This window comes from Lynx rufus, unplaced genomic scaffold (assembly GCF_022079265.1).
Source record: "Lynx rufus isolate CCGP_SWC_20201006 ecotype Redwood Valley unplaced genomic scaffold, mLynRuf1.p SCAF_8, whole genome shotgun sequence".
NCBI classification, from domain to species: domain Eukaryota; kingdom Metazoa; phylum Chordata; class Mammalia; order Carnivora; family Felidae; genus Lynx; species Lynx rufus.
In genome coordinates this window covers 43752510-43976628 of record NW_025814896.1, presented here as the reverse complement: position 1 = coordinate 43976628, position 224119 = coordinate 43752510, and the positions used below count along the sequence as shown (strand labels likewise).

Here is a 224119-nt window from a genome sequence, read left to right as displayed (position 1 = left end):
ACAGTTCCTTCTTCACAGAACTGTGAGAATACTGGTTGGATATATGGACAACCATTCAGCTCCTGGAAAAGGGGCATCTGTGTGGTCCAACATGCTGTGGCCTTTCTCCACCTCCCAATGCTGGATAAATGAGAGATTGCAGCCACGCTTAGTCTCTGTCATTTGGCCATTCTTTTCCCTTCCCATGTTGGAGTAAAATGTCATCAACTACAAACTGCCACTGATAGGCTCTCACCAGGGAATCAGAGGCCTGTGTGGGCCACTCAGGGAACGCCTCTTGCGACAGGGTTATTTAAAAATAATATGCACAGAGTGGGGTCAGACACATTGTATTTCTACAGATAAAAGCATTAAGCAGAAACACAGAAGGATTTGTTTAATAATAAAGTGGTTTGTTGAGGTTTGGAATTTTATTATTTCTTTTTAGAAAAATGAGAAAATTTACAAGATGCAAAGGTCTTACACAATACATTATCACTAAAGTCTGTTCTCTGTACACCTTAACACGGGCCCTGGCTAAGGCGGTGTTGGGAAGAGCATGGACAGCATGAATTGCAGTTGCGACCCATCACGGACACGCAGAAATACACCACAGCGTGAAAGGAGGACTCGGTGACAAATAACGCTGGACCAGCCTGTTCCAAAAGCAAGCCAAGAACTCACAGGAACCAGCAAAGTCTTTCTGTGGGGGGAGCATGGGTGTCTGTCCTGTTGCAATACGCACGGGGTGTGCTCCTCTGCACTGCCGGCACCCACCTTTCTGTCAGACCACAGCAACAACAGAGAATGGTAACGTTCCTTTGGTGGTGGTGTTTGGTTTCATTCTGCTTTGCTTTTCCAGGGCTACTCAGGTTCCCTATTTCTTGTTTCTGTCTTCCTTTTCATGATTCAGTTCCAAATTCTTAAAGCAGTGTAGGTACTTAGCATCTTCCATGAATTTTTCAGGATCCAGTTCCACCCGATGATAATGCACTAAAAAGAACAAAGATAAGACACATTACAGGAAAAGGTGCCTTCAAATTTGCCTTCAAATCCTATTTTAAAAATATGACCAAGCATAAAAAAAATAGCTGAAGATACCCTTTCAGTCCATACAATGACAACAGCGTGACAGAGTTTCACTTTACTACGAGAAATCTGCCAAGCTGTCACATATAAATCCAAACACCTCATCAAAGTCTCCAATTTATTAGAACCTCATTCTTAGAGCTCAGAAAGACACTAAATATCTGGGAATTAACTCACTTCTAAATGGCCTTTGATCAAAGAGAAATCACAAGGCAAATTAGAAAATAGGTTAAAACGTGACTGTGAATGAAAATGCAACATATCACAATCTGTGATACTCCCTAAGGCAGTACTTAGAGGGAAATTCATAGCATTCAATGGCTACCTTAGAAAAGAAGATGTCACATCAATAATCTGAGTTTCCACCATAAGAAACTAAAAGAATAAAAGAGTAAACCCAAGGCAATAAAGAGTAGAATAGAAACTAATGAAATTTCAAGCAAAAACAAAAAAAAAAAGGAAAGATCAATAAACCTGATAAACCTCTTGCCAGACTTACCAAGAAAAAAGAAGGCATAAATTATGAATATCAGGAATCAAAGAGGCAACATCACTACATGTTTTATAGACATTAAAAGGATAAAAAAGGACATACCACGGCGTAATTCAGATGAAATGGACAAATTCTTTGAAAAAAGATACAAAAACTTATTTCCAAATCCTTTTAATAATGAGGGAGGCAGAGAGGAACCTAAATAAAGCACAGAGACAGGGAATAAGCTAAACACTTGCTTTTGGGATATTTTTAATGCTGCTCAAAGGATAATGGTAGGCTCTTCAGTATAAAATCTCCAAGTGCCTCAAGTTTTCTTCTACAACAACAAAAACCAGCTGGTCTTGCCAAGATCTATGAAGCAGGCAATTGTCAACCAAGAGTTTAAACCCCAAACTTAACACAGCAGTTTCTATTCTCTCAGATCTAAATTCTAATTGGGTGAACTTTGGTAAAAGCAGAAGATTCTGGTAATAGTGGGTTGCACAGTGATACCACATCTGTGAATATGCTTCTGGGTACACTCAGCACAGGTCACATACTTAACAAAGGGTTGTATTATGAGCAGATGCCTCAATAGAATTAACAGCCTTCCATTCCTGCGCCCAGCTTGACATGGAGGCCCATGGGCCCACACCAGAAAGGCTAATTATAACTTCAGCTATGTTCTTCAGTTCTCTAGACCCACACAAGGAACTAAAATTTCCCCCAAGGCCTACCCTCACGCTCTAAAACCCACCAGTCATAGTGCTGCACTATTTCTAAGAGATCTCAAAGACCACAAGGGAATAGGGATTATACAATATAATTCCTGGGGACCATATTTAGTTCTATTTTTAAGTCAAGAAAAGCAGTCCATTTGCTCCTATATTTTAATCAAGATAGTAACCCAAACATAGGCACCTGGGTGTATTGAAGCCTCTTTCCTCATCTGCAATAGTAATAACTGAAATCCTGAAACTGGATCTCACATTGACCCTTGGGGAACTTCATCTTGGTGCAGATTAAAACCTTTGTTTTGAACTTAAAATGAGCTTTGGGACCCTGCTTTAATATATTATTCTTTTACAATTACTTCAGATAAATATCCTAGATGTTTTAAAGCTTTGAGATAATAAATTTATGCTTCCAATGTTTGATGTGCAGATGGAAATGATAAGGTTTACATAATGATAATGTTCACAATATTCCATTAGATGATGACAGCAGTGGCATTATATATACAGTCTATTTTTAAGTATGTAAAATTAGAGAAAGATACAGAATTATCTGATTAGAGAAAATGTTATAAAAGCATTATGTTAATAATGATTATCTTTGATGAGATGGCGGGTGACTTTTATTTTCTTTGAGCATTCTGGCATTTTAAAAAATTTTCTGTGATGAATGAGCATTAGTTCTATAATACAAAATGGCTTTCAAAAGAAATTTTACAAGGAAGACAATTTAGAAATTCTAGTTCCCTACCAGAGAATCACAGAACTAGAAAGGATCCTGAGAGGTTTCATGCCAGGGTTTCTCAAAGTTTACAGTAAACCACTTAGGCCTAGGGACTACATTAAACACTGACCCTGAAGGATCTGAACTAAGAATTCCCTCAAGAATTAACTGTTCTAATACTGGAATACCCAACAGGTGCACCTAATCATAACATCAACATTAATATTATGAGTGATGAGCTCCCAAACTGCATGCAAGAGCCTTCTGGCCAAGCAGTAGACACTGTCCCACCTGAAAGACACTGCCCCCTGCCCCTCACGATACATGGATTGGTCAAATAGATGCCACTTTTACTTTCGATCTCACTTTTAACAAATGCTCCTTCTCATTTTCTTAAACATGACCAAGGAAAAACCTAGAGGCCAGGTTGCTGGCTGTCAAGTGGGAGTGGCTGGAGATAACACTCACACAGCTAGACGCATGAAAAGGGAGGTGGGGAGGAGCTATCTGTGAGGTCCACCTGCCACATCAGAAGCACTGAGTGGAAGTCATGTGCAAACTGACAAACACACAATTCTGCACAAGAGGGTGTCAAAATTTAGAAACCCTGGAGGAAGGGTAAGGTGCCTCCCTATGAGAGCTCAACAGAGGACGACATCTACTCCCTGTGAGTCAGGTGAGCTATCTCAGGGCAGACATGACCCGCAGGCTGGAGGCAACAGGCAGTAGTAAGCACCTGAGACAACAGCACCATAATTTCATAGCCTTGTGGAAAGAAGCTTCTGGAACGGTTCTCTTTTATTGCCTGCAAACATTGGGGGCAGTGGGGGATAATCCAGCACCAGAAGCAAGGAATTCCTCAACAGCCTGTTCGAGTCTCTCAAAGATGCTGATTACCAGCCGATCTGCTTCTGGCTGTAGGCCATTCGAGCAACCACAGATGTAAGTGCTCAAGTTAAGATACACAGACCACAGACCTGCTCTCCAAACCACTGTCAAAAGAACCCAGATTTTATATATTTATTTCAGGCCACAGCTAGGAATCCAATCTGAATTCACTTACCTAGAAAAGAAAGGCTGTTCTATGAGAAAACATGGGTCGCTGAGAAGTCCACATTATCAGAGAAGGATTCACTCTGACCTAGCATTTATTGTGATTCCAGTGAGCCTGCACTGAACTGTCAAGGTGAAGAATCTCTGCCTTTACTCGAGGCTGATGGTCCTGACCTGGTGATGTGTATAAGGGGCCAGTGATCTGATTTCCCCCATTAAGACAGGAAACCTTGGTGTGGTGTACTAAAGGAAGAAACTCCCAAAAGAAATTAGTTTTTAATTTGGGCTTAACTTCTACCCTATTTCTCACAAATATTTGTACGTATTTAATCATGCCTGTCTTACAGAACTGGCAGTGGTTCAGAATTTTCACTTATCCAACTGAACTTTCTGCAATGACAGGGTTGTTCTACCTCAGCACCATCCAAGATAGCAACCACTAGCCAGATGTGGCTACTGGGCACTTAAAATGTGGCTACTGTGACTAAGGAAATGAATTTTAAATTTTGCTTAATTTTAATTAATTTACACTTAAGTATCCATACATAGGTAGTACCCACTGCATCAGATGGCATATTTCTACGTTATCTGTAAGCTTAGCTCAACACTTCAGCAAAAAACAGAATCACTAACTGTGGCCAGCTTCTTGCCAATTTATTTTCTAATAAATGAAACTGAGGCAGAAGCTAGGTATGCAGAAAATCCAATTCTACTGCTGGTAAAGAAACATAATGTGCCTACTGTGCATCAGTGAGGAAGCAGTTCAGCCTCATGTATAGCAATGGCCAGAATAACACTAAGGTTTGGAAACAGTAACCTCCTCTAGGTTAGAAGAAAGAGAACAGGGCAGAAAATAATCTTTGACGAAAGACTGCTTAAAATTTCCCAAACGTATTGAAAGACAAACATTTACCAGTTCAAGAAGCTCAGAAAAGTCAAAGCAGTCATCAGAGTGAGACTCAGATGTGATACAGATGTTGGAATTATCAAAGAAAAACAACTATGATTAATATGTTAAGGGCTCTAATGGGCAAAGTAGACAATATACAAGAACAGATGGATAATACAGCAGAGAGATGGAAATGCTAAAAATAAAAAACACCATAACAGAGAAGAAGAATGCCTTTGATGGGCTCATCAGTAGACTGGACACAGCCAAAGGAAGAATCAGTGGGCTTGAAAATAGGTCAATATAAACTTCCAAACTACTGAAATGCAAAGAGAGAAAAGAACAGAATTGGAAAAGGAGGTGGGGGGGCATGAGTGCCTCAGTTGGTTAAGCATCTAACTCTTGATTTTGTTTCATGGGGTCAAGCCCCATGTCAGGCTCTGCACTGATAGCATGGAATCTACTTGGGATTCTCTTTCTCTGCCCCTCTCCTGCTCACTCGTGTGCACGTACACACACACACACACACACACACACACACACACTCTCTCTCTCTCAATATAAATAAATTTCAAAAAAAAAAAAAAAAAGAATGGAGGAAAAAGGGAATTGACCAACCAGGACATGGGGCAATTACAAAAGGTATAATATACATATAATTGGAATATCAGGAAGAGAGAGAGAGAATAGAGCAGAGTGTTTGACATAATAATGGCTAAGAACATCCCAAACTGGAAAAAAAAAAAAAAAAGAGCGAAATCCCTGAAAGAAGCTGAGGGAAAGGGGTAAGGGGGAGGGAGGAAGTGGGGACGCTGTTATTAGCATGTGATAACATGTGATACACGTGAAGCTGTACAGGTCATCTGAAGGTGGACTTAGGTTAAAACTGCATGGGAATGCAAGCTGGTGCAGCCACTCTGGAAAACAGTATGGAGGTTCCTCAAAAAACTAAAAATACAACTACCCTACGACCCAGCGATTGCACTAGTAGGCATTTATCCAAGGGATACAGGTGTGCTGTTTCGAAGGGACACATGCACCCCTATGTTTATAGCAGCACTATCAACAATAGCCAAAGTATGGAAAGAGCCCAAATATCCATCAATGGGTGAATGGATAAAGAAGATGTGGTATATATACACAATGGAGTATTACTCAGCAATCAAAAAGAATGAAATCTTGTCATTTGCAACTACATGGATGGAACTGGAGGGTATTATGCTAAGTGAAATTAGTCAGAGAAAGACAAAAATCATGTGACTTCACTCATATGAAGACTTTAAGAGACAAAACAGATGAACAAAAGGGAAGGGAAACAAAAATAATATAAAAACAGGGAGGGGGACAAAACAGAAGAGACTCATAAATATGGAGAACAAACTGAGGGTTGCTGGAGGGGTTGAGGGAGGGGGGATGGGCTAAATGGGTAAGGGGCACTAAGGAATCTACTCCTGAAATCATTGTTGCACTATATGCTAACTAACTTGGATGTAAATTTAAAAAAAATAAAAAATAAAACAAGTTAAAAAAAATGTGCACTGCAATCTCTAGGGCAACCACTACAAATTTTTTAATTAAAAAAAAAATAGAAACAGCACGTCAGAGGCATAGTTAGTTTTATACATGAAACACCACCACACGTTGACACAGGAAGCAAAATGAAAGCTGTGGAAATGAAAGAGATTCTACCTTCTACAGGGGGAAAACACAGTGAAAACATGACTATCCTTTAACAGAACACACACACACACACACACACACACACACCCTGCTCTAGCTCATTAGGAAGAAATGTGCTCAGCCAGATATGTCTTATTATTCAGACAAAGGTCAAGTTGAAAAAGCAAACAGATGGCAGTTTCCAAAACACTTTCCTTGCTTGGTTTCAAGTGTGTTGACATTTGAGGACAGAAATGTGGGGTGCTGCTCAGGAGCACGCTCCTCTCACACCCTAATGACAGCAGCCAAATAAATATGCAAATGAGGCAATACTCGACCTTGCAATCAAAGGCAGAGAGCACATGGTCCCACAGAGAGGCTGCCATAGCTAGCACAGGGGGAAATGGGAGGTGCAGCCTCACAGAAAACCTTGAGCCCTCTCAGCAAGGTGAGTGAGCCTGAAGGAATGAGGCAGAGGACAAAAACAGAGGTGCACTTTAGCACTTCCATGTTCATTTGATAAAATAAGAAACATCTGCAATGTGACAGAAATGTCAACACCCTGGGAGTATCCTCTAAAGGTTTCTCATTTTCAAAGAAAAATATGCCCAAGCTCATGCAACTTCTCACTCCGCTTTCTTCTGCCTTTTCTTTCTCTCTCATGCCTTGGAAACTCCAAGCTGCTCCCTTAGGTCCTGTGAGGCTCCCTAGGGCTCTTCCTGTTTGTAAAGAAAAGCAAATGAAAACTGCAGCTCCCCTCACAGAGGCAGGGGTGGGGCTTGCTGTTTTTCTGTGGAGCACAGTCAATGCCAAGGTCACCTTCTGTCTGTCACTACTTAATTCAGCTCTTACAGATATCTGAATATTCGGTGGTGATTTTGGGGGTCTACTGGGATGACAAATTTCAGCAGATGGGGCAACAAAAGCCCATGGGCAACAAAAACCCCAAATACATAACTGGAAGACCATCTGTCATTTACTCCTGGCCCCCTTTAGGGTCTTCAAATCTGAGTACATGTCTATAATCCCAGAAAGGTGCAGGAGAGGGGGTGGGTGCCCCAGCTCCTCCCTGATCCTTGGCTGGCTGCAGCAGAGGTGCCTCAGAGGATTCCTCACATCTGTCCATACCTGGATGTCAGCACCAGCCACCCAGCCTCTGCTGTCATCTCTGGTTTGAATTCCAACTGGACATCCACCTTAAACTGCCAATAAGCAAATGGTTTTCCTCATGAACTCAGTCAAAAACCCAGACAGTGCTACAGTGCTAAATATGCTAAATATGCAAAGAAAACACGGCTTCTGTATTTTCATGGGCCCATCTAAATGTCCTCACAAGTCTCCATCCCACTGAGTAGCAGCAGGGGAAATCTTGAACGCACAGTAATTCTGCTCGCCTGGGTGTTGGAACAGCTGAGTCCTCAAGTGGCCTTTGTGCCTCGGTGGCTGGTGTGGTTCAGCACCTGGTGCTGAGCCCTGGGGCACACCACTGAGCAGCACCTGATTGCTCAGGGGCCAGAGCCCCCACCCCTGTCTGACCTGACCTCAATTCAGCTCTCACTAGCACTACAGACCCCTCACGCCTTACCCTGGGAACCACATGGAGATCGTGGCTGAGACCTGCAAAGACTCAGTGCTATGAAGAGCTGAGGTCATGACCCTCCTGGCTTTCTGGGCACATTGGCCTCTCTCGGCCTCTGGGGCAGGCTCACCTCACCTCTTCTAATAGGACCTATGGCCAGCCCAATGAACCCCCACAAACCTCTCTTCTGCACACCTCACAAGGCAGGTGAGACCCTCTACTAGCTCCTGCTGCATCCTGATGCCTAACCATGTCTTGCTGCCCCTTCTACTCAGCTGCAGCAGTCTCGTAGAGACCTGCAGCCATCCTACACAGCAGTCTCCTTCCAGAATTCCCACCAAGGACCAGAGCACCAGGACCACAGGCCTCCAGTTCTCCCATCAACCTAACCACCACCCCAAGGACTCTAGCCTGGAGCCAGAACACCAAGCGCGGCCTTGGGCTTCTCCTCCATATGTCCCTTTTCTCTCTCCCACTGTGTCTCCTAAACTGAAGCTCTCCTTCACCTTCCCTCCTACCAGACAGGGCCCCTCTACATCATTTTTCTGCACTCACCCTCTCCCTGCCTCCTCCCTAGGGCCATGACGATGACACAGCTGCAGTGAACTTGATTTACAGGGAAAAGGAAAACACATCTACTCTTTTCAAAACACTGTGCCCTTGAGTTTGCTTCCCCCACTACTGTGTCCCCTCTCTGGTTAGTTCTTTTTGACCCTTGAACAACATGGAGGTTAGAGACGCCAACCCCTACACAGTAAAAGTCCATATAACTTTTGATTCCCCAAAAACTTAACTACTAATAGTGTACTGCTGGCCAAAACCTTATTGATGACATAAACAACACATTTTCTGTATGTTATACATATTATACACTGTATTCTTACAGTAAACCAAGAAAAAAGACAATGTTATTTAAAAAATCATGAAGAAAAAATACATTTATAGTCCTGTACTGAGTTTATTATCACCAGAAGTTTTCATCTGTTAACAAGATGCATTGTCAGTACTTACATCATCATCCTACATGATACAAAACACTATACACTTTATACATATTACTAATGCTAGACATCAAAAATGAAAAGATAATGTGAAAAAGAAATTCATATTTATTTACAGGTGTAATGATTCATGCATTAATAATGAAGTAGTAGCAACAGGATTGCTTTATGGTAGACTAGCCTACACACTAATGAATGAATGGTTATGAAATTTTTGTGGCATACAGTTTTACGGTCATATTCATAATACAGTACTGTTAAGACCACTTCACCACTGTGACAACAGGCCAATATGCAGTTTCTCCAATTATAAGAGAGAGGGGCATACTGTATAGCAATTCTTTGAAAGAAAAGTTGTAAAACAGTAAGAGAACAAACACATTTTCAATTTCATATCAACTATCACTCACCTTACGCCTCTGTAAGGACAGGTTCTCCACCTCCGCACAGGTCTTGCACACAACATTCTACATGATGAATACATAGACAATGAAGATGATGACAAAAAATGTCTCATACAATTAATCGGTTTTCACACAAGGACACACACATAGACAACTCTAAGTTTATTAACTGTATGGATGGCATGATGATGACTTTCTATTCATTAAGCGGAAGTGGATCATCATAAAGGTCTCTGTCCTCACTGTCTTCACGCTGAGTTGGCAGAGGAGGAGGAAGGAGGGCTGGTCTTGCTGTCCCAGGGGCAGGAAAGCAGAGGAAGTAGAGAAGGTAGGAGGGGAGGCAGGTGAGGCATGCATGCTCGGTGTAACTTTATGGAAATACCAAACATTGTCATTTCTGTCTGACTTGTTTGCTTTTTCTTTTCTGTTTTCAAATGTTTCTATATGGCACCAATCATTCTTCCACCTTTGCTTTAGTTTCAGTGTCCAATCATAAAAGAAGTCAAAAGTAGTCATGAATAACTGGAACCCTTCTGCCAGACTAACAATTTGTTTTCTGGCACTGCTGCTTCTATGCCTTCTTGCTCATCATCTGAAACTGTTTTGGAAGCATTCGTCTCTCTCAAGTCGTCTTCTGTTAATTCCTCTGTGGTGCCTACTAGTTCTTGAATTTCTCCAAGATCCATATCATGAAACCCTTCTACCACCCCCCCCCCAACTCACCTTTTTTAAAACCATATCGATAGTCTCTTTCATGATTTCCTTGGTTGGTTTTGTAATAAATCCTGTGAAGTCACATACAATATCTGGACAGAGTTTTCTCCAACAGGAATTTATCGTTTCAGGCTTGATGGCTTTCACAGAATTTTCTAGAATAACAGTGGCATCTTCAATGGAGTAATCCTTCTAGACCTTCTTGATGTTCTATCAGAGTTCTCTTCCATAGCACTAACAATGTTTTCCATGGAGTCCCGTGTGTGATGAGCCCTCAATGTCCTCATGACTCCCTGATCTACAGCCTGAATTAGAGATCATGTATTTGGAGGCCACAGACCAATTTGATACCTGCAGTGTTGGACTCACGGGGTTCTGGGTGGCCAGGGACATTGTCCAATACCAAAAAATCTTTAAAAGGCAGTCCCTTCCTGGCAAGGTACTCCCGTACTTCAGGAAAAAATCATCAATGGAACCAACCCAGAAAAAGAGTTCTCACTGTCCAGGCCTTCTTGTTATACAAGCAAAAAGATAGCAGCTGGTATGTGTTTATTCCCCTTCAAGGCTTGGGGGGGGTTAGCAACTTTATAGATTAGGGAAGTCCTGATCATAAACCCAACTGCATTTACACAAAACAGCAGTTAGCCTCTCCCTTCCTGTTTTAAATCCTGATACTTGCTTCTCTTCCTTACTAATAAATGTCCTTCGGGACATTTTCTTCAGGATAGGGTACGTTTGTCTGCATTAAAAACTTGTTCAGACAGATATCCTTTCTCTTCAATGATCTTCTCAGTGGCATCTGGGAACTCATCTGCTGCCTCTTGATCGGCAGATGCTGCTTCTCCTATTATCTTGATATTTGTAAAGCCAAACATTTTTCTAAAATTATAAAAACCATCCTTTGCTGGCATTAAATTCTCCAGCTTTAGATCTTTCTCTTTGCTTTTGCTCTAAGTTGTCACATAATGATTTCACTTTTTCTCAAATCATCTTAAGAGTCTATAGGTATGCCTTTCTTTTTTTTAAGTTTATTTATTTTTTGAGAGAGCAGGGAGAGGGGTAAAGAGAGAGAATACCAAGCAGGCTCCATGCCGTCAGCATGGAGCCCAATGCGGGGCTGGAAACTCAAGAATTGTGAGATCATGACCTGTGCCAAGTCGGATGTTTAACCACCTGAGTCACCCAGGTGTGCCAGTATGTCTTTCTTACAGCAATCCTGTACCAACATAAAAGCTGCATTACCAATATGAGATAAAAGGATATTTCATAAAAAGTGCAAGGCTTTCAGGCCTGCTGGCATTGCTACAGCAATGGCTACACAAATTCTTTTTTTTTTTTTTTACAATGTTCCTGATGCTGGATTCATTATCTTGAGATGGTGCGCACTGAAGCTTCAGACCTAAATCCATGAGACATATTAAGCAATTCAACTTTTTCTTGTGGTGTTAAGACTTTTCTCTGCTTCTTGGGAGCACTTCGAGCATCACTAGTGGCACTCTGGATGAGTCCCAAGGTGTTATTCAAGGTTTAGGGTATTGTACTAATAAACACGATGAAAAGTACGCAAGAACCATGAGGTATCACATTTTACTACAATACACAACTTACGGCAGGGACAAACTGTTCGTGCAGAGATAATTAGCATCACATGATGTTTTAAGTGGATACTCACAACACCTGAGCTCACGGTAATAGCAACAGTGGCTAGGAAATTATTACAGTAGTATATAGCACGTACTATAGCTAATTTATGCAGTTATGCATTTTCACTTGTTTGCATTTCTCTCCACTGCAAATGGTGCCACATAAGTGTTGGTGTGTATAAATTTTGATAAATTTTAACTTTTTATAGTAGATGTATGTATATTTTATGGTAGTAACTGGTAAAATAGACTGGTACTTACATAGATTTTTTTATGTATTCATGACATTCCTATCCTTTTCTTAATTTCTTTATATTTCTAAGGCTACATAGTTTGTCTGCAAGCTTTTGCAAATTGTTGTAAATCTCTAAAAATTTTCCAATATATTGGAAAAAAACAAACAAAAAAAAACCATGTATAAGGAGACCCACACAGGTCAAACCCATGTTGTTCAAGAGTCAACTGTAGTAGGATTTACCCCAAGTTCTACACTACCCAATCAGCAATACCTTGAGAATAAATATGGTTACAGTTTTTAACTTTTCCATCAATTTTAGAAAAGCAAAAGTAGATACCTATCAGTCTATAAGAAATTTCACCTCTTAAACTCTGGGAGATGTTGGAAAGAAATGCCCACTTTCACCTCTTCCCTTGTTTTCTATTGTGAATGTGTCCTCTAGCATGTTCTGTGACACACAGTTACTGTCTCTTTCTCTACGCATGAGGCATTCAGGTATTTTTCTTGCCCATAGACATGGCAAAATCACTCCCAAGCTACCCACTGGGTACAGGAAACTAATGTCCAGGATACCTTTCTACTGGGATTATTCTAAGGCCAAAATCTAACTCAAATAGAAAGTTATGTTTTGCACTGTTATAAAGAGTAGAATTCAACAACATCCCTCAATAAACAAAACAAAGATTTGCAGTACTGAACAGACACAGTTACATCAAAAATCAAGACATTAAATTTATAAAATATATGAGCAGGTTGATAATATAATCAAGAAAAGATGCAACTAGGTGGCATAAGAATTTTTTAAAGCCATTTTGAAAATACAAGGTCCAAGGCACATCTGAGTGTGTGTGTGTGTGCACACGCATGTGTGCGCACGTCCATTTAGGTTGATAAGCTGTGCTTGGTTACTGGGAGAGGAGTGATTATATGTTTACTACTTTTCTATTCATTGAGTTCATCATGGGAGTCTGAAAATTCAATTTTTAAAAATTTACTGTAAGGTCCCAATACTCATTGAGGAAAAAGCTATTATTTATAATCTTAAAACTACATGGAAAAGACATGGTGCTGTGTCAGAGTAGGGCCATAAGAATAAAAAGCCATGTAGGCTGGGCAGCTGCCCTCAGTTCAAGGAGCAGAAATAGAATATATTGGGTCCGGATTTTGCTTCTGAACCAAGGAACCACCTACTATTATGAATGTCATCCCCTGCCCATCAGATTAGCCAGTCTTTCATCCTTCATCCAGGGGTCAGGAGTGGATGCTGGGGTACTCTCTCCAACACAATCGCCAGGGGGCAAGGGAAGTGCCACAGAAACATAGGGAGAGTCCCCTTCAACTTGCCCCTCCCACCCCAGCCTGCTAGGACTGTCACCAGGCATTATGGCTTTACCCGCCTGACATTCACAACACCACTAGTGAAAGGAATGAGTTTGACTCTCTTAGTTAATAAAGAAAACCAAGAAAGCAAAGATTACATAACTTGATGTCACACAGAAATTGGCAGGATGGAAATAAGAACTCAGTGAGATCCTGTGTGACCGCTGGACCCACTTAATGAGCATAACTGTAAAAGTAACTTAAAAAGGCACTCTGCGCACTGTCTTTGCGTGGTGCAATTCACCCCTCAGAAATTTAGGGTTAGTGAACAGACTGTAAGTCAGAAGCACTAGCAATATTTGTGATGACAAAACTCACAGCTGATATGAGCAAATCATCACAGAAATTTTAAGGGAGTGGGAATGGAAGTTTTATATGATATAAATGCCACATAAAATATTACTGTGTATTTGTGAATTATTTAGACACCACATAGCAAGCTTCAGAAGACTCTCCCTAACTCACACCAACTGTGTCAGTTCATGAATAAAAACCCATGTCTTTAGGTCAAGGCCAAGAAAAGGGGGAGCTTGTGACTGTGACAAATGAAGCAGAGTGTGAAAAAAACTTCTCTCTGATTCCTGCTTTGCTTTCCCATTAGTGTGAGAAAAATCAGCCAAGACAAGTGACCATGGCTCTGTTGCTCCCGGAGTTACTTGGAAGGAAACAGAGTGATTAGGGGAAAAGTCAAGAGGACATTACAGGATTTATTATCCAGCGTCTCCCTCCCCTTAAAACTGTCAGTGAATCAGGGCGCCTGGGCAGCTCAGTCAGTTGAGCGTCCAACTTCGGCTCAGGTCATGATCCCATGGCTCATGAATTCAACCCCTGCATCAGGTTCTGTGCTGACAGCTCAGAGGCTGGAGCCTGCTTCAGATTCTCTGTCTCCCTCTCTTCCTCTCTGCCCCTCCCCTGTTTGCGCTTTATCTCTCTCTCTCAAAATTAAATAAACATTAAAAAAAAAAAACCATCAGTGGATCAACAACATAACCTTCCTGAGCTCTCTGTTCTGTTCCTTTGGTCTGTTTATGTTTGCAAGCCAATTCCACAACACCCAATTATCACTACAGACTCTCTAATATATCTTAGTGTCTAGTAGTGTGCATCCTAAAGGTCATTTCACAAATGGACTTCCCTTTCAGAGGGAAAGAGAAGGCAGAAAGCCATCTTAAGAATGTTCTCCTTTCTCACCATTCAGCATCTCCAGGATGAACCCATATGCTGACATGGTTTGAACCACAGACTATGTATAAGCTGAAAGCTCTGAAATGTATGGCCAGACCTTGCTCCTCTCTTGATTTCTGCTACTACCTACTAACTGGCCTGATGGTTACAGCCTCACTCCCCATGCTGCTGGAGTCATCTCCTTAAACTTTGCACCTGATCATGTCATTTGTATCTTTGAACCTTAAGAGGTTCCCTGCCACCTCAGGATGAAACAAACCCAAATTTCCCAACTGCACATCAGACCCTTATGACCCATAATCCTATTTGTCCGATTTTACAGAAGCTCCCTGGATACCCCACTGCCCACTTGCATGCAGTGTTCTAGCCACTCTTCTCTACCTCTGTTCCAAAACTCTCTGTCCTTCCCCACACCAAACAGTGTTTGCATCTGCTTTTCTCTTGGCTGTGGCAGCTCCCACCTCGCCCCTCGTTTGCCCATTTCCACACATCCTCCCCTCCGCGGAGCCTCACATTCCCACCACCCCCACAACAAACCATGCTACAATTATTCCTTTGCTTCTCCCTGAACTTGTGAACTCCGGCAAGTATGAGGCTCTCAATAACGTGCTCACTGGGGAAACAAACTTGAGCAAAGGGCCATCAGACAGCCAGGTCAAGGTTTAGATGCCTCTGACCATCAGGCAGAGAGGGAGACTACTACTACAGTGAGCTGAGAGGCACTCCTGGGTGTGGAGGTGACAAGGTGCTGTGACAGGCAGAGCAAACTGAAGGATGGGGTGGGCAGCTATGAGAGGAGGCGGCTGCAGGTGACTGTGGTCCCCGCTGGAGCTGCCCAGAGCAGCAATGGAGAGGAGGGCGCAATGGCCAGGAACGGTTTGGGTGAGGCTCCAGGTCAGGATCACACATCTGCAAACACTCTGGAAATGCTCACAGTAGTGGCAGTTGTTAGCCGACAAAGGCAAGTGAGGAAGGAGAACACTCCAGGCCCATGGGTACCCCCAACCCGACCCCGCAACCTCAACTTTTCTCTCCATCCAGGAAGGCGGCAGATTTCAGGAAGCTATGGATGAATGTCCATAAAGTGAATTCTGCCTCAAAAGCCATTCTGTTCTCAATTTGTTACCATTTGCCCAAAATGTCAGAAGATGAAGCTATGCAGGGAGGGGAGGCTCCTACCTGAGTTCCATCCTTAAGTCTACGGCTCCCGCTCAGAAGACACGTCGCCCTCTGCACCGCTGCTGGCACTGCGGTCTTCTTTTCGGGGGGCGTTTCTTTCTTTGCTTGATTCGGAAGGCCCCTTGGCTCTGGTCTTTTCTTTCCTCTGCTGTTGTTTTTCAAGCTTTGACAGCTGATTATAAAAAGTAAAAAGATTTGTTTTACAAACGTAAACATGTGCCTGTATATCAAAAACACCGATTACTTCCCACGTAGCAACCACTGAAAGTGCTTCTGTCTGATAAGCCTGTGTGCCGTAACGGTTCAGATGTGCCAAGTGGCCAGCAACATGTACGTTAGTCAGTCAGGCACCTGAGTCGTTGACACAGATTAGTCACGTGTGTGATCTCTCTGAACTTTCCCCACCCATAACTCATCCTGCCATGTGCTATTTGAAAATGGTCAGCTAACAGGCTTCTCTGATAGGCTGAGATGAGAAGAGCCCTATAAATAAAAGTCTTTTATCCGTTTTTTTTTCTCTGATGTTTCTCCAGCTTTTTCTAAGCACACTGTCTTCCCACTTACTGTTTTCTAAAGACTGATCAAAACACTCCACTATTTGCTGAAGATAACAGAGAAGGCTCCGAATAAAGTACATTAAGCACATTTAGACATCGTCTCAATTCTCAATTTATTCTTTGAGACTGAACTTATCCATAGCCAAAACCGCAAGTGTTCCTAGTAGGCCACGTGGTGGCTACACACGGACACTGGCCACAGGGAGCCCTCTCAGACTTCCTTCAGGCCGGCTGGGGGACATGCCTCTGGCACCCGACTCCAGAGGAACCAGGGTCCACTTCTCCAGTGGAAACCACAGACTAGACAGTTGAAAGAAACTTAGATCATCTGACACCCTGAGCAACAGCAAGTCCACTCCAGAAAGGCCTGCTGAGAAACTTGTCAGAGCACATTGGCCAAGTGTGAGCCCACAGGATTTTCTTAGACCAAAAAAGCCATCTGTAACAAAGCCCGAGAGACAGCAACACCCAGTTTCATCTGCCTCCCAGACAAAGACTGCAAACATTTTATAGTTCACATGGAAAGAGGAAAACTAAATGAAGGGCTGGCTTCTTCTCCCTGCCGATCCACGTCCCACATCCAAACACACAAAGAAAACTCACTACAAGCAACCTGCCATATCATCTCTTGATTACAGACAGACTGAGCAAAACCTTAAGATCAATCAACAATCAGCTGCTCTCAATTTGGTCTAGAAAATCACATTTATTAATGGTTGACTTATAACACTATCTTTCCCACTTCCCATTTACCTGAAAAGCTCTAGTAAACAATGAGGTTGGTTAACATGCTAAGTAGATTTTGTGAATAAAGACATCACTTCACCTTTGACCCATCAACTCTCCTCCCAGGTAACTCCTCTGGAAAAATTCTCATTCGTGTGCACAGGAAAGGCTCACAGAAATGAGCAATGCACTACTGTTTGTATCAGCAAAAACCCAAACAGCCTAAATGTCAACTGACATAAGGATAGATAAATGTAATGTGGTATATATACTCAAATAAAGCAATACCATAACGCAAATCTACATATATCAAAATGGGTAAGTCTTTAAAATCATGTTATGCAAACCAAATTAAGTTTCAAAGGTATATACAGCAGGATTCCATTTACACAAAACAACACTATATATTGCTAATGGGCTTATGCAGATATGGTATGAACTAGGTGAATACAAACCAATTTCAGTACAATAGTTAACTATGGGGAGACAGAGGAGAGAATGCGATCACAGTGGAATGAATATACATGGGTTCACACCATAACTGTCAACTTTTACTTTTATAAAAACACACCAGGTATAGAACAGGGCTGCTGACCAGTGCTAGTATGTGAACTGCTTGCTACCAGCACTTAGACCATCCCACCAGTAAAATGCTTGCACCGGGATGTAAACCAACACATAACTTCCTTCAAGTCTTGCTGTGAAAGTATCAGCTACTGAACCATGTACTTGGTGGCATTTTTCTCTGTACTATTTTACCACAGATAAAGGAGGAATTTCCTGTATCTAAGGTGACAGCCTTCCATCCCCATTCCTCTTTTGGAATTAAAATGCTCCTTTTCTTTATGAAATGATGAGGATAGATGGGTGTCCTTCTGTCTTGCTCCTTTTTTGTTTTGGCAAAATGATCTTGGATTGCACAATGTGAATGTACTTACCATTATTGAACTGTATATTTAAAAATAGCTAGGATGGTAAATTTTATGTGTATTTTATGACAATTAAAAAAACTTTTTATTGTGCTATATATAATTGACATATAATATTACAAGAGTTTCAGGTGTACACATAATGATTTGATTTGTATATACTGCAAACTGATCACCACGATAAGTCTAGCTAACAGCCATCACCAAAAAAAATTTGTTAGTGATCTTAGAAAACACAGAGTTGGAACTCTATGCTGGACGTCCCCCCCCCACCAATTTCTTTTTTATCTTTTTATATTCCTAGTTCATGAAATCCAAACATCTGGAAATCAGTGTTCTGCAGTGAACTGTGATAAGTTGCCTTCTGCTGCCAGCAGCTTACATTTACATCAGTGTCTATGTATGTGTTTATACATGTATGTATAATATATGCGTATCTATAGACAAATTATACACATACACATAGAAAACCATGAACATGTTCCAAGTTAGACACTAAGCATGATTTTTATTTTAAAAAGAGACTCTCTCCATTATGTTTCCCCTCTTTAGAGGTATAAATACAGAAAATGTGAACATCACCAATGACTTAACCACACCAAGCCTCCCCCCACTGCTAAGATTCAATCTCATGCAAAGGCCTGTTTGTCCCAACCTGTTCTTCACTTTCTGCTCTTAAATGCTGGTGAGAAACCAGACTCTGGGAGAGTGACAGGGAATCATTCCCAATTAAAGAAGGTTTCTCCGAGGTTCCTTGGGTACCTGCAGTACCTATCTGATGCTGCACTGACTCAGAGGTGCCATCAAAAGAGTGTGAGACTGTGGAAACATCGGTTTGACCTTTCACCCCAACCCTGTCCCCTCCCACCACAGACCACACTTGTAAATCATGTGTGATAATTATTTAAATGACAAGCATAGCCTGAGTTTCTATAAATGATGTGATGCTGATTCTCTTACATTATTTATCTTAATACAACCCAACCACATATGGTTCCATGCCTCAAAGTTCTCTGTGAGAACACTGTGAACTAACCTAATAAATTGAAGCCTTTTCTCAGAAAACTTGGAATCCAAGGCAGACAAAACTTGGAATTTGCATCTCAAGGCAAGAAAGCAGTTGGATTTTTTTTTTTTAAAGAAAACAAATGAGAAAGAAAGAAAAAGAAGCAGAAAAGAAACTGGTAATGCATATGGAATTATGTAGAATGTCAACAGCTTTCAAATTCACAGGGAGATGCATGTCAAGGAGAATGTAAACCAGTACAGGCCCTGTGAACACATGATCCACAAACACTGAAATGGAGTACTTCTGGGTTTTTGTTTGTTTGCTTGTTTTTTAATTAACTGATGAGGGTGTCCATAATGCAAAGGAAACACTGTCCAAACCACACAGGCCTTAGTGTCATGGGGAGAAATCCAACCTTCCCCTGGGCACACAGACACTGCCAGGGGCCAGATAACTGTCCTATGGCCAGCCTGTACCTCTCATGGTAGATCTTGGCAAGCTGGGGGTTGGGGGATGAAGCAGGGGGGATGGGAATATCTAGATCCCAAACACCCCAACTCATGATTAAATCCACTGAGAAAATAAAGGATTTTCTTTGTAGTTAAGATTTCCATGCTCAAATAGCAAAATGTAAGAATAAACTAGTTGAACACAGATACTAACGTAGGGCTTGCAAACCTACATACCTTGAAGGACCAGGCAGGTAGCAAAAGAGGGAAGTAACAAAGCATGAGACAACAGGGCATGGTGGAGACTGCAGCCACACTGGAGAGGACAAGCCCCACCTAAGGACATTCACATTTCTTTTTAAGCATCTGGACAAATGTAATGTCAATGAGGCAGATATGAGCCACCTGTTAGGAACCTCCACTTGGCACATCCACCTGTGTGATCCCATTTGCTCTGAACAACCCATAACAGTGGTATTATCATCAATGTCCCACAGAGAAACCACTGTCAGGGCTCCTGGATGGCTCAGTCTGTTAAGCATCTGACTCTTGGTTTTCTGCTCAGGTCATGGGCAGGGCAGGGCAGAGAAAAGAGAGAAAAGAGAGAAAAGAGAGAAAAGAGAGAAAAGAGAGAAAAGAGAGAAAAGAGGGAAAGGAAAAGAAAAGAAAAGAAAAGAAAAGAAAAGAAAAGAAAAGAAAAGAAAAGAAAAGAAAAGAAAAGAAAAGAAAAGAAAAGCACTATCAGTTGCTGGCACTACAGGTCTTCCCAGCTTCTTCCTCCCTCCCTGCTGACCCCAGCAACTTGCCACTTCAGAAGTGACAATCTCTGACCCTCCTATCTCATGGGCATAGTAATGGAGATCACAGCCAACAGGACCTGAGGGGCCTGCGGGGGGCAGGAGGGGTGCAGAGAAAGGTTTCTCTCCCTAATAAACACAGGTTTAGGGGCGCCTGGGTGGCGCAGTCGGTTAAGTGTCCGACTTCAGCCAGGTCACGATCTCGCAGTCTGTGAGTTCGAGCCCCGCGTCGGGCTCTGGGCTGATGGCTCAGAGCCTGGAGCCTGTTTCCGATTCTGTGTCTCCCTCTCTCTCTGCCCCTCCCCCGTTCATGCTCTGTCTCTCTCTGTCCCAAAAATAAATAAACGTTGAAAAAAAAATTAAAAAAAAATAAACACAGGTTTATCAACCAGCCTTGTTCCCAGCTGATTAATGTTGAGTTATTGTGTTTGAGCTTTCTGAATTCTTCAACCATCAAGACAGAAATGTACAGGCAAAACCTGCAGCAGCTTGTTGCTAAACCACCAAGGAGCTAGACCTGCATTTGGACGAGTTTCTCTTTAATTTGGCACAGAGATGGCCTTGAGGTCCCTGTGTATTTTCTAGCAAAGAAGATAAGAGCAAAGAAGGATCACAGACTGGCCTGCTGTATGCTACAGGCAGAGTGCCAAGGATTGACAGCACCCCCAGCTTTCTCTGCTTTAAAATGGGGATTATAATATTACTCTTCATACATATCAAGTGCTTAGAATACTGGCTTGTCATGAGTGGACATCACCAACCATATACCTGGTGGACAGTCAGCCCCAGGAAGCCAGGGGGCCTGCTTGGTTTGCCTCTGTGTCCCTCAAACCTAGAATGGGGCAGGACTCCTAAGCCAGTGCTCAATATATGTCTTTTTTTTTTTTTAATGTTTATTCATTTTTGAGAGACAGAGAGTGAGCAGGGGAGGGGCAGAGAGAGGGGGAGACACAGAATCTGAAGCAGGCTCCAGGCTCTGAGCTGGCAGCGCAGAGCCCAATGTGGGGCTCGAACTCATGGCTGATGAGCCACCCAGGCACCCCCGTCTTTTTTTTTAAGTTATTTATTTATTTTGAGAGAAAGAAAGCACAAGTTGGGGAGGGGCAGAGAGGGAAGGGAAGGGAAAGGGAGGGAAGGGAAGAGAAGGGAAGGGAATCCCAAGCAGGTTCTACACATTGTCAGCGCAGAATCCAATGCAGGGCTTGAACTCATAAACCGTGAGATCATGACCTGAGCTCAAATAGGATGTTTAACCAACTGAGCCACCCGGACACCCCTCAATATACACCTTAAATGAAGTTCACCAATTAAGCAAGAGAAGGCATGTGGCTCCCTGAAAGCAATGTGGAGTTTGGTGACTGTAGGCCTAGAGTCTGGTCCCATCTCAGCCACTTGCATGTTGTGAAAACTTACGCAAGTTACATAACCTACTGAACACCCATATTCTCATTTAGTTCAGTGGGCATTTTATGAGACACTCTGTTTTCAGCTGCTAGAGCGATAAACCTACCTGAGTATGGCTTAAAGAGGAAGGAGCTGGATGACCTCACCTATAGGATAGTGGCGCCCCCAGCTCGGCCCTGCCACAGCTCTCCAGAGGCTTCTGCATACCTCTAGACACCCCTTCCTCATTCTGAGAGCTGCCACCATTGCAAAACTGCTCAAAGCAACAAGGTCTAGAGTTAGTTCTCTGATATCCCTGGCACTGATCCTCAGGAAAAGACCATGTCACCCTGTGTGGCCTGTCAACAGCAGTGGGAGAGGCAGGCCAGGCTGAGAGAGAGGAATCTAACTCCAGGCCCATTCACTGATACATGGCAGATACAGAGCAGGAAACAGTCTGCTGCCAGCATCAAGAGAATGCAGGCAGGACAGGGGCTCTCGAGGCCCAGCTACGAGCAGGAGGGGCGACCAAAGCAAGCAGTCAGTATTGGAGAATCACAGCAAGGAACACAGAGTAGCCAGAGAGTGGTGGGTCTCAAGTGGGGGGAGCAAGCCCCAAGTTCAGGGAGGTCAGGAAGGAACTGGCAAAAGCAGGTCAGCAAGGGCCAATGGAAGCCATGGCTGAGGGTAGGGTCGGGTCAGTGTCCTGTAGGAGGGCTAAGAAGCCACATGAACTCCAGAGCCCAGCAGCATCCTCTGTATATTGATTCTTCAAGAACAATGAAGATTCTTCAGACACATGAAGGTGGAAAGCATAGGCAGTGCAGACCACCCGACCAGAAAACGACAGGCAGAGAGGACAGAAGAGAAGGAGAGGCTGAAGAGCAAGAGGGCCAAGGTGGGGCAGGGACAACCCAGGAAAATACAAGAAAGAGTGAGGGGTGAATTCTGGTGAGAGTGCCCCACCAGCAGAAACCAAAGTGTCACCATCCGGGAATGGCAGGTGAGTCAACACACTGGTGGGAACCATCACCAGAGACTTGGGGGACAGACCAGACAGAGCAAACGGCAGGCTGGGGTGCTGCTGGTATGTGGGAGCCCTAGGAACAAATGTTCCCCAAGGTCCCCCCTAGCTAAGACAGCCACAGTAATGTGACTTGCATGGTGTGGCACACAAAACCCTGGATGAGTGAGTGCAGAAATGAATGAACAGGACCTGTTGTTTGAAGAATGACCAGGTGACAGCCCCAGAGAGAAGGGACACTCAAACTGTTGCTCATGTTACCTCTGTGCCTGAACAGGTCTTTCCCAGCATCTGGGGGGAAGGAAACAGTGTGAGGCCCCCACCCAGCAGCACACACTGAGTGTCAGCCCTACCAGTGAGTCTGGCTTCTGGGGCAGACAGCTGTCTCTTATGCAGGTAGCAGCTTACTGGAAAGCGAAAAGGAGGCACTTCTGAGCAAGCCACTTAATCCTCCACACCTCCATTCGCTTTTCTGTAAATGCTACATGGTTATCCGCCCAGTCGGCCTGCCCAGGGCACAAGTGAGGACACAGTGTGGCATGGGCATACGAGCTGGCATGTGGAAAGCACCAAACACACAGGGATCATTCTTACCTGCTCTGTCCTTTCACACACAAAACAGCACTTTGGAGGGATCTTCAAAGACTGATCATTTCACACTGTGGAATCTTCCAGTGTGACAATGTCATAAAACACAAAGTGAGTGGGTAACTTCAGGCTTCTGTGGACACTAATGAGCTGCCAGGAGTACCCTGATGAGAAAATCTGAGAGCTCAGTGCTGTGTGGGCAGTGGGACTCCAGGCTCCCCTAGACTCCACCCACTCCAGGAGAAGCTCAGGTGAGGGACACCCACGTGGGGTGGAAGGGTGTAAGCAGAGCTGATCCACATCTGTTGTTGCTGCCACCTCTGCCTGCTTCTCTGGGGAACATCCAAGCCTGCCAGGCCGCAAGGTGCCAGATGCAGGTTTGAAGGGGCCCTAGAAAACCGACTTCTTTACAACTCATTTCAGAACAAAACAGGTGCCCAAGAATTCTTGATGGAAGGATTACTCTTAGAGTGATGGTGTCTTAAACTTGCTTCCAACGTGGTTTGGGGTACTACCGGTGAAAAACTACAGCTTCTTATAGATGTCCTCACAAGTTCCCACATGTCCCATGAAGACCACTTCACATATTCCCCTTTCTTCTTTTTGAGCCTACACTAGACAGAAGACAGCATCTCTTTCTTCCAAGGCCCCATGGACATAAGCTGAAAATTTCTTCATGCTCGGGAAATAAATGACCCCTTAGATTATGACAACCAGTTTGCCACCTTTAGCATTCCAAGAAGTCAAGGGGAGATATGATTCCCAGATTGCTTTTGAGCACTACAGAGTCAAAGTCAGTCAAGAGAGAGCAAACCCAAGACCACATCCAGTCATCTCCCAGGCTAAGAAGAGCACCAGGTCTCTGGACTCCTGGCCAAGCCTTCAGTCGACTTGCCCCTTTTAGGAGCAAATGTTCATCAGGACAGGAGCTCCTGGGGTTAGCCACAGGTCCAGGGCAGCAAACCTGGTCTCTATTCTTGCTAGGGCAATGCTGAGCCGGCCCCCATGGCCCCATCTTTGAGTTATTTTAATGCTCGTTATTTCCTGCCAGGCTATTCTGTCCCACATATGAGCAAAATCTAATTAGAGAGTGAAGAAAATAACAAAAGAAAAACTCAAGCCCCATGAAGTCAGTTACTATGATTTTTATAGACCGTAGTGTAGATGGAAAAGTTCTGTTCCAACCAACCCCTTGCAAAGATTCCAAGAAAGTCTTATGGTGCAAGTTATAAAGATCAAATGTCTCCTCTGCAATCACTTTCTAAAATACCTATTATTCTGAGGGCGCTGGCCCACACCTGTGGCCCTGTCGGTGTCAGGAGGCACAACTGGGTCATCACAGGGTGCTGCAAAGGAAGGACATGCCCAGCCAGGCTCCCTTAGAAGTAAGGACATGAGTTAAAGGAAAAAATGCCCCAAACCAATCAGCCCCCTTAACTCATTTCAATAGTTTTAGAACTTTCCACAATGCTCTTTCCTAAGTGTCCAGCAACTCCCACTGCTAGTAAAAAATGTCCTGACTCTGTAAAGTCATTTAAACTGCCTGTGTGATCTTCACTCACCCTGCAGATAAACAGAACAAGCTGACACTAGATATAAGCTTTGTTGATTAATAATTCCAAGGTAATGTATAAGTAAAGCACTGTAGAATACAGAAATATTCAATCAGCAGTGAACCTCCTGAGGGTTAGGCTGAATTACTGGACTTCCCTGTGCCTCAATGTGCTTTCCTAGACCACATAAACTGGGAGGCAACCTTGCATTACTACCGTGGAGATGCAGTAGAGCCCAAAGGGGCTAGCACAGTGATTGGAGCCATCAGCTACCCTTCCAGAATGGACTGGGACACCTTTAGAAGTGGATTCTTCAGGGAATGGCACTCTGGGAGGGGATACTTCACCTACTAGTGCAACACTGCAGATCAACTTGGTATAGACTCACTTTGCCTTCAGAACAGGGACTGGAAATCCCTCGGCTTCTCCTTGTTTCTTTTTACTGCTTACAGGCGAGAGTGGCAGAGGGTGTGACGGGGAAAGAAGAGAAGGCAAATTCCAACCAGCAAATGATATGGATAAAAATTTGAGAAGAAAGAAGTGTGAATCTACTGTGGAATTTTAAACAATCTGTAAAACTTCTACAGACTGTCTCTAATTGACCAGGCCATTTTCAAAAAAGGAACTGGAATTTGTATTTGGGCAATTTGTTTTATCAAATTGTAATTTGATATAATTTAGTATTATGTGATAATTCTGAAAGCTTTTTAAAAAAAAAAATTCCTTCTGTAATGGAAAACCTGACAGAACATTCGAAGAGGATGTTTCCATATACACCACAGCGTCTGCCATTATGTCAACTGTCGCGTTATTTTTAAATCAACGGGCTGCTTAATAAAAACATTACGAAGCAAAGTACACACATGGTACCTAATTTTCATACATTATTAACTCTGCTTGAGGTTTTTGTGGGAATTAAAAAAAAAAGCAAGCAGGCAGGCATCTGTTCCCATCTGAAATCGTGCAAGCTAATTTTATTTTCTAATTCCCCATTGTTTACAAAAACCCTCTTAGGCATGCAAAAATGATGGAGGGTTGAGGATGGGGGTGTTCAGTGGTCTTTCCTATTATTTCTACCTCACTAAGTCTCCTTCGGTGTACTCTCTCACCACGCAGGCACACACTTTAGGCCCCAGTGGGGCTTATTTTAGGCCACTGTGGGATGTACCAAGGGCTTCAAGGTCAGCCCAGGCATGTGTTTCTCTATCGGTGCAGCTGCCCTCAGATCTCCAAGTTAGTCCCCTGCAGCAGATGCTACCAGGGCCCGCCGTGTCCCCCAGTCCACAGGTCACTGCAGTGTCAGCGGGCAACGGCCTGTAAGCCCATGACTTCCAACCTGCAACTCTCTGCCTCAGGACACCCCCTGGCCATGGGCAGGGGTGAGGCCTGAGTGCAGGGCAGGCCAGAATAATCAGGAAGTCAACACCTCTAGGAGTGAGCTCAGTCACCAAGAAATGAGACTTGAAGGGTTCAAAACCTCAGCTTCTTCACCCATCATGCCAACTCTGAAATATGTTCTACATAGTCCCCCAGAGGGTCCCAGGGATCATCAACACAGCCTTAATAGGCTTTTCTCTGTCCTGTCTCACTATGCTTCCTGGAAGACCTCCCAAATTAACTACCTTTATCTAAATCCTCTTACTCTAGGAAGACCCAAACCTGAAACATTTCAATTCTTCAAAATAAGCCACGTTGTAACGTGATAATTCACTATGTGTAACTTGTTACCTGGCCCCCTACTAACCAGTATCCTACACTGGTTTACACACTTGGACACTGGAAGGCAGTGGCAATACTTAGGATTCCAACCCCACTCACAGCCCTAAATGATGCAGACATGTGAAGGGACAACTGAGCAAGTCAGGAGTGTAATCCTGTGACATTTTATTACATATACTGATGTTGTGAACACTGATCACCCATCTACATGGCACACTCCATATTCTAGTAGCCAGGGTTTTTATTATGTTGCAGTCCATTGCCTAACTCTACTGGAGAACAGGGTATCACTGCACTTCTAACAATCCTCAACTTTTCATTATATCAGTGACCTGGGCTTTTCCTTCGATGGGGGCTAATTTTAAAATTTCAAGAGTTACAGAAAAGAAGTAAGCACTTCTCCTCCACCATAAGGGAAGGAACAACCCACAGCATTTGGGAGTCCAGAGGCTGGCCGTCTTCCACTCCACACACCAAGCAAATGGGTTCTTTCCTCCTCCATGCCTATGTGCATTTATTGTTTTTTAGGCCATAAGCTATGTGAGGGCAGAAATAACAGGCAACTCTTTGGTCAACATCTACTTTAGAATGAAGTCAACATCTATCACGCTGTTGGCACATGTCTGGTTCATAATCATGAACTGTAGCAAAGTTTAAGGAGACACTAAAGCAATTTCAGTCTTGCTATTCCAGGGTATAATTGGTAACAGAAAACTGTTCACAAGCATTTCAAATCAATAGTGTTCTTTAAATGATTCAAAATGTTTCTTCAATTTGCAAGTCTTTAAAAAGGGGGAGTGGGACATTTTCTCTGCCCCACTTGGTCTATATGTTGTACAAATGCCAATGAAGCAGATTGGGAACAGTGAAGAATTACTGTACAAAATAACAATAATCCAGAAAAGAGGAACACATTGGACCCAAAGAAACAGTGGACATTCTCTGGGAGAGAAATCATGGCCAGGCTTAGGCAAGATGAGGGATTGGCAGCCTGGCGAGTGACCCATCCATGGGGAGCAGGGTGAGGGTTTCAGAGGTAGGATCTCACAGAGGGGATGCCTGGCAAACAGCAGTTTGGGAGAAGGAGTAAATACAGTACCTTCAGTAAAATTTCAAGAAGAGAAAGACAAGTTCATACTCCCAGAAAAGCAAAAGGCTGAAAAGAAAAAAAAAATCCTAAAATACAGTTTGACTCTGTGGTAACTAACAGTTACAGAGTCATGACAGTGTAAACACAATTTATTAATTTAATTAAAAATAATGTTATCAGGGGTTCCCGGGTGGCTGAGTTGGTTAATTGTCGGACTACTGGTTTCAGCTCAGGTTGTGATCTCAGGGTTCGTGGATTCGAGCCCTCCAATGAGCTCTGTGCTGACAGAGTAGAGCCGGCTTGGGATTCTGTCTCTCTCTCTCTCTCAAAAATAAAGAAATAAACCTAAAAATATATCAAGAATAAATAAATTAATAATTATATAATACTAGAGAGATGGAGAGGGTAGGAGGTGAACAGTGCTAAGTAGCATGAAATAATGCCAGACTTTAATATATTAAGAAACAGTAAAAGGTTATTGTTTAGGGATAGAGAAGAAAGTATCAAAGGAAATAGCTTAAAATAAGCTAAAGCTGCTCATTTGGGTGGATGAGGAAAAGCAGGCAAAGGGAGTTATTACCTGATTTTTAATTATGCACATAATTATTTTATTTTATTTTACATCCAAATTAGTTAGCATATAGTGCAACAATGACTTCAGGAGTAGATTCCTTAATGCCCCTTACCCATTTAGCCCATTCCCCCTCCCACAACCCCTCCAGTAACCCCCTGTTTGTTCTCCATATTTAAGAGTCTCTTATGTTTTGTCCCCCTCCCTGTTTTTATATTATTTTTGTTTCCCTTATGTTCATCTGTTTTGTCTAAATTTTTTTTTAAAATGTTTATTTATTTTTGGGAGAGAGACAGAGCATGAGCAGGGGAGGGGAAAAGAGAGAGAGACACAGAATCCAAAGCAGGTTCCAGGCTCTGAGCTGCCAGCACAGAGCCCCATGCGGGGCTTGAACCCACGAACTGTGAGATCATGACCCAAGCCGAAGTTGGACGCTCAACTGAGCCACCCAGGCGCCCGTGTTTTGTCTCTTAAAGGCCTCATATGAGTGAAGTCATATGATATTTGTCTTTCTCTAATTTTAGTTAGCCTAATACCCTCTAGTTCCATCCACATAGTAGCAAATGGCAAGATTTCATTCTTTTTGATTGCTAAGTAATACTCCATTGTATATATACACCACATCTTCTTTATCCATTCATCCATTGATGGGTATTTGGGCTCTTTCCATGCTTTGGCTATTGCTGATAGTGCTGCTATAAACATTGGGGTGCATATGTCCCTTCAAAACAGCAGACCTGTATCCCATGAATAAATACCTAGCAGTACAATTGCTGGGTCATAGGATGGTTCTATTTTTAGTTTTTTGAGGAATCTCCATACTGTTTTCCAGGGTGGCTACACCAGCTTGCATTCCCACCAACAATGCAAAAGAGATCCTCTTTCTCTGCATCCTTGCCAACATCTGTTGTTTCCTGAGTTGTTAATGTTAGCCATCTGACAGGTGTGAGGTGGTATCTCATTGTGGTTTTGATTTGTATTTCCCTGATGATGATGATGATGTTGAGCATTTATTCATGTGTCAGTTGGCCATCTGGATGTCTTCTTTGGAGAAGTGTCTTTTCATGTCTTTTGCCCATTTCTTCACTGGATTATTTATTTTTTGGGTGTTGAGCTTGATAAGTTCTTTATAGATTTTGGATACTAACTCTTTATCTGCTATGTCGTTTCCAAATATCTTCTCCCATTCTGTCGGTTGCCTTTTAGTTTTGCTGATTGTTGCCTTCGCTGTGCAGAAGCTTTTTATTTTGATGAGGTCCCAGTAGTTCATTTTTGCTTTTGTTTCCCTTGACTCTGGAGACGTGCTGAGTAAGAAGTTGCTGCAGGCAAGATCAAAGAGGTTTTTGCCTGCTTTCTCCTCAAGGATTTTGATGGCTTCCTGTCTTACATTGAGGTCTTGCATCCATTTTGAGTTTGTTTTTGTGTCTGGTATAAGAAAGTCATCCAGGTTCATTCTTCTGCATGCCGCTGTCCAGTTTTCCCAGCCCCACTTGCTGAAGAGACTGTCTTTATTCCAGTGGATATTCTTTCCTGCTTTGTCAAAGATTAGTTGGCCATACGTTTGTGGGTCCATTTCTGGGTTCTCTATTCTGTTCCATTGATCTGAGTGTATGCACATAATTACTTTAATAAACAATTTAAAATTTGTTTAAGAAAGAAAACTCATATGCACATAATTACTTTAATAAACAATTTAAAATTTGTTTAAGAAAGAAAACTCATATAGTGGCTATAGTAACAGATCCAATACCACACAAAAAAAGTTAATGATTCAGGAAAATGAAGTTATATTATCCTTCCAATATCGAGAGAAGAGACAATAAGAAAAAGCAGAAACTTAGAAGTCAGCTGCAGGACAAAATTTGTAAAAGAAGAGATCAGAGCAAATACAGAAAAAACAATAAGCAAAGCCATCACCAGAGGACAACCTCAGCTATGGAAAGGCTCAAGCATGTCCTAGGAGAACCAACCATCAGAGAAATTTAAAAGAAATCCAGAGGGCACAATCTTCTCTTCCATGCCACTAAATGCCACCAGGGAATCAGGACACAGGAACAACTAACAAACAGCGTGTTGGAGCAATGAAAGACTGACTGCATGATGAAAGACGAGTGGACAAAGGGAAAGAAGAAAGCCAACCAAGCATCAGGACAATGCCTGCAGGGTCTGAGGGTAAAAGACAGTGACCCAAATATTCCCTATTGACCAGGATGTCTGCAAACATGCAAGTATTCAGAAAGTATTACAGCCATTCCTATCCTTAAAAGAAAAAAAAAAAGTGTAAATAAATTACTCATAGAATTGGAGCCTCTTGAGAGAGTAATAATGGAAACTGTGTTAAGTAATGTAACCAATAAAGTGAGTTATATAAGTTCCAGAACTAGCTAGTGAATTAAAAAATGCAAATGAGAAATTAATCAAACTTATCAGGATCCAAAAATCCAGACTCACATTTTTTTATTTTTTTATTTTTATTTTTTTTTAAGTTTTTTTTTTTTTCCAACGTTTATTTATTTTTGGGACAGAGAGAGACAGAGCATGAACGGGGGAGGGGCAGAGAGAGAGGGAGACACAGAATCGGAAACAGGCTCCAGGCTCTGAGCCATCAGCCCAGAGCCCGACGCGGGGCTCGAACTCACGGACCACGAGATCATGACCTGGCTGAAGTCGGACGCTTAACCGACTGCGCCACCCAGGCGCCCCGCATTTCTTCACATTTAAAAAAATGTGAGTCTGGGGTGCCAATGTGAGTCTGGGGCGCCTGGGTGGCGCAGTCGGTTAAGCGTCCGACTTCAGCCAGGTCACGATCTCGTGGTCCGTGAGTTCGAGCCCCGCGTCGGGCTCTGGGCTGATGGCTCAGAGCCTGGAGCCTGTTTCCGATTCTGTGTCTCCCTCTCTCTCTGCCCCTCCCCCGTTCATGCTCTGTCTCTCTCTGTCCCAAAAATAAATAAACGTTGAAGAAAAAAAAAAAGAAATTAAAAAAAAATGTGAAGAAATGCAAACACGTAATAAGTTTATGAAAAAGATGTCCAACTTCACTAGCAATTAAGTTGATGCAAATAACAACAGTAAGATACAATATATGATTATTCATCAAGTTGCCAAGGATTAAACAATGATAATACTCAGCCTTTGAAAGGGTTTTTGGAAAAGAACATTATATATTATTGGTGATGGAGACTGTAAATTTGGGCCTTTGGGGCAAAAGTTGGCAATGCCCATTTCAAAGCACTAATAAGCACAGTATGACCCAGTAATTCCACCTCTTCAGATCTATCTTGTGGAAAACAAGTGGCTTAGTACACAAAGATAACATGCAAAAATATGTTCACTGCACTGGTTTTTACAATAGTTAAAACTGTGGGGCAACCTAAAACTCTACTATAAAAGGGATTCTTTAAATAAAGTATGGGACATTCTGTACAAACTGATTCACCTGATTTGAGGTGTTGCTATAAAAAAGCCTGTGACTGCAGTCATCAGAAGCTACAATTCTCATCTCTTTATCCTTAAACAAGAAAGCCACACACTGCCGCTTAGTGATACACATGTGCCTAAAGCCATTTTGAAAGAGAGGAACAGAGCTGACTGTCACAGGATGTGGTACAGTGGTCATAGCCAGGCAGGTGAGGTAGGAGACAGTGGTGAAGGATGGAAACAGGAAGGCCCCCTGCGTAGGGCACATGCTCTACTCTTAAGCTAGGAGGCAGATCCTTGGGTGTTCATCTCAATGTACACACATGTGTTTTATATACATTCTCTTCCAGCTATCAAATATCGTGTAATAATTTTTTTAGAACACAAGAGTGACGACACTTCATCTTTAGTCACTCCTTTGCCCAAACAGTTCCAACAATCTGACTTGCCTCCAAAGAGAATATCTACAGAGGAAAAAACTCCTGGTCACAAACTTACAGTTCTCAAGGATACAGCCTATCAGAGAAAAGGAAGTGCTCTTCAATAGTATTATTCTGACACTCCCAAGGATTCGACTGCAACTTCAGCTCCGAATGCCCCTGCAACGTGGCGGGGCTTGCTTACTTAGTCTCAGCGTCCACATGCAGAAAACCCACTAGAAGCCAGAACTGTAGTAGGAAAACTTTCTCTGAAATCTGATGATTGCTATCATTACTATTTACCTCTATAAAGAAATGTTAGCAAACCACCACTAAAATGCTCATGAATGCCATTTGTGTGGGAGAAAACATATTTGTACTAAGCATCAGCTATAGTTTCGGTACAAATGAAAGCTGCTCCACCCCGCTTCAAGATAAACTTGTAACTGGGCACAACTCATTTTTCAGGATGCTATCAGGAGTATCCCCTCCTGAGAGGAAATTTGCTAACAATGAAATCAGAGAATAGAAGCATTGCTCATCTAGTGGTCCTACTGTTTTGATTCCCCTGCCTCAAAATACATATATTACTAAACAGACCCAGGGAACAGTATAAGTGCTTCTCCTAACGCATCAGCCCCACTCTGCACTAGGAGGAAGACCTATTGCATCCTAATCAGGTGCTGTTGTCAAGTTTCTTATGCCGATAAAGTCCTAAAAAGACAACCTTTGGTTATTCTGCTTCCGTCTACTTTCTAAATTCCCACATCCAGACACCAAAAGAAAAGAGGCTGAGCGGCAACAACCTGTTTGGAGATGGGTCCACCCAGCTTCCCCAGCCTCTCCAAGATGCTCCAAGCATTTCCTGGGAGTTAGACGGAAAGACAGACTCTCTGGTCCCACCCAGACCTGCAGTATCAGAGTCTGTGTTGGAACAGACCCTCCGGGGGTTCATGTGCACCTTAACTTTGAGACACACCGGGCTAAAGGGCTTATCTTAATCTGAGGATGTAGAGGAGCACCGTCTTCAATTAGATCGCAGTGAGCCAATTTGGAGAGGGGCTAATGGAGGTTATGGAGGGAAGAAGTGACTCCCACCCCCACTGACCAAAAGCCATCCACCCCACTGTGACTGCCTTCCATCTTCCCACACCTCCCTGGGACCTTTCAGCCAGTTTATCCCACCAGCCTTATAGTTGAGGGGTTGCTACTACTCACTAAGTGGTCTATGCCAGACAGGGAGGCAGGGGGCTACTAGGGGCTCATGAGACTCTGAGTCAATGACTTTCACCAAATCGAAACCCCTCCAGGCCTCTCCCCCGCCACCCCTTCTAAATACATAAACACACACTCTGTTCGAAGCTCTGGCTTTCTTTCCTGCGGCCCCATCTCTCATCCAGGAACTCCATTCCATGGTATACACAGGCCCGTCTTCTATAGTAGCCTCCCCTCTGCCTTACCTTAGGCCACCTGTCCCGTGTGGACAATGCTTCCTCCGAAGGCCCCCCAGGGCAGAACTTCCACTCCACCTTACCCTCCTGCCCACCACCCACTAGGAGGCCTACCTCTCCCTGCTTCCCTTCCTCCCCAGGCTGTCCCCAATGTATTCACTCCACCCCAGGAAGGGCGGAGTTTATAAGCTGGGGCCACACCACCTTCTATCCTTCTTCTTCTGACCTCCAGACAGAGCCCCCATCACAGTCTCTGGCCCAGGCCTCACTATCACCCTGGGCAACACTATTTCTAATCAAGGTCCACCCAGCTTCCCAACCTCGTAGTTCCCAGGGCTCCTTATTCCAATAGCTACCCCCTACCCAGAATTCTCACCTTCAGAAGAGTAAAACTCGGTATGCCACTCTCAGCCATCAGTACCTAGGCTCTGATTCTCCCAAACTCTCCATTTCATTTCTCTTGGCTCTTGGCTTCTTCCTTCTCCTCCAGCCAGTCACACTGCCCATGGGAACCCCTCTTTGACCAATATGACCAACTTTTGTAACTTTTCAAAAAGCAACTACCACCACCACCACCATCAGCCCCACAGAAGGGAGATGCTGAAGGCAAGGGATTCTAGGCCTCCACACCACTGTCAAGGGTAGCTCCCTTTAATCTGTTTTCTAAACTCTGGTTCTGCATGGGATTTTAGCTAAAACCCAAGATTCCACACCTAAAGAAGTGTGGAAAAGACTTAGAGACTTCTGTAACTACCTAGCGATACTCCCTGCCTCATCTTGTCCCCTTCACACCTTTTCTGTACTCAGCAAGAGATGTAGTCAAAATGACAGTTCAATAGCCTGCAAATAGCACTCCCTAGCAGCATTATTCATGATACCCAGCAAGTGGAGGCAACACAAATGTCCATCACCTGATGAACGGGTAAAATTTGGTATGGCCATCCAACAGAGTATGATTTGGAAATAAAAGGACTAAACTAGTGATACATCCTACAATGTGGCTGAACACTGAAAACATTATGCTAAGTGGAAAAAAAAAAACAAAAACCAGGCACCGAAGGCCATATATTGCATGATTCCACTTACATGAATTGTCCAGAGCAGGCAAATCTGTAGACGCAAAAAGTAAATGTGCTGTTTGCCTGAGGCTGGAGATGGAGGGAATGGGGAGTGACAGCTAAGGGGTACTGAGTTTTGTGGTGATGGGAGTGTTCTAAAATCCATTGTGGGAACATACTGAACATACTAAAAGTCACTGAGTTGTACACTTTAAGTGGGTGAACTATATATGAATATTATCTCAATAAAACTGTTGAAAAAATAAAGTCACTCCCCATTTAGAACCTTTCCAAGGTGCTCCATTTCCAAAGGACCAAGTCAATGCTCCTCAGTGCTTTACAGAAAGTTCTCCATGAACTGGCCTCAAACTGCTTCGTTTCCCACTTTCACCTTGTCTTTCATGCTCTAGGATTTCTAAACTCTCCCAACCCCACCCTATCACCCTGTTTCCTGCCCAGGCCTATGTCCATGCTTGGACTCTCATGCTACCCCGCTCCTAATGATCTTCAAAGCCTCAGCTTCAGCATCTTGCTCTTCTCTGGGAGCTTGACCGAGAACCCTCCTCCAGGTTCCCCGAGGAGTGTAGCCCCCCACGTCCCAGGGGCTCAGAGAGCATGCAGTCTGGCCTGCAGCTCTAGAGCTCACAGTTAGCTCCGACCAGGCCTACGTGCATGCAGTCAAGCACGGGGCCCGATACCACCACCCTGTCCCAGCACACCTAAGGAAGGGCCACACCATCCTCCTACCCACTTCCCACCACCACAGGCTCCAGCACACAGAAGCCAGATACCATCCTCACAGTTCTCAGCTCACAAGGCCAACGAACAGGCTCCTGGAATATGAAGATAGTAATTTTCCAATTTCAGTCTCCAACATTTCCCTTCTCTGGGAAAGTCACTCCCAAGTTCCTTCTCCCTACCCCTCCACTGGCAATTAACTTCTTAAGAAAACACTGTGTCCCCATCTCCTTAGTCTGGACTGGGAGCAAAAGTGCAACAGATGGCAGTAAATCATACCAAAGCCACAGGGCTAAATCTGGATCCTCCTCAGCAGGCAAAGAGGCAACTATCTCTACTGAAACCACCTTCCTGAAGGTGAATTCCCAATCATCCAACAGAACATCCCTCAGAAACATCTCTAAGGTGTCACTCTCTTCACATCCATGCACAAAGCACTAAATTTTAGTGCCAGCAGCTGATGTGTACACTGATAACTGGCTGAATTATGTCAGCACCCTGTAAGATTGTGGATTGGCATGCACCGCCCCCCCCTTCATTGATGGTACTTAGGGTGTTAGATCAGTTTACAATGCAATTTCACAATGAGAATTAATGTAAATATGGACTCACAGGAGGACAAAAAAATTGCGTGGCTTTCAGTGATTAGATCAAGATCAGGAACATTTCTGGACAAATAGATGAAGAGTGAGTTTGATGAAGCATGAAAAGAAAATGCCTCCGCTGTCACCAGAAAGGTCAGGCCAGCAAGATAAATGTCTAAATTTCAGGTTCTATCAGTTATTCATAGACTGGCTCTGCCAGAGGCCTTCCCACCCCACACCCATAAATTCAGAAACATCCCTGAACCCGTGAGGACCTTGAACAAGTGAACTTGAGGACAATCCAATGTTTTGGCACCAAGCGACCTCCTCCACTAAAACAAAACCATCCAGATGGAGGCAGCAGCAAACAGAGATGCCAGTTCTCTAGAACCAACCACAGCACCCATCTGCCTGGAAAGAGTCTGAGAGTAGAGCGGAGTGAGGAAGGCATTCAGGGCTCCTTGACGTCTGCCTCCGACCACCTAGGAAGGTCCACCTGAATTCCAAGGGACAAACACCACACCAGACACAGACCAAGATGTGGGAATGAGAGTAAGTGTTGACCATGCCTTAGAGGTTTCCGCCAAAGCACAGTATAACTGGGAGGCCGAGTCTGAGAAAATGCTGATGTAGTATGATAATGACACGGACTGTTGTCACCCAGAGAGAGATGTGAGTCAACTGAAAACACACTGTGACTAGGAGCTGAGGTCTAAGGAGTTGAGGTCTAACCTGAGCCAACCTAGAAGCACCTCAGAGAGTTCAAAGTGAGACTATCATGGCACCTCACTCAAGATGACTACAGTGTCTTACAGAAAATGTCATCAAAAAGTGGCTCCTGCCAAGGCATGATGAACTTGTCAGGTCAGAGAACTAGAGCCAACAGAACTGGGCCTGATAGAACCAAATTACGCCAAATTTCTGACTTCCCAACAGAGGCTGAAGAATAGGTTCATAACTATTTTCTCATGAACTACAAATAAAAATATAAATCCATTTATCATCCGTTCCATTACTAAAAAAAAGGAGGGGGCATGCTAGTCCAATTTCTATTATTTAAGAACTAGCTTACTCTGGGAGGGCGTACAACAGGTCGCTAATGCTTACAGATCTCCTTCTTTGGAAATCTTACACAAAAAATAAAATAGATCCTGATTTATCTGAAACTAAAATAATATTTTCAAATACTTTAAGTCTTGCCAGAGGAAGGGAGGGCTCTTCTTTTTAGGACAATTTGGGGGAAAATGAAAAAATATATACAATTTAGTGCACATTACAGATCCCAAATCACATTCTAGGTTAGCAACATAATATACAAACCATGACTGAGCTGTAGGGTGATATTCACATTATTGTCTGTTTTGATAATAATATTTACCAATGGAATTTTGAAATCTAATATCACGTAGTAGGAGCCAATTTATTAAAAACAACCAGCTATTATGGTGGAAGAACTGAGGTTTCCGGCCATGGAATTCTCAAATAAGGCTGAGGACAAATCACAGACAAAACACAAAAGGTCAGGGAATACAAGTCTTGGACCACCACCCCAACCTCTGTTTCCTAGCTTTTTCTTTTCTGAGCACTTGCAGGCCTACATATCCACTCCTTTTAGGTACGTGATTCTTACTACAGATTTCTGAACATTGTGAGGCTTCCTGGACTGAAGCACGGTTTGCTGCCTGGTGCTTTAATTTTTATCTTCTTGAGCGCAGCCCTGTCTTTTCACATGCCCTCAGCAGACATGGACCAGAAGCTGGCACCAGGCAATGAGAGTCAGGTAAATGAAGAGGAGCATCACATCCCAAACACTGATCATGTTTAAATCTGCATGGCATTTCCTTCCCCAAATTTTCCAATGTGAGAGTCTCCTGGAAAAAAGAACCCCTGAGTCCCACATCCCTAAACTGGAACCATCTGGATGAAGTCAACATGCTTGAGGCTAGATCATCCTCTACATGCCCCTTGCTTGGGCTAAAAGTGTCCTTAAAGAAACAAAAGCACATACCCACCTGTCTGCCTCCCTCTCTTTCTTTTTCCCTTGCTTCTCCTTAAGAGAAAGAACTCTGGACAAAATTCCAGGCTATTGCTGAGGTCCAATATGCTAGCAAGAAGGGTCACTTGGCATTAAAAAGTTACACATGAAGCCTCTGTCTCTCTTTTCCACTTCCTTTTTTTTTTAATATGAAATTTATTGTCAAGTTGGTTTCCATACAACACCCAGTGCTCATCCCAACAGGTGCCCTCCTCAATGACCATCACCCATCCTCCCCTCCCTCTCACTTCCCAGCTACCCTCAGTTTAGTCTCAGTTTTAAAGAGTCTCTTATGGTTTGGCACTCTTCCTCTCTAACTTTTTTTTTTCCTTCCCCTCCCCCATGGTCTTCTGTTAAGTTTCTCAGGATCCACATAAGAGTGAAACCATATGGTATCTTTCTCTGTATGACTTATTTCATAACACTCTCCAGTTCCATCTGTGTCGTTACAAAAGGCCATATTTCATTCTTTCTCGTTGCCACGTAGTATTCCATTGTGTATATAAACCACAACTTCTTTATCCATTCATCAGTTGATGGACATTTAGGCTCTTTCCATAATCTGGCTATTGTTGAGAGTGCTGCTATAAACATTGGGGTACAAGTGCCCCTATGCATCAGCACTCCTGTATCCCTTGGGTAAATTCCTAGCAGTGCTATTGCTGGGTCATAGGGTAGGTCTATTTTTAATTTTTTGAGGAACCTCCACTTCCTTTTTCTATGTAGTTCGGATGAGTACCCAAGGCTGGTCTTCCCCATGACAACATAAGCCACTTTTAAACCTATGTCAACATGTATAGACTCTGAACTTCAAAGGCTGATGCCACCCTTCAGGTAATAATTGTTCTAACCTGTGCTAACGTGGGATATTCTTTACTTCCTATGAACATCTGCAACCACTGTCTTAATCACTTCCCTACTTTGTTACTCACTGCTGCTATCTTGTCCTTGTTTGTGGGATTCTCCACGCTGTACCTAAAATTGGCATTTATACTCCTACGTAACTTTAATGTTTATAATCAAGAGCTCATACAAAAATAGAAAAATATGAAAACTTTGTTTATTAAGGCAAGAAAGAACATCACTCTTCTGTAGAACAGGAACCCCACAACCTAGCTGTATTTCTTGAATTAGGACATGGTGCTCAGAGGCACCACTCCCGACATACCTCGGCGGGAGGCACTCTCCTTTCCTGCCCACCCACTTTTCTCAGGGGTCCCACTTTAAGCCAATATGGCCTATGTACCCCATACATCTTGACAGGTATTGACTGAGACAAAAGTATGCAATAGAATTCTGGCCAACAAACATGAAGGAAAGTTTGCTAGAGGCTTTGGGGAAGGTCTTAAAAAGGGACATGAGATGGAGATGGTCCTTTTTCTGCCTTTGGACATTACTGTCTGTCTGCATGCAACACGTGGAAGTACACTTAGGTGAATAAAGGAGGGGGAGCCTGGGTGGCTCAGTCGGCTAAGCATCAGACTCTTGATCTAAGCTCAGGTCTTGATCTCAGAGTCAACGGTTCAAGCCCCATCTTTAAAAAGAAAAAAAAAAAGTCAATGAAGGCAATGTACTTAGAAAGGTAAGTGGAAAATGAAAGGAACCTGGACCTGGAGGACATTACTTGAGCCATTGTGTTAATGAAGCCTGACCACTAAACATCTTGCTTTGTGATACAATAAATGTCTCTATCATTTAAACCACCTAAACATTTTTTATGCCTATAGCCAAAATATACAAACTCATAGAACCGTTAAGTGTAGGAAGCAATAAGTTAAATGCTTTTACTCTACAAAAGAACTGGAACCAACATGCATGTGATGAATGCAAATTCACCTGTAACAATCTCTTGTGTTATTAAATAATTCAGTCTTTATTATACACTGCACATTACACAATTACACACGCGTATCACCATGCAGAAGTATATACATAAAACCAAGTATAATGCAATGTGAAACACAAACCTTGTGCTGAGTATCAGAGCTAACTACAGAAAATAATATGTTTGGAATATGATGATCATTTCTTCTTGTGATCAGCCTGGTAACAGACTCTATTCCACAAATTAAAATCTTGGAAACACTGAATCCTTCGGAACATGTCTGCTTTAGTGAATGCTTTAGATAAGCAGTATAGATGAAGCTGGCTAAATTTTCCAACATACAACTATTGCTATCACTAGTCTGTGCCTCACAACACAGCAAAGTAGCAAGTACAAAACAGCAAAGCACCCAAGGTGAGCACATGAACAGCAAAGCATCTAAAACAGTGCTTCTCACCTGGAGGGGACTTAGCATTCCTCCTGCCTCTCCAGGCCTTCCCCTGGGGAAGGGACTAACATTTGTCAGTGTCTGGAGACATTTTTGCTTGTCACAACTGAGTAGAGGAACTGCTGGCATTCAGTGGGCAGAGGCCAGGGATGCTGCTAAACATCCTGCAATGCATGGGGCAGCCCCCAACAATAAAGAATTATCTGGCCTGGGGCGCCTGGGTGGCTCAGTCGGTTAAGCATCTGACTTCGGCTCAGGTCGCGATCTCGCGGTCCGCGAGTTCGAGCACCGCGTCGGGCTCTGGGCTGATGGCTCGGAGCCTGGAGCCTGCTTCCGATTCTGTGTCTCCCTCTCTCTCTGCCCCTCCCCGTTCATGCTGTGTCTCTCTCTGTCTCAAAAATAAACAAACGTTTAAAAAAAAAAAAAAAAAAGAATTATCTGGCCTAAAATGGAAATGGTGTCAAAATTGAGAAGACCGGGTCTAAAGTGATGTGACTCCTTCCACATGCCAGACACATAAAAAAACTGATTTCATTAACTTAATTAAATCTCCAGCATTTATTTTATGTTGTTTCTGTGTTTCAGCCAACTAGAACAGAATTTTTAGATTTCAAGGGAACTTTACATACAAATTTCAGGCATGCCTGAAATCTGCTTTATCTGAATGATTTTGCAAAGCACCAATCTACCATCTTCCCGGCATTTCTACACTACAACAGCCCATTCCCTGAAAGCATACTTTGCAGACTCAGCAGGTCCACCTACCTATATGATGTCTCTTATTCTGCTCTCAACAGTGCAGCCTTCAGAGTGTGCTATGATGAACAAGCATGGTCCCCAATAACACAGCTAGATTGTTCCACACAAGTCAACAAAATTCATGTAGATGGATAATGAGTCAATAAAAAGTACATTTCATCTAAGCCAGATGAACCCAACATAAAACTGTAAGTCTCTAATCACGCATACAGTCAAGAAAAATTATCAAATATGGTGGGTATCTTAAACACACCTGTAAAATCTTCCCATCCCCTCCTACATGACCATCCCACTCACCTTCACTTAAAATGCATGTGCCCAATTCCATATGCCATGCCGCACCTCACCACATCATCCCTATGCCTTTCCACCACTGGATTCTAAGCAAATGTCCCAGATATGTTAGGATTCCAAGGGATGCAGAGTGGCTGGGACTGGGCAGGCAGGGCAGGGCCTACCTCCAGGGGACCCCATTCTCACAGACTATAGTGTGAATGTGTCCACTAGAGCTGTAAGAACATGTGACTGTGCCAAAGGAAAGGGTACAGGGAAACAAAAGGAGGTGTGAATGAGGTCTTAACTGGACAACATGTGTGTTTAAGAATGGGTGGCCTTGGGGCGCCTGGGTGGCTTGGTCGGTTAAGCGTCCGACTTCGGCTCAGGTCATGATCTCACAGTCTGTGAGTTCGAGCCCCGTGTCGGGCTCTGTGCTGACCGCTCAGAGCCTGGAGCCTGTTTCAGATTCTGTGTCTCCCTCTCTCGCTGCCCCCCACCCCCCCGTTCATGCTCTGTCTCTCTCTGTCTCAAAGATGAATAAACGTTAAAAAAAAATTTTTTTTAAAAAGAATGGGTGGCCTAAATATGAAAAGAGCCCAAATGTCCATCAATGGACGAATGGATACAGAAGATGTGGCATATATATATATATATATATATATATATATATATATATACACACACACACATACACACAATGGAGTATTACTCAGCAATCAAAAAGAATGAAAACTTGCCATTTGCAACTATGTGGATGGAACTGGAGGGTATTATGCTAAGCAAAATTAGTCAGAGAAAGACAAATATCCTATGACTTCACTCATATGAGGACTTTAAGACACAAAACAGATGAACATAAGGGAAGCAAAAATAATATAAAAACAGGGAGGGGGACAAAACATAAGAGACTCTTAAATATGAAGAACAAACAGAGGGTTACTGGAGGGGTTGTGGGAGAGGGGATGGGCTAAATAGGTAAGGGGCATTAAGAAATCTACTCCTGAAATCATTGTTGCACTATATGCTAATTTGGATGTAAATTTAAAAAAATAATAAATTAATTAATTCATTAATTAAATAAAATGTAAAAAAAAAAAAAAAGAAGAGGTGGCCTGTGGTGTCTGGGTGGCTCAGTCAGTTAAGTGTCTGACTCGATTTTGGCTCAGGTCATGATCTCTTGTTTCGTGGGTTTGAGCCCTGCATCGGGCTCTGCACTGACTATGTGAGGTCTGCTTGGGATTCTTTCTCTCTTTCTCTCTCTCTCTCTCAAAAATAAACATTTAAAAAATTAAATAAAAATAAAAATAAAAATAAAAATAATGGGTGGCCAGAGCAGACTTGCTTGTCATTTGGAGCCTGGCTAACAGATGTGGGTCAGATGAAACCAATGCCAAGACCCTCAAGGAGCCCCAGGATGGCTCCAACTCAATTCTAGAGAGCTACCTGAAGAGAATGGTGTCTCCTCGTCTCCCATGATGCACAGATGCTGATGTGACCACCTGTCTCTCTTTTAGGACAGAGCCCAGGGCTGGAGCTGAAGAAGGACAATCACTGCCTGCCTAACCCCTGCAGCTTCCTGTCTGTCTCCACCACCATCCCAAATGACCTTCAGAGTCTGTAGAAGTTTTTTTTTTTTTTAATTTTTTTTTTTAACATTTATTTATTTTTGAGACAGAGAGAGACAGAGCATGAGCAGGGGAGGGTCAGACAGAGAGGGAGACACAGAATCCGAAACAGGCTCCAGGCTCTGAGCTGTCATCCCAGAGCCTGATGGGGGCTCGAACTCATGGACCACGAGATCATGACCTGAGCCAAAGTCAGACGCCCAACCAACTGAGCCACCCAGGCGCCCCTGCAGAAGGTTTTTAAACCCAAAAGGAACCAAGTATGGCTTTGAAAGTGGAGGCAAAAAACACTTCCCACAAAAAAAAAAAAAACAAAAACCCAAAAAACAAACAAAAAACCACAGTCCAGACAGTGTTATAGATATTTTCTACCAACATTTAAGGAACAGATCATGGTAATCAGATACAAGCTTCTACAGTAACAGAGAAGAGAGAAAAAGAAATAACACACCCAACTAATTAATTCTAAGAAAATAATATTAACTCAATTACAAACCAGATAATACAGCCAAAAAAAAAAAAAAAGGAAAATGATAAGCCAAGTTCACTCACAAACACAGATACAAAAGCCCTATGCAAAATATTAAGCCAAACCTACCAAATGGTGATATATCATGACCCAAACAGGCTTTTGTCAAGAAATGCAAGGTCAGTTTAAGACTAGATAAGAAAATTACTCCACTGCATTGACAGGCTCTGAGGGGGGAGGACCCATGTGGCTGCCTTAAATTGATGAACACTATTTGATAAAATTCAACATTCACACATATTAAGAAAGTGGAAACAGAAAAGGACTTCCTTAAATCCGAAAAAGAATATCTATTAAAACAAAACAACCCTATAGCAATCACCACCTCAATGGTGAAACAAGAGAAACATTCCCTTTAAAATTAGGGAAAGACAAGGGAGTTTGCTCTCACCAATTCTGTTCAGCACTGTACTGAAATATTAAGTAGTATGCTAAGATAAGAAAAGGAAATAAAAAGCAGAGAGATTATAGTGCCAAAAGTAAAAATTATCATTATTCTCAGCTGGTATGACTATCTACATGGAAAACCAAAATAATCTACAGTCTACATATTTTAAGCTATTGAAAAGTTTGTTTAAAAAGGTTGTTGTATATAATAACTAAATTAATGTGTCCTTAGAAATAAAATCCAAAAAAGATAAAAATAAAAATAAATAAATAATAAAATAAAATAAATTAGAAAGAAAGAAAGAAAGAAAGAAAGAAAGAAAGAAAGAAAGAAAAAAGAAAAAAAGAAAGAAAGAAAATACAGTACAGGAAATAATTAAATCACACCTAACATGTGAATAAACTTTTTTTTTTTAATATTTTTTTTTTAATTTTTTTTTTTCAACGTTTATTTATTTTTGGGACAGAGAGAGACAGAGCATGTACGGGGGAGGGGCAGAGAGAGAGGGAGACACAGAATCGGAAACAGGCTCCAGGCTCTGAGCCATCAGCCCAGAGCCCGACGCGGGGCTCGAACTCACGGACCGCGAGATCGTGACCTGGCTGAAGTCGGACGCTTAACCGACTGCGCCACCCAGGCGCCCCGTGAATAAACTTTTAAAAATAACCATTTGGGAGGAGAAATGAGAATCTGCTGATAAAACACTAAAAATACAATAAGGATGAAGAGAAATGATTAAAACAGAATAAATTAAACAAATATTTCCTGAAAATTTTAGGTAATTCGGGGGAGAAAGGGCCAAGTTTATCTTATATTTCTCAGGAAGAGGTCTGCTGGCTTAAAGATTTTCTGCAGACAGGTGCAGATGAAGTGATATGGTTTAAACAAATGTTTTATGTCTGATCTGCATTGGTGTTGTTAAAAAAAGTTCTTAACAGGCAATGGCGAAAAATCTATTGGCCATTTTCCTCCCTGCTAAGCCATACAGAAATGATTACTGGTAAAACCTGAGTGTGGCATGTGAACCATTGGATCTAACACTTTACAAACCAGACAGGCTCTCCATGCAAATCAGAGAAGACTATAATGTTACTTACAGTTTGATGTTATTATACTTTGAAGTCTAATATCTAAAAGAAAATTGTCACCTGTTTGTTCTACAAGAAATCTTTAAAAAGCTACACTCCATGCCCTCTCAGCCTTTGAATAAAGTGTGGCTCTATTTTAATCAACAGTAATAAGACCAGACTCTTCAAGAATCAATTCTGGAATGTCAACAGATCACGACTTCATAAAATGTCCCACTCTCTGACAAAACTAGTTATTCGGACAAAATGATTTAAATGCTTTGTTACATCTTTATATAAAAATAAGCGTCACTGGGGCACCTGGGTGGCTCAGTCAGTTGAGTGTCTGACTCTTGGTTTCAGCTCAGGTCATGATCTCACAGTTCACAGGTTGGAGCCTCACCTGGAGTCACCCAGGTGACTGTGAAGAGCTTGCCTGGGATTCTCTGTCTCCCTCTCTCTCTGCTCCTCCCCTGCCTGCTCTCTCTCTCTCTCTCTCTCTCTCTCTCTCAAAATAAACAAATAAACATTAAAAAAATAATAAGCATCAGAAGTCATTAGCAAGGGCCAGTTGTTGGAATGCTAGCACCCTTGTTATGACATAAGGGACACTTTCGGCAGGGAAATAGCAGTTTTCCCTGTCCCTCACATGTGCCCCTTGGAGGCTTAAGTCTTGGTATACAGCTTCAGTCTCCGGCAGCTTGTTTTGGAAAAACAACTCAATCCATAAGATGCTATGCTCTTATGCACAAAATAACACCTGCTTTCATAACTTCTGTCCCAACAGTTCGTCATAACATGATGTTCTACCACACCCATTTCATCTAAATGTTCCAGCCACTCAAGCTGACGGAAGATTTTTAGCAGCAAATCCCTTAGAAGCCACATTTTAAGGCATCATTTGTGAAACTGGTCTAGGATGTGTCTTTAGATGTGCATAATTAAGTAACTCTGCCTAAGGCAATGTTAGAAACTAGGTTAGGGCAACAAGAGATGTGGAGAAATACACAGGTATTGAAAATATTCATATATGCAGAACGTTACATAAAAAAACGAAACAGGAGACTTGCTCTGCAAGCAATGATAAAGGCTTATAGCTCTCTGCTCACGGCAGACAGGGACCCAAGTCATGCATCTGGTCTGGCCTCCAGCCAACGTGAAGAAGAGAGAGTCCCCACCATCATCCTGCCTAACTCTGGGTTCCTATGTGGGCCAAAGGCAATGTGTGAGAAGTTTGCCTTAACTTGGAGAGGTCTAGCTACCAAGCTGGTATCTTTCCTCTTCAACTTCTTTTTGAGAATTTTCTGAATTTACACTTAACATTATATTAGATTGAGTCATATAAAATTGCAATATTGGTGGTAACATATGGTCAAAGAGCAGCAAGGTCATATAGTTCAACCTAATATAATCTATGTAGCATGTATTATTGTATATTACACATTATCAAAATTAAATATTAAATACAAATATAACATTGCATTGATTATTGGTATCCTAATGGCTTTGTTCTACATTTCTAATTTTGAACAATCTAAGCTTCATTCCATGAATAAGCATAGATTTCAAACTTTTCATCCAAAATAAATCTCTTTATTAATGTTACCTGAATCTTCAAAGCTCATTGAATAGTTTTAAAGAAATAAACTCAAAATCCACTCGGAGAAACTAATAAAGACTGGTTAAGAAAACCTAACTCTAATCCTAAACTGAACCCCTTGTTGCTTCTTTCCATTCAGTTTTCTTTGGCTGTTTTCCCAAGAGGCTTATAGACAAGTTTCTTAGAAACACAGACAGATCTTCTCTTTTGTCTACATTCTCCTAGCTCTTTTCACCTTCTAAATTCTTAATCCTGGACTAGGAAGTATCATATTTTTTTCCAGCTTAAAAGGAGAATGGCATACTAATTTCTCCCCTTCCACTGACAACCCTCTGTAGAGGAAGTTTGAATAAACACAGAGTAGCTAGTTAAGTAAAAGGCCTCACTGATTACATTTAGCTTAAGCTCTAAACTTTCCAAGGGGATAGTCAGAAAGATTGAAGTAACAGGACCTCTTGGCAATCACAAACCCAAAAGGAGATAAACTGGTTTCGTTACCAAAAAATGAATTACCCTTTTACCTAAATCAAAATTTATAAAATCATAAGTTGGCCTGTTATGCTATTTTAAAAGACTGTAAAATCTCCTTTCAGAATAGAGAAGGCCCCAAATGTCTCAGACAGTTTAGGTCTACTCCTTTTAGGAGTCAGAAAGCAGACCTTGGATGAGTCCATGGGCCTCCTCCTAAGATGCGGGGCTTGCCAGGCAGATGTCTGAGAAGTTTATGTGTCACTGTCTGGCCTCTATGTGGAAGAGCCAGGATGATGTGACAAGGCTGCCCAACCAGTCAGGCCCCACATGCCACAAACCAGAATCTGGAAACATTTTAAAGCTCAGGTTCCCTTTTAGTCTTAAAACATTGTTTCTCCTTTCTGGAAAGTGGGGAAACATAATTTTTTTTTTTTTTTAAGAGAGAGAGGGGAATCTAAATTCTTCTGGGGTATCAAAGGAATCAAAAGAATCACATGGATTACATTTACTGGAAAAAACACAATGGAGGGAGAAGGTACCACTGAAATGTGCTGGGTTTTATTAAATACCAAATGCCTGAAAAATAGTTGAAACATTCAGTAAACAAAAGCATGGCAGGATTGGCCTTTCCTTACCAAAATCTCTTATAATAGTACGTCCAACTTCAAATTACTTGATTTGCATTTCAAACATGACGTAAACTAGGTCAGATAAAAGTCAGCACCAATGACGGATTCCAAATACACCTAGAATATCCATTCACCAGAGATTCAACACCAAAATCCTCCCAAGGAAAAAGCGTTGAAAGTAATGAACCCCTGCTGTTTGCACAGAACATAAAGCCTGTGAATTAGAACCTGATACACTAACCTTTAGAAATTTGGGGAAATTTTCAGAGTCCAAAGAATTTATAATGAGGAAAGAAAGCAAAAACAGTTTTGTCAACTTTTCATTAGTCTTCATTTTATAGCTTATATCCACAGAAAATCCCAGAGTCTCATTTTTTTTTTAAATTTTTTTTTTCAACGTTTATTTATTTTTGGGACAGAGAGAGACAGAGCACGAACGGGGGAGGGGCAGAGAGAGAGGGAGACACAGAATCAGAAACAGGCTCCAGGCTCTGAGCCATCAGCCCAGAGCCTGACGCGGGGCTCGAACTCACGGACTGCGAGATCATGACCTGGCTGAAGTCGGACGCTTAACCAACTGCGCCACCCAGGCGCCCCCCAGAGTCTCATTTTAAACAATAGTGTCAATCCCTTCCCACACCCAAACAGAAGTTCCAAAAATGTCTGACTCTGTGACTTGGTTTAGTTTGGTGTTCTCCTCTGATGTTCTCTACCTACTGATGCTGTAGCCTAGCCCAGGGCCAGGAGACAGGTAGCATGGGAAGAGCCACACCCTAAAATGAAGCAGATGTACAGATGAGCGCCCCAACTTCTGGGGTGGGTGAGAAGGCCAGCGCAGCATGCCTCATGCTGTGGACAAGCAAGGCCTAGGTAAAGGGAACGGTCTGGGGGACAGGCATTCTTCCACAAGAAGGTCTCTCAGGGTTTGACCTCAGGGACAGGCTGTGCTGTATTCAGGCTCCAGAGGGAATGGGGCAAGGGGAAAAGGTGTCTGGCAGTACTCAGGTAAGTACCAGGGCACAGGGCCAACACCCACTATCAGAGCTGGAGATGAGGTGAAGGCAGAGTCTCACCTCATCCACCCCTGAGGTCCAAGGTCAGGACTGATCTTCACACTGTGACTGAGCATGCAACTAGGGACAGGAAGATCCTCGGAGCCTGGGATCCAGGATTGGCCTGGACACTGGAATCAGAGACTTCTTAAAAGCCCTGTACACTAGACACTGGTTCGTATCATGCACGGGGGTTTGGCTGAAGGGGCAGGAGTGTCAGCAGTCCAGTCTCCCTTTGAGGTGCTGAACATACAGCCTATTTTAACAAATCTTCTAGTTGAAATAAGAAATAAGTTTTGCTCTGAGGGAAAATTTTTAAAACTTCTCCAGGACTTAGATGATGAATCACATATAATACTCTTAACTGCTCCTAGCTGAGCAGGACACCAAGCAAAGGGGCCTGAGTCCTCCTACAGGATGGCCTCACTGGGCCCAAACTAGAGGATAACCGCTGACCAGGCTGGCCTCCACCTTGGTTCAGGGCAGCACCGAAGGAAGCAGAACTGATTAAACCCATCACCCGGCATCTGTGCTTAATCAGCCTGTTGTAGGCCAAGAATCACTGAATTGAACCAAGGGAAAAAACCTGCTTATCCTAATTAGTCTACCTGGAACCACAGGGTCAAGGAAAAGTTCCAAAGCTAATTTCAAGCAGAAAAAAACTTGAAGTGAAAATCATTATCCCTATAGCAGAAGTCATCCACACAGAATAGGGGGATTCATGTCAGCAAAAACAGCTTCCATACAACTCACATGGTAAGGCAGTAACACATGAAGCCTAGTGACATGGGACTCAGGTCAACAGTAAATACATAAACAAACCTACAGGTAATGAGAAACGGGAAAATCAAACAAGCGATTTGGTTCAAATATATATATCTAGGACAGTTTTCTGATTTCACAGGTCAGAAAAGTGGGGCCTGAGAGGTTAAGTGACTTGATATGAGAACACTCTGTGTTCACCTGAGACGCCCTCATCTCCCATCCTTTCTTTGGAGCCTCACAATGACCTAGGGGCTGAGTAGGCCTCACTATCATCCTCATTTGATAGGCAGGAGGAGAGAAGGTCAGAGAACTCCGTGCCTTCCTAGGTTCACATTTCTAGAGAACAAGAGAGTAGAGGCCTGAGGTCAGGCTTCCTGGGCATGAACCAGGGCTCACCGACATCAAGATGATGAACACATCTAATGACAACCCACTCTATCCATAGTCGTGCCAGGTCCAGAAAGGGATGCAAAGCCAAGGAAGGCAGACCCTCAAGAGAACACCATGCACTGCTGAGGACAGTCTAAGGCGGGGCCCTCAAGAATGGATGGAGCCCAGATTAGCAGGAAGAATTCTCAGTCCAGAGGCAAAGCATGAAGGAACAGAGAGAAGTAAATGTGAAAAAATGATCAGGGACGAGCAATGCAGAAGCAGCAGCCTCATGCTCCAACTAAGGAGTGATGAGTGATGTGGTCAGATAAAGACGGGGACATGAACCCAGGCTGAGGATCCTCCAAATCTTTACTCCTGCACCAAGGACCCACTTCAGAAATACTGAGAATCTCAACCAACCACACTCACAACACTGTGATCCTGTCGGGTCCTTGCCCCAGCCCTTAAGCAGAACATAATGTCCTTAGAGGAAGCAGGATATGCTCCTACCGGGCTAGCTCATCCAAGGAAACTGGAGAGTTGAGCCCTCAACCGCACACAGGCACTCCAGGAAGATTTTAACAAGAGGACATCTCTGAAAGGGCAAAAAGGTTTAGGGAAGAAAATACCTGTTTAAAATTAAAGCTTTTTCTATTGTCTTTAGGTACACACTTACAAAACCAGGCACTACGTGAAACAGCTCCTAAAATGCCAAGGGGACATGCACCAGGAAGAAAGAGCAGTTGGAAGAAGAGCACAAAGAGGCATCTTTCAAAGAGTGACCTCTGCAAAGGATGCCCTGTGGGCCAACCTCGGCAGGAGGCCACGGAGGGGCAGCAGAGGCTTTGACAAGCCCTGAGAGCAGCTCTCCAGCAGCGCCTTCCGGCCAAGGCACCAGGAACAGAAGGAGTGCTGGGAAAATGGAAATCCCCAGTCAGGGGAAGGACAGAGAACACATTAAAACGATAATCGCATTACAAGGAGATCTAGTGACAGTCAAATCTCAAGAGCTGTGCCAGACCCCTGTGCTGGAATTGGTACCTCATGTAGGGTGGCAAGGAGGGGGGTCTGCATACGAAAGGCCTTGTGTGGACTGAAGAAAGAAGACTCCAGCGTCGGCACAGCTACTGGGAAAATAGGTTCCATGTGAGTCAGTGTTAAGACCATGACCACTTTAAACTGAAATAGAGCCACAAGAGAAAAACACCCGGTATGCTTACAGATCTTGCATGTGTGCATTTGGGGGCTTTATTTCCACTGGGGACCTACGCAGATGCAGTGAGCCCACTGCTGCTTTATTAAAAGGCCTGTGAAAGGGGAATGACCTAATCTGACCGTGTTTGTATCGACTGTTAAGGTTTGGTTTTCATAAGGTCCCTCAGGTGACCTTGCTGACTTGTGACCCAACACTCACATGGTAAATAAAAGGCCGCCTGAGGCAGACTGAGAGAGGCTGCTGCAACAGTAAGGATGGTCGTGTTGACATCTGGCTGTGCGGGGAGAGCCATTACTGCATCCCAAACCCACATGCACAGAATATTTCTCAAAATGACATTCTCTGTGCATTCTTTGGCCACAAAGGCTAAATGTTCATTCCCATGAACAAGTAGCTGCTACTGTTTTCTGGGCTTATTCCTCAATACGAGAGACACGAGAAAATATAAACAAGGACCCCTGGAAAGGCAAGATCTAATCACTGTACAGATAAAGATGAAGTACTTCAGGAAGGCACACCACTGGCTGCTAACATCTCTAAGTTCTTGAAGAAAGGGAAGCCATGCAAACTGGAGCCAGTGAAAAAAGATTTGCGGGAGGAAGCCAAACCTGGGCTTGTTCTTACAGAAGGTCTGAACCTAAATAAGCAGCACAGAGAAGGAAGGACTTCAAGGCAACCCAGACACCCCACCTTTGACTTAGAGAAAGGACTGGGAGCCAGAACAGTTCGTAAGAGGAAAAAAGGTTATAGTGAATCAAGACTTAAAAAAAAAAAATCATCCTGAGACTTCTGCTTCTTTCAAAGACAGAGCAACAGGAAATAGATATACCTTTCCACCTGAAGAAAAAAAAAAAAGGAAATGAAGAAAGAACAGACTAATGTAAGAAACCACCGTTTTCGCGACACTGGACCTAAGGCAGCAAAGGTCAGTGATGATGACACAGGAAATAAACAAGGAGAATCCTGTAGCAGCACCAGCCAACAACCTTGAGACTTTCCAGGCTGCAGTACAGAGAAGGGAACTGAGGCAGAGCCTGAAAGCTTCCTGAATGGAGAAGATGGAATTAAGAATCCTGGAGGCCAATGCAGCTAAAGCACTTGGGGCAGAGCACTGGAGAAGAGACAGCTGCATGGACAGCCTTGGAGATCAACAGAGACTGAACACTCGACAGGGCACCAGGCAGTGCCTGTGGGTAAGGAGACTTCTTGAGGGCCGGAAAGAACTGCTCAAAAGCATTAGAGGTTACAGTATCTGGTGCTCACATAGGGCTGAGAACAGTTCCTCTTCCTACCCACCAGGCGGAAGAACCTCCTAATACACAGGGCAGTAGGTAGGGTGCTCAGAAAGGTCTTGCCTCAGTACTGAGAAACAACTGGCCCTAGAATGAGCAATGCTCTGGACTCAAGAAATCATAAAAGCAAGACCCAAGAGAATCAAACTGATTCCAAGCAACTCAACTAAAAGCTCAAGAATATTTATAGGAATACAAAAATATAAGAATACAAAATATACAGGAATGTTTTGTATAGGAATACAAAAATATAGGAATTTATAGGAATACAAAAAATCTGCCCAACCCACAAATGGCCATACAAGGGAATGCAGAGAAAACATAAGCCATTACTCTCAATGCATGGAGCCCCTTCCTGACTCTGCACAGGAAGGCACAGGGCTTCAGTGGGACTATCATCTGGGTTCAGAAAGCACATCAGTGTGCAGTCCTATCAGTGGCATTTGTCACTGCCAGCCCCCTTCATTTAAGGGCTGCTGTTTGAGAAATAGTGCAGTGAATCTTTCCCTACAGCTTTCTAAGCTTAGACAAATCTTAATTACTCGGCTGTTTCTCACGCTGGAACAATTTAATATAATGAAGGTGCAAATTTTTCCTTTCATATTTTATCAAGCTTATCTTACAGAACAAAATTCTATATCATGAGATAAAATTTTATTAGAAATACCCATCCTGTAAAAATAAACTGATTATTAAAGATTTGAGTGATATCTATGAATCTCTGAGGTAATTTCAAACAAGTAGCTTGCTTTACACATGAATTCTCGACAAGATGAACCACTGTCACTATTTACCTCTAAATACTGTCCATAAAAAAATTTCTCAAAATAATTTAATAAGATTCTGAGAGTATAATGCACTGCTTGTCAAAAACTGCATTTTTTGTGAAATGACCTTGGTATAGACTTGTTTTATAAGACAATTTACATAGTTTTTTTAAATTTCTCTACTGTATTATAATACATATTTCTATAATTGTTATTATTTCTATTATATTATGAGTTCCTATTACAGAAAGATTATGAGTACCTAACCTGAGTTCTATCAAAATTGTTCTCAATAAAAAAAACTAAACAAACAAAAACAAAAAAACCCACACACATTTGCTGAATTTAGATGACTAACTCAAACTGATCTTCATAAGCATGGTGAACACACATTATGATTTGCCCAGAACAATCAAAGTTCATACCTACTGTCCTCTTCCTTCTCAAAAGTGCCCCAAGTTTGGACAGTATATTAGGGTAGCCCTATTCATAATGGAAGCGAGCATACTGTACTTCTTAAAGTGACCTAATCCTCAAATATAACCACAAGAAGTGATTTAGCCTAATGTATCCCAGAATCAAAAATAAGATCAGAATGAAGGCCCAAACTTTCCAAATTGCCCATTTTCTACACAGTTTTCCAGGCATTTAAATAAATAAATGCATAAATGCATAAATGCATAAATAAATAAATAAATAAATAAATAAATAAATAAATAAATAAATAAAGGAAAAAAGGAAAAAAAGAACAGTCACAAGTGAAAATGCCCCATCCCTTCCTAGTCCCTAACTTCTGAGTGTAAGGTGGCTTAGTAAGTCCTTACCAGCTGCTTCCATTCCCTTTGTTTGACAGTAAGGTTCCCCAGGGAAACTTTTAAGATTTTTTTTTTATGCTAAGTCTACACCAGTATCATCAATTATATCATAGATACATTTAATTTACAAGAATTCAACTACCTGGCACTCAGGAAAAAAAAGAAAGAAATTCAGATTCCCATAGGCCAAGACTTCCTGCCAACCATCCATCACCTTTGGTGAGAATCTGCCCATAGCAATGGCAACAAGGGACCACCCATCCATCTGAGGAGACCTGTGGCTAGAACTCGCAGGTCTTGGGCAGAGATTTGACCTTTAGGGGCCAGGCAGATGGGTGGTAAGTCTCCTTCAACACCTTCCAGGAAGACAAGAAGGAATAGAGGGTCATAGAGAAACAATGACCACGGGAGAGTAAGGAAAATGATTAACCATGTTTATCCAAACACAATGATGACAATGAAGAGGAACAGCAGCCCACTGATGTCACCATTAGTCACACTCTTATGGACTTCACCATGTTCACCAGTGCATACCAAACAGATTTATAGAAATATGCTCTCTACTGTGGAGGTCCATCTATACAAAACCATGGGTCACTGAGACCATACCCAATTTCCACCTTACATGATGACTTTGGAAACTGATCCGTGCTCAGACAAGAGTTCACTACCAATTAACATCCCCAAAATTATCAGCAAAGGCATATGAAATCAGGGGAACCAAAATTAATGCCTCAGGGAGATGAGGAAAGTAAAGCCACACACAAAGAGGGCAAATGTGACAAGACCGAGGGTGTCCTGCAAAAAGAGGCAGCTGTGATTCAAGGGCCAACAACCCACTGCCATCAGGATATCCATGGAAGCCAGATTCTTGGACGGGGCGGGGGGGGGGGGGGTTTGAAAACTTGGAACTTTTTATAACAATAGCAACAAGTTTTCTTTAAAGGTATACATACTGACTGGCCAAACACACCTGTGTGGGCTCCCAGTCTGTAAGCCTGAGTCTCCAATACTCAGGTCACCACACTTATTCTATTAATTATGTCTGTACTGCCCATGGCCCATAAGTACACAGCCTGAGCATTCACCTTACCTAATCAAATCCCCTAAATAAAATTAGAACCAGTCTTCAAAATACTGTCTTAAAATAGGGTCTCGTCTGGGCACAACAAACCTTTGGTAAGCGACAGTTAGGTGGGTACTGCACAAACTGTAGAAAGCTGTGGAAGTAAAAATATAAGCTATGCCCAGACCTCCACAGACCCGATGGGAGTCATAATGTACATCAGTCCATCTCCAAGGAGACGTGTGCTCTTCCCTTACCAGAGAAATGCAACAGCCAAAGGGCAACAGGAAGACCACATTCAACCCTCAAGTAAGAATAACCAGTGCTATCAAAGAATGTAGGTACAGAAACCCATTTGGTGGACAATTGTTCTAAATTGAGCAGAGAAGCCATGGAGGTGTTGTGACCTCTGTGACAATGCTCCCTGGTTCTATCAAGTCTGGACAGGAACAGGCCCACTGGATCCAGAACAACCGCCCACCCTACAGACCTGAGCAGGCATCAAACACCAAGAGAAAAGCCAGTCACATCACTTACAGAAGCTCCCTGGAACATGATGAGGCTAAAGAAACAGACTGTCAAGGAAGGAAAATGTCTTTCCAAACTTACAAGATAGCAGGGGGTTTCTCTGATCTGCTTTTTAAGTAACTTTTAAATAGAAGTTCATTTGTATATAACGAATAAGGGAAGTTTGATGATGCCTTTGAAAGTAAAACTAGCTAGCCTCTTCCCAAAAGACCAAAAATTTCTCTGAGCAAATGGGGATTTTCTTTATTGTGTATATTTCTTTCCGTAAGTGTCTTATTCTGTGAAAGAGGCTAGGAAATAACATACTCTGTACATTCCTAAGTCTTTCTTTCAAAGCATGTGAAGACTGAAAGTCTCAACCAGTAGTCTAAAAGAAAGCACATTTTTCCTACAGGTAGCAAGCAGGAATGGCTCCAGAATTTCTATTTGCAAGGGGTTTGTTTGGCTGTGACAATTCAGTGGAGGGAAGGAGGAGGGGGGCTTGTCTTGAAGCCATATGTGCACTGCAAACCCTTCACTTTGACTTACATGACGCATGTACTTTGAACAGCTGGCAGCACTGATGGAGACCCAGGAGGTGGGGGGGGGGGGGGCTACATATCTCACAGCCACTCGTAGGGCCACTGCTGTTGCAGATGAGAGGGGACCGCATCTCTATCCTGACAATGCTGCTGGAACTGCCCTCTAAGACTATTTCCTTTGACACTATTCAAAGGAAAGGCAACAGACCACTGCCTGCCCTAAACTGTGCAGTTCTGTGAGGATGTAAGTACAAACAGTGAGAGTGCTCAGAAGTTTTTGCAGCAATTTGATGTTGCTGTGCATTTTTATATTGGTCCCCAAGAGACTGGACATTAAAAACAAACAAAAACACTAACAAAAACAACTGCAAAACACCTGCACTTCCCCACAGACAGTGAGAGAAGCACCTCTCTAACTAAACAATCCATCCCTCCACTTAACTCTCCTTGGGCATTCGGGCCCAGTCAGTGAGACTTAGACCGTAAGCTGGTCTGGCATGAGTGGGGACATGGGGCAGGGGAAGAGGACCGGGAGGGTGGGAAAGCATAACTGTAGGCCCACGTGATCCTGAAACATCGTTAAGTACCCTTTAGAGTTTACAAGAGTAGAAAAGGCCTCAGGGGAATCGTGAACACTAAAGATCAAATAAGCCTGTTCTACTGGGAAAGAGGAAAAAACTAGCCAGAATTTGGAAATGGAATCAAAAGATAACTGGGCTGTCCTTCAATGTTGTTGTGCAGCATGGTTTAGCAAGACCAACCTCACTCTCAGGGCATGTAGCTTTGTGTGACTTACTGGTCACTACTGACCCTGTGAAGTTAGATATTAAAAGTCTGAGGACCTGCAAATGACTTCTGTAGAAACAGAGAGACATTCCCAAGATTATGGTTCGATGGCCATTCACCAATTTGTATTTACCTTAGTGCCCTTTACTCTAACGTTCTGTAGCTAACTGCTCATTCCCACCTCTCTCTTGTTGCCTCTGCCGACTCCACTGCCATCCAACCGGCTACCTCACTCAGGAGTTAAGTAATCCTTCACACCTACTTACTGTACATTTGTAGGAGAATTAGGTCTCAACTTTTTAAAAATTATAATTTGACCATTAATATGAAAAACTGTTTTTCCCTCTGAACTCGCATTCTCTAGGTAGCTGACGGATACATCCTATTTACCTGAATGGCAGCAGAACAGTATCAAGTGGAACAAAGAGCGGACACGAAGAATCATTTCAAATGAACAATTAATTTCATTTGATAAAAAATTCTGAAACTACATGCCTCTTTTTAAAATGAATAACCAGAGCACCTGGGTGTCTCAGTCAGTTAAGTGTCTGACTTTAGCTCAGGTCTTGATCTCATGGTTTGTGGGTTTGAGCCCCGTGCCGGATTCTGTGCTGACAGCTCAGAGCCTGGAGCCTGCTTTGGATTCTGTGTCTCCCTCTCTCTCTGCCCCCTCTCCCTTGTGCTGTCTCTCAAAAATAAATAAATGTTAAAAAAAAATTTTAAGTGAATAACCAATAAGCCAGTGATCAGTAAAATCACCTCCTTGTATATAAAAACATTTTTATTCAAAGAAACTTTACTTCAACAGTAAATGCACTTTCTTGCTCTCTTGATATTGAAACATTTTACTACATAATTAATTTTCATATGATTTTCCCACAACATACCCTAATGAGATGTAGAGAAAGAGTTGTGGAGATAAGAAAGGTCACAGTTTACAGTTAAGATTTTAGTCATTTTATTCTCAAAGTCCTAGGCAATTTACATGCATCCATATATGACTATATCTACATGCAGGCACACATACAGAGAAACACACATTCCTTGCTTTTATTGTAATCTTCTCATTAAGAGTCGCTACAGATGACACCCTTTTGTTAAAGACCAAAAGCCAGCACATACCATTGTGTCAAGATGTACTTTGTTCACCAGACTGTCCTTGAAAGCAATTAGACACTACAGGCCTTAAAATCAGTGCTGTACAACAGAAACATAACACAAGCCACAAATAAGAGGCACCAATATAATTTTAAATTTTCCAGTAGGCCCATTAAGAAAGTAAAAGAATGGCTCAGTCAGTTGAGTGTCCAACTCTTGATTTCAGCTCAGGTCACAGTCCCAAGGTTGTGGGATGGAGTCCCGAGTTGGGCTCCGTACTAAGCATGGAGCCTGCTTGAGATTCTCTCTCTCTCTCTCTCTCTCTCTCTCTCTCTCTCTCTCTCCTCCTCCCTCCCTCCCTCTGCCCCTCTCCCCCTCTCACACTCTCTCTAAAATAAAAAAAAATAATAAATAATAAAAAAAGTAAAAGAAAAAGTGAAATTAATTACAATACATATTATGTAATCAACATAAAAATTATTAATGAGATATTATACCTTTGCTTTTTATTAACTTCTTGAAATCCAGTGTATACTTTATACCTACAACACATTTCAGTTAGGACTAGCCACACTTCAAGAGACAGACAGAAAGCCCCATCCTCCCCAAGCTCCTGACCACCCTCTATGTGCATGGCCCACAATCCTCCAAGCCCTGCCCATTCATAAGAAGGTTAGCTGCATAGCTAGGTCTGTAAAGGTGTTCCTTGCACCACAATTCTCACATAGACACACTCACAAGACCTCTGTCCTAGAAGGCCTGTGGGCCAGTGGCCAGGTATTGGGGGCTGGAGCCTGGGCCCTACAGGAAAGTTCTGTCCTGCCTCTGGCCGGGCTGGACACCAAGTTCCTGAGGATCAGCAGATCATGGGGAGGGCCAGGGGAAGGAGCTCTAAGAAGCTGTAGACCTTTGCTCACTCTACCCTTCTCCTGGCTAGAGAGAGGACAGCATTAAGATATGTGTACATGCATGCATACACACATGTATGTTATCATGTATTTTAAGATTTCCAGTGGCAAAATCTACCTGTCCAGGGAGAAAAGAACCAGATCTAAGATCCACCCTCAACAGTAGATCAGTCTCCAATGGGACTAACACATGATGTTTCGAGGAGGCCTTCTTGTGAAGAGACAGCCACCAGTTCACGTTGAAGAGAGTCATTAACCCTTTCAGGCAACCAGGGCTCCGTTATATTACACAGTACTCTTTGGCCTAAGGAGTTGGCATGTCCCCAAGACACTGACCACCACAGCTTCTATTTTGTAAGACCAGATACATGTATGAAAGAACAAGATTAGTCCCAGACATAGAATGCTCAAGAAATAATCTACCCTAATGCATTCAGAAGCATTTTACTTAGACAACAACTATGTGTGGTTTTAAACACTAAAGAGGTTGTTTAAACTGAAGAACTTGAGCTGCGACCAAGTAGGTCTCTGGTTTCCCATAATCAATTACCATGTGCTTTATCCAAGAAAGCTCTCTTTCTGAACAAACTGAAATCCTGATAATATCTGAGGAAGCTAAGAAGATTAGAGTTATCAGGATTCTGCACCTCTCTCATGAAGACATTAACTGCTTAAAGGAGATGAACACCAGGTGAAAAATGGCAAGCCACGCAAGAAAAACACAATGTGCAGGAAGCCATCTAAAATCAGGCACTTTCTTGGCCCTGGGCTCACGTTGCTGTTCAGCCGCCTTGGGCACAGCACTCTCGATGGGGCACACCTGATGGGTATGATGGCAACACTCAAAAATGCTTCACCTGAGGAATGCTGAAACATTCAATTAAAATATGTAAATGTACCACTACAGAGATTAAAAAGAACTCAATTACAAAGGCAGTGCTACCTTTCAGAAGCTTAAACACCAGGACAGGGCTAATTACAGAGCACTGAGTCACACTGCTTCCTTGGGTATAATTCACACAAAATGTTTTTCTGCCTACAAATGCACTCCACTTGATCTGCCTCAGAGAACAGAACGAAAAGGTCATTCTCTGTGTTATTTTTTCAACAGATTAGCTATTAATCTAGCTCCTTGGAGGCAACTTCCCACATCACTGTCAAAGCATCAAGTCTCATTTTTAAAGGTAGTGGATCCTCCACTGGTAAAGAAGTCCCAATATTCCTTTTCCTTTTCCAAAGTCAACCATGACCCCCTGAACTGCCCAAACCAAGAGCAATCCCACCCACTTGACAAGATACCTGTTTGGAAATCAAAGGAAAAAGATTCTATTCCACAACACCACAAGGAGAAAATCGAAAGCAGTAGCAAAGAGATTTTATCTTTTAATTTTTCTTTTTTTACTTGCGATTGCAATGGTGTCCTTCATGAAGAGACCTTTCCAGGTACTAAAGAAGAGCAATGCCCCCTAATAAACTCCCGTGCAGGAAGGCAAATCTACCCCCATGAACACAGGGCATGGCCAGCATAAACAGCACAACCTATAAGCACAACCACCCCGGCCTTCAAGGCCCCTGATGCAGGGAAAGAGTTCCGAAAGCTCTGGTTGGTCAACAGCTGTTAAATCTCTACCATCAAACCCCAATTGCTGATAACAGCTCATTTAATCTTTAGCCTCTTTATCCAAATCTAAGGGGAAAAAAAGAGAGAGAGAACTTAAGAAAACTAAGAACATTAAGCCAGTCCCCTTTTCTAGTACAGTCTTAGCTCAAAGTTTGATCAGTCGTGGCTCTACCAGCAGACAGTCAAGGCAAAAACAGTGCAAAAGAAAAATTCAAAAGGTTGTGCCTTTTAAAGGACACTGGCTCAAACACCAGCAAACACACTGAGAATGAACTGGGCTACAAGATCAAATTTCCATTTCAGAACGTATTTAAGATTCCAATACTGCTTCTCTCCTTTGGCATTTTGTCTCTAACATCTCCACACTCAATTCTTTTAAGTTCTTTCAAAGTCTGTAAAGGAGCAGAGTATCACTGCCTTCTCCAGGAAGAAAAAGTACAACTGTAGCAGATATATGTCTCTACACAGGTGAAAGGAAGTGGGGGCTCATGGAGTCCCCTCGTCTCTGATTTGGTCATTCTCACATGAAGTAGATCTCCTAACTCATGGCGACCACCATGACTGAGCTAAATCACTTCCGTCCATCTCCTCCTTTCCACTGAGACATCTGTGTTTGAGCTGATCATGTTATTAAAGTGTTCAGATTCTTGAGCATCTTTTCAGGAAAATATGGAACTCTCACCTTCCACAATAAGCTATCTTATCGATAAGCTACACTCCTCACATGTATCCCCCAGCAAAGTAGCACTTGCAAAAATAAATGTATTCTCTCCAGTGAATGTTCATTTCCTCCACTATCACTAATTAGTTACTGGCAGTTTAAGAAGGTCTTGCATTCACTTCCTTTGTCTGGGGTGCTCACCCTGACTCCAAATCCGATATTCTACTGGCACCTGAATGCAACTTGTGATCTGCTATAGACCTTTGCTCTACTCTTCTCCTGGCTAGAGAGGAGACAGCATTAAGACATGTGTGCCTGCATTCATACACGCATGTATATTATCATGTATTTTTAAGATTTCCAGTGGTAAAATCTACCTATCCAGGAAGAAAAAAACAGCTCTAAGATCCACCCTCAACAGTGGATCAGTCTCCAATGGGACTAACACACGATGCCTCAAGGAGGCCTTCTTGTGAAGAGACAGACACCAGTTCACCTTGAAGAGAGTCATTAACCCTTTCAGGGTCAGCACAATCTCACAGACACCCACTTGGTAAAAGATGCCTGAATATGACATTAGACCCCCTAGAAGAACATCCAATCCAACAAGACATCATGGGCTCAAATGTGGCTGGGATTATAATCTCTACAGCATCCTTGGACTTGGCACCGAACATCTTTGTCCTGAACCTTCCTGGAGAACTTCATGAATCTAAAGCTGCCCTCACCTTCCATCTACTTGAGTTCCATCCCTCTTCATATAGGAGCTATGAACCAACAGTGCAGAAATGGTACGGGCTGTAGGCAGGGGTTGCTATGGGTGTGTGAGTAGGCTTCTGGGGTGGTGTGGGGAGTGTAGTACAGATATCTGTCTACATGTGAGGACACTGATAAACTCTGATTAATCAATCTGTTAAAACGAGAATTTGTGCCAATTGTAACCTCTTTCTAACTCCCCTTATCCCCTGGTACCTTGAAATACAAAACTAAATTTTGTAACAAACAGCGCCCCTTCTAGTCTTCAAATTCCTTGAAACATTCCCAATACTGTCTAGACCAACTCTGTAAAAGAGAATTATCTATGATGATGGAAATGTTCTATCACTGTACTCTCTAATGCAATAGCCACAAGTGGCTGTTGAGCACAAGAAATGTGGCTAATGCAACTCTATTAAAGTTTTTATTTTAGTTCATTTAAATAACCACTTGTGGCTAGTAACACTGCACTGGACAATGTCTAGACATCTTTTTTTACAAATTCTCTGGGATGGAAACATTAACTTACCCAAGTGTCTCCCCTTGGCAGCGTGGACAAGCAAAACAGAAACTGACACCCTACAAGACATGCTTCCTGACATCCTTCACCCTGCCCTGACATCCTCCTCTGCAGTAGCATTTCTTGACCTCAGCACTACTGACATTTGGAGCCAGAGAATTCTTTGATGTGAGGGCTATCCTGTGAATTCTGGGCTGGTTAGTAGCATCCTTGGCCTCCACTCACTAGAAGCCAAGTAGCACATCTCCTTTCCCCAGCTGTGATAACCAAAAATGTCTCCAGATAATTACCCAATGTCCTTGGGGTACAAAATGATTAAGAACCATTATAGTAGAAATAACTTTAAAAAACAAACACAAACAAACAACACCAGCACTATTCTTAGAATACCTGTAACCTTAGACTTACAGGTATTCCCAGACTAGGCTACTGTCTCACACTTACCCTTGGTTAGGTACCCTTTTCCACTCTTTGCACATCCCCCTTCAAAATCAGAGTCAATCAAAGCCCCTACACTGTTTTTCTGAGGTTCTTTCCCACATGTGCACACAAGGTGAGCATCCAGCTGCCCTCCTGTTCAGGGGAGAGGCCCACTGAAGACCAAAATGACCTACCTTTGAAACTATTCACCAACCACCTGTATTAATCTACTTCACTCAGCACTCTTAAGTATGGACACACAACCAAAACATCCAGATATTTGAGGGAGCATCCATTCCTCAAAAGAGAAGGATCAAGTAAAATAAACAGAACTGACTCCAAGATCTAATTCAGCAAATACAAATAAATGTTGGGGCGCCTGGGTGGCGCAGTCGGTTAAGCGTCCGACTTCAGCCAGGTCACGATCTCGCGGTCCGTGAGTTCGAGCCCCACGTCGGGCTCTGGGCTGATGGCTCAGAGGCTGGAGCCTGTTTCCGATTCTGTGTCTCCCTCTCTCTCTGCCCCTCCCCCGTTCATGCTCTGTCTCTCTCTGTCCCAGAAATAAATAAACGTTGAAAACAAAACAAAACAAAACAAATAAATGTTTTAAAATTCCAATTAGCCTCTTCAGAGAGTATCAGAGAGATAGAATATCCCTAGAAACAAAATAAGCAAACAAAACAAAAACAAAAACTAGCAAGCATTAGAACAACAAAAAGAGAGTTCCTGGCTTCTGAAATATGACTGAACATTAAAAATTCAGGGTCACCTGGCTGGCTTAGTTGGAAAAGCATACAACTCTTGATCTGGGGGTCATGAATTCAAGCTCCATGCTGGGTACAGAGATTACTGAAAAATAAATAAATAAATAAATAAATAAATAAATAAACTTCTGGGACACCTGGGTGGCTCAGTCAGTTAAGCGTCTGACTCTTGATTTCAGCTCAGGTCATGATCTCACAGTTCATGAGTTCAAGCCCCACATTAGCTGCTTGGGATATTCTCTCTCTCAAAAATAAACAAACATTTAAAAAAATTTAAATAAAATAGATAGGGGTGCCTGGGTGGCTCAGTCAGTTGAGCTTCCAACTCTTGATTTTAGTTCAGGTCAGGATCTCAGGGTTTGTGAGATAGGCCCTGCATCAGGCTCTGTGCTGTCAGCACAGAGCCTGCTTGGGATTCTCCCTCTCTCTCTCCCTCTCTCTCTGCCCCTCCCCCAATCACATTCTCTCAAAATAAATAAATAAATAAACAAACACATACATAAATACATAAATACTTTTAATAAAATAAACTTTAAAAAGATAAAAACAAAGTTCAATAATTGTCTAACAGAGAAAAAAAAAACAGAAAAAGAAAAAGAAAATATTGAGAAAATTTAAGGCAATGGACCAATCTAGGAAGACTATCAATTGATCTCCAAGCTTTCCAGGGAAGAGAACAGGAAAATAAACGGAGGGGATAAAACAGTAATAGTGATGATAATAAGAAGAAGAACAAGGAGGAGGCGGCAGGGGGGAGGAGGAAGAAACAACTTCCCAGAGCTAAAGAAAGGCAAGAATATCCAGATTTAGAAAATCCTAGATTATCATTAAACAAGATGAAAACTGAACAATCTTTGTGAAATTTCAGGACACCAGAGAACAAAAACAGGATCCCAGAAATAAAAAAGAAAGGCTACCAACCAAACAAGCAATGAGAACGTGGTCTGCAAACATCATTGCATAAATACCTAACGACTGGGAATTCTAGAGAAAACAATTTTGAGCTTAGAATCTTACATCCATCCAAGCTAACAATCAAGTGTAAGGAACGATATAGATATTTCAGATTTTTTTAAATGTTTATTTTTGAGAGACAGAGCATGAGTGGGAAAGGGAGAGGGAGAGGGAGAGAGAGAGAAAGAGAGAGAGAGAGAGAGAGAGAGAGACAAAATCCAAAGCAGGCTCCAGGCTCTGAGCTATCAGCACAGAGTCGGAAGTGGGGCTTGAACCCAGGGACCATGAGATCATGACCTGGGCCGAAGTCGGACGCTTAACCAAATGAACCACCCAGGCGCCCCAACATTTCAGATTTCTAAAGAAGTCATTTCTTCCTAGGAAACAACTACTTGAAGATGGACTTCAGCACAAACAAAAAAGCAACCCAAGAATGATGAAGAAAGGAGGGGACCCAGGGTGCAGGTACAGGGGCCTGGGACTGTCTGTGGGCAGCAGCAGGCCCAGAGGCCACTGGGCCGGGGCCAGGTCAGGGTGCTCAGGGAGGAAAACTGGTCCCACAGGAAAGGAACCAAGGCTGGCAGGGAGGAATATGGCAAAGATATGTGCTAAGAAGGACACTAGTTTGCCAATTCTTTTAAAAATGTGTATAGGGTGCCTGGGGGGGCTCAGTCAGTTAAGCATCCCACTTAGGCTCAGGTCATGACCTCATGGTTCATGGGTTCAAGTCCCATGTCAGGCTCTGTGTTGACCATGTGGAGCCTGCTCATTCTCTCTTTCTCTGCCCCTCCTTGACTTGTGCTTTCTCTCTCTCCCAAAATAAATAAACTTGAAAAAAATAAAAAATATGTGTAAACAATTCCCCTTTTTGCCTACTCCAGACATGATTCGTCCTGCAACAGAAGTAGGGGTAGCTTTGCAATCTGATCTCCATCTGATCTCCATCTTTTGTGATGGCCCTGCTACCTGTGGCACCCTGCCTCAAGAACTGACACTGCAGGGCAGGCGGGCCACTGCAGCTGATTGCCATCTGGGACCTCTGGTGCTTATTACCCCAGCGTGGCTCCTCCAGTCTGCCTTGGACTTGGATCTTTATTCCACACCACTTGCTAAACCCACCAACCTTCCCAAGTCATGCTGGACTCAATACTTGCCCAGGCTGTGAAGTGGGAAAAGGGGAATTTAAAACAGGGAGGTAGCTAATGGCACCCAACTGAAGGGCTGCATTGCCAAGGAAAGAAAAATTAAGGAAGGAGAGCCTGTTACAGTGAGGAAGGGAATGAGGAGAAAGGCGGCATCATACACAGGTGGGGAGACTTACAGGCTTTGGAATGGAAACCAAAACCTTTCTTTGAAAAGATTATCCTCTCTTCCCTCTCTTGGCTCCAGGGACCAATGAAGGATCTCTACTTTTACCACTTCTGCTTCACCTTTGGTCTCTTTTGAAGGACAAATAGATGCGTATTCTAAAAACCCCTGATGTGGAAGTGAATAAGAGGACCCCTAAATGCTTATTATGCAACAGATTAAAGTGATTATAGGTAAATTTCTCCTATCAACAATGATAAGGTTACCTTAACAGGACCTTAAAATGGACATCGGGCACATTGCACTACATTAGCTCTGTGCAAAACAAGCAACTCTAAATGATATTTTAAATCAACCAGAAATGAGTTCTGTTCCTATTCAGAATCATCAATTTACTTTCTACGTTTTATCTGATAGATGTACAAATCAGCAGTCGGAAAGACTTATAAATTATTCTTTAAAAGCAGAAGCCAAAGTATACACACAGAACATCACTCACTCAGTAAATATTTACTGAAAGTCAGCCTACTACGTCTCCAGCACTGGGACAAGGCAAATGATAATTCCTAAGTGAGCTATTTGGTTCCATCCTAACTGTGCTGGACACTCCAAGGCCAGAGGGATTCCTTGAGTGAATTCAGTTCACACAGGGCAGCAGAACCAAGTGCCCTGGAGATATGTCCCCTGATCTATTACTCCAACCTGCCTGCAGATTATACATAATAAAGGAAAAGTATAAAGTCTTAAGGGCAAAAACTCTATTATTGAAAAGGCCTAAAAAGTTCAAAGAATATTGCCAGGGTCTAGCAAATGGCACAATGAATTATTAGGAACTAACCTATTTAAAGAAGGCCATTTGTAATGTTTTTAAAGACATTTGCTATATGTTCCCTTTACTAGGGTACCTGTTGGTACATCTCATTTATCAGGAATTCATTCAGCCAAGTCTGTTAGGTGACACATTCTCTCTGTGGCCCAGGGACCTCACATACAGAAAAAGTTGTGTTCTTGTGGGAGGCACCAGGTAGGGGACAGAAAACCTGCCAGCATTCCCCGTGACAGCAACTCTCTGGGGCTCATAATCCCTGATGGGAAAACCCAGCATCCCCTGAGTTACTTCATAATGAATAAAAATAAAACAATCAACTTGTGCTTTACTGATGTACTGACCTTTGTTAGGAATGCTCCAGAAAACACTGTGGGAAAACATAGGTAGCTTTTCCACTTCATAACATTACGCACTACTTTAGTGCTACCTTTAATCTGTACAGTGCTTTGTACTGGAAGTAATTTTATAGCCATTCTCCACACAATCTGTCCTGTAAAAGCCTTCCTTCCTCCCTGTGCTTTTCTCTAAGCCTTCTCTTCCCCATCAGGCTTCCTGGAACCTCCATTCACATACCAGGCTCCTACAGCCGATTCTCAGCTCCACCACTCTGTTGAAACTGGGTCAAAAAAGGTCACCACTGTGTATACAGGAAAATTTTTCTAGAGAAATACGTAAGAGAATTTTCTTTTTTTATGGTTTTATATTGTTTGACTTTTCTAACCAAGGGCATGCTTTTTTTTTTTAATATGCCAGCAGAGATTACTGGGGATGGTCAAAAGATGAGCCATTTTTTAAACACAACTGTGTTTTTTTTTAAAAAGCCTGAGAAATATGCTTCTCAAAAATAAATAAAGGAACAGTTACTCTACAGTGGAGAAACCTAGAAGATACCACCTTGATCAAATGACTGATCAGAGTCAACATCACCAGTAATAAGACATATTGATACCCAGTACCCCTAATGTGATGCACAAAAAGGACCTATCAATTCTGTGGTGTTCCTGCCAAACACAAAAGCTGAATCATGACAAAATATCAAATAAGCCCTAAACTGTGGGACATTCTACATAATACCTGGCCGATGCTCTTCAGAAGTGTTAAGATCATGAAAGACAAGGACTGAGGAACTGTCCCAGATCAGACGAGACTAAGGAGACACAATCCCTGAATGCAACGTGGGATTCTAAGGTGGATCTGGGACCAAAACAAGGACATAAGAGGGACAACGAAAAACTGAGGAAGGTTGATAGATTAGTTAATGATATTAGGTAAGTTGCTGGTTTTGATCACCACTATAGAGAAGTGAGGTGTTAACAGCTGGGGAAACTGGGCAAAGGGTATATGGGAACTGGTTCCATTTTTGCAACATTAGGTCTGAAATTATTTCAAACATAAGTCCTCTCACAAATATGCTATGCATATATGAAATTATTATGTTGTATACCTTAAACTGCTACAATGTTATATGTCAATTACATCTCAGTACAGCTAACTGAGAGAGAAGGGCTGGAAAGATGATATGAGCCTTCAGTAACAAATCAAGCCTCCAGTCTTGGTCATCGTGTATCAACAGGTTGTTTAGCCAGATCATCTTCCCATCCAACTTGGAGACAATGTCTTTTCCTCTGTTACCCAAAATTGTTTCAACTTCTTAGAAATTTACTCAAAAGAGTCTGCATTAAAATGGGAGGGTCCAACATGACATATGTCTCTCAGTCAGTCTCTTCCTGAGGCTTCTAAGGCCAGATAAGAGAGTGTCATGCACATTTTGTAGTAAACTGGAATTTCTCAATTGGAGCTTGGGAAAATAGCAGAGTAAGAGGACCTTGAGCTCACCGGCCCCACGTTTACAACTAGATATCATCCACATCCAAATCCATAAACCAGAGAGGGATCCAAACACTGACAGAACAAACTCCACAACTAAATACAGAAAAGAAGCTGCATCTGGAAGGTTAGGAAGGAAAGAAAGGCAGATGGAGGCTTCCCGCAGAAGGGAGGGACCTGTGCACCCAGACAGGACAGAGAAATGGGCTCTTGCATCAGGAAGTTTACATGGGGAAGACTAGTCTCCATAACATTTGGCTTTAAAAACCAGAGGGGCTGAATTCCATGAGTTTGTAAAAATAGTGGAACTTGGAGCCTGGAGCTTTGAAAGTCAGCTGACTCAGCACTGGGTGAGCTGAGAGTAAGAGTGATAGCTGGGTCGCTGCTCTCAAAGAGACAAGCAGCCTATGCAGACAGGCAACATAAAAACAGCAGTTTACACAATGCTCAGGGGCAAACAGGAGGAAGATCTGTTCACACTGATTTCGGAGTATGGTGGGAGACTTCTCCAAAAATAGGGAGCTCGCAGGTGCCATTTCCCTACCCCCCCCCCCCACCTCCCAGCATAAACAAAGAGTCACCTGCAGGAGGTAGGGCTGCAGAGACCCTTATAGCCTTGGCTCAGGGCAAATTCTGTTAAAGTTGCATGTGCATCCCACCCAGCTGCCACATCACACCCACCCACACATCTCCAGCAACCATCATGCACCAGGACCAGCCACGCCCAGCCATCCATTTTCACACGCTACACCCAATCTCATGCCCCAGGCCATCGTGGTGCACAGCCCCAGCCATAGCAGCATTTTGGAGGCTCCAAAATAGGTTTAACAGCCCAGCACAAATTTTCCTAACACCATCACCCCGCTCCTCAGAGCTGGACTTCATGGGTCCCACTAACACCACAGAAAACAAGTACAGCCCACAATAGGCAGAGAGTCAGCACAGATGACTTCACTGAAAGGAAAAGTGACTGAGACACAATAGCAGGGCATAAGCAACACACATAGGATACTCTCCAGAAGTGCCAGGTTCTGGTGAACAGGGACACTGCACTGCAGGGCACTCCAGGATCTCTTCTTCATAAGGTCACTACTTTCTTTTTTTTTTTTTTAATTTTTTTTTAACATTTATTTATTTTTGAGACAGAGAGAGACAGAGTGTGAACAGGGGAGGGGCAGAGAGAGAGGGAGACACAGAATCTGAAACAGGCTCCAGGCTCTGAGCTGTCAGCACAGAGCCCGACGCGGGGCTCAAACTCACAGACTGTGAGATCATGACCTGAGCCAAAGCCGGACGCTTAACTGACTGAGCCACCCAGGCACCCTAAAGTCACTACTCTCAAGAGCAGAAGACATAGCTGAATTTCTTAACACAGAGAAACAGACACAGAGAGGCAGACAAAATGAGGAGACAGAGAAATTTATACCAAATGAAAGAACAGGACAAGGCCACGGCCAGAGATCTAAACAAAACAGATATAAGTAACATACCTGATAGAGGATTTAAAGCAATGATCATAAGCACTGGACTTGAGAAAAGAGTGGAAGACATGAATGAGACCCTGAACACTGAGATAAGGAATAACATAGCAGAGATAAAGGTCTCAATAGATGAAATAAGAAGTACGTTTGATGGAATAAATAGTAAGATGTAGGAAAACAGAGCAACAAATCAGTGACCTAGAAGACAGAGTAATAGAAAGTAATCAAGCTGAACAAAAGAGTGGAAAAAGAATTACACAAAATGAAAATAGATTTAGAGAACTCAGTGACTCCATCAAACATAATAACACTCCTATTATATGAGTCCAAGAAGAAGAAAAAAAAGGGGAACAGAAAATGTATTCGAAGAAACAACAGCTGAAAACTCCCTAATTGGAAGAGGAAAATAGAAATTTATATCTAGGAGGCACAGAGAACTCCCCTGAAAATCAACAAAAGCAGAACCACACCAAGACATATTTGCAAAATATAACACTAAAAAAAAAAAAAAAAAAAAATCTTTTTTTTTAAAAAATTTTTTTTTCAACGTTTATTTATTTTTGGGACAGAGAGAGACAGAGCATGAACGGGCGAGGGGCAGAGAGAGAGGGAGACACAGAATCGGAAACAGGCTCCAGGCTCCGAGCCATCAGCCCAGAGCCCGACGCGGGGCTCGAACTCCCGAACCGCGAGATCGTGACCTGGCTGAAGTCGGACGCTTAACCGACTGCGCCACCCAGGCGCCCCTAAAAAAAAAAAAAAAAAAAAAAAAAAAATCTTAAAAGCAGCAAGACAAAAGAAGACAGTAACATATAAGGGAAACTACATAAGGCTAGAAGATTTTAAACAGAAACTTGGCAGGCCCAGAAAAGTAGCATGATAAATGGCATGACTGGGAAAATCTGCCGCCAAGAATACTCTATCCAGAAAGGCTATCACTCAGAATAGAAGGAGAGATAAAGAGTTTCCCAGACGAAGAAAAACTGAAGGAGTCTGTGACCACTAAACCAGCCCTGCAAGAAATATTAAAGAGGACTCTTTGAGTGGAAAGGAAAGACCAAAAGTGACAGTTTAAAGATAGAAACCACAAAAGCAGTAAAAATGAATATTTTTGAAAAAATTAGTCAAGAAACTCACCACAAAAAAAGGATATGAAATATAATAATATATACCTAAAACATGGGAAGGAGAGGAGAAAAGAATGGATCAAACTTAAGCAACCATCAACTATTAGGTTATATACAAACCTAATAGTAACCATATGTCAAAAACTACTAATAAATGTGCAAAGAATCAAGAGAAATAAATCCAAATATATCACTAAAGTAAATCAGCAAAACATGAAAGGAAAACAAAAAAGGATTAGAGAAAATCTTTAGAAACAACCATAAAACAAATAATAAAATGGCAGTAAATACACATCTATCAATAATTTCTTTGAACATAAACAGACTAAATCCTTCAATTAAAAGACATAGGGTGACAGAATATAGAAAAATAGTCATTAAATTAATCGCTGGCCTTGAAAAAAGCATAGAGGACAGCAGAGAATCTATTGCTACAGAGACCAAGGGACTAAAAAAGTCATGAGGAACTAAAAAATGCTATAAATGAGGTGCAAAATAAAATGCAGGCGGCCATAGCATGGATTGAAGAGGCAGAGAATAGGTGAATTAGAAGATAAAATTATGGAAGAAGAGGAAGCTGAGAAAAAGAGAGATAAAAAAATCCAGGAGTATGAGGGGAGAATTAGAGAACTAAGTGATGCATTCAAATGGAACAATATCTGTATCAGATTCCAGAAGAAGAAGAGAGAGAAAGGGGCTAAAGGTGTACTTGAACAAATACATGGCTGAGAACTTCCCTGATCTGGGGAAAGAAACAAGCATTGAAATCCAAGAGGCAGAGAGAACTCCCTTCAGACGCAACTTGAATCGATCTTCTGCACGACATATCATAGTGAAACTGGCAAAATACAAGGATAAAGGGAGAATTCTGAAAGCAGCTAGGGATAAACAGGCCATAACTTATAAAGGGAGACGCATAAGACTAGTGGCAGACCTATCTACTGAAGACTAGTGGCAGGCCAGAAAGGAATGGCAGGAAATCTTCAATGTGATGAACAGAAAAAATATGCAGCCAAGAATCCTTTATCCAGCAAGTCTGTCATTCAGAATAGAAGGAGAGATAAAGGTTTTCCCAAACAAACAAAAACTGAAGGAATTCATCACCACTAAACCAGCCCTACAAGAGATCCTAAGGTGGACTCTGTGAGGACTCTTTGTTGCAAGGAGCACAAAGTACCAGAGACATCACTACAAGCATGAAACCTACAGACAACACAATGACTCTAAACCCGTATCTTTCAATAATAACACTGAATGTAAATGGACTAAATTCTCCCATAAAAAGACATAGGGTATCAGAATAGACAAAACAAAAACAAGACCCATCTATTTGCTGTCTACAACAGACTCATTTTAGACCTGAGGACACCTTCAGATTGAAAGTGAGGGAATGGAGAACTATCTATCATGCTACTGGAAGTCAAAAGAAAGCTGGAGTAGCCATACTTAGACAGACTAGACTTTAAATTAAAGGCTGTAACAAGAGATGAAGAAGGGCATTATATAATAACGATAGGGTCTATCCATCAGGAAGAGCTAACAATTATAAATGTCTATGCACCTAATTCGAAAGCACCCAACTACATAAAACAATTACTCACAAACATAAGCAACCTTATTGATAAGAATGTGGTAACTGCAGGGGACTTTAATACTCCACTTACAACAATGGATAGATCACCTACACAGAGAATCAGTAAAGAAACAAGGGCCCTGAATGATACATTGGACCAGATGGACTTGACAGATATATTTAGAACTCTGGATCCCAAAGCAAGAGAATATACTTTCTTCTCAAATGCACATGGAACATTCTCCAAGACAGATCACATATTGGGTCACAAAATAGCCCTTAATAAACATAAAAGAATTGAGATCATACCATGCACACTTTCAGACCACAATGCTATGAAACTTGAAATCAATGAGAGGAAAAAGTCTGGAAACCTCCAAAAGCATGGAGGTTAAAGAACACCCTACTAAAGAATAAATGGGTCAACCAGGCAATTAGAGAGAAATATTAAAAAAATATGGAAACAAATGAAAATGAAAATGCAACAATCCAAATGCTTTGGGATGGAGCGAAGGCAGTCCTAAGAGGAAAATACATTGCAATCCAGGCCTACCTCAAGAAAGAAGAAATATCCGAAATACAAAATCTAACAGCACACCTAAAGGAACTAGAAGCAGAACAGAAAAGACACCCCAAACCCAGGAGAAGAAGAGAAATAATAAAGATCAGAGCAGAAATAAACAATACAGAATCCAAAAAAATTGTAGAGTAGATCAATGAAACCAAGAGTTGGTTTTTTTGAAAAAATAAACAAAATTGATAAACTTTTAGCCAGGTTTCTCAAAAAGAAAAGACACAGGACCCAAATAGATAAAATCACAAATGAAAATGGAATTATTACAACCAATCCCTCAGAAGTACAAGCAATTACCAGGAAATACTATGAAAAATTATATGCCAACTAAATGGACAACCTGGAAGAAGTGGACAAATTCCTAAACCCCCAAACACTACCAAAATTCAAACAGGAAGAAACAGAAAATTTGAACAGACCCATAACTAGTGAAGAAATTGAATCAGTTATCAAAAATCTCCCAAAAAATAAGAGTCCTGGAGCAGAAGGCTTCCCTGGGGAATTCCACCAGACATTTAAAGCAGAGATAAGACCTATCCTTCTCAAGCTGTTCCAAAAAATAGAAAGGGAAGGAAAACTTCCAGACTCATTCTATGAAGCCAGCATTACTTTGATTCTCAAACTAGACAGAGACCCAGCAAAAAAAGAGAACTACAGGCCAATATCCCTGATGAACATGGATGCAAAAATTCTCAAAAGATACCAGCAGTTCAAATTCAACAGTATATAAAAAGAATTATTCACCATGATCAAGAGGGATTCATTCCTGGGCTGCAGGGCTGGTTCAATATTCGCAAATCAATGTGATACATCACATCAATAAAAGAAAAGATAAGAACCATATGATCCTGTCAATCGATGCAGAAAAAGCATTTGACAAAAGTCAGCATCCTTTCTTAATAAAAACCCTCAAGAAAGTCGGGATAGAAGGAACATACTTAAACATCATAAAAGCCATTTATGAAAAGCCCACAGCTAATACCCATCCTTAATGGGGAAAAACTGAGAGCTTTCCCCCTGAGATCAGGAACATGACAGGGATGTCCACTCTCACTGCTGTTGTTTAACATAGTGTTGGAAGTCCAGCAGCAGCAATCAGACAACAAAATAAAATCAAAGGCATCAAAATTGGCAAAGATGAAGTCAAACTTTCACTATTTGCAGACAACATGATACTTTACACGGAAAACCCAACAGACTCTACCAAAAGTCTACTAGAACTGATACATGAATTCAGCAAAGTTTCAGGATACAAAATCAATGTACAGAAATCAGTTGCATTTTTATACACTAATAATGAAGCAACAGAAAGACAAATAAAGAATCTAATCCCATTCACAACTGCACCAAGAATCATAAAATACCTAGGAATAAACCTAACCAAAGATGTAAAAGATCTGTATGCTGAAAACTATAGAAAACTTATGAAGGAAATTGAAGAAGATACACAAAAAAATGGAAAAACATTTCATGCTCATGGATTGGAAGAACAAATATTGTTAACATGGCAATACTACCCAAAGCAATCTACACATTGAAAACAATCCCAATCAAAATTGCACCAGCATTCTTCTCGAAGCTAGAACAAACAATCCTAAAATTTGTATGGAACCACAAAAGACCCCAAATAGCCAAAGTAATGTTGAAAAACAAAACCAAAGCAGGAGGCATCACAATCCCAGGCTTTAGCCTCCACTACAAAGCTGTAATCATCAAGACAGTATGGTCTTGGCACAAAAACAGACACAAAGACCAATGGAATAGAATAGAGAATCCAGAATTGGACCCACAAATGTACAGCCAACTAATATTTGACAAATCAGAAAACAGTATCTAATGGAAAAAAAAGATAGTCTCTTTAGCAAATGATGCTGGGAGAACTGGACAGCAACATGCAGAAGAATGAAACTAGACCACTTTCTCACACCATTCACAAAAATAAACTGAAAATGGATGAAGGGCCTGAATGTGAGACAGGAAACCATCAAAACCCTAGAGCAGAAAGCAGGAAAAAACTCTTTGACCTCAGCCGCAGCAATTTCTTGCTTGACACATCTCCAAAGGCAAGGGAATTAAAAGCAAAAATGAACTATTGGGACCTCATCAAGATAAAGAGTTTCTGCACTGCAAAGGAAACAATAAACAAAATTAAAAGGCAACCAACGGAATGGGAAAAGATATTTGCAAATGGCATATTGGACAACGGGCTAGTATCCAAAATCTATAAAGAACTCACCAAACTCCACACCCAAAAAACAAATAATCCAGTGAAGAAATGGGCAGAAGACATGAATAGACACTTTTCTTTTTTTTTAAAAAAAATTTTTTTTTCAACGTTTATTTATTTTTTCTGGAACAGAGAGAGACAGAGCATGAACGGGGGAGGGGCAGAGAGAGAGGGAGACACAGAATCGGAAACAGGCTCCAGGCTCTGAGCCATCAGCCCAGAGCCCGATGCGGGGCTCGAACTCACGGACCGTGAGATCGTGACCTGGCTGAAGTCGGACGCTTAACCGACTGCGCCACCCAGGCGCCCCGTATAGACACTTTTCTAAAGAAGACATCCACATGGCCAAGAGACACATGAAAAGATACTCAACGTCACTCCTCATCAGGGAAATACAAATCAAAACCACACTGAGATACCACCTCATGCCAGTCCGAGTGGCTAAAATGAACAAATCAGGAGACTATAGACGCTGGCGAGGATGCAGAGAAACAGGAACCCTCTTGCACTGTTGGTGGGAATGCAAACTGGTGCAGCTGCTCTGGAAAACAGTGTGGAGGTTCCTCAAAAAATTAAAAATAGATCTACCCTATGACCCAGCAATAGCACTGCTAGGAATTTACCCAAGGGATACGGGAGTGCTGATGCATAGGGGCACTTGTACCCCAATGTTTATAGCAGCACTTTCAACAATAGCCAAATTATGGAAAGAGTCTAAATGTCCATCAACTGATAAATGGATAAAGAAGATGTGGTTTATATACACAATGGAATACTACTTGGCAATGAGAAAGAATGAAATATGGCCATTTGTAGCAACATGGATGGAACTGGAGGGTACTATGCTAAGTGAAATAAGTCATACAGAGAAAGATACCATATGTTTTCATTCATTGTGGATCCTGAGAAATTTAGCAGAGAACCATGAGGGAGAGGAAGGGGGGGGGGGGGAAGGTTACAGAGAGGGAGCGAGGCAACCCATAAGAGACTCTTAAATACTGAGAACAAACTGAGGGTTGATGGAGGGTGGGGGAGAGGGGAAAGTGGGTGATGGGCATTGAGTAGGGCACATGTTGTGATGAACACTGGGGGTTGTATGGAAACCAATACATATATATATGTGTATGTGTATATATATATATATATGTATATATATACATACATATAACCTATATATGTATATATATAATATATAACATATATATATATATTTATTTATTTACAATCCCACTTACAATTGCACCCAAAATAATAAAATACCTAGGAATAAACCTAACCAAAGAGATGAAAGACCTTTACACTGAAAACTATAAAATACTGATGAAAGAAAATGAAGATGACACAAAGAAATTGAAAGACATTCCATGCCCATGGATTGGAAGAACAAGTACTGTTAAAATGTCTATATTACCCAAAGCAATCTACACATTTAATGCAATCCTTATGAAAAATACCAACATTTTTCACAGAACTAGAACAATTCTAAAATTTGAATCGAACCACAAAAGACTCTGAATATCCACAACAATCTTGAAAGAGAAAAGCAAAGCTGGAGGCATCACAATTCCAGACTTCAAGTTAGATTACAAAGCTGTGGTAATAAAAACAATGTGGCAATGGCACAAAAACAGACACCTAGGGGCGCCTAGGTGGCTCAGTCAGTTAAGCATCTGACTTCGGCTCAGGTCATGATCTCACGGTTTGTGGGTTCGAGCCCCATGTCGGGCTCTGTGCTGACAGCTCAGAGCCTGGACCTGCTTTGGATTCTGTGTCTCCCTCTCTCTCTGCCCCTCCCCTACTCACTCTCTGTCTTTCTCAAAAAAAAAAATATATATATATTAAAAAAAATTAAAAAAACAAAAACAAAAACAAACACCTAGATTAAGAGAACAGAACAGAAACCGCAGAAATAAACCTGCAACTATATGGTCAGTTAATCTTCAACAAAGCAGGGTAAGAATATCCAACAGGAGAAAAACATTCTCTTTAACAAATGATGCTGGTAAAATTGGAAAACAACATTTAAAAGAAAGAAACTGGACTACTTACACCATACACAAAAACAAATTCAAACTGGATTAAAGACCTAAATGTGAGACCTGAAACCATAAAAATCCTAGAAGAGGGGTGCCTGGGCAGTTCAGTCAGTTGAGCATCCAACTCTTGATTTTGACCTATGATCACAGGGTCGTGGGATAGAGCCCCATGTCAGGCTCTACACTGAGCATGGAGCCTGCTTAAGATTCTCTTTCTCTTTCTCTTTCTCTCTCTCAAATAAAAAAAAATCTTAGAAAATAACACAGGCAGTAACCTCTCTGACACTGACCATAGCAACTTTTTTTTAGAAGTGTCTCCTAAGGCAAGGGAAACAAAAGCAAAAATAGACTACTGGCACTACATCAAATTAAAAAGCTTCTGCACAGCAAATGAAACAATCAACAAAACAAATATCAAGGCAACCTATGTAATGGGAGAGGATATTTGCAAATGACATATCCAATACAGGGTTAGTATCCAAAGTATATAAAGAACCGATACAACTCAACACTAAAAAAACAAATAATCCAATTAAAAAATGGGCAGAAGACATGAACAGACATTTCTCCAAAGATGAGATCCATATGGCCAACAAACACATAAAAGGATGCTCATGATCACTTACTATCAGGAAAATGCAAATCAAAACTAAAATGAGATAGAACCTCACACCTCTCAGAATGGCTAAAATCAAAAACACAAGAAACAACAAGTGTTGGTGAGGATGTGGAGAAAAAGGAACATTCGTGCACTGTTGGTGGGAATGCAAACTGGTGTAATCGCTGTAAAAAACAGTATGGAGAGGGGCGCCTAGGTGGCGCAGTCGGTTAAGCGTCCGACTTCAGCCAGGTCACGATCTCGCGGTCCGGGAGTTCGAGCCCCGCGTCGGGCTCTGGGCTGATGGCTCGGAGCCTGGAGCCTGTTTCTGATTCTGTGTCTCCCTCTCTCTCTGCCCCTCCCCTGTTCACACTCTGTCTCTCTCTGTCCCAAAAATAAATAAACGTTGAAAAAAAAAATTAAAAAAAAAAAAAACAGTATGGAGATTCCTCAAAAAATTAAAATAAAATTACCCTATGATCCAGCATTTGCACTACTGGGTATTTACCCAAAGAATACAAAAACCTTAATTCAAAGAGATACATACCCTCTGATGTTTATAGCAGCATTTTTTACAGTAGCTAAGATATAGAAGCAGTCCAAGTGTCCATCAATTGATGAACAGATAAAGAAGATGTGGTATACACACATGTACGCATGTGTGCACACAATGGAATATTATTCAGACATAACAAAGAATGAAATCTTGCCATTTGCAATGACATGGATGGAGCTAGAGAGTATAATGTTTAGCAAAATAAATGAGAGAAAGATTTCACTCATGTGGAATTTAAGAAATTTAAAACTTTTTTTTTAATGTTTATTCATATTTTGAGAGACAGAGCATGAGTGGGGGAGGGGCAGACAGAGAGGGAGACACAGAATCCAAATAAGGCTCCAGGCTCTGAACTGACAGCACAGAGCCAAACGTGGGGCTCAAACTCACAGACCGTGAGATCATGACCTGAGCTGAAGTTGGACGCTTAACTGACTGAGCCACCCAGGCGCCCCTGGAATTTAAGAAATTAAATAAAAAAAAAAAAGAGCAAACGGAAAAAAAAGAGAGAGAGAGACAAACCAAGAAACACCCTTAACTATAGAGAACTGATGATTACCAGAGCGGGGGACTGGGGGGCTGCGTAAAATAGGGGATGGGGATTAAGGAGTGCGCTTGTCATGATGAGCACCATATGATGTATGGAAGTGTTGAATCATTATGTCGTACACCTGAAACTAATATAACACTGTATGTTAACTAACTGGAATTTAAATAAGAACCTAAAAATAAATAAATAAACTATCTTTTCTCTAGTTTTAAATTTTTTAATAAAAAGCAATAAAAAAATATAGTGCACCTAAGAGCACAGTAACTTTCTAGACCGCTGGAACATGTTATTCAGTCTCATAAATTTCCTCACTAATGCACATTTCAATTACCCCAACAGGACTCCCAAATAGAGGGTGGGCACATTCAGGCAGCATGACCTAAAGGGGCAGGGGAAGACCTAACAAAACCTAAGAAGAAAGACATGAAAACCACAGGTGTCACCTTTCCTCATCATGACAAGATCATGTCATCCCCACTTTCACTCACGATGAGACCATCCTGGACAAGTGACATGATTTGCTCAAAGACACGCAGTACTGACTGGTGAAGAAATGTCCTGGGACCAGAAGTAATGCCTACATTTTTCTCATTTCTGGAGAAATCTAGGAAAGATTCATGAGTGGAGTTGTGCTCTTTACACAGAGTTCAATGGAGCCTGGATACAAATATCAAAACAACATCCATAAAAACATGGTCAGAATATGCCAAATGTCCCATTTTCAACAGGGATTTCATTGGAAAGTGTTCTTGCTAGGTGGTGCAGTCATTTCTCATGGACAGTTCAAGGCCAGCTCCATCTGACCCCACTGCTCCTGTTCCTGGAATAGGCCTCCCTTCCCCCTGCCTCTGCTGAAGTTGCTTTTTAAGCTTCTAAACCATTTTTATGATGGAAAAGACTAGAGTAATAATAGCCTCAATTTATTTAATGCTGAGTGCTGAGCACTAGGTTTTACAGATATCTTTTTTCTTTTAACCCTCACCACTGCTCCATAGGACAAGTATGAAAAACCCCACTATTAAAATGGAAGAAAATGAGACTCAGAGAGGTTAAGAGATTAACTGCAAGGCACACACTGGGCTCAACTTCTTTGTACTAATCATTTTCCTCTTTCATAAAAACACTGCTTAATTATCTTTCTTCCCTGCCGAGGAGAGAGAGGGATAGGATCCCCAGAATCATCATTGTGTCCCCAGGGAGTGGTGGGCACAGAAGTACTGATATTTATTACGTGGGAATTTCTGGTTGAGCTTCTTGCACCTTGCTCCTCACTGAAACAGTAGCTCCATGAGGGCCAGGCCTTGCCTTTCTTTTTCCTCACAGTGTCCCTGTGCTCAGAACAGGGTCTGACAAGGATAGGATATTCAGCACTATCTGCTGACTGGACAAATAAAGCGCATTCCAAAAAATGGCTACCATAGCACTATCCAATACTGTCTCTGTAATGGAAATATCCTATACCTGGCTGTCCAGTAGCCACTAGAGACATGTGGCTATTGAGCCTTGAAATGTGGCCAGTGGGACTAAGGAGGATTTTCTACTTTATTTGATTTTCATGACTTTAAATTTCCATGGCTACAACTACCCCCTTGCTGGACTCAGGTCTAACCTCTCCTGATTTCCCACAAAACACCAACATTCCCTGGTGATGCTTCCCATCTCTGCTCCAGGCTTTACTCCCACTCAAGTCTGATTCTCTGTGAACCATGCTGGCCCTGCACACATGGTGGATATTAAGGCTGCTACTTTCAAGATGCTTAGTTAAGGAACTATAGGAGAAACTAAATGAATCAAATAAGCATGACTCATGCTGAAGACACAAGTTTGGGACTACAACAAAAGCTGGTGGGAAACAACATTAGTCACTGATCACTTTCTCTTCATTGACATCAGTGAGTCATGAGAACAAACATCACCTCCCTTCCTACCTGCCACCAACCACCACAAGAGTAGGAAAAGGTCAAAAAAAAAAAAAAAGCAAATAACAATTTTGTTACCAAATATACCAGTTATCAAGAAATTTGAGTCATGGTTACTCAGGTGGCAATTAAAAGCAGAAAAGATGAATCAATATCCATGTCATGTTTCCAGAAAATGTTCAAATGTATAACTAGAATATTTCAAATTAACAGAGTTCAAGGTATAAGACATTTCAAGAAGGAAGAGTATTGACAGTATTGGTTAGTTCATGTGCAGCTCTATCCTGTGAGGTAGAAAGACTGTGAGAGGTGGAAAGTAAACATACCTTCTAGGCCTATGGTGCCTACCGCCAAGAGCCAAGGCTCAGAGCCACGCCTCTCCATTTCAGGCATGTTGGCAGGGCTCCTTCCAACTCCAATCTGGCTGATCCCCCCCTCTAGCACATCCCTTTGAGCTACTAACCTCAGAGATGACTAAATCTTGGCTGGCAGAGCATCTGTACTCTACTCTATATGATCCTATCTACCAGTGGGGTTTTCTTCTAGCCCTGATGAAACTGACTTTGTGATAAAGGCAGAGGAGATGACCTCTCTTCTTCTTCCACTAGCCTGCCCCAAGAGCCCCAGATGAAAGGCACTCCCACTGAGAAATGGCCAAAGGAAGCAAAGATCAAAACAGTTTATAGCTGATAAAAATATCAACATCCTGGGCTACTGGGCAGCTTAGTCGGTTGAGAGTCCAACTCTTGGTTTCAGCTCTGGTCACGATCTCACAGTCGTGAAATCAAGCCCCACATCAACTCTTGTGCTGGGTATAGAGTATGCTAGAGATTCTCTCTGGCTCCCTCTGTCCTTACCCTATGAACGTGCACTCACTGTCTCTCTCTCTGAAAATAAAATAAAATCTTAAAAAAAAAAAAAATCAATAGCCAGGGATGCTTAGGTGGCTCAGCTGGTTAAGCATCCAACTCCCAGTTTGGGTTCAGGTCATGATCTCACTCTTTGTGAGTTCGAGCCCCACGTTGGGCTCCATGATGACAGCACAGATCCTGCTTGGGATTCCCTCTCTCCCTCTCTCTCTGCCCCTCCCCCATGCTCTCTCTCTCTCAAAATAAGTAAATAAACTTAAAAATATGTATATTAACATCTACATGCCAGAGACTTTCCTCTAAGAAGTTAGAAACCATTTCATTATCTCCATCACTGACAAACATCCAATCTGCACACTCCCTGTCTCAGATATCATGTTAGTATTTAATTACACATGAAAGAGGAAAATCTCCATTCAGTCCTTGCATTAGCCAATGTGTACACTAACTGAAGAATAAACTACAGAAGAGAATACAGTTTGGGTATGGCTCACACATCTTTGGTATACAGTAAGCACTCAACAGAAGTATGTTCTTTTATACATTCACTACCGCACCTTAAGTTGCAAGCAAGGTGGTAATTTCTGACACGGGCACAACCTCTTCAGTCTTCTGCCTCTATTCATGGCACTGACACCATGGTAGTGGTGGGTGGATTGCAGCCCACAAGCTGGCTTGATGTTTTACCAAGTGTAAGATTCTCCAAGCAGTGGGGGCCAGGGGTAGAATGGGAGTAATCCACCCCAGGTTCAGGCCACAAGGTGCGGCACTGCTCAGCCCTGCACTGTCCAATACGGTAACCACTGGCCACATGTGGCTATTTAAATTTAAACTTAAAAAAATTAAAGTTCCACAATCACACTAGCCACACTCATAGTGCTCATCAAACACAAGTGGCTAATGGCTAATGCACCAAACAATGTGGACACAGAATACTTCATACATCACAAAAAATTCTATCAGACAGCACTGGTCTAGATAGTTTTGAAACAATAACAAAAGTGACTGAAAGTCATTCTGGTTTTTATTGCCAATATGCACTGGCAATTCTAAACAATATTAGTGATACAATACTCCTCTCTGTTCTCTTGACTCTCCCAATATGCCACTGTCCAAATAAATCTGCCTGGTGACAGAGGATAACTCTAATGAAGGAGCAGACTAAAATCCTGGCTGTATTACTGCTCAAATAAATGCTAAAAGTGAAGAAAAAAAAAAAAGACTAAGGTGTATTCCATTCCTTTTTTCTGTCCCTAACAGAGCTACCTTAAAGAAAGTCTATAGCTGATTCTATGAAAATCTGGAGAGAAAACTGGCAAAAGAATTTGTAATTGCCATACTGTGTACAGCCCCTGAAAACTGCACATAACATATACACAAAGGGGGTGAGAGGCAGATAACCCAGAGCAAACCATTTTTCTTCTATCAACATACCTAGTCATGTAGGAGAGAAAAAGCAACTCAGACCTCAAGGGCTCTCATTCCATGGCAGAATCCAGTTCTCAAATACAGGCCTAAAATAGAACCTAACTTCTTTTTTCTGGACAAGTCTGGAACAAACGGAGCCAGGGAGAACTGTTCAGCTCTCTATTACAGGCCGTGCATTAAACATTAATATGGCTAAGGTCTTTTTCCTAGCAGGATATTAAAAATGCACACAATGTTTCTAATTTCAATTCCCATAATGGTCTGTAATGCTTTCAGAGGGTTCTGAATTTTTTATTTCTCATTTGGTCATCCCTCCTGGCGACTGCTGGCTCCAACATGTTCTATCTCCTTCCCAACCCCCATCAATAGCAAACGGGGGCCAAGACTTCCAAGCTCTCCAACACAGTGCTCTGTTGGCATTTCCCCCAGGTACATGTGTTATCCAATTAAACACCACTTCCCTAAGAAGAACATCTTCACTCAGGTAATTTCTGGGAATGCATCATAGCTAAAATACCAAACACTAGAAAATAAAATGAGAGCAGATGACAAAAATAACATTCGGCTATCCATTATAGTAAATTGCTCCAGATAAAGAACCTTCCAGATGCTCAAAGGGGAGCTGTTTATGCCCCCAAAGTGTATTTAGCTATGTCTAAAGACTATGACACATTTCCCTGCTATTATGTAAGAATACCCAGAGTTAACCTGCAGTCTTTTCTTGGGTCCTTTGCACAGGCTGCCCCTGCTCCCTGGAATGCTCCTCCCATCCCACTTCTCCTTATTAATGCCCCTCTGTCTTTACCTCAACTTCACTTCCCTAGGGAAGCTTTCCTGACACTCCAGATGAGTTCCCCAGATCCACACTCTCGACACCCTGTATTTACACTTCATGGCACTCATCACAGTTTATAATTACATATTTACCTACAAAATCATTTAGAGAATAATATAATAATTATTATTTAGAGGGGCACTTAGGTGGCTCAGTTGGCTGAGTGTCTGTCTGACTCTTGATTTTGCCTCAGGTCATGACCCCAGGATTGTGGGATGGAGCCCTGCATCAGGCTCCGTGCTGAGCATGGAACCTGCTGAAGATTCTCTGTCTCCCTCTCTCTGCCCCCTCCCTCGCTCGCACATGCTCTCTAAGATAAACAATAATTGTTGCTGTTGTTGTTATTATTATTATTATATTGAGAATGTCTACCTAACCCCCATAAGTCTGAACAATCAGTGAGGAGTAGCTCTGTGTCAATTCTGTTCCCCAAAGCCCAGTACCATGCATGGTATAGCAGGTAATCAATAAATATTTAAAGATGAACAAATGGATTAGAGAATGACTACATATCTTCTGAGAATCAGGGAAATATGTTCTTGTACTGAGATGTAACTTTAGCTTCACACAGAGGTGTGGGCAAACCACCACCCTGAAACATGGAAAGACAGGTACATCAAGAGACATTGCCAAGGTCTGCTTACCTGGAACAGAAGCCATCAGAGCCATAAACTGGTAGCAACACTTAAATGGTAATATTAGTGAACTGCTGGAGACAGGGTGTACACTAGTGTAGGGGAGAAACTCTAGGGGGCACAGCATTAGGGGGTTCCTGCACTCGTGCACCCTTATCACCAGGAACTGAACCAGAGTCTCACAGTGAAGGACTTCTCCAGAACCAAGGCTTACTCTCCAGGAAAGCACACTTTGCTGACCCTTATCTCAGCTTTGAAAGGAGAGTTTCTCCCATTCTAGCCCCCTCCAGGTTCCCTAAGTGGGGGAAAATATTGTCAAAAGGGTGAGGGCTCCAAGGAAACAGATTAGGAATGCTGCAGGCAGGGAAGGGAAGAGGGGATGGAGAAAAACACCCCACAGCCCAAGACACAGGTTCACTACAGGACTATAATTTAATGGTAAGATTATAGAATGCTCCTTCCCTATTCCTTACCACCACACCAACAGGGCTCCAGTATAGTAACAATGATTTCTAGCTCAAAGAGCTGGAAGACACAGACTTTCTCTGAGAGGAATACTTAAGCCCAAAGTCAAGAAAACAAAATTAAGGGCAATAGGGAAATTTGAAGCCTCTGGTATCTTTTACTACAACAACTGTTAAACAAAGCCAACTCTAATCATACTAACGTAAATCCTTACATTAAAGGTCTATTTAGAGGCACCTGGGTGGCTTAGTCAGTCGAGCACCCAACTCTTGATTTTGGCTCAGGACATCATCCGAGGGTCAAGCGATCAAGCCCTGTGTTGGAGCTTGCTTGAGATTCTCTCCCCCATAACCTCCCCCTCTTCCCTGCTCGTGTAGTGCTCCCTGAAACAAAGAGAAAAGATCTATCAGATCTATTTACCTCAGCTCCTAAACCCTAACCAACATGTGTGGCTGTCAATAAACAATAACAAGGTGTGCATAAAAGGGTTAACTCCACAAGCCTGGGTTGCTTAAACCCTGCATATGCCCAGGAAAGACCCATTTTCATGACTAGCCGTGGGTAGCTCCTGGGAACTGAGCCTTTGGAAATCTTCTGTATAAGGATGTTTTTGCATGCCTGAGGACTTGCAACACTGTAAGCTTACCCACATAGTTTATAATGACAATGTCATTTGTGGGGAACACTTGCTCTCCTTCTGGGGCATGGAGCTTCAGTACCTGAGGTCGGCCACAAAGGTTCCGTATGCCTACAAACTGACATTCAGTAAAAAGTTTGGACACTCAGGTGGAGCAAACATCCCTGGATGGCAGCACTTTGCACATATTGTCACACATTGCTGCTGGGGGAATTAGACATTTGGAGGACACTTGGAAGCTTGTACCTGGTTTCCTCCAGACTCCACCTCATGCACTTTTTCCCTTTCCTAATTTTACTCTGTATCTGTTCAATGTAATAAACCACCATGAGTGTAACTACTCAGTCCTGTGAGTCCTTCTCGAAAAACAAGTCTGATGGTGGACCTGGAGACTCAACACAGAAGTAAGAGGTGTCAAAACTGGGATTCACTAAAATGACTCTAACTCACTAGGTTGTGACAAAAGTACTGCTTGGGAAAAGGATGAAGGAGCAGTGAGGACAAACCTTTGATGTCTGATGGCGAGAGTCATCCATGGTATAGACAGCAGCTGCATTCTGATCATTGGTGGAGGTAGGCTTCCCATGGAATTTAGAAATGATGGCTCTAACTCCTAAGGAGTTGGTTCACTGGATACATAAAAAATGCAAAATAGGGATGCCTGGGTGGCTCAGTTGATTAAGCATCTGACTCTTGATTCTGGCTCAGATCATGATCAGGTTATGGGATTGAGCCCCTGCGTGGGGCTCCACGCTGAGCATGGAGTCTGCTTGGGATTCTCTCTCTCTCTCCCACTGCTCCTCTCCCCCGCTCTTTTTCTAAAAAAGAATGCAAAATAATGAGAAACAGGCTATATGTACAATCCCTGGATTGCTGTTAGCTATGATAACTCAAATGAAACTAAAGGACAGCTTTGGAACAGATCTTGGCATTACATCAACTCTGAGTTTCAGGCAGTCCATGCTACAACCACTAACCTCATGGTCACTACCAAATGGAAAAATTGTGCTGAAACAATAGAAAGCACCTCTATGACCTTTGGCCACCAAGAAGGTAAATCAGGTGGCAAGGGGTGGGGAGCAAAACCAAGAAACTACTAAAACTGAAACCAGGGGGTACACAATGAAGGACCGTTCTCATTTTGTGGGTCAATATTGCCAGCTTCCTGAAGAACTTAACTAAAATCAATTGGCTCCTTGGTTCTAACTACCACAGAATAGAGGAGCATGTCTGGATTAATGCTGTACCCACAGCTTAGTAGTGAACACTAAACAATTACAGATACTTGACGTGATACGAACACACAGTGGCCTGCTTCCAAGGGGACAGCCAGCCTGGTAGACAGAACACAGGCTACTATAAGTTTGTTGACACAACAAGGATAATTATCCTGCCCCTCCTTTACTTTTTTTTAATTTTAGAAAAAGAGAGAAAGTGTAAATTGGGAAGAGGGGCAGAGGGAGACAGAGAGAAGCCTAAGCAGGCTCTTGATGCAAGGCTCAGGAGGCCTGCCCCTCCATTAAATGCCAAATAGCAAGCCATTCTGGATTGGCTTTATGACTAGGATGTTCACCACTTTACCCCTTACCAAGATCCTGAAAAAACATTGGTATTAAGAAGCCCCTTGACACAGCCCCCATGTAACCTCACTGCTGTAGAATCAGGGAACACTTTGAGAAGCTATATCAGACTTAATAGCTCAGCTTCCCCTTACAGGTCTTAAGAATGCTAAAAAAAATTTAAAAATTAAAAAAAGGCAGTTCACAAGAAAATGGGGAAAGATAAAGAAGATGGCCAAGGGACTCTCCCAACAGAGTGGAGTCTCTAAACTGTTATTAAGAAATGAATAAATTGGGCACTGATGGGTCAACACAAAGGCCTTAATATAACATTATCACAGGTTGGGCCAACTGATGGAAGGGTCCTCCAATATTAAAGGGACCTAAATAAAACTGCTCTATTTACTACTGTTTGGATGAATTTTAAAAGCCAGAAGGTGAAGATGACAATGAGAAGCCTGACCTCCCAATCACTGGGGATGATAGGATGACTGATTAATCAGAATTACAAGTGAAGGAGCAGGGCACCTGGGTGGCTCAGTCAGTTAAGCATCTGACTTCGGCTCAGGTCATGATCTCACAAGTTCATGGGTTCGAGCCCCACATCAGGCTCTGTGCTGACAGCTCAGAACCTGGAGCCTGCTTTGGATGCTGTGTCTCCCTCTCTCTCTGCCCCTCCCCTGCTCATGCTCTTCCTCTCTCCATCTCTCAAAATAAATAAATGTCAAAAAAATATATTTAAAAAAAAAAGTGAAAAAGGAGCCAGTCTCTTGGCCTGACTCCTGGCTAAGGACCCATGGCCATAAGCACGTGTGGGTAAAATGACCAGGGAGTGAAGGAGAAATTTTTCTGAGCTCCTTGACACAGAAGCCCAATTCTCCATGATTCTAGAACCTGCTGGTGAAGTCCTGAAAGGGGCTACAATTAGACTGGGAGGAAATGGGGATGCAATGGTTGATGGGATTAAGATAAAAGGTCAGATGATAATTGGAGTGTTTGGACAGACTTGATGTGAACTGACTGTGTCTCCCTTACCTGAATGTACTGTTGAGATGGATATTATGTCTGACTGGGGAACACATTCTCTGCCTAGTATTGTTAATTTGAAACAACACAGAATACCTGGTAGATGAAAAGAAATTATTGCCTTAATGAATGATATTTTATTAGTACCAGCAAGTGTTCTGTATAATAGTTCTGCATGGCCTGTGAAAAAGATAGATGGCTCACGGAGACCAATAGTAGATTACTGAGGCTTGAATAAAGTAGTACCACCTATAGCATCAGCAGTTCCTGATATGGTTTTGATGGTGCACAAAATACAAACTATAGGAGACTGGTATACAGTGACTGATCCTGCAAATGCATTTTCCTCAACACCTACCTCAAAAGAGTCAACTGCAATTTGCCTTCACATACAATGGATCCCAATTTACATTTACTGTGTTGCCACAGAGTTACTTGAATTCACCAGCTTACTTTATGATCTGGTTAGGCAGGATCTGTAGTCAACGCAGGTCCTGAGTGTGATGGTACTCCACACTACTATCATAATAGAAACTGAAGAGCAAGCTAGAACTGAATTAAATGCAGTGATGACACACATGACTAACACAGGCTGGCTGATAAACCCAACAGACATTCAAGGGCCCAACCAAATAGTAAAATTCCTAGAAATAACTTTGGCAGGAGCCACCTGTGGTATTCCACAGGCAACTAAAAGTAAAGTGCTGTCCTTGTCTACCCTTGGACCTAAGCAAAAAGCACAGTGCCTGGGCAGGCTGCTCAGATTTGGAGGACAAGTATCCTCCAAACATCTGGGAATATTGCTAGCTCCTAAACATAAAACTACCCAAAAGAGGGTCATATTTTATTTGAATGGAAGTTTAAACAGTATCAGGCTATGTCAGAGTTACAAAAAGTGGTGGCTTTGGGCCCCCGGATCCAGATTTAGATTTTGCACTTACACAGACTAGAGTGTATGGCAAAAACCCATAGTGCCACTAAGCAGTGACCACTGGAATTTAGGAGAAAATCTCTAGATATGGTGGTATGCTATATGCCATCTGAGATATAATTATTGGCTTGCTACTGGGTATTAATTAAAATGGTCTCTATGAATGAAGGACATAAAATAATCTTGAAATCTGAAATACCCATGTCTTAGGTAAAGTCAGAGAAACACTCTAAAAAGGAAAGCAGTTACCAGAAAAGAGCCATCCTAAATGGAAATGGTTTATACAGGAATAGGGAACTGGAGAAAGGTAGAGTTACTGCCTTCATGAGCAGATAGCCTGATTTTCCCTAGCAACAACTTTGGAACCATCTAAAGAGCTAGCAGAAGGGCACTTGGGTGGCTCAGTCGGTTAAGCATCCAACTTCAGCTTAGGTCATGATCTTGTGGTTCATGGGTTCGAGCACCATATCAGATTCTATGCTGACAGTTCAGAGCCTGAAGCCTACTTCAGATTCTGTGTCTCCCTCTCTTGCTGTCCCTCCCCTGCTCATTCATTCATTCTCTCTCTCTTTCCAAAATAAATAAACATAAAAAAATAAAGAGCTGAGCACATGCCCTATGAAAACTCCCAATTGACCAAGAGCTGCTTGGTTTTCAGCTGGTATTCTAAGATGGATGGACAGTATCCTGTTTGGAAACATATCACACTACAACTAACTCATGGAAAGAGTCTGATTAAAGAAGGTTAAGGATAAATCAGCTCAGTGGCCTAATTGCATACTGTTTTTCTTAAAATAATGGAAGAATTAGACAACAATAAGAGCACTAAAGTTTGAGTGTATACAGACTCATGGGCAGTAGTCAGTGGTTTGCCACATGGTCAAGCAGACAGGCATGGAAAACTAGTCTATTAAAGGGATATCCATATGGGGCAAGGGCCACAAAAGCTGCAGTGGAAATTTAAGGGACTTAATGGACATGTTCATGCCCATAAGAAGAACCTTCTTCCAGGATCAGAAGGTGATTGAAACCAACAAGTGGATATCCTGGTGTACTCACTTGGGAGAGCCAGCCAGCTCCATGAAATAAATGGATACAGTGGAGCTATAGCCATGTGGAGATGGTCTGACTGTCAACATATTCCTCTTGTATCCTCTGAGGTACAACATGCCAACAAAGACCATCCTTAACAAGAAAGAGACTTGGGAAGCTCTTGGGCAGATTCCTCAAAGGAAGGTCTTGCATGCAGCTGGCAAATGGACAACAGGGATTGCTGCCTATCGATCTAGGATGCTATAAATAGGTCCTGATGTGAATATACACTTAGTCTGGATTGGGCTTTGCAGACTGGGTGGCAGATGCTAAGGCTCGAAACACTGCTGAAGGACTGAAACAAAAGATACTGTACCCACCTGGGCCACCAGGTTACATTTCTTCAGACCAAGCAAGACCGTTTACAACACATAGTGTCCAACAATGGGCAAGAAATATCACATCAAATGGACCTATATCATGTCACATCACCTTCAGGGTAGTAGACAGACCAAGAATTGGAAGAAGGAATTGAAGTATTTGTTGTCTCAAATAGAAAGAGATATACACATGTCTTCACAAATGTGTGCTTACTCTCTCAATGGATGAATTATATTTCTTTTTAAAACTTTTAGTGATTACCCTGAAGCTCACAACATGCATTTTAAACTAACCTAAGTCATCTTCAAATTAACACAATAGTGTTAACATGTGTAGTGCAGGTCCCACATAACAGAATTCCTAATTCCTCTCTCCCATCTCTTATGACACCTCTGTCATTCATTTTGCTTGTCTACATACTCTCATTACTGGTATTGGTTTGAACAAATGGTTAACTTTTGGATCCACTGAGAATAAGATAAAACATTTCTTCCACCATAATTGATTCCTTCCCGGATACTCTTCCTTTCTTTATGGAGACCCAAGTGTCTGACCTACATCATTTTCCTTCTGCCTAAAGAACTTCTTTTACCATTTCTTACAAAACAAGTCTGCTGACAATGAATTCTCTCAGTTTTTGTGTGAGAAAGTTTTTACTTCTCCTTCACTTTGGAAGGGTAACCACAGAATGTAGAATTCTAAATTAGTCGGTTTTTCTTTCAACACTTGAAATATTTTCCTCTACTCTCCTCTTGCTTACACAGCTTCTGACAAGAAGCCCGCTCTAATTCCTATCCCTATTCCTCTCTAGGTAATGATGTTTCATTTCCATACTGAGAGCTTTCAAGCAAAACACCTTCCTCCAAAAACAGAGGATCCCAAAAAATGTCCAATGAGGTAAAACCTGAACACTACATGCAATCCAGGCAAATTAACTTGGCTCAAGTAGAGGACATCTTGTCATGAAAGTGTCTGTGAAGGGCCTCACCTAATTTTCACATCATAATGCTTAAAATAAGTCCACACCTTGCCAGCAAACCAGCCTGTAAACAAGTCTGCTCATAAAACGTCTCCAGTTGACAACTCAGCAGGCCCAGCTGTTGTGTGACCCAGAGGTAACAGACTCCCACTCCCCATTGGAAGGCTCCTGCATGAAGGTATATGGCTCAGTACTCAGGACCACTTAAACAAATAACTACTAGTCACTTGCCAGGCCTAAAAATAAAAATAAATCACTAAGGGGTGCCTGGGTGGCTCAGATGCTTAAGCGTCCAACTCTTGATTTGAGCTCAGGTCATGATCTCACAGTTCATGGGATTCTGTGCTAACAGCACGGAGCCTGCTTGGGATTCTGGCTCCCTCTCTCTCTCTGCCCCTCCCCCGTTTGAGCTCTCTCTCTCTCTCTCTCTCTCTCTCTTAAAATAAATAAACTGAAAAAAATAAATCACTAAGATAAAGAGTAGATGATGCTTACTTCATGTAGCTGGTTACCTGTCACATTTATGGAAAGACTGGTTAAAAACTATTATGAGCCAAATAAACTACTGATACACACTCAAACAGAAGCCAGTCTATGGTGGCTTTAGGGATAAGGAACAAACTGGAAGACTTCTATTAAGTGTAAAAAATTATCCTTGTGATAAACTCATTAATTCATGGAACCACCTTAAGATAACTTTGCCAAAGCTGAACCCATCATCCACTCCAAACTGATTCACTTTGTACTCTGACCTCCTGAAGTATGAGCTCCCCCACTTGTTCAAGGTCACCTTATATAAGACAGCTGCCTCCAAATGCCATAAAAAGTAGGTGCATGACTTCTTTGCTGTCTCCCTTCAGCAGAGACACTGAGGCCTTGGCCAAATGGGCTGTCAATTATTGACATGGCAGGGGTGGGCAGCCTGTGTTCTAATCAGGGCCCACATTTCAGAAACCACACCACCACTGGCTTCATTATCCACACCTTGGCCATGGCTGTGTTATGAGAAAATGAATGTCAGAAGTGGGCATTCAGTAGCAAATGAGTGACTGGTTAATCCACATAACAGCTATTAGAAATGGATTCTCACCCATCTCACCACAACATGAAACGTGGAATGGCTACAGTATTTGAGGCAAACTCCCAGGACCCTGCACAAACAGGGTGTGAAAATCTACCCAGGTCTGTAGCCTCTATGCCTGAGAAAGGGGCCCTAGCCTTAATTCCTGAGCAGTGCTATCTACACTGATCCTGGATCACGATCCTATTATAGATCCAGCGGCCTAACATAGACCGTAAAGGTAATAGCTCCTGCCACTAAGTCTAGAAGAAGATACAGCATCTTCTTGAGCACTAGTGCTTTAGCAAGCTAACAGAACAAGTTATAGGAACTGTTTTGTGCTGGCCTGTTAATGCATGTCTCTTTAATAAATCCTATAGAGCAGAATTTGGTCTGATACTTACTTCCATCACATCTGAAAGGGAGGTGGGTGGAAGGAATAATTAACCCTAACACACCTCACACATTTTGATGGTGATTATTACCTACCAAAAAAGAATCTAAGAGTTTGGCATGGCCAGGTTGATTAGGTCGGTTCTCAAAAGCGGTTTATTCATTTTTCCTTCTGTCAATCAGACAGGTCAGTATTACATATAAATCATACCAGGAAGGGTAATTATTTAAGATCTCACTTTTAATATCTGTTCTTCAAGAAAAGTACCTCAAGTTCCAGACTCCTTAGAAAATTAAAGCCAGCAGTGGCAGATTACAAACACCACAGTTGGGATAGGTGTCATGTAGGCTCCCAGACTATAATCAGACTGAACAAGGTTAGGGTGAGTCACTTTCATGTGCTTTAGAACAGGACCTCATTCCACACCACGAAAAAATAGGCACCTGGTGCTCCCAATAATGGTGACTGCCCCGCAGCACTAACCACAAGTATCATCCCCATAGCAACTGTTGTCAGGCCAACAGCCCTTTTCAGATGCAATCAAAGAAAATGTAAATCAAGAAACACTTTCAGAACTCAAAGTATGGTCTCAGGAAAACCAGAAAGAAGGCCCTGGCTCACTCAGGGACTTGGAGAAGGATGTGGCTCATTGTGGGTCTTAAGCTGCTAACAAATCAGACATTTCCTTAGTATTCAAAGATAACCCATGACATGAAGTCTGAGGTCTTGCCAGCTTTTCCTTCCACTCCTCAGAAGCCATCCTACAGATGGATGGTAAGATTAAATGTGGAGGAAATAGCTCTCCTAGAAAGCCAAGGGAAAGGACATGAGGAGACCTGTATCCAGAAGAGTTTACTGATTCCAAGCCCAAAATATCCTCAAGGGAAATCAATTCTCAATGGGAATCTGGGGTGAACAGGGGAGAGATGAGGTGATGCAGGCAGAGGGGATGAGGTAGTGACAAGGGGCTGGACAGAGACAGGTATGGGGAGATAAACACAAAAAATAAATACGGGACCAAAAAAGTAAAATGTTTTTTTCCTGGGGGGTGGGGGGGGGTAACAGTTCACTTGAAAAATTTCACCTCAACATCAAGCATTTAGATAAATGTGTAGAATTTCTGACATATTTTTCAGATCTCTTCTTTCAGAAAAGATCACAGTTATAATATGGTCCCATAATCAAGTTTCAAAACATAAATTGCTTGAAAATTATTATGATGAGTTTCCAGAAAATGGTGTCAGAATGCAAGAGATACTACATCTCCAGGGAGATGTGGGGAAAAGCAGACAATGTGTTAATGTAGAAAGACTTAAGTTTCAAAGAAAGAACATTTCCAGACAGTAAAGTTGAATTACCAGTGGAGGTGTTAACAGCGCATCCCTCGCCTAGACACCTCTTAAAATGAACTCTCCTTCCTCCCATCAGGTGGCTGGCACAGTGCACCTGCAGATGACGGCCAGCTGAGAGAGGTGGCTACGGGCTTCTCAAGATCCCTCTAAACCCGAAGCTGTCCACATCAGATTCCTCAACATACAAGCAGATTTCACTTCCTTCTTGCTTTTGCTGTCCTGCATGTACAGCACCTCTTGCTCTCAAATTCTTTTCTAAGCCTTTCTTCTTCTAAGGCTTTCTAAGGCTTTCCAGTCATAAGGCTCTCATATCATCTCCAAAACCTCAGGAAAACCTGCATCTATAATTTATTCCACAAAGACCAGAGCATCAAGGAGTGCAGTGTTTTAGAAACGAGCCCTTACTTTCCTCTAGCCAAGCGTATTTTAAGATTACACTAGGGGCGCCTGTGTGGCTCAGTCGGTTAAGCATCTGACTTCGGCTCAGGTCACGATCTCACGGTCTGTGAGTTCGAGCTCCGCATCGGGCTCTGTGCTGACAGCTCAGAGCCTGGAGCCTGTTTCAGATTCTGTGTCTCCCTCTTTCTCTCTCCTCCCCCGCTCATGCTGTCTCTCTCTTCTCAAAAATAAATAAATGTTAAAAAAATTTTTTTAAGATTACACTCATATGTCCAGTAAGGAGAGCTGAGGCTTACTTTTTTTTAAAAGAAGCAGCTACATTTCTCAAATTATTGCTTAAGACTTTGGTAGACTGGACGCTGCTGAATTTTGCCTTTGTTTGTAGACATACTTAGATAAAAGTTGGGTAAAGTCAAGGAAAGAGAAGAAAAGAAGAGGGAGTTTGGGCTCTAGTTCTCATCTGACTCAGTCTCCCTGTTTCTCTGCCCCATCAGTAAAATCCAAGCAGGTCTACTTTGAGACACAGGGAGAATTTAACAAACAGTATCTGTGGAAGGTTCTGAATGCTTCGGAAAGTAAAACATCTTCATTAAACAGTATTTGCTAAACATCTAAGGCACAAGTCACAGAGGTAAGCATGGGCCTTCTGGAAAGCATTCCCTGGGAGCAGATTTCCACCACAAGAGACACCACTGGGTGGACATTCAAGGCATGTTCGATAATCTCTACCACCCTCCCCTAACCCCTTGTGTCCAATATTCTTAAATTATAGAAAACAACTCCAAGATGAAAAACAAAACAGTAAAATACAGCAGACTCAACACAGATTTCAATTGTGTGGGTCCACTTATATGCAGATTTTTTTCGATAAACACAGTACTATAATGTATTTTCTCTTCCTTATGATTTTAATTTTTTTTAAGTTTATTTATTTATTTGAGAGAGAGCACAAGTGAGGGAGGGGCCAAGAGAGAGAGAATCCCTAGCAGACTCTGCCAGGTTAGCATGAAGCCCAACACAGGGCCCAAACCCACATACCGTGAGATCATGACCTTAGCTAAAGTTGGATGCTTAACCGACTGTGCTAGCCAAGCGCCCCTCCTTATGATTTTCTTAACACTGTCTTTTCTCTAGCTTACTTTATTGTAAGAATACAGTATGTAGGGGCGCCTGGGTGGCTCAGGTGGTTGAGCGTCCGACTTCAGCTCATGATCTCGCAGTCTGTGGGTTTCGAGCCCTACATGGGCTCTGTGCTGACAGCTCAGAGCCTGGAACCTGCTTCAGATTCTGTGGCTCCCTTTCTCCCTGCCCCTCCCTTGCTTGAGCTCTGTCTCTGTCTCTCAAAAATAAATAAACGATAAAAAGATTTAAAAAAAAAAGAATACAGTATGTAATACGTATAACCTATAAAGCGTGTGTTAATCGACTCTGTTTATGTTATGATTATGGCTTCTGTCAATTGTAGGCTATGAGTAGTTAAGTTTGGGGGGAGTCAAAAGTTACACGTGGACTGTTGTCTGCAGGGGTATGGCTAGCACCCCAAAACTCCATGCTGTTCAAGAGTCAATTGTAAACTAGGAAATGAAATTTCACTGAATGTTCCCAAGGTCATTCACAGCTGCACAGAGACAACGTGGATTCTTAGGCAAGCAGTTCAAAGTCAGGGCTCCAGTTCACACACACACAGGCGCGCAAAAGTTAGCATGTTATCTCCTCAATGAAAGAAGTTGTGTATGTTTTCCTTACATTTATAGAAACAGCAAACTGAAACCTCAAACCATTTAAATGCACATGGGCTGTTAAGGGTTGTAAAACTCTTGAATCAGGCAGAGAAAACAAAGGCCCCAAATAAGAAAATATTTACTTGCTCATAAAGTTCATGTGTAAGAGAAATTTTTTAAGTTGTACGTTATTTATGACCATGATTAACTACTTTGTCACTTGAGTAAAATAATGTATACAAAACGCCTATTTCTTTTCCTTTTCTGGAAGGGTGAGGGGAATTTAGTAAAAATAAAAACAAGAGAAATGCCTGGCAAGTAGGAGTCAGGTGTTGAATAAGTTCCCTTCTCCTTCCCATTCCTGCCCTTTTCGGGGCAGGGGGGCTGAGACGGAATTATCAAAGTGCCAACAAGTATGTGTCCAGTACACACAAGGAGGAGACACTGGACTGGGAGTCAAAGGTCTGTCCGTCACCCAGCCCTGCATTAACCACCAGCAGATACTGAGAATAAATATGACCAAAATGCCACCCTAATAACTAGTGGCAGTCAGCAAAGGCACATAGGACATCACCACCTTCAATGCTCTGAAAATAAACCCATTACCTTGGTGATGAGCACCCCCGTGCTTTTGCTCTCTGCTCTTGCCTGTTCTGTGGCTCCGCAGAACCATCAGATTTAGAGTGGGCAGAGACAAATGAAGGATGAAACATACAACAGTCAATTTTCCAATTTATTGGCTTCAGCGCAGGTGGAGAAAACAGCTGCTTGCAGGGGAGGCTACTTGGGTTTCTGCCTGCATTGCCTGGCAGATCATTCTACATGGCCAGGTCATTCTTCACCTCCTCCCTACTATACCTCCATACAATTTCTTTGGACAAACAGAAATTAACTGACTTTTTATTTTTTTAAGTGAGACATCCTCCAGATAAACAAAATTTCTTTTTCCATTTTTTAATCTATCAAATTGGCAAAGATTCACATTGATGTGCTCAGCCCAACTCTCAGCACGGGGCACTTGGTGAATTCTGCCAGCTAAAGGCAAACTCTAAAGATACCATGGAGCGGGGAGCCTGGCTGTTTAAGTCGGTGTAGCATGCAACTCTTGATCTCAGGGTCATTGAGTTCAAACCCCACGCTGGGTGTGGAGCCTACTTAAAACAAATAATAAAAATAGGGGGGCTATCAGGAGGGGGGGGCTTCTGATCAAAAGCATCAAAATCTTGAGTATGTCTCTGTTCTCTGCCCCAGCAGTTACAGGTCTGGAAATTCATGCCAAGAATCAGCCTAGGATACACAGCAAAATTTAGGACACAATGCAGTTTGCTGCAGCACTGCTCCTAAGTTGGAAAGCTAGGACAAAACTTCATTCCAACAATAGTGAGTTAGGTAAGAGACTACACCTCTTATGACACAGTGGTAAACTCTCATCACAAGTGAGCTTGAAAAAGATTATTTGAAGATATGCAAAAATGTCCATGATGTTAGAAGTGGAAAAATACAGTGTGATCCCATTTTGTAAATATATAAGTAGATATTGAGGGGCATGTGCTAACATAGGTACAGAAAAACAGGACTGTGGAAAAAAACTAAAAGCACTTGGGTACTGTGGAGGGTAGAATAGGGTTTCATGTTCCTTGTGAAAATGGATTAAGTGTTATCACTGATTTTAAAAGGACTTTGAAGAAACCCTCCTACCACACACTCAGCAAAGATAAGCTTTTCTCTATTATGTCTAGGCAGCCATCTCCACAAGCTTCCCAGAATATGATTCATTACAGTGTCCATACACAGTAAACATTTTGTTCATCTCTACCTTCATGATGGGTCAACAGGATGGATTCTACCAAAAGGAAAGCATGTTTGGGATGGTGCAGCAGCCAGCCTTCAAGATTCCCCAGTGATTCTGGCCTCCTGGTATTCGTGACCCGTGCAGTCACAATAAACAGGGCTCATATGTGTAACCAACAAGATATTGCAGGAATGACAGTGTGTTACTTTGAAGGGTAGGTCTCTTGGAGGAACCAGTTGTCATATTTGATGACATTTGAGCAGCCCTGTAGTTAAAGTTTGCATAGCAAGAAACCAAGGCCTCCTGCCAACAGCCAGCACCTGCCTACCAGCCTCCGGAGGGCCACACAGAAAGGAGGCCCTCCTGCCTGTCCTGCTGACACTGTGACTGTAACTGCACGAGAGACCCCTGACCAGAACCACTCAGCTAAACGGTCTGAATTCTCGACCCGCAAGAAGCTGTGAAAAATGTTTATTGTTGTGTTGAGCTGCTGAGTTTAATTTGCTACACAGCACACAGACGGTCTGACTTACACTACAACCCATGTGACCCAGCCAGAATTAACTTCGCAGGGGCTGAGGTTGAGGGTCTTTCACCAGCATGGCTACAGGGAGATGCCAGGAAGTAGGTCTCAGCACCGGCATGTACGCTGCTCAGCCAGAAGCTCCAGTGAGAGCAGAGGTAGGGATACATTTCTATCACCCATGTCTAGGGCTCCTCCAGTGACACCCGGGAAGCCAGCTAACTTCCAATATGACTCAGTGCACACTCTAACTGGGGGAATAGAAGAGGGATACTACCTCCTCCAAAGGAGACCACACCTGGCCTTGTCAACAAAGAGGCATTCCCAATCAATCCAGGAGTCACAAGATCACACAGATCTGTCATCCCAGATTACAGGCAAACCCACAGAACGGATGACCATCCACAAAGGAACACTTAAAATGGTGCATGCTGTCCAGTAATTCCTTTGATGCTCATTTGGACTTTTTGATATTCACTTTTGAGGTCCTCCCCAGATAAATTATTTTTAATTCTCAATAGTATGACCATATTTTAAGGGACTTGGGGTAACTGCAATTTCTATGTAATGCCACAAGCAATTTGTAATTCAAGCAGCATTTTTTCCATTCCCATCCTATCCGCCCCCCTTTTCTCTAATCATAAACTATTGGTGATGATCCTAGGGTTGTCAGTTACATAAACACTGTTAGCAACCAGTGGAAATCAAGACAACTCAGGCTTTCAAGTCAATAAAATTATTACTGCTCAGAATATTTCAATAGCAACAGTTTCCACATATATGTATACCATCAAATCATTAGTAAACCGAAAAAAAAAAAAATCACCAAAGTAGGAGTGAAGCACCTCTAATACAAATTTACATGGAGAAAACAGAAAATTTAGCAATGCAAATACAAGGAAAAAATGGAAAATCTGAGACAATTTGGCAATTTAAGAAGGGAAACTGGGGGCGGGGGGGCACCTGGATGGCTCAGTCAGTTAAGCATCCAACTTCAGCTCAGGTCATGATCTCAGTTCATGGGTTTGAGCCCCACATCGGGCTCTATACTGACAGCATAGAGCCTGGAGCCTGCTTCAAATTCAGTGTCTCCCTCTCTCCCTGCCCCTCCTCTGCTCATCCTCTCTCTTTCTCTCTCTCTCTTTCAAAAACAAACATTAAAAAATAAAAAAAAAAGAGTTGAAGAGCTCTTTTGAAAATAAGTGACAGTATCTCAAAGAAAGTACACTTTTTTTTTAAATCAACTGAGATAGACATTATTTTATGAAGGTCAAGAATCACAAACTTGACAAGAATAATTTTCATCACTCTAGACCTTTCCCTCTATGTTATATAAGAGTAACAACCTGCTAAGAATTAATTCTGTCCCAACCTCTACCCCAATAACACGTGAAAATGAATAACAATCACAAAAGAAAATATGATTCCTACATATGCTCTACCATGTGCTTTGATCTGTGCCATTTTTCAACCCAGAAACAGTTTAACATTTTATTAACTCTAAAATGCTTTAGGCGGGTACAAAATACCAAAACAAAAAAGAAAAAAGAAAAAAAAAAGATTGCTCAATTGATCTCAAATGGTTTAAGATATCCCATAAAAACAAAAAGTCCTACTACCATTCAAGAAAACCTCATAATTTCAACTTCGGGCTTAAACATACTGGACAGATTAAGTAGCTTGGCTATCAATTAACACTCACAGATAATAACACCGTGGAAACCAGGTGGCACTCCAGCAATATGCTACCCCCAGGTACAAATGACATCTGGTCACTTGTTAACTCTATTGGCAATTCATTAATTAGACAAACAGTTACTGAATGCTTGTTATGCACTGAACAAGTCCTGTGCAATGGCAAGAAAAACAAGGCAGAACCCAGCTGGATGACAGAACATGTTCACTTCCTGGCTCAGAATCAAGAGGCATCTACATCAAGGAAGTTCGGACTACAAGTTGAGCAACATCTGTCTGGCTGACTGAAATAAACATTTTCTGTACAGTTGTAATGGTACAGCCCCAAATCAGCTACTGTATTAACCATAGAAGGAAATTTGCTAGACCACAGGATCCGTCATGACCACTTCCAATGACAATGCCTGTTGACTTATTAGGTGTCCGCTTTAGGTTTAACCAATGGAGCTCTCCCATTTACCCAAGTTTGTAAAAGGGCAGATAAGAGGATTCAAATAGTAAAAAGAGTAAAGAACCCTTATAATAATCTTTCCATCCTTAGAGACTTCCTCTGAATCTAAAATTCTTCAAAATACTAAGCTACATTATTAATTATTTTGCAAACCTTGTTATGAAATAGCAATTTAGAAAGTATATTTTCACCCATATATGGAAACAAATATTTTTTGAAAGTTAGTACTGATAAGCCTTTCTATGAATGCTCAAATTCAAAGAGCCAAAGATAATCACTGGATTCTTTAGCTAGAGCATAGGAACCAAGCTCATGTCCAAGTCTGAAATTGGTTCGATGCTTCACAAAGGTTATCAGAGTTGTGAAAGCTTTAACTGGTTCATAAGCTCTCTCTAAACAGGTTGATAATTTTCTTTTTTTCTGTCTTTTTTTTTTTTTTTTTTTTTTTTTTTTTGAGAGAGAAAGAGAGAGAGAGCATGGGCATACATGCAAGCAGAGGAGGGGCAAAGGGAGAGAGACAGAATCCCAAGCTGATCAAAATCAAGAGTTGGATGCTCAACCGAGTGACCCACCCTGGTGCCCTGACAATTTTCTTTTTAAATTTTGTCAACCTTAAAACCCCGATAAATTGGCATTTTGCATTCTTTTTTTTTTTTTTACATTTATTTATTTTTAAGAGAGCACAAGTCGGGGAGGGGAAGAGAGAGAGAGGGAGACACAGAATCCAAAGCAGGCTCCAGGCTCTGAGCTGTCAGCACAGAGCCCAACGTGGGGCTCAAACTCACAGACCGTGAGATCATGACCTGAGCCAAAGTCGGACGCTTAATCAACAGAGCCACCCAGGCACCCCAGCATTTTGCATTCTTAAAAGCTACCTTTCAAGGTGGTTTGACATTTGGATTGATATTGAATGTTCTACTGACTGTACATGGAGAGGTTTCTGCATTCTGGTCCTGGGTTTTCAAGTGTATGGTTCTTTCCCTCAAGCCTCTTTCCCAGCAAAGCTCCCCCTGGGATCCTCAGTATTTCTCCTTGGGACCAGGTCTGGAAAGGGCCAATGGGGTTGCTCTGCTCTGCTGGTCCACAGCTCCTTTTTTTTTTTTTTTTTTAATATAAATATAAATGTCCTGCAAGTCATCAGAAATTAAATAAGCAAATACAGTCATGCCAAAATATTCCTTTTAAAACATCTGTTCTAATAGCAACTAGTTAAAGTGAGGACAGAGCCCACAACGAGTAAAACAAAGGACCACGTTGGTGCTGTTTTTACTGCCTCATGTAATAAATAGCACAGGAGTATGCTATCCAGTTTACTCTGGCTTCAGCCTCTCGGTTATATAGTCAAAGCTTTAAAAAGTAGCATAACTCACAGTGCAATCGGCCAAAAACATTAAGCTGTTGCACATTGATCAAGATGGGATAAAGGCCTTGAGAAATAATGAAAAGGAGGCCCTTCACCAGGGAGTTCAACTCATTCGTTCATCATATGGATCAATTAAGACCTCTGCATGACCCCGGATTCTTTACAACTGCAATGTTTTAAACATTTTTTTTCATTGAAATGTTCTCAATTAAATAAGCTGCAAAATTAAGAGAACAAGATTTGAACTATAATGAGACCAAGGTCTCAGAATAAAATAAATACTAGAGAATGAGAAGGAGCCCTTCAGTCTAAGAATGTCATGTGAGGGGGCAGCCTCTCCCCTAGAAAGCAACAGAGGCCCCTATACTCTGCAGATTCAAGTGCACTTACACAGTAGACTGCGTCAGCACACTACTAAGGGAGGACAAAGCCACTCTCAGTTCCTCTTTCCATGAGGCTGTCAGCCACTGCTACCCCAAGAATCTGGAGCTGGTCCACACCATAAACATTAGAAGAAATGATGTGAAACAATTAATTATGAATGCCACCAGAACCCCAGACTTAATTTTTCTATTAATAGATAATACTGATAATGATGTCAGTGTTTTTTCAGTGTCCCAATGTACAGAAACCTTAGGAAGTGTCACCACTGGCTTCTTGTTCTTCTGCTTGATTAGTTCAAAGTGAGCCTCTCACAGGGAACATCAATGCAGAACAAGGTTGGAGAACTAGGAATACTGTGTTCTCATGCAGTGACAAAGCTTCATCTCGAGTAACAACTTTCTTTAGGACTCTAATAGGAAGCAAATATTTGTCGACTGCCTGCTCTGTGCACTGTCATGGAGACTTTGGGGAGATTTTTAAATTCTGGTTCTCTTATAGAAGAGTTCCTAATTTAATTGCATCTTGAGAAGTCAAATGCAAATGACTTACATTTCAAGGCAATGAAAGTGATAACAAATGGCTGTACATGCCAGCACCATACATACACAGATAAGACAGGCCTGCCACTCAAATGCAAGAGCAAGAGACACACTCCTGCAAGAAAAGGAGAGCAGGAAAAAGGTGCACTAATTTGCAACCATGTAGGTCAAACAGTTTGAGCATGGTCTTGGGAGCCAAAAAAGAAGTGTGTGTTCTTGCTGACAATTCCTACAGAGAAGGCTGGAGACCCAGACCTGTGCTGGGCTCAAGTCTGATCTTTAAGAGAAGTGAAGGCAGCAAGGATTCTAGAGAGGACTGCTGTGATCAAAGTGGTGAAGAGATATTAATCAAACCCTGGTATGCAAGACACACTACAGAAAGAAATCCCCAGCATGCAGACTCATCAGGGGCATTTAGAATAGTTTCAGTGTGAGGCAAGAAGTGAACTCAGGTTCAGCAGTGATTCAAGAAATGGAATTTATGGGTCATCCGCGCCTCCCGTGAGAAGGCTGGGGTGAGTATGATAACACAGTGAAGCACTGACAGCAGCCTCACACTGCAACGGCTCCATCAACACTGGCCACTAATGCTGTTTTAATTATCACTAAGACACTGATGAACAGGCCCTGGGTACAGATGAGTAACAGGAGGCCAGGGAAGAGGGGCAGGTGCCAAGAGCCTGAGCCAGTGACAGATCATGAATACAGGAGGGAAAAGAGAAACACAGTAGAAGAAATGCTGAGACTGACTGACTTCCCAGCAGAACTATCTGGCCTCTGGTGAAACGTAGGTCCAAAGCTCAGAGAGGTGCTGGCCTGAGAGAGGCGGGCGGCACCAAGGACAGACCCTCGACTGCATGAGACGACCCTGCCCACAAATGCTCAAACCCAGAGCTGTGGCTTCCGGGCTCTGTGACCAAGGGCTCCCCAGAAGTGGCATCAGAGACACCCCTACCCACCACCTCCTGCAGAAACAGCTCTACACCCTCTGTTGTCTCACTATCCCAGTCCCCACGTCACATAGCAGCTCACTCATTTTGGTCTTTTATTGCTGTTCAGCATATAATTACATGTCTACAAAGAGGTCCCCTACTAATAAAGTTTGAAAACAAGTGTTCTGTGGAGAATCCTTGCCTAACTACTAATGAGGATGAAGCTGAGCCACCCCAGGTGAGCTGTGCCTCTCAAAGACCCCCTCTAGAGGGGGATTCTCTGCACCTCCAAGACGCTCATTAGCCAGAACTCGGGGAAACAAATATCTGAAAACAAGGAGCCACAGCTGCAAAAATGTTCAATTCACTAACATTAACGCCGAAAAGAAAACCTTCTGCTGACCTCATATTCTGCTATAAAAAGGAGCAGCAGAAAATCTGGAAAAGGGTAAGTAGAGCTGTTTCGGTTTCCTCATAAAAGAACAGGGAGCAGTTCAGAAGAAACTGTGATCTCTGTAAAAACAAGACGCTATAGCTCATTTCACTCAGCAATTCCTCTGTGGTTCCAGACACAGAAGAGCACTGACTCCGAGAGGCACACCTCATAACAATTACTGGAGGGCTCTGTTCCTATGCCGCTGACCGAGGACAGTTGGAGCCGTGGCTGCCATAAGCTGCTGGCCCACCCCCAGGATGGGGGCTCTGCTGACAGGTGTGGGTCAGGTTGACTTTACCGGCCAACCAGGAACCAGAAATGATGCCACTGTCCCAGTACCCTGCTCCTGGCTTCCTCGTGTCTCAATGGAGCAGAATCTGGCTGTCCTTCTTCAGGGCTTAGGCTTTCCTTCCAAAATCCTCACTGAAAATATAACTGCCTGCTTTTTTAGAGCTGTGAGAGACTGACCTCACTGTTTACAATTTGTGTATTTCACATGCTGGCATCCAATAACCAGAAATTCAAGAAAATTCAAAACTCAAAATACCTTGCCAAAACATACCCTACAATCAGGTAGCACTCAGCACTCACTTCTATAGCAATATCCCAAAATGTGTTTTTAAGTTTCAAAACAAAATTCAAAAACATATAATAAAAACTAGTACTACAGACATGTGGTATCTTAAGAAATATAAACACATGGACAAACATATGTCGTTCTATTCAGGAAGATTATAAAAACCAAACACAGACATCTGTAATACCTTCAGGAAGCTATATTAAAAGTGATGCTTCTTAATGTCTTATTAAAAAGAATTGGCAGCCTCAGACTAAATGTATTAATACTACACAGGTGTGAATACTTTAATAAGTTGCCCTGGGCACCTGTAAGCATTTCTTGGGACATAGAAATCATTCCAGCCTAAGGTGGGTATATATTTACTCCCCACGTACCCAACCAGGACTTTCTGCAGGTTGAAGACTGTGCCTGGTGCCAGAGATGAGATGGCAAAGAAAGGCTCTTAACAGGTAGAGGTGTGGGCAGCCCCATCCTGGTGGGGAAAAAAGAAACGGTAGTAGGGTCGAAGGAAGTATTGGAGACTTTCAATGGAGACCCAAAAGGAATCAGACCCTGTAGCCAGGAAAACTGATTTAGGTTAAGCAATGACAAGTGAATGGCGTTAACAAGGCTGATGGGGTTTAGTTTAGGTAAGGGAGATAGATCCATGTCACAACTTGCTGAAGATTACCTGAACACGTGGCAGAGCAAAGAATGAGTGCACTCACCTGGTTTACAAACATTTAATAAAACACCTAGTGTGCCAGGTAGGATCCTGCCTTTAAGTGACAGGAACCCTCTCAAGTGCCATCCTTTCAAAAGAACTGATAAGAAGGCAACTGTCAGTAGGGCAGAGCCACATGCGGTTAACCAAGCTCCAAAACTTCCTCTCTGCCTGGCCCTTCAGCTCTGGGAAGGCTTGTCAGGGTCCCTGAGACAGCTGCAGTCTCTTGTCCAGGAGGAGCTGAGGCACCCTTTGACTCTGCAGCCCCTTGCCGCTTCCCAGAACACCTGCTGCTGCTGAGAAGCAGGCCCTGGTTTGATAGGTGTCAGCTGCTGAGAGCACACCACCCAAGGAAATCATGCTGCAGAACTGCCGCTTTGATGAAATGCAACCATTTGATGGGCTAGGTGCACTTCAGGAAACAAGAGGTCTGGTTTTCTTTTGAAAGGAAAACTACATGGATTCCCCTTGGCATCTCCACTACCCCAGTCCACCTTCACTTCCACATCCACTTAGTTAGCGTGCTCTCACACCTGCCAGAAGTCAGGGATCTTAAGCAATCACAAGTGCCTCACACTGCCAAGTTCAGCCAGAATCCATGTGCTTCCTCCCCCTGGGGCTGCTTAAGTAATAGCAGAGTCTCTTTTCCCTACACCTCTCAAGATCCACACTTGGAAATTCAGTGCAAATCTCTTGTTCCCTTCATCTCTGGGTTTGATTTATAGAGGTTGGAAACTAATGTGCTTTTTGGCTCATGTAATGAGAAAAATCCTTTGATTAAACACACACAGTAATTCATTTTTGAGCAAAACACAATTATTTCCACGCTGTTTTAAAAGAAAATTAAATAGACAAAGTACAAGCACTAAGTATATCAAACTCTGCTGAAGGATGACAGAGAGTGGGAAGAAAACTGTACCAAGAAGATGGTGGAACCAAACTAAAAACCAAACATGGGGAGTGGGGGGAGACACTAATTTTTCTTACAGAAGAATCCCAAATAATTAGGGTTGCCAGATTTAACAAAATAAAGGATGCCCAGTTAAATTTGCAGTTAAGATATCATAAGGGACACACTTACACTAAAAAATTATTCATTTTTTATCTGAAAATCAAAGTCATCTGGGTGTCCTGCAACCCTACAAATAATACATGTAATACTTCCACCTCTAGAAAGTGGAGCTTAATCCTCCTAAACTGCTTTGAGGTAACGTGTGCTTCAGGGTTTACTTAGAAGAACTAAAGAGGGAAAGGGAAAAATAGTATCACCACAGTGGAGAGACCTGGCCAATGCTACATCAACCAGGTGATCAGGTTCACATCACTGGGGATGTCACATGAGTGTCACAGATCCCCTGATATGATGAGATGAGAAGGACACTTCACCTCTGTGATGCTCTTTCCCAAACCCATAATCCCAGTCTAATCACAAAATACATGAGACAAACCCAGATTTGGAGCCATTCTACAAGATGCCTGGCCACTACCCCTCAACGTCGGAAATAGTCACAGACAATAAAATGTAAGGTGGTGCCCTGGACTGGACCTGGAACAGGAAAAGGATACAAATGGAAAAACTGGTGAAATCCAAATAAAATCTGGATGTTGTTAATAGCAATGTGTCAATGTCAATTTCTTAATTCTGACAAATGAACCATGGAAAGGTAAGATGGTAACAATGGATATGCTGGATGCAGGGTATTCAGAATTCTGTATCCTCAGCAACATTTCTGGAATTTATATATATTTTTTAATTTTTTTAATGTTTGTTTATATTTGAGAGAAAGAGAGAGATGGAGCACAAATGGGGAAGGGGCAGAGAGAGAGACAGACACAGAATCTGAAGCAGCTCCAGGCTCTGAGCTGTCAGCACAGAACCTGACGCGGGGCTCGAACTCACAGACTGTAAGATCATGACCTGAGTTGAAGTTGGATGCTTAGCCAACTGAGCCACCCAGGTGCCCAACACACACACACACACACACTTTATATATACATGTATATACATAAACATTATTTTATAGAATCAAATGTAAGGAAATGAGAGGGTATCAGGGAAATGTTTCAAAACTCTCCAGCAAAACACAGGAAGGGAATTAATAAACCAAGAATAATAAAATACTGGTAACTATAATAAAAAAAATTAAATAAGGATTTCTTTAAAAAGGAACACAGCAAATGGCAGAAGACTATTACTAGAAACTTGGCACTGGGAATCTTGTAGGTGTCACCAATCCACATCATCCTCTGTCCCAAGTAGGCCCTTTACAGGGCAACCAACCGTCCCAGTTTGCCTGAGACTGTCCCAGTTTTAGCACTGCAAGTCCCACATCCCAGAGAACCCCTCAGTTCTGGGAAAACCTAGACTTCTCAGTCTCTGTCTCCCTGTGTGTATGTATGTATGTGTGTCTGTCGCAGGTGCACATGCACACACTCATGCATACACACAAACACACACACACAGTGGGTTGAATTAAATACACAAAAAATTGGGCACAACCCCAGAATCCAGGTAACGAATTCACTTTTACAGAAAACTCTAGAATAAAACACCCTCCCCCACCAATCCACTTACCACCACTATATATTTTTACCTAATATCAGGCCTAGAAAGAAAAGAATTCCTTGCCATAGTCTATATACACAGAGTGTCACCTTTGCATGTGCCCTTCCACAGCCCTGGCACTTCTAGAGAACCCCAAGAGTCTTGGGAAAAGCCATCCCATAAGCAGTCAGGCTACCCGAGACGGTGTGGCTTATTACTGTGCATAAACTTTGAACAGTGAGATCTGGGATTTCTCAGGCTTTGCGTAAAGCATCTGTGATAGAGAACACCACACCGAGCCCCACTCCTGCACCAGACATCTGGACACTGAAAACAGATGCTTGTGGCACACAGTCTGAGGCACTTTCCCATCTCACACCTGCATTTAGAAACCTGAATTTGAGTAAACTAGAAAGCATTTCTCCACAGGTGCCATGTAAGGAGGACAGTAAGCTCCAAAAGTAACTAAAGAATACTGGTAGCATACCAATGACCATGCTTCATTGACCATCAAAACAACAGCAGCTAGTTACTGAGCAAGTACTATGTGCCAGCCATGTAACTGGCTATGACCCAGCAGAAGAAGCCAGGTCATAGCTGGGGGGCAACAGGGACTTTGTGAAGAAAACAAAATTACATTCAAAGGATTTCTACAAACTCGGGTTTACACATTTTCAAAAATATAAAATGGAGACTGAGGCACTGTCCCAGGATGACAAATCCAATGTGAGATCCTGGATGGGATCCTGGATTGGATCCTGGAACACAAAAGGGACACTAGTGGGAATATCAGGGAAATTCTAGTAAGAGTTGAAGATTACTTCAACTTTGTACTTACTTCGACATTATATCAATGTTCATTTCTTGATATGTATATCAATGTTCAGTTCCTGATTTCTTGATAGGTTTTGATAACTGTGCTACGTTCATGTAAAATGTTAACATTAAGGGAAGTTAGAAGAGGGTACAAAAACTCATTACTATTTTTACTACTTTTCTGTAAATCTAAAATTATTTCAAAATAAAAGGTTAAAAAGATATTTTGCAAATAACATGCAAGAGATTATAAAAATAAGCTCTGTGGACCAGATGCATTCTTTTGTAAAGATACTTCAAAGTTACTGAAAAGACCATAGAACTGACTTTTATTTTTTTTTTAATTTCAGACTACAAAGTACACCTTGCAAACAAAGGCTGCACAGGATGGGTACCTTCATCAAAGACTAAAAACTGTCATTCTTCAGGAACAGAGGTCCCAATTGCTAAGAACATTTCACTTTGTTATCAAAGCTACTTCTCATGTTTTTAATTCAGGACCACCATTCAAACACAGTATGGGTGACCAAGGTGAATAAGCCAGGATCTTCCTGGAACTCAATTTGTCATTGGGGCCCCAGGGCCTAAACAACAGGTAGTGGTAGCCTCCCTGGGGTCCTGACTCTGGACACTGTCAGGAAGGAATCTTCAGCCATGTTGGCCTATTATGCATAACGTGGGGTGTGGGAAGGCAGAAGAATACTACATGCTAGGCACTGCGCGAGCCCCTTCCACCAAAGCACCCTGCAGAGGTGGCCCACCCTTGTTTTACAAACCAAGAGGAGCCCGCAGAGAAACTGAATGACCTGCGCAGGGAAGAACTACCAATGCTTCTAAGCCTGATGTCAATGCAGGTATGACCCTTGAGGCCAGGGGATACCTGAGAATGGCTTCCCCAGTGTGACCCTGATCACAAGGGGCAGTTGCTAGGGGCCAGCCACCACCAAGGGGCTAAGTGGGCACCATGCCACCACAGGTCTCCTGAAGACAGTGCTGAGGTGTGGCAGGGCCTCTATGAAAGCACCCAGTCATGGAAGGTGACACTGGGCACAACTGCCGATCCTGACCCCAACCCCAGGACCAGCCTCCCTCTTAGTGATGATCTACCCTATGGGTAAAAGACACAGGACCCATACTCCCAATGATGTACACTCACTAACTTATAAGTTATATACATCTTCTGCAGTACTCACATGCTAAGGACATCATAAAATAGTCCGAAAAATAGACATCTTAAAAAATGAGATACATACAAATAAAAGTGGTAATATTTACTTCTCATACTCCAAATGACTTTTTTTTTTCCCCCACACCCTACCCTGGAGGCCACTGGCTTATTAAGTCTATAGCCTCTCCAGTTGGTGGGAATGCAAATTGGTGCAGCCACTCTGGAAAACAGTGTAGAGGTTCCTCAAAAAATTAAAAATAGACCTACCCTATGACCCAGCAATAGCACTGCTAGGAATTTACCCAAGGGACACAGGAGTACTGATGCATAGGGGCACTTGTACCCCAATGTTTATAGCAGCACTCTCAACAATAGCCAAATTATGGAAAGAGCCTAAATGTCCATCAACTGATGAATGGATAAAGAAATTATGGTTTATAGACACAATGGAGTACTATGTGGCAATGAGAAAGAATGAAATATGGCCCTTTGTAGCAACATGGATGGAACTGGACAGTGTTATACTAAGTGAAATAAGCCATACAGAGAAAGACAGATACCATATGGTTTCACTCTTATGTGGATCCTGAGAAACTTAACAGAAACCCATGGGGGAGGGGAAGGAAAAAAAAAAAAAGAGGTTAGAGTGGAAGAGAGCCAAAGCATAAGAGACTCTTAAAAACTGAGAACTGAGGGTTGATGGGGGGTGGGTGATGGGTATTGAGGAGGGCACCTTTTGGGATGAGCGCTGCGTGTTGTATGGAAACCAATTTGACAATAAACTTCATATATTGAAAAAAAAAAAAAGTCTATAGCCTCTCCAGTCTGTATGGCCAAGTCTCCCTTACGGAGAAGGAGGTAGGGGGAGGTGGGATTTACCACAACTGGGGACTCTAACCCAGCTCCAGGTGCTCCAGGGAGGGTGAGACCTACAGAACATCTAAACAGACCACCACCAGCAGCCACTGTGTCATACATCTACCTTCCGTCCCCAACACACGCCACACTTCTACCAGAGCTACAGACTAAAAAGCACACTGAGCATGTCATTTGCCTGAGTAAAATCCTTCCAGGACTCCCCAGGACTTTGAAGATAAAATACAAAGTGCTTAAAATAGTGTCAAGAGCCTGTACCGGGATCCCCACCCTAATCAGTTCCCCCCACTCTCAGCTATCCCCCTCCAGCCTTCAGACCAGCTTGCGGATTCAGGACCATGCTGTGGCAGCAGCCTCCAAGAAGGCCCAAATAATCCTTGCCTCCTGGCAGTCATACCCTTACGTAGTCCCCATCCCCCTCACAGCAGATATGGCTGGCCTATGTGGCCAACAGGACATTGTCAAATGATAGTATGGGGTTGTCACTGCATGACACTGTGAAATGACCAGCAAGGCTAGGTCACAGAAGACATTGCAGCTTCCACCCTGCTCTCTCTTGGATCACTTCCTCTGCGGAAGCTGGCAGCTTGCTGTGAGGACAGTCATGCAGTCCTAGAAAGAGGCATCAGGAAAGGAGTTGAGATGTCTTGCCAACAGCCAGTATCAACCTGCCAGCCATGTAAGTGAGCTACTTTGGAAGCAGACCCTCCAGCCCTCGTCAAGTTTTTAGATGGCTTTGGCCCTGGCCTGACACCTTGCCTGCAACCCCACCACAGACTCTGAGCCAAAACCACCCAGCTAAACTGCTGCTGAATTCCTGATGCTCAGAAAGCATATAAGATAATAAATACTGTTATATTAAGCCACTAAGTTTTGAGGTATTTCGTTACCTAACTATAAATACCTAATATGCTATGCTCTCTCTCCCTGTGTCTTTGCAAAAACCTGTCCCTCACTTTGAAACGTCCTATGTCCTTCTCACTTACCCATACACAGATCCTTCCTCCCTCCCTCTCTCCATCTATCTCTTAAATATACACTAATACACATACAATACACTCTGCCATAGTACCCTGGACATTCCTCTCTTAGAAAAGCTCCTAAAACAGGCTAGAATTACTTGTTTCTCTCAGCTGGGACACTGGAAGAAACTTGTGGGCAGAAGTGGTCTGCAAGGACACTACAACCAGACTACAACCAGAACTGGTGGCTGGAGAAGCATGTGCTCACCCGCCACCCCTAGCTCTCCAAGAAGGCTGACCTACAATGCATCCATTGCCCTGAGATCTTCATTGATGAGAACACAACCACAAAAGCCACACCAAAGTGATGCTCCATGTGCCCTGAGCAGTTCTCCTCTTTGAAGGGCATCTACTGCCACCTGGACAGCCACTAGCAGCGTGACTCCAACAACCAGAGTGTCAGTCCTGACCACATGCTGGGCAGGGTGGCCTACATGAGCAGTACCACACCAGACTCAAACACCTATGTAGAGCATGGCTCCACCCTGACTCCACATTGAAACCACTGCAGGACCAGAAGAAGATACAGAATAATGAACAGGGCTGGTCCAACGTGCTCTATAGCTGCCCTTCTTGCTCTAAGCAGGTCTTCAACAGCCTGGCCATGCCAAACACAGAGCCTTAACACAGTAGATATTCAACGAATACCGCATTGATGAAGGGATGCCAGGATGTTAGGATGGATGGACAGATGGACAGACAGAAGGACGGATGGATAGACAGAGAGATGATGGATAGGAAGGCACTGAAGTATGTGGGGGAAAGGGACCAGATCTGGACTCCTTCACTGCAAAGGATAAGAGCCTCACTGGCCCACCCAAGGGTGCCATTATTGCAACAGCTTTGGCAAGAGCAGGGGAAAGAGCTTCCAATCAACTTTACATTAAAGACTACATTTCACCTACAAAGAAATCACAAGAAGCAATTTTCTGAGTCTGATCCTCCAGTCCAGTCTCTTCTGCAGCACTGCATCACTACAGAATCTGGGCCTTGCCTTAGAAGGACACCACAACAGCATGGAGCTGAGCCTCAGATACCCATGTTAATCAGAAAGCACTAGCACAATGGGCAAGAAAATGGCCAGCCCTCTCCTGACTGAGATATCTTCAAGAACCTACTTTCTTACGCTCAGAGGTAGATACACTGTGTTCACTGTCTTATTCCTTCTTATTTGTCTTAAATAATTCATAGTAAAATTTTTTAATTGGAAAAGAATATACAGGAAATGAGCTCTGGTCACAGAAGTTCTGTTCTGATGTGTCTTTGAAAAAATAAGTATTTTGTTTTATTAAATGTAATGATCAATTCATTCTGATAGGCATATAGATCAAAGTATTTACTCAACTGTTTCATGGTTACCTTTTATGAAACTTTTCTCCCAACTGCATCAGAAAAACAAGGATCCTTCAGATGCCAGCCCTATTAAGACCCTGTCAAAGAAAAGGCCATTCCTCAGAGAGGTTAGCAATCCCCTTTTAACCTGAGTAGGATAACAAAGGGCCAGGGCACTGACAGGATGAGACCAGTAGACATAGCCAAAGATACATCATTCCTGCCTGAGGCACAGCCCCCTCCCCACAGCCCTGGACCTTTATTTCCCATTTTGGTACACCACGAAAGCAATAAAGATGACTTCAAGATAAGAGCCATAAAAACAAAGTTAATTTATCAGTAATTTTAAACTCCCTGGGCCACAATGTAATTATCTGAAGCAGCTGTATCAGTTCAACAATGTGACAGGAAAGTCAGAATAAACCAGATGGCCAGTTTATATCTGTTTAAAAGCAAACTAGAACTAAAAACAGGAGAGGGTATAATTTGACTTCTTTCCTATTCTTACCTAATTTGAATGTCAGTACAAATAGGTCAGCCTCATTCTTTTTTTTTTTTTTTAATTTATTTATTTTGAGAGAGAGAGAAGCAGAGAGAGAGAGGGAGAGAGAGAATCCCAAATAGGCTCCATGCAGGGCTCAACCCCATGACTGCGAGACCATGACCTGAGCTGATATGAGGAGTCAGATGCTTAGGGACACCTGGGTGGCTCAATCGGTTAAGCATCTGACTCTTGATTTGGCTCAGGTCATGATCTCACAGTTTGTGAGTTCAAGCCCCACATCAGGTTCTGTGCACTGACAGTGGGGAGCCTGCTTGGGATTCTCTCTCTCCCCCTCTGTCTGCCCCTCCCCTGCTTACTCTCTCTCTCTCTTTCAAAATAAATAAATATACTTAAAAAAAAAAGTCAGATGCTTAACTGACTGAGCCACCCAGGTACCCCTCAGCCTCATTCTTTTTTTTTTTTAATGTTTATTCATATTTTGAGAGACAGAATGTGATTAGGGAGGGGCAGAGAGAGAGGGAGACAGAATCCGAAGAAGGCTCCAGGCTCCGAACTGACAGCACAGAGCCCAACGTGGGGCCCAAACTCATAGACCATGAGATCATGACCTGAGCTGAAGTCAGACACTTAACCAACAGGCGCCCCCAGCCTCATTCTTTTTAAATGATGCACAGTATTCTACACTATAGATATGATTTGTCTAACCTTTCCTTTACTGATGAGCATTTTAGCCATTTCCATAATGCCATACTGAGCCCCCCTATACCAATAACTTCATGCACATGTGCACAAACTTCTGAAAGAGGTTCAAAGAAGTGAAATTCCTCAGGCCACTTATGTGTGGTTCAAATTTTGATCAACATTGCTAAACGCCTTCTAAACAGTTTTCACCAGGTGACAGAACAGACAACAAAGCAAGACCCACCTTCATGATGCCTACAAGAGACTCATTTCAGTCCTAAAGACACATGCAGATTGAAAGTGAAGGAACAGAAAAGCATTTATCATGCAAATAGAAGTGAAAAGAAAGATGAGGTAGCAATACCTATGAAACAAAAAAGACTAAAACACTGTAAAACAAAAACGACAAAACAAAGACTGAAATAAGAGATGAAGAAGGACACTACATTATCATAAAGGGAACAATCAAAGAAGATACAACAATTGTAAATATTTATGTGCCCAACCTGGAAGCACCCAAATACATAAAGCAGTTAATAATAAACATAAAGGAAGTGATCAATAGTAATACAATAATAGTAGAGGACTCCAGGGGTGCCTGGGTGGCTCAGTTGGTTGAGCGTCCAACTCTTGATTTCGGCTTAGGTCATGATCTCACAGTTTATGAGTTCAAGCCCCATGTGGGCTGTGTCCTGGCAGCGCAGAGCCTGGTTGGGATTCCCTCTCTCTCCCTCTCTCTCTCTCCCCCCACCCCCCTCTGTCCCTCCCCTACCTGAGCTGTCTCTCCTTCTCAAAATAAAAATAAATAAATAAATACTTTAAAAAAATAGTAGAGGACATTAAAAAAAATTACAAAAACACAATAAAAATGGCGCCTGGGTGGCTCAGTTGGTTGAGCATCTGACTCAGCTCAGGTCATGATATTGCAGTTCGTGGGTTCGAGCCCCACATCAGGCTCTGTGCTGACAGCTTGCTCAGAGCCTGGAGTCTGCTTCAGATCCTGTGTCTCCCTCTCTCTCTCTGCCCCTCCCCCACTCACGGTCTGTCTCTCAAAAATAAATAAATGTAAAAAAAATTTTTTTTTAAATTGTAGAGCATCTTTTCCAACCACACACTATGAAACTTGATATCAACCACAACAAAAAATCTGGGAAGACCACAAATACATGGAGGTTAAATAACATGCTACTAAACAATGAATAGGTCAATCATTAAATCAAAGAGGAAATTAAAAAATTCATGGAGACAAATCAAAATACAACAGTACAATATCTGTGGGATGCATCAAAAGCAATAGCAATAAAGGCCTACCTCAAGAAGCAAGACAAATCTCAAATAAACAACCTAACCTTACACCTAAAGGAGCTAGAAAAACAAGAACTAGCAAACACAAAATCAGTAGAAAGAAGGAAATAATAAAGATTAAAACAGAAATAACTGAAATAGAAACAAACAAAACCAGATCAACGCAACCAGGACCAGGTTCTTTGCAAAGATCAAGAAAACTGATAAACCTTTAGCCAGACTCGTCAAAAAGAGAAAGAGAGACAGAGAGAGGGAGAGGGAGCGAGGGAGCGAGGAAGAGAGGGAGACAGGGAGAGAGGGAGAGAGGGAGAGAGAGAGAAAGGGAGAAAGGGAGAAAAGGAGGGAGAGAGGGAGAGAGAGAGGACTCAAACAATATCAGAAATGAAAGAGGAGAAATAACACCCAATACCACAGAGATACAGAGGATTATAAGAGAATATCTGAAATATTTGAAATATATCTAAAATTACAGGCCAACAGATTAGACCACCTAGAAGAAATGGATAAATACTTAGAAACATGTTACCTCCCAAAACTGAACCAAAGAAATTAAAAATTTGAACAGACCAATGAAATTGAATCAGTAATCAAAAGACCCCCAACAAACAAAAGTCCAGGAGCAGAGACCAACATAGGTGAATTCTACCAAACATTTAAAGAAGAGTTAATACCTTCTATTCTCAAACTATTCCAAAAAAATAGAAAAGGAACGAAAACTTCAAAATTTATTCTATAAAGCCAACATTACCCTTATACCAAAGCTAGATAGAGACACCACAAAAAAAAAAAAAAAAAAAAAAAAAAAAGAACTACAGGCCAATATCACTGATGAACATAGATGCAAAAATCCTCAACAAAATACTAGCAAACCAAATCCAACCAAAAACCAAGGGCACCTGGCTAGCTCAGTCAGTTGAGCATGCAACTCTTGATCTTAGGGCTGTGAGTTCAAGCCCCATGTTGGGGGTAGGGTTTACTTTAAAAAAAAAAAATGTATGTATAAAAAAAATCATTCACACACAATTACGTGGGATTTACTCCTGGGACACAAGAGTAGTTCAATATTCACAAATCAATCAACAGGATAAATCATATCAACAAGAGAAATGATAAAAACCGTATGATCATTTCAACAGATGCAGAAAAAGCATCTGACAAAGTACAACATCCACTCATGATTAAAACCTTCAACAAAGATTTAGAGGGAACATACCTCAACATAATAAAGGGCATATATTAAAAGCCCACAGCTAACATCATCCTCAATGGTGAAATACTAAAAGCTTTTCCCCTAAGAACAGGAAGACAAAGATGGCCACTCTCACCACTTCTATTCAACACAGTACTGGAAGTCTTAGCCACAGCAATCAGACAACAACAACAAAAAGGCATCCACAAATTGGTAAGGAAGGGGCGCTTGGGTGGCTCAATCAGTTAAGCATCCAACTCTTGATTTCAGCTCAGGTCATGATCTCATGGTTTGTGAGTTCAAGCCCTGCAAAGGGCTCCATGCTGACAGTGTGGAGCCTGCTTGGGATTCTCTCTCTCTCTCTCTCTCTCTCTCTCTCTCTCTCTCTCTCTCTGTCCCTCCCCTGCTCATTCTCTCTCTCCATCTCTCTCTCTCTCTTTCTCTCTCTCTGTCTCTTTCTCTCTCAAAATAAATAAATAAAAATCTGACTCTTGATCTTAGCTTAGGTCTTGATCTCAGGGTTGTGAGTTCAAGTCCTACACTGGGCTCCACACTGGGCATGAATCTTACTTAAAAAAAAAAATGGTAAGGAAGAAGTCAAACTTTCCCTATTTGCAGATAACATGACACCATATACAGAAAACCATAAAGACTCCACCAAAAAACTGCTGAAACTGATAAATGAATTCAGTAAAGTCATAGGATAAAAAAATCAATGTACAGAAATTGGTTGCATTTCAATACACCAATAGTGAAACAACAGAGAAATTAAGGAAACAATCCCATTTATAACTGCACCAAAAACAATAAAATGCCCAGGAATAAATTTAACCAAGGAGATGAAAGACCTGTATTCTGAAAACTATAAAATACTGATAAAAGAAACTGAACACACAAAGAAATAGAAAGACATTCCATATTCATGAATTGGAAGGAAAAATTTGTTAAAATGTGAATACTACCCGAAGCAATCTACACATTTAATATAATCCCTATCAAAATAGCAACAGAATTTTTCACGGAACAAATAATCCTAAAATTTGTATGAGTCACAAAAGACCCTGAATAACCAAAGCAACATAGAAAAAGAAGAATAAAAGTGGAGGTATCACAATTCCAGACTTCAAGATATACTACAAAGCTGTGGTAATAAAAACAGTATGGTACTGGCACAAAAACAGACACATATATCAATAGAACAGAATAGAAAGCCCAAAAATAAACCCACACTTATATGTTCAATTAATCTTTGACAAAGGAGGGAACAATATGCAGCAGGAGAAAGTCTCTTTCTTCAACAATGTTGGGAAAACTGAACAGCTATAGAAGAAAGTGTCCTCAACAAATGATGTTGGGAAAACTGGACAACTACATGTAAAAGAATAAAACTGGACCACTTTCTTACATCATACACAAAAATAAACTCAAAATGGATTAAAGACCTAAATGTAAGACCTGAAACCATAAAAATCCTAGAAGAGAGCACAGGCAGTAATTTCTCTGACATTAGCCATTTTTGTCGAAAAACCAACATTTTTCTAGATATGCCTCTTAAGGCAAGGGAAACAAAAGCAAAAATAAACTATTAGGACTACACCAAAATAAAAAGCTTCTGCACAGCAAAAGAAACAATCAAAACTGAATGGGAGAAGATATTTGCAAATGATATATCTGAAAATGGGTTAGTAGCCAAAATATATAAAGAACTGATATTACTCAACACCAAAACCACAAATAATCCAATTAAAAAAATGGGCAAAAGACATCAACAGACATTTCTCCAAAGAAGACATACAGATGGCCAACAGACACATGAAAAGATGCTCAACTTCAATAATCATCAGAGAAATGCAAATCAAAACCACACTGAGCTATCACCTCACACCTGTCAGAATGGCTACAATCAAAAACACAAGAAACAAGTGTTGATGAGGATGTGGAGAAAAAGAAACACTTGTGAATTGTTGGTAAGAATGCAAACTGGTGAAGCCACTGTGGAAAACAGTATGGAGGTTCCTCAAAAAGTTAAAACTAGATTTACAAGGGGCGCCTGGGTGGCTCAGTCAGCTGAGAGTCTGACTTCAGCTTAAGTCGTGATCTCACGGTTCCTGGGTTTGAGCCCCACATTGGGCTCTGTGCTGACAGCCCAGAGCCTGGAGCCTGCTTCAGATTCTGTGTCTCCCTCTCTCTCTGCCCCTCCCCTACTCATGTTCTCTCTCAAAAATAAACATCAAAAAAAATTGTTTTTAAATAGAATTACAATATGGTCCAGTAATTCCACTACTGGGTATTTATCCAAAGAATACAAAAACACTAATTCAAAAAGATATATACACCCCTATGTTTATTGCAGCATTATTTACAATAGCCAAACTATGGAAGCAACCCAACTGTCCATCAATAGATGAATGGATAAAGAAAATGTGACACACATCATACACACAGAGGAATATTACTCAGCCAATCAAAAGAGTGGAATCTTGCCATTTGCAACAACATGTATGAATCTAGAAGATATACTGCTAAATGAAGTAAGTCAGTCAGAGAAAGACAAATACCATATGATTTTATTCATATGTGGAATTTAAGAAACAAAACAAATGAATAAAGAGAAAAAGAGACAAACCAGCAGACTCTTAAATATAGTCACCTCAGGGGAGATGGGTATGGGGAATGGGTGAAATAGGTGAAGAGTACACTTACCATGATGAGCACTGAGTAATGTATAGAATTGCTGAATCACTATATCATAGACCTGAAACTAATGTAACACTGTAAGTTAATTATACTGGAACTAAAAAAAGTAATTAACCTTTTAAAAAAGTCTTCATCAATGGGACACCTGGTGGCTCAGTCAGCAGAGCATGCGACTTGTAATCTCAGGGTCCTGAGTTCAAGCCCCACATTGCGCATGGAACCCACTTAAAAAAAAAAAAAAAAAAAGTCTTCATCAGCTTTCTCCCACCATCGGCATATTACAGTACCCATTTTCCTTGTACTCTTATCAACTGATAATATTATCTCTGTTTTATTTTTACCAATCTAAACACACACAACAATGGGATCTTATAATTTGCATTTCCTGAACACCAGTGAGATTGAGCATCTTTTCAAATCTTAGAAGCCATTTGTATTTCATACGGGAACTGCCTGAAAATAGCCTTTTCCCAGTTTCCTAATGACCTCTGGCCTTTTAAAAATTGATTTGTAGAGGCTCTTTATGGGTTCCAAGTACTAGTTATTTTTTCATAGAAAAGAAAATATTTCATAAATGGGGAGCCATGTTTCTGCATTAGAAGACTCAACATAGTAAAGTTAACTCACTGCAAAGTGATATACAGGTTTAATGCAATTCCTATCAAAATCCCATCTTAGTTTTTATCAGATACGTTTATTCTAAAATTTATATGGGAAAACACAGGCCGCAGACTCAAACAGTCTGGAAAGGAGAATAAAGTGGAAGGAATCACTATACCCAATACTAAGGCTTACTATACAGCTAGAGTAATCAAGATAGCATGATAATGGTGGAGGGATATACACCTAGGTCAATAGAACAAAATAAGAGAGCCCAAAAATAGATCCACACAAGCAAGTCCAACTGGTTTTTGACAAAAGGATAAAAGTGGAGGAAAAGACAGCCTTTTCAACAAATGGTGCTGGATCAATTGGACATCAATAAGCAAAAAGAGAAATCACTTACCCTAAAGATAGGTGAACCGAATCTATGTCCTGGCAGTGATATTATACTGTACTTTTATAAGATACTGACATTAGAGAAAACTGGGTGAAGGGTATGCAATATCTCACTGTATTATTCCTTAAAACTGCATGTGAACCTATAACTACCTCGATGAAAAATTCGATTTTAAAATGTTGAAAATAGGAGACAAGGCTTTGGAAATCACTCCCATGATATCCTTGTTTGTACAAATAAAGCTGATTTTGTGAAAGTGAGAGAGAGAGAAGAAAAGAAAAGATGAAAATATTTTCTCCTAGTCTAACTTTATGTATTTATTTTTGGTTGTCAAATGATCCTTTATTGAAATATTTTCCTTTGTAGTTCCTAACTAGCTGAACATTCCTCTGCACCACTGTCATGTCATCTATGATGTCAGGAGGGTGGTGGCCATCAATATTGCAGCCCACAGACTGAGTAGTCCCCAAGATGTCTTTAATGGTTCCAGAGAGCTCTCTAGCTACCGAACGGTGCTGCATCTGTTGGCCAATGGTGACAATCTCATCAAAAGTGATATTTTCACCGTGTTTAATGTTTTTTTTTTTTCTGTCTCTTGGTGGTTCCTCAATAATCAAGACAGGCAGAACGTACGTACCACTTCAACCTGGGCCTCTCTGTTCTGAATGGTCAGTTTCACTGTAATTAATCCTCAGACCCTTCCAATCACTGGCTGCCGTGGTGATGTCATCACTAACCTTTATTGGAGACAGACCCAAGGGGCCAATCTTGGGGGCCAGGGCAGATGTGGCACCAATTCCCCAACCAGTGCACCTCAGGTACATGGTTTGATCTCATTGGGGTCGAACTTAGGTGGCTGGTGTCGAATGAACCGAGGAAAGTTGCACCTTGGCCTCCTCCAAGCCAAAAGCCAAAGACTCTCCTAGTCTAACTTTTATCTTCTAAATTTCTTTTCTTTTTAAGTTTTATTTATTTAAGTAACCTCTACACCCTATGTGGGGCTCAAACTCATGACCCTAAGATCAAGAGTCACATGTTCCTGACTAAGCCAGCCAGCTGTCCCGATCTTCCAAATTTCTTTATATATATGAAGGGTTAATTTTTATCCAGTCAAATTTACTTCTCTGTGTTTCCTGAATTTATCTAATTTTTTAATGCTTTGCAATCTTCTTGAAGTTGCTAAAAAGAGCATCTATTTTAAAAAGTCTTTTATGCTAAAGGAAGAAGTCTTTAAAAGTACTGTTTTAATTAGCCATAAGAAACCCTATGAAAGATAATAAAATTAAATAAACCTACTAAACATGATCTTAAACAAATGATGTTTTTGTGATCTCAATTTCAGGCTTAATTGATATGACAAGAAAAGAGAAATTAAACATCATGAATAGAATGGAAAAAGCATATGTGTACGTAGCTGCTCATGAAGGAGGGAGATAAGATTCTATAAAGCCAGGTAAATGTTAGAGCACCCCCATTTCCCCCAACCCATATCAGCCTAAGCAGTCACAGTGGGGGCAACAGGGCCAAAAGTGCAAACCAACAACAGGCATTGCTTTTGGTCAAGTTTTTCAACACCTGACTCAGGATCTGACCCATCAGACTATATCACAGAAAGATGCCTGTTCCATTTTTCTTGTGAGGTACACAGAAAGACCTTATTTTGAAATTGTAGATTCTTAAGAAATCAGCCATGCACATTTGAGTTATCTGTACTTATATGTGTTCTTTTTTTTTTTTTTTTTTTAATTTTTTTTTTTCAACGTTTATTTATTTTTGGGACAGAGAGAGACAGAGCATGAACGGGGGAGGGGCAGAGAGAGAGGGAGACACAGAATCGGAAACAGGCTCCAGGCTCTGAGCCATCAGCCCAGAGCCTGACGCGGGGCTCGAACTCCCGGACCGCGAGATCGTGACCTGGCTGAAGTCGGACGCTTAACCGACTGCGCCACCCAGGCGCCCCATATGTGTTCTTTTTTTAAAGAACATATTCATTCAGACATCCCAGATATCTTAAAAGCATTATAAATGATAAAGTTCCATTTTCAGTGCCTAAAATGTGCCAGATGCCATTTCGGGTGCTTTATCTACTTTCTACGAGGAAGGGTGAGTAACCTGTCCAAAGCCACACAGCTAGGCAGTGCTGAACCAGATCGCATGCCTTAGAGTGCTACACCTCAAAGTGCAGGCTCATGTTGCACCACACAGCCACAGCTTCAACTGCTAACCAGTGTCCCAGCCTTAAGTAAGTGGGCAAGCTGGCTGCACCAAAAATTCTTCCTTTGATATTAACATGGGCTATGTTAGTAACAAATATTATCTCTTAGGGCACCTGGGTGGCTCAGGAGGTTGAGCGTCTGACTCCTGACTTCAGTTCAGGTCATGATCCCAGGGTTGTGGAATCAAGCCCTGAGTCGGGCTCTGCACTGAGCATGAAGCCTTCTTAAGATATCCTCCCTCTCCCTCTCCCTCCATGTCTCTCTCTCTCTTCCCTCCTCTGCCCCTCTCTCCCACTCATTCTTTCTCCCTTTCTCAAAAATAAAAAAGAAATATGAATTGAGATCATACCATGCATATTTTCAGATCACAACACTATGAAACTTGAAATCAACCATAGGAAAAAGTTTGGAAAACCTCCAAATGCATGGAGGTTAAAGAACACCCTACTAAAGAATGAACGGGTCAACCAGGTAATTAAAGAAGAAATTTAAAAATATATGGAAACAAGTCAAAATGAAAACATGCCAGTCCAAACCTTGGGATGCAGCAAAGGCAGTCCTAAGAGGAAAATACACTGCAATCCAGACCTATCTCAAGAGAGAAGAAATAACAGCACACCTAAAGGAACTAGAAACAGAACGGCAAAGAAACCCCAAGGAAAACAGAAGAAGAGAAATAATAAAGACTGGAGCAGAAATAACACAGAATCCAAAAACACAGAAAAGATCAATTAACCTAAGAGCTGCTTTTTGAAAAAAAAAAAAAAATTGATACATCCCTAGCCAAACTTCTCAAAAAGAAAAGAGAAAGGAACCAATTAGATAAAATCACTACTGAAATTGGACTTATCACAACCAACCATTCAGAAACACAGTTAGCAGAGAATTCTATGAAAAAATTAGATGCCAACAAACTGGACAACCTGGAAGAAATGGACAAATTCCTAGACAACCACACACTACCAAAACTCAAACGGGAAGAAACAGAAAATTTGAACAGACCCATAACTAGTGAAGAAATTGAATCAGTTATCAAAAATATCTCAACAAATTAGAGTCCTAGGCCAGATGGCTTCCCAGGGGAATTCTACCAGACATTTAAAGCAGAGTTAAAACCTCTCCTTCTCAAGCTGTTCCAGAAAATAGAAACAGAAGGAAAGCTTCTGGACTCATTCTATGAATCCAGCATTACCTTGATTCCCAAACCAGACAGAGACCCCACAAAAAAGGAGAATTACAGGCCAATATCCCTGATGAACATGGATGCAAATATTCTCAACAAGATACCAGCAAATCAAATTCAACAGCATATAAAAAGAATTATTCACCATGATCAAGAGGGATTCATTCCTGGGCTGTAGGGATGGTTCAACATTTGCAAATCAATCAATGTGATACATCACATTAATAAAAGAAAAGATAAGAACCATATGATCCTGTCAATCGATGCAGAAAAAGCATTTAACAAAAGTCAGCATCCTTTCTTAATAAAAACCCTCAAGAAAGTCGGGATAGAAGGAACATACTTAAACATCATAAAAGCCATTTATGAAAAGCCCACAGCTAATATCATCCTCAATGGGGAAAAACTGAGAGCTTTCCCCCTGAGATCAGGAACACGACAGGGATGTCCACTCTCACCGCTGTTGTTTAACATACTGTTGGAAGTTCTAGCATCAGCAATCATAAAACAGAAGGAAATCAAAGGCACCCAAATTGGCACAGATGGAAGTCAAGCTTTCACTTTTTGCAGATGGCATGATATTATACATGGAAAACCTGATAGACTCCACCAAAAGTCTGCCAGAACTGATACATGAATTCAGCAAAGTTTCAGGATACAAAGTCAATGTACAGAAATCAGTTGCATTCTCATACATTAATAATGAAGCAACAGAAAGACAAATAAAGAATCTAATCCCATTCACAACTGCACCAAGAATCATAAAATACCTAGGAATAAACCTAACCAAAGATGTAAAAGATCTGTATGCTGAAAACTATAGAAAACTTATGAAGGAAATTGAAGAAGATACACAAAAAAATGGAAAAACATTCCATGCTCATGGATTGGAAGAACAAATATTGTTAACATGTCAATACTACCCAAAGCAATCTACACACTGAAAACAATCCCAATCAAAATTGCACCAGCATTCTTCTCGAAGCTAGAACAAACAATCCTAAAATTTGTATGGAACCACAAAAGACCCCAAATAGCCAAAGTAATGTTGAAAAACAAAACCAAAGCAGGAGGCATCACAATCCCAGGCTTTAGCCTCCACTACAAAGCTGTAATCATCAAGACAGTATGGTCTTGGCACAAAAACAGACACAAAGACCAATGGAATAGAATAGAGAATCCAGAATTGGACCCACAAATGTACAGCCAACTAATATTTGACAAATCAGAAAACAGTATCCAATGGAAAAAAGACAGTCTCTTTAGCAAATGGTGCTGGGAGAACTGGACAGCAACATGCAGAAAAATGAAACTAGACCACTTTCTCACACCATTCACAAAAATAAACTGAAAATGGATGAAGGGCCTGAATGTGAGACGGGAAACCATCAAAACCCTAGAGGAGAAAGCAGGAAAAAACCTCTTTGACCTCAGCTGCAGCAATTTCTTGCTTGACACATCTCCAAAGGCAAGGGAATTAAAAGCAAAAATGAACTAATGGGATCTCATCAAGATAAAGAGCTTCTGCACAGCGAAGGAAACAATCAGCAAAACTAAAAGGCAGCCTATGGAATGGGAGAAGATATTTGCAAATGACATATCAGATAAAGGGTTAGTATCTAAAATCTATAAAGAACTCACCAAACTCCACACCCAAAAAACAAATAATCCAGTGAAGAAATGGGCAGAAGACATGAATAGACACTTTTTAAAGAAGACATCCACATGGCCAAGAGACACATGAAAAGATACTCAACGTCATTCCTCATCAGGGAAATACAAACCAAAACCACACTGAGATACCACCTCATGCCAGTCCGAGTGGCTAAAATGAACAAATCAGGAGACTATAGACGCTGGTGAGGATGTGGAGAAACAAGAACCCTCTTGCACTTTTGGTGGGAATGCAAACTGGTGCAGCCGTTCTGGAAAACAGTGTGGAGATTCCTCAAAAAATTAAAAATAGATCTACCCTATGACCCAGCAATAGCACTGCTAGGAATTTACCCAAGGGATACGGGAGTGCTGATGCACAGGGGCACTTGTACCCCAATGTTTATAGCAGCACTTTCAACAATAGCCAAATTATGGAAAGAGCCTAAATGTCCATCAACTGACGAATGGATAAAGAAGATGTGGTTTATAAACACAATGGAATACTACTTGGCAATGAGAAAGAATGAAATATGGCCATTTGTAGCAACATGGAAAGAACTGGGGAGTATTATGCTAAGTGAAATAAGTCAGGCAGAGAAAGACAGATACAGTATGTTTTCACTCATTGTGGATCCTGAGAAACTTAACAGTAGACCAAGGGGGAGGGAAAGGGGGTAAAAAGTTACAGAAAGGGAGAGAGGCAAACCATAAGAGACTCTCAAATACTGAGAACAAACTGAGGGTTGATGGGGGCGGGGGGGAGGGGAAGTGGGTGATGGGCATGGAGGAGGGCACCTTTTGGGATGAACATTGGGTGTTGTATGGAAACCAATTTGACAATAAATTATATACATATAAAAATAATAATAGGGGCGCCTGGGTGGCGCAGTCGGTTAAGCGTCCGACTTCAGCCAGGTCACGATCTCGCAGTCCGTGAGTTCGAGCCCCGCGTCAGGCTCTGGGCTGATGGCTCAGAGCCTGGAGCCTGTTTCCGGTTCTGTGTCTCCCTCTCTCTCTGCCCCTCCCCCGTTCATGCTCTGTCTCTCTCTGTCCCAAAAATAAATAAACGTTGAAAAAAAAAAATTAAAAAAAAAAATAATAAATATTTTAAATTAAAAAATAATAATAAATAAATAGTAAAGTAAAATAAATATTACCTCAGAAAAACAGAAGCATAAATTTTTAAGTCAATCATGCTTAAACAGTGGGATAAGAAAAACAAATAGTATCAACAAAATGAAAAGACAACCAGGGGCGCCTGGGTGGCGCAGTCGGTTAAGCGTCCGACTTCAGCCAGGTCACGATCTCGCGGTCCGTGAGTTCGAGCCCCGCGTCAAGCTCTGGGCTGATGGCTCAGAGCCTGGAGCCTGTTTCCGATTCTGTGTCTCCCTCTCTCTCTGCCCCTCCCCCGTTCATGCTCTGTCTCTCTCTGTCCCAAAAATAAATAAACGTTGGAAAAAAAAAATTTAAAAAAAAAAAAAAAAAAAGACAACCAAATGAATGGGAAAAAATATTTGCAAGTCATATATAAGATAAGGGGTTAATATCCAAAATACATAAGAAACTCATACAACACAACAGCAAAAAAACTCCCAATAATCTTGTTTTGTAAATGGGCAGAAGACCTTGAACAGGCATTTTCCAAATGCCCAATAGGTATATGAAAATAAGTTCAACATGACTAATCATCAGAGAAATGCAAATCAAACCACTCACACTTGCTGGAATGGCTATCATCAAAAAGACAAGAGATAACAAATGCTGGTGAGGATGTGGAGAAAAGGGAAGGAACCCTTAGTGGTGACAATGGAAACTGGTATAGCCATGATGGAAAACAGTATGAAGGCTCTTCAAAAAGTTAAAAATAGAAAAAACAGAACTATTGTATGATCCACCAACTGCACTTCTGGATAAACATCTAAAGGAAATGAAATCACTGTCTTGAAGAAATATCTGCACCCCTAAGTTAATTACAGCATTATTCATAATAGCCAAAACATAGAAACAACCTAAGTGTCCATCAACAGATAAGTGGATAAAGAAAGTGTGATATATCTATCTCTATCTATCTACCTATCTAGCTAGCTAGCTAATGCAATATTATTCAGCCATAAAAAAAAGAAAGAGATCCTGCCATTTGCAACAACATGGATGGATCATGAGGACATTATGCTAAATGAGTAAGTTAGACAAAGACAAATACTGTATAATCTCCTTGTATGTGCAATCTAAATTAACAAAATACTAATAAAGGGATAGAATGATGCTTGCCAGGGGCTAGGGAGTGGGGGAAATGGGGAGAATGTTAGTTAAAGAATACAAAATTTTCGTTATAAGATAAATAAATTCTGAGGATGTTATGTACAGCATGGTGACTATATTAATACTGTTCTATAGACTTGAAAGTTGTTAAGAGAATAATCTTAAATGTTCCCGCCACCAAAGAAAACTTGTAATTCTCAATGTGGTAATCATTTCACAACATATATGTGTATTTAATTATCACATTGTGCACCTTAAACTTACACAATGCTGTATGTCAATTGCATCTCAATAAAGCTGGCAAAAAAAATGGAGCGCCTGGGTGGCTCAGTTGGTTAAGCACCCGGCTTCAGCTAAGGTTATGATCTCACGTAGGGGTTCCAGCCTCACATAGGGCTCTGTGCTGACAGCTTGGAGCCTGCAGCCTGCTTCGGATTCTGTGTCTCCCTCTCTCTTCCTCTCTCTCTCTCTCTCTCTCTCTCTCTCTCTCTCTCTCAAAACTAAATAAACATTAAAAAATAATAATAAATTTTAAAAAACGAAATAAATCTGGCAGAAAAAAGAAAAACAGTAAAGTCATGAATCTCTCTTCTTATACTCCTACTAACCAAATTACCTGTGTATTTATTGGGGGTTGAACACAAACTACAAATCATTAGCGGCCATTGAGAAATGAAACTGGATGGCACAATTCCCTCATTTCAGAAAACAAAAAAAAAAAGGCACATTTCATCAACACTTTCATGTATTAATATCTATTGCAAAGACATAAAACATTACAAGCATTCAGTTATAGAAATTAAGCATAAACAGAAAAGAGAATGGTAACAGTTTGATATTTAGACTTAAAATTAAATTTTTTTATAAACTTTAATTGTTTTAATTAAGTAAACTATCCTCAATGTGGGGTTCGAACTTACAACCCTGAAACCAAGAGTCACTTGCTCTACTGACTGAACCAGCTAGATGCCCCTTTACATCTTTAAATCCACATACAGCCCAAACCTTTAAGCTCTCTCCCTGGAATGCTTCTTCCCCCAGATATCCATGTAAAGGTGCTTAATAATAATAACTTTGTGTGGACAGACGTAACACTAATGAGCAAACCTTATAGCAAAACACTGGGCACCAAATATTTATGATAATTCAAGCTTTTCCTACCTCTAACATGAATTTTCAGAAATCTTTGCCTGACCTTAAGTTCACTCTTTAGCCATTTCTCCAAGATCTGTCACTCAAATCTCAGGGACCATAGCCCACACATTCAGCCATGGACCTCATAAACAACCATTAGACTGAGGCCCCTGAGTGAATTTTTGCCTTCCCACAATGAAAGAGCAAAAGAGAATCCTTAGATTTGAAACACTGATCTATGAAAAGAAGTCAGAGGCAAACATTTGCGACAGGCCAAATGGCAATGGCAAAGAGGGGAAAGGCCCAATCCTAGATAGAATGGCTCTAAAGAAAATTCCAAATGGACTTGTCGCTTGGATTTAAACTTCCTTACAGAACTATGAAGGTTCCCCACCCACCCTCCACACACACCAAGCCCATGGCTTTGACCTTACAGCTCCTCATAATAAAGGCACTTGTAGTCACTGGTATTTCTATCCCGCACAAAAATAAATAAAGCTCAATACTAAAACATCTAGTCTGAAAAATACCTCAGTTGCTTCCAAGTTTAAGTACTGAACAAATCTCACTGCATTTTTTAAATCTCTCTCATTATCACAACTGATATTCCCATAACACACTGCATAATTCATGTATCCCCTCACACTCAACTGCATCCTTCAAAACAGCCCATGAGGTCCACAGGGCAGAGATAACCATCCTCTTTAACCCCATGACGATCTTGCAGGCAGCAGAGGTCAATACTGGAATTCAAGCCTCTGACTCAAACTCTCTACTTCTGCCTACCAAACTTCAATGTTAATGAGACCCGTTTTCTTTTTCTTTTTTTTGAGAGAGTGAATGTAGATGCACACACACACGTAAAAGTGGGGGAGGGAGGGAGAATCTCAAAGAGCCTCCACACTTCAGCACAAAGCCCAATGTGGGGCTCGATCTCACCAACTGCAGGATCATGCATGACCTGAATCAAAATCAAGAGTCGGATGCTTTAACCAACTGAGCCACCCAGGTACTCCGGCCTACTTTCTTTTGATAGTTCTTGGTTTTGATTTTTCATTAAAATCCAAAATACCACAATGGCCACAAGAGCCAAATATCCAGCAGTATGTAATTGTAATTAATGTTGTTTTCAATAAATGACACATACAGTATTACAGAGCCTTGTCGCTTCTCTATCTCCCACTGTGGTAGCCAGCCGCCAAGACAGCACATAAGAATTTTTACTTCCTAGTATTCAGGCCTTGCATACTCCCTTCCCACAGTGAGTTGGGCTAACCTATGTAACCAACAGATATTGTGGAAATGATGGTGTGTGACTTGTGATCCACCTTGCTCTCTCTTGAACTGTTTACCCTAGGGTAAGCCAGCTGCCACATTATAAGCCACATCAAACAAATCCATAGAGAGTCTCATGTGGAGAAGAATCAAGGCCTCCCACCAGTAGCCAAGCCCAAACTGCCAGTCCTGTGGACCAACTTGAAAGCACATTCTCCAGCCCCAGTCAAGCCTTCATATGACTACAGAGCCAACTGATAACTACAACCTCACAAGAGACCCTGAGCCAGAACTACCCAGTGAAGCCAATCCTGAATCCCTGACTCACAAGAAGTATATGAGTTATTGTTATTTTAAGCCATTAAGTTTTGGGTAATTTGTTCCACAGCAATAAAGCACTAATATACATACCCCTATTTCTTTACAAGGTTCCAGGCACTCAGTAGACTTGAATTAAGGCAGCAGTTAGAATGATTTTCCGCTGAATGATCCAGACTTCCTCAATCTGACCCTTGTGTGTCTAAGCCCATATTTGGATAACCCAATTAATTAAGGTTAGAGATGCTATCTGTGGCCACAGAGGAGGTTATGGAAAAGTGATGATTAAAGCAGTTTTAGGTCATATTTATCTTAAAAGTCCCCAAGACTACTGGAGGTTCTCTGTCTACTGTCTAATAAATAAAGTCTTTCCTTCCCCTGATTTGTTCTGGCATATTGACAACAAAGTAGTAATGCGTGAACTACAAAAGGCCCAGTGCTAGCTTACATGTTACTCAGCAGTGTGGGGCATAGACTCGAGTACTTGGGGCATTCTCAGTTCATCCTGCTGACTTATAAAGTAAGTGACACCTGTAAGCAAAGACAGACCACCTATGGGTGAGGAGGATGTGCAAACAGGAAGCTGAGAACAACTCTGGTTTTAATAATGATACCACTGCCTATGACAAAATTCAAACAAGATTTGTAGACTAGTATATCCATGTTAATTTTCTGGTTTCAATCATTATACTACGCTTATGAAAGATGCTAATGTTAGGGAAAGTTTGAGTAGGCCCCCTGTGTACTATTTTCACAACTTTTTAAAATAGTAGTCTCCCCTTACCAAAGGTTTTGTTTTTCATGGTTTCAGTTATCCGTGGTAAAATGTGGTCATCAAGCAGATGATCCTCCTTCTGACATTATCATCAGAAGGTTAACAGTAGCCCAATAATACATCACAGTGCCTACATCATTCACCACACCTCATCACATAGACATTTTATCATCTCACATTACAAGAGGGGTGAGTACAGTACAAGAAGATATTTGAGAGAGACACCATATTCACCTAACTTTCATTACAGTACATTGTTATAATTCTTCCTATTGTATCATTAGTTGTTGCTATTAAGTTTTTACTGTGCCTAATTCATAAAGTAAACTTTACCACAAATATATGTCCAGATAGGACAAAACATAGTATATGTAAGGTTCAGTACTATCTGCAGTTTCAAGCATCTACTAGGGATTCTGGAACATATCACTCACAGATGTCTATTTCAAAATTAAAAAGTCTAAAAATTAAAATACATTTAAAGCAACAACAAAAAAGAATACTGCCACTAAAATGTAAATAACACTAAATCCATTCCTTGAAAGGCTCTGATGCTGGACTTACAGAATGTACTTGGAAAGGCTATGCCAAAATGGTCAAAACGCTTGATTTCAAACCACCTATTCCCTGGTGGGCATACTTCAAGTGTCTGGGAGTGCATTACACTTTATGTTCTCAGCCTCTCATGAAGTGATTCAGATGGGAACATGAGCAGAGGTGATGCATAAGAGTTGATGAGGTGACTCTACTGCTTTCTTCCCCTGCCTGGGAGGCCAGTGTTATAAGCTGGAGGGACCCTGGACCCCCAAGTCAGCAAATGGAGTAGATCCCCTCCAAACCATGTTATACTTTGGTGAGATTAACTGTGAGTTAAGCCACAGAGATTCTGAGTTTGTGTGCTGTAGCAGCTAGCATTTAAGATAATCCCAATAAAGATATTTCCATTCAGAAAATAACTGACCTAGGGGCACCTGGGAGGCTTAGTTGGTTAAGCATCCGACTTTGGCTCAGGTCACAATCTCATAGTCTGTGCGTTGGAGCCCTGCATCGGGCTCTGTGCTGACAGCTCAGAGTCTGGAGCCTTCTTTGGATTCTGTGTCTCCCCATCTCTCTGCCCCTCCCCGACTCCTGTTCACTTGCATGCACACACCCACTCTCTCTCTCACTCTCTCTCAAAAATAAACATTTAAAAAAAGAGAAAAAAGAAAATAACTGACCTAGAACTAATAAGAAAAAGGCAAGATTGCTAAAATTGATCAGGTTACAATAATATCTTCATAGGGGAGAATGAAAATATTCAAGCTTCTTTCGTATTTAGATGTTCCTTCCATTGTCCTAAAGAAATACATGAAGAGGCAAAGATTTACATACAAGCAAGTTTACTGCTACACTGACTATCTGTGTTAGGAAAAAAAATTAAAACAAACTAAATCAAATAGGGAAGAAGACAGCAAATACGGAAAGAAGACATTCAGTGAAAAATTTTCTGTGGTCCCCACAACAGTCCCTCTCTGATGTGTGTTCTGCCCCATACCTCTCTCCAGCTGAACTCAACCAGCAGGGCCCACAGCCATGCCATGCATACAGGAATACCCAAGAAATGTGAATTTTCTGTAATGGATGATAGTTACTGATACAGGATGATGACCATATGGAGATTTGTTACACTATCCTCTCTATGTGAGTGTGAAGTTTTCTCCAGTACAAAGTTTTAAAAATGTGTATTTCAGAAAAAATTGCCATAATTAAAACTGACTAACCCTTGTAATAAACAGAAATTATAATGTTCACTAAAGGAGACAGGAAAACTAACCCAGGCAAATAAAGCAATTAGTCTAGTACATCAGTGGCTAGAATGGGCTGCTAGCTGATTAACTCATTAGTTCTACCATAATCACTCACATAAATTCAGTGGTAATCGAAGCTATTTGTATCTACATTAACTTAAGAGAGTTCCTGAGCTTGTCTGAAAAACAAAGATATTGAATAGGCAGCATTCCCAATGGACCCTCATTTCCTACACTGTACTGCAAACCCTAAATTTCAGGGTTCTTGTCTTGGTGTTACTGAAATTAAATTTAAATGTGATTATCATAACACAGCTAAACATTATAACTAAAAAACACTCTTTGAAATAACTTTATAATCTAAATTAAAGATTAAAATAAAATGTGGAAACATGATCCATATACATGTATTCATTTTCCAAGCCATGATTATTTTTTAAAATAAAAATGCTGGGGCGCCTGGGTGGCTCAATCGGTTGAGCGTCCGACTTCGGCTCAGGTCATGATCTCACGGTACGTGGGTTCGAGCCCCGCGTCGGGCTCTGTGCTGACAGCTCAGAGCCTGAGCCTGTTTCGGATTCTGTGTCTCCCTCTTTCTCTGACCCTCCCCTGTTCATGCTCTCTCTGTCTCAAAAATAAATAAATGTTTAAAAAACTAAAGTAAAAAGTAAAGTAAAAAGTAAAGTAGAAAGTAAACTAAAGTAAAATAAAATAAAATAAAATAAAATAAAATAAAAACGCTAACAATAATACAATCTTAACCAAAAGAGCACTGTTAATATTGAGTAATGTTCAAAAAAGGGGGGTCTTTTAACAGTGTAAGACACTTATTTGCATACGTATAAAACTGAAGCTTCCCTTACTAAGCTAACATTTTACAAAATAAATTTTTTTTCCAGCCTGTCAAACTCAGACAATGCCTCTGACTGTGAGATAAAGAGGTTCTGGAGGTGGACCAGTGATTTCCAGAGTTCTGGCCTGGAGAAATAACCACAGAATGGGTAAGCTCCAAAGAACAGCTTTGCAAGCAGATACTGAGGGACTTTGGTCAATACCATCCAACCTTTGGGGAGACCCATAAACCTCAGGTCTCCTGGAGTTAGCTGGAAGACAAAGAAGCACCCACTAGCCTGAGAAATCCTGAGGCTTCATTTGTTTAAACAGACCACATAATAAATCAGAAAGATGGTAGTTAAGAAAATAAAGTCAGAAATCTGAGGTAGTGCAGTCTGAAAGACTGTCTCCTGTGGTGGCGTCAATGTGGCTCAGTCGGTTAAAGTGCCTAACTTTTGATTGTGGCTCACAGCATGATCTCACATTTCATGAGTTCAAGCCTACAATAGGGTCAGTGCTAACAGCGCAGGACCTACTTGGGATTCTCTATCTCGCTCCCTCTTTGCCTCTCTCTCTTTCTTTCTCTCTCAAAAATAAACATTTAAAAAATAATATAAAAATAAAATAAAATTTAAAAAGACCCTTATGTCAGAACCCAGCTCTCCTACCTAATGGCCATGTCTCATGACCTTGAACCAGTCACTTAAAGTGAAAACTGAGCTGCTCCCCTCTCACAGTGCTTGTGTGGGCCACGTGGTTGGATGTGGAACTTATCAGTTCTCAAATCTGTTTTTATTAACAATCATAGTCTGGTATTTATTACAATCCTCCTTCATGTATAACAATTTCATTTTTGAAAGGCACGAGTGTACCTTTAGAGTTACACGTTTCAAAAAAGAAACCATTTCACAGTATTTCATTTGAAAAAAGGAGCACCTGGGTGGCTCAGTCAATTAAGCTCATGAGTTCGAGTCCCACATCGGGCTCTATGCTGACAGCATGGAGCCTGCCATGGATTCTGTCTCCCTCTCTCTCTGCCCCTCCCCCACACACTATCTCTTTTCCAAAATAAATAAGCTTTAAAAAAAAAAAAATAGGGAGGAGAGACCAAGATGGCGGAGCAACATGGAAGTTTTCTACTTCTCTCGTCCCTGAAATGCAGCTAGATCAGCACCAAACCATTTTGCACACCTAGAAAATTGCTCTGAGGATTAACACAATCTGCAAAATTTGAGCTACAGAACTCAGGAGGCACGCGGCGCCTAGAGGTGAAATGGGAGAGAGAAGCCACGGAGGGTAGAAAGCTGTTTTTGCTTGTGGAAAGAGGACAGAGATGGGGGGGGGGGGACAGAAGAAAAAGTACTCCCCCTGAAAGCAGCTGGAGAGAAAGAGAAAGAGTGGAAACACCCATAAGGGACTGAACAAGAAAGAGTGAAAGGAAAAAAGGAGAAAGGAAATAAGGAGAGGGTTTCGATACCATTAGGACTCTATAAACAGAGGAGCATAGAGTCTGAAACTCCACAGCTCAATACTTGGAGGAGCTCTGGTGGGAAGGGCAAATCCCCAGGGACAGACAGCAAGGTCCGAGGAGTCCTTGGCCCACATAGGAAGAGGCAGTCCCCTGCTGAGAGGACATTTGGTACAGGCCAAGGGGCCTCCCCACAGGCAAAGGTCCCAGCAGACCCCAAAGAACAGCCATGTCTGCTGGTGTTGAAACAAGGACTTCAGGAGGCAGTGAAGCCCAGCACCAGATGTGTGTTGGTAAATCTACCATAATCCCTGAAATGCTGCTGCTACATGATCATGCAAACTTTTTGTGGGGTGGGCTGGCACCCAGCTGCAGTCTCTGGGCACCTGCAGCTGTGCAGTCAAGCAAGCGTTCCTGGGGTGGGCCAGCACCTGGCCATTGCTTGGCAAGACCCTCCCCCAAAGGGTCTAAGTGGGTCCAAGCCATAGAGCCCTGGGAAGTGAGGGGTTTGGAAACACAGCCACATCTGAAATAAAATTCAGTAGGGAAGTGCCACCTGGCAGGTTGACGGCTTGGTAAGGGACAGTGTAGGAGCAGGGAGTGGATGGAAGCCAAAGACACAGGAGGGGTGCTTGACTGCCAATCTGAGACCGCACAGAGTTCTGATGCTAGAGACTGGGAAACTGGGTGAGACCATTTTCACTTCTCCCACACATGCACATACATGCATACAGGCACCACAACGATCTACACCAGTAAGGTAAGCAGAGCCATCTAGTGGAGAATGGAGCTGTTACACCAAGCCTCAGCCACCTGCACCAACCAAGCTCTAGAGGACCACCACAGTCTCTCCACCTGCTTAGTTTACAGACTATAAAGTGCTTCAAAGTTTGACTTCTATTGGAAACTGGATGTAATTTCATTCATATTTCATTCTGTCTGTCGGTCCATCTATTCAATTTTCTTTCCTTTTTCTTATTCTTGAATACAGAAGGAAAAAATTTACGTTCATCTTCCATTTTTATAAAAGAAGATTTTTCTTTAATTTTTCCTACTATATTTTTTATAAATTTTTTGTCATTCTATTTTACCTTATTCATTTCACTGTATTGTTTTTTGTATTCACTTTTTTAATTTTTAAAAAAATCTCCTACCTTTTTTTCTTTTTCTTTTCTTTCCCTTTCTTCTCTATTCTATCAAGCTTCCTCCAACAAGCAGACCAAAACACACCTAGGATCTAGCTTCCTTTATATGATTTTTTTTGTGTTGTTTTAAATTTTTTAATATTTATTTTTTATTTTACTAATTAATTCTTTTTCTTTCTCCAAAATGACAAAATGAAGGAATTCACCCCAAAAGAAAGAACAGTAAGTAAAGACATCCAGGGACTTAATCAACACAGATATAAGCAAGATGTCTGAACCAGAATTTAGAACCACAATAGTAAGAATACTAGCTGGGGTTAAAAAAGCATAGAAGACACATCCCTTTCTACGGAGATAAAAGTAATAACATCTAGTCAGGCTGAAATTAAAAATGCTATAACCAAGACACAATCTCAAATGAAGACTGCACTACAGCAAGGATGGATGTAGCAAAACAGTTAATCAGTGCTACAGAAGGTAAAATTATAGAGAATAATGAAGCAGAAAAAAGGGAACAGGGAAACAGTCAAAAGATCACAATACAAGACTTAGAGAACTCAGTGACTTACTAAAAAGAAATAATATATGAATCATGGGAGTCCCAAAAGATGGAGAGAGAAAAAGGGACAGAATGTTTATGTGAGCAAATTATACCAAAACTTTCCTAATCTGAGGAAAGACATAGATATCAAAATCCAAGAAGCACAGAGAGCTCCCATTAGACTCAACAAAAACTGACCATCAACAAGGCATATCATAGTCAATTCACAAAATAGATAAGAAAAGAATGATGAAAGCAGCAAGGGGAAAAAAGAGTCCTTAAACTATAAGGAAAGATAGACCAGGTTTGCAGCAGATCTATCCACAGAAATTTCGCAGGCCAGGAAGGAGTAACAAGATATACTCAATGTGCTGAATTGGAAAAACATGCAGCCAAGAATTCTTTATCCCATAAGGCTGCCATTCAAAACAGAAGGAGAGATAAAGAGTTTCCCAGACAAACAAAACCTAAAGGAGTTTGTGACCACTAAACCAGCCCTGCAAAAAATTTTAAGGGGGACTCTCTGAATGGAGAAAAGACAAAACAAAACAAAAAGACCAAAAGTAACAAAGACTACAGAGAACCAGAGAACATCACCGGAAACACCAACTCTACAGGTAACACAATAGCACTAAACTGACTAAATGCTCCAATCAAAAGACATAGGGTATCAGTCCCCTACTATTATGATATTATTATCAATGAGTTTCTATATGCTGCTTACAAGAGACTCACTTTAGACCTAAAGACACCTGCAGTTTGAAAGTAAGGGGATGGAGAAGCATCTAACATGCGAATAGTCATTAAAAGAAAGCCAGAATACCAACACTGATATCAGACAATCTAGACTTTAAAATAAAGACTGTAACAAGAGATGAAGAAGGGCATTATATCATAATTAAGGTTTTTATCCACCAAGATCTAACCACTGTAAATATTTATGTCCCCCCCCATAAAGCAACCAAATATATACATCAATTAATCACAAACATAAAGAAACTCATTGATAATAATACCATAATAGTAGGGGACTTCAACATCGCACTTACAGCAATGGACAGATCATCTAAACAGAAAATCAACAAGGAAACAATGGCTTTGAATGACACACTGGACTGGATGGACTTAACACATATATTCAGAACATTTCATCCTAAAATAGCAGAATACACTTTCTTCTCAAGTGCACATGGAATATTCTCTAGAAGAGATCACATACTGGGTCACAAATCAACCCTCAACAAGAACAAAAAAGACTGAGATCATACCTTGCATATTTTCAGATCACAATGCTATGAAACTCGAAATCAACCACAAGAAAAAATTTGGAAAGACCATGAATACTTGGGAGATTAAAGAACATCCCACTAAAAAATGAATGGGTTAACCAAAAAATTAAAGAGGAAATTAAAAGTACATGGAAGCCAATGAAAATGAAAACACAACAGTTCAAAATCTATGGAATGCAGCAAAGGCAGTAGTAAGTGGGAAGTGTATAGCCATCCAGGCCTTCCTAAAGAAGGAAGCAAGGTCTCAAATACATAACCTAACTTTACACCTAAAAGAGCTAGAAAAAGAACAGCAAATAAAGCCCACTAGCAGAAGGAAAATAATACAGAATGGGGCAGAAATGAAGGCTATCAAAAAGACAAAAAACAAAAAACAACAGAACAGATCAATGAAACCAGGAGTTGGTTCTTCGAAAAGAATTAACAAAACTGATAACCCCCTAGCCAGTTTGATCAAAAAGAAAAAGGAAAGGACCCAAATAAATGAAATCACAAACGAAAGAGGAGAGATCACAACCAACACCACTGAAATACACACAATAATAAGGAAAATTATGAGGAATTATATGCCAATAAATTGGGCAATCTAGAAGAAATGGACAAATTCCTAGAAACATATGAACTACCAAAACTAAAACAGGACGAAACAGAAAATTTGAACAGACCTATAACCAGTAAAAAAATTGAATCAGTAACAAAAAATCTCCCAACAAACAAGGGTCCAGGGCTGGATGGCTTTCCAGGCAAATTCTACCAAACATTTAAAGAGCTAACACCTATTCTTTTGAAGCTGTTCCCAAAAATAGAAATGGAAGGAAAACTTCCAAACTCATTCTATGAGGCCAGCATTACCTTGATTCCAAAACCAGACAAAGACCCCACTAAAAAGGAGAACTACAAAAATAAAAAATTAGAATAGAATAGAATAGAATAGAATAGAATAAAATAAAATAAAATAAAATAAAATAAAATAAAATAAAATAAAACAAAACAAAATAAATAAAACAAAATAAAATAAATAAAATAAAATATAAATAAAAAGAACTACAGACCAATTTCCCCAATGAATATTGACGCAAAAATCCTCAACAAGATACTAGCCAACCAGATCCAACAATATATTAAAAGAATTATTCACTGGGGCACCTGGGTGGCTCAGTCAGTTGAGCGTCCACCTTGCGGTCAAGTCATGACCTCACAGCTTGTGAGTTCAAGCCCCTCATCAGACTCTGTGCTGACAGCTCAGGGCCTGGAGCCTGCTTCGGATTCGGTGTCTCCCTCTCTCACTGCTCCTCTGCTGCTCACACTCAGGGGTCTCTCTCTCTCTCTCTCTCTCCTTCAGAAATAAACATTTAAAAAAATAAATAAAAATTAAAAACAAAAAAGAATTATTCACCACAACTAAGTGAGATTTATACCTGGGATGCAGGGCTGGTTCAATATCTGCAAATCAATCAAGGTGATATATCACATTAATAAAAGAGAGGATAAGACCCACATGATCTTCTCAATAGATGCAGAGAAAATATTTTTGTTTTTCACCCTTTCTTGATAAAAACCCTCAAGAAAGGATCATACCTCAAGGTCATTAAAGCCATATACAAAAGACCCACCGCTAATATCATCCTCAATGGGGAAAAACAGAGAGCTTTCTCCCCAAAGATCAGGAACATGACAGGGATGTCCACTCTTGCCACTATTATTCAACATACTATTGGAAGTCCTAGCCTCAGCAATCAGATAACACAAAGAAATAAAAGGCATCCAAACTGGCCAGGAGGATATCAAACTTCCACTCTTCACACATGACATGATAGTCTATATGGAAAACCCAAAAGATTCCACCAAAAAACTGCCAGAACTGATCCATGAATTCAGCAATGTTGCAGAATATAAAATCAATGCACAGAAATCAGTTGCATTCCTACACATCAATAATGAAGCAACAGAAAGAGAAATCAAGGAATCGATCCCATTTACAATTGCACCAAAATACCTAGGAATAACTTACCCAAAGAGATGAAAAATTTATACACTGAAAACTGTAGAAAGTTTATGAAAGAAACTGACACACACAAAAAAGGAAAAAGATTCCATGCTCCTGGATAGGAAGAACAAATATTGTTACAATGTTGATACTACCCAAAGCAATCTACATATTCAATGCAATCTCTATCAAAATAACATTAGCACCTGAGGACACCTTTAGATTCAGAGTGAGGGGATGGAGAACTATTTATCATGCTACTGGAAGCCAAAAGAAAGCTGGAGTAGCCATACTTATATCAGACAAACTAGACTTTAAATTAAAGGCTGTAACAAGAGATGAAGAAGAACATTATATAATAGTTACAGGGTCTATCCATCAGGAAGAGCTAACAATTATAAATGTCTATGCGCCGAATACCGGAGCCCCCAAATATATAAAACAATTACTCATAAACATAAGCAACCTTATTGATAAGAATGTGGTAATTGCTGGGGACTTTAACACCCCACTTACAGAAATGGATAGATCATCTAGACACACGGTCAATAAAGAAACAAGGGCCCTGAATGAGACATTGGATCAGATGGACTTGACAGATATATTTAGAACTCTGCATCCCAAAGCAACAGAATATACTTTCTTCTCGAGTGCACATGGAACATTCTCCAAGATAGATCATATACTGGGTCACAAAACAGCCCTTCATAAGTTTACAAGAATTGAAATTATACCATGCACACTTTCAGACCACAATGCTATGAAGCTTGAAATCAACCACAGGAAAAAGTCTGGAAAACCTCCAAAAGCATGGAGGTTAAAGAACACCCTACTAACGAATGAGTGGGTCAACCAGGCAATTAGAGAAGAAATCAAAAAATATATGGAAACAAACGAAAATGAAAATACAACAATCCAAACGCTTTGGGACGCAGCGAAGGCAGTCCTGAGAGGAAAATACATTGCAATCCAGGCCTATCTCAAGAAACAAGAAAAATCCCAAATACAAAATCTAACAGCACACCTAAAGGAAATAGAAGCAGAACAGCAAAGGCAGCCTAAACCCAGCAGAAGAAGAGAAATAATAAAGATCAGAGCAGAAATAAACAATATAGAATCTAAAAAAACTGTAGAGCAGATCAACGAAACCAAGAGTTGGTTTTTTGAAAAAATAAACAAAATTGACAAACCTCTAGCCAGGCTTCTCAAAAAGAAAAGGGAGATGACCCAAATAGATAAAATCATGAATGAAAATGGAATTATTACAACCAATCCCTCAGAGATACAAACAATTATCAGGGAATACTATGAAAAATTATATGCCAACAAATTGGACAACCTGGAAGAAATGGACAAATTCCTGAACACCCACACTCTTCCAAAACTCAATCAGGAGGAAAGAGAAAGCTTGAACAGACCCATAACCAGCGAAGAAATTGAATCGGTTATCAAAAATCTCCCAACAAATAAGAGTCCAGGACCAGATGGCTTCCCAGGGGAGTTCTACCAGACGTTTAAAGCAGAGATAATACCTATCCTTCTCAAGCTATTCCAAGAAATAGAAAGGGAAGGAAAACTTCCAGACTCATTCTATGAAGCCAGTATTACTTTGATTCCTAAACCAGACAGAGACCCAGTAAAAAAAGAGAACTACAGGCCAATATCCCTGATGAATATGGATGCAAAAATTCTCAATAAGATACTAGCAAATCGAATTCAACAGCATATAAAAAGAATTATTCACCATGATCAAGTGGGATTCATTCCTGGGATGCAGGGCTGGTTCAACATTCGCAAATCAATCAACGTGATACATCACATGAACAAAAAAAAAGAGAAGAACCATATGATCCTGTCAATCGATGCAGAAAAGGCCTTTGACAAAATCCAGCACCCTTTCTTAATAAAAACCCTTGAGAAAGTCGGGATAGAAGGAACATACTTAAACATCATAAAAGCCATTTATGAAAAGCCCACAGCTAACATCATCCTCAACGGGGAAAAACTGAGAGCTTTTTCCCTGAGATCAGGAACACGACAGGGATGCCCACTCTCACCGCTGTTGTTTAACATAGTGCTGGAAGTTCTAGCATCAGCAATCAGACAACAAAAGGAAATCAAAGGCATCAAAATTGGCAAAGATGAAGTCAAGCTTTCGCTTTTTGCAGATGACATGATATTATACATGGAAAATCCGATAGACTCCACCAAAAGTCTGCTAGAACTGATACATGAATTCAGCAAAGTTGCAGGATACAAAATCAATGTACAGAAATCAGTTGCATTCTTATACACTAACAATGAAGCCACAGATAGACAAATAAAGAAACTGATCCCATTCACAATTGCACCAAGAAGCATAAAATACCTAGGAATAAATCTAACCAAAGATGTAAAGGATCTGTATGCTGAAAACTATAGAAAGCTTATGAAGGTAATTGAAGAAGATTTAAAGAAATGGAAAGACATTCCCTGCTCATGGATTGGAAAAATAAATATTGTCAAAATGTCAATACTACCCAAAGCTATCTACACATTCAATGCAATCCCAATCAAAATTGCACCAGCATTCTTCTCGAAATTAGAACAAGCAATCCTAAAATTCATATGGAACCACAAAAGGCCCCGAATAGTCAAAGGAATTTTGAAGAAGACCAAAGCAGGAGGCATCACAATCCCAGACTTTAGCCTCTACTACAAAGCTGTCATCATCAAGACAGCATGGTATTGGCACAAAAACAGACACACAGACCAATGGAATAGAATAGAAACCCCAGAACTAGACCCACAAACGTATGGCCAACTCATCTTTGACAAAGCAGGAAAGAACATCCAATGGAAAAAAGACAGCCTCTTTAACAAATGGTGCTGGGAGAACTGGACAGCAACATGCAGAAGGTTGAAACTAGACCACTTTCTCACACCATTTACAAAAATAAACTCAAAATGGATAAAGGACCTAAATGTGAGACAGGAAACCATCAGAACCTTAGAGGAGAAAGCAGGAAAAGACCTCTCTGACCTCAGCCGTAGCAATCTCTTACTCGACACATCCCCAAAGGCAAGGGAACTAAAAGCAAAAGTGAATTACTGGGACCTTATGAAGATAAAAAGCTTCTGCACAGCAAAGGAAACAACCAACAAAACTAAAAGGCAACCAACAGAATGGGAAAAGATATTTGCAAATGACATATCGGACAAAGGGCTAGTATCTAAAATCTATAAAGAGCTCACCAAACTCCACACCCGAAAAACAAATAACCCAGTGAAGAAATGGGCAGAAGACATGAATAGACACTTCTCTAAAGAAGACATCCAGATGGCCAACAGGCACATGAAAAGATGTTCAGCGTCGCTCCTTATCAGGGAAATACAAATCAAAACCACACTCAGGTATCACCTCACGCCAGTCAGAGTGGCCAAAATGAACAAATCAGGAGACTATAGATGCTGGAGAGGATGTGGAGAAACGAGAACCCTCTTGCACTGTTGGTGGGAATGCAAATTGGTGCAGCCGCTCTGGAAAGCAGTGTGGAGGTTCCTCAGAAAATTAAAAATAGACCTACCCTATGACCCAGCAATAGCACTGCTAGGAATTTACCCAAGGGATACAGGAGTACTGATGCATAGGGGCACTTGTACCCCAATGTTCATAGCAGCACTCTCAACAATAGCCAAATTATGGAAAGAGCCTAAATGTCCATCAACTGATGAATGGATAAAGAAATTGTGGTATATATACACAATGGAATACTATGTGGCAATGAGAAAAAATGAAATATGGCCTTTTGTAGCAACGTGGATGGAACTGGAGAGTGTAATGCTAAGTGAAATAAGCCATACAGAGAAAGACAGATACCATATGGTTTCACTCTTATGTGGATCCTGAGAAACTTAACAGGAACCCATGGGGGAGGGGAAGGAAAAAAAAAAAAAAAGAGGTTAGAGTGGGAGAGAGCCAAAGCATAAGAGACTGTTAAAAACTGAGAACAAACTGAGGGTTGATGGGGGGTGGGAGGGAGGGGAGGGTGGGCGATGGGTATTGAGGAGGGCACCTTTTGGGATGAGCACTGGGTGTTGTATGGAAACCAATTTGTCAATAAATTTCATATATATATAAAAAAAATAAATAAATAAATAAAATAAAAAAAAATAAAAAATATTCCAAGTTAAAAAAAAAAACAAAAAACAAAAAAAAACAAAATAACATTAGCATTCTTCACACAGATAGATCAAACAATCCTAAAATTTGTATGGAACCAGACCCCCCTCCCCCCACCAATGGCCAAAGCAATCTTGAAAAAGAAAACTAAAGCTGGAGGCATTACAATCCCAGACTTCAAGATGTATTACAAAACTATAATCATCAAGACAGTATGGTACTGACACAAAAAGACACTTAGATTAATAGAACAGAACAGAGAACCCAGAAATGGACCCACAAACGTATGGCCAACTAATCTTTGACAAAAGCAGGAAAGAATATCCAATGGAATAAAGACAGTCTCTTCAGCAAGTGGGGCTGGGAAAACTGGACAGCAACATGCAGAAGAATGAACCTGGACCACTTTCTTACACTAGACACAAAAATAAACTCAAATGGATGAAAACCCTAAATGTAAGACAGGAAGCCATCAAAATCCTCGAGGAGAAAGCAGGCAAAAACCTCTTTGATCTTGTCCTCAGCAACTTCTTACTCAACACGTCTCTGGAGACAAGGGAAACCAAAGCAAAAATGAACTACTGGGACCTCATCAAAATAAAACGCTTCTGCACAGCAAAGGAAACAATCAACAGAACTACAAGGCAACCGACAGAATGGGAGAAGATATTTGCAAATGACATATCAGATAAAGGGTTAGTATCCAAAATCTATAAAGAACTTACCAAACTCAACACCCAAAAAGCAAATGTGAAGTGAAGAAGTGGGCAAAAGACATGAATAGACACTTCTCCAAAGAAGTCATCCAGATCGCCAACCAACACATGAAAAAATGCTCAACATCACTCATCATCAGAGAAATACAAATCAAAAACCACAATGAGATACCACCTTACACTTGTCAGAATGGCTAACATTAACAACTCAGGCAACAACAGATGTTGGCGAGGATGCGGAGAAAGAGGATCTCTTGCACTGCTGGTGGGAATGAAAACTGGTGCAGCCACTCTGGAAACAGTATGGAGGTTCATGAAAAAGCTAAAAATAGAACTACCCTATGACCCAGCAATTGCCCTACTAGGTATTTATCCAAAGGATACAGGTGTACTGTGTCAAAGGGGCACATGCACCCCAATGTCTACAGCAGCACTGTGGACAATAGCCAAAGTATGGAAAGAGCCCAAATGTCCACTGATGGATGGATGGAGAAAAAAGATGTGGTGTATATATATACAGTGGAGTATTCCTCTACAATCAAAAAGAATGAAATCTTGTCATTTGCAACAACATGGATGGAACTAGAGGGTATTACACTAAGCAAAATTAGTCAGAGAAAGACAAATGTCTTATGACTTCACTCATATGAAGAATTTAACATACAAAACAGATGAACATAAGGGAAGGAAAGAAAAAAATAATATAAAGATGGGGAGAGGAACAAAACATAAGAGACTTCTAAATATAGAGAACAAACTGAGGGTTGCTGGAGGGATTATGGGTGGAGGGATGGGCAAATGAGTAAGGGGCATTAAGGAAGACACTTGTTGGGATGAGCACTGGGTGTTATACATGGGGGAATACATGGATTCTACTCCTGAAATCATTATTGCACTCTATGCTAACTAACTTGGATGTAAATAAATAAATAAATAATAAATAAATAAATAAAGTTGGAAGAAAAACAGTTAAATTTAAAAAGGACACCAGGGGGGCGCCTGGGTGGCTCCGTCGGTTGAGCGTCCGACTTCGGCTCAGGTCATGATCTCACGGTCCGTGAGTTCGAGCCCCGCGTCGGGCTCTGTGCTGACCGCTCAGAGCCTGCAGCCTGTTTCAGATTCTGTGTCTCCCTCTCTCTCTGCCCCTCCCCTGTTCATGCTCTGTCTCTGTCTCAAAAATAAATAAATGTTAAAAAAAATTTTTTTTTTAAATAATAAAATAAAATAAAAAATAAAAAGGACACCAGAGGAAGAGGAGCCAAGATGGCAGAACAGCATGGAAGCTTTTTGTGTGTCTCGCGTCCATGAAATACAGCCAGACCAACACTAAACCATCCTACACACCTAGAAAACTGATTGGAGGATTAACACAGCAATCTGCACAACCTGAACCACAGAATTCAGCAGGTATGTGGCACGGCTCCCAAAATCAGCTGGAGAAAAAGTGGAAAATTGGAAACAGCCACAGGGACTAAACTAAAAACGGAGAAAGGAGAAAGGAGAGGGTTTAAATTCCATTAAGACTGTAAACAAGGGGAGCACAAAGGCTGCAACTCCTCAGCTCGATACCTGGCGGTGCTCTGGTGGGAAGGGCAAATCCCCAGGAACAGAGTGGGGTCCGGGAGGTTCTCAGTCCACATGGGGAAAAGCGTTCTACTGCTGGAAAGACATTTGGTAGAGACTGGTGAAGCCACCTGGTCCCAGCAGATCCCAGAAGACAGCCACATTTGCTGGTGCTGGGGCAAGGTCGTTAAGGGTGAAGCCTGGTGCCAGATGTGTGTTGTGATTTTCCATAATCCCTGGAACGCTGCTGCTACACTGTTAGGGTAGGGTTAGGGTTAGGGTTTTTCTGGGGCGGGCTGGCACCTGGCCGTAGTCTCAGGGCACCGGCAGCAGTGGGGTCCAGCGGGCGGTTCCTGGGTGGAGCCGATATTCGGCCATTGCTCATTCAGCCATTGCTGGGTGAGACCATCTGGCAAGGGGTGGAACGTGTCGGGGCCGCAGTCCTTCAGAAGTGGGGGGCCAGGGAAAGCAGCCGCATCTGAGACAGAACTTGGGAGAGAGGTACTGCCTGGGGCCTGGTCACAGAGAGTGAAAAAGCGTGGAGTGGACGAGAGCTGAAGACAGAGGATGGGTGCACGATTGCTGATCCGGGAGAGCACACTGGGTAGCTGGGTGGCACCATTTTCACCACTCCCGTGCATGCACATACACATGTGCACCTACCAGCACCCCAACCATACACCCCAGTAGGCTAGCAGCACCATCTAGTGGAGAGTGAAGCTGTTACACTGAGCCCTGTCCAACTGGGCCAACTTCAAGAACACAAGTCTCACTGCCAGCTTAATTTATGGACTATAAACAGCTATACAGACTGACTTCTAGAGGAAAATGAAGCAATTTCAGTCCTACTTCAATCTGTTAGCAGGTTCATCTATTCAATTTTCTTTCTTTTTTTTTATTTTGAACTTTTATTAAAAATATCTTTAACTTTTATTACTGTATTTTTTACTTTGTCTAAATTTTTTCAAAATCTATTTTACTTCCATCATTCTATTTTAGTCTACTTCAGTGTATTCACCTTTCCAAATTTTCAATTTCCTTTTCTTTCTTTTTTCTTTTTCATTTTTTTCTTTTTCTTGAATGCAGAAAGAGAAAAACTTCATTTTTACTTTCAATTTCTATTAAAAATATTTTTATTTAATTTTTATTACTATACTTTTTGCTTTTATGTAAATTTTTTCAAATTCTATCTTACTTCCATCATTTTATTCTAGTCTACTACAGTGTATTCACTTTTTCAAATTTTGAAACGATTTCTTTTTTTCTTTTTTCTCTTTTTCGTTTCTTTTCTTTATTAAAAACAGAAAATGAAAAAATTCATTATTTTTAATTTTTATTAAAACTATTTTTCTTTAATTTTTTTCCTAATACATTCTTTACTTTTGTGTATATTTTTTCAAATTCTATTTTACCCCCACCATCTCATTTTAGTCTACTTCAGTGTATTCATTTTTTCAAATTCTCAATTTCCTTTTTCTTTCTCCCCCCCCTTTTTTTTCCTCTCATCTGTCAAACCACTTTCAACACCCAGACCAAACCTCACCTAGGATCTAGATCATCTGTGTGATTTCTGTGTGTGTGTTTTCAATTTTTAATTTTAATATTTTTTTAATTTTAATTTTTTTAATTTCAATTTTTCTACCTCATTAGTTCCTTTTCTCCCTTCAAAATGACAAAACGAAGGAATTCACCCCAAAAGTAAGAGCATGAAGATACGACAGCCACGGATTTAAGCAACACAGATACAAGCAAGATGTCTGAACCAGAATTTAGAATCACAATAATAAGAATACTAGCTGGAGTCGAAAATAGATTAGAACCTTTCTGCAGAGTTAAAAGAAGTAAAAAATAGTCAGAATGAAATTAAAAATGCTATAACTGAGCTGCAATCATGGATGGATGCAGCGGCGGCAAGGATGGACGAGGCAGAACAGAGAATCAGCAATATAGAGGACAAACTTATAGAGAAAAACGAAGCAGGAAAAAAGAGGGAGATTAAGGGAAAAGAGCACGATTTATGAATTAGAGAAATCAATGACTCATTAAAAAGGAACATCAGAATCATAGGGGTCCCAGAAGAGGAAGAGAGAGAATTAGGGGTAGAAGGGTTATGTGAGCAAATCATAGCAGAAAACTTTCCTAACCTGGGGAAAGACACAGACATCAAAATCCAGGAAGCACAGAGGACCCCCATTAGATTCAACAAAAACCAACCATCTACAAGGCATAGAGAGAGTCATGAAAGCAGCAAGGGAAGAAAAGTCCCTAACCTACAAGTGAAGACAAATCAGGTTTGCAGCAGACCTATTAACAGAAACTTGGCAGCCCAGAAAGGAGTGGCAGGATATATTCAGTGTGCTGAATCAGAAAAATATGCAGCCAAGAATTCTTTATCCAGCAAGGCTGTCATTCAAAATAGAAGGAGAGATAAAAAGTTTCCCAGACAAAAATTAAAGGAGTTTGTGACCACTAAACCAGCCCTGCAAGAAATTTTAAGGGGGACTCTCTGAGGGGAGAAAAGATGAAAATTTTCATCTTTCTATCTATATCAACTATATCATATATATACATCAAAAGCAACAAACATTAGAAAGGACCAGAGAATACCACCAGAAACTCCAACTCTACAAGCATCATAATGGCAATAAATTCGTATCTTTCAGTACTCACTCTAAACGTCAATGGACTCAATGCTCCAATCAAAAGACATAGGGTAACACAATGGATAAGAAAACAAGATCCATCTATATGCTATTTACAAGAGACACACTTTAGACCTAAAGACACCTTCAGATCGAAAATAAGGGGATGGAGAACCATCTATCATGCTAATGCAGGTCAACAAAAGAAAGCCAGTGTAGCCATACTTATATCAGACAACTTAGACTTTAAAATAAAGACTGTATCAAGAGATGCAGAAGAGCATTATATCATAATCAAGGGGTCTATAGACCAAGAAGACCTAACAATTGTAAACATTTGTGCACTGAATGTGGGAACACCCAAATATATATCAAATAATCACAAACATAAAGAAACCCGTCGATAGTAATACCATAATAGTAGGAGACTTCAACACCCCACTCACAGCAATGGCCAGATCATCTAATCAAAAAATCAACAAGGAAACAATGGCTTTGAATGACACACTGGACTAGATGGACTTAACAGATATATTCAGAACATTTCATCCTACAGCAGCAGAATGCACATTCTTCTCAAGTGCACATGGAACATTCCCCAGAATAGACCATATACTGGGACACAAAGCCCTAAGTAAGTACAAGAAGATCAAGATCATACGGTGCATATTTCCAGACCACAATGCTATGAAACTTGAAATCAACCACAAGAAAAAATCTGGAAAGGTAACAAATACTTGGAGACTGAAGAACATCCTACTAAAGACTGAATGGGCTAACCAAGAAGTTAAAGAGGAAATTTAAAAGTATATGGAAGTCAACGAAAATGATAACACCACAACCCAAAACATCTGGGACGCAGTAAAGGCAATCATAAGAGGAAAGTATATAGCAATCCAGGCCTTCCTAAAGAAGGAAGAAAGATCTCAGATACACAACCTAACCTTATGCCTTAAGGAGCTGGAAAAAGAACAGCAAATAAAACCCCAAACCAGCAGAAGACAATAAAGATTAGAGCAGAAATTAATGCTATCAAAACCAAAAAAAAAAAAAAAAAAAACCAGTACAACAGATCAATGAAACCAGAAGCTGGTTCTTTGAAAGAATTAACAAAACTCATAAACCACTAGCCAGTTTGATCAAGAAGAAAAAGGACCCAAATAAGTAAAATCAAGAATGAAAGATGAGAAATCACAACCAACACAACAGAAATAAAAACAATAATAAGAGAATATTATGAGCAATTATATGCCAATAAAATGGGTAATCTGGAAGAAATGGACAAATTCCTAGAAACATATACACTACCAAAACTGAAACAGCAAGAAATAGAAAATTTGAACAGACCCGTAACCAGTAAGGAAATCAAATTAGTAATTAAAAATCTGCCAAAAAAACAAGAGTCCAGGGCCAGGTGGCTTTCCAGGGGAATTCTACCAAACATTTAAGGAAGAGTTAACACCTATTCTCTTGGAACTGTTCCAAAAAATAGAAATGGAAGGAAAACTTCCAAACTCTTTCTATGAAACCAGCATTACCTTGATTCCAAAACCAGACGGAGACCCCACTAAAAAGGAGAACAGTAGACCAATTTCCCTGATGAACATGGATGCAAAAATCCTCAACAAGATATTAGCCAACCGGATCCAACAATATATTAAAAAAATTATTCACCACAACCAAGTGGGATTTATACCTGGGATGCAGGGCTGGTTCAATATCTGCAAAAGAATTAACGTGATTCATCACATCAATAAAAGAAACGACAACTATATCATCCTCTCAACAGATGCAGAGAAAGCATTTGACAAAATACAGCATCCTTTCTTGATAGTAGGGATAGAAGTAGGGATAGAAGGATCATACCTCAAGATGATAAAAGCCATATACAAGCGACCCAACGCTAATATTATCCTCAATGGGGAAAAACTGACAGCTTTCCCTCTAAGGGAAAAGCTTTTATTGATGTGATGAATCACGTTAATTCTTTTGCAGATATTGAACCAGCCCTGCATCCCAGGTATAAATCCCACTTGGTTGTGGTGAATAATTTTTTTAATATATTGTTGGATCCGGTTGGCTAATATCTTGTTGAGGATTTTTGCATCCATGTTCATCAGGGAAATTGGTCTACTGTTCTCCTTTTTTAGTGGGGTCTCCGTCTGGTTTTGGAATCAAGGTAATGCTGGTTTCATAGAAAGAGTTTGGAAGTTTTCCTTCCATTTCTATTTTTTGGAACAGTTCCAAGAGAATAGGTGTTAACTCTTCCTTAAATGTTTGGTAGAATTCCCCTGGAAAGCCACCTGGCCCTGGACTCTTGTTTTTTTGGCAGATTTTTAATTACTAATTTGATTTCCTTACTGGTTACGGGTCTGTTCAGGAACAAGAGAGGGATGTCCACTCTCACCACTGTTATTCAACACAGTATTGGCAGTCTTAGCCTCTGCAATCATACAACACAAAGAAATAAGAGGCATCCATGGGGCGCCTGGGTGGCGCAGTCGGTTAAGCGTCCGACTTCAGCCAGGTCACAATCTCGCGGTCCGTGAGTTCGAGCCCCGCGTCAGGCTCTGGGCTGATGGCTCGGAGCCTGGAGCCTGTTTCCGATTCTGTGTCTCCCTCTCTCTCTGCCCCTCCCCCGTTCATGCTCTGTCTCTGTCTGTCCCAAAAATAAAATAAACGTTGAAAAAAAAAATTTAAAAAAAAGAAATAAAAGGCATCCAAATCAGCCAGGAGGAGGCCAAACTTCCACTCTTCGTAGATGACATGATACTCTATACAGAAAACCCAAAAGATTCCACCGAAAAGCTGCTAGAATTGATTCATGAATTCAGCAAAGTTGCAGGATATAAAATCAATGCACAGAAATCAGTTGCATTCCTATACACCAACAATGAAGCAACAGAAAGAGAAATTAAGGAATCGATCTCATTTACAATTGCACAAAAAACCACAAAATACCTAGGAATAAGCCTAACCAAAGAGATGAAAAATCTGTACACTGAAAACTATAGAAAGCTTATGAAAGAAATTGAAGAAGACACAAAAAATGGAAAAAGATTCCATGCTCCTAAATAGGAAGAACAAATATTGTTAAAATGTCGATACTACCCAAAGCATTCTACATATTCAATGCAATCCCTATCAAAGTAACACCAGCATTCTTCACAGAGCTAGAATAAACAATCCTAAAATTTGTATGGAACCAGAAAAGACCCCAAATAGCCAAAGCGATCTTGAAAAAGAAAACCAAAGCAGGAGGCATCACAATCCCAGACTTCAAGCTATACTACAAAGCTGTAATCAAGACAGTATGGTACTGGCACAAGAACAGACTCTCAGATCAGAGGAACAGAACAGAGAACCCAGAAATGGACCCACAAACATATGGCCAACTAATCTTTGACAAAAGCAGGAAAGAATATCCAATGGAATAAAGACAGTCTCTTCAGCAAGTGGGGCTGGGAAAACTGGACAGCAACATGCAGAAGAATGAACCTGGACCACTTTCTTACACTAGACACAAAAATAAACTCTAATGGATGAAAACCCTAAATGTAAGACAGGAAGCTATCAAAATCCTCGAGGAGAATGCAGGCAAAAACCTCTTTGATCTTGCCCTCAGCAACTTCTTACTCAACACGTCTCTGGAGACAAGGGAAACCAAAGCAAAAATGAACTACTGGGACCTCATCAAAATAAAACGCTTCTGCACAGCAAAGGAAACAATCAACAGAACTACAAGGCAACCGACAGAATGGGAGAAGATATTTGCAAATGACATATCAGATAAAGGGTTAGTATCCAAAATCTATAAAGAACTTACCAAACTCAACACCCAAAAAGCAAATAATCCAGTGAAGAAATGGGCAAAAGACATGAATAGACACTTCTCCAAAGAAGTCATCCAGATCGCCAACCGACACATGAAAAAATGCTCAACATCATTCATCATCAGGGAACTACAAATCAAAAACCACAATGAGATACCACCTCACACCTGTCAGAATGGCTAACATTAACAACTCAGGCAACAACAGATGTTGGCAAGGATGCGGAGAAAGAGGATCTCTTTTACATTGTTGGTGGGGATGCAAGCTGGTGCAGCCACTCTGGAAAATAGTATGGAGGTTCCTCAAAAAACTAAAAATAGAACTACCCTACAACCCAGCAATCGCACTACTAGGCATTTATCCACGCGGTACAGGTGTGCTGTTTCGAAGGGACACATGCACCCCCATGTTTATAGCAGCACTATCAACAATAGCCAAAGTATGTAAAGAGCCCAAATGTCCATCAATGGATGAATGGATAAAGAAGATGTGCTATACACACACACACACACACACACACACACACACACACACACACACACACACACTGGAGTATTACTTGGCAATCAAAAAGAATGAAATCTTGCCATTTGCAACTATGTGGATGGAACTGGAGGGTATTATGCTAAGTGAAATTAGTCAATCAGAGAAAGACAAAAATCACATGACTTCACTCATATGAGGACTTTAAGACAAAACAGATGAACATAAGGGAAGGGAAACAAAAATAATGTAAAAACAGGGAGGGGGACAAAACAGAAGAGACTCATAAAAATGGAGAATAAACTGAGGGTTGCTGGAGGGGTTGTGGGAGGGGGGATGGGCTAAATGGGTAAAGGGCATTAAGGAATCTATTCCTGAAATCTGTGTTTCACTATATGCTAACTAATTGGGATATAAATTTTAAAAAATAAAAAATAAAATTTAAATAAATAAACACAAAATAAAAATATAAAAAGAACACCAGAGCTACTATACAAAGTGAGAGGGCAGATTAAAAGTTTACAAATTTGGGGCGCCTGGGTGGCGCAGTCGGTTAAGCGTCCGACTTCAGCCAGGTCACGATCTCGCAGTCTGGGAGTTCGAGCCCCGCGTCAGGCTCTGGGCTGATGGCTCAGAGCCTGGAGCCTGTTTCCGATTCTGTGTCTCCCTCTCTCTCTGCCCCTCCCCCGTTCATGCTCTGTCTCTCTCTGTCCCAAAAATAAATAAACGTAGAAAAAAAAAATTAAAAAAAAAAAAGTTTACAAATTTGGAGAACCTGGGTGGCTCAGTCAGTTAAGCGTCTGACTTCAGCTCAGGTCATGATCTCACAGTTTGTGAGTTTGAGCCCCACATCAGGCTCAATGAGACAGCTCTGAGCCTGGAGCCTGCTTCAGATCCTCTGTCTCCCTCTCTGTCTCTGCCCCTCCCCGACTTGTACTCTCTCTCAAAATAAATAAACATTTAAAAATTTTTTTAAAATAAGTTTATGAATTCATGTCTTTCAAATAAGCAGGATATTTGTTCAACTGATGTGCCTCTCACATTAATTATAAACCTCTGGTGAGTAAAATTATTCAGTTTTATAAGCCACTTTAAGAATATTTTTATTAGACCTACCCTATGACCCAGCAATAGCACTGCTAGGAATTTATCCAAGGGATACAGGAGTACTGATGCATAGGGGCACTTGTACCCCAATGTTTATAGCAGCACTCTCAACAATAGCCAAATTATGGAAAGAGCCTAAATGTCCATCAACTGATGAATGGATAAAGAAATTGTGGTTTATATACACAATGGAATACTACGTGGCAATGAGAAAAAATGAAATATGGCCTTTTGTAGCAACGTGGATGGAACTGGAGAGTGTGATGCTAAGTGAAATAAGCCATACAGAGAAAGACAGATACCATATGGTTTCACTCTATGTGGATCCTGAGAAACTTAACAGAAACCCATGGGGGAGGGGAAGGAAAAAAAAAAAAAAAAAAGAGGTTAGAGTGGGAGAGAGCCAAAGCATAAGAGACTGTTAAAAACTGAGAACAAACTGAGAGTTGATGGGGGGTGGGAGGCAGGGGAGGGTGGGTGATGGGTATTGAGGAGGGCACCTGTTGGGATGAGCACTGGGTGTTGTATGGAAACCAATTTGACAATAAATTTCATATATTAAAAAAAAAAGAATATTTTTATTTCATACACAAAAACTCATACTCAACTACTACTTTCATATATTTGTATATATACTTTAGATTAATATTTAAGTTCAAACAATGATAATTTATGGAATCTGGCCACTGTTCTTAATATTAGGTAACACAATGTTCAGCCACAACACACTCATTAAAAGCTACATCCACAGCCAAATGAACCCTTTTTGCTTCAGAAAGTCTCAGCCCCACTGGCAAAAATTAGATTTCTGAGGCACCTGGCTGGCTCAGTTGGAAGAGCATGTGACTCTTGACGTCAGGGGTCATGAGATCAAGTCCCACGTTGGGTGTAGAGATTACTCAAATAAATAAAAGTTAAAAAAAAATAATTAGGCTTCTAAGGCAAATCAGCCAGCTGCTCCTGAGCATCTCCCTCCCTGATCCCCAGCGCCATCTTGTCCCTCACATCTGAGGCATGCCACACTAAAGGTGGGAGTGTCCTTTCAGAAGACAGACCCAAATGCCAGGTGGGCTGGAAACACTGAACCTGGCAGGGCCATCCCTGACACTCTGCCCAGGGACACACTTCACAAACAGGAACCAGAAGGGTCACTTCATAAGTCCCTGAAAGGGTGCTTGCTCCTGCCCCTCACCCCTCACCACCTGCTAAGTCCTCCAGGCTACCCGACTTGGTCCAAAAATCTTGATGGGCCCATCCAGGCTCAGCTTGCCAGTTCCCAAAAGAAGCCAAACCAGAACCAGAAAGGAAAAGCATTGCTAAGGACCTGACTGACTTCTAATCTTCCCAGGAGCTACTCTTCCAGACTAAACATATAAAACAGAAATGGGACTTTTCTCTCACTTCTTTAAAGAATATTTTACTCTTAAAACTATTATGTTCCAGGTAATATTTACTGACAATCCCACATACTGCTTAGAAGTGCACTTAAATTCTAAGGACAGGGTGCATAAGAATACACAAAAACTTAAGTGCAGACCCTTTTGAGTACCATCCCCTTGACCCACCTCTGAACTCAGCCCCAGCTGCTGCAGACAGTTCCATGCCAGCTTCAGCTCAGCTGACAGACTCCTCAAGCAAGCACTGAGGGTCTTTTTGCCTCAGAGCCTTCTCAGAAGCCATGAAATCCTGCTGACCTTCTTGGATAGCCAATGGGACAGGAACCAGTGGCTAAAGGCCCATCTCCCATCCTCTGGACAGACAACCCTGGAAGACATTCTGCACTCTTTAATAAGTGGGCTGGCATACAGAGAAAGACAGATACCGTATGTTTTCACTCTTATGGGGATCCTGAGAAACTTAACAGAAACCCATGGGGGAGGGGAAGGAAAAAAAAAAAAAAAAGAGGTTAGAGTGGGAGAGAGCCAAAGCACAAGAGACTCTTAAAAAATGAGAACAAACTGAGGGCTGATGGGGGGTGGGAGGGTGGGGAGGGTGGGTGATGGGTATTGAAGAGGGCATCTTTTGGGATGAGCACTGGGTGTTGTATGGAAACCAATTTGACAATAAATTTCATATATTAAAAAAAAAAGAAAGCTAAAAAAAATAATAAATAAATAAATAAATAAGTGGACTGGTTAAAAATATAGCAGATACACCTCCATCCTTATATAACGAGAAGAATCTGAGCCCTATGCCCTAATCCTTTGGAGCAGCATTCCTGGCCTACATCTTGTGTTATACCCCAAAAGAAGGAATTTTTACCAGATCCAACTAGAACAGTGGTTCTTAGCATTAGCTGCATGTTAGAATCCTGAGGAGCTCTGCAAAGTCCTAATGTTTGGACCACTTTCCCCAAAATAACATTGACCTGTCTCTGGGTGGGACAGGCTGCCCAGGCTCACCCTTATACCAGGATCCATGAGTTCTAACACTGGCCAGGAGTGCATCTGCTCAGCATTGCAGAGAAGGCCAAAAGATGCAGTGAGGTCACTCTCAAGGGGCCCAATCCTGAGAAGTTTAAGACAGATAACAAAGGATCCATGAAAGTGGGATGCAAATAAATGGACTGTGTACCAACAGTGTTTGCTTTTATATAACTGGAATCACAAGTATTCTTTGGAGAAATGCTTATTTCATACAATAATACAGCCATTATGTTTTCTCACATAAGTCCATATACCTCTACTGCATTCAATTTTTAAAACTAACTAGCCAGTTGTAATACCTTTGTTGAAAATCCACCTCCTGCCCAATGATCTGAAATGCTGTCTTTATTATATACTAAACTTCCCCTAAATCATTCTTTCAGGTCTCTCATCTAGTCTAATAGTTTCTCTTCTGCTCTGCCAGCACCATCTGTTTTCATTACTGTAGTGTTGTAATACATTCTGATATCTAGGAAGGCCAGGATGCTCTGTGAGATTTTTTTTAATTAATCTCTTTAATTCCATTGGAATTCATTTTAAGGTATAGTATAAAGTACAGATCTAAAATGATTAATTTTCCATAATTGCCAACTGGTTTCCCAATTACTTCTTACTGAGAAACCCTTCCATCTGTTATTAATTTGTAATACCTACTTTGTAACATATTATACTCTTACACACTAAATATCACATATTCAATTCTCAACTGCCTATTGCCTTCCTTTAATTGATCTAAGATCCCTGCCCCTGAGGAACTTACATTCTAGCAGGGGAAACAGAAAGTTTTTCAAAATAAATAACCTACAGACACAGTTATAATATTTTAGAAAGTGTTAAGCCTTGCAAAAGAAGTAAGAAGTGGAGAGGGCAGGGGCCCTGGGTACAGAGCAGGAACAAGGGGCAGGGACAGACTGCAGTCTGAATGAAGTAAGGTGATCAGAGTAGGGGGGTGGGAGTACAAGGGAGGGAGGGCAGGCTTCACTATGAAGAAGGATGGCAAGCATAGGGGGCCACAGTAATTTAAGGAACAGAGGAGACCTTTTTTTTTTTTTATTTTATTTGAGAGAGAGAGAAAAAATGAACACACAATTTGGGGAGGGGGCAGAGGGAGAGAGAGAATTTTAAGCAGGTTCCATGCTCAGAGCCCGATGCAGGGCTCAATCCCATGACCCTGGGGTCATGACCTGAGCCGAAATCAAGAGTCAGACGCTCAACCAACTGAGCCACCCAGGCACCGCTTGAGAAGACCTTTTAAAAATACTACTTCTGGGATACCTGGGTGGCTCAGTTGGTTAAGAGATGGACTCTTGATTCAGCTCAGGTCTGAATCTCAGGGTTGTGAGTTCAAGCCCTGCATGGAGCCTACTTAAAACAAAGAAGAAAAGATACTGCTCCTGATGTGGGTCCCCTCTAGGTTGATGATGCCAGCATCCCCTAGTTGCTTCCACCACAAACCCAAGCCACCCATCCTCCACAATAATCAGTCCCCTCCTTTCTGGTCCACTGTCCCCGCTGCCCATTTGAATCACATTCTGATCCTGTCTAGCCTAACCCAGCGTGGTGCTCACCTCTCAGGTCCCCACCTCTCCTGTCTTGCCCAGTCCAATCCAAAAGGGTCACAGCTAAAGAGCAAATGTAACCTTCCCATCCTGCTCAACTATCCATGGTGACAGCGCACTGTCAAAGGACCAAGCCCCAAACTCCTTACTAAGACCCTGAATAGCATTGTCATCTTTTCATCCCATCTGCCTGCCTCTCCATCATCACCCTCCTTCCCACATGCAGCCTCTCGCCACAAGACTCAATAGCTCATTATCCCACTGGGTAGATTCAAGCCTCCCTCTCTTTGATCATGCTCTTCCAGGAAGGTGCCAGCTCCTGCCCAATCTTTCAGACCAAGCTGACTCTTCTTCACCCTTCAAGACTCAACTCGGAGGCCTGATATCTGCTCATGGACACCTGTTCTAATGAACATTCTCCAACCAAAGGTTCTGTGTATTCCACTCACTCCCACAACAAACAATGCCCTCTCAGAGCTGTCCCTATGGATTTCCATCTCATTAAAGGACAGGTCCTTGGGGTGTCTGGGTGGCTCAGTTGGTTAAGCATCCAACTCTTGATTTCGGCTCAGGACATGATCTCACAGTTCATGAGTTCGAGCCCCGTGTTGAGCTCTGCGCTGACAGTGTAAGCCTGCTTGATATTCTCTCTCCCTTTCTCTCTGTTCCTCCCCCTCTTGTGCTCGCTCGTTCTCTCTCTCTCAAGATAAATAAACTTTAAAAAAAAAAAAAAAAAGGACAGGCTCCTTGAGGAAAGAAACCATGCCTTATTTCTCTTTCTTGTACCTATGACTAAGCCAGAATCTGGACATGAAGGTAGGCAACAAATATTTGTGAAAAGGAAAAAGAGGTAACTGGCTCAATTTCTACATATATAGGTGCGGATCAAGTAGAGACATCAGCCTCCTACTCAAACCAAATAGAAATGCCAATACATTTTGGAAGATGTACATTTTGAAATACATACTCAGAATGCAAATGTTATCTGCGTTTGTTATTTGTGCAATACTTGGCCTTTGAGACTTTCAGGTTGGTTGATTAGAGGAGCAGAGAAAGCTGGAATTCTTTTTCTCCACTGTCATGTTTTTACTTTGTTCTGCTGAGCTGAAGTTAAAGCCAAATGTAAGTGGTTCTCTCAGGTCAAGGCTGAAGAACCCAAAACGCAATCAGCCTATAAGGCTCATTAACATGTGATCAGAGTAGGGGCGCCCTCCTCTGCTGGTATCTGATTTCCATCAAGTACACTGAGACCAATGCCTGCACAGTTTCTAATGGTCTCCAGTGGAGACTGCAAAACCATTTGGGGTTGTAGGTTTCTTGTGGCGAATAAAGGCCTAAGGAAAAATACATCAACAGAGAGAGTCAATGAGGGCAGATGAGGAAGGAGGTCTTATAAATGGCCAACTACCAACATTACAGAATCACAGATTTCTGGAAACAGAAAGGGCCCCAAGGATCACTTGGCCCAACCCTCTAACCTGAAATACAAAGACACCAAATATGAGGGGTTCTGTGATGTGGCCAAGGTCATCTAGCAGCAGTCAAGCCAGAATTCCCAAGCACCCAACTCCCAGTCCTGCTTTGGGCTACTCTTCTTTTCCTTCCTTCAAACTCCTCAAGAGACTTCAGGAGAGAAAATTTTAAAAGGAGGGAAAATCTATACTCTGTGCTGTGTGTATTCTCCCAGCATTTAATAGAGGCAGGTGGGGTGAACAGTAGACAGTGTACCTGGGAGCAGTCCTGCCCTCCACACCACAGGCTGACCAGTGTTCACCTACAGCACAAGCACAGTGTTCAAGTCCATAAAGACATTTTCCTTCTACAGTGGGCTCGTTAGCCTCTTACAAGAAAAACTGCCAGACCAATGCCAGCTGCCAGCACATAAGCCCTGTAGCCACAAAAGCACAGTTCACAGCAAAGATCTGGCATGGCTGTCCTGCTCTCATCATTTTCCAATGAGGGTTCACTTCTGCCTTGGTCTCTCAGAGCCTGGGGACAAATGTGACTTGGTGCTCATTAGACTGACATCTCCAAGACCAGCAGCAGCAATCTGAGGCCCCAGACAGCATCACTTCAAATGCTAAATACTCTGATTTCCTAGAAAGGATGCAGAAAAAAACCCTCAGAATTCCCATCTACACCACAATCCTAAACCAATGACTGAGACAAGTTATGTCCACTCCACTGAATACTGAAATACTGATATTTCATTTTTATAGTCTTAACATATATAATACCTCAGGGCCACCTGGGTAGCTCAGTCAGTTAAGCGACTGACTTCAGCTCAGGTCCTGATCTCATGGTTCATGGGTTTGAACCCCACATCGGGCTCTGTGCTGACAGCTCGGAGCCTGGAGCCTGCTTCAGATTCTGTTTCCCTCTCTCTCTGCCCCTCCCCCACTTGTGCATTCGTGCTCGCTCTCGCTCTCTCAAAAATAAATAAACATTTTTAAAAATTAAAAAAAAAACCCATATATAGTACTTCAAATACCGTGGACAAGAAATCCACGAAAGCCCCAAACCAGCTCCTGGTTGTGGTTACTGCTGTCTTTCAGGCTGGAGGCCACAGGCCTTTTCTCCAGGAATCATAACATAAAAAGTGAAAGACACATTACCACCAAACACTATTTCAGCCAGGAATGGGATCCCAACGCAGTGTAAATGTTAAGAATTCTGTGGTTCCTTTGTATTCCACTGTTAATCGACAAGCCAGAAAGAATTTTCCCAAGGATGTTATTTAGCATTAAAAACAAATCCAGGAAACACCCTCTGACAGTAACACAGAGACTTCGCTTCTAGGTACTAAGACCACATCTCCAAGGCCCGTAGAAGCTGGTGTTTAAGTGGGTCACATTTTTCCAGGACTTACAGGAAAATACAACTGGCCACGTGCCTTAGGCTCTGGCTGAGGGCTGCAAAAGGTCCAAGAGTCCTGAATTTATGTATTTATTTTCTTTAGACAATTCCATTTCCCATAGCTTCGTAAAGTAAGCTGGGCTCTGACCTGATTCCTTTCCTTCTTCTTCCCTTGATTGGCCTAATGTCATGCATGATTTATCCAGATCTATCCTGGGTACTAAAATAGGCTTGGAATGAATTCCTGGATGCACTTCTCACCTCACTCAACACCAGAGCCAAGGAAGGGATCCAAGAGGAGAAATGAACAACTTTTTCAGGTCTATTATTCTTAACCTTTCGTGATTCCTCCTCCTGTTTCATTTCATTAAGTTCTATTAAGAAAGACATGAAAGACGCCTAAAAGAAAATTTGGCTGAGCCTACCTGGTATTTTATTCACAGTTCACATCTGGGTGGAAGGCCTACATTTTCTGCTTCTTAAATCTGACGGGTTCTCCCAAAATATCTCTCTCTTGAATAAAACTACATACTTTTGAGGCAATCCAATCTGTCATTAATAGTAATTCTCATTCAGTGAGATGCTAACTTTGAGCAAATCCCAGTAAAATTCCCACTCACTGAATAGGATGACAACTTTACCAACTTAAAGATTCAGAGCCAATATTAACATCTGTTAAAGTTGGGTATTAATGTATTATTCTCTATACTTTTTGCGTGTTTGAAACATTTCAAATTTTAAAAATAATAAAAATATCTTGCCTAGAATATCCACATCCACAAAAAGAAATGTAAACAAGGATGATTTTTGCATCATTACTAACAGCAAAAATTGCCAATAACCTTGTAAGTCCATCAAAAAGAGAACAGCTAAACAAAATACAGCATACTCATATAACAGAATCCTTTCCTGCAGTTAAAATGAATGAACTAGTTGTAGATGTAACAAAATAAATGACATTGCTGATTTGGGAGAAGAAGCATGTCTCAGAACAGTATCATTTAGGTTAAGGACATGCACAAACATGCATGCACATACACATATACATGTATACACAAACACACATACACACACACGCACACACAGGATCTAGTCCTAAAGAAAACCAAATTGAGGGACATTTTTCAAAACAACTGGCCTATACTATTCCAAAGAGTCAACGTCAGGAAAGACTGAGCAACTGCCCTAGAATGAAGGAAACTAAAGACATATATATGACAATTACATGCAACACATGGTTCTAAACCATTATAAAAGACCAGTTATTGGGATAACCGCTCAAAGGTGAGGACTAGATGGTACTGAAATGGCAATGGTAATTGTCTGTTTTTAATGGGTGCTTTGGAGTTTTGTAAGAGATGTCTTTGTTTGCAGGGATGCAAACACCAATGTTTTCAGGGGTGATAGGACATCAGGTCAGCAACTCACTCCCAAATGGTTTAGAAAAAATATCTGTTCTAACTTGTCTCAAAAGTAAAGCCTTATGATATTTACTTCACATCATACACAAAAATTAGTCAAAATAAACATTAAGAGCTAAAATTTCAGGGCGCCTGGTGGGGGCTCAGTAGGTTAAGCATTTGACTCGCGATTTCAGCTCAGCTCATGATCTCACCATTTCTGAGTTCATGCCCCGGATCAGGCTCTATGCTGACAGTGTGGAGCCTGCTTCGGATTCTCTCTCTCTCCCTATCTGCCCTTCCCCAACTGGCGCACGTGCCTGCACACACACTCTTTCTCTCTCCCAAAATATGTAAATAAACTTTAAAAGGAAAAAAAAGGCCAAAATTATAAAACTCTTAAAGAAAACATAGGAGAAAGCCTTTATAACCTTCTTATATATTGAATATGACACTAACCGGACAGGGAACAAAAGAAACAACAGATAAAGTGATATTCATCAAAATGTAAAACTTTTATGTATCAAAGGAGGCTATCAACAAAGTGAAAACGTAATCTACAGAATGGGAGAAATATTTGCAAATCATGTACCTCATGAAGGGATAATTTCCAGAATAAAGAACTCCTACAAGTCAACAACAAAATAATTCAAAAATAAACAAAGCACAAATAGATATTTCCTCAAAGAAGATGCACAAATGGCCAATCAGCACAAGAACAGATGCTCAATACCACAAAGCAAAAGGGAAATGCAAATCACGAGGTCCACCTCACACCTACTGAGATGGCTACTATCAAGAAAACAGGAAATAACTAAATACTACTCTTGAAACCAATACTGCACTGTATGTTAACTAACTAGAATTTAAATAAAATTTTGAAAAAAATAAATAAGTGCCGGCAAGGATGTGACGAAATTGGAACCTTGCCCATTGTGAGTGGGATATAAAATGGTGCTGCCACTGCAGAAAATGATAGGACAATTCCTCGAAAAATTAAAGATATATGATTATGATCCAGCAATTCCACTCCTATGTATACACCCAAAAGAACTAAAAGCAGGAACTCGAACAGATATCTGTACACCTGTATTCACAGCAGCATTACTCTTGACAGCCAAAAAGTGGAAACAACCCATAATCTATCAACTGATGAACAGCTAAACAAAATGTGGCATATACCTACACTGGACTATTATTCAGCCCCAAAAAGGGAGGAAGTTCTGACATATGCTACAACACAGATAAACTCTGAAGATATTATGCTAAGTGACATAAGCCAGTCATAAAACAACAAATATTATAAGGATTCTATTCACGTAAGGTACCTAGAGTATTCACATTCAGAGAGACAGAAAGTAGAATACTGGTTACCAGGGGCTGAGGGGCATGGAAAGGAATAGGAAGTTAGACTTTAATGGGTAGAATATCAGTTTAGGAAGATGAAAAAATTCTACAGATGGATGTTGCTGATGGCTGCACCATCAACATGAATGTGCTTCATGACACTGAATTGTACACTCAAAAATGGTAATATGGTTAAAATGGCTTTTTTTTTAATTTTTGGAAAATATTTTGTTCTTTATACATACTATCACACATTGGTCTACTGTATAATGACTTGTATGTCTTACGTTTGTATTTAATGTTACATAACCAGAATTTTCTTTGGCATGAAAAATAATTCTCATATGTTAAACTTATTTAACATTACAATGATATATTTTTAGTGAATATTATATTTCAAAAGATCCATGTCTTTTTTTGGTTCATGTATAATTAACACACAGTGTTATGTTAGTTTCAGGTGTATAATTAATGATTCATCAATATTCTATACCAGAGAAGTGTATTCCTTTTTCTTTCTTTTTTTTTTTTAATTTTGATGTAAATTCTAGCTAGTTCACATACAGTGTAATATTGGTTTCAGGAGAATTCAGTGATCCATCACTTACATACAACACCCAGTACTCATCATAAGTGCCCTCTGTAATACCCATCACCTGTATGGCCCATCTCCCACCCACCTCCCTCCATTAAAATTCAGTTTGTTCTCTATTGTTAAGAGTCTCTTATAGTTTGTTTCTCTCTCTTACTTGTTTTCCCCTTTCCCATATCTGTTTTGTTCTTAAATTCCACCTATGAGTGAAATCACATGGTATCTGTCTTTCTCTGACTTATTTCTCTTAGCATAATACACTCTAGTTTCATCTGCATCATTGCAAATGGCAAAATTTCATTCTGTTTGATCATCAAGTGATATTCCATTATATATATATATATACCACATCTTCTTTATCATCTGTTCATGAGTCAATGGACATTTGGGCTCTTTCCATTAATCTGGGAATTGTTGACAGCACTGCTATAAACACTGGGGTGCATGTGCCCCTTTGAATCAGCATTTTTTTATCCTTTGGGTAAATATCTAGTAATGCAATTGCTGAATTATAAGGTAGTTCTTTTTTTAATTTTTTGAGGAACCTCCATACTGTTTTCCAGAGTAGCTGCACCAGTTTGCATTCCCACCAGCAGTGCAAAAGTGTTCCCCTTTTTCCGCATCCTCACAAACATCTGTTGTCGCCGGAGTTGTTAATGTTAGTCATTCTGACTGGTGTAATGAGGTGATATCTCATTGTGGATTTGATTTGTATTTCCCTGATGACGAATGATGTTGAGCATCTTTTCATGTGTCTGTTAGCCATCTGGATGTCTTCTTTGGAAGAGTGTCTATTCACGTCTTCTGCCCACTTCTTCACTGGATTATTTGTTTTTTGGGTGTTGAGTTTGGTAAGTTCTTTCTAGATTTTGGATACTAACCCTTTATCTCATATGTCATTTGCAAAATATCTTCTCCCATTCCATAGGCTGCCTTATAGTTTTATTGATTATTTCTTTCTCTGTGCAGAAGCTTTTCATCTTGATGAGGTCCCAACAGTTCATTTTGCTTCCATATACTTTATTTCTTCTTAATTTCTTGGCTAATCCTTTCATTCTTTAGTAGGATGTTCTTTAACCTCCATGTTAAAATAGTATGTTTATATTTTACCGCAAAATTTTTTAATTTAAATTTTAGTTAGTTAGCAGGGGCACCTGGGTGGCTTAGTCAGTTAAGTGTTCAACTCTTGATATTGGTTCAGGTCGTGACTCATGAGATCAAGCCCCATGTCAGGCTCTGCACTGACAGTACAGAGCCTGCTTGGGCTTTTCTCTCTTTCCCTCTCTCTCTGCCCCTCCCCTGCTTGCGCATGCACTCTCTCTCTCACAATAAATAAACATTTTTTAAAGACATACAATGCAGTATTGGTTTCAGGAGTAGAATTCAGTGATTCATCACTCAAATACAACACCCAGTGCTCATCACAAGTACCCTCCTTAGTACCCATCACCCACCTACCATAATTTTTAAAAAACCTTATGATATACACACTCCCAGAGATACCACATATTTTCTATGAGTATGTGGTAAATGTGGATAAACATATTTTTATGAAGTCTGGAAGAAAAGGCATAAATAGTGCCACCTCTGGAAATGAGAGATTATAGTCAAAATCATTGTTAGTATATCTTAAACTTCTAATTTTTAGAAGGATACTGATTTTACATATTATATATAAGAAATTTTTATATGAAAATGGCATATTATGAGCACAGGAGAAAATTTAAAGACAGGAAAAGAACTTCTATAAAAATAACTTCCTACACAGGAATACTATAAAAACTCACTAGTAACAAAATAACATTTCTATATTGGTACTTTCCAGTTAATACACTGCTTGCACAAAATTTAAAAAACAATAATAGGAGATTCTTCCCAAGAGAAAATGAAGGGGGCACAAGCACAACATGAAACAGAAAAAAAAAAAAAAAAAAGAATCCACAGAGCATAAGGCCAGATCTAGTCTGGATTTTGAAATGAAATTTTATAGGACTTGTACTTATCCCCTGAGGGTTTCATGACCCAACAATGACACCACCAACAGTTAATAACAGCCTCTGCCCTCCCTGCAGTCAAACAGTGCTGCAATTCCTGAACAGAGCCACTGCTTGGGGGTATTCTGTGGGCATCCTGCTCCTGCCCGAGCAGAGGAGGGCAGAATGGAAACAAGGCCACAAACTTGTATCTTTTCACTGCACAGAAATTGAGGCTTCTGGGCTCCACTTTCATGCTTAAAAATAGAAAAAGAAATTGACTTCACATTTTATGGAGAGTAGTCAAAGGAAAACATTTAATGTGAAGAATCTTAATAGAAGTGCTATTCTTTTTCATTTTGTATTGACAAAAATAAGTAAGATGGTGGAACAAAGCAGGCAGAAAAGGCGATTATGAAACCCTTGACCTGCTACCAGCAAGCAGTATGCTGGCGTCCACCTGACACAGCAGCCCCCTCCAGCCCTGGACTGCCACTCTACCTCTGGAGCCGCTGCCGCCCTTCTGACAATTACCTCCATAATTTCCAAGATCAATGAATACCAGGAAACATACTTTTCCAAAAATAAATCCTTTTTTTCCTCGACAAGTTCTGAACACTTAGATTTAGAAATTGTCCTGACGACATGAGCATATGTAAATCAAATTCAACATAAATGTTTTTGGGGCTTTTTATGATTTCTTTTTATAATTAAAGTTGTTTGCATTTGGGGAAAAGGTGGCTGATAGTGAAACATGTGGCTTCATGCTGACTTGAAGAAGGGGACCTAAATCCCTGAAACATGCTTTTTCTGTTGTTTGACATCATCAAACAGAGGTTCTGGTTTTATGTCCAGACTGTGCCCCAGGATCACGCAGAACCAGGGGTGAGTATCATACCCCTTGATGTCTAAATGTCTGATCTCATCCTAGAAACTCAAAGAAACTTGTGCCATGGAATCCCCTCACTGTCCTCCACTGGAGGCAGAAATGGGGTCTTTCTAGTAGTGAACTGTGGGAGGTTAGACTTTACAGTATGTCCTACTGCTCAAACCCTTGTATAAAAGAAATTCAAACATGAATCATTTATAGAGAAGTCTTACTGTGGAAGGCAGAACACCAGAATGGTCAAAAGCATCCAAAGTACATCCAGACTCTCTCAAGGCCTCTCACCTACCTGTCGCACGAGCTCCTAACTGCTTTCCCCACTGCCCCTTCTCCAGCTACACTACAGTCCAGCTCAGCCACCTTACGAACACACACAGATAGATACTCTCAAATTCCAACAACCATCTGGCTTACTGCCTTGGCCAAAAGGCCTCGCACCATTAGGCCTGGGTCACAGTTCTGCCCTCACTGTCCTACCCTCTCCCTGACACCCTCCAAGCTCCGGCCACACTGGCCTTTCTTCCACTGATCACCTCAGAGCTTTGTACCTGCTGCCCCCTCCATCAAGCACATTCCTCTCCCGAGCTTCATGTGCCTGGCTCCCTCTCAGCTCCACCTCCTTCCCTAGCCCTCATACCTAAGGTAGTCCTGACCCCAACAGTATTCTCTATACCTCACCCTGTTTTCTTTATATAATCACAACTTTAAATTATGCTTGTTTTTGTATATTTCTCACTAGAATGCAAGCTCCATGAGGGCACAACATCGGCTCAGTACTGTACTTAATATGCAAGGCCAGCGCAGAGCAGGCACCCTATCAGTATCTGTTACACAGATGGAGGAGTGGGTGGGGTAGGTGAGTGAACAGTTGAATGGGTACATGGATGGATGGACACATGGTGGATAAACAAACAAGCAAACAAACTAACAAATAAATAAGGATGGGTCATTATTTAAAGCATTAACCACTATGCAACCAGTGCCACACCATGCAGTGAGGATTCAAAGGCAGGAAGAGCCTGCTCAGATCGGCCCTGAGGTAAGCATCATGAATGAAGCACTATCTGAAATGGACCTTAAAAGACGGTGGGGGGGACAGCACCAGGTGGAGACAGGGAAAGAGTTCATTTCAAGTGGATGACCAAGAACACAAGCAGGAAAAAAAAAAAAAAATCAAAAAATAGTAAGCAATCTGCAGGAAACTAATCCTACAATTTAATGTGAAAAGCTTTTACCATGAACTTAACAAGTAATACATCATAAAATATGAACCCCTAACAATGTCCCCTGTGTTTAAAAGTAAATGATTAGCCAACTGCCCACAAAGCCTCAACATTCATGCATTCCATTAAATTGTAATTCTCCCAGCCAAGGCCTGGGTGATGATCACCCTGGGTTTTTATTCAAGTCCCATGAATAAATCAACCAATGAGTAAGCCATGCCTCATACCCAAAAAACCTAGAGAACTATATACCGCTTTTCAAACCAAAAGTCTTAAGAGGCAAGCTCATCGAGCCACTGGGCAATCCACACATTGGGTGTGCCTTAAGAAAGAAGTTATTCCACCAGCACATGCCTCAGTGGCACTCGGCAGAGAAGCCCATCATCCATCACTAATGTACTGAGCTGTTGTTCTCTATCAGCTTTTCCCTGACACATTTGCAATTGTGTCAAGAAGGCTCTGGGAATATTTTCATCATCGCTGTGTGTACGGAGGGTAGGGGAGTGAGGAACTGAGGGGACACTGATGAATAAGAGCTGCCTCATATGTGACTTCAATAATCAAGCCCAGCCATCTTGCTTCCTGGCAGCTGCAGGAACACAGGTTGTAAAGTATTTTTAGACACTGCAGCTGAGGGGGGTGGCGGGGGGAGGCAGGGTGGTCCAGAGAGACCAATGCCTGGAGCAGATAAAAATGGCAATGTTCAATTTCCTCTGGTCCAGTAGTTCTCAAACATCAGTGTACTTGAAGAACACACAAAGAACTAGTTAAAAACATAAATATGCTACTCTTCTGCCTTCCACATCTAGACATGCCAGGAACTCTGGTTCAGAAAGGGGGGGGGGGGGGCAGGGAGGATGCACCAAGCCTCTGCATTTTAATATGCACCCTGTGCAGCTTGAAGCCCTCAGAAGAACACGACTACCAGCCCGAGTGACTTTGGTGGAAAAAGAGAGTGTGGAATCCCTGCACACAACAGCCCCCAGCCTGCCAGTATCTTCATTTCTTTAGGGCCTTCTGAGAATCTGATGAAAGCCCATTTTTTATTTCTATCTCTTCCACATCATTCTTTTCTCTCCATTAGTAATGCGAATGTTTGAACAAGCCCTTCTACAAAACACCACTGATTTGCCAAACATTTTTCTACAATTATCCAGGACTATGAACCTCCTAATAAATTAGCTAAAAAGCTAAAAATTCCCAATTAAAATCTTGAGTCTGTATAATTAAAGTATTGCTGTTGCTCAAAGTATAAATCCATGGGAGGATAAACTTTACCTCCCCCCCTTGGGAAAAAGAAAAGTTAATCTTTGGCAGGTCAAGTCAGTAAGGTAAGGAGTTTGTGTTTTTAACACATCCACAAATAACATTAGAAGATTAAGATAACTAAGAATCTTCCCAAAATACATACACAGGAACAAATAAATAAAGCCCTTAAACTTCAAATGCACTAAAACATTACTGCCAAGAGAGTTGTTTAACCTAGTTAAAGATTACAAATGTTTTATGTGTCAAAGACAGAAAAGGAGAGGCTCATAGTTTTTAGTTTACCAGCCATATATACTTTTTTAAAGTAGGCTTCATGCCCAGTGCAGAGCCCAACATGGGACTTGAACCTGAGCTGAGATCAAGAGTCAAACACTTGGGGCACCTGGATATCCGGCTGTCGGTTGAACATCACAGTTCATGAGCTCAAGCCCCACATCAGGCTCTGTGCTGTCCACATGGAACATGCTTGGGATTCTAACTCTCTGTCTGCCCCTCCCCCGTTCACTCTCTCAAAATAAATAAATAAACTTAAAAAAAAAAACAACCCACCTCTTGAAAGAGTCAAACGCTTAACTAACTGAGCCACACAGGCACCCCTACCAGCCATATTTCACTAGGAGGGAACAAACTCAATTTTTGTAATTTCAGTAACACATGTTATGAATATAAGAAGATAAGATGAAGGCCAATCAATCGATCAATGAACCCTCAAGCAGAGACACAGTCATATACCTCTTGGAAAGGCCTTTTTTTTTTTCTTTTAAGTTTATTTATTTATCTCGAGAGACAGAGACAGCGAGCAGGGTAGGGGCAGAGAGACAGGGAGAGAGAAAGAAAATCCCAAGCACCCTTCATGCTGTCACTGCAGACAGAGCCCGACAGAGGGCTCGATCTGTCGAACCATGAGACCATGACCTGAGCAGAAACCAAGAGTCAGATGCTTAACTGACTGAGCCACCCAGGTGCCCTGGAAAGGCCTCTTCTTAATTCTACGGTGTACCAACGCAGGACAATCATCTATACGGAAACAAATTAAAGACAAAAGCAACCCCTTGCAGCTCCCCAACTAGGAAGAAGCCAGCCTTCTTGGAAACATCTTCAAGGCTCCCAACCTTTCTGTCTGCACGCTCAGGGCAGGGCACCCACACACACATACTGATGGACTCAGTAGAGATTGTGACTGCTGGTGAGCAAAGGGCAGGGCTGAGGGAGGTCAAGAACCCACCCAGCCTCCACACCCAACTCTCTCCCCAGAGGGTTATGCTGCTTTCCTAATTCAGCAAAGTGAGTGTCCACACTGAAAGAAAATCAAGAGCGATCTTTGTAGCCCAAGAGATCTGGCAAAGTGCCAGCCCTGTCCTGTTGGGAGCCTTCTGTGAGGCAGGTGAAGTCCCAGGACTCTGGGTCACCAGCACGCCCACCATGATACCGTGACAAAGATGAACAACAGCAACAACAAAAACTCTGTAATGAAGAAGCTCTGGCTAAGTTTCTGCTTCTGTTTTAGCAACACTTCTGTATAAACAAAGCAGGACTCCTGTCAACATCTGTTTGATAAATCAATGTGACAAAATGAACTAACAACTGGAATAAATGACAGGATCTGGGTACCACTTTGGCAACCAGACTTGGAAGCACACTCCTGTGGCAAGTCAACAAGGTAAGCCTGGTTCAGGTCATGCAAAAATTGAGAGGAAACCAATAGAAACTGGGAACTCAAGCCTTAAAAAAAGAATAAAAAAAGAGAAACCTACATTAAATAAAATTTTTTCTATGAAAACAGACTTACGGACATCAACATAATTCTGTCTTATAGTCAAAATAATTCTCATTAGATTTGAACCTCAAAGTGGAACATGCAGCAATGAAGAGTCCTCCTCTCTGCACCTGCGACAGACGGCCACTTGTGTCCTAGTCTGTCCGCCATTTCACCTTTTGGCTTCCATAGCTTGTACTACTAAAAAGGGTACCTCGTCTCCGGAAGTACCAATAAAAAGTACCAATAAAACCAAATGGAGCTCTTTGCCCCACCCACCTCTCTACCCTACATATTTCTTTCTGATCCCACAGAAGCCATGCATGTCTAAGCTAGGCATTCCAAGGTTCCCAGGCATGGGGATGGATACTTGTTGATAAAACAAGTCTTTGGAGAAAGTTATATATGAAATGATGGTGATATTCAGACAAGCAGAAAATTAAAAGCGCTGGTACCATTTTTCACTGGCCAACTTTACCCCAGCAATGTGTCAATACACACGTGAGCTAATTCAAAGATGTGTATTTCAAAGTTCATTTTTTCACCTCCTTCTAGTATTTCAATTAAGTGAGGGTTTCAAGCACACTAAATAAATGAGAATATAAATAATTAATGGCAACACTACAAACTAGGTGGGCTCTGGGCCTCAGGGAAGAGCTCCTTAATTACAAAATATACCTTCCCATCTGCTCACATATACATGCAACCCCATCTACATGAGACCCAGGCAAACATCCCCCACTTAAGGGGAAGGGTATTTAATTAAAACAAGAGCAGGAATAACCTTCTACCACCAGGAATGGCTCTGTAGGGGGCTGAAATCTCCCAATATCTAGCCACCCATGGAAGAACTCATGCTCTAGCGATCTTTTCTAGGTAATCATCAGCATGTTCCTACCAGAATCATGTTCTTCCGCAAGAATGCAACAAGGAAAAGAACTTCCGTCTGGTGGTTCTGCTACTGCTTCCATGCCCTGTTCCTTTTGGAAATACCTCTTTCAGAGCCACATAAGGCTCTTCTTCCAACTTCTTCTCACAGTCAGAACATACCGTGGGACCCACACAGCAACTTATAAACGCATGGGGCGTGCTGCCAATGTAACCACAGGAAAGCAGGCAGAAGCTGCAGGCCCCGTTCCAAAAGCAAGCAGAGATCTAGTTAAGGCAGGCAAACCACTAGTCACCTGCACCAGCCCGGGCTTCGCTAGCAATAAGTAGCTGCATCACCCATAGAGCTCTGGCACTCATGGAAATAATCTACCTCTAACTGAAGTGCAAGTTTGGAAACAATAACCAAGAATGCCTCCTCCCCTCAGGGTCCTTAAAGGTCAGTGGAAACCTCCAATCCTCTGGGAGTCCTGCCCAACTTGACTGCAAGAGCAGTGGCATTGGCCTTCTGAGAACCTAGGACATTCGCAGACAGCACAGCTCACCCAGCCCATGACACACCCCGGGCTCAGCTTCCAGGACATGGCAGTGAACAAGAACAAGGGAGCCTGAGTTTTAGGAGTGGGGTAGACAGATAAGGAACAAGGAAACAAGCAGATAATAATAGGAGGCCAAGTGCTATGAAATTAATCATCAGAGCACCGTGAGAGAGTAGCCAGCAGGGGCTTACTTGGGATTGAGGGGGTCAGAGGATCACTTCTGAGGAAGGAGGAGACACTGACATTGAGACAAGAGTCAAAGGTAGCAAAGAGCTCAATCTGTTCTCAGAACAGAGAGGCAGTGACAATAGGTAAAGCATAGGGACTCAGAGGCAGATGGCAGCGGAGCAGGGCAGGCAGAGCCACAGAAGTCTGGGCATTCAGGCCATGGTAAGTGACAGGAGGGAACTTAGATTGTAATCTAAATGCATCTGGAAGGCACTGAAGGGCTTCCAGGAGAAGCATGACATGATGGTCTTGTGACACAGCCTACTCTGCCATATAACTACTCTTTATCCCTCTCTCTGTTATTAACCTTCCAGATTTATATTGCCCTAGATCTACCACCAGGAGCAGGAACTGGGTCACAGCACTTCTTTCTCTCCCTCAAGTACCCAGTACACTCTCATGTACTAAAATGACACTGGATGCATAAATACACACGCGCACACACACACACACACACACTGCACATCTGTTCAGATGGTTTAAAGAACCTGTATTTAAAAATAGAAAAATAACCATTTCTCTACAATGTATGTAGTTTTCACTACTAGCTGGGTTATACTGAGAAAATAAAACAGAATTAAAAGCTCAGAATAGAAAGTCATACTTATCTATCAGTGAAAAGAATTTGGCTGCAGTATTCCTACCAACACAAAAGCAAACTAGCTATGTGCCCAAAGAGGAACCCCCATCTTACTGAGAATGGAAAGGCAGAGACAAACCATAGGCAAAGGCCGGCATCCACCATCACAACAGCCCTCCATGCCTACTTGCCACCACCTACTGGAGAGTGAAAGACACAGATCTGCGCACTGTTGCAGGGCCTGAGACTCCCAGGCCAGTTAACTAGTAAAACAAATGAAATTGATAGAGCACAATTCATGCGTTTGAAAAGAAAGCTCCTAAAAGACAGCCTCAGAAATAACTAAAATAAAAGACTTTCTGGGGCACCTGGCTGGCTAATCAGTGGAGCATGAGACTCTTGGTCTTAGGGTTGTGAGTTCAAGCGGCACATTACATGTAGAGATTACTTAAAAATAAAATATTTGAAAAAGGTGGGAGGGCGTCTGACATTTAGAATGAAAAAAAAAAAAGCTTGACTGAAAATTTTCTTCAAATAGAGTTAAAGCAGAATAATAAATCAGAACTACAAAACAGCAATCAAACCAAACCAGAGAGAGTAGCCAAAGGCAAGAGGAAAACCAGGAGAGAATGGTGCCCCAGAAAATAAGGTTCAAGACCATGTCCAGGGGCAAGCGGGCCACAGTGGCAAGAGCTGCTGAGTGGTCATGTCATCAGGGCCTGCCAGCCCCGAATCAGACAATGTGGAGCTCAGGGGGCCTTGGTGGGGGCCTTGGCGGGGGCCTTGGCGGGAGCCTCTGCAGGTTACAGTATACACTGAGCAGGCAGCAAGAAGAAAGGAAATAGAGGCATTTCTCAACTGGAAATACTCAGGAAGGTTTAAAAGCCAAGGGAATCAGATGGATGAGTGAGGGAGACACACTGACTGGACAAGATGACAAAGGGCTTAATGGAGGCTGCTGGGAAGGGAGGAGGTTGGAGAAGGCGCCACAGCCCAGACTAGTCTGGCCCCATCCTATGCAGTCCCATGGGGCCTTACATGTAGAAGGGCCCACCCTTGGCTTAATGCTCTGCTGTCACCATCCTGAAATTCTTTATTATTTTTTTTTTAACAAGGGGTCCCTCCCTTTCACTCTGCACTAGGCCTCACAAATTACAGAGCTGGTCCTGGCCTAGGAGAGGCACTGGCCTCAGCACTGAGAAGGGCAGTTCTGCCCTTCTTCTGTGGCTTCTTTCTCTGTGAAACAGAAAGACAGCCATCTCCTATAAACAAGCAAGAGAGCAGACAAGGAGGAAAAGGTTAATATTCCATGTAGGGTGAAGAAACTTGGTAGACTTCATCTTAACCCAATGATCAAGGGTAACATCACCTATACTAAGACAAATCAGTCTCATACTTCCTTATGATGCACTGAGAAGGGCACATCACTTTTGTGCTATTTGCTATTCCTGTCAAATACATAACCTCAATGTAAACAGAGAAAGCCCAAATTGAGGAATATTCTACAAAACAGCATACCAGTACTCTTTTTTTTTTTTAATTTTTTTTGAAACGTTTATTTATTTTGGAGACAGAGAGAGACAGAGCATGAACGGGGGAGGGTCAGAGACAGAGGAAGACACAGAATCTGAAGCAGGCTGCAGGCTCTGAGCTGTCAGCACAGAGCCCGACGCGGGGCTCAAACCCACAGACCGTGAGATCATGACCTGAGCCGAAGTCAGACGTTTAACCAATTGAGCCACCCAGGCGCCCCAGCATACCAGTACTCTTAAAAATTGTCAAGGTTATGAAAGACAAGGAAAGGCTAAGGAACTGTCCCAGATTAGAGAAGAGAAATGACAATTAAGTGCAATGTGGCATCACCCTGAAATAGAAAAAGGACATTAGAGGGAAAAAAAACCTAGTGAAATTTAAATAAGGTATGTAGTGTAATTAATGGTATTATATCAATTTTAATCTCAATGTTCAATCAGTGGACATGATTATGTAAGACAGTAAAATTAGTGCAAGCTGGGTAAAGTATACATGGGAAATGTGACACTTTTCTTTACATCTCAAATTATTCCAAAATAAACTTTAAATTTTCACGTAGATTTTTCATTTGTGATTTTCTTTAATGTTATCAGTAATTCCAGGAACCTTGATTATCACCTTTGAAGTCCAGCACTACCACATCAGACGTGTTCCTGCTTCTCTATCAATCCAAAGAATCAGTAACAAGAAAGAACGGTTATGTTCCCCTTAAAAATTATAACTTTGACCTAAGAAAAAAAGACAACAGCTAAACTATTTTTTAAAAAATCACTCATGGGTAAACTGCTTATTTTTTTTTTTAGTTTAAATACACTGAATAAGAATATAAAAATTAAAAATAAACCATGGTCCCCCCCAATGCACAGGAACCACAGACATTTTTCTCCAAAAAAGGCTGGGAGGTGGCAAGCATTCAGAGACTACTAGATATCTCTTCAAAAACAATGTCCAGTGACCTCAGATTTTAGGCAATAATTTTCTGCTTTCTGATTTTCAAAACCGGGTTTGAATCCTAGTTCTGCCTCTTAGCAGCCATGTGACCTTAAGCTGCTGCTTAAGCTTTGTGCTGCAACTTCCTCAACATACCCAATGATAAAGATTAAATTACTTAACACATTAAAAAAAAAAACTGAGAGCAATACTGGCATATGGGAAATTATACTGGGAGAGGCAGGGATGAAATTAGGAGGACACCAGATTTTGGCCTGGATGACAAGATAAATGGTAGGCAGAAGGAACATTCTGATGGTGGGGCGGCAGGAGTTTAGTTTTAGTTTTCTGCATTTGAGAGGACCATCAGCTGCAATCTGTGAACGGACCCAAGCCAGTTTGATTTTGCGTTAACTATTAGGTTCTTCTTGGTTGATAACAATAAGGACCCAAAATGGATGAGAGTCTGCTATTCTCCTATAGACTAGTATCAGGTTATACTAATGGCAAATCTCAGATCAACTTCTGCTATTCCGCAGTCTTTGATATTTAAGATAAGAATTTATTAGCAAACAGGCACAAAATAATTCACACAAACTGTTTTGTAAGGCTTACAGAGCCTTAGTACTCTGTCCCAGTGGCTGGACTGGGGACTATGTAGGTTTCAGACACTGTTCGTGAAGATTCAGGCTATGGTAGCTCAGTTGGTTAAGCGTCCAACTCTTGGTTTCGGCTCAGGTCATGATCTCAGGGTTCGTGGTATCGAGCACCACATCAGGTTCCCCACAGACAGTGCAGAGCCTGCTGGGGACTCTCTCTCTCTCCCTCTCTCTCTGCCCCTCCCCACTTGCATGCGCACATGCACTCTCTCTCTCTCAAAATAAATAAATAAACATAAAAGAAAAAGATTCACACTATGGGCTCTGTCATTTCTCATACTGTATTCTTGTGAAGAGAGTATCTCAAAAGTATTTTATTCAATAAATACCAATGAAAAAAACATTATAACTTTAAACAGGTGACATACAGCTTTAAATTTATATGATACTTCTCCCACCTACTGCATCATTCCACTTCATAGCTTTCTAGCAAGGGAGGGAGAGACAAGGGGAAGAAAGAAATGTCCCTTCAGTTCTCATTCCTCTGCCCACTTGAAGGCTAAGTGGGCACATGAATTAAAGCCTTAAGAAGTGTTAAGCATCTATAAGAACCATTCAGGTTGCAAGAACTATCACAGATTTCCTTTCTCTATTTTAATTAAAAATTTTCCTTGAAGCTTAGAGAGAGCTGGCAGCAAATCCTGATGAGACAGTACTTTAGAAATATGAGGATTTACAAACAACCTCAGGTGACACATGTACCGACACCTGGGACAAAACCCACTCCAGGAAACCATTCCGAACTGGTGAACAGGCCAGTCCAGGGCTCAGTGGAGTTATGCCACTACTCTGCTGCCACCCAGTGGCGTGTAGGCACCAACGCACCTCACAGGGAAAGGAGCCCAGAGGAAGAGCTTGGCTCTTGTAAAGGACGTGTTCCCTGGAACACAAAGTCAAGGGAGAAGTGCTGTCGAGCCTACCACAGCACCAAGGACATGCAGTGTAAACAAATGCATTCTTGGGAAGGGATGCATTAAAATAGGTATCAGGTTACTACAGTGAAGTCCTTACTCCACCTCAGACTGAGAACTGCTCCAGGGATTCCAGTGAAACCAAAGCCAGAAGACAGACCCAAGAGAATCCAGGCTTACCTGCTTTGGGTCAGAGGCAGCAGCGCCAGGTGCTGGGGACTCCAATTCTACAGTCACAGGCCCATCATTCTGAATGTGGACTTGCATGTAGGCACCAAACTTGCCATCTGAAAGAGCAATGCAAACAGTTATGAGAGAGGGAAGCCCCAGGTTACTCCTATCTAAAAAGCCACCCAGATCAATGGGATCAGAAACGGGAGGAATACGACTAGACAGTAACCATGGGGAAAGGTGATCAACTCCAAAAATAGGGAGGGAAATGCAAAATTAAACAGCAGGGGTGCCACTGCATGCCCTACAGACTTGGCAAGAATGAAAAGATCTGAGAACACCAGGGTGGGGACATGTGGGCTTACGGGACTATAAAACAGCAGGAAGGTAAATTGATTTAACCACTTTGGAGGGCATGGTGGTGCTTGAAGAAACTCTACAAGTCTGGAATTCCCCCCTGAAGAGTCTACTCAGAAACTCTTATACAAAAGGAATGTTTAAGGGTGTTTATTATGGCAGTGTTTATAACAGAAAAAGTGGACACAATCTGCCCCTCATTGGGGGATAAATGCATAAACTCTACTTTAATTCCTCAGTGGAATACTGTGTGGCAGCCATATCCATTATTTAATTAAATAATAATTAAGTTATTTATTATAAATATTAATAAATTATATATATAATATATATATACATATTACCTATATATATACATATATATATGTGTATATATATATATATATGTATATATATATATCTCCAAAAAAATGTGAGCAGGAAAGGTGAATGCCAAACACAGGACAGGAGCCACATTCATACTGAAGAGAAGGCAGAGGATGGTGGGATTTGAGAAAGACCTCAGATAAATATGACTAACTGGGTAGTGAGTACACTAGTATCTACTTTCTGCATGCTTCATAATTTAAAATTTTCAAACAAATTAAATAGAAAAGGAAAAAGATAAGGTGAGGAGGGAGGTCCTGCTTCCTCACTGTTGGAACCATTCAGCTCCCTAGGACTCATTTCAAAATGGCTATGGGCTGCCCCAGAAAAGAGCACCTCTCTATGTCCTATTTCAAACCTTCTAACACTCAAACCCACTCAATTGTGTCTATCAATCCCCAAATGCTAAATTACACTTATAAAGAAAGCCAAGGGGTGGCTGGATGGCTTAGTCGGTTGAGCATCAGACTCTTGTTCTTGACTCAGGTTAGGTTTCATGGTTTGTGAGATCAAGCCCTGCATCAGGCTCAGCACTACCAAAGCAAGCCTGCTTGGGATTCTCTCTCTCTCCCTCTGCCCCTCCTCACCTCAGTCTCTCTCAAAATAAATAAATAAACTTAAAAAAAAAAAAGCCAAGAATATGCCTTGAGAGATGATGCCATGGAATATCAGAATGTCAACTCCACACATCCAAGTACCAATGTTAAGCCCTGGGCCTAAACACTGTTGATGACACATACGGATGCTTACTCAAAGTAACACACTGGTCATGACAATTTCTCTCTAATAAATCCAAAGTAAGAGAAGAGCTGGGTCCTTGGGGCACCTGGGTGGTTCAGTCAGTTAAGCATCTGACTCTTGATTTCAGCTCAGATCATGATCTCACAGTTTGTGAGTTCCAGCCATGAGATGGGGGTCTATGCTGACATCATGGGACCTACTTGGGATTCTCTCTCTCTCTCTCTGCCCCTCCCCTGCTCGTGCATGATTCTCTCTCCCTCTCTCTCTTCTCTGTCTCTCAACATAATCAAAACTAAAAACATTTAAAAAAGAAAGAAAGAAAAGAGTTGGGTCCAGAGTGAAATAGAAGTCCTCAGAAACTGAGAACCATCAGGAACTCTTCTGCTGCCACCCACCATTAAGGAGCAAAGAGAGCATATGAGATCCAGTCCACATTTGAAAATCGCTCACCGCTTTTCACTCATAGCAACCCTGTGCCAGGCATGGCGCTAGAGATCAAAGACTCAGCTCAAAGGCACAGATAGCCCTGGCGCTCATGAACCCCGTGGTCTAGTATGGAAGACAGTTGGGCACATTGTGGTGACAATGCAGCATGGCAGAGACCTTGAGGGATTCTGGCTCTGCAGGCCAGAGGAGGGTCCAAATCCCCCTTGGGGGATTCTTGGATGAGGCTTCACAAGGTCCAGGACTTGAAGGACAACAAAGACCCAGGCTGGAAGAGGACAGGCCCCGCCCCAACAAGTTCTGAGTCCTGGGGCAACTTTCCTGACCTCCCAATGGCTCAGTTTCTTGCCTGTATCACAGGGATGCTAACAAGAGGGACTAAATCACAGGGAAAATGTAATGAAACAGTGAATGCAAGTGCTTAGGACAGCGGCTCACATATGGTGTGTGCAAAACCAGCATTTGCTCTTGTTATTATAAGAAGTCGTGTTTGAGAGGCTCCACACAACCAGAACCATGCTTCCCTGTGCCCTGCCAGGTATGCCTTGAATAAAGAATACCACAGTCACATGCTTTTGGAAAACCACATTTGTTTGAACTCTCCCTTAGAGAATCACAAAGCACAGCAGCAAGTAATAGGCTGTCAAGACATCCTTGAGTACAGAAATCTGTTTCGTTTCTTTACCCTGATGGTTCCCAAACTCCCCTAGGCAAGGAGCTCTATTTTCACACAAAACATCCTTTAGAGGGCAAACAACCCTCTGGGAGAGGTCGAGGAAAAGAAAAGCACCAAATGGACACACTAACCCAGGGCAGGCCAGCTTGGAGCCTTTCTGGCTCCTTTCCTTCCTGGAGAGCAGCTATGCTCTCAGGTCCTGGGGTCCCTCCAGTACCAGACCCACCATTGCATGAGGAGATCTCTGTGAGCATTTGCTCCTACCACAACTACACAATTTTCAACTCTGATTCTTTCCCCTGGTATCACTCCCTCCAAAGATCCTTACCCTCATGGAGGGTCTTAGCAAAATGGGCACACCAATGTTTTCTTCAACGTACAGACAGCAGCATTAAAAAATACATTAGAAGCACCCACGTTGTTCACAACTTTTACAGGCAAGATTAACTTAGTTCCTACTGGGTAGCCCAATGTGCTCAAACAATGGTGACTTTTCTTGAACTCCTATCAGATTAAAGTGGCCATTCAAATCTACAGAGCGTTTGTTTTATCCATGTCAGACTAGCAAAAAAGACATCAGCTGGGAAGGAAATCATGTGTTTAATTGCATGCTAAAATTATGGCTACAATTAGTAGCAAATTTCAGCCGCTGCACTCCTCAGGGAAGCTGAAGGCAGACTCAGGAGGAAAGGAATTATTTCCGACCTTGAATTTCTGTTGCCAGGATTACAGCATATGCTTCACCGTGTTTATCATTCCAAGTAGTGAGAAATTTATCTTCTTTTCCTGTTTTTCTTCAGTTATGAACAGAACTATTATCTGAACTTCCATTTGTACAGACAATAAATCCAAAGACATGTTTTAAGAGGTCTTAACATGGGTACATTTTTTACAGTTCAGATCAAAGAGTAAAGCCCCATGAAAAATTATACTGGCCAGGGGAAATAAAAACATTTTTAAAAAATAATCTTAAAAGACAGCAACAAATCTGCAAAACTACATCTGGGCTCCAGTGGTGATATGATCAAGTCGTCCTTAAATATAAGTCCCAGGGTTCTATCCAGAGCTGGAGGAGAAGCACGTGTCAGGCATGTTTGTGCCACATGCTCCAGCTGGAAAACTCCCAGCTATGAGCCCCAAACCTGCTGTGACCTGGTTTCCAGCAGCCACTATCCAAGGGCCTTACCAGCTCCAAACCAATGCGCCCCGTTAATGTGCAAAGGCTGATATCCCTCCCTTTCAACAATGCTTGACTGACAGTCACCACTCCCCGAGAAGCCCTGCCCTGCCTCTCCGTGCCCGTTTGTTCAAGGATGATAGCAGGACAGTCACCACAAGGAAGATGCATGTTAGTACAGGCATGGCACTGGGTCCACAGCCAGGCAGTCAGAGTACAGGAAATCTGAGTCTCTGTTACTACCGTCATTCCCACCACTCTCCATGGTAGAATATGGACAAATGGGGGCAGGGAGAGTGCAGGGGGCAAGAAAACCACACCGAAAGAACATGCTACTGAAGAAAAATGGAGAACAAAAGGCACGATGGTCATTTCTTGGCCTGGCTGGGAGCAAGCCCACTCATTCTGCTTTCCAGAGCCAGCCTGCAATGGCCAAGATCAGGCTAGGACTCAGCCTACCTCTAGGGACCAGCCTACCTTTGGGCCAGCCCATCTAAGTACATCCCCAAAGGCAGCTCCCTCTGTCACTAAGGCAAAGTCCTCACCACCAAGGCTACCTCTTTGTTCTACCTTAAAGCTATTCAGAGCCTGGGCAGGCACAGAAGAGGGTTATTTTTTTTTTTTAATGTTTATTTATTTTTGACAGAGAGAGACAGAGCATGAACAGAGGAGGAGCAGAGAGAGAGAGAGACAGAGAGAGACAGAATCCAAAGCAGGCTCCAGGCTCTGAGCTGTCAGCAGAGAGCCTGACACGGGGCTTGAACTCACAGACCGCGAGATTATGACCTGAGCCAAAGTTGGACGCTCAACCGAGCCACCCAGGCACCCCAGAAGAGGGTTATTGATGGGGGACCCAACATCGGGTGCATAGGCTGGGAACCAAGAAATCAAGAAAATGTGTGGAAGTGAGGTACTCAAAATAAGCATGTGGCAAGGCGAGGGCCACTGCAGCTAAAGGAGTGTGGTCTAGACCCACAGGCTTGCATCACACCTGGAGCCCAGAGGAGTGTGACCCTGGTGGGCCACAGGTACTATGGCAGCTCTGTCCACCAGCACAGAACTGCTTCTCTAGAGTGCTCCTGGCCCTATATCCCCAGAGGGCTCAGCCAATTCAGGGTTCCACCAGTAGGGCACGGATTCCCAGGTGGGCTGATCTGGCTCAAGGGAGCCTGTAAAGCAGAGGCATGGGCTCTGGGAGCCATCAGCAAAGACCAGCAGCTCCAGCAATGGCACTTCCTAAATGACTTAGCTGGGAAATTATTCAGTTATCAGAGAAAGAGTACATGGCAGGCCCTGTCAGCCAAGTTTCTCTGAGAATGAGAGCCAAGCCTAGGTCGACAGCATTAGAACCACTGTCAGATTCCATTCCATGTCCAGGCCCATGGAGGGAACCCAAACAGCGATCTCTGGAACTTGTGGCTTCTCCTCAGACTCAGTCCCCCTTACCAGTGGTCTCTGCTTATCTGTGCTTATCTCTGTTGTGGTTCAATCCACTCAAGAGAAATACCACCTCTGAGCAGCAGATGTCTCAGGTGTGGGATTCCATGGCCAGAGAAAATGGGGAATGAGTCCCGTGGCCCAGGATGGAAAGTGCCTACTCCCAGGAGTCAGGGTACCTGTCACCAAAGGGGGCCAGCCCAATTCCAAACCAAAGAGCTGGAAACAGGGGCTTCCAGGGGAAATGGCCTACAATTAATCTCTCACTAGGATATTAAGCTCTCATCTGAGCTAAAGTTCTGAAGTCAGATTCAAGGCAATTGTTATAGCCCTCCTTGCATTACAAGGAAGCTCAAGGCAAAGTTTTCTCTGACCATCAGGGCTTTGCTTGGATATCTCTGAGCTCTACTGGGGTCCCAGGCATCATTCTATCTGGGATAACTGCATGGAAGGCGACCAGGTCTCCACACTGAGGCACCAGTGAGCCTGTGTGGGGACAATGTAATGTCTGAGGCCCCAGCGGACCTACATGGGCCTTGTGCAATGCCTGTGCAGACCTACTGAAAGAGCCTGATCCCACGGGGCAAGGACACCCTTCCACCACCATATCATCACTCAGGGGCTCCCATGAGGCTCGGCCAGTTAACGTGTCTGACTCCTGGTTTCAACTCAGGTCATGATCTTACGGTTTGAGGGTTCAAGCCCCACATCAGGCCCTGTGTTGATAGTTCAGCCTGCTTGGGATTCACTCTCTCTCTCCCTCTCTCTGCCCCTCCCCTGCTCATTCTCTCTCTCTCTCTCTCTCTCAAAATAAATAAACATTAAAAAAAAAAAAAAGTCTGTCCAGCAAACAATCCCTTAAAGCAAGGTCAAAGAACAAATAACAAAATGGATGAAAAATATCTACAACTCACAGCATATATTAAAAGCTCACAGAAATAGGGATGCCTGAGTGCCTCAATTGGTTAAGCATCCAACATTGGCTCAGGTCATGATCTCATGGTTTGTGGATTTGAGCCCTGAGTGAAGCTCTGTACTGACAGCTCAGAGCCTGGAGCCTGCTTTGGATCCTGTGTCTCCCTCTCTTCCTGTCACTCCCACACTCGTGCTCCGTCTCTCTGTCTCTCACAAATAAATGTTTAAAAAAAAAAAGGAGCGGGGGGCAAGATGGCAGAACAGCATGTAAGTTTTTTTGCATCTCTCGTCTTTGAAATGCAGCCAGGTCAACACTAAACCATCTTGCACACCTTGAAAACTGATTTGAGGATTAACACAACAATTAGCACAACCTGAACCACAGAAATCAGCAGGTACATGGCATGGAGAGGTGAACTGGGGGATAGAGAAGCTGCGGAGGGCAGGGAACTATTTCTGCTTGTGGAGAGAGGACAGAGACGGGGTGGAGGGGGGAGGAAAGTACGGGAAAGCACCCCCACCTCCATAAGCAGTCGGAGAGGAAAGGAAAAGTATGCAAGGGACTGAACAACAAAGAGAGGAAGGCGAAAGGGAGGGTTTAAATTCCATTAAGACTCTATAAACAGGGGGAGTGCAGAGTCTGAAACTCCACAGCTTGATAACTGGCGTTGCTCTAGTGGGAAGGGCGAATTCCCAAGAGCAGAGAGCGAGGTCCAAGGGGTCCTCGGGCCACAGAGGGAGAGGCAATTCCCCTGCTGGGAGGACATTTGGTAGAGGCTGTGCGGCTCCCCAACAGGCAAAGGTCCCAGCAGACCCTGGGGAACCACATTTGCTGGTGTTGGAACAAGGACGTTAAGGGGGAAGTCTCACGTCAGATGTGTGTTGTGATTTTCCATAATCCCCGAAATGCTGCTGCTACACGATTGTGTGAACTTTTTCTGGGGCAGGCTGGCACCTAGCCACAGTCTCTGGGCATTGGCCGCAGCATGATCCCACGAACATTCCTGGGGTCAGGTGGGCACCCAGCCATTGCTTGGTGAGATCCTCCCTTGGAGGGTGAGAACAGGTCATAGCTGCAGTCCTTCAGATGTGAGGGGTTGGGAAACAGCTGCATCTGAGATAAAACTCAGGAGGGAGGTGGAGCCTGGCAGCCTGACGGCTTGGTCACGGACAGTGTAAAAGCTGGAGTGGACAGAAGCCAAAGACAAAGGCAGGTGCTTGATTGCCAGGAGGGGAGAAAACAGAGCTCTGATACTAGAGACTGGGTAGCTGGGTGACATCATTTTCACCCCTCCTATGTATGCACATACACGACTACATGCACCACAACAGTCCACCCCAGTAAACTAAGCAGCGCCATCTAGTGAAGAACAGAGCACTAGGCCCCACCCAACTGGGCCAACTATGCTCTTGAGGAACACCACAAGTCTCTCCGCCTGTTTAGTTTACAGACCATAAAGTGCTTCATAGTTTGACTTCTAGGGGAAACCGATGTAATTTTAATCATATTTTAGTCTGTTTTCTGGTCCATCTATTTAATTTTTTTCTTTCTTATTCTTGAATACAGAAAGAGAAAAAAATCATTTTTATTTTCCATTTTTATTAAAAAGATTTTTCTTTAATTTTTTTCTAGTATGTTTTTTATTTTTTTGTAAATTTTTTAAATTCTAGTGTATGTTCATCATTTCATTTTGTTCTATTTTACTGTATTCATTTTTTCAAATTTTCAAATGTTTTCCTTTTTATTTTTTCCTTTTTTTTTTCTTATCTTTTCCTTTTTTCTCTAATCTATCAAGCTCCTTTCAACAAGCAGACCATAACACACCTAGGATCTACCATCCTTTATTGATTTTTTTGTGTTGTTTTTATATATTTTTTTCTCTGTTAATTCCTCTTCTTCCTTCAAAATGACAAAATGAAGGAATTCACCCCAAAAGAAAGAACAGGAAGAAATGACAGCCAGGGACTTAACACAGATACAAGCAAGATGTCTGAACCAGAATTTAGAATCACGATAAGAATACTAGCTGGGGTTGAAAACAGAATCCCCCTCTGTGGATTCTAATTTCATCCTAAAGTAGTAGAATACACATTCTTCTCCAGTGCACATGAAACATTCTCCAAAACAGATCACATAGTGGAACACAAGAAGTAAAAGTGAGTCAGGATGAAATAAAAAATTCTATAACTGAGCTACAATCTCAAATGGGAGCCACAGCAGCAAGGATGGATGAAGCATAGAAGTGAATCAGCGATACAGAGGACAAACTTCTGGAGAACAACAAAGCAGAAAAAAAGAGGAAGACTAAGGCAAAAGAGCACGATTTGAGAATTCGAGAAATCAGTGACTCATTAAAAGGGAGTAACATCAGAATCATAAGGGTCCCAGAAGAGGAAGAGAAAAAGGGGTAGGAAGGTTATGTGAGCAAATCATAGCAGAAACCTTCCCTAACCTGGAGACAGACACAGACATCAAAATCCAGGAAACACAGAGGACTCCCAATAGATTCAACAAAAACCGACCATCAACAAGGCATATCATAGTCAAATTTACAAAATACTCAGGCAAGGAAAGAATCAGGAAAGCAGCAAGGGAAAAAAAAAAAAAAGTCCTTAACCTACAAGGGAAGACAGATCAGGTTCACAGCAGACCTATCCACAAAAAGTTGGCAGGCAATAAAGGAGTGGCAGGATATATTAAATGTGCTCAATTGGAAATATGCAGCCAAGAATTCTTTATCCGGCAAGGCTGTCATTCAAAATAGAAGGAGAGATAAAAAGTTTCCCAGAAAAACAAAAATTAAAGGAGTTTATGACCACTAAACCAGCCCTGCAAGAAATTTTAAGGGGAACTCTCTGAAGGGAGAAAATGCAAGAAAAAAAAAAAAAAAAAAAGACCAAAAGCAACAAAGACTAGAAAGGAACAGAGAACAACACAAGAAACCTCAACTCTACAATCAACATAATGGCAATAAATTCACATATTTCAGTACTCATTCTAAACGTCAATGGACTAAATGCTTCAATCAAAAGACATAGGGTATCAGAATGGATAAGAAAACAAAATCTATCTATATGCTGTTTACAAGAGACCCACTTTAGACCTAAAGACACCTTCAGATTAAAAGTAAGGATATGGACAATAATCTATCATGCTAATGGTCACCAAAAGAAAGCTGGATTCTATCAGACAATCTAGACTTTAAAATAAAGACTGTAACAAGAGATGAAGAAGGGCATTATATCATAATTAAGGGGTGTATCCACCAAGATCTAACCATTGTAAACATTTATGCTCCAAACGTGGAAACATCCAAATATATAAATCAATTAATCACAAACATAAAGAAATTAATTAATAATAATACCATAATACTAGGGGACTTCAACACCCCACTTACAACAATGGACAGATCATCTAAACAGAAAATCAACAAAGAAACAGGGCTTTGAATGACACACTGGACCAGATGGCCTTAACAGATATATTCAGAACATTTCATCCTAAAGCAGAATACACATTCTTCTCCAGTGCACATGGAAAATTCTCCAGAATAGATCACACGATGAGACACAAATCAGCCCTCAACAAGTACAAAAAGATCAAGATCATACCGTGCATATTTTCAGACCACAACGCTATGAAACTCGAAACCAACCACAAAAAAAAAATGTGGAAAGATAACAAATACTTGGAGACTAAAGACCATCCTACTAAAGACTGCACAGGCTAACCAAGAAGTTAAAAAGGAAATTAAAAAGTATATGGAAGCCAATGAAAATGATAACACCACAGCCCAAAACCTCTGGGATGCAGCAAAGGCAGTCATAAGAGGAAGTATGTAGCAATCCAGGCCTTCCTAAAGAAGGAAGAAAGGTCTCAGTTACACAACCTAACCTTACACCCTAGATAGCTGTAAAAAGAATAGCAAATAAAACCCCAAACCAGCAGAAGACAGGAAATAATAAAGATTAGAGCAGAAATCAATGCTATCAAAACCAAAACAAAAAACAACAACAACAACAACAACAAAACAGTGGAACAGATCAATGAACCAGGAGCTGGTTCTTTGCAAAAATTAACAAAATTGATAATCTCCTAGCCAGTTTGATCAAAAAGAAAAAGGAAAGGACCCAAATAAATAAAATCAAGAATGAAAGAGGAGAGACCACAACCAACACAGCAGCAATACAAACAATAAGACAATATTATGAGCAATTATACACCAATAAAATGGGTAATCTGGAAGAAACGGACAAATTCCTAGAAACATATACACTACCAAAACTGAAACAGCAAGAAATAGAAAATCTGAACAGACCATAACCAGTAAAAAAAAAAAAATTAGTGGCCAAAAATCTGCCAAAAAATAAGAGTCCAGGGCCAGATGGCTTTCCAGGGGAATTCTACCAAACATTTAAGGAAGAGTTAAAACCTATTCTCTTGAAGTGTTCCAAAAAACAGAAATGGAAGGACAGCTTCCAAACTCTTTCTATGAAGCCAGCATCACCTTGATTCCAAAACCAGACAGAGACCCCACTAAAAAGGAAAACTATAGACCAATTTCCCTGATGAACATAGATGCAAAAATCCTCAACAAGATACTAGCCAACTGGATCCAACAATACATTAAGAGAATTATTCACCACAACCAAGTGGGATTTATACCTGGGATGCAGGGCTGATTCAATATCCACTAAACAATTAACGTGATGTATCACATCAATAAAATAAAGGACAAGAACCACATGATCTTCTCAATAGATGCAGAGAAAGCATTCGACAAAATACAACATCCTTTCTTGATAAAACCCTCAAGAAAGTAGGGATAAAAGGATCATACCTCAAGATCATAAAAGCCATACATGAAAGACCCACCGCTAACATCCTCAATGGGGAAAAAGTGAGAGCTTTCCCCCCTAAGGTCAGGAACATAACAGGGATGTCCACTCTCACCACTGTTATTCAACATAGTATTGGAAGTCCTAGCTTCAGCAACCAGACAACAAAAAGGAATAAAAGGCATCCAAATTGGCAAGGAGGTAGTCAAACGTTCACTCTTCGCACACGACATGATACTCTAATGGAAAACCCAAAAGATTCCACCTAAAAACTGCTGGAACTGATTCATGAATTCAGCAAAGTAGCAGGTTATAAAGTCAATGCACAGAAATAGGTTGCATTCCTATACCCCAACAATGAAGCAACAGAAAGAGAAATTAAGGAATGGATCCCATTTACAATTGCACCAAAAACCATAAAATACCTAGGAATGAATCTAACCAAAGAGATGAAAAATCTGTACGCTGAAAACTATAGAAAGCTTATGAAAGAAATTGAAGAAGACACAAAAGAGGAAAAATATTCCATGATCCTGAATAGGAAGAACAAATATTGTTAAGATGTCAATATTACCCAAAGCAATCTACATATTCAATGCAATCCCTATCAAAATAACACTAGCATTCATCACAGAGCTAGAATAATCCTAAAATTTGTATGGAACCAGAAAAGACCCTGAATAGCCAAAGCGATCTTGAAAAAGAAAACTAAAGCTGGAGGCATCACAATCCCGGACTTCAAGATGTATTACAAAACCGTAATCATCAAGACAGCATGGCTGGCACAAAAACAGACACTCAGAGCAGTGGAACAGAACAGAGAACCCAGAAATGGACCCACAAACGTATGGCCAACTAATCTTTGACAAAGCAGGAAAGAATATCCAATGGAATAAAAACAGTCTCTACAGCAAATGGTGCTGGGAAAACTGGACAACGACATGCAAAAGAATGAACCTGAACCACTTTCTTACACTAGACACAAAAATAAACTCAAAATGAAGGACCTAAACGTTACAACAGGAAGTCATCAAAATCCTCAAGGAGAAAGCAGGCAAAAACCTCTTTGACCTCGGCCACAGCAACTTCTTACTCAACATGTCTCTGGAAGCAAGGGAAACAAAAGCAAAAATGAACTACTGGGACCTCATCAAAATAAAAATCTTCTGCACAGCAAAGGAAACAATCAGCAAAACTAAAAGGCAACCAAGAGTATGGGAGAAGATATTTGCAAATGACATATCAGATAAAAGGGTTAGTATCCAAAATCTATAAAGAACTTATCAAACTCAACACCCAAAAAGCAAATAATACAGTGAAGAAATGGGCAAAACACATGAAGACACTTCTCCAAAGAAAACATCCAGATGGACAACCGACACATGAAAAAATGCTCAACATCATTCATCATCAGGGAAATACAAATCAAAACCACAATGAGATACCACCTCACACCTGTCAGATGCCTAACATTAACAACTCAGGAAACAACAGATGTTGGCGAGGATGTGGAGAAAGAGGATCTCTTTTGCACTGCTGGAATGCAAACTGGTGCAGCCACGCTGGAAAACAGTATGGAGGTTCCTCAAAAAATTAAAAATAGAACTACCCTATGATCCAGCAAATGCACTACTAGGTATTTATCCAAGTGACAGAGATGTGCTGTTTCAAAGGGGCACATGCACCCCAATGTTTATAGCAGCACTATCAACAGTAGTCAAAGTATGGAAAGACTACACTGCCCATATGGAAAATGTCCACTGACCAATGAATGGATAAAGAATACGTGGTATACATACGTACATATGTATGTATACACATATGCATATACATACATATGCATTATATGTATATGTATACATGTACATATACACATACATATATACATTTATACATACGTGTGTACATGCATACATATGTACATACACATATATACGTATATATGTATGCTGCACACACACACACATATACACACAATGGAATACTACCAGGTGATGAAAAAGAATGAAATCTTTCCATTTGCAACAATGTCGATGGAACTAGAGAGTATTATGCTAAGCAAAGTAATTCAGTCAGAGAAAGAGATCATATTTTTTCACCATATGTGGAATCAAGAAACACAACAGATAACAGAGGGGAAAGGAAGGAAAAATAAAGGATTTTTTAAAACAGAGAGGGAGGCAAACCATAAGAGACTCTCAAATACAGAGAACAAACTGAGGGTTGCTGGAGGGGAGGTGGGTAGAGGAATGTGTTAAATGGGTGATGGGCATTGAGGAGGGCACTTTTTGGGATGAGCACTGGGTATCATACGTAAGAGATAAATCACTGCGTCTACTCCTGAAGCCAAGATTACACTGTATGTTAATGAAATTGAATTTAAGTTTTAAAAAATAATAATGGTGAGTTGAAAGATACCGAAAATTTGTTCTTATAAGCAATAGATACTCTTACTGCTTCAGACAGAAAACTGGTTGATATAAAATCAAAAGGACATCATGATGATGTGGTAGTTAGTTAAGAGCGGGAATCTATAACTCAACTGCTTGGCTTGAATTCTAGCTTTGTCATTTGTGATTTTTGACCTCTCTGTGCCTCAGCTTTCTCATCTGCAACACAGGGATAACACTGTAGGGTTTTCGTGAGGACTGAATGCAGTAACAGACTACAACCTAAAGCATAGTAAGTGCTACATGAATGTTGGCTATCGTAGTTTGTGGAGTTCCAGGGAAATTCCAAGCTCTGACAGAGCCGTGGAAGAATTACTTGAAAAGTTAAATGAAAATATTGAAAAGACAAGCTATCATCTGAGGAAAGTGTTCTATGTTGGAAAAAAAGTATTTTAGAGGCAAACATCTTAGAAATGATGTATATCCAACTAAGAAAAATTAGTAACAATTATAAAGCAACAAATGATTGATAATTGGTTGGAAAGAAAAGAGAGGAAGAAGAGGAGAAGAAAAAGGAGGAAATGAATAGGTTGCCAGGGAAAGTTTTTCTGTTATTTATCATTCGAGAATTTCAGAGGCATTCATAAACACCAAAATCAGAAATAAAGAATGCTGGAAAAGACAACTTTAATTTTTAATACTGTTAAAAGGTGCTTAGACAATGAAGTTCTTTGTTTCTGGAAAGAGATTCCCAATGAAGAGATATCTTTTGTTTAAACTTCACTGGACACTTCCTTTTCTATATAAGGTCTTTGGGATCTTACAGATAGATATTTTATATTTTTTCATATATATGATTTATTACATATGTGATACATACATAAAGAAGTATAATAAAAAATGAACATGTATGGAACTGTCATCCACTTAACAGTTGGAATTGTATCTATATGTGCCCTTTCCCTAGCTCATTCATTCCCTAGCTTCTTTATCAATATATTGTTTAGCTGTTCTTATTTTTAAGCATTTTTTTAAATGTTATGCTGTATGTATTATTCTATGACTTATTGTTCTCATTTAGCATTCAAGTATTCATCTATAATGATACATGAATGGTAACTTCATTTATTTTCACCTACATTGAAAAGATATTCCACAATTAATCATATTCCTGTCAATGGCATTTTGATTGTTTCAGATTTTTTGCTCTTACAAACAGTGCTACTTGGAACATTCTTGCATTTGTCTTTTTTTTCTAGCTTTATCAATCTATAATTGACAAATAAAAATTGTATGTATTTATGGTTAAAAAAAAAAAACCAGTAAAGAAATAGGCAGAAGACACAAATACACGTTTTACCAAAGAAGACATCCAGATTGCTAACAGACACATGAAACAATGTTCAACATCACTTACCATCAGGGAAATACAAATCAAAACCACAATGAGGTAAGGTACCACCTCACATCTGTCAGAATGGCTAAAATGAACAACAAAAGAAATAGGGGTGGGCAAAGACACAGAGAATGGGGAACGCTCTGACACTGCTGGTGGGAATGCAAACTGGTGCAGCCACCCTGGAAAACAGTGTGGAGGTTCCTCAAAAAGTTAAAAACAGAACTACCCTACAACCCAGCACTATTAAGTATTCATCCAAACGATACAGATTCGAAGGGGTACCTGCATCTCAATGGTTATAGCAGCATTATCCACAAGAGTCAAATTATGGAAAGAGCCCAAATGTCTACTGACTGATGAATAGATACAGACAATGTAGTATACACAAAGACACACACACACATACACACACCACTCATATACACAAAATGGAATATTACTCGGCCATCAAAAAGAATGAAATCTTGGGGCGCCTGGGTGACTCAGTCGGTTAAGTGTCTGACTTCAGCTCAGGTCATGGTTTCACAGTTTTTGAGTTCAAGTCCCGCATCAGGCTCTGTGCTGACAGCTCTGAGCCTGGAGCCTACTTCAAAATCTGTGACTCCCTCTCTTTCTGCCCCTCCACCGCTCATGCTCTGTCTCTGTCTCTCAAAAAATAAATAAACGTTAAAAAAATTTTTTAAAAAAATGAAATCTTGCCATTTGCAATGACGTGGACTGAACTAGAGTGTATTGTATCACATGAAATAAGTACCTATGATTTCACTCATATGTGGAGTTTAAGAAACAAGCAGATGAACACATGGGAAGGGGAGGGGAAAAAAGATAGAGGATGCCTGGGTGGTTCAGTCGGTTGAGTGTCCCACTCTTGATTTCAGCTCAGGTCATGATTCCAGGGTCATGGGATTTAGCTCTGCACTGCAAGTGGAGCTTGCTTAAGATTCTCCCTCTCTCCCTCTTCTCCTCTCCCCAGCTCCAGCCCTCTCTCTCTCTAAAACTTAAAAAAAAAAAAAAATTAATATTTTATCAAAAAAGAGAGAAAGAAAAATGCAAATCAAAACCACAGTGATGCACTTCACACCCAGTAGGATGCCTATAATCATTAAAAAAAGAAAAAAAAGGAAATAACACGTGTTGGCAAAGATGCAGAGAAATCAGAACCCTCACTGCTGGTGGGAATGCAAAATGTCACTGTGGTAAACAATTTGGCAGTGCCTCACTAAACTAAACAGAATTACTGTATGATCCAGCAATTCCACGTCTGAGTATATAACCAACAAAATGGAAAGTGAGTGTTCAAACAAAAAGTTGTACACGAGTTTACAGCAGCCCTATTCACAACAGCTAAAAGGTTGGGAACAAGCTAGGTGTCCAACAATGAATGCACAGATAAACAAAACATGATATATTCATGCAATGGAATATTCTTCATGCAAAGAAATGAAGTACTGATAAATGTTACAATGTATGCATATAGACACGCACAATGTATGTTCAAAGGATGAACCTTGAATACATTATGCTAAGACAAAGAAGCCAGACACAAAAGGCTGCATATTGTATGGTTCCATTTGTACAAAACATCCAGATGAGGCAAATCCAGAGACCAAAAGCAGATTCATGGTTTCTAGGCCTAGGAGTGGGGGAGAATGGGGAGTGATTGGTTAATGGGTACAGGGTCTCCTTATTTAGGGTGATGAAAATGTTTTGAAACTAGACAGTGGTGATGGTTGCACAACACCGTGAATACACTATCACTGAACTCTATGCTTTAAAATGCTTCATTTCATGTTACGTGTATTTTACCACAATAAAAAAAATGTTAATTTTAGAAAGAATACTGAAAATAAAAAATAAGTGACTGATTTAAAGCTCAAATGACAAGCTAAACTCCAGACTGGACACAGTCAAAGAAAAATTAGTAAACTGGAGGATCCCCTCAAGGGCACAACAAAGAGAGAGAAAGCAACTGAGATACCATATCATGTACACTATTCATTTGTTTTATAGACCCTTTGTTTGCACAAAATATAAAGAGGGCCAACTAATTTATCAACATTTCTGAATTTGTAGACCCCAAATCAATACGGTTTTAAAATATTCCTATTTTATTTTATTTTTTTTTTTTAATTTTTTTTTCAACGTTTATTTATTTTTGGGACAGAGAGAGACAGAGCATGAACGGGGGAGGGGCAGAGAGAGAGGGAGACACAGAATCGGAAACAGGCTCCAGGCTCCGAGCCATCAGCCCAGAGCCCGACGCAGGGCTCGAACTCACGGACCGCGAGATCGTGACCTGGCTGAAGTCGGACACTTAACCGACTGCGCCACCCAGGCGCCCCAAAATATTCCTATTTTAAACTTCACTGCACAAGAAAAGGGGGCTGACCCCTCAATTCGCGACAAAAGTATGAAGAGGGCTCAGGAATTGAAATAAAAGGGGTAAAGGGGAATAAAGACAGGTGGGAGAAGGACCCCAGAGAGGAAGCAGCTGAATGGGACAGCAGAGCCACTGCCTGTCCTCATCACCCTGGGCCCAGGGACGCTCGTCACACAAAATAACTGAGTGCCTACAGTGTATAAGGCACTCTGCCATTATGCAGGGTACTGGACCACCACCACAATGATGACACTGGTTTTAAGGTGGCCCCAGACAGTTAGGTGGGGAAAGGAGAACTGGTAAAAGTAGGCTGTTGTTCACCTTGGAAAATCAACTAAGCCAATCAAGGAATCATGAAAAGCTAGGATTTAAAAACAAAAACGGATATGGTTTTGCCATTTGGGCAAACGGAATGTAAACTGTAGCCACAGAGATGATGCAGTTAGTCTAAGTCTGAGACCTAAAAGAGACAGGCAGAAATAAATAGGGAAGCTGGTTAGCCAATCACTGAAGAGAGTGAATGAAAAGGAAGGAGTGACAGAAAACTAACTGATTTGACCAACATCAGTCACACATATGCATCACACTTCACAAGAGCCATCGGCCTGTGTCGCCATCCACCAGTCTTGCCATTTATTTACTATTATTTTTTTAAGTTTATTTATTTACTTTGAGAGAGAGAGAGACAGAGACAGAGCACATGAGCAGGGGAGGGGCGGAAAGAGTGGGGGGTGAGAGAGAATCCAGGCAGGCTCTCTCTGCACTACCAGCACAGAGCCCGACATGGGGCTCAAAACACGAACTGCGAGATCCTGACCTGAGCCAAAGTCAAGAGCCGGATGCTTAACCGACTGAGCCACCCAGGCGCCGCTTGCCATTTATCATCAATGAAGATGTGATCCCACGTTATGATTTCCTAAATTTACATCAACAGTAATGCCTCTGGCATCACAGCCCTTGCCAAAGTATACAAAACAGGCTTCCACTGAAAGCTCACTCAGGCTGCTAACGTGCTTTATGCAGTAAAAAGAGTAGAAAATTAAACAAATCTATAAACTAAATTAAACAATAACCACAAGCAAACACTAGATGTGGGCTTCCTCCTCCTGTGCTTTCTCTTTGCATTACGAACCTTTAGGAGACCTGGACATAATGGATGCCCCACGGAGTGAACAGAGCTGAGGCAATCACAAAGCTGCTGCACTCCTGAAATGTCGTTCAACGTTTTTCTAGCCCTTTGCAGCCCACAACAGATCAGTCCCCACAGAGAATACACAGGTAGCTCTTTTTAATGTCATGGCAGCTTTGGATTTGCTCAACGAAGCCTGCAGGTGATTGCTTTCCTAGGCCCATTACAAATGTCTCAGAGTTGGAACAAGAAACAGAGATCTTGAGAGCAGAGATCTCTCTTTCCAATTATCCCATTTTGGTATAACACTTACTTTTTCCTAACTATAAAAGCAATGCATGCTCAATACTCAACTTTAGGAGCATTTAATGCCTCCTACTGAACACCACTTTCAGCGCCCATCTGAAGGATGGGGATTCCCGAGGGGCTGCTGAGGGGCACATTTGAAACCAGTTTCCTGGGTCCACTCAATCAGTCTGAGTGTCCAATAAAGCACCCTTAACCTCTGGCTCATCCTGCAGTAGAGGGCAAAAACTGATGAATGTATGCATTAGGTTTATCACCCCTAAAGCAATTACGGAAGAAGAGCCAGAGAACAGGAAAAACCCTTTGAAAGCACCAGAGTTATGAACTGTGCAGGATTAAAAATGGCCACAAACTCTGACATTCCTTCTATTGCAAGGTGGGTCTACATCCCTCTTCTGGAATCTGGATGGGTATGAGACTGCTTTGGCCAATAGCATATGGCAGAACTGATGCTGCACCCCTTTCCGGGCCTGGCCTCAGGGGGCTGGCACTTTCATCTCCTGTCTGTTGAAACACCTGCTCCTGGAGTGCTTGTAGTGGGAGAAGCCAGCTACAATGTTAGAAATCCAATCACCCTGGGGCGCCTGGATGGCTCAGTTGGTTGACTTTGGCTCAAGTCATGATCTCACGGTTCGTGAGTTCAAGCCCCCTGTACATCTCTGTGCTGACAGTGCAGAGCTTGCTTAGGATTCTCTCTCTCTCCTTCTCTCTACCCCTCCCCTGCTTGCTCACGTGCACTCTCTCTCAAAAAAAGTAAATAAACTTAAAGAAAGAAAGAAAGAAAGAAAGAAAGAAAGAAAGAAAGAAAGAAAACAAACTACCCTGTGACTACCAGGTTATGAGAAGCCCAAGTGATGGGGGGAGACCCTGGAGGATAAGATAAGGTGGGAGGAGGGGAGGAGCAAGATGCACACAGGCCATCTTAGAAGTAGATCCCCCAGCCCCAGCTAATACTAAATGGATCAGAGACAAGTGCCCAGCCAAGCCCCTCCTCAATTTCTGACCCACAAAAGGAAGACAGAATGGTTATTTTTAAGCCACTGAATTTTGGGGTGGTGTGTTATGCAGCAATAGCTAACAGGAGCAGAAGGCAAGGTAGGCAAGTTCTTGAGAAGAGGAGATGCCCTCACAAAGCCAAAGGGTCAGGGGGCCAGCCAAATGAGAGCAGAGTGGGGGTGTGCCACAGCAAAAGCAAAGGGGGTTCCAAACAGACTACACCCAAACAGGCCAAAGGTGCTGAGAATTCTGGTCATGTAGGTGTGGTGGGTCAGCCTGGTTTTCAAGGACCAACTCAAGGCCAACTGGGGCAGAGCAGGCCTCAAAGAGCCATTTGGGGTAATTATGCCACTAGCCCCTCCCTCCCAGGTGCCCAGACAAGAGACACAGGTGAAAAGGACACCCTCATTAATTGCACACACATCTATGACAGTCCCCTCTCCATCCCCTCTATCCCCACTGCTAGGACTGCCTACTCCTCTTGCCCACGCCCCTTCTATTTATCCCACCTCCCCACGGCTACCAAAAAAGCAACTGAAGGATATACAATGGCACTTTCAGCAGCCTTCCAAGAGCCACTTCTTCCATCCCCCTTCCCAAGAGCCCCAGACCTCCACTGTGACTCCGGTGGTCCTCAGGAAGTCAACTCCATAGGCCACGAAACATATGACCTAAGCTGAGCCATGCAGTCCATCCCATATTGGTTCAGAGTTGACATACAACCTACGCTGGCCCAAAGTGACCTTCAGGACTTCTGCTTGACATGAAGAGACAAAGGCTCGTTCTCCTTGGGATGGTAAGTTGTGAAGACTGCAATCATCATGGCCATCCTGCAGAAGGCCAGCCTGAAGACAAGGCTAACACACATGGGAGAAAGCAGGGCTCAGTGAATCCCAGAGAAACAGTCACAGCAATGACAGAAGGAATGCAGTGCAAGCTGAACCTGAACTCATCATACCTCTGCATTCTTCAGTCATATAGCAATAAACCCTGTTTCATTTAAGACTGGCGGGGGTCCAAGTGGGCGGGGGTCCAAATGGGAGAGTTGTGGCTGGTGAGGAAATGCCTGAAAGCACATGAGCACTGGGTGTGAGCACTGGGTGGGAGGGACAATCTTCCCTCTATTCGATCCTTAAAAAGTAAGAGAAACAATAAAATTTAAAATAAAGTTCAATCACTGAAGAGGAAGGGAGTGAAAATAAATGCTAAATCTAACTAAATCAACAGCCAACACACGAAAGCAACCTAAGTGTCTACTGATAGATGAAAGCATAAAAAAGATGTGGTCTAGGGAGGGGGGTGGGGGGGGGAGCCCGGGTGGCTCAGTTGGTTGAGCCTCTGACTCTTGATTTCAGCTCAGGTCATGATCCCAGGGTCGTGGGATCGAGCCCTGCATCAGGCTCCGTGCTGAGAGTGGAGCCTGCTCTAGATTCTCTCTCTCCCTCTGCCCCTCCCCTGCTCGTATGCTCTCTCTGAAAAAAAAAAAAAATTAAGAATAATAATAACAAAGCCATTTTAAAAAAGGATGTGATATATATACACAATAGAATACTATTCAGCCATAAGAAAAGAAGGAAATCCTGCCATTTGCAAGAACATGGATGCACATTAAGGGCTTTCAATCAGACAGAAAAAGACAAATACTATACAATCTCACTTATACACGGAGTCTAAAAAACCAAGCTCATGGATACAGAGAACAGATTGGTGGTTGCCAGAGTCAGGGGGTGGAGAGTGGGTAAAATGGATGAAGCTGGTCAAAAGGTTCAAACTTCCAATTGTAAGATAAATAAATTCTGGGATATAAGATATGGCATAATGACCAAAGTTAACAATACTGTATCACATATTTGAAAGTTGCTAGGAGAGTAGATCTTAAAAGTTCTCATCACAGGGGCGCCTGGGTGGCTGGTTAAGCATCCCCCTCTTGATCTTGGCTCAGGTCATGATCTCACAGTTCGTGAGTTCAAATCCCAAGTTGGGCTCTGTACTGACAGTACTGAGCCTGCTTGCGATTCTCTCTCCTTCTTCTCCTACTGACGCTCCCACTACCCCCCTCAAAAATAAATAAATAAACTTTGTTCTGGTTGAATTACTTATTTTTGAGAGAGAGCATGCACGTATGTGTGCAAGCGGGGGGGGGGGGGGGAGGGGGGAAGAGAGAGAAAGGGGGAGAGAGAGAGAGAGAGAAGAGAGAGAGAGAGAGAGAGAGAGAGAGAGAGAATGAATGAATGAATGAATGAATATCCCAAGCAGGTTCCACGCAGTCAATGCAGACCCCAACATAGGGCTCGATCTCACAAACCATTAGATCATGACCTGAGGGGAAATCAAATGCGACACTTAACTGACTGAGCCACCCAGGTAACCCAAATAAATAAAGTTAAAAAAAAAAAAAAAGTTCTTATCACAAGAAAAGTAAAACTGTAACTATGTGAGATGATGAACATTAACTGAACTAACATTAGTGATCATTTCACAATATACCCACATATCAAATCATCATGTGGTACAACTAAAACTAATGCTAAAACTAACATATGTCAATTGTATCTCAGTAAAACTAGAAAAAAATTTTAATTTTTTCCAAAAAACAAATTAAACTACTTTAAGTCTTAAAATTGCTGAAGTGGCCCTGAGAATCCTAAAATAAAGAAAATATAGAGGCTCCTGGGTGGCTTAGTCAGATAAGCATCCGACTTCAGCTCAGGTCATGATCTCACGGTTTGTAGGTTTGAGCCCCACATCAGGCTCTGCACTGATAGCTCAGAGCCTGGAGCCTGCTTCAGATTCTGTGTCTCACCTCTCTCTCTCCCCTCCCCCACTTGTGCTCTCTTTATTTTAAATAAAATAAACTTTAAAAGAAAAAAAAGAAATAAAATGTATTCATTAGCAATTTGTTTGTGTTCCAACATCCCTCCAGCTCTGGGGGGGGGGGGGGGGCTTTCCATACTGGAGCTGGAAGCCAAAAACTCAAAATTAACCAAAACATAGCAAGTGTGTACAACATGCTCTCTGCGTCTTGTTCCATCAAAAACCACAAAAGAGATAAAAAGCTGAAAGAACAAGAGAGACCCTACTGATATCACTGTAGTTGTTTCTGAAAGCCCGAAGGACTTGGAAATAAATTGATTAAAACTTTTTGTATAAATCACATCAATTTTTCATCAAAACGATCAGATATATCATATCCCCACAAACTTAAACTGTGACCCATTATTAAAATTATATTGTTAACAGTACACTGCTTCAGGCACTTCACAGAATTACCTGGACAAAATACACATCATTTCAAAAAGTAAAAGGCACATGGGTGCCTGGGTGGCTCAGTTGGTTAAGTGCCCAACTCTTGATTTCAGCTTAAGGTCATAATCTCACAGTTCATGAGTTCGAGCCCCACATCAGCTCCATGCTGACAGTGCAGAGCCTGCTTTGGATTCTCTCTCTCCCTGTCTTTCTGCCCTTCTCCGACTCATGCAGCGCGCATGTGCTCTCTGTCTCTCTCAAAATAAATAAGTAAACTTTATTAAAAAAGTAACAGGAAAACAAAACTAATACTACACAAAACACTCCTCTTTAAGGACTCAGGTGAATGCTCATTTGTTTTCACTTGGGCATTCCTTAACAAGCACCAGTGTTCCGCCACCTAAAATACCTTCACTTACACTCTTATGGTATTCCTTGTGCTCGTCCTTTCAAGGGACTTCAGGGTGTTCCAAAATTTGTCTGAGATTACTCAGCAATGGGATGATTCTACAAATACCAATCAGAGGAGACAATGATGACAGCATTTAATCCCCAGCTCAGCAAAGAAAAATAATTATTCAGAAGACTTGACTTAACTACTGAATTTTGGGAAGAAGTATGTCTGCAGCAAGGCCATGCAGAAGGAACCCCGTTGACACAGGGTGGGAGAAAACACTGGAGACATCCATGACCAGACTTGTGAATGGAGCTCTAAACTTGGATTATTTCCAGAAGAGGCAAATACATTCCGTTCAACCAGGACCCAAGTAAAGAGTGGGATTTAAGGCAGGGATGTCCTGATCATGGCAAAGAGACATCTTACACAAGTAAGAGGAGAAATAAGATAAAAGGAAATGCCAAAGAGGAATAGGAATATCACTCTTCTAAACGTAAGTAATCTGATGAGCTGATAATCCTCAATGTGGGGCTTTGCTACAGAGCTTCAAAATTAGGCAGTAACTTTTCTTACTTATGGCTGAAAACAGATACAATAAATAAGGGATCAGGGTTTGTTTCTTCCAGAGAAAGTCAAAGTATAGGAGATACCACAGAGTTAACTGTTAACAACTCTTAGATGTCTATAAAAGGGTATGATGGCAGCAAAAGAAATTGTAATTAGATATTGAGACATTCTTAGGAAAGTCTCACACTGAGATGTATTACCAAAGGAGGCTAAACATTCTAATAACTGAAGGAAAAGACAAAACATGATGGTATTAAATGCAATCTGCCCTCCAGAAACCTGAAAACAGACTAGAAATGAATGGTCCCCTTTTTAAAAAGACACATAATTTCAGATTCATAATTCTCCCGTAAACCAAGACCACTAGAGCAAGGCATTTTCTAGACTAAATCTCAAACTAGGTTGGCATTCCTTCCAATAAACAGTTAAGTAAAGACCTAAACCTTCACTATCCAATATGACAGCCATTACACACACACAGCTATTGGGTATTTGAAATGTGGCTGGTCCAAATTTAGATGGGCTATATGTATAAACTACACACCAGATTTAGATGACTTCAGCACAAAAAAAAGAATGAAAATTATCTCAATAACTTTTTATATTGATTAAAAGGTGAAATCATACTATTTTGGATATACTGAGTTAAATAAAATATACTTTTAAAATTAATTTCAGGGACGCCTGGGTGGTTCAGTCAGTTAAGCATCTGACTCTTGACATCAACTCAGGTCATGATCTCCCGGTTCATAATTTCAAGTCCCACATTGGACTCTGTGCTGACAAGTGTGGAGCCTGCTTGGGATTCTCTTCTTCTCTCTCTGCCCCTTCCCTGCTCGTGTTCTTTCTCTCTCTCTTTCTCTCTCTCTCTCTCTCTCTCTCTCTCTCTCTCTCTCTCAAAATAATAAGCTTTTAAATAAATAAGTAAATAAAACTAAATAAAATTAATTTCACTTGTTTCTTTTTACTTTCTTTTAATATGGCTACTAGAAATTTAACGTTTATTTATTTTTGGGACAGAGAGAGACAGAGCATGAACGGGGGAGGGGCAGAGAGAGAGGGAGACACAGAATCGGAAACAGGCTCCAGGCTCTGAGCCATCAGCCCAGAGCCTGACGCGGGGCTCGAACTCCCGGACCGCGAGATCGTGACCTGGCTGAAGTCGGACACTTAACCGACTGCGCCACCCAGGCGCCCCTAGAAATTTAAAATGACACATGGCTATAGGGCGCCTGGGTGGCTCAGTCAGTTAATCATCTGACTTCGGCTCAGGTCATGATCTCACAGTTCATGGATTTGAGCCCCACACGGGGCTCTATGCTGACAGCTCAGAGTCTGGAGCCTGCTTCAGATTCTGTGTCTCTGTCTCTCCCTGCTTCTCCCTCACTCATGCTCTTTCTCTTTCTCTCTCTCTCTCTCTCTCTCAAAAATAAGTAATTAAAAAAATTTTTAAATAAAATGCCACTTGACTCACATTTGTACCTGCATTGTCTTCTCTGTCAGACATCATAAGCAAGCAAAATTAAACACCACTATATCAAACACACTTCTGGGATGCTAAATATTTCAAATGTGAACAGAAGAATGAAAAAGGGTGGGGTGCCTGGGTGACTCAGCTGGTGAAGTATTGCCTCTTGATTTTGGCTCAGGTCATGATCTTGCGGTTTGTGGAATCACGTCCCTAATGGGGCTCTGCACTGACAGCAAGGAGCCTGCTTGGAATTCTCTCTCTCCCTCTCTCTGCCCCTCCCTCACACATGCAGGCACTCACAGTCTCTCTCTCCCAAAATAAATAAATAAACATTAAAAAAATAAAGAAAGAATGAAAAAGAGTAAACAGTATCCGTGGCATTCAGAGAACTCCTACCACAACAGCAGTAGCAGCAGCCACTAGGTTGTTTTAAGTGACAAGCACAAACAACAAACTTTCTGGAAAAAGAGATGCCATAATCGCAGATTCTCTTTTCGACCTGCCTGGAAGTGTGCCAGAGACTCTCCTCTTGGGCGGCTCACCCTTCTGCCTACCTTTGATGAGCTCCGGCCTGTAGGTCTTGCGCAGCTGCTCCAGGAAGCTGTTGTAGAAGCTTTCTGCCTGCTCTGTGGGCATTGCCAGGTGAAAGTCAGGCTTGTTCCCCTTGAGCACGCACTGGAGGGTGAACTGGCTGATGCACAGCACCTCATACTGTTTGTCCATCACACTCTTCGACCAGTGTTTCCCACTCTCATCCTCAAACACACGCAGGTTTAAAATCTTTCTGACCCTAAGCAGGAAAACAGTGGTTAGAGAAACCTGAAGAATCATAAGCCCCCAACACACTCCATACCCCCAAAGTGTCACCTGTTGAAAAAGAACATAACGACAAACTCCTCTACCTCAGTAAAAAGAGCACCAGCTTCCAAGTCAGGTAGCCTAGATGATTCTTTTTTTTTTTTTTAATTTTTTTCTAATGTTTATTTATTTTCGAGAGATAGAGCATGAGCAGGGGAGGGGCACAGAGAAAGAGAGACACAGAATCCGAAACAGGCTCCAGGCTCTGAGCTGTCAGCACAGAGCCTGACATGGGGCTTGAACCCATCAATGGCGAGATCATGACCTGAGCCGAAGTCAAACACTTAACCGACTGAGCCACCCAGGCGCCCCACGTAGCATAGATTCTAATTTGAATTCAGGCTTTTTGCTAAATACATGTTCATGATCTTAGGCAAGTCAGTGAATTATCAGAGCTCCAGATCCTATGTGTACGATGAACAACTGGACAGTTTTTAAATGGATAAATGGTGCCCAGATCATATTGCTCAAACTGGAAACAGAAATCATTCATAAGAAAACAAGTTCCGTTTTGCATTAAGAGAATGGTTCATGGATATAGCAGCAAATAGGGACCAAGGCTGTTGGGTTCAGCTCTGCTGCTGACTTGGTGGGTATCATCTGACAAATTACTCTTCCTTGGCCCCCTCATCTGAAACACAGAGATAACCACATTACATCAAACAGGACAGACAAAAAAAGTAACAGGGGCTCACTTCACAGCAACAAAATATCATGGAAGTTCCCAGTGTATGTATATACATAATTCAGATAGCTAGGCAGGTAGAAATACAGAGCTACAGATATATCCAGTACATATCCCATTCAAACAGAAATGACTTAGAAATCCGCCTCTTGGGGCGCCTGGGTGGCGCAGTCGGTTAAGCGTCCGACTTCAGCCAGGTCACGATCTCGCGGTCCGGGAGTTCGAGCCCCGTGTCGGGCTCTGGGCTGATGGCTCGGAGCCTGGAGCCTGTTTCCGATTCTTTGTCTCCCTCTCTCTCTGCCCCTCCCCCGTTCATGCTCTGTCTCTCTCTGTCCCAAAAATAAATAAACATTGAAAAAAAAATTTAAAAAAAAAAAAAAAAAAAAAAAAAAAAAAAGAAATCCGCCTCTTACATGTGCTCCAGTTCCTTCTGTGTATCTTCCAGAGAAATACCCAGCAACACACAGATTCCCCGTCCAATTGCACTTATTTGCTCTCCTCCAACTAGAAAGGAAACAAAAGAGGAAAGAAACTCAGAACCAAACAGGTGCCATGATGAACTTTTAAGTAACCACAAGAATGTTTAAACATCACACATACTTCTTAGAACTTCTTTGGTAAAGTCAGTGGGTATTGAAAAATGAGTTTCATAAATGCAGTAAGACTATCAAGATTTAGGTCCTTTCTGATTTTATATCTGGAATGAACGAGCTGTTAACAACCATTAAGCTAACTTTTAGGGCCACATTTTCTTCTGTGTTACCTTGGGCAGGATACCTCAAACTTTCCATGATAGAGTTTGCCTATCTGTAAAAACACAAGAGTTTTCCTCCCCAGGGAATCCAGCCCAGCTGCACTAATTCTCTGAAAGGAGATGCTTGCTTTTCTTCAGAATTAGCAAATATGGGACATAATATACAGATAGTACAAAATAATAAACATTTATGTCAGAAAAAGAATTTTTCTACTTACTGCAAGAAGATAAATATATACAAAAACCATAGTTTAAAAGTTAAGCTTCAAGTCAGCAAACTTCTATTATGTCCTAGTTTAGTACTCAAGTTTGTATTCTAAGCCAATGACCTCCAAATCCCTTTCAATCATGTACCTCATCCACAAAAAAACAAATCTCTAAACATATATTCCAAACATTTGTGTATGTATTTATAGTCAAATGCATAGCTCTACCACCATTAGGCAGTATCTCAGTGCTGGTTCAGTTCTTAGGCTAAGATCCATCATTGTTACAGTGAACCTAAATCCATATTTCAAATGTTAATCTTCATAACTGTCCATATTTTTGGCCAACTTTTTGCCAAATCTCATCATGTTACTGACATCTTGTTATTTTACCATCTATTAACCTAACATTCCAATCGGGAGAAGGGTCAACTCTGCCATTTTCTTGTTTGCGTCTGCTAGATAATAATATCTATAAATATATCTGAAAAGGCATCATAGACTGTAACATGTTATAATATCCAGCAAGTTAAGGAAAGAATGAGAAACCGCCCCCCCCTTCCTTCACCCTGACAAGGGATCACCTGCTATGCAGACCCCAGGGAAGCATCAGCATCAACCCATTCCAAACCAAGTATCAGTAAAGCTTAATTTCTCTTCTTTTTATGCTAAAAAAAATTTTCTTCTGTGCTACTTTTCTTACAATGGACTATGAATGATTTACCGTCCTTTGAGCCAATGACTCAGAAGCTGAAACAGGAAAAATCTACCTGAAATAAGCAGTAAACAACTGGGGTGGCTGGCTTGTTGCTTTAGAACACAATCAAGCTTTATTTGTGCTTTAAATAAATCAGTATTATTTTCTTACAATATCAAAATATTTTTCAAATTTTCCCCATAGTATGTTTTAAAAGCTTAAAAAGAATGGTTATTGAGTTATATCCACCATTAAACTAATGCATACACAACATAGAAAATTTGGAAAATATAAGAAACAGGAAGGACAAAAGAACACCCAAAGACAAGCACTTCAATATTTCAATAATTTCCCTTTGATATTTTCTCTATTCATACGTTTTACTTTATATTTGTTTTCAATTACTGCAATAACATACATAAATTTTTGTGTTCCACCTTTTCTCTTAACATTGCATAAGGATTTTTTCACGTTATAAGATTTTCCTAAACATCTTTTTTTTTTTTTAATTTTTTTTTCAACGTTTATTTATTTTTGGGACAGGGAGAGACAGAGCATGAACAGGGGACGGGCAGAGAGAGAGGGAGACACAGAATTGGAAACAGGCTCCAGGCTCTGAGCCATCAGCCCAGAGCGTGACGCGGGGCTCGAACTCACGGACCGCGAGATCGCGACCTGGCTGAAGTCGGACGCTTAACCGACTGCGCCACCCAGGCGCCCCTCCTAAACATCTTTTAATAGTTGCATCCCATCAAGTCGAACAGTTGCATTCCATCCAATGGACCAACTAACCATCTCATTTGGCTGGATATATGGCTTGTTTCAAAATTCTCACTTCAATAAATAACACTGTGGTGAAAATCTTTGAATACTAGATTTTACATTTTACAATTTAAAGCAGTTTTAGGTTCACAACAAAATTGAGCAAAGGTATACAGATTCCCCTATACTCACTGCCCCCATAATGCATAGCTTCCCCATTGTCAACATCCCCCACGGAAGGGGAACATTCCTTACAATTGATGAACCTGCACTGGCACAACATTATCATTCAAAGTCCATAGTTTACATTAGGGTTCACTCTTGATGTGATATTCTATAGATTTGTTGGACAAATATATAATGACATGTATCCACCTTACATTATCATAGAGTAGTTTCACTGCCCTCTAAGAATGCTCCATGCTCTGCTATTCATTCCTCTAAATCTTTTCCTATAATTAGGATTCTCTTCTTAGAATAGATTCTCAAAAGCAGAATCAGTATAAAGTGATTCAAATCACTATCTGAGGAGTTTCAACATTTTTATAATGTATTGTTTTAATAAGAAACAAATTATGCCCCAAAGCCTGTATATGACACAGTTAGCTGCTCTCTTATGCTAGAGTAGTTTTGCTCCCCACCTCCAGCGACAAGTAGAAGAACCAGAAGATTCAAAAGGATCTTTTATTATACGCAAATGGATTTTCAAGGGAAAAAAACTTGAGAATCGCCATTTTAGGCAACAGATCACAGGACTAGAAAAGACCTGAGATCTTTGGTCAATTTCCCATGTATACTGGCATCACCTCTGACCACTTCTTTGAGAAGAATTCACCTCTTCCCAACATGATTCTATTCAAATTTTAGCTGCTGAAGCTGAGGAATGGGACATGGTTACCACACTTTGCTGCCTGTGTAACCAAACAAATACATTTGAAGTGTTCCATAATAAAGCTTTTAAAATTAGATTATCACAATAACCATGCTAAGGCATCAAAATGTGCTTGACCAATCTCATTAAGTGAGCCTGCCATATAATAAAATATGAATCCTAACACTGTAGTCTGTCCCAACCATAAAATCAGAAGTGACATTTTAGAACCCCTGAAATAAAATGTACAACCACATTTCAGTGAAGCCAGTCACATTCTAAAGGAATCAGAAAATGTCTTTCCATTACAATTGAACTAGAAGGCCTGCCTACCTTGAAGGTCCCTCCAGCACTGAGAAAGAATTCCACTTTATTCAAAACCTTCCCACAATTAATACCTGTATCTTTTTTTAATACCCTTAACTTGTTTAACAGGCAGGTTTGTTGGTTTTTAACAAGAGCATACAATTTAAATTGTAAATTAAAATCAAACAATTTAGCAAATCTCACAAAACACATGTTTTCAATATTCCAGATCAGCAGAATGAAGAGTTCAAGTAAGAGAAGATTAAAATTCTCCAAACTTCACTCATTGGTGATGACCATATGGAGTAGAATGTAAAATTTTGCTCAAAGAGGCAAAAAATCTTCTCATCTACTAATTTTCCCAGTTTCCGTGAATTTAAATATTAACTGAAATACCAAAAAACCTTCGTTTTAAAATCCCATAAATCCCAATGCTATTCTGCTCCTTGCTATTTCAGGACCATATTCAAAACGAGTTAACAGAACAACTTAGAAATCACTAGGCAGGGTTGAAAAGTAGACCCTCTGATGTAAATATATGGTTTTCCTGGGTTTGGTTGTTTCTTTACGGGATTCTGTTGCTTCGTTTTTTTTTAGATTTATACTTTTATGGACATAAGAACATGTACTTCGTGTAGACTCGGCTGGAAGAAAAGTCTATCTGGAAATACTTGGACTGAGACAATACTATAATTCTGCAAAAACAAAACAAAACAAACCGAAGTCTAGAAGACAATCTAAAATTAGTCATTAATTTTTTTTAACATCTTTTTAACTGGGTTTGTTTTTAAAACGACTACCTTATATACATTAATCATCTGCACCCCTGATGTTCAAACTAGACTACAGTAGATCCAGCGATGACTAATGGTCGGGTGGCTTGGTCCACAAGAAACTGGTGGCAAAGAGAAACATTTCATCCAAGATTCTTTAGATTCTGACCCCATCCCTGCAGGGTTAGGCGAGTGAGAGGTGTCCTCACGCGGGGTACATTCTGTCTCATGGGGGCGCTGGTCACGTGTACGTAACTGTCACAACTCAACCGTAAGAACAACTCTTCATATCTGTGCATTTTATTGGCAGTCAAGCTCCATAAACATTGGGACATTTAGACAATGGGCAAAAATAGGAAATTTAAAATAGAACATTATAAAGGGGAGGGGGAGGGGGTCCTTGCTCCGGAAATGCTGCCTACGTGTTGTTTGTGCAACGTTCCACCGAAGAACGCGCCGCGGGGATGCTCAGAGATTCTGCCACCCGGTAGTCAGGCCCAAAACAAACAAACAAACAAAACAAAAACAAAAAACAAAACAAACAAAAAACGGTAATAATAAGGCGCGTTTAGTGTGAACCCAAAACGGAGCCCTGCAGCCAGGGCCGCGCCGGGGCCCGCCGGGCACGTGGACGGCTCTGCAGCCGCGGCGACGCCCGGAGCCGGCCCGGGGACTTGGGGCTGCGGGGGCCGAGCTCGCCAGGGCCGTTGGCGGCTGGAAGGGCCCCGGGGACGGCGCGGGGGAACCCTCGCGGGGGCGGCCGGGGACAGCCGGGAGCGGGGTCAGGGGTGGCTCCTCCCGGGCCCGGCCCCGGCCCCGCCCGACTGACCTGTGACGCTGGCCCGGGTGACGCGCTGCACCACGGCTTTCATGGCGGCGGTTGGGGCGAGTGGGGCGGCGCCGCGCTCCTTCCGGCCTCGCGACTCTGCGGGCGGCTCAGTGGCCGGCGCCCTCTGGGGGTGACACCAGGAAGCGCGCCGGACGGCCCAGTCAGACCCGGTTGGCGGCGGCCCTCCTACGTCGGCCACGCCCACCTACAGGTTGGCCTCCCCTGCATAGGTCACGCCCACCTGGTGATAGGCCCCGCCCCTCCCTCAGTCCCGCCCAGGCCACAGGTGGGCCCAGCTCGGACCCTGGGACCCAGAAACCCGCGCCCAGCTGTCACCCCCTACCCAGACTCAGTTGTGCCCAAATCGCAGTTTCTGCACCAGATGTTTCTCACATCTCCGACCTAAGAGCCAATCATCCCTAAATCCCAGCTTTGTCCTGAATCCTAATCCCGTGTTCCTCCTTCCACCCTTCCGTCCAGATGTTCCCAAATTCCTTTTCTTTTGTTTTCCTGCCTCAGTGCTTCTCAGAAACCAGACAGAACAGAATCTGCTGCCTAAAATAGCCATTTAATGTGGAGAAACGGGAACCCTCTTGCACTGTTGGTGGGAATGCAAATTGGTGCAGCCGCTCTGGAAAGCAGTGTGGAGGTTCCTCAGAAAATTAAAAATAGACCTACCCTATGACCCAGCAATAGCACTGCTAGGAATTTACCCAAGGGATACAGGAGTACTGATGCATAGGGGCACTTGTACCCCAATGTTCATAGCAGCACTCTCAACAATAGCCAAATTATGGAAAGAGCCTAAATGTCCATCAACTGATGAATGGATAAAGAAATTGTGGTTTATATACACAATGGAATACTACGTGGCAATGAGAAAAAATGAAATATGGCCTTTTGTAGCAACGTGGATGGAACTGGAGAGTGTGATGCTAAGTGAAATAAGCCATACAGAGAAAGACAGATACCATATGGTTTCACTCTTATGTGGATCCTGAGAAACTTAACAGGAACCCATGGGGGAGGGGAAGGAAAAAAAAAAAAGAGGTTAGAGTGGGAGAGAGCCAAAGCATAAGAGACTGTTAAAAACTGAGAACAAACTGAGGGTTGATGGGGGGTGGGATGGAGGGGCGGGTGGGTGATGGGTATTGAGGAGGGCACCTGTTGGGATGAGCACTGGATGTTGTATGGAAACCAATTTGTCAATAAACTTCATATATAAAAAAAATAATAATAATAAAAAATAAAAATAAAATAGCCATTTAACTACAGTATGTAAGTATTCATTCGACTTAACCATACCATGGTAGTGCGGAGATACATGATCCTGTAATTCTCGTTTCTCTAATACTAATACTTGGCAGCTCCCCCATCCAGGGTTGTTAGAGGAGGTTTAAATAAAATAGACTGTGTAAAAATGATTTGAAAGCCGCAAAGGACTGTACAAGTATTACCCTAACAAATTATTATCACTGATAAAAATAAAGCCCCTTTCCATGTGCCTTCTAGTATTACTGGGTATTAAGAACAGGCTATCCCGGGGCGCCTGGGTGGCGCAGTCGGTTAAGCGTCCGACTTCAGCCAGGTCACGATCTCGCGGTCCGTGAGTTCGAGCCCCGCCTCAGGCTCTGGGCTGATGGCTCGGAGCCTGGAGCCTGTTTCCGATTCTGTGTCTCCCTCTCTCTCTGCCCCTCCCCCGTTCATGCTCTGTCTCTCTCTGTCCCAAAAATAAATAAAAACGTTGACAAGAAAAAAAAGAACAGGCTATCCCAAAATAAGGCACGTTGGCATATTGAATACTTTAATGGAGCTTGAGAAAGAGGCAGAAGCAGGAAAGTCACTCTGACCTTCCCCCCACCCTTCTATCCTAAAACAGGCCATAAACCCATGGGTGAGAGGTGCACTCTTATCTTCAAAGACAAAGGGATGGCAAGAACAAACAGGCCTTTCAAAGTTTCCTCCAGTTTGCTATGCTTACCTCATACTCCTTGGCCTGTCATATTCCTCCATGATGTCCACTCTCCATCAAAAATAGCGGGAAAGGGGTGCCTGGGTGCCTCAGTCGGTTGGGTGTCTGACTTTGGCTCAGGTCATGATCTCACCGTTCATGGATTCCAGACCTGTGCTTGAAGAGCATTCGTTGGCCTCTGTGCTGACAGCTCAGAGCCTGGAGCCTACTTTGGATTCTGTGTCTCCCTCTCTCTCTGCCCCTCCCCTGCTCAGACTCTGTCTCTCTCTCTCTCAAAAAAAAGTAAACATCTTTAAAAAATGTTTAATAAAATAATAAAAAATAAATAGCATAAGAATACACAGGTCTAACTGTTTCTTCGGGTCTTCGTTTTCTTATGAAGGCCACTCTGTCATGTAAAATTTAAATAACTATTTGTATTTTTCTCTTTCAAAATAAATAAACTCAAAATTTTTTTTAAAACTTGAAAGGGGTCTTGAGGTAAAATGTTCAAGCTCTGCTGATTTAATGTAAACAAATTTCAGATTTTAAGTTTTTCTCACTCCCAGGGTCTCTGGCTGGGTCTGACAATTAAACTGACAAAGATTAACTGGAGAACCAGTGCGTTGGAGGGGGCTGGACAAAGGATCCGAAGAGGGCTCTCAGCTGAGGGCTCAAACTTACAAACTATCAGAGCTGAATCAGTTAAGCAACCAACTGAGCCACCCAGGTGCCCCATATTTTTAATTTTTTTTAAGAAACTCTGCCCCCAATGACTCCAAGAGTCACATGTTCTACCGACTGAGCCAGCCAGGCACAACCATGTCAAGACCCCTTTACATTACTAAAAACTATGGAACACCCCAAACAGCTTTTGCTTATCTAGCTTATATCCAAGGAGATTTACTACATTAGAAATTACAACTAAGAAAAATTGTTAAATATTGATTTCTATAACATTTACAAACAACACTAATAAGGGGCACCTGGGTGGCTCAGTTGGTTAAGCATCCAACTCTTGATATCAGCTCAGGTCATAATCTCACAGTCATGCTGGGCATGGAGTCTGCTTAAGATTCTCTCTCTCCCTGAAAAACAAATAATCCAGTGAAGAAATGGGCAGAAGACATAGACATTTCTCTAAAGAAGACACCCACATGGCCAACAGGCACATGAAAAGTTGTTCAACGACACTCCTCATCAGGGAAATACAAATCAAAACCACACTGAGATACCACCTCGTGCCAGTCAGAGTGGCTAAAATGAACAAATCAGGAGACTATAGACGCTGGAGAGGATATGGAGAAACGGGAACCCTCTTGCACTTTTGGTGGGAATGCAAACTGGTGCAGCTGCTCTGGAAAACAGTGTGGAGGTGCCTCAAAAAATTAAAAATACATCTACCCTATGACCCAGCAATAGCACTGCTAGGAATTTACCCAAGGGATACGGGAGTGCTGATGCATAGGGGCACTTGTACCCCAATGTTTATAGCAGCACTTTCAACAATAGCCAAATTATGGAAAGAGCCTAAATGTCCATCAACTGAGGAATGGATAAAGAAAATGTGGCTTATATATACAATGGAATACTACGTGGCAATGAGAAAGAATGAAATATGGCCTTTTGTAGCAACGTGGATGGAACTGCAGAGTGTTATGCTAAGTGAAATAAGTCACACAGAGAAAGACAGATACCATATGTTTTCACTCTTATGTGGATCCTGAGAAACTTAACAGAAGACCATGGGGGGAGGGGAAGGGAAGGAAAAAAAAAAAGGGAGGGAGGGAGCCAAACCATAAGAGACTCTTAAAAATTGAAAATAAAGTGAGGGTTGATGGGGGGTGGGTGGTGGGCATTGAGGAGGGCACCTGTTGGGATGAGCACTGGGTGTTGTATGGAAACCAATTTGACAATAAATTTCATATTAAAACATTTTTTTTTCTTGTTAAGTAATCTCTACACCCAACGTGGGGCTCGAGCTCACAACCCTGAGATTTGCACATGCTACCAACTGAGCCAGCTAGACATCCCTTGTTTTGTTGTTCTACCATTCTTTAGGAGTTGTCTTTATCCGAATGGTCTAGTCAGATGGCTCAGGCCCACCTTCCTGCTCCTCCAGTGGGAGGGGCCTCAGGAAGAGGAGCCCATGCCCAGGAAATGGCTCATCACTCACTCACACCCTCTTACTGATGTGGCCCCACTTTCCTTTCAAAGAGGCAATAGACTTTGACAAATACTCCTGTGGAAGAAAAAGTCAACAGTCTCTGCCACAAATTCCAAATAGGAGTACTTTTCTGAAGACACTGTGTTAATGAACTGTCCATTTCCAGCCATTTTAAATGGAAGATGTTATTAACCTGATATAAATTGGAGACAAAGAAGTAACTGTTCATCCCAGAACCTGTGAGTTGTGCATAGAATAATTACTTTTACATTCCCTCCAGGGTGGTGACTATGGTAGGTACTCTATGGACATGACCTGAATAGGTGAATGAACAAATGAAGAAAGAATAAGTGAAAAATGAACTAGACAGCTTCTGCTTCTGAGTTAGTTGTGCTATGGGAGATATTTTTTGTGTATAGTAATATCTGGATATGACATATTTTAGCACTAGAAATACACGTAATACTAAAAATTCCCTTTGCACCTTCATCCTTTCTCTGATGATACAGGATGCTGCTCTGTCCCAAATCATCAACCACCATTCTATTAGATAACATGTAATATAGCCAATGGATAAAATATGTGGTCAAATTGCTAATTATCTTAAATTCACTGAACTTTTTTTTCAAGTAGGCTTCACACCCAACATAGGGCTCAATGCTGGGCTCAAACTCATGACCCTGAGATCAAGACCTGAGCTGAGATCAAGAGACACTTAGCTGAATGAGCCACCCAGGTGCTCCTGAACTTCCATTTCTAATAGAACCCTGATGGGGGAGGGAAGGGGCACCTGGTTGATTCAGTCAGTTAAGCATCTGACTTTCAGCTTAGGTCATGATCTCACGGTTTGTGGGTTCAAGCCCCACATCAGGCTCTGTGCTGACGGCTCAGAGCCTGGAGCCTGCTCAGATTCTGTGTCTCCCCCTCTTTCTGCTCCTCCCCCACTTGCACTCTGTGTGTGTGTCTCTCTCTCAAAAACAAATAAACATTAAAAAAATAAATTTAGAACCCTGGGTAGTTTTTCATTTGTGATCTGGCTCTCACAACAGCATAAAACATTCCGGTAACTTGAACTTTCTGGCATTTGGATTCTAGAAAAATAAGAAGTTTTCAGTGTTTCTTTTCAAAGCTTATAGTCAATAGCTCCCTCTCTGCTTTATGAGAGGAGGTTGGTATGATGCGAAAAGCTTAAGCTTTGGTGCCAGAAAACCCTTGCTTTCTGTCCCAGCTCTATGCATTTCTGTGTGACCTTAGGAAATATGGTTTAACCTCATTTGGCCTCAGTCTTCTTATCTGTAAAGTGAGGATAATATCTTATCTGGATTGTGGTGAGGAGTAAACATAATACAGGAGATCTCAAAAAATGATCTTGAAGCAAATAACCTAAGCATATTTTTACAGTTACATATATCCATCATATCTGTCTGGGCCAAATCTGTCGTTTTGGAAATGATGATAGATCATGTAATTCATCTTAAAAACTCTAATTCAGTGCTTAAGATTCTCTGTGTTCCTCTGCCTCTCTCCCCATCTTGCGTTCTCGCTCTCTCAAAAAAAAAAAAAAAAGTTTGAATAAAAGTCTAATTCAGGGTAAAGCAGAGCTCCCCTGAGTGTTTAAAGCCCAACACTCTGCATGCTAGAGCACTCTGGAGCACAGTGTCCCCCCAAAAGCTTATTTTTCAGCCCCAGTCGGTGGATCTCGATGGCTTAGGAGAACCTTAACTGTTGCTTCTTTGACTTCTGCCACTTAGATATATTTCTGGTTCCATCAGTACACAATTGGGTATGATTTTCTTCTCTGAAAATAGACAAAGGTCAGGAGAGTCTCATGTTCATTTTGACATATGCTGAATCTGTGACAGAAAAAATACATAAACATGGCAAGATAGCCCTCTGATACGCTATCACCAGAAAGACCCTGTTAGAAATAAGCCCATCAACCCAATCAAAGGAGAGACACGGGGACTCAGAGCATGGTGAAGTGAGGCTTTAATCAACATTCTTGTAAGAGCAGGTGTCTGATGGACAGGCACACTCCGGGCAGTTACAACAGACAATTTATCTCCTAGCATGCAAGTCCCTCCCCTGGTTCCTTATTGGCTGAGTACTACAGAGGTTACAGCCTTACCCAGATGTTGCTTATGCGCATGTAAGGCAAAAAGTAGTCCGACTGCAACAAATGTACATTCCCTGAGGTGATGTAGAGACTTTCAGTCCCTCCTCCCTTTGTTCTTTGGCGCATGCTCATTGCAAAGCCAGCAAAAATAAGCCCACAAAAGGGAGACGGGAAGAAGAACCTGGAAGTGAAGTGTCTAAAGGTTTGGGACTCCATTGGGGGGGGGGGGGGCGGTTGTACATATTTCCAATAGGTTGTAAACCTATTATTAATTAGACAGCATAGCTTTTATTTGGTATTTCTGAAAATGAATCATCTCCCTTACATCTCAGCCCTGCCTATCTGATCCCTTCCACAAAATCCTCTCAAATTACTTCCTTACCTTGGATGTGACCCTCAACTCACCTGTGGTGTTTGGTGAGGCAGCAATTACCAGGCAGGGCTGGAAACTGAGCCCCTGAGTCCTGACACTGCCAATGACTGAGTGCTGTCAGGATGCTGTAAAGAAAAATTATCCTAAACTTGGAGTATCAGGCGAAAAGAAGGTAGCAAGTACTTTTTAAATTTTTTTTTTAATGTTTATTTATTTTCAAGAGAGAAGGAGACAGAGTGCGAGCAGGGAAGGAGCAGAGAGAGAGGGAGACAGAGATTCCAAAGTGGGCTCCAGGCTCTGAGCTGTCAGCAGAGAGCCCAACGCAGGGTTCCAACTCATGAACGGTGAGATCATGACCTGAGCCGAAGTCACTCGACTGAGCCACCCAGGTGCCCCTAGCAAGTGCTTTTAATGTGTTTAATAATCTGTGATATGGTGATTTATAATAAGAAATATATATTTGGTCTTCTTTTATTCCTGGTACAGAGCTCCTAAAATCCTTGGAATTTCCTAAGTGATGACAGTGATAAATGTGTCTTTTGTTACATTAATGACGTGATTTTTGGACTCCACCTAAAGATGAGGCCTGGTTGTCAGGAGATCCAATCATGTGATTACAGGGTTAGAACTTTTAGTCTCACCCCCAACCTCTGGGGAGAGTAAAGGGGCTGGAGATATGGTTCCATTGACAATGGCCCAGGATTTAATCAGTCATGCCTATGTAATGAAGCCTCCATAAAACCCTAAAAGGATGGGGTTTGGAAAGCTTCCACATTGGTAAATGCATGGATATTGGAGAGACATGTGCTCGGAGAGAACATGGAAGCTCTGCTCCCTTTCCCCACACCTGGCCCTGTGCTTCCATCTAAAACATTAGATGGTTGGGGCATCTGGGTGGCTCAGTCGGTTAAGCGTCCGACTTCTGCTCAGGTCACGATCTCGCGGTCCGTGAGTTTGAGCCCCGCGTCGGGCTCTGGGCTGATGGCTCAGAGCCTGGAGCCTGCTTCCGATTCTGTGTCTCCCTCTCTCTCTGCCCCTCCCCCGTTCATGCTCTGTCTCTCTCTGTCTCAAAAATAAATAAACGTTAAAAAAAAAATTTAAAACATTAGATGGTTGATTGGAATAAATGTACATTCCCTGAGTTACTTCCCTTCATACTAAGCCACTTACCTAGTCAGTAAAATGTTTCCCTGAGTTTCTGTGAGCTGCTCTAGCACATTAATGGAACCCAAGGAGGGGGTCATGGGAATCTCTGATCTATATATAGCCGGTGGGTCAAAATATAGGTAACAACCTGGACTTGAGACTGGTGTCTGAAGTCCAAAGAGAGAGTTGGAAGTGTACTGCCACAGGCAGAAGCACAGGTGAGAAGGACTTGGGCTGTGACTGGCATCTGGGGGGGAAGTGACAGTCTTGCAGGATGGAGCCCTTGATCTGTGGGATCTGATGCTCTCTCTGGGTAAATAGTGTCAGAGTGGAGTTGAACTGTAGGACCCACAGCTAGTGTCCAAGAATTGCTTTGGTGTGGGGAACCTCCCCCCTCGACACACAATTGGAATTAGGTTCCACTCAAAGATTTTTTACAGGCCCACTCAAAAGTTCCTTAATTATCTAGGGGAATGTACCTTTGTTCGACCCATCATTTACCTATGATTAAAAGGTTACACATCAACTTGTAGATTTTTGACCAATGAGGATAAAAGTGATTCCTGTCTAGGAAACAAACAAAACCCCTAAATATAGGTATTTACCACCCTGTAGAATATTAACCAGAAACCTTATTCTAACATTTTTCTCTAATGCCTAAATTATCCCTGTTCCCCTATGTTCCTTGAACTAGCTTTATCATCCTACTGTTTTTTTCATTGAGTAGTTGAACAAGTCTTTGATATTTGCTCATCTGGTTTTATATTAGATTCATGTTTTTAACTTTTTGAAAAGTATATATAGATATATATATGTATACACACACACACACACACACACACACATATATATATATGATTTTATTTTTAAGTAATCTCTAAGCCCAATGTAGGGCTTGAACTCACAACCCCAAAATCAAGAGTTGTGGGGTCTACTGTATAAGCCAGCCAGGTGCCCCTTGAAAAGTGTATTTTGACAATCCTCAACTTTAGAATAGCCATCCTTCCGTATCTAGATGGACTTTGCATGGGTAGTGTGCGCAGGGTCCCCAGGACCACCCCCAGGTTTGGTGATTCCCTAAGAGGACTCCCAGGACTCTGCAGATAGTCATACTCATGGCTATGACGACTTACAGTGAAAAGATACAAAGCAAAATCTGCAAAGGAAAAAGGCACATGGGGCAAAGTCCAGAGGGAACCAGGCCCAGGCTTCCAGACTCTTCTTCCGGTACAGTTTTCCGGTGCTGGATTCCTCTGGCATCATGTGACATTTCCAAAGTGTTTACCAGGAAGCTCGTTAGAGACTCCGTGCCCACAGTTTTGACTGGGGACTGTTGATGTAGGTACCTTCTTGTAGAGGCTGCTTTTAGGAAAACAGGCTTGAGCAATGGAATGTGGAAAGGGCCCACAGCGACCACCTGGCTGAATACAGACAGGCCCTTCAGGTGACCCACCTCAAAATATCCACAGACCCTAAATGACCAGTGGACTACTTACAAGCAGGCAGTTACCAGAAAAGGGAGAATTCCATACATCGCCGTATCTCCTCTTCTTCTCCCTTTAAAAACAGCTCTAACCCACTGCCTCGTTGCAGACAGCCTCTCCTCTGCTATCCAGCCCGCCACTCCCTGGCGGTGTGTTCAGTTAACTTCTATCCCCTTTGTTCTGCCTCAGGTGAACTCTTTCACCTCGAGCATCACCGACTTCCACCTGATCGTCGTCCCACATTTGGGGGTACCCATCCGATCAAGAGACACCCCATTTAGACACCACACTTCTGTCTAGCATGCACCAAATTCCCAGATTCTCAAATGGAAAGGAAGGTATTCCGCAAAGAACCACATTGTTTGCACAGTTTAGCAACAGGGAGCCAGTCTTATCATTTAGAGAATGGTAGAAACTCGGAGGAAATCCAAGTTCCTGGATGCCAGCCGAGGACCTACCTGGCTGGCCGGTCTCTTTAAGGATAGCCGTGTAGGACTGCTCTCTCGACTCTTCCGCACAGCTAGGTTACACGTTTATAAAGGACACAGATGAAAGGCCTCCTCGGGGACTCCAAGGCAGATTGCCAAGTTGCCACCCCAAATCTGTTCTCCCTTTCTACCTTAGCAACAGAAGAGCAATATGCCCAGTTACACAAGTGCACCGCCAACTCCCATCAGCTCAGGGTGGCCAATGAGATGTAAGCGGAAGTTGTCAGGTGGGACTCAAGGAATGCTCGGGTAAGAGACGGCAGGCAGCTACCATGTCCCTTTGCAGCGCTCCATTCCCTCCTGTCCGGGAGTGTGGAGTCTTCAGCAGCCATCCTGTGAATGAGAGGATGGAAACCACTTTCTATGAATGGAGAATCAGAAGGACAGAAGGATCCTGGGCCCCCGATGACTCCATGAATCCCTTCTACCAGCCCTGGACAGCCTACTGCTGGATGCTCCTATGAGAACAAACCCTTACGAATGTAAGCTGCTGTGGTCAGGCCACGGTTACTAGCAGCAAAAAGCAACCCCCACTTTCTATAAAGCCTATCTTTAAGAAAAAGAAAAGTTACTCAGTCAATACTGCCAGACCTCTGAATTTAAGGAAGCTGGTTTCCAAACCTGCGAACTTTTCTCCAACAGGCAGTTCCCAACTTCTGAACGTACGTTTAAGTTGCATTTGCAACATGGATGTTTGGAATTCTTAAAACGTCTTCCCAGAGAAACATTATAAATTATATTTAGTTGTTAGATTAGTCCACAAAGGTCTATTTAGGCCACAATTTGGCTAAACTGTAGGAATCACTGTGGCTCCAAGCTGTTTGGAGCCACGATTTGTTCTGTTTTACTAGTTGGTTAGAAGTGTTGTGGGGTGCCTGGGTGGCTCAGTCTGTTAAGCGCCCGACTTCGGCTCAGGTCATGATCTCACAGTCTGAGTTCAAGCCCTGCGTCGGGCTCTGTGCTGACAGCACAGAGCCTGGCGCCTGCTTCGGATTCTGTCTCCCTCTCTCTCTGCCCCTCCCCCCACTCACACTCTGTCTCTCTCTCAAAATAAAATAAAGACATAAAAAATGTAAAAAAGAGAAGTGTTGTGGAGGAAGAACATGGTCTTAGCACAAGCAGTTGGGGTTGAAGTGTTTTAAACAAGAAGAAAATGTAAGCAGATATATCTATCTATCATCTATGAAAGCTTTTAAATTTTTTGAGTAGAGCTGACACTAAAAATCTCATGGGTAAACACAAACTTCCACTTTGATGAAACTAGGAGCCACATAATGGAGGGGAAGAACCAGAATCCTTAGCGCTGTTAAAGAAAAAAATATTCGATTACCCTTTTTAAAATACAGTAAGGCAGACTTTATTCAGGGCAGGGAGAGAGAGGGGGCTCAACTCTGAATACAGCATGGGCAATTGGGGATTTCCAGTCAAGGAGCAGAGTGGGAGTCAGTGGATGGGAAATTACCAGAAGGAAACATCAGCAATAAGGAGGTTCTGGTTGGTTAAGCTGACCTAACGGGATCCTTGCTGAAGACAGGCTAGGCTGCTCAGGCATCACCAGACGGATGGTGGAGGATAAGGAACCTGATCAGATATCAAGGTGATCAGGTATTAAGTGTGGAGAGTTCTAGTTAAAATGACTTAGCAGGGTTCTTGCTAGAGCAGAATTTAACAAGGAAATGCACAGAGGGGCCTTGGAGAAGTTTCAGGAGCCCAACTTAAGTTTTGTCAAGCAGAGAATCTTTGCCAGGACCTGCAAAGAGAACACTGATAAGAAGCCAGATATTTAGCCTCACAGAAACTGGAAAGATCTCAGTAACTGGGGGCAGCAGAACACTGGAGGTAGAGGTGGAGAGGGAGGGCTGAAAACAGAAGGATGCATGGGTCTGTATAAGCAGCTGGACCCCGAGGTGCCCACCACCACTTCAGAGCCAGTAATATCCCTGCCCTTTATTCAGGAGAGTTGGGGTTTCTGCTTGGGGATACTCATGGTAGCAGCCAGAGGACAGAGCACTGGACTACATGGAAATATATATTCTAACCAAATACCCTAAGTCCCTCCCCCATCCAGCTCCCAGAATTCCTACAGCCAGGTGTCTACCTGCAGGTAGGAAACTAGAGGAAATTCTCTGGGGAAAATGATCTATATACAAATGCTGGCATTTTGGTACTTCCCCATAAAAGTCTGGGGCACCTGGCTGGCTCAGTTGGTTAAGCATCTGACTTCAGCTCAGGTCATGATCTTGCAGTTCCTGGATTTGGGCCCCATGTCAGGCTCTGTGCTAACAGCTCAGAGCCTGGAGCTTGTTTTGGGTTCTGTGTCTCCCTCTCTTTCTGCCCCTCCCCTGCTCACACTCTCTCTCAAAAATAAATAAACATTAAAAAAAAAAAGTCTGGCTTACTGCCTGGAGTGGACATTTGTCATGGTATCTGCTTGCCCAGAATTTTTTGAACATCCTTTGTATATCTGGATAACTTCCCCCTGTAAAAAATATTTCTTTAGATGTTTATTTATTATGAGAGAGCAAGCAAGAGAGAGAGCAATAGCACATAAGTGGGGAAGGGGCAGAGAGACAGAGAGAGAATCCGAAGCAAGCTCTAGGCTGAGAGCTCAGGGCAGAGCCCAACGTGAGGCTCAATCTCACGACCGCAAGATCATGACCTGAGTCCATACCAAGAGTTGGATGCTTAAGTGACTGAGCCACCCAAGTGCCCTGAACTTCCTCCCTTAAAAGTCCATGAATCCCTAGTACAGAAGCCAGAAATTCACTTTCCCAGCCTCCTTTGCAGCTAGGGCCCAGGCATGTGATGTTATCAGTTAAGTATCACTGCACAAAACAGATTTATTTTTAATTTTTTTAAGTTTATTTATTCATTTATTTTGAGAGGCAGGGGAGGGGCATAGAGAGAGGGAGAGAGAATCCCAAGCAGGCTTCGCACTGTCAGCAGAGCCTG

The 224119-nt window shown here is 41.7% G+C and overlaps 1 protein-coding gene across 2 annotated transcripts; it reads right to left on the bottom strand.

Annotated features, from left to right (window-relative positions):
* Positions 1 to 395: 395 nt before the first annotated feature.
* DTD1 (D-aminoacyl-tRNA deacylase 1) lies at positions 396 to 211524 on the bottom strand. 2 transcript variants are annotated; one of them, XR_006960194.1, is made up of 7 exons: positions 211443 to 211524; positions 206658 to 206748; positions 205256 to 205491; positions 179475 to 179581; positions 15926 to 16097; positions 9593 to 9649; positions 396 to 972 (listed from the first exon to the last, which is right to left on the bottom strand). XR_006960194.1 is itself a non-coding variant. In XM_047068612.1 (6 exons), exons 1-5 carry the CDS (start codon positions 211483 to 211485, stop codon positions 15945 to 15947), a joined length of 630 nt encoding a protein of 209 aa, XP_046924568.1. In that variant the 5' UTR covers positions 211486 to 211524; the 3' UTR covers positions 396 to 972; positions 15926 to 15944. The 2 variants fall into 2 exon arrangements, 1 of the variants encoding a protein (XP_046924568.1); XM_047068612.1 differs by lacking the exon at positions 9593 to 9649.
* Positions 211525 to 224119: the final 12595 nt, after the last annotated feature.

What these genes read in the sequence shown, in the direction of transcription:
- DTD1 (XM_047068612.1), bottom strand. Translation starts at nt 211,485, where the DNA reads ATGAAAGCCGTGGTGCAGCGCGTCACCCGGGCCAGCGTCACAG. An exon ending in CACCCGGGCCAGCGTCACAG is followed by an intron (nt 206,749 to 211,442) that starts GTCAGTCGGGCG and finishes TTTCCTTTCTAG; the next exon opens with TTGGAGGAGAGCAAATAAGT. An exon ending in CTGCCTCTGACCCAAAGCAG is followed by an intron (nt 16,098 to 179,474) that starts GTAAGCCTGGAT and finishes TTTTATAATCAG; the next exon opens with CTGTCAAAGCTTGAAAAACA.